Source organism: Hippichthys cyanospilos, chromosome 3, assembly GCF_059441005.1.
Source record: "Hippichthys cyanospilos isolate Australia breed blue-spotted pipefish chromosome 3, RoL_Hcya_1.0, whole genome shotgun sequence".
Taxonomy (NCBI): Eukaryota; Metazoa; Chordata; class Actinopteri; order Syngnathiformes; family Syngnathidae; genus Hippichthys; species Hippichthys cyanospilos.
Genome location: NC_142371.1, coordinates 7,959,213 through 8,247,570, shown reverse-complemented (window position 1 = coordinate 8,247,570; position 288,358 = coordinate 7,959,213). Strand labels below are relative to the sequence as shown.

Genomic DNA, 288,358 nt, shown 5'->3' with positions numbered 1-288,358 from the left:
TTAATATACATGAAAAAGTGTCAAAAACACTTTTGCTATGGTGACTCTATGTTCAATCTATTTGAAGGAAATGCCACATTTATAATAGTGAAAAGTACATTCATATTGTAAAATGATTGTTTACTTTTGACAAGAACAAACGTATGACGTTATGCTTCCTCTAATTGAGTTATGACTTTTTGAATCAAACTGTAATCCCACTGAATTGAATCATAACACTTCAAAAGGCACTGTGCTTGAATTGTATCACATCCCAAGTATCGGAATACATAGCAAGTCATCTTTCATAGGTGAGATGCACAAACGTGGGCAGTCCGTCAGCACGGACTAGACTATGTGCGGTACTTTTCTTTTTGTTTTAAATCCTTTGATCCTTTTGGTCCTTTTCATCTCTTTCCAATCAGTCCTGCCCTGGGCTTGTAGCTGTTTTTTCTTTCATTTGACCCCTGAAGTAAAGCATGATAACTCCTCCCTGAGGACACGACTGCCAATTGCAGTCCAGTCCCAACTGCACACGATGCAATTTAACAGACATGATGACTTATTGCAGTTATATGTTAAGTGGGGTGTGTACGGGGGCAGTTGACGGCGGGGGGAGTTGACAAAGGAGGTGGGACCGACGGAAGGGGGGCGGGACATTGACGACTGTCAGACCAGCAAAAATCTAATCATACCATGGATCCCACAAATGTACTATACATTACAAATAAGAAACGTGAAAATTAGTTAGTGAACAAAGGAGTAAAATGTATACTGTTGTAAGATTTCTGATAATACCAAGAAATATAAGTCTATAGGTTTTATTTAAAGATTTTGAAAATATCTTGCATCCTGTCTTTGTTCCGCTCAACACTTTTTCATTTTTCTCAGCAGTTTTCACACATCATTTTCTCATTTAGCCCTTCACTCATTTCTCACTTTATTATTCACACCTTGTTTTCATGTCACCTACTCACCCCTATAATCAAGACTTGTTTTTTTTTTAAATAAAAATCACCTCATTCTACCTTTCCTTCTCCTTCCATGACTAAACTCCTGCATCACAAGCTTCCAGCTATTATTTTTCTGTTTATCAATCAATTGAGGCTTAAAATGTAATGCAGCCTCCAAATTCAAATGAATAGTCAGCAATTATCTTTTGCAAGCTTGAATGGTACACTTTGAGAAAGCAAAAATCAAATGAGTTAGAAAACATGTTTGAGAAGTAGGATGAGAGGTAGTCTGTAGGTAGTGTGCACCTTCAGGGTACACTGCTGCCATCATAAGACTTAAATGCATGCACATTACCAACCCATTAGGAGAGAGGCACTTGTAGAAAGATGTTTCTAATGGAAAAAATGATCAATAACAGGTAGCTAGAGTTGGGATGGCATAAGGAAGCAGACCTCTAAAAAGTAAAGCTACGCTTCCAAAGCCAACAGACTTCCTTACAGAACCGCTGCCACTCCAATCTTAATGTGATCGAAGTGACAAACTCAGTTTCCCTTTAATACAGTTTTACCAGTTTAAGAAATAACACTCAAAGTGAACCTAGTGATCTGAAGGAAAACATTTTCACCGAAAAACAAAGACCCCCTCCCCCACCCACCCCCAAAAAATACAGAAGTAATGAAATAGTTAAAAAACAAATCACCCAATTGCATATATGTAAGACAGCCTATGTGAAAATAGCCAATATTACTGGATACGTGTGAAATGTAAACCAAATGGCAACAACAAAGGCCTGAAGTGGCTACAACATCTGTCACAGATGAAGGGATGAATGCATACAACATAGGTAATAATTATTGTGCAGTCTTTGGTACATACCACCGATTGGCATCTAACTGACCAAAAGAACAAAGGAAAAAAGAAACTTTTGAGCGTCACAGTGGCTATTCCTCATAAGCCCTCATTGCAATACTTCTGAATTGAACATTTTAGCATCTGGAAAATTGTCTTACTCAATTTGAAATTGTCATCAGATTGTTCTATCATTCATTCTAATAAAGTTGATTACCACCATATACAAGTTGCTTTGTGATTACTTTCCCCCTGTACTTTCTTCTCTGATTGGCTGGGAAAATCCACATGGTCTACGGTTTTATATCAACAACAGGTAATAGGACATTTCACCTTGTGTAATAGTAACATACAGAAAATACTTTATGTGACAAATAAAAGGCTTGTGTCCACTTCTGAGTCTGCTTGAGTGCTGGAGGGAGCTCCAGAAAAAAACAATAGTTAATGAGCAAAATGCCAGTGAAGTGAAGCATGACCAGACATGATGAATGCAAGTGTATGCAAATGATTAGATAATAGTCACATGGTTATCAAGTTCAACGCAGAACATTACCAAATGAACCACACACGATGTGCTTAAATACATCAGGCACAGCTTTATGTGGAGGATGCTGAGCGGATGGGAGGCTTTCAGCGGTGAAATGAAAACCAAAACGGACTTTAAAGTCATTTGGTGAAGTTGGGAAAACAAAGCAACAGCATCAAAGCGCTCAAATTGTTTTGGTTGGTGATTTAGTGACCTGCTGCCATTATATGTACATCACAATCTAGAGCCGGCCTTGCTTTTAACACACCTGTGATAGTGAAATTGTGTCAGGACGGATAACCCATTAGGGAAATGGAACATTTGCTTCACGCGCCTGAATGGAGAGGTAGAAGCTCTAAGAGACTGAGTAAAACAAACCATTTCTTAGAAGTACAGTAGCCGGCTAGAAAGCTAATCTGGCTCCAATGAGTTTTGAAATCGAAACTCTGGCCAAGCATGTCTTTGGAGTAGTGCTAATTCAATACGAAAGCAGGAAAGAGAAAGAATTGATTGAACTCTGTCCTCTCGTGATCAATGCTGAATTTAGCCAGTGGCTTAAATGACTGTGTATGTGAATGTGTGTGTGTGTGTGTGTGTTTGTGTACCTTAGACACATAGTCAGAGTGACTTCGAGAGCATAGCTGAAGCTGTGTCATCCATAACTCCTGTTCTTCTGCATTTGATGCTGAAAGAAAAAAAAAATACAGTCAGACTGCTTTGACAGACTGTAAAAGGTAAATTAAAAAAACATGCTTAAATAGGAATTATAGTTTGCTTTATGCATTTAACAGCTGAACAGCAAAAAAAGGATTTAAGCTCTTGTCGATTTTTTAATAACTGTCAATTTTTTAAAAAAAAGTTAAAATGTTCTTATTTTACTTATCACATGCAATCATGGCTAGCAGGTGTAAATGAAAAGTTGCTTTCAACTATCCGTGATTCAAAGGTGCTGCAATGGAGGCTGCCTTGACAAACCGTATGTTCCAGTTACCTCAAAAATAAAATCATATGGGAACTTATACAATGACCAACTGATATTTGGAATATATCTATTTCCTTACATTGAACATTCCATATTCAGCAAAAAAATTAACACCCTAAAACATTACACTCACTTGGTTAAAAAAAAAAAAAAAATGGGTCAAAAAGGAACCAGCCTTCTACTTAGGCCAAGTTGACCCAATTTTCTGGGTTATTTGGTACAAAACGGCCACATTTTTCGAGTGACGCAAGTTGTGGGTTGATCCCTTTTTTTTAGAATGCAGGCCACCAGTAATTTTGTGACTGCCATTTATGTTCAGTAGACGCTGACTTCATAGTGGCTCAATTTTCTGTACCAGCCTCATAAGAAATGTATAGATGACATTTTGGCCTTAGTGGACATCTGCAAACGAGTAACAATACACCGAAATTGCAGTATAAAGTTTATATAGCATTAGAATGGAACAAATTGAATAGTCTTCCCAAGACTAGTGTACAATACCATTGCTGCAACAATATTTGTGCATACTTATTTTTAGAACCAATTTCTGAAATCAAATTTTACATGTCACACTAACCTCTAAGTTTATAGGAGTCACCAGTCGGGGACTGAATAGCAAACATGTAAGGAAAGTCACTGCAGGAGATGACAAACGCTCCAAGTAGGGAGAGGGAACCTCTTGGGGGCCGCTGGCTTTTGCTGTGTTCATTTCGATAGTAGTCGAGGCGGCTAACCTTGGGGTCAAGAACAAAATATCTGCAATACAGAGAGAAAATAGAAGAACGACTGAAGAAAATCAGGAGAGGATGGCATGCTTTTTGAGGGCCAAATTGAATGATACAGTAAATTGTCCGCATTACCAATCTGGAGACCTTTTGGGGGATTTTTTTGACCATGTCATAATGACCAGACCATGTAGTAGACCATGTAGTATCACCAATGGAATTGTGTAAACATCCTAAGGCACACGCAACACTGTGAAATACCAACTGCAGCCAATACGAATATGTTAGCGTGATAATACTATGTCAGCATTTTCGAACAGGGTGGAAAGAACTTAATTTATGTCATTCTTGACCTCAAAAGCAACTGCAGAATGGATGCTTTTACCCAATAGTCTTTCCCACAGTCACGAAGAAGTGCTTTAAGATTACAAATGAGGGATACTTGTTGGGGATAGAAATGAGGAAAAAAAATATGCAAGTGGATGTGACAGTAAGACTGCGCAGTTTGCTATTTAACCAATATTATTGGTAAATAAATATACCTCTAAAACAAAGCACTGAACGTGTGTTTGTGTGCGCGTGCATGCGTGCGTGTAATTAAGTATACATCACATTGTCAAAGTGTGATCATGGAGCTCATTACACATTTGGATGGTTCTATCGATCCGGCTGGACAGTTCACAATGCAGAGGAAGTGTGTTGGAGTTGGGGATCGAGATGCAGGAGAGGAACAAAAGCAGGGCTTTCCCGGATGACTCATTCAGTGTTTCTGGGACAACCACCCACACACAACTCCTCTCAGAAATGTTTCGAAAACAGGCTGAACGAATGAAAGCATGCTGTAACAATTGAACAGCTACAAATATGACACAAGGCATTCAGGAGGTGGGAGGTAATGAAGAAAGTTGGCTGTGATGAAATTTAGAGCACACACTGAATTGCACGTGTCAGTCATACACAAGGAGATAAGCACTGCACTGATAGAAACACTGAGCTCATTATGACATTTTTTGAAGCTGATTCGGTCAGTGATTATATTCTGTATTAGTGTGCTGTCTCTCATACAAGGCCAATACCTAATAGGAATGGAACAAAAGAAAAACAAGATCTGTGGTACAATCGATACCTCGATGAAATGAAATAAATAAATCAATAAATAAAAGCGTGCTTGTCATTAAGTAATTTTAATAGGTGATAGATTTTATCATTTGTTGCACTGAAGTTGCTCTATGAAGGTGATGGCTTGCTGCCACATATATTTAGTTGTCGCACTGGTTTTGGCATTACAGCAATAAAGACTAAGTTTTACACACGTCCAATTGGCTGGAATGGATTGACAGATTTAGCATGATTATTTTGCATTATCCAAAAGATCAATGATGTCATTGATCGGATTCGCAGGGGGAGAGCAGGGTTTTTTGGACGGATTTTTCCATGATGCATTTCAATGGATATTGTATGACAGTGGTTCAAATATTTTCAAATATTTATTCATAATAACTACTTTTTGAGAACAGGTCTGACACTTTAGGTTGATTATTTTTGGGGGGACAAATATTTATCAATAATTAATTTAATGATTAATTTTTTTGACGAGACCTCTACTGTAATCTCAAAAACAGGACACTTGAAGTTGAATATTTTTCAGTGGAAAAATATTTATTTACGTATTTATTTATTTATTGAGAACAGGTCTGACACTTTACGTTGATTATTTTTTGTGGACAAATATTTATCAATAATTAAGTTAAGGACTTGGTTTTGTGAACAGGTCTCAACTCTTCAAACAGGCCGCATTATGTATTTATTTATTTTTTTTAGAACAGACACCAAAGAGCAGCATCAATTATTATCACTATTTTTTTTTAGTTAGTTTTTTTAAATGGCAATGAGCATAGAAAAGTTTTTTTTTTTTTGGGGGGGGGCACCTACTATGGTAGGTTAGAATGCTTGAAATTTGCTTGAAATTGTCTTTTTTTCATTATGACGTTAAATGTCTTAAGAATCATATTCATATAAGTTATTGCTTTGCTCAGTTTACTGAGAAAATTCTATTTTTGTTCGTCAATGGTTTATCTTAGTACACAATTGCATTCATCATGACAGCGGTGGAGGGTATACCTCGCCTTTTGTACAAAATCAGCTGCGATAGGCTGCAGCCCATCTGTAATTGTGAACAGGATAGGGGGTAGAATAATAATGATTTTGTACTATTTTTATCATCACTGGATAAATTTGCACTTGCAGCCAATATGACTAAAATGGTAGACCTTTGTATTCTATCCTTTTGTCTTTTCCTTCAAGGGTCGCCATAGCGAATCAATTGCCTGCACTAAGCCTGGCACTAACTACCTTCATGTCTTCTTTCACTATGTGAAGGCCTAGGCCTCCAGTCAGGAAATTCGAAAGTGAGCATCCTTCCACCTATACAGTATATACACTAGCTGTCCTCTCTTTCCACCAGCATCCTGGAGGGGAACTGCTCCCATAGTGGTCGTCGTTAATCTGGGCCACGACTAATCCAGAATGGAAGTCATAGGTTGTATTCGCATGTTTAATTTATCAAAAGTTTAACGTCGGTTCTCTTTCCTGACACAGTCCTCTGTATTTATCCAGACTTGGGATTAGAACAAAAATGCACTGGCTTCTGCTGTTTTGCGGCTACATTAAATGGTAGAGCTTTGTAGTCATCCATCTACTGTATTCTTAATACTATTTATCCTCTTCGGGGTCATGAGAAATATTTAGTTATCCTTATTTTGCCATTTTCAGAAGTAAATAATTAATATTTTGTCTATAATTAATTTGAGGAACTAAATTATTTTTTATACGATGAATACCTTTAAAAAGATATTTCGTCTCTTGCTGTTGACTGAAAATGATGTCACATTAAGTCAGGGCACAGGTAACAGCCAGTCACCGCTCAGGTTGTAAATGTCACATGACCCAAAAAAAAAAAAAAAAACAGTTAAGCCGTAATTACTTGAGACTTGAGCACATGTCATAAAACCTTTACCCTAACCCTAACCCAGTCGACAGCAAGTGGCAAAAGGTGTTTTTTAAGGTGTTCCTTTTACCTGAAATGTAGATATCAAATTAATTATAGACAAAGTTATAACTTTTTAGGGCTGAAAAAGTCTGACTACTTCGCATATCTTGTCAATGAGAAAATAATATATATTAATCATGTTTTAATATTTGATACAAAAGAGCTAATCCAGTATTTTTTTAATTGGTTGATATCAAAAATCCCTATATTTTTCTCTTGAAATTTTCATGGAGACATTTGTTATCAAGCAGTATTATAGCTCTTAGCAGTGGTCATGTCACCTCTGGTAACGCTCTCTATATATAAAGCAACAAGATTTCCTGATAATACCTACAGTAACAAAGTAGCTATACAATTAAAACAAATGTCAATGTTATGCAACAAAAGTTGGGGGAAAAAATGACACGGCATTTCACTTACCTATTCTGCCAACCCTGCAGTAGATTCGTATATTTTTTCAGGACCCCTTCCAGATGTTGTTTGTTGCGGATTGTTTTATGCGGCGATGACCCTGCACCACTATGCCCGAATTCGGAAGCAGGTGGTCCAACTCGCTGTTCTTGCTTCTTGTCGGGATATCTAGCGGGGCTCTCTCGGCGCACGGACCGGCTCATGCTGCCGTTTCTGCTGCTGCTCAGTTCTGTCTTTTCACGGTTGGTTTTAAGTGTTTGTAAAGAGACAGGCAAGAAGCGTCAAGTGATCGCCCCTCATCGATTCACTGCAGCTTTAAGCATTTGATGCAGTGATAAATGAGATAACGAGACTATTCTACAAGTGGAGCTTTACTGCTTCCTGACAGTGTTGACACTGAAGAGATGCTGACTTATTTACTGCGGAGCTGGCCTCCTCCTCCTCCTCCTCTCTCAGTGGTGACGTTATTGTGTTGGTTTTTTTACGTTTGGAAATCCCGGGTTGGTCACTCCCCCTACAGTCACAGGGTATCATTTAATCATCACAGCATTATGGTATCACAGAGTGGGTTTTTACTGCAGGGGGTTAGAGCATAAAAGCAAAAAAAAAATCTCTCTTGAGAACTGTATTTTGAGTTCAAACGCAACCTGAAGAGTGATATAATTTCGTATAACAAGTTACCAATTAGTCAATCGTCAATGCCTGCTATTATTACGCAATGAGCGTGGAGCCTGAGCGTGACGTAATCAATATGCGACGTGATGTGTGCCGTATTTTGTCTACGAGACGCACAGTAAAAATAATAGTGGTTACCTTCTTTAAAGGATATATTTATTTCGATTATCATTATTTACGACCGATGCAAAGTATTTTAATGTCTTTTAACTGTATTTAATCGGTTTAAATTAAAACTGCGGCGATGTGCTAAGTGAAAGTCCCTTTAGCTCCACTTTGACCATTTACGCACGTCATTTACATAGTTCACCTCCCACTGAGCGACACGCCCAGTGACGTTATTGTTTGCTTACATTAAATTAAATGACTAAATTAATATTACTGAGTAATTGCGATCTATTAAAAATGCCTCGATTGCGGAAGTTTTTGATAAAGCGTTATCAATGTGTCGGTCACGTGACCATTGCCTTGCTGCTTGTCTTTTTCCAACTGCCGCTGCCGTAGCCGCTGAACAACTGTTGTTCTCCGACCACCAGTCAATCTTGGGTTTATTTCTTTCTAAAATAAACACGTTAACGTTCTAAAACACCCCGGTTGAGTAAGCACAACACGTGTCACCCATGGCGTCTCCGTTCAAAGTTTGCATAGTAGGATCCGGAAACTGGTGAGTTTTAAGATCCGAGAATCGTGCGATAGCGGTGGTAAATCTATTTTAAATCTTTTTGAGTCTGTCTTTAAAGTGTGCGTTTCTCATACTTTGGGTGTGGGCTTCTCATATTATATTTTGTCTGTTACCAATGTAGGGTATAGCAGAAGTGGGCAGTTCACGGTATATACAATTTGTATTGCATTGTCGTCATTACAACACCGGGTAGAGGAAAGCACTAAGGAAGCGTTTATCGAGGTGTACTGTAATACTGTAAGGACACACGCACACCTCTTCTACTAATAAATAAACATTTCTACGACATTATCGCCCTTTAATAGACTTTCCTTTTTCATTTTTTAACCAAAGTATTGATTGTGTGGTGGTGAATTTTGGACTAAAGTGTCTTTTGTTTTGTCTCTAGGGGATCAGCCATTGCTAGGATCATTGGAAATAATGTAAGGTCATTGCAGCATTTTGCGACCACTGTGAAGATGTGGGTGTTTGAAGAAAACGTTAACGGTCGAAAGCTCAGTGACATTATCAACACCGAGCATGAGAATGTCAAGTACCTGCCTGGTTACAAACTGCCTGATAATGTGGTAAGAGACTGCCCTTTCATTCTAAAATCACAGCGTATCACTCAAACAGGTAGAGTATTTCAGTTGTAATGTTTTCCTCAATCTTTAATAATGTAATCTATCCCCAGAGTGTCTCCTCCTTCCCTAACAATCAAAATTCATGGTCAGACAAAAGTACATAGACCTCTTCTCATTTTCTCTGATCATACATCTCAGGTTTTTTAAGTTCCAAATCAGCAAATCGAGTCACAGCATTCCTTTTATTAAGTGTCATTCCTCTGATGACAGGTGGCTGTTCCTCGGCTCTGTGATGCTGCTGAGGGAGCAGACCTTCTGGTGTTTGTGGTGCCCCACCAGTTCATCAGGAAACTATGTGATGAGTTGGTGGGCTGCGTCCCAGCCAAAGCTCGGGGAATCACACTGATTAAAGTAAGAGCAATAATTTCTCTTTAATATTAAACTGCAAAGAGCTTTACCCTCCCACTGATAATGGCTGTTTGATTTAAAAATCAGCTCATCAACCCCCGTCTGTCAGGTTCACCTGTTAGACATTTGTGAGAAACTAAACACAAGGAAGGAGAAAAGGCATTCTTTCACCAGCTCATGCATGAGGATAACAGTGAACGACTGCGCAAATACAATTCTGCTGCATTCTGAAGCAGTCTGTCTGAACCCGCTCTTATTATTTGGTTCAGAAGTCCCTAGGTTACATCAAGCTTATGGCCTTCAAAGAGCAAAAATGCGGCTGAGGGAAAAACTGCGGCCGGAACCCTGTGTGTATTTGTTCATCTATGTGTGTGCATGTGTAGGTGGAAGATTAGTATGGCACAACATTTTATGGAGCAAGACACTCTGCAAGATATTTTTATTCACAAGTGAATTGACATATGTCTGCGGTTTGAGCTTAGCCAAACTTATCACGGCAATCTTCCCACAGCAAAGCATTTCTTCATTGCAAGCACTTTAATTGATTATAGCAAACGTATACTGGAATCACCATATTAACAATTATTCCGACACCGTCCCCCCAGACACATAAACACACATGCGCATCTAGAATGTTGCAAGCTGTGTGAGATCGGTGCATTCCAATGAGTGAGTGTTAATTTCATACACTGCCGCTCTCCTGACGTTCACACAAAATGTGGACAGGCTTATTGGCCATGACACCATTGGCCACCATTTGTTATAAGTAATAAATGATTGTGTGTCCATCTCTTTAGAATAAAAATAATCTGTCTAGACTAAGAAATACTGTGAACTGTACAGTCAAGGTTATCAAAAAACTCTTAGTGTAAGCCAGTCGTAAATATGAACATTATTGCCTTTTGCAAAGTCAAAAACCTGACAGAGCTTTCATAATGGAATTCATTCATGTGAGTGGTTGTACAAAACAAAGCAAAATTAAGAACCTAATGAAAATTCAACATAGATGATGAAGCCTAACTAACACTCGACCTTAATTGGATAAAAGAATAAGGTTAAAAAATGTTAGTCAGCAGAATTTGTTGTATACAATGCACTTATAAATCTTGGGGCTTTACAAAAAAGAAAAACTCATTTGTCGTCTCTGATGTGACAGGCTTCCTACATTTTGATCATAGGCTTGTTTGAGCTATTATCTTAATTTTCACTCCTGTGTAGATGACCGAGTGAGATGAAAGCCAAGGCAACACTTAGTTAAACAAGGTGCGTGTGCTTTGCGTGCCAGAGAGAGAGTTCTTCTCGCTACCCGGGGTTTGAAAACTGATTTAAAAAATGTGGACAGAGTCATTAATTGGGAAGGCAGATTTATAATGTATTTATAGTAGGTCCTGTATGACTGTGCAACGCCAGCACGAGAACACTAGCACGCAGTTGTTTGGCTTTCTTACCGCTATCTACCACCCAAGTTTTTAAGATCCCTCTCAACATGAAAAAAATTGCCTTCAATTATGCCGGGGAGCCTTTGAAATCAAGCTTCATGAGAAATGAGGCATGTCTTCCTTCTATGTTTTTCTATCAGGGGATAGATGAAGGTCCTGAGGGCCTCAAGCTGATCTCAGACATCATTAGAGAAAAGATGGGCATTGATGTCAGTGTTCTCATGGGCGCGAACATCGCCAATGAAGTGGCAGCTGAGAAGTTCTGTGAAACCACCATCGGTAAGCAGAACAAGTGGAAATGGAAAACGATTGCACACGAAAGACTTTCGGTTGTTATTCGCGAGAGATAAGTTATCTGATCAGATCGTGATCATTCAGCATGGGTTAGATGTAGGACAATGCGAATTTGCTGAATGCAATTCACAAATTGAAAGTATCATGAAGGGAAACAAGGTACGATGCAAAGACCTAGAGCTGATCTAAAAAATGGATGGAGCTACAATATGTGTCAAATTATAGTTTGCACAATTTCTTGTAGTGTTTCTAATGTGTTTGTTTTGTAGCCGACTTTTATTTCAGGTAATCCAAATGATAGAAGGCACTTCTTTAAGATGCCTCATGTATGTCCATTGTTAATTTGGCTAACTTGTCATTTCCATACTTTTCTTGGGAATTGATGTCATTGTGTGTTTGTGTGTACTTCACATGCAGGCAGTAAAATTCTGGAGAATGGCCTATTATTCAAAGAGCTCCTGCAAACTCCAAACTTCCGGATCACAGTTGTGGAAGATGCTGATACTGTGGAGTTGTGTGGAGCTTTGAAGGTACACGCAATACAAGTTCTCACTTATTCAATTATATTTAAAAGTAATGACTTAGATCAAGTGCACCCATGACTGTGCCACCTTATTTCCCCGGGGTCTGCAAGGGTCTATTTTTTTTTTCTTTTGCACTGTTCACATTTGCTGACTAATGGCTCTGAGTTTGTTTGGAAGATGAGAAATTTGACAGCAGCCTTAATGCTTCCCACTCTCTGTCCATCCATGATCTATAGCTGGCCCCCATCCAATCTGACACTGGGCAACACATTGCATCACCCCTCTATTTCAAATATAATTCTTTTACGCTTGTCGGATTGCTGGAAAATTAGCTTACGAAGCATCATACATACTTTTCAGCAGCAGCCAGCCCATATCTTATCTGGTATCATTGATCTTACATTTGTGCTCACAAGTTTATGTACGCTCAGGGACAGGTACTGTTTACTGTATATCACCATTCACCGCTAGTCATACAGTTGTGTTCATAGGTGTGGATACCCCAAGGGTATGTAAACTTATGATCGGTACTGTGTATGCTCAAACTGTAAAGGGAACCAAAACCTGAACGGATCTATCTATTGTTGGATTCAAAGATTAATTCCCGGAAAAGGAACTCAAGTCAGAATCAAAATTGAATTGGGGGGAAAAAGGAGATCACAGCCTAACCCCCCTCCCCCATTTTTTCCCCCTCAGTGCATGTCAATAGGCATCAGTGGTTCTCAACATTTTTTCAGTGATGTACCGCCTGTAAAATATATTTTCAGCCAATTACCCCTTAAACAGTGCAAAGCATTTTGAGGTTTAAAAAAAAAATGCCATCAGTGTCTGAGTTATTAAACTTTAGACCCTTTCAAACTTCAATTATATTGGTCCACAAAAAAATAATCAACCCAAGGTCTCCTCTTTTGATAGAAGAAATCTATAATCAAAAGAAAATAACTCTTTTATTAATCAATATTTTTCCTCCCAAAAAATAATCAATATAACGTGCCGGACCTGTTCTAAAAAAATAATTATATTTATTTGTCCACAAAAAAAATCAACATAATGTATCAGACCTGTCCTCAAAAAGAAATAATGATAACTAAATATCTGTCCAAAGAAAAACATTAAACATAAAGCATCCTATTTTGGGATTGCAGGAGACATTTCTTCACAAAAATAAATCATTAACTTGACAGGTAACGAGAGCTGGCACATGCCAAGTTGGGTCAAACCAATCTAGTATGGGGGGGAGGGGGGTCTGACTTTTTACAATACTGTATTGAAATTGAATAACCTACTGAACATAGCATTTGTTTTAAGAACTTATGAATTTATATTTTCCTGACACAATTCAATTATTTTTAAAGCATTTTTGCATGTTTTTTTTTTTTTTTAAATCTCGAGTATCCCTGAAGTTCCTATAAGTATCCCCATTTGAGAACCACTGTTCGACACTGATCTGAAATTTCTATTATCTTCTTGTCCGGCTAGAATATTGTGGCCGTGGGTGCTGGCTTCTGCGATGGGCTGCGTTGTGGTGACAACACAAAGGCGGCTGTGATTCGTCTGGGCCTGATGGAAATGATAGCTTTTGCCAAACTCTTCTCCAAGAATGACATCGTTTCCACAGCAACCTTCCTCGAGAGCTGCGGTGTAGCCGACCTTATCACGACCTGCTACGGTGGCCGAAATCGACGGGTGGCAGAAGCTTTTGCCACTACAGGGAAGGTATGGTATGACAAATTAAATCTGGTAGATTTGTGAAATGAGAAACTGAATGACTTTAATTTGTGTCTCCCCCAACATCTACATCCCTCAAGACAATTGAGGAACTGGAGAAGGAGATGCTGAATGGTCAAAAGCTCCAGGGTCCCGCTACCTCAGCTGAGGTTTACCACATACTCAAGCAGAAGGGCCTAGTGGACAAGTTAGTGCTTTTGGAGCTTTTTTCCTTTACCGACCATCTGTATTGAAGAGTCTGTTCCTTGTAAATTTGATCGTTTAATTACCAACAGTGTTTCTTTTACATTCATTTAGGAGTGGCAGCCTGTCACTCTTAGATCCTAGCCAACACTCAAATTTCTTTTTACAGACCTCAAAACTGTGACCGATTGACCCGCAAATGCGTCCAACTTTACAGTGCACACTGGTGAAATTTCATTTCATTTCGTCGCATGGCACGAGTACATGTTTTAAATACGTACATATATGGATGTGCCAGCATTTATATATTGATTTATGTGAACATAGGCAAAACATAAAATAAAATACATGCCAAGCAAGGCACAGCATCATGTCACACGCCAAAAGCATGCTGCGAAACCAACTTCTAAATTCACATACCAAATAATACATGGCTTGTGCTAGCTGCTATCGAGCACACAAGGTGTGTTTAAACGCAGTTGGAGATTTCAAGCTCAGACACAAAAAAGCCCAGCAATCCCTTCAGTGTTAAAAGACTGTAAATAATTAAATAACGTGGGCTTTTTATCAATCTATAAAAGCTTGCATAGATCAAAAAGAAGGTTGAGGGTAAGATTACTTTTGATGTTTTACTTAAATTCAATAAATGGTCCATGAAGTTACTTTTGTATACAATAACTAATCAAATTATGAGACTCCCATCGTCCATCCTAGTGCTTTGGTAAATTGGTATAACATTGAATCAAAGAATACCACTGTTTTGTTATACATAATTCTTATGTTTATGATAAAAATGAGTCCCACATAAAGATACAGTAAAGTACTGAACAAGAATATTATTCAGAGCTACAGTATGCATTTTTATTTAATTTTATCAGTCATTTGAGCTGTAAAAGCTTTACACATACCATCTGTAATACGCTCACTTATAGCTTTGGTCAGTTTGCATTGGAGGACCTCATCGCACTATACGAGCTGGGCCCTCTGCATTCAACAAAATCATGTTCATCTAATTCTTAGTCTTCTTTTCAAAGTTTTTGTTTATGTATGTATAAAATAGTTGACCTGTTTTCTCAGCCGGTCCCGTTGCAGACAGGTTTCGTCTCAGTAAACTGTTTTGCAAGTATCCTAATTTCAGGCACTGTCCGTAATTACAGTATGCAAACTGAACGATTTTATATCATCAATTATGCTGGACCTACTTGAAAAAGTGTGTGACTAATCCTGTATGGTGCAATCAACTGCAAAATTTAGTGGCGCCAGTGCAAAAGATAGCATAGGGACTTGATCATCATAAAAATATATTTGTACATGCTCATTTGCATCACACTAGTGAGTAAATCTCCCTTGTTTGGGGTTGTGGTCATCCAGCAAGTCAGGCACCCCGTAACGCCTGCCCCCTGATGCTGAAGGCATTCATAGCAGGAAAACTGACCAAAATCCAGGAAGGTTCTTACTCTGTCCTTAAAATAAATACATAGCTGATACAAAACATGAAAAGAGCTAAGATTTCTGCAGGGATTAAAGTTTTTGGGACCGTTTTCTGGATAGGCTTACTACTGTATAGTGATTTTGAAGTGTTTTATTCACTGATGTTCAATGCCATCAACTGCTGCTGTTTTTCATTCCCTTCAGACATCCAGTCTAACTCCTCTGTCCTCTCATCAGGTTTCCTCTTTTCTCAGCGGTCTATCAGATTTGTTTCGAGGGGAAGCCAGTCCACGAGATGATCTCGTGTCTGCAGAGCCACCCAGAGCACATGTGATAACCTGATGGATATGTCAGCAAAATTTCAAATTCTAATGCTTATCATTTCTTTCTTGACCATGATGAAAACCACGGTCCTGTGTTATGCTACAAGGCGAGTGACAAGATTCAGTGCCGTCAACATTAGCACTTTGTTGAGGGTCATTGTAATTTCATGAAATTGTGTATACGCCAGTGTACAGTAATCCCCAAGCGATTTTACGCGCCACAATGAAGGATTCCTTGTTTTTGATTCAAAACTGAAGGCACTAATCGTGGAAAAGAATAGCATGGCGAGCGAAACCTGATTAACAACAACATTTGGTTTAATTTTAGTTTTTGTAAGATGTATTCACTTTTTATAACAAATGTTTTATACACATTTTATTACAGATTTTTTTTTTTTTGCATTTTTACAAGAGATATCAAACAGAACAAAACATAATACAAACCATTTTTCATGTCAGTCTGCTTCAGTAAAGGTTTATTAGTTTTTGGTTTTGCTGCTGCAATATGTGTGAGCATCTATTGCTATATTGTAAAACCACTTTTTGCTTAGATGTTTTTTTTTTTAAGGGAAATCTGTCAAATTTCACAAATTATTCCCATATTATTTCCAGTACAACTGCCAAATACTCAGGTCTGGATGAAAGATGTCAAACATTTTCAGTCTTTGATTCATTGACGAATGAAACTTTGAAATGCTTTTTTTGGTGGGGGGTAAGACAGCTTCCTCACCATAAAGCGTTTACAATAACGTACACTCCAAAGTCAATATAAAGCCTGTTTGACAGAATTGTGAGTCAGTATGCTGACCAGTGCACTCAATGCACATATGGCCGAGACTCCTAAAACACAATCTTTTTTTCCCACTGCCAGACCAGTGCTGCATGGTTGTTTACTGTATCTATTGCTACAGTATTTCCTTGATTAAATAACAACTAAGCCATTTTTTATTGATAAGAAGGTAATACTATATGTATGATTTCTGTATTATTCAATAATGTCTTTATATACCTTTACTGCGACTCAGGAAATCAGTTTTTCAATGCTGCCTATTATGAAATGCATCTTTAAAAAACACACAAAAAAACAATACAGTATGATACCATCATGGTCCTGTGATTGCACGCCATTGAAAATGTTTTGGGAGCTGGCTGCCCACTGCTTTTTTCCTCCAAGCTCTGGCACTAAAACAATCATGTAATGCCTGCTATTTTTTGCCTTTATTACAGAAATAATAGAAATACATTTTTTTATGTGTTTCATTATCTCTCTGAACCTGTAAACGTATGCTGCATAATAAAATGTACTAATGAATCATGTTTGTACTTTTAAATCATACAGACTGATGTCTTTCTGCAATGTGTTTGATTGGAATAAAAATGCCTCCATTTTAATGTGTGGGGGTGACATCCACAACAGACTTCTTCCTTCACTAAAATATGTAAACTCGGGACTAGTTCGGCCTCCCACATAATATTTATGTGGCCCACAAAGCACACAGACAAAACAGAGGCGTTTGATACAGATTCAAAAGCTTTCAGTCATTCTTTGTTTGACATGTATGAAAAGAGCACATGACTGTACTGTAGCGCAACTTATTGCTAACAAGCTAGTCGAGAAAGAATAGGCGTAATACAGTAAGCGTACAGTAAGGGCGCCCATCAGCGACGGCTCCTCCGGTCCTGCGGGCGGCGCTCAAGAGCGAATATTTGGAAAATTTGGCTGGAGGAGGAATCGAAAAGCCTCAAGACATCAACCAGTAGGCAGAAGGACAGCAAACACGAGCACCAGGCAAGGCAAATTCCTTCCAGTACTTACCTCCTCAAGTGTTTCGCTTGCAGGTTTAATACTACTCATCATCGATGGGTGTCCTCTTATAGTAACGAGAAGTAAGAATGAAATGTTGTCACAGATAGCCATGTTATTAAAACCTTAAAGGGGCAGTGATTGACTTGATGCTTTTGACGCTGTAAACAGAATGACAGTCGCACTTAATGACGTCATTTCTTACGTAATGTTTTGACCAGAGCGATATTGGTCAAATATGCGTTTACTGTGAAAATGTGTTGAAGAGAATAACATCCTTGTTTGTTGAAGTTTGTTATCGCCAGCCCCCCACCCATGCCATGATTTGCCACGCAGGTGTCGAGATTGATTTGAAGTGACTAGGCATTTTCGGAACGACTATTTTACTAGTGATGCTTTTTCCAACTATTTGGACTATTTTGACGACGAAGAAGTCAGGAGTGGATTTCTAGAACAGATAAACGTTATGTGGGGTCAATTAAAGTCAAAGTCATTAAATGGTAGCAAGTATGACTCGCAGTCATTGAACTTAAATTTGTATGTGTTAACCACCTCTTTAGTTAAGTCCATTTTTTTTCTTTTACTTTCACTTTGATTTCCTCAAAAACATATATATATATATATATATATATATATATATATATATATATATATATATATATATATATATATATATATTCAGTTGAATTGTACAAGTTATTGGCCACATTAATGGTGAAAAGGGTTTTGAAATCTCATTAAAAACTCATTTTTAACATGGGCGTGTGGACCTTTTATAGCCACACTAACGTTGCTTCTAATGGCAGATCTCCTGACGAGATGGTTGCTGGGATCATGATGATGGGGTGGTTGCTGAGATCATGAGCTAAAGTTCATCTGTCCAACACAGAGCACCCACTATGTCTGTTCATTGCCTCCTGCGCTGCACCATCAGGTAACTGAGTGTGTTGGCCTACAGCTGTTGAACATGGGGGGAAAAAACAAAAAAAAACATACAAAACCTTAAATGGGGGTCAAGTAAAAAAAAAAGTCCTTTTACAAGAATAGTCTCTACGCAGCCCCTCTAATCTTAAAATGACATTCTGAATAATATTGCATTTGTGGAAAAAGAATCAGTAATGGGGCAGAGCAGAATATTTTACTGTTATTGTACCGCACATTTATTTGACTGATGCCCACGTTAATGAGGATAAACAGTATGACTAATGGATAGATGGATGATTGAGCATTGTTGACTTTCATTGGTCTTTACTACATCACAAAGTAAAAGACAATGTTGCTAAGGCAAGCACTTTCCCCAGATGATTTTCATACAGTATCTTATTCTTAAGTACTGTACCACTTGTATAAATTACACAAGAATGGGAAATTTGGATGGTGTTAAAGAGAAAAAAAAACATTTGATGCCCAATAAATGTAACGTGTGTTCAGTGGCTGTATGCTATTTGTTAGGGAAAATCATGGTCTGTCCAGGTTTTGTTTTTGTTGTTTTATTTTTTTCTAGGCTGGAAAGAAAGTATGTTGCCACACATTTATTCCTGCGGCGAGCCTTGTCTGGAGTTGATGCTGTCAATGCTCTAAGACCATTTTACTTTGCTGTGCATCCTGACTTCTTTGGTCAATATCCCAGGGAACGGGTAAGTCACTCATACAGTACAATCATTAACAATTCTTAGTTTCCATGGTGAGTTGCTTGATAGATTTATGTGCCTCTGTATATAAAGTATAATCTTGATGATGAAAGGTAGTGATTCTCCTAGTTTTTCTTGAGATTCACCTCTTTGGAGGGAAAAAAAAAACAAGACCCCACTATGCAATGGAAAACATGTACCAAAAAGAGTTGTTCACTTTCTCACTGAACAAAAATAAAACATTGTCATGTTATTTTACAGTAAACAGTTTGGAAACACCTTCAAATTGAAATGATTTCCAAATATTGACTGACACTGTGTTTGTAAAATGTATTTATGGGTTGGATGTGATTTATAGGAAGTGAATGAAAATTCCTTGAAGAGGTTAAATGGCTATTTAGAAAATCTCCTGAAACCTGGCTCACGTTCAGTTCAGCCAATGAAGCTCACCTTTTACGTGAGAGACACAAAGGACATGCAGCAAGAGCTCCTAACCTCAGGTAAATTTTTCATACAGTAACGTCAACCACAATATCCATGCATTGTGTTGCTATGGAAGCTTTAAACACTCTTACTTGATTTAAGGGTTCCGTTCCGTGAGCTTTGTCTTGCATACCAACGATGTCCTGAGCACAGTGACGAATGTGTTAAAGTCCTGCAGTCTGCCCATGGAACACATGGAGGAACTTAAAGCTGTTGCTAAATCTTCTCCAAGTCCAGCTGAAGCCACCATTCCTTTCTACAGACCCATCAAGTGGGATAAGAGCTACTATACCTTCACCGGCTTCAGGGACCCTGAGGATGAGCTGCAACAAGCCAGAAGAGTCGAGCCTACTCTCAAGTTAGTAAGACCCGTGTAATTTATTCATTTATTGGCTTGTACACACATAGTAGAGTTTGTCTAGTGGAGTCTGTCTGGACCCTTCAAACTAAAACAGTCATCTATTCCCCTCATGTGCAAATCCATACAGTTTATTACCTGATTATGAAACACTGGATCCTTGACAGGAAATTCATTTCATGATGTATTTATGGGAACTTGCATAATGATTGCAGTTCACAGCTCACAGAGATTACAAAGAGAGATTCATTATTTAGGAGTTTAAATATAATGATCTAATTCATCTCATTTTGATTTCACCTAAAAAAAATTCTGTGAAAAACCCTCAATCAATCAATCAATCAATCAATCAATCAATCAATCAATCAATCAAACTTACCTACTGGAAGCCAATAAAGCGCTCTAGTGATAACTGTGACCATTGGATGGCAGTGTTTCCACACTTACAACACAGGTATTACCTACATGCAATTCAAAGTAAGGAATGAAAATCAATCTTTCATATGATACCACCCATATTTACATCGACATAGCACTCAATATTGTGCACACAATATCAGCCTGGAAAGATGAGTGAAAATGCTAAATATACTGGCCCTCTAAAGGGTTCATTTTCCGAAAAAGCTTGTCACTAAAAGAGTTAAAAGGTAAATATGCACTTCTTCATTTTCATGTCTACCTTCTGCTGCTGAACCTGCTCTTCCACCCACATCAGGAGCATATCAGGTTAAAACAAACACAATGCCACCCAATCAATGTCCACTTCAACCGGTCTAGTCAGCGTACAGAAAGCATAAAGTTAGAGATTAAAAATTAGATCAACGCAATTAAAAAAAAACAAAATGCTTTAACTCCGAGCAATAAATTGATCGCAATTCATTTGCGAATCTGACACCCCTAAATTTAACATGAATTTAAACATAAACGTATGCTCTCTTTTTTTTGCAGCATGTGGCTTCAAAACAATGAGTCGGAGGCTACAAAGAAGCACACTGATAGTCTTCCTCGGAGAGAAGAGCTCAAACGGTTAAAGAAGGAACTGTGCCACAAATTTGGGCTGGCTGACATCAGGTACACCCATCATTTACTCCTTCCGTATAACCCCAGGAAACAAACACTAAAGACCTTTGAATTGATACAAAAACTTAAATAAGGAAGTGTGAAATATTCCACTTGACCTTGACTTAACATTATGTATGTAGTTTTCCACATACAAGTACAAGTATTCAGGTTACTGTTAAAAATCTGTATTTTCAACAAAGTGGCATTTTTTTTAAAGATCATTATTCTTATCAGCCTGCGATTGGCTGGCAACCAGTCCAGTGTGTCTCCCGCCTACAGCCCATAGATGCCTGGGATTGGCACCAGCAAACCAGACATGGATATTCTTTTCGCCATTTGTGCAAACCTGGCAACTTACGGCAAACTATAATGTGTAGAGTGCATCATAGCATTGAAATTGCTGTTACATCAAATCTGTAAGGTACTTTTTGACAAGAAATTGTAAACGGCAGCAACCAAAGTGAATTTTCATACATGGATGCGACAACAATAAAAAACTGGATGAGTCACTGCCACGATTACCTTTTCTTATTGAGCTTTTGGGTTACAGGAAGCCGTGTCGTTTTTCTTTCTGAAAAGCACGGAGCAAAAGTATTTGTGGTGTTTTGAGGGTTGGAAAGTTGTAATGGATGCCACATCAATTCAGGTTAAGACAGAATGAATGTGCAGCAGACCACAGCAAGCAGAGCTTGTGGTGCCCAGTAACATGAGGTCCAATGTGCAGGTGGCAACGCAGTTGGGGGGTGGCCCACAGGTGCGCACAGCTTCAGAGTCTCAATCGACTAGGTGTGCAGAATCCAGAGGCCATGCTCAACCTCCAAGGTAAAAAAAAATAAATAAATAAATCCGCTGATTATGGCAGTTCAAACATCAGCCAAAAATAATCAGCCAATTGGCTGATGATTGCCGCTTATTTGTTTGGTTGAAAAAACAAATCAAATACTGAAGCGCAAAATAAACTAAGCATGAATGTGTTAAATATATCAATGACCTCATAACTTCATTAATTGCTCCGTGCAATGCATTCTGTGAAGTTTAAGGAAAGTGGATATGTTGTTTTTAACAATATATTCACTGTTGATCCCTGCTATTCGCTGAGAATAGGTACCAGGCCGGCCCGTGAATAGTGAAAATCTGCAAATATTTTGCATCTGTTGAAATGCATTGAGAGGAAACAAAAGCCTATTTTATTCATTAATCGAAATTCAAATTAATCAGCCGAATAATTGAAAATTGATACAGTATTGATTTTTTTTTTCGCCAAAAATTGTCAGTGGTCTAAAATATTGTCGACGTCAGTTGAGCCAACTACACAATGTTAGTTCCTTCTCCATTTTCTACACGCTGACGTCCCAGGCTGTGACTTGAATATCTTTTGCTGCCCATGTGAATAGTGTGACAGCAACAAAAAGCTGTTGACTGCAACCTTCTACTCAAACTGTCCCAAATGATTCATTTGGGTGCATTGGGCTGGGGTGATATTGTGACCAATTTTGTATGTTTATTTTTTATAGGGCAAGCATTTATTTTTGCAACAATGAAATGAGCCTCAAATGTTTTATATACAATACGTATATGTGCTACACGGTACAGTTAATCAGCCTGCATTCTACTAAACTATGAAATGTAAAACTATCATGGTGCTGTAGAATCTTTTCATATTTAGGAAGTTCAGTTACTTATGGATTTTTTGTATCCTGTTATTTACGAGACAAATCAACTTTTTGCAGTCGTTGTGCTAATGTTCTCTAATTTTGAAATATTGCTTTAGCGCCCTCTGTCTTGTTACCAAGGCACTGCGTTGAAATGAGGGGACGAGCTTCATTGACTCGAAACTTACGCCTTGTCGATATTTTTGCTTCCATTTTGTGGCATCTACAGAAACGCAGTACTTTTATGCGATGTCTTTGAAACGGTGCCATTCAAAAGCTATTTCCGTGTGCCGGCTAATCACGGAAGCATATCTGCTTGTATCCTCCAGGTCACGCCGTTGTGTTTGCAGATCAATCAGGGATGAACGCCTCCGGCCAGGTTACGCTGGGAACTACGGACGTTCACCATCAGTGGACCAAAGTAATGTACTTCCATCTCCTCTGAGGCATGTCGGGATCTCCCCTTTGTGCTCACTTGCTTGACTTGTGTGCCTCCCAGCTGTTTGAGCAACTTCCCGCCTTCGGCGTCCTGCAGCAGCAGACTGAGTGGCTCAAGGAGAGGATCAGTCTTCTCCTGGGTGGGACTCGGGTGGTTCACGCCGAGAGGCTGGGACCGGTGGAGCCCATCACAGAGCTCTACTCCATCCTTAACACCTTCCATAACAACCTGATATCCCAGAGGCTTTGTCTACACCCCAGAAGCCTTGAGGGGCTCAACATGATATTGCAGAAGTACACGGTCTCATTTGCCTGCTCACTTTATTTGGGACTTTCCCCACGAAGATGTGACTTTTTTTTTGTTAACATTCACAGAGGCCACTCTAGTCCGAGTCTTCATGAAATGGGCCACTTCATCATACCTACCAACTGTGACCCGGCTAAGCTGCAGGCTTTCCTCCAGAGCCACGCACCCAATGCCAGACAGCGTACTCAACGTAAAAAAGCGTGAGTCACATACATCCGCTTGACCAAAAAATGCAGTTGTTTCCTCCGCCTGTTTCATATGTCACATAAATAGAGCAGAAATCCCTTTCGTTCATTGGATCTTGTCAATGGCAAACCTTTGTGTGTGTGCAGGCTGCAAGCAGAAGAGGAAGCCTTGATGAAGATGTGTCTCCAGAGTCTTTCTCTTCAAGCCCTTTCCAAGGAGCCCAGCGTGACCTCGAAACAGATGATTCTTTGCTGCAAGAGGTTGTTGGAGCAGCGTTCGCCCCTCATGCTGGGCCTCCATATTTGTGTTTCTCATTTCTACTCAGTCACGCAGGACGGTGACCTTTGTATCCCTTGGGACTGGAAAGGTTGACCCCGAGGAAGTTTGGTCAGTACACTATGTATCTTTTGCGGTTCAGTTTGTACCAGGTAAAAAAATATTTTCTAGCAGTTTATTCATGTCAACTTACAGTACATCTGTTGGTATGCATAACAATTGTTATTGTTAAACGGTCAGTCAGCTCACTATGACTTGAACGAATGATGAATCACTTAGGAACAGATGTTTAATAAATGATTAATCATTTAATAAAGAAGCACTTTATTTTTTTGCTGAAGATGACCACATCCAGGTTGGGAAATATGATGGCTTGACCACTCATCTATTGATGGCTGTGTTCAAGTGGGATCAGTCAAGTTCTTGTAAATTCAATTTGAGTTAGCTCAGTTGTTATATTTTTTACTCATGTTACACATGATTCAATCCTTTTACAATTATTTGCACACATGTGGCAGTGAATTGTTCCTTGTATCCTGCACGTGTTTTTGTGGAATTTTGTATCCAAGCGAATAAAAGTGCCATTTTCAACTTATCTATTGTTTGGGACTAACCTGTGACTCGTTGTCTCACTGATTCATCCGCCAATTCTAACGTCAAATCTGGATTATTCAGTCAGGGCCTTTTGCTTTTGAACTGTAGGGGGTTCCTCCCACCTGCGGTCTCTTCTGAAGGTTTCTGATTTTCCCCAAATTGGGGTTTTTGAGTTTTTCCTTCCCCTTCTGGGAGCTTTGACAGGGGGATTCTGTTGTGTATCTTACACCGAAAAGATGTCTGTATGACTTCTTTTATCAAAAGTCTCAACATGACCTCTTTTCACCTGTGAAGCCCATTCAGACTTCAGTGATTCAGGGCTATACAAATAAAATTGGATTGAACATGGATTTGTCGAAATAAATGTTAGTGCTCTGGTAGTTGCGGCATGTCTTCCTCATGGTCAAGATGTTGAAGGTTTCAATCTTGGCTCTAGCCTAACAAGTAACTTGATTAGAAAACCATGAAAGATCAAATGGTTCTTCAATGTCAAGAGTAGAGATGCCAAAAAACAGATTGATAGTGATCAATTGATTAATGTCCTAGTGTAGTACATTAGTGTATTAGTGTAGTAGTAGTGTTGTAGTGTCATTGGGTCTACAGAAAAGTGCTGTATAAAAGTGATGAACTACATCTAGTCTGCTAAAGAAAATGACTTGAGCCACTTTTCCCTTAAATGTATTTCAATCCTTTGATCTTGCCACAATAGTGCAATGTATATAAATGCAGGGGTTTTCTCCCAAGTTTTTGGAGTGATTAAAATTGAGTGGGAGGAAACAGGAGTAAGTGGAGAAATTCCACAGAGGCACAGGAATAACATGCAAACTCCCCACACAGGAAGGCTGGAGGCGTGAGCAAACCCATGACCTCTGAAGTGTAATGCTGACCTGTCAATCTGTCACTGTGATTCCTTGTACTATAGGCCCACTCTTTCATTCCAGATAAATTATGCTGAGATCATCATCATTACATCAGTATTATGTAATTACGTATATTATTTATGCCATTTTTCTTGGGTGCTCCATTAACTTTTCTAATTCAAAAGCATGTTAAATGTATATTGCATCAATAAAGGTGAGGGAACACCATTTGAGACACCTGTCTTATCAAAAGAGTTTTGATTTTAATCCACCAAACTGAGTGTAAATTGAGGCAATTAATGAACCCAGTCTTGCAACATGGAGACAGACAAAGTAGCACATGATATAGTAGATAAACATTTATTTTGTGATTCAGGCCAACAGGCAAAATGAAATACAAAATAGAACAAAGTCCACGGGTTTCAGTTCCTGATCACTTCCCACATCCGTCAGCGGTCAGATTTGCATTTGATACAGCTCCTGTTGCTGAGGCAAGATGCATAATAAATATCAAGGATCCTCAGAGTGCGTGCGTCTGTGGTCAAATGGGGCCGGGTGAGTTCCGGAGACTCATTTCCGCTGGACTTGTGTGAACGGCGTGGGAAGCTGGATGGGTTGAATGGGTTTCTTGCGGGAATCCGGAGACACCCTCTGGACCGCCGTGGGCAGCAGCTGGTTGCGTTTGATGATCTGCAAGGCCAGCTGAGTATTCCCTGAAGACGGGGACACAGGTGGTGAGTTCGAAGACCTCACTTGTATTTTTAAACAAACGGGTTTGGCCTCAACATACAGACTGTCATAATCTCAACATGGTATGTATTCATGCACATCTATGGACAGCCACTATCAAAGGTATTTCATAATAAAGCAGAGTAAACTAAGATTCCAAAATGACAACCAAACACTAATAACAAAATAAATACATTTATGGTAACTGGCAAATGATAAACATAAAATGTGGTTGGCTTTTGCTTTATTTTGTAAAGCATTTTTGTGTGCACTTTATTACATTCGCAATTTCTTTTTCATTTTAGTTTGAGTTGGTTGCTTTTCATTACTATAATAACAGAGATTAAAACAGCCTATGGTAAAGGTCGCTATTTGAAGCCAGGGGCTACCACTACTGGCACCAGGCAACTTGACCCATGGACCACATGAGTAGTCCACACGCCTGAAGCAATTATGGGAGGTTTTGACCTCTTAGGAAATATGTAGAAGTGATTATTTGAAAATGTGAACACGGACAGAGATTGATCAAAATGGTGTTGCATATTGATAATCATTTCTTTCCCGATTACTGAGAAATCATTGACATGACCTTTGTCTTAAAATACATCATCATTTAGTTTTAATAAGAGTAATACAATTAAAAGTCATTTGAGCACATTTGCGACTTCAGAAGGGTGTAAGGAAACAGTAGCCCCAGCTGTCAGCTTCAAAAGGTTGAACTTGAGGCAAAGCTACACTGTAAATGAATTGTGGCACCTTGGCAGGTGCAAAGCAAAATATTTGCGTGTCCCTTGGAAACACACAAAGATGATAATGAAACAAATTTTTCTTTGAATGCCAGGCTGCTGACAGCGACGACTGTTTTAACATACAGCCAAAAGCAGTCAACCTGTTTGATGAGCAAAGGCGGCCACTGACCATTCTGTAGCTCCAAGTAGACTCCCAACAAGATGGCCTCGGGTGGAATCTCTTTAGTGTTCACCATTGAAGCAGCCTGAGAAACAACAAATGACATCAAGTGGAATACTGAAAGAACAAAGAATAGCCATGCAATGCTGTTCTTGAAAAGAAAAGGGCAAGTAAATATATTTTGAAAAATAGTCTTTTTAAGAAGCATTACACATCTTTCAAATGACGGTACCTGCTGAAGGCACTTGCGGGCTTTGTCATACTCGCTTCGTAAGCAGTATGCGCTGCCCAGGTTGAAGAGCATCATGGCCCGAGCAGAGGTCACACTGCTCGGATAACAAAGTGGGGTCTGCTTTCCTGCTGCAAACACACAAGCAAAACATTTGTTTGTACAATATATGTACAATATAGCAGAAACTTAAGCCACTTTTTATCATTCAAAGTATGAGGATTTGCTAGAATTTCTGCATTTGTTTGGGCAAAGGATGGAATAAAATCACACTTACTAGATTCAACAGGCTCATCTCCTTTATCGGAACCTGCTGAGAAAATCAAGATTCGGCGCTTATCAGAAATATCTTGAGCAATTGGAAAAGCAAAATTAGGCCTCAGTGTATGTTTAGACTTCATCCCAAATTTAACTGAAAACATTATGCCAAAACATGTCAGGTTTAGAATACTGAAAAAATGAGATCAACCAATATCCATCATTATTAAAAAAAAAAAAACCTAATCATTAAACTGAAACAATCCTAAAAATCACACGTGAAAAGCAGCACACCTGGGTCTTGCTCACTGGCCAGCACCCCAATCGACACATCCACGACATTCTCTGGGTTGAGGTGCGCGATGGCATCGGAAATCCTGTCCAACGAAATGAGCGCCTCGGCCGCGTAGAGGTGACCGAGGAACCTGAAGGCAGCAGAGACGCGGGGGGAGGGTCGAATGATTCCAATCACGGGCTCGGTCCGGGTATTGGCCTTTGAATTGAAATACTTTGACGGAACTTACTTGAGAGACCCTGACACCTTGCTTTGATGGAGCAGCTTCTCAGCGTGGTTTAAAGCCATCAGGTTGTCTCCTAGTGCTAGGGCCACATAGGCACTGCACGCCAAAATGGAGCACCTACACATCAAATGTGACGTTGTTACTGCATTTGCTCGCTCGGCAGTTGGAAGGTAAAGTGATGACAGACGGTGGAGTTACCTGAGGTTTTCCACTTCCTGTTTTCTGAGCGGAGACGAAGGCGCCGCAGAGAGTAACCTGTCGGCCTCCTGACCTTTCCCACTGCAAAACGGATGATGTCCGTCAAACCGAAAGAGAGAAGCGACATGCATACAGCGGGACTGATGACACACATCACAGACTTCACTGTCTTCTACTGAAATGATCCCACGTTCTGCAAATCTCCATGGCTATTAAGCAAAAGTACAAATGATGGGATCATTCATCCTCCAAATTCTAAATTATTCATAATTTATAACATGTTTTTGCTTCTTAATCTAAAAAAGTCAGTCTCTTCTAGTTGTAGGGCTCCTACAGGATAGTTGTAGGATAACGCTCATGGCTATAAAACTCATGTAGCCCATGAGATCAAAGTTAACCATCCGTGTTCTCAAATAAAGGTGATAGATGACATTTGGAAATATACCATCACAATATACCGGTATTCTTGATGGTGCTTGCTTTCTTTGTGCCAGTGGGGTGAACTTAAAGAAAAATTCCATTTGTGTTGGGATAAAACAGCAGACACTTACTATACACTTGCTGCACATAGTAAAAAATAAATCTACAACAATATGTGGTGTGTATGCATCTTAGTAACACTTAGCAACTGCCATATTTGTGTTTTATTTATACATTTTGCAGACCTGCAGGCATCACTGTTCTCGCTGCCACTTTCGGTGCTTCCCGACTGACTTGAGCTCTTGGAGCTGTTCTCAGTCTTGGCGTCCTGCTGTTGGTGTTCAGGCAGCAGCAGCAGAGAGTTCCTCAGGCAGATGGCAGCAAACTCCATACTGGCTACTGGGATGGCTGCGGATTGGCCCTCACTGCCAAGCAGACCACACAGATATTTAGACAAATCAGAGAGCTCACCTAAGAACATTTTGTTTAAGTCACATTTGTAATACCTCTTGCTTTACCGTCGTATTCGATGAAAGATGAACTAGTGAGCTAGAGTACTAACCTGTAAATAGTGTTCTGCATGGACTGGGATGCCAGCACAATTTTGCGATGATACCCCTGTCCTACAATTGACTGAACAATGCCTTTTTTACAAGGTAAACCTTTGCTCTCCTGTTCCGCACCCTGCAAGCAAACAGTAGCAACAACCCTTATTATGAAGCAAATACACCTGACCATCATCACAATGCAGAAGGGTCTTAAGGATATATTCCGTGTTATCCGTATTCAATCTGATCCTACACAGAAAATCAAAAACCATACATCAATTCCTTACAAATATTTACATTTTGAAACGGTACCAAAAAAACGGCTGCACAACGTAACAGTTTCGTTGACTACATAGATACTTAAACCTAAAGGGATTAATGGAAATTTGATTGGCATACCCCTTTATTAGCTGAGATGCAACACTCGGCAAGCCGCAGCCACAGTCGAGGGTTCGAATGGTAAACCTGGACAGCCTCCATCAGACACTCGAAGGCCGCAAGGGGCCTGCCAATGTGCAGCAGCTGGATGCCACAGTTATACAGAAGCTCATAGCGTTTATTTGCTAGGAGAGCACACATGGGGATACCCGTGAACTTCTTAGCTAGAAAGTGGAAAAGCAGAAGACAGGTTAATAAAGATCCTCTTATCACTGTTACATGCGCAATCACTGACCAACGTGCTCTAAATGTAAACGACTCAGAGGACTGCGCAACAAATTAATTTTTTAGGAAAATCTTGCGATGATTTTGGCGGATGCGAAAAGCAAATCAAAACATTTTATTCATTAACTGTCAAGCACTGCAATAAAGTCTCCATTGCAAAAAGGGGTAGTTTTCTCCGAGCAAACTGAAAGTTCGCCACATATGCCACTTTCATGCTCCATAAATACACCAATTGAAGCATCGTGTCTCACCTTGCCCATTGCCGCCATCGCCGAGCTTTGCACAGGTGTGGTCATTTTCTTGTAATGCTTTCTTGAAGTAGAAAATGCCTAGGTTATGTTTCCCCATTGCAAAGTGAATGCAGCCAAGATTGTTCCAGAACATACACCGCACACATTCACCTGCGTGGGACGAGGAACAAATCAAAGGGCAGTTACTAGGTAAGAACAAGAAAACCAGATTCGCCCCAGTCATGCAAAAGCAGTTCTGGTGCAGTCCCAGTCACCTGTCTTGATGGGGCCGGGATGCTCTGCTATGTTGGAACTGTTGAGCAACTTCACTGCCTTCCTGTAGTTTCCTCTCAGATATTCAAAGTTGCTCTTAAGAAATAGTGATGGTGCAGACTGACATGGAACAATAAGAAGGTTCATTTACTTTTTGTTAAGGTCAAACACTAAAGAAATGGGTTAAAATCAACATGGAAAAGCACGAAAGGGGTTCCTCGGATTACGGCAACATTTCATTACTGCAGTGCAGAGAAAACCTGAATTTGTAAGCTAAAAAAAACATAACCTAAAACAGCAGTACAGTCATAATTACAAGAAATGTGTATTTTTCAAATATATCACTAATGGATTAAAAAAAAAAAATGCACCGAGGACCGCCAATCACATGTGTTTTCAGTGTTTAGAAAGATCATCATTTTGTGTCATAATCTATCCAAAGGGGGAAAAAGTGGGAAATGTGCAAAAAAATATGAATGCTAAATCCTTTCAGATCTGCAAATCAACAGATAAACAGACCATTGAAAAATGTTTTTTTTTAATCAACTCATGTTTCCAAACACAATGTGAAACACATACCCGTCCAACTTTGCAAAAAAATATCAATAAATGTTCTGAATTCAGAAAGTACACTTTGTGTCGATTCTTTTTCTCACTTTCATTCGCACCGAAATAATGCTTTGGGCAACTGGTGGCCGCGACAACCCTGCCTCCATGGGAGGGGGGGAGAAAAAAAAAAAAATCCCCCTTAAAATCTCTCAAAAACACATACGATATATTGCCTAAGAAAACTCGAGGGAAATGTGGAAAAAAACATGGAAAATACTACAATAAATTTCCTGAAAAGTCAGGTTGCACCAACGATACTCATAATGTGAAACATTTACACATGTAAAAAGAAGCATGTACTTTCGAAGATTTTTTAACACTATTTTGCTTATGTTCACCCCCACCCCGATGATGGTCATGGAACTCAAAAACCTAAGCCTTTTTAGCCACACTGCTTTGTGATTTCCACGAAAAATGAGGAGGCAATGGGGGTCGTTTAAGATTATGATAAAATTGTGTGAATAATATGTGCGGGTGCTGAAACTAAATGAGGGGTTCCACGGTATAGTCATTATACATAAATAAACAAAACAACTCATTCTAAACCAGGGGTCTTCAATTTTGGTCCTCAAAAGTTGGTCTCCTGAATGTTTTGTATCTCCCAGCTACAACACACTTGATTCAAATGATCAGACAGTCAGCGTGTTCTGCAGAAGCGGGATAATCTTGATCATTTGAATCAGGTATCTTGTAATGGAGGAACAGATAAGCAGGCCTTAACAACCACGATTGAAGACTCCCTATTCTTGACCATGAAAATAGAGTGATTTCAACACTATTGCGACATCACAAACAGGTATCCACAGGCTAATGAGAGAAGCCGAAAGAAACTCACATTTCCTGCCGTGTTCATCACCGACTTGATCTCCCTTTTACAGGCTTTGGATGATTTCATCTGTATGTAGGCTCTTACTTTGTACTATAAAGGGAGAGTAGGAGTCATTATGGAGGTGAAAGCAGAGACGCTCATCTGGTCTAGACTTTGAAGCCTACCTGGTGCATTTTTGATTTAGCAGCCTCAATCATGGCTGAGAATTCGGCCTTCTGGTTTCCACTATCTTTGTTGTTCTGGGGGAAAAAAATGCTGCTAAAATCTTGCGGTATATTTTGACAGCACCCAGAGCTCAACTCAGTCAAAGACAAAACAAGAGATTGTCAGTTAAAGTCATAGCCTCTGCCTTCTCACTATTGATGTTTTCCCAGGCTTTTCTGATGGCTGTTGTCAATGGTTGCTTGTACATGAAGTATACGAGTATTAACTGATGGAATTTTTTGTGCATGGCCATTCGTCTGTATTTATTTAGCTTGCCTTGTGAATTGCCGAGTTGATTTCTTTGAATGGCCTTCGCATCTGAGTTCAGTCGTAATTTGAAAAACTATGAAAAGATGACTTTTAATCTGGAAACTGTACCTCTCCTTTGCCGTTCTTGTTGCCTCCTTGTACCGATAGCTTATCCAACACAGCCAACAGGTGGAGGGCCTTCTCTGGCTGGAACGTCAGCAGGTATAGATCCACCAGCAGGAAACACACCGCCTGAGCAAACTTCTCTTCAAGGACAAATAACACAATGATTCCATGCCAAACTGGAAGGCCGCATTAAAAAGCAAGAGTCACTAACATGAAACATGAAAATGCAATGTCATTTCACCAAAACATACCAAACGGTTCCAGAAACTGATAGAGCTTCTCTCCGATGGAAATAGCTTCGGAGTATTGCCGCATATGATAGTGGATAATGGCTTGATTGTAGTACAACAAACTATTTTCAACATCATCCAACCCTTCAACATCATCGGTAGCTGTGTGAACCTGAATAATTGCCAGATAATAATAATTGTAATTTAAAATGAACAACTTAAAGTAAAAGGAGCTGGAGAAATATACGCCACATTCACTTGTCTTACCTGGGTCTTCATTGCCATTAGGCTTTGCTTAAGGTTTCCCGTAGTAGTCTGACCACTTCTGTAAAACTCAACAATAGCTTTATTTAAAGCGATTTTGTAGTCCTCTTTATTCAATTCTTGCAGAGCTTCAAGGTGCCTCAAAGACTCGTCGTATTTTCCAGCCTGTGAATACAGTTTAGGCGTGATTATCTACATTGTTCTGACGGCGTGAGGAATATTATTATGCCAGTTTACATTTACATTGCTTGATAACCAGTGGGGAAATAGGACAGCTGATGGTTTATGGAATACTAAAGACCTCAACTATCAATATCATCAACACGGCTTAGCCCCATCATGATTATATGTGAAGAGTAGCAGATGTGGTTATGCTTATGAATGGTTTATCCCTATTTTTTCCCCAAATATTTATGGAGTTTATTTTATCCAAAGCATTAATAATGTGTGTCTATTATGCACATATGTCCACTGCTTACAGCATGGCCCAATCTTTACTCCCCACAAATAGCTAGGGTTCCCTGTAACAGTACATTAATATGAACACTCACCACAAATGACTGATATGCACTGGCTGCTATTTCCTTCTCCTGGTCTGTCATTCCAGGTGACGATGACTTGTCGTGCTTAGCATCGTTTTGCTCTGATAATAAAGAATGTTTGTGAAAGAACAACATAATAGTTACTCACCCATTAACAGTCATACGAACGTGTACTTTAATCGGTTTTCATTTATTCAAATCCTCCCAAAACAACTTGAAACAGCTTTGAAACTGCAATGCTTACTGTCATTAGTTTTTAAGGGGGGGATGGGGGGGGGAATCAATCAAAAAATGTAAAATGCCCACCTCTATTAGTTTCTTCTGTACTGGGGGGGGGGGGGGGGGGGGGGGGGTACTTCTCATTGATTTGAATGTGGTGCAACATTACTTGCTTGTTTTCATTTAAATAAATGAAGAACATACTTTTGGATATGTGGATATTCGGTTTTACAAACAGGGTTATGCAAAATAATCATAAGCATCATCACCATCATCATGATAATTAAGCAAGAAATGTACGCATGTAGAAACCCGCGTTTGTCAAGTGACTTGGGGCGCGTTCAATGACCAGTCATTGAGTAGGGCATCCCAAACATCCTTAGAAATACTCGTTCATGCACCAATCAGCATTGGCTGATAAGTGAGCAGATTGCAGGGGGTGCTTGGGAAATGTTCATATTATATTCGGGCAGGTAGTGTCACTGCAATTATTCCTAAAAACATTTAGTAGGTCAGTAGGCGAAGCTGAAATCTCACGAGTTGCAGAACTGCTACGTAGCTAAACAGCGTTGTATAATAACAAATCGTATGTTTTAAAAACGTAACATTGGCTGTAACATGCACAGAATGTTGATAACCACAGGACTGACAAATTGCATTGAAGTCCATCTTTTCAAGGGTGATATCCAAGTTGAAATACTGATTCGACTCTTCTGACTTGCTAACTGGCTAACGTTAACCAATGCCCTTACCTGCGTTTTCTGCCATGTTTTGACCTTTCCGACTTCAGATGGAGATGCTCAGTCGAGACGGGAGAGGAAATGAATGGTGGATTAAGTTGATTTGCGAAAACGCGCTAAATGATAATAATAATAATGATAATGTTAAGGGGCCAGTGAATTTAGCGCTCAAGCCACACAAAAAAATCTGTTGAGTTTTATATTCTTCTTTGTGGGTATGCGACAGGGAGTAACTCAGGCGTAAGATTAAGGCAGCGCCCTCTCTGGATTGTCGTTAAATTACAAAAAGAGCCTTGGTAAAAACAAGAAATATTTGCAGGAGTTTATCGCCGTCCACATTTATAAATAATTTAGCAGTGGCTTTAAAGCGAATGTTGAGTCGCAAAAGAATCAAACGTTATTCACTGTGACATTTACGGCACACTACCTTTACTGCTCCACCTCACTTTCAATGCGCATCATCTGTTAGCTCTTCAAGCCCTATCGGACTTCGCAGATCGCCAAATATTTAAAATCTCCATAGTTCACCACTTCAACAACTAATTGCGCAACTAATTTAAATGGGGGAATTTTATTTACATTTATTTAACAACATTTAAATAGCAGCAGGACATAGCCTACCCATATCTCACTCAAAGTCGCATATTCACAAATAGATCAAGCTATAAGATTGACTTGGTTGTTTCATTAGCAAATAAATATTTGCCACCTTAACAGGTGCATGGGCATGCTGTTTCAGGCATGTCCAAACCCAGTCCTTGAGGGCCACTAGTCTGCATGTTTTTGATGGTTTTCGTGGTCCAATGAAGCTGATTCTTATGATCAGGATCATGATAAGGGTTCCATTAAGTTTGCTGATGAGCTGACCATTTGAATCAGCTCTGTTGGGAGGACGTAAACCTTAAAAACATGCAGGATAGCGGCCCTCAAGGTCCAGATTTGGACATGCCTGCACTATGGAGACTCAACAATTTCTGTTCAGGCATTTAATCATTAGAATGCCTTTTATCATTAAAGGTTCAAGCAACAGATCAAGAATTTTCTTAATATTTCCTATGCTCCCCCACCAGTGTACACGCGGCATTTCATCAAACATTGTGTGAGGGGAATTTGAATTAAGCAGCAAGAAGCAGTGCTGTCGACAGAATACGATGTCACAGTTGCTTCAGAGCGATGGCTCGATGGATGCACGGGGGCAATGTGAGAAAAGTAAATAGCAAAATTGCAGGATAAATTGTAACATTTTTTGCTGAAAGTATTGTCAAATGAGATCAAAACAAAACCCTTTCAAGCCTGTTAGAATCAAGTTTATTATTTTATGGCATGATGGTCAGACAGCAGAGGAATCAGTCAAGCATCACAGAATGTTTTGACTTGCTCACTCATAATGTGTTTGGAAGTGAAGACATGAATTGTAACTTTTCAAAGTTGCTGTAACTATATACCCATGAATAAACCATTGTGAGTTAGCTGACACCTGTGGTTGTTGGTGGTTTTCAGGGAGGAGAAAGAGACACCACAAAACATCACGGAACAGTCAGAGATGGATAAGTTCAACACAGTTCTGAAAATTGCCAACAAACAGACTCATCTTGGGTTTGGTTTAGTTTCCTTGCTGACCGCTGGAGGAGAGCAAATCTTCTCCTCTGTGCTTTTCAGGTGTCCCTGCAATGAGTTGAACTTCTTGTACGGTATGGTCTTCCTACTGGTACCTGCATTGGCTCTGCTGCTGCTTGCTTATATCTTAAGTAAAAAGATGTGGAAGATGATGACAGGGTTTTGCCAACGTGGGACCAATTCATCTTTTTGGAAGAGGATGTCTCACTGTCTGAAGATAATCTTTCAGATCAGCACAACAGCCCCGGTAGCACCATCCAGTTGGATTGCCGTGGCTCTGCTAAATGGGAGCTACTTTGAGTGCGCAATGACAGGTGTCAACGTGAGTGATTACAGTGAGCATCTCTGCGGAGGTGCTACTTCTCCGATCGAGTGTCGAAAGGAACTCCACAAGTTCCCTTGTGGAGGCGGCAACAATGTCAATGACAGACAAGCTGCCCTGCTGACCCTCAGGGCTCACTCACAGGTCGGTTTTCACGCACTGTAGTTCAAATCAATGCTCAGCATCAAATGCTAGCAGAATATGTCTAACAGCTCCAAGGCTTGAAATAAAAGGTTTTGCATCACAGTTTGCGACGTAAATTTTGGACTAAACCGAGGAACAAATGCTCATCGGCAAACCCAAACGGTTTTTGAACGACAGTTAATTTGTGCTCTAGGGTGCCAGGTTTTGTTAGAATTGATTTATTCCATACAGAACAAAAGGGTTTGTAGATAGCTTGGTGAAAAATAAGTGTGCATTTTCTCTAAGGCTGCATGTTCAATTGGCCGCACATTTTTTTTCAGTTTTACATACATGAGTTTGTTTATTTGAAGAGCGCCAACATGCCAAGCAAGCACAATAATATAATGAAAGCAGGCTGCCACCAACATGCTACGTGGGCAAACTTCAAAATAAACACACCAAATAATACATGGAAGTCAATGCAAAAGTCTTTGCAGTGTTTGATTTTTCAGTTTTTCCTCAGAGAGTTGATTGTGTTTCGATTAGCTTGACTCATTGTCGCGACTCCTTTATTCCAAAACATTGTCATGGCATTACATCGATACCAACAACAACACATGGCCGTTAAAGAATCATATTCAACTGCTGATCAAGGAAGCGAAGAATCCGCTAGTCAGTTATGTAATCATTGTATGATACAGCAGACACGAATCTCAACTAAATGCTAACATGAGGACGATACATATGGTGCATTCAAATACAGTCGAACATTTCAAACTCAGACAGAAAAAGGAATTTGCTGTACAGTGTTCCCTCACCAATTCTTGCTTCACTTTTTGTTACCTCGGTGCTTTGTTTTGTTTTCAAAAATATGACGACCGTCATGTATTGATAATAATGTAGATGTTGTGTTTACAGCACTTTACAACACTGCTTTACAGTAGTGCCTACCCTCTGTATTGCAAGAAGACTCCCACGCTCAGTCTAATGTGGTGTCTGAACCAGTCTAACAGCGTGTTAATCTTTGCTCTTGTTCGGCTGCAAATTAGGGCACTTTTATTTGAAAGTAAACCAATGTTCATCATTCTACATCGACTGAATGGAAGGGAAACGCTTCAAACGGTGTGTGTATGGCAACTGAGTGAGCCAAAATAAAAATATTTCAAGCCTTGCAGCTCAGTTTCATTTTCAGTTTCATCTCGTTCTATAGTACATATTGTGTCTCAATGATTACAGATCCTTGGGTGGCTGTTGATTGCCTCAGTCATGTTGTCCAACCTTTTGTTGACCTGTTTGGCTCGGTGTACCTCACCCGTCAGCTACCTGCAGCTAAAGTTCTGGAGGGTTTATTCTCAGGAGGAGACCAACCTCATGGACTCTTACACCATGAAACATGCCAAAGAACTAGCAGAAAGAAACCTGGCAAGTTTCTTCAAACAGACGATGCCCGAAAATGTCATCACGCCCTCCAACAAAGATTGGGAGAAAGTCTCCATGCTTTACAAGTTCAGCACTAAAGACCACTACTACAGCACATTACACAAGTATGTGGAGAGTGGGATGATGCAAATGGCCTCACTTAAATCAGCTGAGTCACCTGGAGACAATCCTGCTGTTCTTAATTTTGTGGATGAGGGTGGGCTGGGGTTATAAGGATGGCTGTCAACTGACCAGTGTGTCCTAGATTTACATTTGCCAAATTACTGGGTATGTTTGGAAAACGCTCGTCTGTAATGCAATTTTATTGCATTATTTATACACATCTTTAAGAAGTCATCGCTTTTGAAAGAACTGAAAGACATTTATTTGGAGCCTCAGTGGTTTCAAATAGGAAATGGAAACAACCCATCACTTCCTGTTTGTTTGTAAATGGCAGAATTCAACTCTGCCTTGTGTATCCAATGTGTGGAGGGTGGAATTTTCAGGAGTAAAATAATGGCATCCAAATCAGATGGAGAAAAACATCGACATAGTACATTGTTCAAATGCCTTTAAAAAACAGCCCAATAATACATTTGTGTGAGCTGATATTGAATTTGAAATTCTTTGTGGCATCACTGGCATAAGTCTAATGAGTGTTTGTGCCCATGGAGGGATATACTGTAGCACTTGTAGATAATGCATTTCTTGTGTATTGCTGGTATTTCACATTAGCAGCCTTTTACAAGCCACTTAATCTGAGTAGTCATTTGTGTGGCTAGCTTGGAACAGACAAAGCACTGAGAGGATGTGACTTAGTCTTCATTCTGCTGAGCTGCTGATGATGACTGCCTGCGTTGCAGTAACAATGGTATGTTCTGTATGGAAACATTCAATAGAAAAAGTGGTGACATTCTGCATGATTTCTTGCTTGCGAGTTTTTCTTCCCCTCTCCTCTTGCATGCCTTTCCCAAATATATGATATATGATGAACTTGTAAAGTTGAGTTACGTTAGCATGCAACGTTGCATGCATGATATCATGTGACTGAACCAGACTGTTTTACTCGAAGGCGGAATAACACAAAGAATGAGATGAACTAGATAGAATAGAAAATTGGGCTAGTTGGACTGAATGGTTTCAATGTGTTAACGTTTAGATACGATCAGGACATTACAGTAAGAGAGATGCTACACTTCCAAGTCTGCATTACTACCAAAACAGTCAGAGACTTGGGGTGGGAATTCACAAAACTGGCTTTACAGGATTTTCATGGCCCAGTTGCAGCTGAAGCATACAAGCAAAAACAGACAAAGGAAAGTGGCATTCATTTGTAACATACAGTTACAAGCCTCTCTTTTACTGTTAGCTGTTTTGTGACTTCCCTTAGGATAAAGAGTAGATTTGGTGAATGAAAGAGCAATGAGTGGGTACCCGAGGGACAGAGGGAGGAGTCTGAAGGGAAGCGCATAAACCAAAGGGAGGGGCACTGTTTTTGTCTTCAGCTGTAATAAGGCAAGTCCCAGCAAAGGTCTACTGCTCGACGGTCCAATTTTTCAGTCTGCTGTCGCTTGTTTTCTGCTTTATTACTTGTGGAGCGCATCTAATTCCTACACTGCTACCATGGATAAATTCCAGACGGTCCTTCGTTTCTTCATGAACCAGAAAGCCACAATTGGCTACAGTTTTATGGCTCTCCTGACGATAGGCGGGGAGCGAGTCTTCTCCATGGTCTCCTTTCAATGTCCCTGCAACCATGACCAGAACTTTGCCTACGGGATCACATTTCTGCTTGGACCTGCGGCTGTACTCCTGGTTTTGGGTCTGTTCTTCAGCGCCAGGTTGTGGAGACTCTACACCGGATGCTGCCTCAATCCCATGAAGCTTTGTCCCCGTGGAAGATGCTTGGGATGCTTCAGGGTGTTGATGAGTATTTTTACAGGGGCTTGTGTGGCTCCTATAATGTGGCTCTCTGTGGCACTGCTCAATGGGACATTTTATGAGTGTGCCGTCAGCGGTCTTGATGAAAACCTGGTGGTGGATCTGTTCTGTAAAAACAAGACCATGAAGTGTCGGGAGGAGCTTGCCCGAGTTCCCTGTGGCAGGTCCAAGTTATCTGAGGAGGAGCGCATGGATCTGCTGCTGATGTTCAGGGCCCAGTCTCAGGTAAGGGAATTTTGTGAATTCTTCGCCTAATATTCAGGCATCATCTATAATGTGTAGTATGTGCTTATTACATTTTTCATGGTACTGGAGCTGTTCTACAGAAACAAGCCTCGACCTGTAACTAGTTTGCTCACGTTACGCGTGCCGATATTTTCTCTGCAGCTTTCTAACGAACAATCTGTTCTCTGGAATGGGACGAGAGGCGGGGTACACCTTGGACTGATCACCGTGCAGACATAAACCTCAAACAGTCGCACTGTAATTTACACTTAAAGAATGCACTGTACATGTTTATGACCTGTGTGAGAATTAGTGAATCAACACAGACACAATGATAACACCCAAACACACGATACAGAATCAAACCCAGACCCTTCTTGCTGCGGCGCACCATGGTCAATCACTGGGCAATAGTGATGGTCAACCTTAGCATATATTTGTTTGACAGTTTATTGACATTTACCGAAGTGTGCATCTGGCAAGGTAGAGAAAACATTTTTAACAAACTTGTTCAAACATATCACAAGAATGTTTGAACGTACTGTATTTGTAAATGCTGGCAGCCCTCAAGGACCAGTTTTTACACCCCTGACTTACAGTAAATAGTGGGTTGATGGCTGATGGAACACAGGTGAGCAGCTGGTGCCCCCCTCCCCCTTCCCCCCAACACAAGGGGGAGACAGCGCAGAACAACACAATTCGTCCTAAAGTCCATTTTAACATACTTGAAAATGTGTTTGAAAGTAATTAATGGCATATTTTATAACTTTTTCCATATATAAGGTGCACCGGATTATAAGGCGCACCTTCAATTAATGACATATTTTAAAACTTTTCCAATCACAATATGGTAATACTCAAAGTAATAACAATAATAATTCAAATAATAACTCCAAACTCTCAATAGCATAATAACTCAATGTCAATATGACCAACCTTGTTCAACTGTAAACACACAAAAGAAGCTTACTTTATCAGTTCATTCCCCATCTACGAATTCCAATCTCAATATTGATCCATATATAAGGCGCACCATCAGCTTTTTAAAAAAATGAAGGCTTTTAGGTGCGCCTTATAGTGTGAAAAATACGTTACCTTAATATGCTCAAACATACCTGAAAATAAGATTAAATGTACTTAAATATGTTCAAATAAACTTGTGAAGATGCTGGAATGAGTTTGCGAGTCAAAAAAATGTTGACTCCACATTGGAAAGTCCATACGTCTGTATATATAGTAGTATACTGTTATTTGAATGTCATTGTAATTGGCAAATTTGTTTGAACGTGCTTGCAAGTGCGTTCAAAAATATTTTCAGAGGCTAAAAGCAGAACATTTGCTCCCATAATATCACAGAGTGTTGATGAGCATACCTTGCAGCATAGAGAATTCTATGGTTTTAGCATTTTGCCTAAAATGTGTTCACATTCAACATCCTTGAAAATTTGTTCAAACAAGGTTGCCAGTCAAAATGTTTACTTAACAATGCAATGATGAACAACCAAAAAAGATATTTTTATCTTGCTTTCTCTGACGTCATGATTCTGCTAACTCATCAACAAGGGGGAATGTTATTGTTATTATTTTCATTTGTGCAGATTCTGGGCTGGTGCATCATCATCATCGCTGCCACATTTGGGCTTCTTGGCACGTGCTACACTAACTGCCGGTCCAAAGTTAGCTTCCTGCAGCTCACCTTCTGGAAACGCTACATGGAGAAAGAAAAGGAGCAGTTTGATGCCTATGCTCTGGAGTACGCCTCCAGACTTGCTGAAAGAAATCTACAAAGTTTCTTTGAGAACAAGGATCCAGAGCCGTTCCCTTTCCCCAACCACAAGGCTTGGGAGCAAATCTCTGCACTTTACACTTTCTCAAGGAGTGAACAGTACTACAGTACCCTGCAACGTTATGTGGAGAGAATAGACAGGGACTTTGCACCAGAGAAGAGACCTGTCATGGACTTGGAGCATGGAATTGAAATGAAATAAAGACTCTTTGGGGGTGAAACTGAGAAGACCGTTAGAGAACAATTGAAGGGCTTCACCACTTTGTTTACCTACCTTGTCGCTGATAATGCCATCTACCGCATTATTCTACAAAATCCATTCTTTCATCTGCACATTTATTATAATTAACATTCAAAAACTTAACAAGCTGCAAATAATATTCACTGACTGACCGACAACACTGTGGATTTGGCATTTTCATTACTTAGTCCAAGTTTGGATATTTAAACTGTCAATGTAAAAACTAAGTTTTTGTCATCAACATGCTTGTAGTATTTAAAGTAGTTGAACATATTTTGGTACAAATGTGCAACTGAATGTGAATGCAGATAAATGTTTCTTCTTTAGCTGAATTTTTGTTCTTGGCTTTCCAGAGTTGTAAAATGTAAAAATCGTATTTAAAACCCAGCTTCTGAAACTTGAGAAATGCTGGTATTGTTAGGAACTGTTATCGCGCCATCGTGTTAAAATTGGCATTTGCATTGAAATAAAGTTCGTGTTCATTTTTTACAGAGAGGACAAATGTCAAATATATTTAGAAATATTTCACCGGAACGTTGTTTTACATTTTGACTCCTTTATCCCATATTATTGCCATCACATCAGCTCTTTACCACCAACAGGCCGCCATTAAAGAATCCTGTTCAATCGTGATTGAGGACACTACAAAAACACTCGTCAGTTACACTGCCATTGAACATAGCACAACATGAGAAAAAAGATGGATGATGCATTTGTATTTCAAATACAGAATGGAAAGAAAAGACCATTGAGACATTAACCCTTAATAACTAAAATTGTGATATTATTAATGGTCAGTAATGTCATAGTATTATTGGTTGATTAAAAAAACATAGCTTCAGGTCTCTCTTGCTCCACAAAATTAGAAAATTGCTCCTCATATAAAGTCAATGATTCACAAAACTGCTCAGCAAAATAATTAAAAACATTTCGAGCCTTATACGGATATATCCAGTAGACTGCTTGGATGATTACATTTCCTTGCACTTCAAATGTAGCTTTTCTGTCACGTATGACCCCCCTTCAAAGAAAAGAACAACAACACAATATTAGCACAACCATTGGTGAACAGCACCATGCTTTAATCACCGTATTATTGAATTTTCTTAAGGTCTTCAAACATGAAGCTTTCATGATCATATTGTTATCGCTACTGGTTAAAAATATTCCTTCCAGTAACATAATAAAGAAACAACAAAGAGTAAAACGTTTGTGAAAATAAAGAACAGACCAGTTCATATAATTTCACTTAGGTTAGGTCCGCCGTTTTTTTTCTTTTCTTCTTATTCAAGAATCAGAAACGAGAATCGTTTGGAATCAAATTTAAAAAATCCAAATCTGAGTCTTACTTTAAGTGGGGGCCTTCTAACACCTTACTTAAAGGGAGCGTGTGTAATTCTTCGCATGAGCCTGTGGGAGTTTAAGATGCATTATGGTAAATGCTGCAATAAACACTCCTCCTCCTTCTGTCCATAGCTTTAACAGAGGAGGAGTGCCACCCCCTGTGTAATATAATTTCATGATAACTAGACCTACGATTATGTTTAAAACATACTGTTGGTCATTAAGAACACATTTATTTGCAAGATTTTTAAATTTATAATAATTTGATTTAATCATTTTAATGAAAACGGTCTATATCTTACACAATGGCACTTTAAGGCTTCATAGAAAGCAAAAGACAGGGTAATACTGCTCAACAAACAAACAAGTTGACTTGTGAACTATTTATTTGTTGAAAGAATTTATTGTTACCTATTGAAAGACTTTATTCATGCCAACGTTTTTTTTTTTAATGTCTTTAGTTTACATTACACCGTTTGTTGCACTTTACATGAAGCGTCTAATAAAGTCAGATCATGTATTTTATGCCTTATTTTTTCCTTTTTACTGACAGTAATATTTTAAGAGCTAGGACTTATGCTGCATACTGGGTAAATTTTTGTTAGCCCATCCCTTTTTCACACTGCACACACTTTCATAAGTATGTAAATTCACTATTTAATTGGCAGATTTACTCTAAAAATACTATACAAAACATTTGGAATAACACCTTATAAAAATTACATTCTTCGCCAGTTACTTGGGTGTGGAGTTTATTGAGGTTGAACATTTCATGGGACTCAAAATGTCATGGATTGGGTGGATGAAACAGGGTACTCGGTAGAAGATAATCGAGATTGGTTTTTGATTGTGTTGTTTTGTTTTGTTTTGTTTTGTTTTACAAGAACGCTTACTGACAACTGACATGATAGAAGAAGAAAATGAAGAAGAAGAAGAAGAAGAAGAAGAAGAAGAAGAAGAAGAAGAAGAAGAAGAAGAAGAAGAAGAAGAAGAAGAAGAAGAAGAAGAAGAAGAAGAAGAAGAAGAAGAAGAAGAAGAAGAAGAAGAAGAAGAACGATTGTAGTTTTTTGTTAAAACAAGCCTGCGAGCCGATTTACCACTTCTCCGTCAGAATGTGGGAGGATGTCTGCGTTTTAATTTCTACATATGTTGACCCAGATTTTCCCCTTTGCTTTGAACATTTATTGTTTGGCTTCACTAACTAATAAACCACAAGCAATAAACAATTTAACGTCATGAATCTCATCATACGCTTAACTAAATTGCATTTCCACAAATGCCGATATACCAATCCAAAATCAAACATCTACCTTAGTCAATGAGGTCAACCAATACATTAAACTATAACATTTCTAATATTTTAAAAGGCATTAAGACCTGCAATTTATGTCTTCTTCTGAATATATTTGTTTAATATTATGTTGCACTGATTTTGATTGTTCGGATCCCCCTGCGTTATGTTTTTAGCACTGTATTAAATTGTTTTGCTTCAGTAATTAAAAAAAAAAAAGATCGCGAGCCGAACGCTGACAACTGACATGACAGAAGAAGAAGAAAAAGAAGAAGAAATTTGCAGGCAAAAGTAATAGATAACAGAAAAGTCATTCTGTTACTGTAACGCAAACAACAAACAAAAGAATTGCGGAAGACCATCATTGAACGAAGTATAAATATATATATAGCTATAACTGCATATAGTCGCATTTTACTGGACTTCTGCAATTTCCTTGCAGTTAAAAATAATTCAAACCAGCGTGGTAATGTAATCGATCGTCATCGAACTCCCGGGTGCAGGGAACACGCAGCATATGATGGTAGCTGCCTGGAACAACGTGATGACTTTGCTAACAACTAGATAACCTGCAACAATACGAAAATGACAGACTACGCAGAGGAGCAAAGAAATGAACTAGAAGCAATCGAGTCTATATACCCAGACTCTTTCACAGGTGTGAATTTATTCATATGTTCACGAGTCAAAGCTAACACTGCTAGCTACCACTACACTAGCAATAGGAAAATAAAATTGTTAACAACTTTTCTGGAGGCATCTTGCACAATCTACCCACGTTAAGCTCTTTTATAAAATATTGATGGTGGTAACGGTATATCATACGTACCCCACCACTAGCCCGGCCAGCGGGAAAAGGTTGGGAAAAGGTTTCGTCTAGCTTTCTAATTATTGTGATACAGAAAGTGAACAGAAGGATTTCAAAATGTTAACGAATTCCTTGCGATTGCAGTGCTTTCAGAGGACCCCACAAGCTTCACTATCACTGTAACGTCAGACGCAGAAGAAAATGGCGAAAGTAAGTATGTAGTGCATGTTGAATGTGATAATTGCATTGACCTTTATCAATCTGTCACATGAATTTGGTTGTGATGATGGTGGGTTGAAATTGCTAATACAGTGGAAGCTCCAAAGTTGCTAACATCACAGTAGGTGTTCCAGACTTAACTTTTTGCCATAATAAAGTCTTCATTAATTTTAAGACAATAAACAAAAAGAAAAAAAAAGTTCTTTATTTTTTAAACTGACAGCATGATTTTTTTCTCCTTTGCAGCCGTGGAAGCAACTTTAAAGTTCACATATGTAGAGAAATACCCGGATGAACCACCACTGTGGGAGGTTCACTCCCAAGAGAACCTGGAAAACAGTGATATGGATGACATCCTCACACTATTGCAGCAACAGGTCTGAACATAAGGTCACAGCACAATGTGATTGTTAGAAATGGCACCTCATTTAGCTCATATTCTCCTGTCAATCTTGACTTAGAGACAGTTGAGGATGTTTTGGTCAGTGTCATGGGGAAAGTTAAACATAATTGTTGAATATGATGTACATATTTGAAGGCTGATTTTAAGTAAAAAAAAAAAAAAGCCTTTTCTTTTTGTACAGTTTCTTAATTTGTGTCTATGTACTATTTGAGTGGTTTTAATGAAATTAATTTAGATTAAATCAATTTTTAACAGCTTGACCTGTGTTCTACCATTGGTACTAATTACAATACTGTTTATCTTCCTTTTCTCGCTCTCTGCAGGCAGAAGAAAATCTAGGAATGGTGATGATTTTTACCCTGGTGACAGCTGTGCAGGAAAAACTCAATGAAATTGTGGACCTGATGAAAAACAGACGAGAAGAGGAGAAACTACGGAAAGAGAGGGAAGCGGAGGAGGCAGAAAAGGTAGAAAGAAGCGTAGGCATGCAATATAACAAAGATGACCACTATTTGGAATGATATTTATGTGCATGGAATTCCATAATTTGAGTGTGATGGGATGCTGTGTGATAGATGGCGTTCCAGGGCACAGTGGTAACAATTGAGAACTTTTTGGCATGGAAAGCCAAGTTCGAACTCGATATGGCGGAGATGCGGAGGAAAAAACAGAAAGACGAGGAGCAAACGGGAAAAGTAAAACTCACAGGTAAATTCTTCAACTCCTACTATCACAATAGTCAGATGTCTCTTTTTGGTTTTGGCCCCTGTATAACCATATCCATCTTATGTGATTTTGTAAGCAAACAGTCCTGTATGGGATATTAAAATCTTTGATTTTGTGTTGGTTTAAATGAGCGATTGGCAAATTATATCAAAGTATGTTGATCTAATCAAAGCCAGTTTGATGATGTTCACATTCTTTCTGCAAGCCTTCAAACTTCATGAGGTTTTCTGCCCATCACTTGTAAATCGAGATCAGGGTTGTTGTGATGGAAGCAATCTAAAATGAAAAGTAATTGGGGACAAAGTCTTGATATGTAGTCCAGAGTGAGTGACCGCTGAGTTCACGTGATTGTGACAGTGACGATGATTTTAATTTTGAAGATTTAAATTTTTCATTTCGACCAGACTTCCTAAAATGACTCTGTCTAAACATAACAGGAAGTCAGGACATTAGTGTTTGGTAGATTATTTCTTGGTTGAAACACTGTTTCAATGCTTATTACATTATCCTTTTGAATGTCGCCACATTTGTAAGGAATATAGAATGTGTGAAGATTTTTTTTTTGGAGAAAATTTTCTCTCTTCCAATGCCAGTTTATTTTATTGATACCATTGACACTTGTTTGAGTGTCTGGTACTCCCAGTGAGCACAGGCCCATTGAACATGACCTGATTATAAAAATTTAAATCCATTCCAGGACAGGCTTGAAATATGTTGACATAGAAGTATCTGTTGAACTTTGTTGTGATACTCCAAAACCAAAAGTAGTGAAAATATCATCTCTAATCAGAGTTGGGTACTCTTATCACAGGGATAGAATCACACGAAGTTGAACAATTATAGTCTTCACATTAAAATGTTGCAAACAAAAACGCAAAATGAGAATGGAGTTTAAATACAGTTCTTCTATGAAGGGCTAAAAAAAGTAGGCGTATGAGCTTGTATGGCGAGCTTACTCGTGATCAGCATGGGCTGCACTAATCACCATTGTGCACCCTCGTCTTCTATTTTATTTCAATTAAATATGATACAGCATGTTAAATTGATCCAAACAAATATAGAACTCCGATTTGATTGGAACCATTTTTCAAAACCCCAAAATAAAAGGTGAAGCACATTAGCATTGAGGCCTAGCCTCTGAGCAAGCAGATCTAGCTTTCTAGAACTTATCATGAGAGCCCATTCGATAAAAAGCCGCTCCTCATCTCAATATACGCGAACAATTCATCAATCTTACATTAGACATTGATGTGAAATGTGGACTGAGATTTCATCCCAAAGCTCACCCGGTAGTATCTTTAACCATGTATTGTATTGTACTGTATTGTAAACTATGCACCACCTTGCGACAGAATTGGGTATTACTTCTAAATGTCACAGCCAGATTTAGCAACCTTACATTTTATGTGAGCTACAGATCAATGTATAGTTTTATGGATCGACATCAGAAAAGGAAAACTGATTGTGATTTTTTTTTTCCTTTATCAGCCCAATTACTTAATGCTGGAAGTGCAATATTAAACTGCAGCCAAGTGGATTCATACAGTATTTGAATGAAAAAAAAACAACAATAAAACGCTAACGTTTTTACACAGGCAAACAGCTGTTTGAGACGGACCGGAATCTGGACACGTCAGACATCCAGTTCCTTGAAGAAGGTAATACATTAATTCATAATTTCATATTTTGTGGGAAAGGGGAATGAAAGAAACTGTTTTCATAGTCGTATTGTGAGTGGGCATTGGTTTTCAATTTTATTAGAAGGTTACCGGTAATCATAAACCAAAACACTGTTGCATTTGCTACAAAATTAGTATTACTGTAGTGTTGAATGTCACTCCTGCTGTTTTTCTTCTCTTTCAGCTGGAAACAATGTGGAGGTGGATGAATCGTTGTTCCAGGACATCGACGACTTGGATTTAGAGGATGATGACCCAGACTTTGACCCTGTAGCAATGGGCAGTGATGAGGACTAAAATTGTGGTACCAAAAAAAGGACTGCAGGCAAAAGACAGAAGCATGATTTCTCTTGTCTGCAAAATGATCACTTGACCAGACATGAAGAGAGACACTAACAGCAATTAGAGGGAATCTGTTTATACAGCCATACATCTTTTTATTAATTTCATGTTTAAATTGGCGTAAGAATGCTTGACTTCTTTATTCAGTATGGCTGTATAGTATACTGTATATTGGTAGCGTAATTGATTCATTCTCCTTACATATTTCAAAATCTCAAAAGGAATTCGCACAAAAAAAAAGTTGAAAATTGAATTAAAAAGACGACAAAAAGGATATTGGACAGTGTTTGCTTTAAACTGCAGTATGACTGATATATCAGAATTGAATGCTCATCTATTTCCTCCAAATTCTACATAATAAATTTTTTGTTTTATAAACTGAGAATATTTACATACATGTGATTTCTGCATTTTTGCGTCAACTAACGAATGGCATTTTATTGTCATTACAACTGTACAAGTAAAAGGCAATGTGATTGAATTATGCGGTTTGAAGAAACAAACGGTACAAAAACATTGACTAGCTATCTTATGATATGATGATATAGTTATCTGATGAGAGCCGACAACTTCTCCACAATGACAACCGTTTTGCTTGAGGATTCAACAACGCAAATCTAAGTCTTGGTCACTTGCCCACTGCTTTTAAAGAAAATCTCCAATCCGGATGTGGCTGTCTGGCAAACTTTGCAATACATCAGAAACTCGCCGACCTCAATAAGGAGGATCCCTGTTATCAAAATGTCAATGTAGATATCGTCCACATGCTTTATGGACAAGAGCGACGGACACACCATCTCCACTTGTGGCATGGGTCAATGGCACATCCGGCAAAGAAGACTACCCTCTTGAAAATTAAGTCAATTGAGTTGAAGTTCAAGATTCAAGAGTATTACGGTCATATGCATTGCCGAGAACCCAGCTGACCAGTTCCATGTTAGATATTAAACTATAAATGGAGGCTAAAATAATAGCTATGACAGAAGACAGTACAGGGACAAAGTGAAGCAAAGCAGGGAGATACAGTAACTGTATGGGAAGAAGAGCCCAGTAGAAAGCTTTGCCAGCTAATACCTTGTTGATGCACATTTGGCTGCAATTACAGTCTCAAGTCGTTTATTGTACATTTTTTTAACACTCATCTTTGGGCAATTTCTCTCGTCCATCTTTCTTTGCAAACTCTGAGACGGATCAGTGGTAAGCCTTTGTACAGGAAACCTGCTCTTTCTCCAGACCTGAATCTCATGGAAAACCCGAGGGATCAGCTACCGCCGTATAGAGGTTCGACACTGCACCCCAGAATCTCAAAAGACCTGAGGACTGCCTTCCATAAGAGTGCCACCGCAGCCTTGAGAACAGCATGAGATGTCGTCAAGCTGTAATTGATGCTTAAGGGCACATGAAGAGATATAAACACATTGACATTTTTTATGGTATAACTCCCATTGTTGATACCTTTTGTTTCAATACTTTTCTTTCCTGATATATCACTGTAGAATGAGCTAATGCATTTACCATAAACATCACCTGAAAGTCAAATATATACCTGCATTTCAGGCAGTTGGCTGTGATTTAATGTTGGTCAATTATCTGACATCCAGGGTGTAATGTACGTACTTGATCAAAATGTGTTGTTTAGGTCAAATGGCTGTACTCAAAAAACTGAGTAAAAACCCAGCTTCTAATATTTCTGTACTTTAATTGCTGATGAAACTGTCATCTACCTCCTAATGGAAATACAACTGATCAGTGATGTTAAAGACAGCACCAAACAGTAGAACCACTGTCAATAACTCATCTATAACATTTATTAGCAAATAAGTGCAACATACAGTATATCTTTGAATGATAAAAATTCACATTAAACAAGATGGGAAGATAACTTAAAAAAAAAAAAGACTTTCAATTCATGGGATCCTTTCAGCACACAGTGTCTGGGAGTTCAAGATGCGGATCTGTTCAAGTGAACAAGGACACAGTTTTAAAATAATATGAATTGTCAAATGTTTGTCATTATTTAGAAAAAAAAAATATTGCACTAACATTCAATACAATGCAAAAGTCTCATTTTAATGACTCAGTGATTTAGACTAAACACTACGGAAAATATGCAAAAATCACAAAACCTTGCAGTGGGTTGGCTAATGGGCTGATGAAACGCTTATATTTTGCTTGGAAAGGTCATAAATTCAGATTCATATTCTTTCAGACCCCCCCCCCCACACACACACACACGCACACAATGTAATATAATGTTCATAAAAACGATGCCAAAACCCATAACTTGACTCCACATTTGGATTTTTTTGTCACTCTTGTATATGATTTAGCCACAAGAAGATCTGCACTCCGCTGATTGACGTTAATTGGGAATAATTTCTCAAATACTGTATATCAAATGGTGGCTAGAGACTTTCACACAGTATTGCATGTTCATCTACTTAACATACATATATAAAAACATGTAGGCATCTAACCTGTTTCTCTTCGGCCGACAACACACCCTCAACTCCCACTACCTGATACTGATCATGCTTCAGGCTGCCTGGAAGCTTTCGGACATGGCGGATGGCCATGGATGCAGTGTCTCTACTCATCAACTTCATGGTGTCTGATGACGGTGAACCAGGATCCAGAAGCAAAAGGCACAGGCTTCCATTCTTGCGCTGCTCCAAACCCACAATGGAGCGACTGTGCCCTACAGAATAAGGCCAGGAGAATTGGACATACTGCAAGGTTTTCATGTGCATGCCAAATAGTTGACCATTAAACGGTTCATCTTTCTATCCATGTAGACCTTGCGTATGTAATACAACCATATAGCTCAGCCTTTCGGCCAGCGCAAGTAATGCTAATGCTCAACAGCGTTTATGTCTCAGTGCTTTAACACTTTAAACACTGTAAACAAATGGTGCAGCAATACATGTGGACAATGTAATAGTACTCAGTCACATATTCTCTATCCTAGTCTGTACAACAGAAAAGGCGAGACCAACTTATCAAGAGTATATCCATCTATCTTTTACTGCTCTTAGGTGGCTAAGGCAGACACAGCAGAAGAAGCACCACAATTACCATTCATTCATGTGATTCAGTGTAACATGTATTTGTTTTTCATACTATTGTCCATATTGTCATACTATTGACCATACTATGGTCATCGACATGCTTTCATAAAGTGCAATACTATGGAGTGCTATTTCCCATTGAAATACTCATCACATTTAAGGTATGGTATGCGGTCATGAAATCAATTACACCTCAAGACAACGCTGTATAATGTATAATTATTCACTTTAATTATAATGCCATGTACATATGAAGAAAAAAAAAACCTGGAGAATTTCTGGTTCATCTTTGCCTTTTGACGTACGTTTTCCAACTGCTAATCTACAACGGATCTACACCTGTTCCCCATAAGGCTTCCTTTCTAATAGCGTTGGATCAAACATACCCACTCAGAGTGATTTAATGTAAGCCAGAACCCAAGACCCAGTTGGCCATGTGCAAGTCTTGGGGTGTGGTGTTGCTGTGTCCATACCTTGATGCTGCAAGTACAGCGGGGGCAAGGAGGTCTGGATGATTCTGGGAGGCAATCGGCTACCGCTGCTGGACTGACTGAAGTACTGTTTGACCCACTCAAAAAGTCGGGGATGTGTGCCCCCTGGGCCCGTTGGCTGGTGGAAGTCAACAATGCGGCCGCTGACAGAAAAAAAATGGTGTCAAAACTTCTTAACATTTGAATGAATCTACTGCTTATTCGTTAATGGAGCCCCCAAACATCAGTCCATGGATTGATACTACTGTACTATGTGGGACATTTCGTACCTGCATTAGATGTGTATCTGCACACTATGTGACATTGTCTTTATCGTCTATAGCAGGGGTAGGGAACTCCGGCTCCTCCGGTCCCGCCTATTTTTGACATTTCCCTCACCTTTCACATAATCAGCTCATTAGCAAGCCCCGTAGAAGCCTGATAACGATCCTGATCATTTCAATCAGGTGTGTGGAAATTGAGACACATCAAAACAGGCAGGATGTGGCTCTCGAGGAACCGGATTCCTTACCACTGGTCTATAGAATCAGTTATTCCAGTTCTAATACGTAAAGTATTTTGGGAGGGGTATGGAGTCGTTTTTTTTCACTCGCCTGGAAAAAAGAATTAAGACAGTATTATTAGACATCAGTGTATCTCAGAAAGGATGCTCATGCAGACATCTGGTGTAATAGAGCCAATGATATATTATTTAGATCTAATAAAAACTTAAGTTGATTTGAACCTGTAAGTATTATCCAGTTCAGCAACAACAAGTTTTATGGTTAACACCTGATTCCTAAAGAAGTGAGGAGGACGTAGATCTCTGTGGCACCGATCCAGGCCCGTGTTCCCTGTAGTTGATGGTTAAATTGGGATGCACCATGAGGATCCAGTCCTAATTTCCATGCATCCTCAATCATACGCTGCACCCGTGGGATACTTGGCACTGATTTGTCTGGGGAAAAAAGTAAATGAATACAATGAGTGCATTATTGTACTAAAAAAGATAATAATAACAATCCCACAAGACATGTTCAATTGGTTAGGAGTTACGGTGAGTATTGTTGAAGGAATGTGAATCAGTATCTAAAAATGTCTCTTTTAATAAGGTTGATACTCTAAATGTCAAAGTACAGTCAAAGGACCACAGATTTGGGCCTTGCACAATTTCTGATTGTTAGTTGTACAAGGTTCTGGGTTAGAATCTCAGCTGATATCGGATAAAATGGCTCTAAAAGGTCAACACATCCCTGTCAGGGATCTCTACTAACTTTTGCACTGGCAGCACAGGCGCTACCAGCATTTTTATTTGGTTGCACCGCACAGGATTTGCTTGCACACTTTTTCGACCAGGTACAACATGACCATATTTGCTGACGTGATCGTTTTCTCAATTTGCATATCGTAATCTCACATAAAGATTGACAATGGCTCATGATATTCGCGACATATTTTATGGTAAGAACTGTCTACAACATGTAGCAGTTAGCAAAATATGAATCGCATATTTTGCAAAAGGCTTTGCTTTAATTTGAACATTATTTATTTCAACACAGAGGGTCCAGCTCTTACAACGTGATGAGGTCCACGCATGGAGTGTTTCCCAACCACGTAGTTATAGGCTAGTGTTAATGCTAGAGATTTGTGCTATATCATACAATGACTCTAGCAGAAGAGTTTAAAGTTAAAATCTGTCAAATTTCTGGGAAATATTCAAACCTGCAAAACTTGCCTTGCAAAGTTAGTGGCACCCCTTATAAGTTTTTTACCACATTCTGACTTTTAAATATAAAAAGTCGGAAATATTTGTGAGGAATCAACACTATGCGGGACACAATATGTGAAGGGGACTAATATTCACACACTATTTTATACTTTTTTGACAAACAAAAAGCTGAATACCAAGCTGCTGACCAAGTAGCTTCCCTTATTCAGCTCAATATTCCATGCAATTTTTTACTCGGCTGATTCAGCTCATTAAGGATGAAATTATGGATATCTTGCCTAAACTCCCACTCGAATACAGCGATTACTGAAATTTGTAGGGACAGTGAGATTACCCTCATCTATTGCAATTTATTATTTGTGATTTATTATCTTTGGAAAGATTACACAATTCATTAGTGTATAAAACAGACAACCTGCGTGCTCGACGGCTTCCTGGAAAACTCGTTAAAGAATTTTCGTTAAAGAAGTTTCCAATGTTAGGATCATCTGTCATATATATGAATAATCTATCACTTTACTCTGGCGTGGTACAAGAAGCTTTTAAGACCGCTGTTATTCAACCACTACTGAAGTGATTGAACCTCAATCCTGAGAATCTCTCAAATTATAGGCCAGTATCACATCTCCCGTTTCTTGCGAAAATCATTGACAAAGTTGTAGAACAACAGCTCAGTGGTTATATCTCTGCAAAACTTTGATTTGAAATCAGTCCGGATTCAGGGCCAATCACTCAACCGAGACAGCTCTTGCAAAAGTAAAAAATGATCTTCTCTTAGCCATGGATTTCAACACCTTGTCAATATTATTACTCGATGCTAGTGCAGCTTTTGACACCGTTGATTATCACCTAATAGAACACATCGAAAAGTGTTGGTATTTCAGGTTCAGTACTTCGCTGGTTTAGATCTTACCTCTTTGACAGGACTTCTGACAACGTTTAGCTGTTCTCACCGTGTATTTCTTTTACCGTGTATTACTTCTGGCCCAACAAGCCCCCTCGTTTCCCATGCAACCTCTTTTCTATGATGAATATACATTGTGGATTAATAGGTTTAGGGCACACAAAAAAATTGCTAATCTTGGCACTCATATGCTTTGCATTTCACATTTATAGCGTTTATAGACTGCAATTTTGAGTGAGTTGATGCTGCCTGACAGCTAATAAAGCCAGGGTAATCAAAATACCATTGGATGCCATTTTTCCTGATAAACTATACTGTGTATATTTTTCCCTTCTGAGCTCCGGAGGTACACTTTAAGGGAAGGTAATACGAAGATTTTGTTTATTTAATGTGCAAAATATTAGGCAGGGTATAATGGCACACCTTGTAAAGAGGAATCGAATGTATCTAGTCTGTGAAGGGAAGAGAGCAGCATTTGGAAGTTTCTGTAACCACAGCCCCAGCCTTTGTCTCCCGGCGAGGAGCAATAATGGTCAGTGTCAGCGCTCAGCCACACATGCCCACAGTCCCTGCACTCAGTTTGATAGTACTGAGACAAGGCTCCAATGACACCTAGGCACAGACGGACAAGAATGCATGTCAAACTACAGAGGGAAAATGTTCTGCTTCGGTAATTCACAATGACACTTGAGCAAGACCCGAGTAATGACCATGAGATTTCATCAACCTGAGTATGCACTATCAATTTCCAGCAAACTGTACTTAAAGTGCTTAATCAAATGAATTCAAACATTGCTCATTACTTGTATGCCAAGTGTCCTTGCGATTATACACAACATACATACACTGCTGCTCTACAAACTGGCATCTGCTAACACAGACATGCATATTGAGTATTGCAGTGTTGATAATAGTTAACTATTGGTTTTTACTGGTTTGTATGTTTGATTTGAGGACGGCTCAAAACTTACAGTTGGATTCCCGTAAATTTCTTTCAAACTGGCAGTGTACGTCTTATGTTTTAGCAAAATATTGGACAAGGCAAAAAGACATACTCATACCCTGAGTTCTGGTCCGGCCATCATCAACCCCTGATGCAAGAGACTCCATCATCTCCACCCTCTTAAAATGATACTCTGCAGGGGCCATCATACCCCTGGCCACGTCTCTCTCCATGGTCTTTTCCATTTGTGTACGATAGCTGCCACTGCCGTCCAGGCCAAACTGCTTCTGCACTTGCAAAATACCACATACAGATCCAACTGATATGGAGAAACTTATATTAAAGAATATTAACTAATGACAAAAGCCATAAGCTCATCTTTGTTTTCTGCTGAACCTGATTAGGCGGTATGTGCTTGGTCAACACATTTGAACTTTTTTTCATATTTCAATGTGTATATCGATCAAACCTGCAACTTTTTAAACTGCTCCTTCTCTAGTCGGTTCTCCTCCTCCTTCCTGTTCTTCTCCATTTCCTCCTGGAGTTTCCAAGCCAGGCTCGCATCTGAATCAGAGCTACCTGTAGCAAAGGCAAAAACAAAGTCATAGTGTTATAAGGTTTACTGGTAGATGAAGGTCTATAATTAGATCCTTAAATAGTTGAAATTATGCACACAAATAATCACACCTGCATCACTGTCTAAATGCAGTTCCACATGCTGCTGCAGAGAGGCACTGTCACTGCAAACAGCTGGACACATGGGGCACTCAAGTTTCTCTTTGGCTAGAAAACAGTTTGGAAATCCCATGAAAGCCAACTAACAATCATCTATTAGAAAATGTGTTGTTTTTTTTTTTAATCAGCATTGGTAAAGCTCTTGTCTGAGTAAACAATTTAAGATATATTATGAACACTATGGAAGAATTAAGAGATTTTTGTTTTTTACAATGAGCCCAGATCTTTTTCACCAAAGTTCAGTCAAAAGGGCACTTCACGTCTTTTCAATTCATGTGACAACAGAGCGCAAAATTTAAATAACAAATAAAGCACACCATTTTTGATTGATGACAAAAATTAAATAAAAAACAAAACAAAATTAAAGGACTTTTAGAAGAGATGGTAAAAAATACTTCTAAAATCAGATTCATTAAGTACATTAAGGTGAGATTTTGCTTGCCTTAATTTTTTTTGTAATTTTCTGGTGTATACATACATACATACATTATATACATTACATACAGTATATATATATATATATATATATATATATATATATATATATATATATATATATATATATATATATATACATTACATACAGTATATATATATATATATATATATATATATATATATACACACACACACACACACACATACACACACACACACACACCTTGAGCAGAGTGCTGTTCCTGCAGGTGTAAATCAACATGTTCCTGTAGAATGTTGCTGCTGCTGAAGACTAGTGCACACATGGGGCAAGAGTAGGACCCTGTAAACAAAAACATAATCAACTTACACTTTTAACTCTTTAACAAACTTCAGAGTTGAACTTTTTTTTTTTAAACATTACCATTCTTTGGAGAAGCTAATCGCTTCTGTTTGGGACTTTTTCGTTCAGCTATATAGCCAGCATTTTCCATAACAGGAATTCCCAAATCCCGCTTTACATTGGGGCTTACAGATGCTGATGAGTTGGCTGAGGTCTCCTCAGATGGTAAAACCATTTTACTTTGTGTCAACATGTCACCTGTTCTCTGTTGAATTTTCAATAAGTTATTAGATGATCTGCAGGGCTTTGCTTCTAAATCTTTACCACAGCTGCCTATAGTCTGGGGCTCATCGATCTCTGCAAAACTAGTGCTGGCAGTAGGACAACAGGGAGTGGCGTGAGATGACTTTTGGGTTTCGTGCTGGTAGTCTGGATGTGCAGCATTAATATGGTAGCAAAGTTCATCATAGGACACTCCAGACAAAGAACATAGTGGGCAGTGCATGTCATTTTCCAGATGGCTGAGGAGTAGGTGTGTCTTCATGTCCTCCTCCAACATGACTTCCTGACTGCATATCTCACATGTCAGCATAACCAAAACCTGTTAATCAAAAACAAGTCAGACTAATAATTTTCTACAAAAAATATAAAGCATGTGAATTAGACGCCTACATTTTCCAAGCTAACGCCACTTGACCTATAGCGTCTTTAACTTGTCACTAATCACAGCAAAGATTTTTTTAATTTAAATTTGATTGAACAAATGCCCAAAGCTTAAAAAATACGATATCTAACCGAATGGTTTGTAATGTCTCCATAGAATGTGAGATACTTAAAACACAGCAATTCATATTTTAATGGATGTCGATCCACATGCTATCCAACGTTACAAAGATTTTGAAATTTGGATTTCGAGAGCCAACGCGAGTCATGAGTAAAACGCTACGTGATTATATTTACTAAGTCATACAGCGATTGACGCAAAGCGACAAACTCGCTCACGCATATAGCGTTGCCTTTCACGGTACTGGTTATGTAAGAAGATGCAGTTTTACTTACCTAAAGACACGCTACTTGTATTGGCGTTTTTCGTCTCAATCATGCGATACGACTTTTCCGAGCTAAATTTTCAAACAAAAGCAATGAACATAAACGGACAAAACATGGATATAATATTAAAATGTTTGTTTCACACATGTTGGTTCGTCTGATTTCGTTAAGATTTACATCATACACCCGGTTGATATATAAAGGCGGGAGATTGAAAGAATAGCAGGTTCATATTTTGTTGCTCAAAACCGGAAACCAATCAACAGCTGACGGAAATGACGATTCTTGTTGACGCGAGGTGTTTTCTGGGAAAGTTATCTCTAGGACGCCATTTTCCTCTACTGACAGGGGAGGGAGACTTGTACAAATTTGAGTTTTTCAACACTCGCAACAATTTCTAGACCGTGAAATCTCGAGTGGGTAAGAATTGGTGTTTCTATTGGGTTTTGATTCAGTCGTGATTGCTTTTGGATGTAAACATACTAGCGGGTGAGAATAGATGCTTCTGTAAGGGGCTAACCCCAGTGCTAAATTATCAACCGATTTAGACTAGCTCAGGAAAAAAAAACACAGCAGCGGGTCCATAAATACAAGAAGGAGTTTTGAAAAGCACAGCCAAAACTCATTTCTTTCGGAGTTTTAACTTGTGAAATTAGAGTTCCGTAAATGTATGCATAACTGCAATGTAAGTTGCCGTTTGACAACCCAGTTATAAGGGATAAACCCTGACGGGGATAACGTCTATTAAACGAGAACATCTTAATGTACGGTTACCGGCGATTTTCGCGAGTGTTTTTAAGTTTTTGTCGGAAACGGGATGTCAAGATCGTTTTAAGCTCACTCTCTCCATACCTAGATCGCTGTCACGCTTAACACTCGTGGAATCTTTTGACCATTTTGGGGTCATTTTTTTCAACATAATTCTCGCTGTTTTTTTAGTAAAGGTAAGCTAAGTGGTCGTGCCATGTCGAACTTTGATGAGTCACCATTCGGGTGACATTTCAGCTCCCTGGTCTTTTTCTATGCTTTCCTATCAATGTGTAAAGCATTTGATGTTATGATGAAAAGATTTGACAAAATTCAGCACAAAGGTTAAGTGACTTCAATGTGTTTAATCCATCTGACAAAGAGTGGTTGGTCATTTCAAATCTTCAACCAGCAGCTGCAGTAAAGATAATGGTCAAAATGTCACCTGTACAGATGTTCAGTTTCTGTTTGGAAACTCATCGAACAGCTTGGTTCCAGAGGTACTGCAGTGGTCAAATAGTTCCATTTTAAATAAATGGCCTTTGGACCTGCCACGACCAACCCTCAAAGGGCTGGAGAGTGGCACTGACAACAATGAAAGGTCAGATTGCGAAGAAGCAGAAGTGCAATGAAGTCCAAAAAGAAGCAAATTAGACTAAAAATGATCACGAGCCATGCCTCTTTTGAATGTGGTTAGTGGAAAATGAACAACATTTTATTAAAATAGTGATTTAATTGAAAATGTAAATGTCATCACTAAAATGAATATGAAGAGTTGAAATTGGAAAAATACTACAATTATGCAAATTATTTATGTAGCTATTCAAGACTGATTCATCATTGTCGGCATAATGTTTGACTAGGCCACTTCCTGATCAGACCATGGCGAGTCCGGGGAAAGACAGTTACAGGATGAAGAGCTACAAGAACAAAGCCCTGAATCCCCAAGAGATGCGTCGGAGGCGAGAGGAAGAAGGAATTCAACTGCGCAAACAGAAACGAGAGGAGCAGGTAAACATTTGCGTAAACTCGGTTCATGGAAGTGGATTCACTGACGTCATAGTTGCGAGCGGCTGTTGCTCTGAATTGAGGGTTGAGGCATAGAATGGTATATTGTTGAAATTGTCACATTCAAATGTCAGATATCAGATATATCTGATTAAATAATAAATCTAGTTATTTCATCAGTGTCTATAAGGCCGTACTGTCCCATGGGCCAAATCCGGCCTGCGAGAAGGTTTTCTGTGGCCACTGTGAAGATATTGATTCACCATTAGACTCAGCCCACAGGCAAGCCGCAGGTGTTTAGCACACACCAATACTACAGTTCCCGCAATGCAAGGGTGGCACTCCTGAGCTGGAGGCAGCTTCCTTTCATTAACAGCCCAAGAGAAAATCCTTTCCAATTCATGATGCTCACTACCATCTGTAGGTATTGTTTTGGACAGGTCTTATTTGTAATAAGCAATGCCTGTGTGTATATATTTAAGAAAATAATTGAATTCCATATTTTGCAATACAGTAATAAAAAATAAGAATTTGTGGTAAAAGTGAAGGGCTGTGTATTTTTTGGATGCACAGTTAGTAACTTTTCTTGCACCATTAAACAGTTACATTCTCAAGAGAGGAAGACTGTGTATGCTGGACAGGTGAATCAAATTATAATTCTATAGACTCTCAATCACGTGTCGTTTTTTTTTTTTTTGCCCACAGCTATTCAAGAGGAGAAATGTGTGTACGCCTTCATCGGATGAATCAATGTCAGAATGTCCAATCCAGGATCCAGACATCAGCTCAACAGTACCTGTTGCCAGCGTAAGTCATATTACATGCGTCATCAAATTTGACAAAAATGTGTCTTTTTTTTTTTATTTTTTATTTTTTTTGTAGGTGGTATTTTGTGCATACAATGTGTGAATATTGCTCCTCTGTTTAATCTATTTCTCTGTTGTCGACAGGATGGCTTCATAACACCTGACATGATTCAAATGATCTTCTCTGAAAATGCAGACCATCAGCTGATTGCTACACAAAAATTCAGAAAACTGCTGTCCAAAGGTTTGTGTTTTGTCCAAAAAATGTAATACTAGTAAATAAATATTATTTACACAAACTGTTTGGAATACCTCACACTGGACACGCTACATTAGTAATACTGAAGTAAAAATGGAAGGACAGTGGCAGATTCGGATTTTCGCGATATAAACTGTCCTCTTAGCTGAATTGACAACATTGATCTTTATGCGCGTGGCAGGAGCTTAAGTGCGCAGAGACAGTCTGCAAATTGCAAGATGCCTGGGGAATAAAACATAACACCATTATGTATGACTACTAAGTCAACAAACACATCAAAGAGCTCCCTATGATCATATTACACCATCTCATTTGGATATAAAAGCTTTTGCTTAAATTTGTGGAAGTTTTATTCCTATTCATTATTAATAACCTGAGATTTGCAGATGGTCCCTGCGCAATTCAGCTCCTGCTACGTGAGGTCAATGTTGTCAATTCAGCAAAGTGGACGGTTCAAATATTTTAGAAATGTTATTTTTGTCATTGGAGCTAGTAGTCTGCGTTGTAATTGAAGGATGGAGCCATCATTGGAGTTCAGACAATGTTTTAACTGAGACGTATTGGTCTTGAAAGTCCAAATCTGCCAATGTCCTTCCTTCTTTACTTGCGTATTAGTAACGTAGCTTGCCCTTCGTGAGATGTTCCAAACACTTTTTGTTAGACGGGAAGGAAACACAGAACTTGTACATCTTTGGGAGTGGAACAGCCGACACCTGTTTATTCCAAACTCACTCCAAACTCTCCCTCTCGTCGCCCTGCTCTCGGGTCATTACCCTCACCGCCTTTCAAATAAATATAAATCAGGGGTCACCAACTACGGTCCTCGTGGGCACCCATGCAGTATGTTTTTGGTGGAACCCTTCTCTGATGCGCCTGACTCAAATGATCAGGATAATTATCAAGATTCTGCAGCGCTTCCTAGTGAGCTGATCATTTGAATTAGGTGCATCCGAGGAGGGTTGAGCTACAAAAACGAGCTCTTTGACTTGCTGGTTTCAACCGCTTCAAACTAGATTTTAAAGCTTTACTTTGCATTTTTAGAGCCCAACCCACCCATAGATGAGGTTATTGCCACTCCTGGGGTTGTGAATCAGTTTGTTGAGTTCCTGAAGAGGAGTGAGAATTGCACTTTGCAGGTAAAATCACACAATGCTAGACGCGTATACCGAGTTTCACCATTTGAATCACATGTTGCCGCTTTTGACTTTATCAGGTGAAGCACAATTTTCGGAGTTGTTAAATTCAAATGTGTTTTGTGTATGTGTGTTTGTTTCTAGTTTGAGGCCGCCTGGGCTTTAACCAATATTGCCTCAGGCACCTTCCAGCACACCAAGGTTGTGATTGAAACAGGAGCTGTGCCTATTTTCATCGAGCTGCTGAATTCTGAGTTCGAAGATGTCCAAGAACAGGTGAGAAGTTGTTGACATTTGTACGCTAACGAGCTTAAACAATGCAATATCAAGAGACGTGTTGCTTGTAATGTTCAGATTTAATTATACTCTTGGTAAATCTATTGGCGGCATGAAGCTCCTCTATAAAAATTCCTAAATAAACCGCATCACATTTAAAGCCACACAATTCAAAATGTGAGGAAAAAGTGTCTTTTTGTCTAGAAAAGACACTAACTACTGAGAAACACACGTTCCAAGGGAATCGCCTAAAAAGGAGCTCTTTAGGGTTCTAAATCAGGCTAGGAAATAATGTTCTTGAAGGGTATTCCAGGAAATTGAATCAAAGCACAAGAGGCTATTTTCTCTCTCCATGTTCCATCTTTAAAGTGCCACCCTTTGTTTTTCGTGCGGAATTGAAATCCGTCTTCATTTATGACCCAAAATTTTAAACAACTTGATCTTTTTCCTTTTGAACAAGCAATCTGGAAAATATGACCACTTCAGGTGATTCACAAACACAACAATATTAGGAACTGTGCTGACTGTTTTTGTTGCAGGCTGTGTGGGCGCTGGGCAACATCGCCGGCGATAATGCAGAGTGCAGGAACTACGTTCTCAACTGTGGCATCCTTCCTTCACTCCAGCAGTACGTTTTTCTTATTGACTCATACAATATTCCATATCCACATCTAAACACTCGCACTCTCTGTCGCTCCAGGCTACTTGCCAAATCCAACCGTCTTACCACTACTCGAAATGCAGTTTGGGCTCTCTCTAACTTGTGCCGCGGGAAAAATCCGCCACCAGATTTCTCCAAGGTCAGTTATCAAGAGTGGATTGAGGAATACAGGAATGTGTTGCTTCTTTTTAGTGCATTTGTTAACGTGACTTCATTTCTGTAATTGAACTTTTGTTGTCTTTCCTTTTTCCTTAATTGCTATCAGGTATCTCCGTGCCTTAGTGTGCTGTCCAGGCTTCTTTTTAGCAGTGACCCAGATGTGCTGGCTGATGCTTGCTGGGCCCTGTCTTACTTGTCTGATGGTCCCAATGAAAAGATTCAGACAGTCATTGACTCTGGAGTCTGCCGCAGGCTGGTGGAGCTGCTTATGTAAGAAGCCTTCAATTGTCATTCCAATTATTTTAGGGTCTTTGGTCATCTCCCATAAAGTCCGTTTTGGCTCGAATAATGATGTATGGAGCAATCTGACACTGATTTATTTTGAATTTGGCTTTCACTTTTAGTTTCGACTCGTCCGTCAATGAGACGTTTCACTTCCTGGTTAAAAATGTTGGTATTATAAAATCCTCAAATCTTGTCCCAAAGATATGACTTCATCATTTATACGCATATATTTAACATACACAATTAACTCCCATTTTGAAAGTTTAAAATCTCATGATACGGGCCCTTCAATATGCTGATTGACAGATTACTTGTTTGAAGTCACCTGTGATCATAATTAGAGGACACACACCTTTATTGAAGATATCGCAGTGGTCAAATTATTCTCCACCTTTTCTAGGTGTGCTTTAATTTTTATCTCGGCCTGTTTCATTGTTGTTGTTGTCTTTTTTTAAACATGATTCTACTGATCTAATCAATTCAAAATCAAAAGTCTGATTTTGACAAGATAAGACATTTTCATTCATTGTTCCTGTCAAATTCAAATAATTTCTCTGAGCCTTGGGATTTTCTTTCATTGGGATATTCTTTCATTGGAGATATCAACATTTTTTTCCACATGTGGTTTGTTATGTATGCACAAAGCTTTTAAGTACGTATAAATAAAATAGATTTTTTTTCATGTTCTAAAAGGCAACCTTTCAATACATGAGGATTACTTTATTAGTGTACGGTGACAGGATGACACCTGGTGTGTCTCTAGTGTTATGCACACTGTTAATTAGAACAAACTGTATAATAATTATGCTGTATGTATTTTTATTCATGTGAACAAAAAGATAAAGTAAGTCAGCCTGAAAACAATGATGATTGTTTAATTGCTGTGTTTGTGCGTGTTCTCTCACAAGGCACCACGAATACAAAGTGGTTTCTCCTGCTTTACGGGCTGTGGGCAACATTGTTACAGGAGATGACATTCAGACGCAGGTAGAGCCCAACTAATCTCGTATCTCACGTGAACTTCATATCTTACTTTCATTCTTGAATGTTGTGTTAATGTTCTCGTCTGTCATCACAGGTAATCTTGAACTGCGCAGCACTGCCTTGTTTACTACACTTGTTAAGCAGTCCCAAGGAGTCGATCAAAAAGGAGGCCTGCTGGACAGTGTCCAACATCACAGCTGGAAACAGAGCTCAGATTCAAGTAAATATCGCTTAAAATGGATTAAATTTTTTCTGTCTCAAGCAAGTCGATTTATTTTATTGCTTACAACTTTCCTTGCCAGAGTGTGATTGATGCCAACATTTTCCCCATACTGATTGAGATTCTTCAGAAGGCTGAGTTCCGTACAAGAAAAGAGGCAGCGTGGGCGATAACTAATGCCACCTCGGGCGGTACTCCTGCACAGATAAGGTGTCAAATGTTTTACCATAATCGTTTGCTGTGGATATGGAGGTCATATGTCACCATTAGAAGGAAACAAGTCGGGTTTTTGAGCATTGATCATGGGTGTGCAGTCATATGATTGATCACTTGTTGATTGCAATTTGTTTGTTTTTCAGCAAGCATAGTAGGGCTGCACCTCTTGAAGATTTTGGTAGTCAGATATCCGGCTTAAAATTCCATCAATCGACTATTTGAATAAAATACATGTGGGATGTATTTCTCAAAATTAGGCATATGTCTACAAAAAAAAGATAAATTATTTTCTTATTCTACACTTAAATTTCCCTTTAAAACTCTACTTTTGCTACTTGTGTGTCATTTTCTTTTTTTTTTTAGATTTCAAATGTTAAATTATCACAGTGGGGAATTTGATTGTGGACTTTTGTGTTTGCATTTGGCCACAAAAAGAAAAGAACATTTTGATGTTTCAATACAGTTTTGTTTTGATTTTTTTTCCCCCCTTTTCATAATACATAAGGAACACATCAACACTGTTCATTACAAATTAGCTCAAATATGCACTGCTTGCATTATGTGGCAGTAAGACTGGCGTAATTTGGAGTGGTCATCGCAATCATCATCAGATTTTATTATTTGGCTCATATTTGATTTACCTTTCATCCCAAATAAACAACCATATACGTGTAAGTTTGTGTTGGCAGCACTACTATGTTGCAGACATTTGTGAAAGACGTACAGTATGTGATGTGTCATCCATAATAAATATTGCGAGTGACAATGAGGAGCAATTAAAACATGATGGTAAGGAAGAGAACAGAACTGCTGAATAAATGTACAGCCATGTTAGTATTCCACATTGATGTACCCTAAGTGCTTCTGTTCAATGGCATTATGGAGGGCCACATGGTGTTTTTGACTTTTATTAGTCACTTTGTCCATTTATATAAGTCATTTGTGAGTGACGTTGGAGACGAGAAATTCCAGACAGGTTATTTTGATGGAAGCTGCTGAGATACGCTAGCGAGCAGTTGGCTACAAATACACACCAGTAGTGTCTAAAAATAACTTATCAAAAACTTCATTTCTACAATTCAATTCAAACTTTTGTGTTTCTGTGAAATGAAAAAAAGAAACCTTAAGGAGGTTATTTTGGAAAAATCCTGACATTTTTCCAAACAATATATTCTAGTCAGCATTTTCAAAAATGTCAATTACAATTTAAACTTGTGGGCTTCTGTGAAAAGAAAAAAAGAGACCTTAAGAGGTTACTTTTGGAGAAATCTTGAAAATTGTCCAAACAATGTATTTTTGTCTGCAATGCAAATTAAAATTTTAATCTGTGACATACACCTGAGAAAACATCACACATACGTAAACTATAAAATATATACAGTTTATTTTTACTAGTTGATTTCCTGTTTTGTGCGACTAGGTACCTGGTTTCTCTGAATACTATCAAGCCCATGTGTGACCTTCTCACCGTGATGGACTCCAAGATTGTGCAGGTCTCTCTGAATGGTCTTGAGAACATTCTCCGGCTGGGAGAACAGGAAGCCAAAAAGAATGGAACAGGCATCAATCCATACTGCGCACTTATCGAGGAGGCTTACGGTACGGCACTGCATCTCACTACTACTTGACCAATGTTTCTAATCAATCATAAGGTATTCCCCATACACACACTGCATAGATACTTGATTAGGTTTAGTTTAGGAAAACTGACATTTTGATGTTTTAAACATAATTCTATTATGGAAGCTATCAGGTTTTTTGATTAAACAACAAATATGTATTTTGTAATTGTATCATACTGAGATGGGCGTCTGATGACAAAGAATGATATATTACACACTCAAACGCCTCTAGAATCATCCTCAATAAATGAATAGAGCCTGACCGATATGTATTTCTTAAGCGATTTTTTTCCGAAAAAAATGCTGAATAGTTTTATTGTCCACAAATATCGGCACTGAAGTTTTAGGTATCAGATTATGACTAAAGGTCATTCAATACTTGGCCAGCTGGTTATCAGATGTGAAACCCATCATGTACATCCTTCATTTTCACCCTTAAAGCATGCGCACACAATATGTGCACAAGTGAAGTTCTATGAATGCTTTCAAGTCGCAAGAAATGTAACAAATGTGAACTGTCGAGCTTTTGGAAGGAATTGAAAACGTCATCATGCGCGCCCTTTTATCCTTCTTTCCCATGTGTGCACACTAGGTTTAGACAAGATCGAATTCCTGCAGAGTCACGAAAACCAGGAGATTTATCAGAAGGCCTTTGACCTGATCGAGCATTATTTTGGTGTGGCTGAGGAAGATGCCAGCCTGGCGCCTCAGGTGGACCAGGGTCAGGGCCAGTTCATCTTTCAACAGCAGGATGGACCCATGGAGAGTTTCCAACTCTAACATCTCCTCATTCTCACCACGTCGTCGTTTTCTTGATGTAAAGGATCTCGCCGTCTAATTAACCGGGTCTTGACCGAATCCTTTCTGGCAGGCTCCACAGCTTGCCCCCAGACCACCCATGTTCTCCAGGCCTTCAACCCCTGCTCCCCCCAACATCTCAAAAATGACATTTGAGATGTGTGAATACTGAGGTAAATGTGAGATCATTAGACATATTGATGCTTACGTGACTTGAGGGCTGTAAGGGTGGTCGTACCTGCGCTAAGGAAAAAAGGCGTCCCTTTTGATAGAGTATTTCTTTTGGTTTCTTTTGATATGTTTTCTGATGAAACCTGTCAATGAAACAACGCTTACCACAATTGGAAACCAATCTCATAATTCACATTCATATCCCATGAAATGTGAAATTACTTCCTTAGTCCTCCAATGGGGAGGAAGGTAAAATAAAATCCCTCGATAATCAGGGAGGATTTTATTATGTTCAAAGTTTGTAAAGAGGTGCCTGTCAGACTAAGCAGGTACTGGATGTAAATGAGGTGCGAGTATAAGTCCTCGGAGCCCGCCCCTCCCTTCCTCTTGATGGACAATGAGTGACTTCTTATTTATTTATCTTGAGAGATCTGAGTAGCTCCTAATATTCCAGCTTTCATTTCAGGCTTTTTTTTTTTTTTTTTAATTCAAGTTTTGTTCCTTCCCTTACTATGTATGGCAAGAGTCTTGTCGCCTGTGATATGATGCATCATGAACATCTCATTCAAGGATTGTAGCCTAAACTAGCAACACAATTGATGTGAAATGATGAAGCGGGATTGATTTGGAGGGCTTTGATTATCTTACATATAGAGGGTATGGGAAGAGCTCTTTAAAGTTTTCCCCCTTTGTGTCATTGCATCCATTTGCTAAAATAATAATTTAAAAAAAAGTTAATTTTATTGGTCGTTAACCTTAGCGCCCCATCTTGAAGGAATAGTCAAGTTTTATTTGTATAGCACTGAATCACCCCAGTCTCAATGGGCTTCACAGATGAAAAAGAAGTGCATCCCAAATGCACAACAGCATCCCCTGAACAAAGCTCACGGAAGGGGAAGGAAAAACTCAAAAACCCCATCTGGGGAAAATAAGAAACTTTCAGAAGGGGCCGCAGGTGGAAGCAGCCCCCTTCCGGGCTCAATAGGTTGAAGGAGATGCTGAGTGCTAGAAATAGCATAATAATAAGGCAGGAAGTATCCAGTCCAAAGATGGTTTAACAGTAGATGAGGCCATCAGTTAAGATCCTCCTTATCGTCTGGCCTACCGAACAAAAGCGCCGCAGACTAGAGGAGCTCGTCCCTCTCAAAACCCGCAATGGTTGATCAGCGTTGGGCCGCATGACCGCGTTCAAGTCATCTCCGTACATGTAGCCCCCTCTCCAAGCAAAACATGTGGATTTTTTTTTTTCTTTTGCAATGTGTTAAATCAGGGATGTCAAACTCATTTTTATCATGGGCAGTCAAGGTTTCTGTCAGAGAAAGAATACATTTTTAAATGTTTGTCACAGTTTTGAAAGCCGGTAAAAACTTATAAAGAGAGATTAGATAAGACGTCATAATTTAGTTTTGCTTTCTGTGCTTTTTGGTTTCTGCATTTCATAGTATTTAACACCAGGATGTTTAGCTCATTGGTTAGCAATGCACGTTGTTCTGGTATTTCCACCTCGGTTTCGATTCCCAGAGCAATTAGGTGCAGCTTATTTAAAATAGATGGGTTTTATTAATGGAGTAATTTTTTTCTTAACACATTTTTAAACATGCATTGAGCGAAGCAATTTCAAAATATTTTATGAGCCATCATGTTTTGCCACAAAAGTTAAGTTATGTCTAGAAAAGGCCTTGATAGAGTAAGTAATGGATATAATTAATCACATATATATTTGATACAGATTTTCATTTTAGCTATCTTTCCTTTTTAGTCACACTGACTAGATCGATACTTTGTGACAGTTTTGCAGAAAAAAAAGAATGCTCAACTGGGTTTAGGTCAAGTCTGTGGTGGGTCACACAGTTCTGAGGCCACTCCTGTGTGCTTAGGTTCATTGTCATGTTGAAAGGGGAACCTTTGGCCTAATCTGAGGTCCTGAGCTCTGGAGGAGGCTCTTCTCACATCTTTGCTCAGCTTGGCTGGACAGCCAAGTCTAGGAAGAGTTCTGGGCATCCCAAACGTCTTCCAGTCAGGGATTATCGTGGCCATTGCGTTTAGGAATTTTGAGTGCTGCAGGATTTGTTTTGTAACCCTGACCAGATCCGTGCATCGTCTCTAAGGTCCTTCGGCAGTTCTATGACCTCATGATTCTTCGTTTGCGCTGACATGCAATAAGCTTTGAGGTATATATACAGATGTGTGCCTTTTCTAATCAGTCCAATTGGTTTGATTACATATGGCTGGACTCCATTGAAGCAGCAGAACCATCTCAAGGACATTCAGATGAAATGTTTAGCGTTTGAGTTAAATATGAGCGTAAATGCCAAGGGGCTGAATACCTATGGCCATGTGATTCTATGTATGAATACCTTTTTTTTAAAATTCTACATTTCTATGTTATAATGTCAAGATGGGGTGCAGAGTATACATTGAGCAATAAAATGATCTTTTTTAATTATAGCAAATGGCTGCAATGACACAAAAAGTGAAAACTTTAATGTCAGAATACTTTCTACACCTCTATAAGAGTGTAAAACTACTATTTAAATGGCAGTGGGACGATGCTGTATGAAGGTGTCATGTTTACGATCATGACTGCTTCTTGATACCTCAATAATTAGCATGAGGTTCACCTATGCTGAACTTGTATGTTTTTCTTTTTATGTTTGCTTCATAATGAGATTTGGTGGTTGAAGTTGTGTAACAAGCACAGTGTTAAGTTGTTTTTTTTTTTTTTCCAACCTGATGCTATCCCATTCTATCATACATTAACCATATTTCTTGCTCATAAATGCACAATTGATTACTGCAATGTTGATTGGTGGACAACAAATGATCTATATTTACATGGAAATATTTCTAATGCAGAACAGATTTCATCGAGCACATTCAACACTGTATAGTTTTCTAAAATTTCAGGTTTGTATGATCATATGTCATGTTTTTAGGTTTTATTAGTACATTTCTGGTTTGAGAAATCCTTTGCTGTGTTGTGGCTCTCCGTAGAAATGCTTCTAGACCTCCAGTTGTCTGTGTATACATGAAACATATCATGCAGCCAGACCTTGAATTTGGACAGTTGTGTCACACAATGCCTGGAGGTAAACTGTATTATTTTGCTGGCAATGCCTGTGTCTGAATAAAACACCTGATATTGTCTGGCAAAAACTAATAAACTGACCTGTTGGATACAGAGTCCACCCACATTCTTATAGGACTTAATTTTTTGCTTTGCATTCATTACAAACTTAATGACATATGTGCTTATTTAACCCGTTCGATGACGCTGTACTACAAGCGATCGGTCCCCAGCCTCCAGGCAGTTGTTCGGTGTGGAAGATTTGGGACTGGGCCGCACAGAAACAAAACAAAAGATTCTATTGGTCGTCATTCTGAAAGTTTACATTTCTAAATAGGTAAAGTTGAGCCTCCAATCTTCGTAGCCGTGCTTGATGTGATACAATTCAAGAAAGGTATGTTTTTAAGTGGACAGATCAGGAATATGAAATGAATTAATACCCTGTGTGCACTTCTCATAAAATATCATTACATGTGGTATTTTACAATTCAAGGATAGTACATTTTAAAATGTGAGGATGTGTTTCAGAAACCTCAACACTGATTTTCTGAATCAAATACTGTATGTTCATGCTATAGCCCTTGTTGCTTTTGGGTCACACCAAAAGTAGGATAAGCCTACAAGTGAGCCAGAATTTGTTAAAAAAGACTTCACATTGAGGGAATGTGTCCTTTCTCAAAATTTTCCCCGTCATATTTCAATCTTATTCCTCAGCCTTTTTTTTTAATTGTTGGTAGCTTTTCCCCATCACACCTTTAGTATAGGTTACGTTTTTGAAGTTGTAATTTGACGTTGATAGCATGTATTTTGATGGTTTTAATGTAAAATGTTTTCCTCTATTGCATCTTTAGATTACAACCTGTTGATAATTATTTAGGCCTACTATGCTGCTGCATTTCAATGTTGGTTATTATAGTTGTACTTGGACAGCCATTTTTGGAGAAATGTGTGTGTGTCCGGCGTGTTACTTGTTTTGAAATGATGTACAGGTAGCTGATATTAAAGGGGTTGTATTATGCTAAGGTAATTCAACATTTGGATTACAATGCTGATTACTCACAATAGCCACCCACAGTGTTATTTTCCTTCATTGACCTATCTCTGAGAAATGTCGTTGCTGTGCTTACAGGACCAGCCCCACCTTAAATTAGAAAAGCTTTATCGCTTCATGACATCACTAACCGAGAATCACCCTTATACCGCCCCCGTACCGCTGGTGCAGACCAAACACATCAACTACGTTATGAAATGAGCGTGGCAGCCAAGGAAACCATTCATTTCACTTCCTGCTTAGAAATCCAGCCACCAAAAAAAACTCATATTTCATCAAAAATTAAATCACTCAATGTAAGGCTTCCTTATTCTATATATATATATATATATATATATATATATATATATATATATATATATATATATATATATATATATATATATGTGGAAAACTTAAAATACCATGATACCGCTCCTATAATCAATCAGGGTCGTATTCTACTGGGAAAAATGAAAATGAACATTAGCAGATGGGGTATTTCTCTTTCAAATCAAGCTTGGTCTCCAGTCGACCAATATTGCAGGCAAAAAAAAAAAAAACGCAATCGAAATTACATAACGCTTTCAGTTAGTTCAAAAGGCGTGCATTTGGTTTGCGTTGAGCTGCAGGATTGGGTAGAGGTGTGTACGGGAAATGTATTTGTAGTGTTGAACGTAATTGCTGTGAAACAATCATGAAACTACTGTGTCATTAGTATGATTTACCACTCCTTCATTACTTGCTTTTGATCTCACTCAACCATAGCTAGCACAAAAGATATATGCTAGTTTCTTACTGACGGAGCAGGTCAACTGTCCCCCTCGAACATGGCATTGAGATGGAATAAAACAAGACTATTCCTGCTTTCAATACGCTCTTTCTGAGAGAACAGCTGTAGAGGCCGATGGTAGTTGCTCCTTATTATACACACACCCACGTGACGTCAAATATTTATGAAATGAGAGTAAAATAATTGGTTAAAAAAAAAAAGTGGCGTTCAGATCGACACGGAAGTACTACTTTGATACCTTCGAAATCTTTGTGCTCTAGAATGATCATTTCTCTTATCAAAATACTCACACTTCATTCCTATTCGATTTTTTCACTTTGATTTTCAATTCACTTGAAGTAAATGAGTGTGTAATTTTTCATATGCGCCCGTGGGAGCTTTAGTGGCACTACGGTAATCGGGTCAAGCTGTCTGTAGCTATAACAGACATGGCAACCTCCGGAGGAGTGCCACCCCATGTGATATAAAAGCGCTATATAAATAAAGCACAGGTACATTTACATAATAAATAGCCCTCCTGTTTTTGAAATTTATAATAATTTAATGTATTCATTTTTAATGAAAAGCGGTCTAAATCTTAAATATTATAATTTTAAGGATTTCATGTGGTACCAAATTCAGTTTCAGGTGGAAGCAGAAGCAAGAAGAAGCAATGCTGCAAATAGTAAAAACATAGACATTTTTAATTTGGTGCATTAGTATAAAGTATTAAAAATTCATTAAAAATTGAACCCAATGCAGTTAAATTAATCAAGCATATATGAACACGACCTAATCAAAACAATAAAGAATATTAATCAATTCCAACCACAGAGCAATCTGCCGAAATTAAGTAGCAAAAACATAATAAGATCAATTGTTCTGCTACCTCCCAGGTAGTTTTATATGTTCCTACCTGTGTTAATGAAATCTTTAAATATAAATATAAAAGTTTTACATCGTTTGGAAAGTTGCCCTGGCTGGTGATATCAAAGGTTCTGTCTTCACCATTGTATGCAGTAATATCAATAATAGCGCTTTAGCTTGGCTAGCTTCAGAATTAGCTCCCAACAAAGTACAGTACCTACTTTAGGTAGTATGTGGTATATGCTAACGTAGCCGTTAGCTACTAGTAGTTAGAATTAGCCTTCATGCGACTCACTAATAAGCATCCTCTGTCACGCTTTCTTCACAACAAAATACGATATAAAAATGGAGTTAAACATTACTAGAGCACCAATTGTTTTGAACGTATTTTCTTTAGCAAATGTAATTAAGCAAAGAAAATTAAAATAATCATTCATTTAGTTCATTATTGTTTTATGTGAGTTTCACATATTATTTCATACTGAAGATTGCTTCGTCATTAATTCCATCAAAGATGGCCTTGACCATGTAGTCTACAAGGATTGGAGATACCCATCACCTATTTGCAAAATTTGGTATTACCTCTTGGCACTCGCATTATGCAACAATTCATTCAATGTAGGTTGCAGATCAATTGATGGCTGATGTGATATTGAGGTATGAAAAGGAAAAATGATTGAAATTGATTTGACGTCATTTATTGGCATGCCAAATCACGCATCCTCATAGAATAGTTACAACACTATTAATGCTTTGCAAATTTTGTTTGATTATCATTTTATCCATAATAAAATAATTACATGTTACAAATGTGAATGATAAATGGATATGATTGATATTAAACAAAACCAACCGTTGAAACCACCATGTGTTCAATATATAAGAGTACAGTATGAAAATCCTAGCCGTCTATGGGCAGCAGGTGGGGCCTGAACTGGCTACCAGCCAGTTGCAGGACAAACAGGGACGAACAACCATACAGTAAAGTACAATCAACCACTACCAGGCTACTACTGTACAAGCAGAAATAAAATAATATCTGAGTCCTGGCAAGAGTACGTCACCTCCAACAGAAGACACAAAAGGCTCTCACCTACTTAAAATGGAAATATTAATCCAAAAAAAAAAGTGGGCCTGTTGTGGGGTAATAATGTCCCTAGGTGTACAAATTTTTGCAAAGGGAAGACACACTAGATAGACACAGAGCGGTGTGCTCAAGTCAGAAAAAGACTTGCGTTCTGTTTGTAATGAAATATTTTCTTTTGTCTGTAACAATACAGCAGAAGAATAGCTTCAGCACTATCCATTTGGCATGTACACAATCATGAATTCACTTTACACGACGACTGTATTTACTAGCTTCATGAAGACATACAAGATTTACACATAACAATAAATGTTTCAGGCAATTTCCGGGCCAGTCAAAGTAGTCAACAGGCGCTAATCGCGGCAACATGCAAGAAACCAAAACAAACTGAATATCACTTTAAATTGTTCCCACTCACAAGAGGCATTTAAGGACGGCCGACTCAAGACATCTGCCAAGTAATGAAGAACCACCTCCCCTAAAAAAAAAAAAATCTGACATCTCTATATTGCACTCAGCGCAGTGAGATATAATACCTAAAATGGCACTAAATCATTTTATTTGAATTGTACATAAAATCCTAATAGTTACATCATTGTTCAAGTTTTTCTTACTCTTAATTGAAGTTACAAAGAAGCACGGGAAGCCCCCATCAAGGTTATGCTTCGTCAAAAGCAATTAAATCATCATCAAAGACAGGACACCACAAACCATTCTTGGCACTGAAATATCATTCCAGTTCAGTTGCATTTAAGCAAAAACTTAACATTTCTGTTAAGATTGTCGGGAAATAAGCAACCTTCTTTTTACTTAAATTTTGATGTTGACGGGCTTTCCTATTTATTCATTATACATTTTTTTTCCAGAACCAACACTCCCTGATATTTTTCATACAGTATATGTACTATTAAAAGCACAAAGACTGAAAGGCATTTGATGGAATTTATGGTGGCGTAAGAATAAAAAAAGTCCCCCCCCCCCAACATGCGCTGCGTCTTTGTCACACAACCAGACAGACAAGTTTTCAGTTGGGGCTTTTCTGTCTGCGTAAAACATGATGATGACATGCCTCACCTGAGGCTGTTTATGTTGTCGCTCTCACTCCAGCTGTTCTTTGAATCAATTCATTGTTTTTAATCGGATGTTTTGTGTGGGAAACATCTCACTACCCTTGGAAAAATCAACTCTCTTTATATCTGCGTGCCATCAAGACAAAATGAGTGACAGAAGTAGGTTGAAAGATTAAATAACTTGCACGCACCTGAAAACAAACGCACGCTCAGCCTTGGTATTTGCTGACGTCCAGGCACTACTCTATATACGCATTATTTATAGCGGTGAGCAGAAAAGATAACAACCGGCAGAGTCCCTGTCTCACGTGAATAGAGGGGTTCAATTGCATGTCACACATACCTTGTCCAATTATGTTCCTCTACCACATGAATATGTGGGAAACACACAGGCAACACTGTTGGTGATATTGTGTTTAGGATTGTTAGATTAACAGATTAATTGCAAGGGATTTTTTCAAATTGTGTTGGTCAAATTTTTAAACTAACTTACTCTGGTGAAGCCTCTTTCCTTATCTCCCTTGCGTCTATCTAACAGCGTGTGTGTTTCATGAGGTAGACCGGCAATCTTCTCTTGGTCTACTTAACAGGTGGGAGTTTTGGAAGGAGTAGATTACAACTCCTGCCCTCAATTGGTCAATGGACACGGTGGGAGCCAATCATGTGTCGCTCTACCTCATGAAACACATATAAGGGAGAGATCACCAGATCGTTGTAAATCTCTTACTTAGATTTCTTTTGTAATAATTTGGAATTTCAAGGGAAAACTCTGATTGTTGTCATGTTTGGTCAGCTACAGGCTTAAGAACACATTCATTTGCAAGTTTTTGAAATTTATAATCATTTCATGTATTCCTTTTTACTGAATCATGTTCTATATCTTACACACTGTCCCTTTAAATTGAGCAGCGGAGGCAAAAATCTTATACTGGATAAGATATACTGTTGAGCAGGGCTTCACAAACTTTTTGGAGACAGGTACATTGCCAATGTTTGAGGAAAAAGAATCATTTAGGACAGACTTTTTATTCACCAACAGATTCATTTTGACAAGTATTTTTGTTACTTTTCAGCCATACTAAAATTTACAAGATAAAAATAGCAAATTCCCCGTCTTCTCATAAAAAACTGGGTCACTTTCCCCCAAACAGGTTTCTGCCAATGATTTAGTCAAAAAGAGCAAACAGTCAAAAAACGCATTTTGGTCATCCATTGATGTTTTCAATAAGTCCAAATTCGATGTAGTCCTCTCTGTATTTTCTTTGTTAAGAAAGGTTTTCTTTTTTTTTTTTTTCCTCTCTAGACGAAGTGGACGGTCTTACAAACGCATCCATAACTAAGTAGATAGTAGATGTTCTGCGGGCATGCGGTTCAAGCTCTTTGATGATGACGTGGATTACGTGAGTCTATTTGACGAATTTCAAAATTCTAACATTTTTAAGAAGATATTAAACCAGTTGAACTGATTGCTTTTTTAAAGAGTTATGAATACATTATTTCACGGACCGCCTGGGGTCAGGCCAGGGACCCCCAGCAATACCTGGCTTTTTGAAAGCTGCGTTCGTGTTCAACCAGACAACTATGCATTGTGTGCAAACGAGACCCAGTGATGACAATTGTGCCCTCATGAGCAGTTCAGCGCTAAGTACGCTCATCCACATACCCAAATGTCAATCAATGTCAACATTCGCAGTGTGTACTGCAGTTTCTTAATCCATCTCTATTGTGAGAACTACACGACTGATCCTTCAGAATCCATCTTCAACTTACCGGGCCTTGAAAATGGATCGTTTCGTTTTCGATATCCCCAATCAATCACAAAACGCATGTACGCAAATGACTCGTACCTACGGAGAATTTGGAACGCGATCACCAACCAAAAGGCCAGAACACCTGGAGAAAATCAGTGTGTGGGCGCTATTGTATAATAGTTTTAATGAGGGAAACTCTTTGCCTCTGTGGGGCAATCTTGTACTTGTCTCACCACAGGAGCTCAATTAGCATTAAACGAGAATGTGAACGGGCATGTGTTTTTGGCTGTACTGCATGTGCTTGCATATTTGATTGACTAGCAACCAGTCCAGACTGCAGCCCACATTTTGCCCAAAATCAGTCTTGTGTTCCAGCTCCAGCGGCTCTGATCGGGTTAAGGGACATGGATCAATGGAAGAATAAATATGCATTCGACTCATTTCAATTCTGACAACATAACCAAGTTTTATTGTTCGAATGGTAAATAGAAAATCAGTAGAATATCGTGTTCTTAGAAAAGCTTCCTCTCAAAGTACAAAAACATGTACAGGGTGTTTTGAAGTTACTCTTAGAATAAGAACATACTGTATGGTACTAAAGCATTGTAGCATGTACAGCTGACCTTTAAACATGCATGCATGTTTAGGTTTGCCTGACAACTGTTTTCAGCGTTGAGACACGTGACCAAAAACATTCAGCCATTTTCAGTTCTTTGCACGTTATCTCTCATGAGATAACTAGTGGATAAGCAGTCTTTACTTAGGCAGAGCTTAAAAACTGATGCTTCTTCTGCTTCTGAGGGAACCGTGGCGGTCAATAACGTTTTTTCCTCGGAAAGAAAGATTGAAACCGTCTATGTTACTGTAGGCTTTCTCCACTGCTCGTTTGATGTAGTCCTTTTCGATGGAAACGGAGGGCGAATGCCTGATAGTCTGCTGACTGCTGACATGTTTCTCTGACACTGAACTTCCAGACACGGAACATGAATCTGTACTCTTTACATGATACTGATACAGCTTTTGCCTGAAAGCACTGCAGGTGTTTTGGTCTTTCTTATAAAGCATGATGTAGCACTTTGGGAAGAAATGACAACCGATGATGCCGTAGTTAGAGATGAGAATGACCACCATCTCCACAGCCGGAACATACACTCCGGTCGTCGTGATGTAGACGGGGACAAAAATCAGCCAGGAGATAAGGTAAAGCAGCATGCTGAAGGTAATGAACTTGGCCTCATTGTACCGCTGCGGCAGCTTACGTCCCACGAAGGCGCAGACGAAGCAAACAAAAGCCAAGAGTGCGATGTAGCCCAGCATCACACCGAAGGCCAAATATGATCCTTCGTGGCAGCATTCCAGCAGAGTCTGAGGCTCCAAAACAATGTCCTTGTAAGGGCTTTTGAGGACCAGCCAACAGATACAAATGATGACCTGCAATGCCACGCACGCAACCACAATCAAGTAGGACTGGTAGACCTTCCGGAGCGCTCCCTGCATGTCTATGTTCAACTGGAATGCCAGAAGGATCTTCAGGGATTTGACCAAGATGCAGGACACGCACACGGTGAAGCTGATGCCGAAGAGCACTTGCCGCGCTTTGCACTGCAGCGTGACCGGCTTGCCGACAAACAGCACGGCACTGATGAAACTGACTACCAAGGAGTACAGGATGACTTGGCTCAGGGGTCCTCCGGCAGCTCTCACCACAGGGGTGTCCCGCTTATGGAAAAACAGCGCGGACACCATCAGAACCAGCACGATGCCCAGAGCGGAGAACGCCAGGAGGACTATGGCAAAGTGGTCCTGCCACTTGAAGAAGGTGAGAGTTTTACGCAAGCATATGCCGCTTCCCTGAGGAGACCACTCGGTGTTTTTATCACAGCTCATACATTGGTCCATATCTGAAAGAATGGAAGGGGGACGCACGGATTAATTTCGGGCGGTTTATTTAAGACAAATGAAAAGCATGCTAATAATGTGGAAACGAGAATGACTAACTTTTTCTATTTTTGACTTCCTCAAAGAGCACTGTCACCTATAATTCTCTAACCTTGTGACATTAAGAGATCTGAAGGAGTGTCACGGGAAATTACCAAATTCCACTTAATTGGTCAATATTATTTACACATAACAAATAAGGTACCTTTGCCCCCCCTTTTTTTTTTTTTACACCACAACTAATATTGTCTTTTTCATACTTTTTGCTATTTAAAACTTTTGTTTGTTCTGTTTGATATTTCCATTCACTTTTTGTGCTAATTTTGTTTGACATAGAAAACTTTTTTCACCATTTCTGGCAGTCAAAACATTGATATTTTGTTGGTGACTAAATTATTCTTCCTGTACAAATAATATCCTTAAAAACAGTTTTGCTACTTTCTGTCGCCTAAAACTGATCTGACGGTCACATGTACTCAAGGATTGGGTAAAAACCAATCATGAATCATAACCCAGAACATAGGTTACACATGAGCGGTTGTTACCCGAACTTTGAACACGTGCAATTTTCAGCAATTGTACATGGAAAAATGGTTTAGTTTACATTAGCAATGTAAAACTAGTAAGGAATTATAGAGAAAATCACTTGAATCCTATAGTTCTCATTAAAGTCTCTAAAGAAATAACTAGACCAGGGACGTCCAAAATGGGTCCTTGAGGGCCAGATTCCTGCATGTTTTCCAGGTTTTTGTCCCCAAGTCACCTGATATAAATGATCAGGATCATTATCAGGCTTGTGCTGAGTTTAGTGATGAGCTGATCATTTCAATCAGGGGTGTCGGGGAAAGAAAGCAGGAAAACATGCGGGAGACTTGCCCTCGAGGAGTGAATTTCGACATCCCTCAACTAGACATTATAAGACACCTAATAATATGAGCGTGTTCAAATTGATTCATTAGCATTTTCAATGCAAGCAAGTGCAGTCGCGCTTGAGTTTGTATCAACTAAAAACAAAAATATTAAGGTTTGTTGCACAGTCAACAGTATTATTATCAACATAGCTCCAAAAACACACAAAGAAAACACACACACATACTGGGCTGCGTGAATGTAGTCACACCTGACTGTGCATTACATTAACAACATTAGAACACAAAAACCCTTCAAAAAAAGGGACTGCCAAGTGGCCAAATGTATCCTTTGATACTACATTTGCATATTTCCTTGCAATTAAACCAAGCTCGACTAGCAATGTGCTTGTGTCTTGCACTAATTCATGTTGCCGTGTGTTGGCAGATGGAAGTGGAAAGACGCCCTGTGCGCGGCATGTCTGCTTCCACAGGGTAATTACTTGCCTGTGTCATTGGAGTAGTAATTTTCCGTGCAGTTGATGCACTCATAACAACAAGTGTGTAGACCCTCCGACGTTTTCTTGAACTCCCCAGGCATGCAACTATTGGAGCATTTTGAGATTATGTGCTGGAAACAAGGAGAATTCATATAAGTACTTTTTTTTCCGCTGTAAATATTTTTTGATTTGTTTGCTATTGACAACAGAAGCAAAATTTCACTAAGAGGGACCACCTGTGTGAAATGTTGCTTGTTTTAGCTTGGCTTAAACATCACAATGACTTTGCCAATAGACCAATACACTTTTTGTTTGTTTATACAAACGGTTATGATGGTAGCAGGATGAGGGCCCACCTGTAAGTCTGGAAAATAAGCTGTGGAGTTGCTTTTTGTTAAGGTGAAATTGTTGTTTTGCGGATTGTACTCAGCCACGATGTCATGAACGTCAATTCTCCCTTCAAGTGACCTCCATATGGTGACATCATAACCTTGGTTGATATCTCCTTTGTTGTCAAACGTATATGTCTTCCCTTTACTTTCAAATGAATGCAGCCGCAGAGCTTCCAATACCTGCAGAGAGAGGAGAACTTGAAAACGTCATGGGTTCAAGCATACAGTACAACATGCTTACAGTAAAATGACAATTTGAGGATCTTGCAGGTTGTTTTGATTTTAGTTCAGGTTTGCAGCATATTTTGTTCTTTTTATGTATATTCATTATTTATTTGTATGTTTGCTTATATTTTATTTATATTAATATTATTGTGGGATTATGGCTTTTGCCATGAAAATACATTAAAAACTTGCAACCAGCTCAAGGTGTCCCCCACCCTCTGCTCATGGACAGCTGGGATAGGCTCCAGCAAAACCCTCATGAGAGATTAAGGATGGATGGGTGGATGAATAGATAGAATTTATTATCGTCACTGTCTTTAAATCACAAAATGACATCTTTATTTTTTTTAGGCTATTATTGTAATGGTGTTCATTGTGGGTTATCAGTAAAATAATCAAGTTCCTTCTGAGTCTTCAACTTGACAACCAGGAAATAGAATAAAAACATGCTGACATGTTTGCTTTACGCTCATCCGAATTACAGGTAACCCATTTCATCACTCGTGCGTGTGTAAGCATTTCAAATATTTTAATCTCTTAAAAGGTTTTGCTTTTACTTGGTGGTTTTTTGTTTGTTTTGTTTACATTTCTTGTTTCCACTTTCCTTTGTACTCAGTTTAAGTTACTTCACAGTATCTATTCCTTTGTTTGAGACAGCTTCCTGGCAACTGTTTTACCACAATTGATTTTATTTTATATTTTTCATATTAGCAGTCGGTTTTGAAGTGTGTGTGGAATTAGCTTGTACTGCAGTTTTAGGAAGGTATTTGGACAAATCTGACAATACCTCCCAGGGCTGAAGGGTGCCAAGGGTTGTGCAATTTCTGCTCCTGCAGATAGAGGCGATGGCCTGAGCAGTGGCGGCCACAGCCAATTCAACGCTCAAGACTGTGGCCGGGTTGATATATTCTTTGAGGGTCTTCACAACTTTAGCCGCCAGCTCAGCGCTTCCAGAAACATCGCTGTCGTTCATAATCGCAAACAAGTCTTCCAGGAATGTGTTATTCCACGTGTTGTTGTATCCGGTCGCCTCCAGCCTGTCCAGGTAGTCGTTGAAAGAGGACATATCCCCGGTTTTGAAGTTGAAGCCCACGACGTGCCCTACGTCCTCGAGGCTTAGGTTTTCAAGCGCGGAGTCTGCAGTGGACCAACTGTCACTGGCTAACCACACTCTTCTCATGGACTCTTTGCTTTTTCCTTTACTCAGAACCTCATTCCTCATTTCCTCATAAAGCGTTTTCATGTGAGATGACTTTGAAAAGGACACCACCACCTGTGCCTTAGGATTTTGAGAAACAATTCGGGCAGTCTGTCTGACAGCAGAGTGTAAGACTTCCCCCTTAGCGGTGTGTGGGAGGATAGATTTGAATGCTATACAGATTCCATTTTCAGCTGCTTGAGCTGCAAAGTGCTCAAGCGCCGAGCGGCCGTAATCACCATCCGTGACGATCATTCCCACCCAGTTCCAGCCATGGAGGTTGATTAGTCTGATCATGGCGGCTATCTGATGCTCGTCATTTGGAACTGTCCTCAAGAAGCTGGGGAAGCGGAGCTTGTCACTCAGAATCACAGCTGTCGATGAATAACTGATCTACAGACACAAAGTGCATTGTTTGTTGGCATCAGCTAGTGAACAGCTTGAACATGGAAAAAAAAGATTCTTATGATGCATGCCAAAGATTGCTGCACAAAGTGACTTTTGTATTGGACAATGTATAACTGTTGATGCGTGAAGGTCATGAAGGTGACTGTAGTATGCACTGCTTTTAAATGCATTTTATCATGCATATGTTTTCAAACACGACAATACAACAAAAAATAACATCGTTTTTGTTATGGTTTTCATTTTCATATAGGAAACAGGGCTGTGCAGTACTTGAAATTTTGGAATCGATCAATACGGCCTAAATACTCGTGTCAATCCTTTAGGTTCATAAAATATGGTGGTATTTTAAACCATTTGTCCTGTTAATAACATGTTATACATTTTAAAATTTCTTGTTGAGTTCTTCACTTTGCCATAATATCTTTAAACTATCTCAATTAGCATGAATTACAAAAAAAAAGAAACAAATGAAGGAATGTGAGGAGGCAGCAATCGAGATTGGAATCAAAGCAGGGCTACACTCATGTAAACTTGAAATTGGAATGAAAAATATGTAAACATCAATAGACTGTTTCAAAATAGTATTAAAAATGTTAAACATTAAATATATTATTAAAAAAATAAAAGATTTTAACTATAGAATGGTGGACTGGCCAAATATATAAATACATAAATGTAAAGGATCAATACTAACTCTTTGTCATCAACAACATCCCATATCAACTTTAGTGTCAATTCTATCGCTATTTGATCAAACTGTAGGAATGATACTATTAGAAGGAGAAATTGTGCATTGACCAAAATAGAAGCCATTATGTTTTAGTGACGATTTGGATAGTGCACAAATTGCATGAATGGAAGTGTTCATCTGCAGAATTATGAGATTATTATCAGACAGCAAGATAATGACTCAAAACATACTGCCTAAATAACAACAGCATTCAAAGGGTAGTGCTGTACCTAAAAATCACATCAGCAGAGAAAGCTATCAACACAGGCAAGTGAAACCCCATACAGCGCAGGTGTCAAACTCAAGGCTCAGATTTGGCCCGCCACAGCATTATATGTGGCCTGCGAAATGAAGATTTGACTTTAAATTTCCAATCTTGCAAGTTGTCTTCAACTTTTAAAAATAAACAAAAGCATTTTCTTTCTTTCTTTTGAACAGTTTTTCTCAGCCCCTGATTTCAAAACTAGGTAAGTGTGTGACGAACACACTAAAAGTTTATTTGACTTGACAGTCATACTGGCCCTCTGACAGAAACTATAACAAATGTAGCCCCCGATAAAAAATGACTTATACACATATTGTATGCTTTTTACTTACAAAAAAAAGAGTAATCGCATGAAACAAATGAATGCAGTGAAAGGCCGAAAAAAAACCCACGACCGTTAAAAGACTTAATCATTCAGACAGGTTAAATTTGAACTATTTTCAGTCTCTGTTCCAATACTTTTGCTCACCTGTATAAAATAATTTGGTGTTTGTCTATTAGGTGCCGATATACATACATAGACACCCCCCACCCGCCAAAAAAGAAAAAGATTAAACAGAGTAAAAGCTCAAATCTTACCAGGGGAATCATGTCGATGGCTAGTTGCCTGGCAATGACAATTGACATTTCAGAGAAAGCAGCACCCAAGACGGCAATGACTGGTTGATCGCATGTGGATGAGGCCTGTTCTGTTCCGCACTTTGCCTGTTCTACGAAGTCAGCTGTGGCTCTCAGGCCCACGTTGACGTTAGTGCAGGAGTCTTGGATCCGGTAGCCCAGAGTTATGTTGAGATCCGTCAGTAAAGGAGATTTATTCATGACTTCAATTGCATTGATCATACTTAGCAATAGTGTCGAGGCAGAGAGTGAGAACCTGGGTGAAAAACAACATTTATTATTCAAATCCAACATGCTCTAGCACATTATGCACATCATTTTACTATAAAAAATATGATGGTGCAAAAGGACATTGACAGACTTATGATCTTATATACAGTATGATGATTTACCAGATTGGGAAATAAAACAAATCCATAAAATTCAGCAGCCTAATATTAGTATTTGTACAGTTGATACACATTAATTGTGAGTACAGTATATTAATGTTTTAAATAGCAGTCAAATGATTGCATGAAGTTTGCAGCTCATACAGACGTCGCCAGTTTTTAGATTTTCTCTGCGGAGATGTTTTGCCAGGCCTTCACCTTCTGTGTTTTGGTGGACCAATTGGAGCAGTGCTACCAATTTCGTTGTATACCTGCTTGTACAATGACAATAAAGGTGTTCTATTCCATTCTGTTCCGTCTTCCTGCATTTATTTATGTGAAAAGCATGCTTTATTGGGTTGGGATCAGACTATTAAAAACATTTGCCCTTTTGCCTTCAAAATGTCTTTATTTAGGGTTTTGGTTTACTATTGTTGCCAGCAATATTGACTAACTCAACGAAGTGGTGTGCTTTGGATTATGAACAGTTCTTTCCTTCATCATAGTATTTCACTACCATCGTTTTTAGTCAAGTTATTCCTGATTTCATCAACCCCAAAAATTCCAGATTACAGATCATGGAAGGATCCTGAACAACAAAGGTTTGCACACTGCTGTATATTTACATTAATTAAGGAGCAGTCTGTCCATTAACCTCTCCAGTATTGTTGGCCTCGGTTTGATGCTATAAAGTGTTTGAAAACTATTTTGTGATCCACTCCACATTATCCAGATTCCTAGTCGTGGTAGATTAAAAAAAAAACAAATTCTGACTTTTATAGGCAAATGGATTAAACAGTATACAATGGCCAATTAATTTGCCTGATTTTGACACATGCATTTCTCTTACGAGTGAAAAAGTTGGAGGCGGGAAGGCTTAAATCACAAATTAACACCAAGTGTAGATGGTTGTAGCTGGAGGCCTGTTGAAGCTTATATGGATTATCTGGGATTTTCAGAAGTTGTTGATGGGGGCTTCAGACATCATTCAAGCATTACAAAATACCCCTCATGTGGTAAATGGTCTCTGCTTGCCCACGCTCTGCATCATCAGAAGAGCCAAAAAGGACCAAAGTATCTCATATGTGTCAGTTATTTATAGAACTGTGTCAGTTGACAAAATACCTTCATCTGAACATTCAGGTTTGTGTAATAACTAAATACATGTTTTTTTGTTAAATGTTCTAAAATGTAATATGTGTGTTGTACTTTAATGCTCCATTGATAGTTTTAGTACAACTATCTTATTGTGTCTTATGTGATGGAGGCAGCTCATAAAAATCATGTCAATGTCAAAATACTTTTGCGCTTTATGTCCTAAAAGTTAGCAATGAAAACCTTTTAGTCATTTGAATCTTTTGTTTGATATAAAATTCTCCCTTGCGTAATATTTCATTGAACATACTGCGTCTGATTTCAAAACGTGTACTCACAAGGCCAACACATTCTCAACAACACGTTCATCTGTGCCATCATCAAATACTTAACTCAGAAAATGCATCGTCATTGTAGGTGTAATTTAATTTATGAGTGTAAATGCATTTACAGTATACATTTGCTATATCTTGTTTATATTTACAGACTCACAAAAGGACAACCACATTGTCATAATATTCTCGATAATACGTACTATTATTTTTAAAACAATGCATTTAATGGAAAAGGTACATCTACTATTCTGCTTTTAGAAAGAGAAAAAAATGTGCATTTTTTTTTTACCTTCAGTGAACTATTACATGAATATTCTCCGAATTTTAGTTTTAGGTCTCCAATTATAGTCGCATTAGCAGCTAAGCGAACATTATTAACTTCGTTAAGGCAAAATATTTGAGCAAAATCACAGTTTGTAGTCGTAGTTGTACAGGTCTCCTGACACATACTGTAAGTGATGGAGAAACATTTCTTGCCTATTATTCCTTTTTGTAAATCACAAAAATGACATTTGAACAGGGATGTGTCAACTTTCATAATCCACTTTACATGTACAGATGTCATTTTAAATCCACTATGTAAACAAATTAAACAAAAAGATGAAAAAATATTTCAGAATAAATCTGAATGAAAGTTCACAAATGTAAATATGTTGTGAAAAAAGTTGTCACACTGAACTTGGACTTACTCAGAGCACGTGTAGGGCTGGGGAGCAAAGGAACTGTCATTTTTTTCTACAGCTCTATGTACCGGGAAGATTCCTCCGATGATGAGGTGTCCCCCGGCTGTAGCTCCTGGTTCTCTAGTTTCAAATTCCAAGGCCCCTTTCCCAAAAATCCAACAAAGTGTGAAACATAAATGAGTTACAGCCGAAACCTGTGCCATGCTTGTGTCCTCTCCCTCCCTCCCTTCTCTCGCTGGCTCGCCTGCACTGCTTTACCTCGGGCAAAGGGATGCATTTCTTTTTAAGCATCCTTACTGCGGCCAAGAAAACCACTCCTCTGGCTTTGTCTCTGTCAGATCTCTAGTCGCGTTTCCCCTGTAGGCCCCGCCCACTCTAACCTGGCTGCAGGCGGGGTGACTCATTGTTTCAGCAACATATTTCTTGCTGGGTATAAACATTTTCGTCAGATGATTAGAGGGCATGGTAGCTTACATTCTGTGCGGAAGTAGCACAATAACACTCATTGTAATTAACTTCATAATTGATGCTACATTTGAAACCCAAATACATCGCACTCTATCTATCTATCTATCTATCTATCTATCTATCTATCTATCTATCTATCTATCTATCTATCTATCTATCTATCTATCTATCTATCTATCTATCTATCTATCTGTCTGTCTGTCTGTCTGTCTGTCTATACACACACTTATAAATTCTTTATAAATTCCTTTTCTTTTTATTATTATTTGAAGTAGTAGAAAGTAGTAGAGTGATTTCAGCATAATTTATAACTGTTAATAACTAGAAGAAAAGGCCTTTCAAATGTGTTTCAAAAGAGCTTACGTTCCAAAATGTTTTGTTCAGTCAATGGTCAGGTGTTCCAAACACGTCATGCCATTATCGTTCTCTGATTCATGTTTTTCAATGTCGCTGCTGTACTCGTTTTATTTTATCCACCTTTGTTCATAGATTAAATAAAAATATAAAGGCAATTAAGTGTTTAATTTCCTAGTTTGTTCAATTAGGTCTAGTCATAGAGGATAAAAAACACGTTTATTTTTTATTAGAAGCCAAAGATACAGAAAATAGGGAGTAAAACTAGCCCACAGAAAAAATATATGCCCAGGTAAAGTAAAGAGTCTTGAAAAAAAAACTTCTGGCCTTGAGTCAATGAACATTGCATTGATCTAGTCGGCCTATGGAAGACCATACATATTGAGGCGCTGTCCAGAGACGCTCGCAAAAGACTGCGTTGCCACCCCCCAGTCGCAAGGTGGCAGCAGGTGTTTTGTCCTGGTCCGGTCGCCTCAAAAAAGATGGACGCAGCCGTGTTCATTCTGTCGCTGATCGACTGTTGTGCACTGATTTTCCTCGCGGTCTATTTTGTATCCTTTACTGTGCGTGTTTCCTTACGTGCGTATTAAGAGCCCGTTTGTTGAAGTTTTTACCGAGTTAAAAACATGTGCAAGTTTCGTCTTTATATAAAAACGAACTGCTATGCTAGCACATTAGCCACTCTGTTAGCATTTCTCAGATACGTTGCAAGCTCTGTTTTTATAAAATGACAGTTGGTCTTCCTTGGGGAGTAATCTGTCTAGTTTGGACCGGGTACGATCAAGCCGAAGTATGTCAACATTGATATAAGTGTCAATGCGGTGTGAGTTGATTTACCTATACAAATAAGTGAAGAAGCAAAGCAGGTGGTAGTCGACTTTATTTTTCGCCACCTTAACTATGAGGTCAGATTATCACCTTATCTGATTTGGAATGTGACTACATCAATGCTAGAGCGTGCTGCTCCAAACTCAACAAAGTAAGTCTCGATTGTTTCCTTTGGGACAAACACTAAACCTTCATAAATGCAGTTTAATATGTAGTCAATGTTATGCGTATTAACAGTATACATTTGACAGTGCATCTCAACTTACACAGTGTCTTCTGAACAATCAAAATCTGCTTAACTTGTAATTGACTGCTTGATTGTTTTTAATGTTCATGTATGTTTTTGTTGGCTTTTTTTGTTGTCAATATCCCGATCTTGTCCCCACTGTGTGATTTGTGTTTAGTGGGTAATACCAGAGATGGTGGGCCAGTGCCTGTCCACGGTGCTGATGCTGGTCTCCGCACACTGGTTCATCTTCTTTCTCAACCTCCCTGTAGCAGCTTGGGACATTTATAGGTAACTCAATTTCTACTATTTGTGGATATTGTGGTGCTGTTGGCTTCTTCAGGCCGCAAACTCTATCTGTCACTGGAGCTGTTCGCAGCCGAGTGTGAAGCGGCTGGAATGAACATCCGCATTTCCAAGTCTGAGACCATGCCTCTCAGTCAGAAAAGGGTGGCGTGCCCTCTCCGGGTCAGGGAGGTGGTCCTGCCCCAAGTGGAGCAGTTTAAGCATCTTGAGATCTTCTTCATGAGTCTGCTGCATGGGTACAGCGTCTGCTGAGTCTGTACCCATCTTTCATGTTAAAGAAAGACTTGAGCCAAAAGGCGAAGCGCTCTTATTTACCGGTTGGTCTAAGTTCCTGCCCTCACCTATAGTCACAAGCTGTGGATCGTGACCGTAATAAGGAGATCCCTGGTGGAAACGGCTTAAATGATTTTACAGAAAGGGCTCAGTGTCGTGCCATTGCTGTTGTGCGTTGAGGGGCAGCCATTTGCGTTGTTTCAAGTTTAAGGATGCCTCCCAGACTTCTCCCTGGTGAGGTATTCCGGCATGTCCCACCATGAGGAGGCCCCAGAGATAACCCGGGACACGCTGGAGTGACTATGCCTCTCAGTTAGCCTGGGAACAACTGACGATCCTCTCGGAGGAGCAGGACAAAGTGGCTGGGGAGAGGAAAGTCTGGGCCACTGGATAAAGCTTTAGAAAATGGATGGTTGGATGGATTATTTCTTATAATACTGTAAGACTGCGCACCATTAGGATATACTGAAATGCAGCAATAACCAATGCATCTTTTTGGGACAACTTGTTTATATTGGGAAATATTTGCTTATAATGCATTTACAATATTATAGCTAAATAGGCCTGGGCTGATGACAGAGTCTGATGGTATGATAACCTTGAGCAAAAATATCACATTGTCATGTTTGTACGGCATTAAAATTGCATCTTTTTTTTTCCATTGAACGTAATATGTTTTAAAATAAAGTATTAAATATTTGGTGCCTTAAGAAATGTGTAACATATTTAGTACAAATCCATCCTACCATCCATTATCTGTAACCGCTTATAAGAAAATGCACATTTTCTTTAGAAATGAGGAAAAACAAGAAATTAAGAAAACAGAACAACGTGTTTGCATATTTTCTGACGTGCTTCAAATCAAACACATTTGCCAAGATCTAGAGAGCGCCTGGGTACAATTTCAAATGAGACAGTCCTAAGATCTTCAGCGCAAAGAACCAACAACTGCCAACTTAAGAGTTTTCATAGCCATTTTCTCAGAATCTGTGCCAAAATCAAAGCAGCGAGCTTCCGTTCTAAACTGAACAAACTGGCTTCTTTTCTTGCTTTAAAATAGCTAACATACAACATAAACTTTTATCAGGCATCATGGTTCTGCTTTCCCCGTGAAGGAAAAATGTGAGCGATAGTCGCTCTCACAGATAACAGATTTTATCTTAAGTAAAGATAGACGATATTTTCTTTTTTCAGGTATCGATTCCAGATGCTGTATGTTTCCCCAATTTGTGTTTTTTTTTTTTCCTGCTTATTTTATGTTTGTGCGATTTGCCCTTCAGGGCCACTGAAGGACCACTTCAGATGCAGAAATCATTTTGGATCAAATTTTCTATAGTATTGATTCAATTCATCGATCATTCAATATTATTGGCTTTTGGACAGTTTTTTATCAGACAGTACTGCTTCTTGACACTTCAAATAAATACCTTTATTAACAGAAATAGACCAAAAAAAAAATCGTTCATCTTATTGCAAACAAACAAACACCTTGCAAGAAAGAAGCATGCTAGAAAAAAGAATTGAATCTTGCAAGCAAGAAAAAAAAAGCATGCAAGATAAAAGCAAACAATAAAAAAGGACGCAAGAAATAAGATACAAACAGTAAAAAAAAAGCATGCAAAAAAGAGAAGCAAACATTAAAAAAAGCATGCCAGAAAAAAGAAGCACAAAAGAAAAAGGAAGCACACAGGAAAAAGGAGCACACTCACTCACACACTACAGGAAGTGTTTGTTATGGGTGGGGTAGAAAGGTGTCGACTCACCCCTGATTGGATGACGGGGCCACTTGATTGGACGTAAACAAGTTCATTTTTCAGCAGGGTGTTTTTTTTTTTCTCTCTCGTTTTAAAAATGAACACTTACAGCGCTCAAACGTTATTGCCGTTATCAGAATCGTGGCCCTGTCATATTGCTTCTCAGGAATCAGGAAAAACTCATTTAAGCACTATATTAACCTATATTAACTGCTGGTTAATCTTTTCCATTTGAACACAGCGTCTTTGGTTTGAGTCCCGCCGGCACCAGTTTTTTTTTCCCTTCATTTACAATTTTTTTTGCAGACAATCAGTAGTTGAGAAGCTGCCACACTGCCAGGGGGTGCGCAGATGACCCCAGGCAAAAGGTTTTGTTTTATCATGTGAAGTTTAATTGCAATAAAATAAGGATTTTCATCTTTTTTTGTTTTTGTTTGTCTCAGGCACTTGGTTATTTTTTTCTGTTAAAGACTAAGCTCTAACACGTACAGTTGTTGAAAGTTGATTTATATTGCTTTTTCCTTTTGTTAATGCTGAAAAGGAGACTGGTTTAGGTATACTTATACAATTTTTAATGAAACTGTTCTTATTTATAGCGTGTTGATTGGCGGGCAGCACGAAACGTTTTCTCTTTCCTGGGGCTTAGCAAAATATAATTGAGAAGCACTGCTGTAGGGAAAGTTAGTGTGTTCCTTTTTTGTCTGCTCTTTTTAATTGTGTGTCTTTTTTCTTGTTTGCTTATTTTTTCTTTTGTTTTTTTTCTTGCATGCTTGTATTTTATTGTTTGCCTTTTTTCTTGCGTTCTCTTTTTGTCAGTTTTTTCCTGCATGTTCTTTTTATTTCTTTTTGCTTTTGTACTCTTTTCTTATTGTTTGCTTCTTTTTTCTTGCGTGCTTCTTTTTTCTTATGTAAGGTGTTTTTCTTTTTTTGTGATTACCGCTTTTGTTTGCTGCTTAGTTTTTTTGTTTGTTTTTTTTTTTTTCACTACAGATCCGCTGTAATTTACAGTGTGTCTACAGAGTGTTGGTGCATGTGTGTGTCTTGACAATGCTGTGCTCAAAGTTGGCAGCATGTTGACCGCTCGCCATCGTGATCCATGCAGATACGTGAAGGTCCCGATGGGCAACATGGGCGTGTTCGACCCCACGGAGATCCACAACCGGGGGCAGCTCAAGTCTCACATGAAGGAGGCCATGATTAAATTGGGCTACCATCTGCTTTGCTTCTTCATTTATTTGTACAGGTAAATGAGCACACAACACAGGGACATGTTGAAAATGCTTGGAGAGAGAGTTCTTACATATCATCGGCCTATGTTTTGGCAGCATGATTCTGGCTCTGATCAACGACTGAGGTGGGAGCGCCGCCATGCGTCTTCACACTCCTGGATTTACCGTTTTCCTCCTCCCATGCTGTGCCTGTGCTGAATGCGTAAAATCTTATCAAACTGCTCTCCTCACGAGTTGAGTCAAACATACAAAAAATACTTTGCATCTGATTCGGATATCCGAGGTAAACTACGAGTTGTGTCAAACATACAAAAAATACTTTGCATCTGATTCGGATATCCGAGCGCAACTCAAAAAAAATGTTTTTTAAGAAAGTCAAATACTGCAAAAATAACCTTGTGATGTCATATTGGTGGGAGGGGAAAAACCCTATTATTATGTGAATAAGATCCCTCATTTGTGCTCATATTGATGCAGGTGTATATGCTCATAATATTATGACTTTTTCTGTAATAAAGTCCTAATATTAAAGCTAGGGGTTTTCCTTTGCACTGAACCTGTCATTATTACCCGCGTTAAAACACACAAGTCCATCATTGTGTCTCAGGCATTCCCTCAACAGTTTAGATTTCCCAGCTCGTAGGTAGACACGATGATCATCAAACATCCTGTTTGCTTTCAACAGTGCAGTCATTGTGACAAACAAACAGGTTGTTCTTGTGTTCGCTCTAAATCAAGACATTCCTCCATTCAAAGTTTTACTACATCATCTTGTGTGTTGTCATCAGGATGTTGCTCGCCTTCATTTGAAAAGACTGCAGTATGTTTTAAAATGACTCCAGCGAGAGGCTTGTGTTCAGATAAAAAAAAAGAGCCTGTTCTGTCCTCAGTGTGTTGTTAACTGACATGACTGCTGGTCAGCTTGCTGCCTGTTTCTCACTCAAAGTGTCTGTCGCAGTGTTATTTTTTTTTAATGATTTTGAGTTTAATAAATAATACAGAAAATACAGATGTGTCTTCTTTTGCGTAGTTACTTCAATTGCCACTGTGTGTTTAGCGAATTTGTGTGACAATAAGGTGACCTTTCAGAAGCATACAAAACTAAAATATTTTCAATGTGTTGCAGTGCTGGGGGGACTTTTAAAACACCATATTAGTCCAATATCCTGTTTTCGCTTCTAAAACTTGACAAAGGCTTTTAAAACCCTGACTCTTTATTTAAAATGTGTATACAGAACAATACACAACAGTACAATCACTTTTGTATTAACACGCATCTGGCAGAAACTACCTGCAAGCAAAGGAAGTTCCTACTTTTTGTCATCTTACAACAAGAGAAGCCTGAACCACACAATCAAAAGAAATTAGAGCAGAAGCAGAGACTTGAACACCGCAGATGTGACTGGCTCAAGTGTGTGTTTGTGTTAATTGTTGATGTTGCTTACACAAAAAAAAAAAGATGGTTCCCATACTTGAGGCTAGTGCAATGTCCCCCTCTTCTAGACCTGGATTTTTTTTTTTTTTTCCTTTTTACTGAGCAATTTGCAAAAGCGGTTGAAAAACATCACAAATATGGCTGAAATGCAATTACACTGTTGTGCATTGTACAAACCAAATTGCTGATATGGTTGAGATTTAGTTTTCAGTGCAATCAGATGTAAATATTACAAGACAGTCTTGTGTGTATCTGATGGTAAAAGTGCACCAAAACGTTTTTTTTTTTTTTTTACATGGGAAAAGCGTTAGAAAAAAAAAAGCCAGAACCCCGTGACATTTTTTTGTATCCCATCTTTGAACACTCCACCAAACATGCCATAACACAAATATACAGCACATAGAACATCAGAAACCAGATTGTTTACTTGAGTCTATGAAGGGAAACACTTTGCACAAGTTGATGAGGATTTTTTTTTACAGTGTGTGGGAAGTGAGTTGCTCATTGTGAAAGATTACCTCAGTAGCCATGTGTACAAACTCAGAAGGATCTGTCACATGATGCGGAACATACGTTCACTATCAACACATCCCGTGCAGACCTGAAACACCTTTTGGATTGACCTAAATCCTGCCCTCGTTCATCTGACTGGTGCAATAAGTAACATTCCTGACCACGTTTTGTAAATCTATCTCATAACCAGAAATACTACAAGTACGTACAACTGCTGCTTGAAAGAAATCAAACCTCAATCATCAGCTGTTTTAGGAGATAATTGCCGCTTCATTTTAAACTATTTGTGAATATTGTCTTGGTGTAATTGAAAACCGAAGATTTATGCAAGAGACACGATGGGGAAAACTCAAACTTTCATGACACAGACGGTTTTTGTTTTGACATCCAAATTTATATTTAGTTTAGGGGAAAATAAGTAAAAGCCAAGCGTCTTGATAACAAATGTTCAGCTATTTGTACTAATAGTAAAAAAAAAAATCAAGGAAGGAATAAAACTTACAAGTGAACTAAAATGGACTCAAAACAAGTGAACCGCAATCTACGAGGAGCGACGGCAAAAGGCTACAATCAAACAAGGATTCATGAATAAGAGCAACTAGCGAAGCCAGAATATAGTTGGGACATCTACAACAGAGGCTGGAAGGAATCTACACTGACAGACTGAATGTATTGCCACAAGTCAAATTACTCAATGTCTTACAAGATGGAGGACATACTGATGAGCATCAAACACATCATTTTGTGCAAACCTGTGCAACATGCTCTTTAAATACTCTTCTGTCTATGCACGTTAGCGAGAAAGTGGAAAGAAAACAAAGCCATAAAATCTCTTCTGTATTGAAAAATGACAATAGACTGTAGGGGAATTCATTGGGAATTCAAAGACCCCTCGGGTGGGTATTACATCCATTGTGTTCCTGCAGGTAAAGTCTCAAGATGTTGAGGTGAAGAAAGAAAGCAAAGACACACACAGACACACACACACCCCCTCTACCAGGAGCTGTTTTGTGACTTAAACAATAAATTATGTCTCTGATAATAAATAAGAGGAGGTGGGCCAATCCAGTCAGGAGAAGGTGTGTCAGATGAACAGACTTGCAGGCGCGGCCTCCAGAAGACGACGGGACGTCCCGAGACGCAGCGACCACCGCTCCGGGCACCGCCGTGCTGCTGTCCAGTCAGCGAAACTTTCCTTGCTCTACCCAATCAAGTGTCACCAGAGTCATTTAGTGCTCGTCGAGTTTGCGGCGACAACGGCAGCGGTCGCCGGACATCAGCTGTCCATGCTGCAACAGTCTGACAGAAAAAGATGGGCTCGGCGACTGCGCTCGACATACGGTTGAACACAATTAGGAAATCGGACCATCTTTTTGAGAACGCTTGCTAACTAGTGCTGTTGCGCGACCAAAATCCACACTTCACTTTCTTACCGTTGAGTCCCTCTGCGTCCTGGACGTCCAAGAAAGGGGCGGGCCCCCAGATCCGGATGGTTCCGTCATCTGAGGCACTTGCCAGGAGGCCGGGCAGGACCGGGTTCCAGCTCACGCAGTTGACCGTGCGGGTGTGTCCGGTCAGCTCCGCGATGGGCAATTCACCGCGCCTGTGCCAGATGTAAACTTTGTGGTCTGTGAAGGGACAGCGCTTGTCAGTTGGCACCAGCTGGTAGTTAGGCAACGGTGGAAAGCCATGTTCAAAGGCGGCGTGTTGCCTTCGCTGCCGCTCGCGATGAAGTCTTCGTTATGGCCTCCGAAGCAGGAGTGAATGGTGTAGAAGCCCTGTGTCACCCCTTGGTACTTCCTCACCAACACCCGATCCTGCAGGTCCCACAGGTGCACTCCCTGCCGACAGGCAATACGGCACGACAACATTCACGTTGGACTGAAGAGGGAACCGGCTGCTTGAGTTTCACCGCTTGCGGGGCGTAAAGTGAATAGCTGCTGACCTGGGTAGCCACATTGAGCAGAGCTAATCTTCCATTCTTGGAGACTGTGAAGGACATGATGGGATGATCCTCTTGGACTCTGGAAGAAACCGTCAAACAAAATCATACTTCTTGCTTCAACTTCTGTCAAGTGTCATTTTGCTGATGATACATATTCATTTGATTTTTTTTTTTTCATTGCTAGATAATAACCAGTGGGTGCGCTTTCTGCTGTTCCTCCGCTGATGAGATTTACCTACAGTGCCAGGCATCAAAGCGGAAACACCCTCTAATTTTTGAGATTTTTTTCGTTCAGTGTAAATTTCTTGAATTGTAGATTAGTGCTTAAGTCAGCAAACTTGTGAAGAAATAATGATGATGATTTATTTTTATGAAATAGTAACTCAGACCAACCAAGATTGACTTTTCTTTGCCGGCAAAGGGAGGGCTTGGCTCTCACTCTCATGTTCGCCAAAGCCGTCGGAAGCCCCGCCCGCTTTTTATTCATTCAGCAAAGCACTGCACATTACAAGACAAAACAAAAAGCGCCAGCCGGGCACCGCCAACAGATGGGCCAAGGTTTCAGTTCGCACTTTCTAGCGTCAACAGCTTTATCTAAGGCGCTGGTGTCATACTCAAGGCCCGGGGGCCAGATCCGGCCCGCCACATCATTATATGTTGCCCGTGAAATGCTGATTCCAATTCAAGTTTCTGGTCAAAATACCTCAATTTGTAAGTTGTCTTCAGCTTTTAAAATTATTTGGGGAAAACAAACAAGCATTTTTTGCCCTCAACCTCTCTCTGATTTCAAAACTAGTTAGACATGTGACAAACAACACACCTACATTTGATTTGATCACAGTCATACCGGCCCTCTGACAGAAACTGTAACTGCAATGTAGCCCTCGATAAAAATGAGTTTGACACCCCTGATCTAAGGACTTGCGAGATGAACTAGGACTGCATAGATGGATAGCAATGCATGCTATTCTAGACAAGAAATAAACACATAATGATAACAATATTATTTCCTTCACACTTTGTAAACAAAATTATTTGCATGAGTGCAGGCACACTGTACAAAGTGAGACCATTTTGTTGAAAACACAAAATGAGGTGTGTCTTTCACCCAATACCATTGCCTCCCTACCCTTAAGATCTCTGAACTGAAATAAATACCATGTATTAAATGCGGTGAAGTCTCTCACAATATCCATAACTTCTTGTGAACAGTGAAAGTATGAATGACCAACTTTTTGATGATCGACATTTAAATTTAAACTGATCTTAGCATCTTACGACTTTCCTCTTCTTCCAAATCTCAACCCATACGGTTTGGGCTATGAAGTGAATTTGTCGGCTGAAACAGCGTACATGTGTACATGTGATTTGTTAAAATGCTATCATTAGGAACAGCAACTGTGCAGGCTGTCAGCATCTAAGGTGTGCAGAGTCAGACATTTACGCTTATCACGCCAGCCTATATGGAGCGTTGCAAGCTATCGGCTAATTTTTGCTATACGCAGCTGTAACGGCGCCAAAGTTGCCGGTACACACCGGCAACCAACAGATGCTGTACAACGTATTCAGAAAAGGTTGCACTGTAAACGACCTAGCTTTATGCAGATTAGGTGCTGCTTTGCTACTGACTTACATGTTTCTGTCCGTCAGGTCTTCAAAGTTGTAGCCACGAATGCGCTGGTGGGTGTCAGAAGCAAGGACGGTCCGTCCATCACCTAAACACCACAGGCACTGCACACGAATGCCTTCCCATGAGTCAAGAAGGTTTCCATCCAAGTCCTGCAAGTCCCAGTTAAATGGTACAAAAGGCACAATAAGAAAACATTTCAACAGAATATGAAATTAACGCAACTTGATAAAAAAGAAAAAGATTACACATTCAATTTCATGAGAATGTGAAACAAAAATGTTTTTTGTCTGACTTGACCTCTCTCGTGGATTGTATTTCTTAATTTTGGCAAATTTTGAACTTAGTTTTTTTGTTGAACCTGTATAGAACCTGTATCTGATCTTTTTGATGGCAGTGAGACCGACACAGCCGATATTTTTCAAATGCGACCCAGGCTGCTTGGGTATGTTGTACTAAAACTTCACCCTTAAGGTCCAGGTCATATTCATCTCACACGGATTGTATTTCTTAATTTTGGCAAATTTTGAACTGAGTTTTTTTGTTGAACCTGTATAGAACCTGTATCTGATCTTTTTGATGGCAGTGAGACCGACACAGCCGATATTTTTCAAATGCGACCCAGGCTGCTTGGGTATGTTGTACTAAAACTTCACCCTTAAGGTCCAGGTCATATTCATCTCACACGTAACAAACAAACAACAAACAAGCAACAAATGTCCCAATTTTTAGCTCAAAAAGGTCGAAGCAGCTGCCAAAACAAAACAAAACAAAACAAAACAAAGTGTGTTTTATTTGTGTGTGTGTGTGTGTGTGTATGTGTGCACCCTGCCTCCTCCTTTCCCCCTAAAATGTAACAGATTGAAAATACTATATTGTGGCAGTCATCCATTAGCGTATTTACGTAAACACGAACATTAAGCACATCCACTGTGCGTGACATCATGGTGTCCTCTGCACATGCCGGACAGTTTTGGGTTGTGTAGCATTCAGACACAGGTTTGCAAACAGATCAAATTTGTTTGGAAATGTGAACGACCTCATGAAAAAAAAAAATAGATTTCACAAAAAATTCAGAATTGAGCAATAAGCCCTGCAGTATGAATCTCGCCTTAGTGACAATAGGAAAATGTGGGTCCCGGGATGACAAGGTCCAATGACACTGAAACTCCATCCATCCATTTTTTTACAGCCGCTTATGCTCACTAGGGTCGCAGGCTTGCTGGTACCTATCCCAGCTGTCTATGGGCAGTAGGCCGAGGACACCATAACCTGGCTGTCAGCCAATTGCAGGGCACGGAGGGACCAACAACCATTCACGAACCCAATCAAACCTATGGCCATTTTAGAGTGTCCAGTACACCTGCCGTGCATGTTTTTTGATTGCTTGAAGAGAACCCACGCAGGTTCGGGGAGAACATGCAAACCCCACACGAAGTTGACACAAAGCTGGCCTGACACTGAAAATATCTGTATTAAAAAAAAAAAAGCTTTGCCCAATACAATACTTGCAAACTGTTTATAAAACTAGTCAAACATTTGTGTATATTCTAAACACTTACAGTGCCACCTTATTCACCTATCGTTCAGACTCACTCACATTTGTGCGTCGAACAGCGCTAAATATTGTTTTTTAAAACCATGAGCAGTATCCATTTTTTCTTCCGCATATTTCTTTCAGTATTTTAGTCTAAGGATGGTACCTTCCAGAATGTGTGATAACTAAGTGATCATGCCATTCAAACGCAACTGACTATTTCAGTATGAAAACAAACCGTCGCCGATCAGGGCGGACCGCATACTTTTGATCAGAGCAAAGATGACACCATTAAAACAACTTGGGAAGTTTTTTTTTTTTTTTTTTCTCAATATATGTCAGTCACTAGGAATGATCATGGCAGCTTTATTAGCAAAACTGTCAGCTTGACCGACACCGGCCAACCTCTGTGATGAACTGTTTATTGCTGCTCAGCAGTGCAGTTGTATTGTCTGCGTGAGCCGCAAATGTGTATTTGAGAGTGTGTGGTGAAAGATACTCACACATTGGTAGAACTGGCCTCTCTGCCCACCAGTGATGAAGCGTTTGCCATCTGGATTCCACGCCACGCTGGTGAGACTATCTTCATGGGATTGACTCATCTTTGTCCGTAACTCCCCCGTCTAAACAAGCGGAGCGGGAACACGCTGCACTGAATTCTTTCAGGCTAGGTTGATGTCGTGTGACCCACCTACACTATCTCAAAATGTGAGTGAAGCAGGTGCATTTTTGTAAATACACAGATCGACAAAATTGGGATTTTGAGTTTTTCCTTGCCCTTCTGGTTGCTTGATTCAGGGGAGGCCATTTGTCATGTTATACACATGAATTTGACTTGGCTTGACTAACTCAACTTCTATGCAACTTCTGCAAATGAGACCAACATTTTTATCTGAGTCCATTACCCAAGCACAGCTGCAGGCCACATGCTGAGATTATTTTACCTGTACATTCCACAGCCACAACTCGGAGCAATCGTCGGGACCACATGCTATCAGGTAGGAATCATCGGGGCTCCATGCCAAGTAGGAAACACCATATGCATGTCCCTCCAGAGTCTTCATTAATTTCACCTGCCGGGTTTCCTATTAAAAAAATAAAATTAAATGAAACATAGTTTCCAGTTCACAGGTGTCAACTCATCCCTAATTGATGGCAAACAGTAGCATGAAAGCAATTTAACAATATTTTACCGTGTCAACATGCCATATGATGACTGTGGTGTCTTTCGAACCAGTTGCCAGTTTTGTGCCATCATTGGAGAACTTGCAGAACCAGACTTCATTGCAGTGTTCAGTGAGTATTTGTTGAGTGTAGCAGGGGAACTGTTTCCTGAAACAGAAACACACATACAGGTACTATATTAGAGAAGCCATTTTGAATCAAATTGGTAACAAGTACTTCAAAATATAATGTATTATTACAGCGATAATTATTATTATACCGGTAATTTTACTAAAGAAAATCGACCCAAAATTAGTCGAAGCTTCTTGCCTTCCCAGACTACAAATGTTTTGATGAAGCGTAGAGTGACGACTCGGATTTGAGCCACTCGTGTATATGGCTGACAAAATGATACAATCAGTATGTGTATCCGATTCCTTTGATATATTTTGCCTCTTCAATAACACAATGACAGAAGCTATCAATCATTAAAAAAAATTTAAAAAATCAGAAAGCCGTTCTATAGGGGCAGTGTGTGGGTTACCGGCTGCAGCCGTGGTCCAGCAGCAAGGACACAGAGTCCAGTCCACTGTCCAGCTTAGTGTTGTGGTAGAGGCAGCGCTCCCGCTGTAGTTCCACAGCCTGTTTTAGCAGAGTCTGCAGTCTGCGAGGAGGCAGCATCACCGACGGAGGCAGGTAGGCTGCACACATGCACAAATATCACACTGCTTGTTCAATATTAGTCGCCTTTGCTCAAGCAACGTACATAAACTGACGATATACAAACCTACTTTTGTCATTTAACAATCACACCAATAGTCAGAGTATCGTATACAATACAAATCAGTAAGGGATTCAAGCAGGTCTCATCCATTCAATTGCATCCAAACAACTCAAACTCAATACAGAAATACAAGGAACTTTGCCAGTTAGGGGTGGCAAGGCTCCCACCAGTGGTTTCTTACTACTATCTCTACGGGGAACACAAGACAGGATACTGGGAACTGGGAATCTATGCATAATGTCAGAAAAATGCAAACACACTTCACCAAAATTGAAGTAGGCATCTATAATTATGCTAACTTCAACCTTTCAAATTATCAGAACAATTGCCCCAATATTTTGAAATGTTAAGCGTTTTTCTCATTGAGGCTCAGTACCTATGACGAGGAAGAAGTTTATTATTCAAATAAACAAAAATATTTGGGTGACCAGTGTAATAGAAAGGTAGTATAAAAGTAGTAGTAAAAGCTGGAAAGTAGGTTCAAGGACTTTTAAGGCAGCCTTAAACAACATGTTATAATTAATCAGCGTGAAGATGAAAATGTTGCCTTAATTGGGGGTATGCATACCTTTAGGTTATGTGAAGGCACTTCAGAGGGTATGTGAGATTTGAACAGTTTCTACAAATATCAGGATATCTAATTTAATGCTTTTAATGCTGTGACTTGAACATTACAAATTTATTTTGAATGAAGTAACTAATTAAATGTAATATGAGTCTTTTCGATACATCGTTAAACATCATTGAAAAAAGGTTGAGAACCAGTGATCTAAACAGTTGACTACACCAGAAATAAATGATAAAATGTTGAAAAGCTGCTGCAGGACATTAGTAAAGGCACAATAAGCGTAATCATCAGTCACTGCAGAAAGTACAATACTCCGTGTACAGTTGGTGTGTATGAGTCAGACTGTACTCACTCTGGAGTTTGTCCAGCAGCTTTGTTCGGGATACAGTGCCTTTGCCTTCCCAGTCCGCTTTGGCACGTAGGTCCTCTGCGTGACTGCACATCAGGTACCTGCAAAGCACACGCTCGACTTTTTTTTTTCATCCGACGTTAAAAAGACAGTGAGCTGTATATACTGCTGAAAAAAAATGCAAACAAAATAGGTCTGGCCAAGAATTCTGTATCAATATGTATCGGGATAGACAAGTCAAATCAGTACTAAATGGCTTTGATAAAATAGAGTGGCCAAAAAAAAATCACACAGCAAACCCCAACAACAGCATTGTACAAATTTTGGATCTTTTGAAAAAAGAAAAAAAATGCATGCACTTTTGGACCCAAAATATGGGATAACAAGAATCACTGACCCGCTCAAAATGTGGATGCGCTCTGTGTTGTACTTGAGAGGAGTGAGTTCGGCCCTGAGAACCTGCAGAGCCTCCAATACTTTCCCGTCCTCGAGATACTCCAAATACTTTTGCTGCAGCAAGAGGAACTTCATGCGCTGTGCAGTTAGGAGTTGTGATAACAAAGACAAAAAAGGCAATGTGACTCTCACATGATTTGTTTTGCGCAGTACCCAAGCAATCTATCAATGATCATCAGTGACAATGAAACCCTCCATACTAAATTATAATACAATGCTGCAACAAACTTGATGCTGCACAAGGCAGAGATAAGGAGAAAAGGACTTCGGGAGGTTGAGGGGCATCGTGTTAAAATCACAACTATAAGAGGATGTTTGTATATGTGTGTTAAAAGAAAGAATATGGGCATATAAGGCTTGGACTTGTTTCCAAATGGAAGTCTGTTCATAATATGTATTCTGTGACTCACTGAAGGCCATGAAAGCCCAACTCACAAAATGTACAGTTACTTTGTGTTCATGTAAGACCTTCGAACCAGCTTTCCATGCATTTCCGCCTTTGAACTTGGGCAAATTGCAAGTTGAACTGGTTGCCAGTCAATTGCTAGACTCATACTGTATACAGTCGATGAAAAAAAAAACAACCAAACACTCACAATCTCACGCACGGACACTTTAAACGTTAGAGACTTAGCTTAAGCTAAAATGCATGTTTTTGGAATGTGGGAAGCCCAGAGAAATATAATTAGTGGGGGCATGATGCTCAAACAGACAATTGTCTCTCATCGACCTATTATGGAGTTCAAACAATATACATACTCAATCTGCATTAATATTTAAAAGAAGAAACTTAGTTATTATGTGTACTCACCACTATAGCAGTAGGAGAATGCATCAGTGCCTTCAGCTCATTTAGGTCACTCTCTGCCTACACGATAGCAAGATTAAGCAAATTTATTTATTAATTTCAAATGACAATATCAAGTACTTTTTAGATGTACTCATATGGGGAAAAAAACTAGCACAGTAAACAATTAGGTTCAACCTTGTCCCACTCTCCTTCCATGACATGATTGCGAAACTTTGTTGCGGATGGATGCTCAAGCCTGCACCCAGATTCTTGCATCAGGAGGTCTACCGTCTGACTGTAAACAATAGACGTCACAGAGCAGAAAATCAATTCACATCATTGACCTGAGAGTACACGCACTCTACTACTTGGAAACATGTGACTTTGTGTTTTGAGGAGTGGATTCTACAACATGAGAAAATACTGAGAAGAGTAATGACTTTTTGTGCATTTTTCTGTCAGTGTTGGTGTAGTCACGGTGGTGTCTCGTGAGTTTCTGAGAAATTATTTCGAAACAAATGAGATTATAATCGATTCGGAAAGATGTGGCTCTATCAAAGTAAAACCACTAGATACCTTTTTTCAAAAGTGAGCCACTATCCCAACCCAATACATTGTTTGTAACAAACAACAAAAATATCCCCATATACAGTGTAAAGGATTCTACTGAATAAATTACAATTAATGAAGAACACTAAACTGATACAGCATACCATCATTATGTGCAAGAACTAATTTTGTGCATATTGTCATGGAAATACTCACTCAGAATTTTAATACCATTTAAGCACCATGTTTGTCCTGCATTTCACTGACAAAAATCTTTAGGCCTATTCATAGTGCATGCAACCTCCGTACGACCATGACCATACCAGTTCCATTGTATTCATAAGTATCATTGTCCTTTGCAAATACTGAATAGAGTAATATCAAATCGGTTCTCTTTGGCTATCACACATTTGGACTGGGCAAATGCTTTAAAGTAACTGTTCTGATGATACTGTACGGGAGGGTTGTAAAATCGCATGCCACGATTGTAGTTAATTATGGTTTCTTTCAGGAGGCCATTATCACTATGAATTTAAACAAATGTATGGTAACCCTAATCCTATATTGCAGTAGATATACAGTTCGCAACAAATAGAAAAAAAAATCTAAATCAGAGGCCAGTCAAATTTTGGTAAAAAAAAAAAAGGCAAATAAAAACAAATCAATCCTGGCTGTATTTCAGTATCTTAAAAAGTGGGGACAATTTTTGATGTTAATATTATAGCATCAGACATATTATTGATGCATACAAGTTGCTTTTGCGGGCCAAACAAAATGATGTGGCGGGCCAGATCTGGCTCCGGGGCCTCGAGTTTCAAATCTGGGGTACAGCGTTTGCTCTTTACAAGTCAATGCCAGAGCGCAAACGGTTACAGTTTTTACTGCGTGGCCTTCGCCCCGACTTTTTTTGACGCTAATAATGTAACAAAAAGCCAACACGGTTGCAAAATGCATTTTGAAGACGCACTAGTGGTACTATTCAGAATTGTCGGTGACGGCGCAATCATGCACAATCTGACGTTAGTGAGCGCTTCGGTCGTCATAGAAAACAAAACTGTTCTGTATTTTCTCCGCAAATTAGTTCGAAAAATAGGTTTATGACGGTCATCACGAGTGTGTCCCGTAAGGATGATGGACACAAGATGAAGTCCTCTCCCGTTCACTTACTTCAGACCCAAATCGTGCAAATGTTGCCCGATGAGTCTGATGACGTCTTCCTCCGATTGAGACAAGCGCTTCTTCTTCTTGACGCCACAGTTGATGTCGCTCGAGCTGTTGTTGATGTTGTTAGACACGGGCTGGGCTGACACACCGTTGTTGTTGTTGTTACTGACTGGGTTTCCATTGTTGCTGGCTGACACAAGTCCATTTGAGTGAGCTGCCCCAGGGGCTGACGACTCGCCGTTCTGGGTTCCGTTTCGACAGGACAGTTCAGGGTCTCGCTCCTGCGCTGCCCCGTTAGCCTGCATGTTAGCACAGTTTGTACGCCGAGTATACGCCAAAAAAAAGGAGGACCGACGTGGTGGGACAACGCGGGGTAAAGCAAACACCGGCAAAGGCACCGACAGGCCCACTGACCCAGATGCAGCCCCAAACTGTCTTGTTCCCCCGCGGCCGAGTCTGCTGCTTGATTCGCCGCGGTTGCTGCGACAAAATAAAAATAAAACAAAAACGAACAATGCGACTCGGAGGACGAAGAGACGAAGGCGACAATTATTCCGAGCGCCACATTCTGCGGAATGTCGTAATATTTGGCGCTGTCACACAGCGCTTCGGGTGCGTTGAAGTTACTGGTTATTAAAGCTTGTTATTGTTGCTCCCAGACAGCTGCAGCCCTGTTATGGACTTACGCAGTGACGTCAGCGGAAATTCCTTCATGTCTTTTGGACGCGCGGCGTCACCGCTAGGGGCGCACGAGTGCCCGATGCCCCCACTTATTTGTTATCTGCACCGCCGCCAATGACAGCATCAACCTGAGCGCATGTGCAACTAAAGGACAGTTCAAGGGGAGCCCCAAGCATAGAACAAGCTGTCCATGTGCGACGTAAGGTCACCGATGCCGAATTCAAGTTGAGTTTCAGGTACTCCTGCTACTATGGAATCAAATAAAAAAAATCTTTACAATAACGTTCTGATTAATAATGCGTTTGTGGAATCTAAATTAAGCAGCAAACCCCATCTGAAGGTGGTGGAAATTTTGCCATTTGTTGTGAAGATTGCATCACAGGGTTTAGGTAATTCCTCCTCATCACAGCAAATGTGTTTTTGAGTTGTCATGTGACAGTCGCACGATGACCATAATACAAAAAAAAAAAATCTTTCGAGGGGTGAATTTATGGGGGCGCATAATATTAAACTGCTTGTTCTTGAGAAGTTATGGTATGCACTTCTGTTGCCAGTGATTACATTAATGGACTCTGTGTTGAGTACACTGGGCAGTGACCACTTCACATTGTAGCAAAATGACGTTCAAAATTAAATTAATGACAGTTTAAGCAAACTTGTGATCACTGTGGGTAACAGGACACTCATTTTGAAGGGTAATGTATTGAGCAGCACACACTCATACTTTTTCATTTGAGGTAGTCGACCATAACCAAGCGACTCACAAGCAGGAATTTTCACAAGCTGAGCTTTGATTGTTATCTGTGACCTGAGCATCTGTGCTTTCATAATCAGCCAATGAACAAGCAGGTGGATTTTCCTGTTTAATTCAGATTATGCAAACACAGTATTGAAGAATGCTGTGTTAGACCTGTGGGGCTGCATTGAACATATAACAGTAAAGAAAATTTACAGTTCCCTCCGTTAAGTTTAATGTACGAATTCACTCTTTTTCCTCACTACTAAGAAATCAGCGCAACGCACAACTGTATTACATTTGTACTTACCAGGGTTTGGAGTAATGCATTACAAAGTAATGTAATTACTGTAATTAGATTGTAATGCATTACTTTTCTACTGCAACGCGGTAATGTAATACGTATATTACACACAAAAAATACTATTTTACTCGTTACAAATGAGACTAAAGAAATGCATTACAATGCATTTATAGCTTGAAAGTGGTGTTTTTTTCACCTCCAAATTCACCAAAAACATTGCAAGATTGGAGGAGAAAAGTCCGGGGCAAAATGTTTACTTGCTGATCTACAGCTGAGATGAAACAGCAGGTTGAATATGGACAATACGTACACAAGATGGACACACAACCATTACTTTCAGTTCGTCAGAGATAAAGACAAGAAAAATGTAATCGTTAGGTGCTACCCACTTTGCGAAATAGGAACAGTAATTTGACAAACCATTAAGAGCGGGGCCATAGTAACATGAACTTAGCGAAAAGCAAACACGCGGATGATTGTGCTCTCTCGCTGAGGGGTGACACTTCGACTTCAAGAGGTTAGAAGATTTTTTTTTGGCAATATGCTGACGCTTCCCACAGTGGATTCTCCAGCGTTTGGAAACCGTCAGCAAGATCGCTGTTGCAACTAGCAATATTGACAAGGTAAGCTAATGCTAATTTTCACTGTAAAATTGGTATTAATAATAGTCTATAAATAGTTCTGGTCAATGTGTATCAAGACGAAGCATACAAAACTCATGTTAGCCAGTACCTTAAACACCTTAACAGTGCCAACTGATCTTGAATTTGAATATTAACATTGGAATTGTGAAATTCACTGTTTTTGCCTACAGCATAAACAATGCACCATATGCTGTGAAGCTCAGTTATAAAGAGACTCAAATACCAAAAATATATATATTTTACATTTTGTCTGTACAGGTTTACAATACAATACACATTAAATTATTTGTATCGGTTTTATTGGTTTTAGGCTGAAGCCAACCTTTCCCTGGATGTGTAATGAATGTAATGAGCTATATTTAGAATGGATAATCCATATTTCCAGTTGTGGTGGTAAGAGTAATAAAAAAGTAATGCGATAAGAGTGTAATGCATTACATTTGAAATACAGTAATATTGTAATGTAATTTATTACTTTGAAGTCACAGTAATAAGTAATAAATGATGCATTACAATTTTGAAGTAACTTACCCAACATTGGTACTTCCTAATTATTTTTTTTAAGATTGCTTTCCAATATACTGTAGTATGAAATTTCAGCACAGAAGCTGGAAAACATTGGCATGCTATAAGGTCAAAATGCTACAAGTGATGGAAAAGTGCACTAGTTGACATCTGTGTGCTACTATGACGATGAAAAGAAATCAATAGATAACACATACTTTTTAAGCAATTGACTAATTTATTTTGTGGCTATGAAACAAATAATTGTTATACAGTATTTGATTCAATTTAGGTACAGTACTTGATTTCAGTTTGATGAAGACATAATAATGACGTTGAAAAATGACAACTTCCCATTTAGGAAAAAAAATAAACTTACTTTATTATGGCAACTGAGATGAACAATGAAACATCGACTTATAAGTACAGGTATTTAAAAAGAAAACAACTTCTAAGGATCAAAAAGGCATAACTGTGATACAGTCGATGCCTATCTTTTTTTTTGGGGGGGGGGGGGGGGGGGGTTGACAAACAGCAATGGGCTCATTACCATCAAGTCAAGAATCAAAGAAACTTGGGGCACTGATGACTCGAACCATTTAGGAAAGTCTCTGTAGTCTTTTGGTTCATTTGCAGGAGCCATGGTAGTAACATTTGGAATCAACACATTATTTAAAGTGCTTGTTCCCCGGTTTCTTTAAAAATCCACACAAGGAAACAATACATACTACATGTTTTGGCTTTAAAATCATTAACATTTCATGATAAGTGGCACTTTCATGTGTTAAAAAAATACCTAGTTGTTTCCAGTAAATTAATTTGACCCATAAATACAGTTTTGACTGTTACGTACAACACCATATTTTTTAAAATGGAGCACAATATTACATTACATTATAAAAATATGAATTAAAGGGGAAGGATTGACTTTATCTTGTCTTAAAGAGCATTTTATGGTTTCAAGAAACTATTGCACTTTGATCCCATTCTACAGCAGAGGTTTCCTGAACACATTGACTCAAAACTCAAGTCATATCTACTAATTCTCCTGCTTGTCCCAGCTGTCACTTGATACATCTAAAACGGCAACTTTATGCAGGTGTCCTCACCTTTGCAAACACCTTCAAACAATGTGCATGCTGCTGATCGATCACATAAACGGTCAGGTTATCTTGCAAATTTGACCAGAAGTCGACAAAGTGACGTCAAATGGTTCTGCACTTTTGGGGTTTGAAGTTTAGTACGCTCTTAGAATCTTTAGTGGAGTAAAAGCAGAAACACAACTGGATTGCTAATTTGAATATCATGTGTACTCGCTTGAGCTCTTCCCAAAAAGACTACTTCAGAAAAAGAGCTCACTGTAGTTTGCATGAAAGCCACTTTTATATTTCAAGTGGCTGTCAAACTTTAGGGGTTCCCAATTTAGTGTGAAATTCTTAATCACAAAATCAAACTTTTAAAAATGAGTGGTAATGCCATTTTAATGGGACATCTTAATTCATGATTCATGACACAAACTATTCACATTCTCTTAAGAGGTCACAAAGAAGAACATTAAAACAAAAACATGTTGTGTTTACAATTCATGTTTTTGTGTATAATTTTGACCTGAGAAGTAACTAAAGCTGTCAAAATTATGTTGAGAATCTCAAGTAGATCAATGGCACAAATGGATTTAAATACAAAGTGGAGGTACCTCAAAATTGTACCCTTGTTGGTATCATTTAAATACTTTCCAACACTCGTTTGTTTATTTGCCAGCAGTTGAAGATCTGAAGTACTGTAGTCATTTAACAAGACTGGTCAAAACCACAAGGAAACAAAGTGCATTCAAATGCAAGGAACAATTTGCACCTGTTAAGTTATTTAGATTTAAGCATGTTGCTGGCAAATCCATATTCACAGACAGATCTCCAAATAACAGAAAGAAAAATGGAAACACTTTCCATTGACTTATTTTGTCCCTCCTCTCAATAATGACCATGTCAATTTCTTTACCATTGTGTTAAATGAAATGCATTTATATTATAGTGTGGTTCTTGTTTGTTACATCCCCAGTGTTATTCATATCCTGAAAAAAATAGCATTGATGATCTAAACCACTTGACTGAGTGCATCTTTATGAAGTCAAATTCTGACCAATACCTTGAATTTGGGAAAATGGTGAAGATAACTGGGATGTTCGGCTTTGAAATACAATTTTTGTTGTTGTCGTTGGTAATGAGTTCATTTTCTTAATAATTTTGAAAAAAAATACTTTAACCAAAGCCACTTTAGCAACTCAGATTGTTCATCCCCTACCCTTTATCTCTGTTTCCTTAATATTGACTATATTTGGTTTATTTTCTTTGAAATTTTAGGCACTTTAGGATGCCGTGTCTCAAACAATATTCAACATACATTTGACAAACGTTGTGCTAGTCTTTTCAGTGAGGAAATCAACAATAAATCTTGAATGCATTCTTCTGAACTGGACCTTTTTAAATTGTTGGAGCTGAAGGCCTTAGCTGTTACAAACAAGTTGAGCTTGCACAGCAATGCTGTTCGTAAAGAGGAAAACAAGTACTTGTAATAACAATTCTGTAGTTTGATTTTTTGGGGGGGGGGCTAAAAGTTTGGTCATTTATTTCTGCCATTGCATACATTATATTAATATCAAATGGCTAGAACAATAAAAGCAAACACTGTCATAACAAACTGCAGTTATCCTTTAAAAATGCAGTTGATGGGCAATGATGGCAGACATGGGAGAGTGCAATCCTTCATCTAAAATATGATCACATTCTAAGATAGGCACTTCTATCTACCAATGAGTCAAACAAAAAGCTCTGCTGCGTGGCTTTACTCTTGTCTCTGTCCAAATACATGTACAGTTTACCCATTCTTAATGTCGATGGCCCAGGTCAGCAGTGTAAATGTTATTTAGAGATCCTAAGCAGAAAGAGGAGGAGAGGACAGTACTGGCTGAGCTAACCTATTCCCCGGCCGTGAGCATGAGGAAGCAATACATTGACTGTGGGAATGTAGCAGTGCAGACACACACTATCACACACATCCTAAGAACGCCCACGTTCCCCAGGACAGCTTACGTCAGGTCAATTCTGGGGGATTCTAAGTGTAAATAGCTGTATATTAAAGGAGAATAACACATTAAAGTCACAGTGTGATTTCAGTCTGTGGTTTGTTTGTCAAAAAATATTTCCCATTCACGGCTGTCTGTATATTCCATCAATGCAGAGCCAAATATTTAGATGACTAGGACATAATTACATAATGTGTACATCTTCACACCGAAAAATATCCAGAATTCCAATCGAGCAGTATCCCTCCTATAGCAAACGTTCGATTTGCCCATCACGCTGAATTACAAAGTAATTCTCGAATGGCCTTAACCATTTACTGGGCACAGCGGCTGCTTTTGGCCAATAGTCTAAACATGCAAAACGGTGGAAAGTGTCCGCAACAGCCAATGCTTAAATTCTTAATGTACCCCTAAATTTCTCTAAAATCCTGGAAATTCTTACCTGTTTAGGACTTGGAAATAGAAAAACGTGTGTCTAGTAAAGGCCGTTTTTGCCTGTTTAGACTATCGGCCGAAAGTAGCTGTGCCCGGTAAAGGGTTAATAGACGGATTTAGCTCCTGTAGAGGTGAAGACATCTTCGGTGACGAGATGCTTGTTGACACAGATGTCTGTTTAAGCATGTCCGCAGTATTTAATTGGAACTGTCAACCTTGTCCGCAGCGGAGGCCGCAAAAAAAAAATGTGATTCACAGAGATTTGTAGGCAGTGTCTTGGGTATGCGGGCATTTCATGGTATCAAGGCAAACGACTTCTTTCCACAACCTCTCTGAATTGAGCATACATTTGCTATTCTTCCTTTCATGGTACTTTTGGGTTTAACTGTCCACAACTTGATGTGGTAAAGTGACAGAAGAGCCATTTAGAAAGGAACCTTGTTTGTCCCTTCCTTTCAGAAAATAAGTGAGCAGCTCCCCTTTTCCCTTCACAAAGATCGGCCCCCTCCTCACAAAGCGGAAGCCATACTCTTTGAGAATGTTGTAGCAATCCTCCACCACCTGCGGGAAACACACACAAAACAATACAATAATAAAGTATTATGCTATACATCTTATATTATAAATACAACAGAAATAATTATCCACCTTTAGCTACAGCGCCACATACTAGTTGCACACTTCAGTGTTTCCCCAATTAAGGTATTCAAAACTTTATCCCAAAATTGATTACTTTGTTTTATATCATAGTCATTAAAAAAAAAAAAAAAAAACAACCTTCAATTTCCCTTTCTTTAAGTCAGCAATTTCAACTTCTAGTCGCCTTCCCAATAATGTTATACACCTATATGCCTTTTTTACTGGTTTGTTCTTTCCATTTGTCTTTACAGATATTGTCAATCTACATCAGACTGGATGGGGAAGTTGGATCGCAGCCAATTTTAGATCCCTCAAGAAATTTTCCATCAAGTCTAATCTCTGCCTGGGGCACGCTCTCATTCACCGTCTTTTCTTCTCATGGCTGGGAGATGAGGAGAATTGTTTAGTTGAAAGGTGAACCTATGCCCCACCCCAAGGTCCACAGCACTCTGCAGTACGTTTTCATCAAGACCTATGCACTCGGGGTGGGAATTTCTGACTCAATTTTGATTGCTTTTGGATTCAAAATGATTTGGTTGACAATGATTTCTGCTTCAGTTTATACGTGTGCAAAGAATCATTATGATCTACTCCAGTCTACTTTGCAGGATAGTATGACAAACGGAGAAGTGTGCTATTTGGCATGTCGGATAGTGATGATGAATTTGAGGACTTTTAGATGAGTTCACATTCAACTGTGTTAAAAAATAAAGCATCGGAACTTCAAATCGTTTTATTGTTGCAACATTACTTTCAGCATTTACTTCGACCTGCACGTACATTGCCTCGCACTTTCTGCCCCAACCCCTCCCCTCCAAAACTGCAACAGTATGTTCTTCAATATACGATGAAGAAATGCGTCTAAAAGTACCGTAATTTCACCATTTTAATAACACACACCATGTGTTTTAGCCATAGTATGTGTAACCACTAAAGTCAGGGGTGGAGTTATATACCTGTACGCGTTTTTGTCAAGTTCATCCAAATTTAAGTAAAAAAAAAAAAAAAAAAAAAAAAGGAGGCGGGGTCAACTTGTAACTGTGGAAATACGGTAAAATATCATAGTCGTTTTAGTAGCATCAACGTTTTTCTTGAAATATGCCAGCTTTAATAGAATTAACAGAAAGCCCTTTGCAGTTATTAATGTTTAGTGCATCATATTTTTGAATGCACCACATCAGCGGGTAGCACTAATGCTGGAGATCTGTACCGCTTCATACAACTGCAGAGTGATCGATTCGTAGTTTCTTAGAGTCCAAAATCAGCGATTAAATACGATCTCTTAGTGGTGATGTGGTGATGTTGGTAGAGACCCGATTTGATGGCCATGAAAATGGAGCCGGGAGAGAAGTCAAGCTAGTTGGTACCAACCACCGCTGAAAAGGCCAAGTTCAAAATTAAAAGTGTGCTATGGCTATTGCAATGACACTCATGTATTATTTGGTGAGTATATTTTCAAGTTTTTCTTTTTCTAACTGTTAGAATAATTGCAAATATAGTGAGCATACATTTGCTACAAGACATAAATGCTTGGATTGAAGAAATGCTTTGCTATGTGAATGATTGTGGTTAGGATTATAATTATTATAGTGACTATAATTTTGCTACAGAAATATAACTGCTTGCAAAGAAGAAAAGGTATGCTGTCCTGGTATTGTTTTGTCTCAAGCAAAAGGAAGGCCGCTCAAGCTTGCCAGTTGGAGCGCTACAGCAGCTGTGACTCTTATCGATGTCTCGCTATGCATAATATTTTATCAGAAATTCTTGCTATGTATAATATTTTATCATACGTGCATTAGTTTCTCACCCACATGCTCACACATAAAAGGACAAGTACACAAGGTTCCGGCCACAGACTTGCATTATTTCCTGCCCCTTGAGGGACGGGAGTTAGGGATCTCTATCAAATAAAAGAGAGAGGGGTCGGAGAGGCTGGCAGAGCGCAGTAGAATTGTCCTTGGCCAGTTCCTCTTCGCTCCCCTCATGCATGAGCTGGAAAGATTGCCTTGTCTTTTTTTTTTGTGTACAGTTTCTTACAAATGTCTGACAAATGAACCTGACACTAACATTATTGGTGTGTGACGTGATGCCTCTTCCTTGGCAGTGTGTGTCCGGTAAAGTTAAATGAAAGCGGAATGGATTTGGTGTTATATATATATATATATATATATATATATATATATATATATATATATATATATATATATATATATATATATATATATATATATATATATATATATATATATATATATATATATATATTTTTTTTTTTACCTATTAAAATCAATTTGGGGACATTTTATATTGATTCTGACTTGTGGAAAATGAGAATCTCGATGCTTTTACAAATCATTTTTTTGGCACACTTCTGATGCACTGACCGCTGCGTTGTGTGTACTTCACTCATATTGTTAGAAACCGTGTTACGAGCACGCAGGAACATAAAACTCCGGATGAACCAAAAACATTATCTGTTCCAAAGTCAAACCAACAATAATAATCAAAGCAAATACAAACACAAATAAAAGAAAAGGGAAAACACCCTCCCCCCTTTTTTTTTTTTACACTTTGTGACTATCAAATACAAGATCATATACATTCGACATTTTATTACACCATACCTTTTACAGACCCTGATTTGATTTTTGATATGAGGTTGTGTATAATCTTGATTCTTTATATGACGTTCTATTGCCAAATATTCATATCCATTAGGTTGATGCTCGAGTACTATTATCATGGATTAATGGAAGACATGGATGCATGAATTGACACTCGGTGGAGGGTCCATTATCCCTGATAATTTAACACTTGAAAATTATTATTACACTCACACCATGGTCATTTCTTTACAAAATTAATTATTTTAAGTTTGGAAAACTTGTCTGCAACAACAAAATAAACTTCTGAATATACATTTTTTTAAAGATTTGTCCTGGAAAAGATTAGGCTTTTTAAAAATGTGGATCATTTTATAGCATAGGTGCAAAGCTGTTCTCTATAAAACTAACAGTAACATGAAATAATAAGTTATTTTGACAATATGGTTAAAACTGTTTCCATACCTGGATGTTTCCCATCACCCCTGTGGACTCCATACGACTGGCAACATTCACAGTGTTTCCCCAGATGTCATAGTGAGGTTTGCGTGCACCAATCACACCTGCTAAAACTCCTCCCTTATTCAGACCTGATGGACAACGTTCATAAAGGATAAAGAGGCAAGAGAAATTAGAAACAACAAAATACAGCTGACCCGAATTAGAATCATACCTCATGTTATTTTCTACATAGCACTACACTACACTTGAATCGGAAGGCCAGAGATGTGGAAATAATGTTTAAGAATATATTTTAACCAATATCAATAATTTCTTGTGGAATTTGTAAAATTAATATGTGGTACTTTGAATACCATTCAAGTCTTGAATCATCATTGGGGGCTTATCAAAGGGCTATCTGTCAGATCGTTTAATTCACTAAAAAAAACAAAACAATTAAAAACAAAAAAAAGGAAATTTCACAAATCGATTTGGGAAATAGCAATTTCCATTATGACTTTACAGCGCTGAGGGCACGAGCTTGGTCAGTAAGTTCCATCACCTATGAGCTGTGTGTGTGTTTTTATTTTTTTTTCTCAGGAGCGAGACTGTAAACACGTACCGATTCGTAGCATGAAGTTATTGAACGACTGGTAGTTTATGTTCATCAGTGTAACCTTCATGGCTAGCGCAAAGTCCGCCAGGTCTGCCAGGTGCTGCCAGCGCTCTTTGTCAGACTGCTCTTCTTTCTGCCGACCAACATTCAAATATGTATAAATCCATTTTACAGTGATTTGAGTGGTTACACAGGCAGATAGACAGCCAAGCGACGATACTGACCTTCATGCAGGTGTACCCATTGTTGACATCAGGAGTAACACCTGATGCTGCCATGTAGGTGCTTCCGATGGTCTTGATTTTTGTGATACAGCGAAACTGAGGCTCATCCAGCAACTGTCATGGATACAGGTTAAATGATTATCTACCTCAAACACAGCTTGATGTAGTTAATAATGCACTTCTACATGAACCACTAACAGTATAATTGCAATAATTGAACTGAATACACCCTGAAACCCAAAGCATGAACCGGTATTTTTCCTTTTTGAAGTCTCATTACTGGTAGAGAAAGCATTATTCAAACATTTGTGAAGGAACTGACTTCAGATTATGATGAGTGAACATTAAAGACATCCATTTGGAAAATGCAGAGATTGTGGGTCACCACACACTGCTCTCCACAAGATTGTAAATTTATAAAGGGATAATTTCCAGACTATGGGTACCAAATAATTTTTACTCAGAGTAGTACTCAAAGTCTGTAGATTTCCCGCTGTTGTGTGGTATTGGTGTGTAGTATTGGCACATTTTAAGAATACCAAATATTGTAAAATTTACAGGGCATCCTTAATTTATACCCTGGTATATGTCACTTAGATAAAATATATTATGTGTTGAACATCTACTGACTTCATGACACAAGAAATTGTCAAAAGACTTCAGCAAGTGATTATGCACATTCCTGATCTAATTAAATACATTTGGGGAAATTGGAACTGCCATTCTAAAGGTTAAAAGTTAGTCAACAAATCAAATTAATATTAAATCCTGTTTTTGCGAGAGTATGCATAATTTTGGCCTAAACAGTTTTTCCCTATTAAGCAGATTAACACTAAAACTTTTCATGAATCTACTTACACTGTCAAAGTCTGAAATGATCTCATTCAGGAAGCGTAAGCATTCAATGCCTCCATTATTGATGCTCTCCTCTGTATAGAAGTCGGAGAAGTTTGGGATGGATGCAAACATGACTCCGATCTCATCATACGACTGACTGTACAACTCCTGGCACACAACAAATTAACACCAGAGAGTTTTTATAAAGGTCCACTTCATTATATATGAATTGATGTATGCTGGCAGAATGAAGAACCATTCTGGGGGAATGTGAGACCAGTACTAGGTTGATAAAAAGGCCCTTACCTCATCTCTTTTCTTAGAGCCCAGGAAATGTCGAGCAACATGTTCAGGAAGCATGTTGGTCACCAATGCTTCATTCCATCGTCTCATCTCATATACCTTCTCCTTCTGCTCATGAACCTCAAGCTTCCACAGGAATAAGGTGCGAGCAAGCTTCTCCACCTTCAGGTAACAATAGCAACTCAGCACAAGCTTTGACCACTGTCAACATAGCATTTCTGATGTCTACATGATCGTTTATTATTTTGACTAAAATTGATCAAAAATCTTAATCATGCTGAAAGACTGAAAAAAAAATCTGGATTTTAACTGTGTCATATCACCAAGCATATAAAAACAGGCAGAAAGACAGACTGTGCAGTTATAATAAGTAAATAATGTCAACTTACATGCCGGGAGAAATAATAAAAGCTGACCATCATAGTGAAGATCATAATCGTCATTGACAACTTGGACGGCACTAAATATGACCTATGAAGAAGAACAATATGCAAATATCCAAAGTTACATCATTTATATCATATAAAAATATAGGAAAACAACTTTTTTTTAGAATACCTGTACTCTTGAAAGCGAGCCATGTCATAGCGGTCAAAGATGTCCCCCCAGCTGTATAAATTAACAACACCGGTAGCCACCGTGATAAGCAGCATCAGTGTGAGTTTGACCATGTGACTAACTTGAACCAGCATGGTGGTGGCCAAAAGTGCTAGTACAGCAATATAGCTATAATATTTGGGGTTGTTCAGACAACCTTCAGAGCTGGACCAGGTGGATGAAGAGGAAGGGGATGCCACAGAAGTGCTGACTGACACAGGACCTTGAGGCAGACAGCTCAGCTGGAAGAAGGACAGTAATTATCTCAGAAACTATTCATTTCCACAGAGGTATATCGCTTTTTGGGATGATGTAATAAAAATCTTACCATATCAACGATGTCAGCCATGGTAAGTATGAAAATGGCAGCCATGGCCCAGGTGTTACGAGCCCATCGAGTGTGGTCAATCCATGTTGAGAAACAAACAAGCTTCTTAGGAAAAACCTTAAAGGGTAAAAAACAAAACAAAAAAAAAAGATGTTTTTTGTTTGTTTTTTTTAATAAAAAGGATAAAATGTCTACTGAGGATAAAGCAGTACAGAAAATAGATGGATGAAAACACTAGTGCTACAAAAATTTGCTAATTTGAAAATTTGGGGTGAAAAACTTTTGTAGTGTGAACTGCCTGAGTGATCAGGCGATCAATATTGCTGAACATCAAATGCATTAGAGTTTCAACGGTGAGATGACCTGAAACAGCAGTTCTTGGCATCTATAATGAGCATGCAAGAACATGGAAGTTTTTATTCAAGCAAATAAATGATAATATGTAACAAAAACAGAAATATTTAACAAATTTAGTAGATTTCTGAAATATTAATTATTAAAGACAAAAGGCCAGATCTTTGCTAAGTCAAACTCAAAATGTGGTGGGCTTCAGTGAAAGCTGCCACTTATGTGAACAAACAAGAGACCTTTTATGACCACTAACAACACTCTGCTGGGGTCCATCCAATGTTCCCAGACCTGTCTGTCCCTCTGTCTTTGCGTCAATCTGTCCATCCGTCCATCCATGCATCCATTTTCTACTGCTCAGGTTGGCGGAGGCAGCAGCTTTTGGAAGGAGACCCAGACTTCCCTCTCCCCAGCCACATCATCCAGCTCCTCAAAGGTGTTCCCAAGCCAGCCGAGAGACATAGTCTCTCCAGTGTGTCCTGGGTCGTCCCCAGGGCCTCCTCCCAGTGGGACATGTCTGTACCACTTCACCGGAGAGGCTTCAGAGAGGCTTTCTAACCAGATGCCCGAGCCGCCTCAACCGGCTCCTCTCAACGCAGGCAGGAGAAGCGGCTTGACACTGAGCCCTTCTCGGATGACCGAGCTTCTCACCCTATCGCTAGGGGAGAGCCTGGACACCCTGCAGAAGAAACCCATTTCAGCGGCTTGTATCTAGGATCTTCTTTGTTCGGTCATGACCTGCAGTTCATATTGGTGATGTTAGGAACGGCGCTCGGACGTTAAGTCGAGAACTTTGCCTTTGGGCTCAGCGCATTCTTAACCACAACAGACGAGTACAGAATCTGCATCACAACAGATGCTGCTTTGATCCTCCTGTTGATCTCCCACTCCATCCTGCCCTCACTTGTGAATAAAAACCCGAAACATTTAAAAACCCACAATGCTCCTCCTGAATCCGAGGATAGACTTCCTGACAGACCTTCTTCTCAAGCACCGCTGAATAGACCTTACGAAGGAGGCTGAGGAGTGTAGGAGTAGAATTCAGAAGGTCTTCGAAGTATTCTGCCCACCGGCTCATGACATCCCACGTTGAGATCAGCAATGGCCAACTTTCACTGTAAACAGTATTAATGGTGCACTGCTTATCCCTCCTGAGATGCTGGTTGGTGGACCAGAAAGCAGAGGAATCCTATTCACTTGTTATTGGGTGAACCCCAATGTACAGGTGCCGAGCCGGGGGGCAACAAGTATGGCCAATTCTCATTTGTGCCTCTCACCGTGGGCAACCCCAGATTGCAAGGGAGTCCAACTCCTCCCGAGAGGACTGGTACCATAACCCAAGCTGTGTGTGGGGGCAAGTCTGATTATATCTGGTATGAACTTATCTGCCTGACACACTAGCTCAGGCTCCTTCCCTGCCAGAGGTGACGTTTCCTGTCCCCAGAGCCAGCTTCTATAGCCAGGGATCAAACTGCCAATGTCCCCGCTCCTGGCCTCCTCGCCAACGAGCCCCAAACCTAGGCTTGACACCCGAGGGATGCCGCACTGACCCGCATCCGGGCAAGGGAAACATCTGTCCAATTTATTAAAACATCATGGAGGCTTGGGTCCTTCACCAGGGACCTGTTTGCCATGGGCACAGTAAGGTGAAAGTGATGGCACATGGAGGGGGAGACCTTCATGTAAAAAAAGTGTGTAAAAAAAAAATAAAATAAATAATACCATCTGTCTTCATACTAGTATACCAAAAAACAACAGACACATGTGGCAAAAACCAATTGCAGAGGAATCGATCCCAGCTTAGAGCCCAATTTTCCAACAATCAATAGGTACAGCCGCTATCCCTAACCTGTAATAATGATAATGACAAAAGATCATGCTTTATCTTTTGTCATCAAATGTCAAACATAATGCTAGTTTATTTGCTTAGGTATGTTGAACCCTCAATCATTACTTCAAGACTGCATTTGACTGATTACCCCTTTAAGATTTTGGCCAATTCAAAAAAATTCAAAAACATTTGAAAGACTGACAATATATTTGTGAATGCTTTCTTGGCTGCAGGAGAGAACACAGCACCCTGAAATGGTAGGGTATTTTGTGTGCATACTCATATATTTTAGAAATGAATATAGTAGATACGATTATTTCTAAATACTGATGATATTTAATGAAAAAAAGACAATCAGATAGGAGTAGAAAAGCTTAAGTTTCATCCTACTTCTTTTCAAACAAGTAAATGATCATTTTTGCCTTATATTTTAAGTCATTTTGTTTCCACAAACTACAATTTTATACTTTTTTTGTAAACATATTGTACTTGTTAATTTTATTCATGTTTTAAATAAATTCAGGGGGATGGGGTGTAAACTCACCCTTGGGAAGATGGCGGCTAAGGAACAGATCGTCAGTATTAGGAGTAGGACTTCCCCCACTGCAAAGGTGATGTAGTTTGCAATCAACCTGTTACCCCCAAAAAAATCTTGTCAGCATGTTGTTTCCATTCAGTGTTTTTGCATAATTAATCAAATATCTTGTAGTATCTGAAACCACTGCCTCAAGGACTAACCTGGGATCAATAAGGGCCTCCATGGCAGCAGTGAAGAGCAGCACAACGCAGGAGCAGCAGAACGCAGCTCCACTCTGCTTCTCCTTCTCCACTGAGTAGCGAGTCTCCAAGTCGGGGTCAACAAACCTCAAGGAGAGGCGGTTTGTGTGCTTCCCCTTCAAACTGAGAAGACATGAGTACCTAAATACTCACATCAAATATTTTATAGTTCATTTTAATACTATTATTGTGATTATTATGATTTTTTTTATAGGGGGAAGAACATGGCTATTTAGTTTTTCATGTGAGAAAATGACTTTTTGACGATTGAAGTATAGCATCCCCTGCCATGGAGCAATGAAAACAGGGTTAGGGTTCCCCCTGACGTAACAGTCAGTCAGATGGAAACACACTTAATTTCACAATTCACCCTGCACTACAAATCAAATACATACTGACCAAAGTCAGCTCAAACAGGCTTTAACATATATATATATATATATATATATATATATATATATATATATATATATATATATATATATATATATATATATATATATATATATATATATATATATATATATATATATATATATTAAAGCCTGTTTACCCTAATGCTCATTATTGTTTTTCTTTGCAAGACTTAAAAGATCTAAAACACATTAATATCAAAGAAAAGAGATCATTTTCAAATGTATGACATCTTTACATTAGTTACTGTATTAATTTAGCAGAGTACGGTATATGGTAAATGGACTTTCACTTATATAGCGCTTTTCTGGGTACTCAACGCGCTTTACACTAACTAGTCATTTACCTATTGATGACACAGCATCAGGAGCAACTAGGGGTTCAGGGTCTACTCAAGGACACTTCGACATGGTTTTGATGGTATGGGGATCGAACCCACGGCCTCTTGGCTGGGAGACGAGCACTCTACCACCGAGTGATGCAGCCCCCAACGGTACGGTAATTACCTTGCCCTGCTGTCATTTTACATCTTACTGTTTAATGCTTAAAATATTTTTTTTTTCTCTGTACCTCAAGTAAAACCTTTAATTATTTTTTTACACTTTCTGTCCAGCAGCAAGCAAACAGAGATCACCTTTCAAATGTGTGAAAAAAAAAATAGACTCACGCTTGGACAGTCTCCCGCTCTAGCAGGGCCTCATTTAGCAGTTTGTTAAGCTCCTGTTCGTTCTCTTGGGCGTCGATGACCCTTTCAGCCAGATCACGCAGCCGGAGCCTTCGGCGAGGATTTGGGAAAGATGGGTTTACCACCTGCGGTTCCACAAATTGGCATCATTGCCAATTACACGTTATTCTTCACATCACTCAAGGAGAAAGATAAACAAATGGTCACGTAAATGTGAATATGATCTCATGAAAATTATTATGCTGGGGTTTTGTTGGTATGCATCCTTGTGTTGCGCTTGTGCAAAGGCTTATTCCTCCCTTTGAGCACTGCCTCTGGCAGTCATCCGGTGCTAATAGAACCGTTGTTACATATGTAACTGTCGTTTTGATGTCAATCAGCGTGTCACTTTTTGACTTTGATGAGCTCCAAATGAGGTGTGGCATTGTCTGTGCCAAGCCCTCTTCAGACAACTCTACAATTGGATTCCGGTCTGGGCTCCAGCTAGACCATTAAGGACGCAGTTTTCAGGAAGTGCACTCTTATGCCATATGTTCTCTTCATGAAGAAGATTATATTCACTCAATTCCATGTTGTTCCAATGATTTGGAAAGATAGTCATATTAAATGTTTGATGAATTTATAAATGATTTTTATAAAAGAAACATTGTTTTATCACATTTTTTGTCCGTTTGTGCCTTTTTTATATTAAGCCTGTTCTTCATGAGTTGTGCCAATTAAGAACGTACAGGACTCCCAGCTAAAGATGAGTGTTGTTGATTTTTTAAAACAAATGTCACCTGTAGTCTGATCTGAGAGATTAAGACTGTTTACCCTAGTGTCCAGTTCTTCCGGTTCCTCTGGTGTAGTGCAGGCTGTGTTCACGCTACCATTACATTCCGTGGTGTTGATTAGCAGAGGGGAGTTTCCATTGGACGAAGTTACAGATAATTTCTAATGGAAAAAGAGAGAAAAAAACAAACACTTTAAAATTCAGGCAACCAGGAAGCCGGGGTGCCTAGAGAGAACGCACACGGGCTCAGGGAGAACATGCAAACTCCACACAGGAAGGCCGGAGCCAGTCGAATTCATGTCCCTTTAACTGTGTAGCGGACATGCCATTCACTGCACCACCGAGCCGCCCGTGAGAGATAGTAGTCTAATCTAAATGTTTTTTTTCCAAACAGCATAAAGAAACAAATATATTGCACAGCATAATTGGAGCAGGGAGGCCCTTTCTAAAAGGGCTGTTCATGAATAAGACTCAAAACTGTGTATAGTATGTGTAGATTTCACTCACTACACTGTTGATGCCGTTTTTTCCCACAGATCCTTTGGAAACAACGACTAGGTATGTCTCGAGTCCTCTCTCCCTCAGGTAGTCACAGCGGTCACCTCCGTTCCCTGGCTCAACTTCAAACTCCCCGTGAAGACACTCCATGGTGGTCTGTGAGATGTGGACACGACTATTCCACAAAAAAAAAAAAAAAAAGGAATTAGGGTGTGGTGATACATGGTGAGAAAAGGGTCAGAGGTCAAACACTTGAATGAGGCTTCTTAAAAGGCCTGCCTTTACAGTCGACAGTTGTACTTATGAATCACTTTGAAAAGTAGAGCATCACTAACTAGGTGGATAATTATTTTTAAAATATGCACAAACTTCTGAATCATACTGTAAGAAGCCACCAGTCAGGTTTTAAGTTATATTTGCTGTCCTGAACTATGACACATCTTACCACACTTGTAGAGAAGTTGGACACACCTAAATGCGTATTACATTTACCAGAATAGAATTTCAAGCATGAAAACTTGACAGAGAAGTATTCCTAGCAAGCATATAATTACCTCCCACTTTAGGGGAATGAAATGTAATTTCATGAGAAATGAATTTACAAGATAAAAAATATATAATAATAAAAACAGAGAAACAAACCATTTAAACCTGTTTGACTGACAAAAAATAACTTTGAAAGCATCCAATATCTAGTGAATGTGTCATGGTTTGTTGGGTTGTGGGTTTATTTTGAGGGGTTCTGTTTCTGTTTACGTTTATAGTTCCGGTTTCTGCCCCTGTCGCGTCTGCCTGCGTTAGTTTTGATTTAGTCCACCTGTCTGTTACCTGCGCCTCGTGTCCTCCAATCTGCTCCCTTTGCCTGTTGTCCCTGCCCAGCTGCCATGTGTTAGTTTGATTAGTTTGTGAATGTATTTAAGCCTAGTGTCTGTTACAGCCCGTGTCGGATCATTGTCTCTGTCACGTCATGTCATATTGTCTCTATCGTATTGTTGTCTCGTAGTCCCGTCTTGCCCCGAGTCCCTCAGCTCCGTGTTTTCCTGCCAGCCTGTCCATAGTGTTTTGCTTTCTGTTTTGCCAGCCTGCCTGCGCCCTTAGTTCGAGTTTTTTGCCGTCCTGTTTTTCTCGCTTTTGTTCCCGTTCGTTTATAAATAAATGGATTTAATCAACCCCCTGTCCCGACGCTCCCCTGCTTTTGGGTCCTCCTCCTCTGCAACCATGCCGGCCTCCTCAACCGCCGTACTCCCCCGTGACAGAATGATCCGACCAACGCAGGACCCAGCGGGAAGCCCGCGGCGGCGGACACGACGCCGCCGCCCCGTCCGCATCCGCTCTCAGCCCGCCGGCCAGCCCCGTTCCCCCAGTGTAAGACCTCTTGTTTTTTCTTCCGTGTTTTTCCCCTCGGAGTCCGCGCCTGTTCCCGCTTCTGATCTGTCCCCCGCGTCCGTCACTTCCGCGTTTCCCTCGTGTTCCTCCGACCTCCCTTACGATACGATTCTGTCCCCGCACGTTTTTTGTAGTTCCGATTTCGCTGATTTGCGTAGTTCACCTTCCGTCCGTCCACCTGATCACTCTTCCTCTCCTGCTCGCGCTCCTCACTACACGTTAGAGTCTAATTTTTCCGACATCGAGGATTGCCCTCCCTTCGTCACGTTTCGTTCCAGTACCGGTCCTGATTTTGTTTACCCGCGTCCCTCTTCCGTCAACACTTTTTATCATATTCCGTATTCGAGCCCGTGCACCTCTGATTATGATTTTGATTCAGATTTTGACTATCAGTCCGGCCAGTCCTTTTACAGTTCGTCCGAAGACTCCGATTCAGAGCCCCTATTTGACCGTGACCTTTTCGTGGGCTCCCGGTTGGCATTTCGTGGCCGCCGGTGGAGGGGCCCGCGAAAAGGCCACCGCCCCAGTGACCACCAGAACCCATCTGTTCAGCCTTCCGATCCGTTCCCTCCTGTCTCTGTGTCCCCCTCTTGCCGCGCCCTGCCTACTTCCTCCTGTCCTGTACCACCCTCTTCTTGCACCCTGTCCCAAGCTCCTGTCGCGTCTGTACCACCGGTCTCTGTTCCCCAAACTTCCTGCCGGCGGGCTGAAGCGGCACCCGCCCCTGTCCCAGCGCCAAGGCGGCTACCCGCCCCTGTCCCAGCGCCAAGGCGGCTACCCGCCCCTGTCCCAGCGCCAAGGCGGCTACCCGTACCTGTCCCAGCGCCAAGGCGGCTACCCGTACCTGTCCCTGCGCCAAGGCGACTACCTGTCCCTGCGCCAAGGCGGCTACCTGTCCCTGCGCCAAGGCGGCTACCTGTCCCTGCGCCAAGGCGGCTACCCGCCCCTGTCCCTGCGCCAAGGCGGCTACCCGCCCCTGTCCCTGCGCCAAGGCGGCAGACCGCCCCTGTCCCAGCGCCAAGGCGGCAGACCGCCCCTGTCCCAGCGAGCCGGCGCCCGGCCTCTGCGAACCCTGCGAGCCGGTCCCCGGTCTCTGCGAACCCTGCGAGCCGGTCCCCGGCCTCTGCGAACCCTGCGAGCCGGTCCCCGGCCTCTGCGAACCCTGCGAGCCGGCGCCCGGCCTCTGTGACCCCTGCGAGCCGGCGCCCGGCCTCTGTGACCCCTGCGAGCCGGCGCCCGGCCTCTGTGACCCCTGCGAGCCGGCGCCCGGCCTCTGTGACCCCTGCGAGCCGGCGCCCGGCCTCTGTGACCCCTGCGAGCCGGCGCCCGGCCTCTGTGACCCCTGCGAGCCGGTCCCCGGCCTCTGTGACCCCTGCGAGCCGGCGCCCGGCCTCTGTGACCCCTGCGAGCCGGCGCCCGGCCTCTGTGACCCCTGCGAGCCGGCGCCCGGCCTCTGTGACCCCTGCGAGCCGGCCCCCGGCCTCTGTGCACCCTGCGAGCCGGACCCCGGCCTCTGTGCACCCTGCGAGCCGGACCCCGGCCTCTGTGCACCCTGCGAGCCGGACCCCGGCCTCTGTGCACCCTGCGAGCCGGACCCCGGCCTCTGTGCACCCTGCGAGCCGGACCCCGGCCTCTGTGCACCCTGCGAGCCGGACCCCGGCCTCTGTGCACCCTGCGAGCCGGACCCCAGGCTCTGTGAACCCTGCCCGTCTGCCTCCCAAGCCAGTCGCCCGTCTGCCTCCCAAGCCAGTCGCCCGTCTGCCTCCCAAGCCAGTCGCCCGTCTGCCTCCCAAGCCAGTCGCCCGTCTGCCTCCCAAGCCAGTCGCCCGTCTGCCTCCCAAGCCAGTCGCCCGTCTGCCTCCCAAGCCAGTCGCCCGTCTGCCTCCCAAGCCAGTCGCCCGTCTGCCTCCCAAGCCAGTCGCCCGTCTGCCTCCAAAGCCAGTCGCCCGTCTGCCTCAGTCATCCCAAGTCAGTCTCCTGGCATCCCCGCCGTTTCTGATTGGCCCCCAGTGGCTGTCTCTGTCCAGCCTGCCGTTCCCAGTGCTGCCAGCCACGGTGCCGCAGCCTCAGCCTGTTGAGCCACCAGCCACGGCGCCTCAGCCTCCTGAGCCGCCAGCCTCTGCGCCGCTGCCTCAGCCTCCTGAGCCACCAGCCACGGCGCCGCAGCCTCAGCCTGTTGAGCCACCAGCCACGGCGCCTCAGCCTCCTGAGCCGCCAGCCTCTGCGCCACTGCCACAGCCTCCTGAGCCGCCAGCCTCGGCGCGGCAGCCGCAGTCGCCTGAGCTGTCAGCCATGCCACCATTGCCGCAGACGACAGAGATGCCAGACGGTTCCCTGTGGTCGCCCCTGTCCCAGGTCAGTCTTGTGCTCTCACTCGTGTCTGTGGTCTGCACCCAGTGGCTGTTCCCTGATGGCACCCCGACGACGCCTCCGCACCTGCCTGACGGCGTCCAGCCGACGCCTCCGCACCTGCCTGACGGCGTCCAGCCGACGCCTCCGCACCTGCCTGACGGCGTCCAGCCGACGCCTCCGCACCGACCTGACGGCGTCCAGCCGACGCCTCCGCACCGGCCTGACGGCGTCCAGCCGACGCCTCCGCACCGGCCTGACGGCGTCCAGCCGACGCCTCCGCACCGGCCTGACGGCGTCCAGCCGACGCCTCCGCACCGGCCTGACGGCGTCCAGCCGACGCCTCCGCACCGGCCTGACGGCGTCCAGCCGACGCCTCCGCTCTGGCCTGACTGCGTCCAGCCGACGCCTCCGCTCTGGCCTGACTGCGTCGAGCCGACGCCTCCGCTCTCGCCTGACGGCGTCCAGCCGACGTCTCCGCTCTCGCCTGACGCCGCCCTGCTGACGTCTCCGCTCTCGCCTGACGCCCCGCCTGCCGATCTTCAGGGGCAACCGGGATACAAGCCTACCTGGGGTGGCTTGCTGTTCGCCATCGGGCGCCCAGGTCGCCCGCCTGACTCGGCCCGCCGGGCACATCTGCTCTGGCGTCCTGGCCGCCCGCCTGATTCGCCTCGCCGGGCGCCTCTTGTCTGGCGTCCGGGCCGCCCACCTGATTCGCCCCGCAGGGCACCTTTCGTCTGGCGACCGGGTCGCCCGCCTGACTCGCTCTGGCGACCGGGTCGTCCTCTGGACTTTCCCCCTCGGGTGCATCCCGTTTGGCACCAGGGGTGCCTTTGGACTGTTTTTGTTTTTCTCCTGTGCCCTCCTCCGGTCCCCCTTCCGCCCACCCTGCCTCGGTTTTGGTTGCTTGTCGGTTTGTTTTGGGACGTCTGGGATCCGTCCCTTGAGAGGGGGGTTCTGTCATGGTTTGTTGGGTTGTGGGTTTATTTTGAGGGGTTCTGTTTCTGTTTACGTTTATAGTTCCGGTTTCTGCCCCTGTCGCGTCTGCCTGCGTTAGTTTTGATTTAGTCCACCTGTCTGTTACCTGCGCCTCGTGTCCTCCAATCTGCTCCCTTTGCCTGTTGTCCCTGCCCAGCTGCCATGTGTTAGTTTGATTAGTTTGTGAATGTATTTAAGCCTAGTGTCTGTTACAGCCCGTGTCGGATCATTGTCTCTGTCACGTCATGTCATATTGTCTCTATCGTATTGTTGTCTCGTAGTCCCGTCTTGCCCCGAGTCCCTCAGCTCCGTGTTTTCCTGCCAGCCTGTCCATAGTGTTTTGCTTTCTGTTTTGCCAGCCTGCCTGCGCCCTTAGTTCGAGTTTTTTGCCGTCCTGTTTTTCTCGCTTTTGTTCCCGTTCGTTTATAAATAAATGGATTTAATCAACCCCCTGTCCCGACGCTCCCCTGCTTTTGGGTCCTCCTCCTCTGCAACCATGCCGGCCTCCTCAACCGCCGTACTCCCCCGTGACAGAATGTTTTTTGATGTGGTGTTTGCACGTACAGTACATAGCTAGAGTAAAAGCGGAACTTGCTAATACACTTTTCAGCGTGTTCTTACCCTGGTATCCCTCCAGCCTCCATCTTGTTGGCAACGGTGACATCAGTGGACCACACGTCGTATTGCCAACGTTTCTGACCAAGTACTCCCCCTAAGACTGTACCACTGTGCACTCCAACTCGCATGTCAACATCTGTTTGGGTTTTCTCACGCACATACCTAGTGTTTGCAGAGACATGAAATTCAATGGTTCAAGGTTAAAAATTGTCATCACAACACAGAATGATAAATCAACATTAAAGAGCCTTTGCCATAGAAATCCAACTTTTGGAGCTTTTAACCATATTACAGTGTTAGTTTATTAGCCTTCATTGGTGCATTTCCAAAAAATTCTTGCTCATTCTGCGCTCTCAGAAATAAAAATGGCTTGCGAGAGGAATGATGATGATAACAGACCTTCGTAGTGCATCTACACCACACCTGTACTGCCCGCACAACAGTAGGTTTTACTGGAGAAAATGTCCAAATGGCAAAAGTTTGTTTGGGAGCACACCTCCAGACAATCAATGTTGTGGTATATAATTCACTCTGAACTGCTGTTATGAGTAGTGGTTTCTCAAGGGGACAGACTTGATAGAGGAACAGGAGTTATTGTGTTTGCTCTATTGACAAGTCTTTTGCTTTGTTGGCAACTCCAGTTCATTTCAATGTCAGTAAAAGTGCTGTTTTTCGCTTCCTCAATCACTTTGCCTGTGACTCCCATTACTAATTGCTACAACGTTAGCTTATTTGTTGTTGTTGTTTCATCGTGGCAGTCAGCTTTAAAACGACGTCATGAAGGGGGCATGGCAGCCACATGGTGAGAGGTAGGATTTCAGTGAACAGGGCGTTTCACTTCCTGATTAGAAATACAACACACACACACACACACACACACACACGCTCACACATACACGCATGAGGAGTGACTCTAATGCACTTTCTTTCACGGCTAGAAAAAAATCTATATTAGTCTGTTGGACTGATCAATTTGAGCATGTGACAGGCCACCATGAATCACATGCGAAAGCAGTGATTGACCTCTGGGAATTTGAACTAAAGCTCTTCTGTATACTCACGAGATGGCCTCAACCATGGCGAGGCCCATCATGATGGAACAGGCAGCATGGTCCTCCCTGTAGTCTGGCAGCCCACAAATACAGTAGTAACAGTCTCCTAGGATCTTGATCCTCAGCTGGTGATATTTCTGACAAGGTGGTTGGGGTTTTAGTCATAGAACAATACAATTTATCTTGCATGATCTTAGCTGAACAATGACTTCAAATTCAAATTCTAAAAACTGGTAATCATTGTTAGGTACCAAAGATTCACATCCTGCGCACATAGACTAACAACCAACTAGACTCACAATCACACTTAAGGGCAATTTACAGTGGCCAATATACATTAAGCATGTTTTTGGAAAGTGGGAGATAACTGGAGTGCACGGAGAAAACCACGGGCACGGAGAGAACATACAAACTCCACACAGGAAGGCCGGAGCCGCAATCGAATCTCTTATCACTGAACTAAGGGGCGGACATGCTGAACACTTCAACATGCCGCCCAATAACCAAAAATTTATGCTAATTTCTTTTTAAGAGGGGAATGCAACTGCTCAGTGTAATAAACCTCACAAGTTGCAGAACCTTTCACTTCTAAGCTTAGCTTTGTTAGAATTTTGACCGATTTTTTTCGCAACAAATCTATTAAACAATATAACCGTTATGTCAAAAACAATGCACATTTATGTGTCAAACTAAAATGATTATTACTGAGACTCACTGCAGCTAGTTTGTCGAACCGAGCAAAAAGTTCATTGAGCAGTTTGACCAGCTCCTGAGCGCTGCATGATGAGGACAACTGGGTGAAGCCCACAATGTCTGCAAACAAAATACTGCACAACGAGAGATTGAGACATTACAGTGCACCATGTTGTATAGTCAACCTACAGTTTGAAAGCAGGCTGGGTCAAATTCAGCAATTCAAAAACGCAAATGATTAAAATGACTTTATAGTATCTAAGCACATCGAATGAAAAGCAGAATCTTAAATTTTAAAGCTTTAAATCTACTACATTACCTGACATTTTCATGTCTATACATGTACATGGTGTTAAACTGTTGCATTTCTTTCTGGCTGGGCTCCTTCTTCATGTCCTGCAGCATCTCATCAGCGATGTGTTTGGGAAGGATAGATAGCAGCAGGCGTTCCTACAGAAAAACAAACTAGCTTTTAACGCTCCTTTAGAGCCAAAAACAGCAAATATACCATCAATAATGATTGGAATAAATGGAGCCGGTAGCCTTTCAAAATATTTTGAAAAATGATGGATAAATTAATTAACATCTGTAATTACTGTAATTATTTTAACCTTTTTTAACCGTCACTTAAGATTTCTGAGAAAATCTACTTTCACATGCTCGTCTATATTCACGTCTTTCTTCTGCTCCCGAACTTGCCCTCCCTCCCGCAACAGTATTCTATCAGGTTATGCCAAACACGATGACAACCAATTAGTGTTCAATTGAAGGTGTGATTGAGCTTTGTTCCCCGACCCCCAGAGACTCAGTACTATGACGCATAAAAACAAATTCAGTCATCATACAGAAATCATAAAGTTATGCTTTCACTATGACTATAAATAATAATCACAAACGATAAACATTGGTGAGTAATTTAAGCGAATCCAAGCTGAAAGCCCAATTTTGCTGTGGTCCATAAGATTCAACCTAATTACATAGTGAATGGTGACACCAGTTCTGTAAATCTCCTTGCACACCTCATGACTTATCTTTCAGGTGTTAATGCAAAAATCAAAATAACTACAATGCACACGCACAATTGAAGAACGGGAGTGGAGAGAGAGTCATTAAGGGTTATGTGGGGGCGCTTTGAATACAAATCAAAATTTCACAGTGTGGCAGCTATGAAACAATTAACTGATCAGATGCCTTTGCGATGACATACTGTATATATCATCTGAGGAGGCTAATTGTCATGGTAACAGACAGCACAACATACTCGACTTGATTGGTCGGCGGTCCTCATCTGCCAGCAGTCTCAGAATCCCATTGTGAGGATGACATACTGTAATTAGGTCTGATATGTGTTGTTAGAACTACATCCATCTTATATGGATGGCCCCAAAAAATCTTATGCCATATTATTCTGACAGATAATGTTGAGGATGTTCGGCAGCAAGCGCATTTTTAGTGAAACACTAGAATAATCAACCTCAGTAATCCTGAGTTTGTTAGATCTTTTTTTCTCCTTTTTCTGTTTGCAATCAGTCAGAGCAAAATCCCACAAACAATGCTAAACTTTCAGCCTTGCCAATCAAGTCAAGAGATGACAGCTGAAGTGTCAACATCTTGTTAACAATGCTTTATTTCCTACAAGTGACAACATCTTGAAAAAAAAGTTAGAAATACCTTTTGAACAGGGGTGGGAATCTTTGACTCTTTGATTTGATTACATTCAGAATCAATGTCTTGATTCATATTGATTTTCGATTCAAAACGATTTGATTCAAAAATGATTTCTGCTTCAATCTGCAAGGAATCATCATACTACTTCAGTCTGCTTTGCAAAACAGAATAACAAAGTGAGAGTCTTTTTTTTTTTTTTTTTTACATTTATTACGTTTTTATTTGCAAAGAGTATGCATTTTTCCACAAAAAAGCATGTGGACAATGGCTAATTTTAAAGCTAGCTATAAATTGTATAACTTTTATAGTATAAAATAAAATGAAATGAAAAAAGGTAGAACAAGATAAGTCATTTCACTCAAAATTGCAGCACCAAAATATTATGTGAAAAATTGTTGCCCAAATGAAAAATACTAATATTTCTCAGTACATCGATGACAAACAAGATATGAAAATACACTTTTTCAAGTGAGCAGCTTGGGTGTATGGGAAAAACATGAATCATGAGTTGTTCATCTCTTTTTTTCATTTATCAGTCACAAGTGCATTATAGACAGTATTTTCATTCATTTACATGTATCTGAGTAATATGTGATTGTGAATTAATTTGGAGTTTGCATACAGTTTTTTCCAATTTTAGCTTGTTTTGTTTGATTTGATTTTATTTTGTGGTCATGCTGAAGTTCTGTTCATCATGACCATTTGTTTTCTGTTCTGTATGAATATTTGCTCTTGGTTAGCGCATTTAATTCATGTCAGTGCACGAGATAAAAGTGCATTAGGATAGTCGAGTTTGAGGAGGGAAGCAGAAGAAGATATGATTGACTGATGCTATTCCTGTCATTGTTGATCTATTTAGTTGGAAGGAAATATGTATTTATCACGGCTTCAATGTCATTGGGACTCGCGATAGGGAAAGGCCACTTTCAATGCTTAGACAATCACGCGGATCTGTGATGGTCAAACTCCGTTCGTTAGTAGTAGAGTTGCATTTATATTAGCGGCTGTGTGGCTTTTGTGCGTCACACGAGTTTGCAAAACGTGACAAGATTGCTTTCGCTGAGGATGATGCGGTTGAATTAATTTTTTCCATTGTTTGTTTTTGTGCATCCTGCTGCACGGACTTTATTTTTTTTCTCTTGACTCCAGTACGGGCTCCGTGGTGACGTCACGGCACAGCACGCCTACGACGTGGTAAGGGAGCCGACAGGAAGCGGATCAATATTTTTACATGTTTAATATCGATTTGGGCCCATTTTAAATCAATTTAAATCATAGTAAATGAGAATCATGATTGTGATGTTAATTGATTTTTTGGTAGGCTCCTACTTTTGAATGTTCAATATTTACAGTAAATGTAGTTGTATTTAAACACAGACATACTGTATTGTTTGATCTCTGACCTGTTGTTGGCTTTGCTCCTCCAGGTTGAGTTTGACTTCGAGGGATTGTCGTGCCTCAAGAAAAGCTTTTCTGTGCTTCCGATCTGCCATGTAATATGACATGACCCCCACGGTAATAGCACACACATAGATCACAATGTTGGCCAAGAGCTGAGAAAAAAAACAAGTAAGTACAGGTAATGAATTATTTCTGACTTTGAAGCACATACCCAAGGTCATATGATGCTATCGTAAGTAAATCCCTGCTTTTGCAACGTATAACTGTGCATTATGGCAAAAGTCACTGTAATTGACTTTGTGATTGCCACTAGTCATATACAAAACGATTCAGCTCGTGATGTTCTGTATCTTAGCAAGAATTAAACACACTAGGTGCTTTTTGGAAACATACTTGCCTAAGGGTTGGAAAAATCTTTAAACACAGCGACCAAACTGCAAAATTAGCAACACTGATTATTTTTGGGAATAGACAACACTCTGCCTGAAGCCACGTTGTCATGCAAGCAAAACACGTTGGGGGCAGCTCTTTTAATGACGGAAATAGATGGGGGGAGGGGAATCAATTAAAAAAAAACACCTTGTCAAATTAATTTTATAATAAAATCGATTAGTCGCCCTCTGCATTGCTATCCATCAGTACAATAAATGTTCATAATGACATTTAAAATACACATTTACTCTTGTGAGAAACTAGACATCGGAAGGTAAAGCAGTTACTCCTAAAAGTTTGTCAAATATACCCGAACACAGCACTGGTGGCTTTGATGATCTGATTTTAAAATAAGAGGATACGAGAGATTGATGCCATGTATTAGTGAAATCATTAGGCCTTCAGCAGTGCCAGTGAAAGAGCAATAAACAATCCAGGGATGTCAATGCTCAGCGAGGACATGACTTTGATGGACATAACAGAACTGCTGTATCAGGGTCATGAGCAGCATTTTCGAAAAATACAAACAAAAATAATAGTAGAGTAAAATTGGATTCCAGTCTTCATTCAAACTTTCCTATGTCTCCAGATACGTCTTGAGAATTTAATGGAGTAAAAACACTGAAACACAAATGCATGTTAACAAAAAAATGTTCTTTGTTAAACTCTTCCTGTCTGTATATTACAAAAGATGACAGGTGAGATATTTTGACATTTAAGATCAGTTATCAAAGAAAGCAACAGATTTAAATATAAAATGGCTCCATACATAAATATTTTTTGGCAGTAACTTAGCTCATGTTGTTTATCTGTCTCTATAAAGACAAAGTCATCATTGAATTGTTTTTGGTAAGTTACTTTTTGTACTAAATCTAAACAAATACTTAAGGAAAAATATTGTAAAACAGACAAAAATATCTGCCTGTCATACAAACTTATTTTTAAGATTTAAATTTGAAGTACCCCCTAGGGGTCATTTGATTCAGTATGCAATACCGCATTTTCCACACTATAAGGCACCCAGGATTATAAGGTGCACCTTCAATGAATAGCTTACTTTTTTTTCATCTGTAAGGTACACCGCATTATAAGGCAAGTAGAATAGAAGCTACAGCAGTGGATGGTGTTGCAGTGGAGCTGCACTAAATGGGATGTCAAGAAAGCAATCATAAAAGTCAGTCAAAGACATTATGATTAAGACAATCAGAAATTATCAATAATGGTGATTTGTGGAAAGTACTATCTGAAGAACGGAAAAAATACCTCCTTTACATTAAAAGATGTTTAGATCAATGCCAATGTAATTAAACTAATAAAATTATGATTCAATTAAACATTAAACCTACCTTTTTATTACTACCAAAAACTTTACAGTAAAATGTTCTGTTGAATAAAAAAGTTTTTTTTTTTCTATAAAATCGTGCTTTCTTTTACAAAATCTCACAGTTTTTGCACCTTGTCCCCATATAAACTGCTTGAAAATTGGAGCATTTATAGCATATAAAATTTTCAAACAGGGTGCTATAAAATTTTAATTGTAAGAAATATATTTATTGTTTAAATGCTGAAATAAAAACTGAAAAATTTACATGGCGATTAAATTCTTCTATTTTTTGGCCCCCCAAAATGAAATTCCATGGTTTATGCACTGTATAAAGCAGTGTTTTTCAACCAGTGTGCTGCGAGATACTGTCAGGTGTGCCCCCCCCCCCCCCCCACCCCCCTCGGTCCGGTGTATAAATATACGGCATTGACTGTGCCGCGGACTAAATTTAAGGTATTAACTGTGCCACGGTGAGCAAAAGGTTGGGAAACACTGGTATAAAGCATACTGGACTATAAGGTTAAGGTTTTTAGGTGCGCCTTATAGTGTGGAAAATGTGTTATTATATTTTGTTTTTTTCATGAACCCTCCGATCAATCTGTTATTAATACTATTTCTTCAGACAAATACAGGAATCTGCCTCAAAAATATCAATCGAGACCTAATTGCAACATTGTGACTATGTACATGTGAAAAATATACCTCATTAATGCATCAACGAGCACGCGTAGAGATGCAAATACATATTCAAACATTAACCAGCATCATTATTTTGTTGCTTATTTGACTGCCATGCAGCATTTCAAAAGGGCGCCTACGTTGAGCCACAATAGCAACGGACAAGGGCTAAAATTACATCTTCAGCATTTGTTTGACTTGTCATTATTTGCGTGATCAGTTCAGACTGGTTTTCATTTTCTTATGCTCACAGTTTGTGCAGTAAAACAAACATGGTTACGGAGCTGTGATGAGAAGTCGCCATTGTTCTATGACTTCTTTTAAAATTCAGGAAAATGTGATTTTACTTTTTATTGTTGTTGTACGAACAAAATTTTTTGTTTTCGTTGTATTTGTTTGGTATACATTATCTGTTGTTCTATCTCATAAATACTAACAAATAGCTAAATGGACTTAGATTTTTATTCCTGATTTACTTTGTCACCTTGCCAGAGATGGTTAGCCTTCATTGCTTATAATAAACAAAAAATGAAGACTGTGTTTTTAACATCATAAGAATTGCGACCTTGAACGAAACATGACAAGATTAAAAAAAAGTCGCTATCTTTTCTGACACTCGTCAGCATTGGCTCCTCAGTGGAATAGGCGCTTAAGTATTTAAGTTAAAAATACTTATGTATTTAAGTTGAGATACTATATCTAAATTGAAAATATAAATATCGCTGGCATTTAGTGGAATCCTCACATCTCCAAAATCATTACTTTTCAGGAGACCCCAAAAACGGAAAGTTTGTTCAGTCATTAGCATTGCATCATAAAATTGAGCAAATAATTTTTAACATATACAATTACCGTAGTCAACAAACACGTGGACTAACCACTGGTAAACATTTCTGAAAAAATATGAAATTCCGCAAAACATAATTTACTAGGATTGGCCCGCAACACCGATGTCGCATTTTAGTTTATTTTTTCAAAAAATATACAGTAATACATCTAAATGAAGTATAACATAGAAAATAATCTGTGATGACAATTTTTTTCATCTGGATGGTCCTATGATGACAATATCCAGTCAGCAGTATCCAGTCTGACACATCAGACTGAATTGTGAACATAAATAGTACATTTCAATAATATTTTATTTAAAAGCAATATTAGCAATGTCTTACTAGATAATACACTGTATATAGAAATGATAAACGGCAATGTCAAAAACTCGGTTCCTTTCGCACATGATATATTCTGCTGCCTACACTCTCTCGCCAACAATCTTTCATCTGTGCTATATGAGTTTTTTGGGCAAGTGTCGGCGTTTGCGATGCTAATTTTGACAACTTGAGGTCTCGGAATCGTGGATATCTTTAAACTTGAAACCTGAGTAGAAGAGCAAATGAAGGAAGTGAGGAGCACATTGAGAAAATAATGAAGTTATACCAGCCTACTCTAATTTGAAGGTATTTTTCAACCCAATTTTCAAGAGGCAATATAATAATAAAAAGCATTCTCAAACAATGCTATTATTCCCAAACAAAAGGCTCAATTTTGCAAGAATGCTTCATCCGATTTTCAAAATTTCTTCTGCGATGCACTCAGGTTAAAGTGGACTTTCTAAACACACGTTGGATATTGACAGATTTGAATTCCCCCCCCTCAAAAATTAGTCATATTTGACCTTTGCTAATATGAAAATGGTCTTTCTTGAATTGTCAACAAGTAAATAACAATCTACAGAACTAATTTTCCCTTGTATTGTCGCCAAACTTAAAAGATATAAGTAAAAACTCAGCAAGTACGTAGTTTTAGCGCAAAAAAATATGCATGTTTTGTTGTGCTAACATTGCCATAAATGTCAATAAGATAAAACTTAAAGGTTTTAAAAGACAGTTTTAGCCTGAAAACATACATTTTTTTACAGTACAAGTTGGGCATGTAGTAACACATATACTGTAGATGTTTGGACTATATACTGATACCACTTGGGTCATATTTCTAAAGTATGTATACGTCTACACTTCAGTAAGATCCTTACTAATTTATTTCAATTCCATCATGGTGGCACATAACGTCAAAACTGTTGCACCACCCAACTGTCTGTACAGAATATACAGTAGACATAAAAGTTGTACAGAATATATAGTAGACATAAAAGTAGCTTTTCAGCCTGGCAGCTTGCTTTCTTTTGAAATTTACAGATGATAGTTTTTTTGTTTATTTGCTTATTTTCAAACAATTAAAAAAAGGGCACTATTTGAAATCTCACCTGTCTGCCAAGTGCTGCTCCCTGGATGTCCTCCTGTTGCTGCTGGGCGATGGTGACGCCCAGAACCAGGGTGTGAACCCCACAAGTGATGGTCGTGATAAGCACGATGGGAGTCAACCTCAAAGGCAGAGTCAAGAAAAAGGAGAAGCTGAAGAAAGCCTGCCAACCCACTGTGTCACTGGCCTGGTGAAAGCGGGCATAATTCAAACCCAGGTAGCAGAATACTTGGGCCGCTATGAGCACCCACAGGGCATAGGGTACCACCCGCCTTGAAATGCGATCTGGCAGCAGCCCGAAGCGGCACAGCAGGTAGAGGACGATGTCTGCCAGTAGCCCGACGGACGCCACGAGGATGGATGCCAGTTTGTCACTGGTGTAGACCACTGCACACATGACAATGATGTAGCTGTCGAAGAGAGCCGCAAACACCACCAGCACCAGCAAGGTTTCATGTCTCTGACGCCTGAAGTAGGTCTGGTAAAGGTTCTCCAAGGATTCTGGCGCAAAGGTGAGGCGCATGAAGCGGGGCAGGCAGAGGCAGCATCCTGAGCTCCTCACAGTGACTTCGTGCGTCCGCCCGACAGCCTGACCGGGGTCAGAGGGCAGAGTCACTGAACAGTCCGCAGAATACTCGGCGGAGTACTCAGGCTCTGAGAAGGCTCGGTTCCGAGGCATAATGGACCTTAAGCTTGACGGCTCTTGTCTGACCTGATGATGGTTTTCACAGAGGCTGATCAAATTCTGCGATTCTTCATCAGCTCGCCCTTACATTACCTTTGAATCCACACGTGTACTGCATTAAACCCCTTCAGTACCTTGATTGTCTTATAGAACTCACACTAGGGACATCGGCTTACATCACTGCATTTGTGCTCACTCTATCAAACACTGAAGTTTGCCTCAGTCCTGTGTCACATCCACAAACTGGGCACGCCTCTTCAGCAACATGATCCAGAGATTGTCCTTTTTCCCTCACCTCACTCAGCATCAGCAACGTGACTGGTTCATAGTCTCATTTCCATAGATGCTCTGCACAGTAATACACAGTCTGAGTGGTTGAATTGAAGTTGACATCCCCTGGGCAGATCTTTCCATGAGCTCCCGTCACCATCATTCCACTGGCATGGGCAGTATTTTGGATGTTGTCCTTCCATATTCACATCTTACATGTCCTGAAAAAATGAAAAGACAAGATGCAAATACTCACAATAAAAATTCAAGCTCATCACATCAGGATTGTTGGACCATTAAAAAAAGGGATGGGGAAGTTTAACGACACATTTTAAGTTTTGCTAATGTGAAAATTGGATTTTGAGCATTTTCAACAAAGGAATAAGAGTGAAGAGAGCTATTTGTCCTTTGTATTGTTAAATAAATTAAGGATGTAAATAAAAACAACTCAGCAATTTTTTTGTGATTTGTTGTGTTAGCTAACATTGTTGCCCTAAATGTAAGCAATTTCTCCAAGATAAGTGACTGTCTTTGCCAGCCCAAAAATATGAGTTGTGTATTTTATTTGATCCAAGTTTGGTCTTGATGGTGTCTCTGTGATGACAAGTCATATTTGTTAATAAGCTTCTGTTCCTGGGTGAACACAACTGACAGTGAACATTTTTGGTTCGTCATTTATGGGCTCTATATAGAGGCCAAAACAGAATAGTAAAGCTTTAGTCGTTTTTGTCATCAATCAAGGTCCAGGCCCTGTGCTGTGGGCCTACCTGGCTTGACTACATGTTGCGCGGAGCCATACGGACAGGTCGTTAAAACACTTCCACTTTTTAGCGTTGTTCAAACATTGAGCATCACCACAATAATCTGCGTCCAACTGACTTTAGTCTAACAAGGGATGATGCTTATTTTTTTCCGTCTACAAATCCTGTTTCCACTGATGTTCTAGCTTTTATGAGTTTAAGAAACTATTTACATTAGATGACAATATTCCGTTGTGCTTTGACGTCCGGTCTCACTCGTTCATTAAGATCATTATAATTCGCTTGCTACACTGGAAGGTGATATTTTGTGGCCATTCTTCCAGATGTCGTGAAATTCTCCACTGATGCGGTTACCTACCTTACGTAGAGCCAGATATCCTATGCTATCCTTAAATAAAGACGTGGGTGTCATCGGCAGGAATCACAGCCGTCATTTTTATCCCTACTCTGCAGAGAATATAGAAGGAGAATGGATAAAGTATCCTCGGCATACATTTATTTGTTGTGTGTGTGTGTGTGTGTGTTTTTTTCCTCCGCTTGGGTGTTTTCTGCAGAAGATTCAGCTTCGTCACGAACTGTAAACACCACGAACTATATTTCCGGTCCTTCAAGTTTAAATACAATTTATTTTCTCTAAAACTGGGTACATTAACGACACATTAATGAAAGTATTTGAGTTCTGTAATTACGATACATGTATGCACATTGCCGAGAAAATTGATATTCGTCAGCTGTTTTTGACTTACTGAAGGAATAGCGTCAGTGTCCTTTGACTCTGGTGTAGAAGAGGTCATGCACTTTGTAAGTATGTGTGTTCTTTATTTTTGTCTACTTATGTTCAGAAGTGAGTTTCGAGTTTCAAATCTAACATAGAACAAGAAAAATATACATATTATGACCATAATCGTAGTAAAAGCCATTAAACAAATTCATTCAAATTGAAAAACAATCCTAAAAGATCACGCTGATCTCTTACTTTGAAGAAAAAGCCATTTCGCTTCCGCAATGCCTCTGGTATTTTCAAACTTTACACATCCATGACCATCTCCACATTTCTTTTTCAGGATCTCCGCCCCCTTAAACAAATTACTGAACAAGTACTGTACTTCAATGTACCGTTTTTTAATAACTTAAATTTGGTAGATAAGGAAGGGAATGGACACATTTTGACATGTAATAACGGTATTATAACACACCGATGTTTTGTTGTTGTTTTTTTTTTCATGGGCGTGTGTATGGGATGAAGGATGAAGGATGATCGAGAGAACAGAAATTCAGATTACAATAGACCCCGATTTTCGCGGATGTCAAATTGGGAATATGAGAATGTCCGCTTTACTATAGTAATGGAATGCGGACTTCTTGACGGTATATAATAATACTAAATACGAATATAATATACAATAAAACACGCCTGGGCTGTTTGTATTATATTGAATGAGGAAGCGCATTTTAAGAAGAAAGAAAAGTCTACCAAGACCAGTAAAGGTTCTACCTCCTTGTGATGAAGTCAGAGACTTCAGTATTAGTGAAGTCTGTGGATGTAGTATGCAGTTTATTAATGAGTAATACATGTTTCGTGGCAAAACCATCTTGTACAGAAAAAAGAGGTGAATGACTCACTGATAATGTTGCAATAAAAATAATGATGTGCACCTTGTCTGCAACGTTTGTTTCAGAATCATTACTCAGTTATAAAATTGCCTTTCCATATCACTATTGTCCTATCACTATTGAAATTCTAATTGCAGTCAGATTATGTTTATCAAAAAATAATGACGATGACTAGCAATTCATGCATTAAGTAAATTCAAGGTTTTAGTGGAAAAGAGCCAGTGTCAAAAAGTTTAAAAGAAAATAAACAAACAAAACATGAAAATAAACATGATAACAAAACAATACTAAACGTGAGAAGCTCTGTAATAAACAACATGCAATGTTTAATTGTGGTTTAAGCAAAAAGAAACCTGTTGTAAAGAAGACTGTGTCAAAATGTTACATTAAAACTTATGTAACGCCGTAAGAATGGCATTTTATTTTCTTCCAACATCTGCACCGACAAAACGTTTTATTCCCTCCAACAAGAGGTTTTTTTTTGCCTCTTCTTTGTGCCAGGATTTTTGTCATGAATTTGACACAAATGACTTTACAGCAAATGGAAAAAGCATACTTGGGGCAAATCGTTACTTGATTCTAAAAATGTCAAACGCACGTTCATTTTTCTATTACAGCATTACGAGCAACACTGCTACCAGGCTTGTCCCTATTGATTTTTCCACTGACGCCCTGCGCTTACCATCGTCAGCGCACAAATTGTTGGCCGGCTATTTCCCGATAAGTATAATCTGACAACAGTGTTATTTCAGGGTAGTTCATGCCATTAAGTGATTGTAAGTTTTGACTTTATAGTGACTGGTGTGTTATAGTGTTGGTTGCTGAGCCAAACAGCACAAGTTGTGCCGTCTACAGAAAATGTCTTGCAATTGAATGCATCAAAAACGAGTAATGTATCTATATTTCGTGTGAAAGATTGTGCTTTCTATCCCCACTTATAGGATAGACAATGACTTCCATCCTATTGCAAATATAGGCTGAACGTGAATTTTCTTTCATATTTATGAAACACATTTTTATCATTTTTTCGCATGCAGTGCAAATGATGTTATTTTTATAGAAATTAAACCTATTTGTACGTTTAAAAGAACGTTTAAGTGGTAACGTCACGTCTGAGTTTACAACGGATGCTGACGTGTTCGGGAAGTAGCAGATTTGTCCCAACGTGACGACAGTTCGCGTTGCATCATGGATATACGCGTCGGCCATTTCACACATCACAAGACTTTGACCGAAAGTGCTCATAATGAAATAATTAGTCGTTTCACTTGTAGACGGATGAAATGACTTCATGAGGAATACGGAAGCATCGCGCAGGTAGGCGTCCTCAAATTTAGCAACCGCATTAAATGATACCATAGAAGAAAGTTGTGCTAGCTAGCCTTTAGCTGGTCAACAAGAATGCACACTTGCTAACACATATTTCACTCAGCCTTCTTACAATAATGCTTCCTTTCAAGATGGGTGGTTTGCATTAATAATGACTTAAGTTATTTTGTTCATTTAGACAAAACTGCCATTTAGTAGAATGCCACTCAGATTGAATGGCTTTCTGTGACTGTTAAACGTTAGTGAATATTTGTTATGTCGTTATGTGTTTCATTTCACAAGTACCGTTTATTTAGATTCAAGTCTTTCTTACGCGTTCGCTGTGTTCTAGAGCAGTAACAGATTTTAATTAATACTGAGGCTGCACTTTTCAGAGTGGGTTCCATATGGTCTCAACACTGCCTGCGTGATTACTATTTTTTCAAAATCAATGAGAAAAAAAACCTCATGCAAACAATTGTTTATAATAGAGAAAATAAAGTAAATAAAAAGCTAAGATGGGTAAAGTGACTTATAGGTGAAACTTTATAGCGCATAATCAGAATTGTACCATGTTTTGCTGACAAGATTTAAAGGCACCTCCTTGATAACTTCCAATAATTGCTACCAATTTAGCACTTTTTTGGGGGTTGGTGTTAATGCCCACCCTTTGAGCAATAACCATCATTTGTCATACCCCTAAGGTTTTGTTCTTAATAATCAAACAGACCAAAGCATGAAATAAACAAGACCCATTTACATACACAATCAAATAACCTTATAGATTACAACTAGCACAACCAGTTTTGTGCAAATATTAAAAAAAAAATACTCACAGTTCCCCATTATTGCATGTTTTAATAAGCTATTTTGCATTCATGTAGTATGAATAAATGTTACTGTAGTATACGTAATAGTTACAGAACTTGATTGTTGCAAACAACTGTCGGAGTCAAGATCTTAATACAGTATAGAGTGCATCAATGTTGCACCACTTCATTCATTTTCATTAAATAAAACATTCCTTTATTTTAAAGTTGTGTTTTAGGCTTTGCAAAGCATCCCCTCCAGCAGTTGGTGGCACTGAGGATCTGCTTGCAGATGCCTACAAGAGGGGCAAAAGAGGTGAAATCAAACAAACCAATGCTCATATGTTTTTCCTCCAGGTGAGCTTCAATGCAATGGTTATATGAAGAACTGTGAGTGAATTGTAGGCCAGCAATGGGCAAAAGGAAAGTGCCAGATCTATATAGAGCCCCCTTTCCCCTTTACTCCATAAAAGTCGATCCTAAAGCAGGACTAGTGGTCGTAGCAGGAGGCGGCGGGGCTTCCAAAACTGGCATCAAGAATGGCTTGGTAAGCATGCAAATATGATTTAACTTTGTCATGCATGAATGTCTACAAACTGTAGTGTGCTCAAGTAACTCCTGACTGTATTACAGCACTTCCTGGAGTTGCGGTTGGTTGGAGAAAACCAGTACAGTGCCAGCCTGCTTCACTCACACGACACTGACACGCGTGCCACCATGAATCTGGCATTAGGCAATGGGGTGATTGCTGCTGGTCAAGACGGAACATGCTCTTTGATGAAATTTGATGACTGCACACAGAAAAGTGAAGGGAAGCCTGCTGTTAATGATGGTATGCAGAAGTGCTAATTTGACTTGAAATATCTTTTTTTTCCCCACGTTCCTCAACAATGATTTTTATTTTTTTTTTAGCAAACAACCAAATATCTTAACCGCAATAAACAATTAAAGATGCTGTACAAGATAGGGTATTAAGATAAAGAGAAACAAGGCACAAATTAATCTGAGACAGTTTATTTCTTTAATTGCATGTTTGAACTTACTACATTGACATGTGCAGTAGTCATGTCTTCCCACTGAAAACATAACTGCCGCTCAAGTGTGACATAAACATGCTACACACGTATATAATCTACTGTAGGGCTGCACAATTCATCAAATTTTAATCATGATCACGATATTGGCTGCTACGATTAATTAGGATGATCCTTGGCAATATTAACATTTGAAAAGCCGGATACCTATGTATGAAAAATCAAGCACTTTGTTGTCTAACCACCAGGGGGCATTGTTTTGCACATGTTTACATGACAAAAGTGCTTTCTCGCCCACCACCCACCACTAAACATATACATTGTACATAACCTAGAACAACAATAAAACTTTTCAAGTTCCAATCAGTAACATCGCACATGCTAAATTGTAAAGAGGAACATTGAACCTGCCTATACGACTTAACATTTTGACAAAAACAGTAGCCCACATTAAGAGCAGCCGCACCTCATTGAATAAATGCCAAATAACATTGAGTTATACTCATTTCGTCTCATTTTTTTCCTGCACTCAAAACTCAACATAGCTTACATGTTACAACCTAGGCCAAGATGCTTCCATTTTCCAATTATTTGACATGACGTTGTACCATTCAAATCAGACTTGTGAAGCCTCTCACAACAATCCTCAGCAGACACAGACACTGTCCACTCCCAAATGTGCAGTACGGTGAAGTTTATGGTAAAAAAAAAAAAAAAGAACAAAAAAAACCACGTTTTATACAAAACTCAGCAAAAATTACATGCGTCTACAGCGCAGGCTTTAGTTTGAGCGATGCCATCTTCTCTTACCTCCTTCCTTTCCCTAGCATCCAGACATTTAAACAACTGCTTTTGTAAGTTGGATATCGTGTTTTATCCCATCGCAATTCAATTGCAAATGCAAGTAATCATCCACCCCTAATTTCAATCATTATCCTACAGGTTGAATGAATCTTTTTATCTGTGAAAAATGCGCACATCCTGCAATATCTGTCTTCTGTGTAGAAAACCATGTGCAAAAAGGTAATGCCAGGCAACGAGGTGGAAAAAGAAACAAAGGTGAAAAGGATGATGCTGCTCTCTCTGGGTCTGTTATGAAGGATGAGACGACACACATCTCGGTGACAGGACTGGCTGAACTGCAGTCAGATCTGAACCCTGTGGATCCACTCCAGAAGGTGGTCAGATTTAGTCATGACCTGGGCCTGCTTCTGGCAGGAGGCACAGATGGACACATCAGAGTCTGGGAGGTCAGCAGTACAATGAGATCATTTATTCAGTATAACTTTTAGGAGAATTTTATGCATCCCATACATTGCCATATATTTAGCAGTTAATTCATTTTCCTTCCAGTTTCCATCCCTTAAGAAAAAGCTTGACTTCAAAGCGCATGAAGGAGAGATAGAAGATCTGGATCTGAGTCCAGGAAGCAAGGTTGAGCACTAGCACTTTATCATACTGTACGAATGTTTAAAAAAAAAGTAACAAAACTGCCATTTACTTCTTTGTTACAATGTATTCATTTTTTTCCCCATGCAGCATCTTGTAACAGTTGGCAGAGACTTTGCTTGCAGTGTATGGTGCAACAACCAACGGGTAATGGCTCTTAAATGGCATGAAACCATGCCTCTGATAGCTGAGAAGACGTACCGCTATGTTGCTTGCAGGTAAAAAAAAAAAAAAATCCACAACCATCAACATTTTTTTTATTCATTATCTCGGTCTATTAGTGTACTTGTCCACAGCATAATCGTATGTTTTGTATTTCAGGTTTGGCAAAGTGGAAGACCAAAAAGACGCGCTGCGGCTTTACACAGTTCAGATCCCTCATAAACGAGACCGAAAACCTCCACCGTGTTACCTCACCAAGTGGGACGGCAAGAGCTTCCTGCCCATGTTGACAGGTCCCTGTGGGGCAGAGGTCATTTCAAGCCTAGCTGTCAGGTAAGGTTCACTTCTGTTAGGAGTTTGATTAGGTAGTGTCTTCTGGATGGTCAGGTTCATTCGATGTGGTACTCTTCAGAAGTATGTCATTTATATCTAGTGCACAGCAAAACACGTCTCTCACACCTGATGTGTATCTATGGTGAAAATGACAAACATCTTTTGAAATAGGGGAACTTGCGAGTTTTTAAGTTGTCCAATACTTACTGGCCTTTCTGTATTTTGAATTATCTCTTCAAACTGACTGAAAATGAGAGGCTTGGATGGATTTTGTCAGTTTTGTTGCTTTCTGTGCTATTTACATAGATCTTGTTCAATACATGATTGATTAAGCATATGTATGTGTTTGTAAGTATCATTTGTTTGCATCCAACAGTGACTCTGGAACGTTTCTTGGACTGGGAACTATAACAGGATCTGTAGCTATTTACATTGCTTACTCCCTTCAGGTAGTCACATTAAAAGACTAAGAAATGCCCTGATCTTTGATGCTAACTTTTTGTCTCTCTTTCCTGTGTTGCCATTTGTGTACGTGCGTGTGTGTGTGTGTGTGTGTGTGTGTATGTAGAGGTTGTATTATGTGAAGGAGTCCCATGCCATTGTTGTGACAGACCTGGCCTTCCTTCCTGACACATTCAAAGACCAAAATATCAAAGGAAACAATGAAACTGTCATGTTTAGCGTAGCTGTAGACAGCCGCTGTCAACTACATGCTGTCCACTACCCAAGTATGTATTGCACTATCATCAACGGGCTAGTCATCAGATAATAAGAGAGGCCGGTATTTCCACATGAACTTACGTGTCTTGTTTTTGTCTTCAGGAACGTTTCCCCTCTGGTTGGTGCTGTTCTTCTGTGGCCTCGTGGTGGTGGGCATTGTTCTGCTCCTCCAGTATTTCTTCCCAGGCTTCTTTTGAGAGTTTGAGCTGGCCGAAGTCCATCCAAGCAATCCAAAACCACCACTGCGGCACCATTGAGCTTGAACTGCTTTCATGGTGCCTTATGAGCCTACTCAGGGATGCTCATCTCAAACATGTTAGCAGAAGAAAAACACCTCAAATTGGATTTTAACTGCTTTGATTTACATCATTCATCACAATCACGTTGAAGGCTGCACAATATAATTTTATAATTATTATATAGGTACAGTATTTCATAATAAGAAATAGCATGCGTGTCAATTTTGTTTACCCAAAAGACCGCCTTTTACTCTCTTAACACTAGAGGGCAGCAAGAGACCAGGGCATTGTACAGGCCTGTGAAGAGCTGATGGCTAACAAAAAGTAATTGGTTGTGGCCTTTTCCATATTGGATTGGTGAAATGAAAGAAAAAAAAAATTACAGCATTATGTTTTACTCCCCACCAGTATTCATAATTGCACAGTGTCGAACCTGGCCACACATTTGCTCTGTTACGTTGCTGTAAATAGAACAATATATTTTAAAACAAGATGTTTGATGTCATAATTATGAAAACTACAATGTTGAAATGAATTTCAAACATTCCGCCCGCAGATGTAAAAATGTGAATAAAATTTTAATTGAGTCAAACTTTACTTGAAAGCTGTATGTGACAAAAGCAGAGGTCTTCCTCGGGGTATATTGTCCTTTTTATCAGCAGCATACATTAAAAAAGAGATTGCACGAGAAACCAACGGGATCAATAATGATACAAGAAGATTAGTTATATTGACTTTATTGTAACTCGGAGCAATCTGCCCAGCTTTATTAAGAAATTTCAGCAATTTGTTACTGTCACTGGTAATGGGAGCAATAAGGGCATTTGAATTTGTTTTAAAACACTGAGCAAAAGCTACAAAAAAGTAAGCCAACATGTATTATTGCAAATACGTGTACTTAAGTAGAGACCGAAACGTACACTTAAAAAAAAAAAAAAAAACGTGTGAGAGCTTTAGATGTGCTTGTTTCACTTTTCACCACAAAAAATAAGGCTGTCACGTTAACAAACTTCATTTAACAGTGTTCAATTATGCCCAGGCAGGACTATTGATTTTAATGTATTCTTTCGGCGCCCCCTTGAGTCCACGATGCCCTTTGACATTGCCTATCGCCAAATTTTGCTCACTGGGACTGACACCATTGAGATTCTTTTGTCTGGACAATGGAAGATACTAGCAAACGTTTGACAGCTTTCAGATGCAACAGCTCAACAGCTAAGAAAATAACATAGAATCCCGAACGGCGAGATGATGCACAGACAAAGATCTTTACACTGAGGAACATTAAAATTGCATGAGTATTGCATAGTGGCAAAAGCAGTTGTACATCAAATTTGTGGACCAAGACAACATTGGCCAGCCTGCTAAGGGAAAAAGCTTTGGAGGATTCTTTATGCCCACGGAATGCCAAATTGTAACAAGTAAAGAGACTGTCACAGTTTGGCGTCAACCACAGGCGTTTCTATTCAACCAGCAGGTGCACAACCTCATTTAACTGCAGGTTGAGAAGAAAAATCTGTGTCCAACGCCAAACTGTGTCAGAGGTTTTACGATCTGGATTTTTTCATCTTTGGTTTAGTCTTTTTGAATACCTGGCAATTTTGTAAAGGTTGGTAAAAATTGGTATATGTCCAAAAGACATACCCAAAGATGTGGGACTGCATGTCTCAGGATTGTCATCTCCAACCCAGGGCTTGTAGCTCCCACTGTCCTTGTGACCATGTTGAAGAAGTGCACTAGAGCAGAAAAGCCCAAATTGTTCCTGATGCTGCCATCAGTACGGGAATTATAGACTGTGTTGAAGTGCTCGGAAAAATTCGCGCCGTAGAAAAGCACAGTACAAGAAAAAAGCCCATTTACAATGAAGCAACAACATGCACGGAATTTCATTTGTCAGTTTGATGACACCATAGACCAAAGCCACATTTCCCTCTGATGATGTCATAAAGACAAAATGCACCATCTTTAGACGATCCCTTGTCACATTGCAGATCTATTCATAATGTTCTGCAGTTATTTAATTTTGTGCAGGTTTTGGTGCTGTTTGGATCTCAGACAGTTTAAAGATGGGGGACGGTGATGGAACAATCGAATGCAGTTTCAGATGTTGGATTAAGCGAGGACATTTAGATTGAACCACAATGGAGGGAGTTGTGGGCAAACAAGGTGCAAGGCATGGAGGCAAGGCCAAATCAAGTGAGAAGAACAGGTTTCTCAGTAAAGAGCTACCGTGTCTTGAAATACATGGTGCAAAGATGGAAAAGGAGAAAGATGACTTGAGGGCACAGCTTCAAGTTCTTGAAGAAATCAAGAACGTTCTCGATGAGCAATACAGGTTCCTCAATGAAGCACTGCTGGAATGTCAAAAACTGAAAATGGATACAGAGAATGAACAGGTGAAGTCACAAGTCAAGGATTTTCAAGATAACGAGGACAGTCATGAACAGGATCGTGAATTTTTCCACCAATCACTGATGCGTCTGCAAAATCAAAGTGTGAGGATTGGGAAGCAAACAGAAAACCTCTGCGCGGTAGCAAAAGTCCTGAAGAAAAATGTCATCATCATAAACGAAAGTACAGAGAATCTAATTTTTGATTTATATCTTATTGAATCTCAGAGTGACAAAAACCAAACGGAGATTCATCGTCTCAGAGCGGAGTTGCAGACCGTTCGTTCCATGCTTCAAGATCAAGACGATCTAATAAGGCGACTCGATGAAGCTGAAACTCTGATGAAGAACGGATTTGTGGAGAATAAAAATTTGAGCAACAAGCTGCATGACCTTGATGAAAATAACACCTTTTTACAGAAGCAAAACGAGGTTATTCGAGACGAGCTGGAAAAAAACAAATCCGTGCAAAGTCAACAGAGTCAACAGATCGCACGCCTGAGGACAGCTTTAAAAGACGAAGAACTCTCCAGCGAGCAAGTTCAGATTCTCCTCTACAGTAAAGATGATATTATAGAAAAGCAAAAAAGAGAGATAGCTCATCAACGAGAGGTCACAGAGGAGCTTAATACCCTCAACATCAGTTTGACACAAATAATACGTGATCTTCATTGCCAGCTGGAGCAAATGGAAGAGTTGTTTGTCACAAAAAGATGTAACGAGTGTCTGCTGAAGAGAGCACACATATCGGAGTCTATCGAAAGCGACGTGTTTGAACTGGAACCGAACACCGAGGACAAAGACTTTCAAGAACACGTTAAAGAACCTCAACTTGACAATCTAATTGAGCAGAACAAAGTTTTCCATCTTAGTATGGTGCCGTTTGAATCCCCCAGTTTGAAGATGGAGACGGAGAATGAAGATTTGAAGGCGCATGTTAAAGTTCTCGAAGGAACAAATAACAGTCTAACGGATAAGATTAAGACCCTGAGGGATGAAGTAGCGCTGCTTACATGCCGGTGTGAGAAGATGGAAATAAAGGAGGAGGAATTGAGGACGCAAGTTAAAGTTCTCGAACGTAAGTGCACTCTCGATGATAAGAATACATTCCCAGATGTGCTGGCCGACGTTGAAACGTACAGCGTAAGGACATACAAACAAAACGAGACGTTGGTTGCGCGAGAAAACATTCTCAGGAAAAAAGATAACTTTACAAAGAAGAGATGGCTTGATGACTCACCTAATGCTGAATCTCAGAGGGACACGAATCAATGCGAGATGTATTGTATGAGAACAGAGCTTCAGATGCCTGAGTCCCAATCGAAAGATCAAAATGACATAATGAGGATAGGTGAAAAGAAGGGCTGGGAAGAAGATGAAAAGCTGCGTGGTCTTGAAGAAAACAACTTTTTACAGGATGATGCTACTGGAGAAGAGCTTGAAGGAAATATATCTGTTCGAAATCAACAGAGTCAAAAGTTCGCATGCATGAAAATCTCTTTAAAAGATTCCCAGTTACACAGCGGTGAAGTTCCATTTATCCTTTATTGTAAAGGCGACATTTTAACAAAGCAAGACATGGCAATAACGGATCAACAGAAAGTCCCTGAGGACGTGGACGACACTCACAGTTTATGCCTCTTGGAGAAAGCGCACGAAGGGGAAACCGTTGACGAAAGACTTTTGGAAGCAAAGGCGAAGACTGACAGGAAAGACTTGAGGGCACAAATTAATAATGACGATGGAGATAACGAACAATACAAAAACACTTTGATTGAGCCGAATAAACTCGTCAGTCAAAATACGTCGCGGCAGAATTATCTGAGGTGGAAAAATGAGACACACAATGAGGACCAAAAAACAGATCACGAAAACCCCAGTGTTAAGTGTCGTTACGCGAGGATAAAGGAAGAAACGAGAGCACACGTGAAACGGAATAAAAAGGAGAGCAGATATGCAACGACACAGGCCTTCAATGACAATTTGCCCAGCACAAAACCTCAAGAGCAAAATCATCTTTCGACAGAAGGGCAAACACTCGAATGTGCATCGCGAGAACATCGTGACCCAACATGTTGTATGCATCTTAGCCAGTCTTGCATGGACAAACCGAGGCCAGAGAATGAAAGGTTAAGAAATAAATTAAACGGGCTTTATGAACAGAACAAAATTGTTACCGAGGATCTGCAAAAATACGCAATGCTTCGAGAGCAAATGTTGTCCAACCTGAAGATAGTAATTACAGACGCTATGTATCAGCACTATTGTGAAGATGAGCAAAAGAGGGAACAAGTTTATCAATACGAGATCACAGAAATGAAACATCTAATGATCAGGTTAAGGCAAACTAATATTGACCTTGAAGGCCAACTTGTGCAACCAATCAGGAAAAAATCATTTTCTTCAATTTGGGAAACAGCAGAGGATCCTGGCAACTTGTTTCTCAGAGAGCCACGGACCGTTGAGGATCTTATTGATGATGGCCTTCCAGAGACAGAAATGGAGGATTCACCTGATGCGGTCCTTCTGGAGCCAAGAACGACAAAGGATTCTATTGATGAGGTGCTTCGGGATACAGAAGCTGAAGAGGATTGCGTTGACACGGTCCTTGCCCTTGGCCCAGGAGAGACAGAAACCGAGGAGGATTCTGTCTATGAGGCTCTACTCAGAATTGATACTGTGGAGGATTCTGTTCACAAAGGCCTTCAGGAGACGCAACCCAAGCAGGATTCTTTGGATTTAGTCATTCTAGAGCCAAGTACCGAGGAGGATCCTGTTGACGCCAGCCTTTCAGACACAAGAACTGAGGGGGAGCCTGTTGATGAGGGCCACCCAGACACAGAAACCATGGAGGGTTCCATTAATAGCGTCCTAGAGACAACAACTGAGTGTCTTGTTGATGAAGACCTTCTAGAGATAGAAACGGTAGAGGACTCTGTCAATGCGGCTCTTCTACAGCTACGAACTAAGGGGCATCCTGTTGAAGAGGGCCTTCTGGTAGCGACAGCTGCAAAGAATCTTCTTGATAAGGGTCATTTAAGGACAGCAAGTGAGAGGTCTACTGTTTATACGGGCTTTGCAGAAACGGAGGCGGATACATTTAATATGGGCCTAATAGAGTCTGAAGAGGGCCTTAAAGAGCCACCTTCTGCGGAGGCTCATTTTGAAGATGATTTTAGCAAGCCAATAACCGAGGTGGCGGCTCTTGATAAGGGCCTTATAAAGAGAGCAACTGATACCAATCCTGTTGATGTGGTCCATATAGTGCCGATAATTGAAGAGGGTCTTCTCAATGAGGGCCTTCTAGAACCAACAACAGAGAACACACACGTTTATGAGGTGCTTCTAAAATTCCTGCAAGCTCAGACCAGAAGTGTTAGTTCTTGCTGTGCTAAAAAGGTTATGAACGGTGCTAGGAAATGCTTTTTTGCAGCGGCCCTTTTATTGGGTGTACTTATTTGTGGGGCTTTAATGTTGTTGAAAATATCTGCCCTCAGTGAACTCTGTGATTGTTTTGACCCCTTTCAGGATTATTTTACAAATTAGTCTTTTAAATGCTGATTGTAAATAATTTGAAATTGCATTGTCAATTTATACTCTCAAGGAAATTCCTGCATAAATATTTCATACTTGTACAAACTGTCAAAGAAACTAGGATGGACATTCAGTACTTTGTCAGTGTCTTAAGATCCTTAAATAGTGTATAAGATCAACAAAAGATTCACAATATATGGGTGAATCAAAACATCTTTTGTATATACTGTATATTCTGAAAATATTAACACAACCCCTTTTGTCATGGGATCACTTTTTTGTTTTTAAAAAAACAGCAAATCAAATATGGATTATGGTTTTGTCCTCATAACCAAATAGGCTGATGCAAAGGGTTGTAAGAGAGCAGCAACGTGGGCGGCAAACATCACGTCATCTTCCCAGAATACATTACAAATGTTGAATTATGGCGACCACTGTGTCTAAAATAAACAAGATTTTTTTTTAAACTTAAAAGAATGCATTATACTGTATATTTCAAACGATGTGTTTTGATAGTAGAGGTCAGTGGTCGAGTTGTGAGACCTGGTTACGATGGGCAGGATTCCCTTTCAAGACTGCTTGAGAAGCCACATTTTAGCCATTATATTTGAGATATATTTGCCTCAGAACAAGCCAGTCGTTTGGTCAGCGCGATTTTTCAAGCTATTTTTACGGGCATTGAAGATAACTCCCTACGCATTGTTGCTCAAAATAAATGACGTTGTGAGAGAGCGTTGAAGAAAAAGACATTGCTAGAATAGCTTACCAACTTCTGTGGCTACACATCTGTTGATCAACACTTGGAAATGTTTGAAAGGTGTTGTAACGTGACTAAATATAGTGACTACATGTCCTCAGACTTGCATGCAATTGTACCACAGACACAGGGTTTATATTTGTTTTGTAGTGTGACACACTGTAGTACTACCACATGAGTCTATCATCAGTGTAAATTATCTGGGCAGACAGTAAGTCTTTCATGGTTTGTGGCAAACACCAGAAGCAACCACCGATGCTGTCACACAGCTCTCTTGAAATGTTAACAAGTGAAGATAGGATGACAGGCCCTCGACATGCTTTCCAGTGGCACGAGCAGTATGAAATGATCCTATTATGGGTCAAAGCATCTTGAGAGCAAGACCTCAGTCACCATTCTGTGGTTGGAGAGAGTCCAGTCACTCACCGTACCATGGAGTCAGACAAACAGACTTTCAAGGGTCAAGCCACACAGTCTGTCATTTTAGTTGTTCCGTTACCACTATGGGCAAAAACAAAACAAAAATCTAATATGAAGTGGCTTGCTTTTCCATGCTTGCCTTGAGAAAAATGCTTGAACTGGCCCACCATAAAGGCAGGGTGTGTCCATTGCCACCACAATGGAAGAATGGCTCACTGACCTGCCCTTTACATTCTGCCTTGTAAAAGAAATGAAAATCTCGATTTTCATCCAATCATCCATCTATTCAAGTCTATCCATATTCAATAGTGCTTATCCTCAATAGAGTCGCTGATGTGCCTTTCCCAGCCGTCTTCAAGCAATAGGTGGGCGGGAATAGGGCCTGTAGCACAGGTTTCAGGCTGCGGTCCTCAAGGGCTAGAGTCCTTTGTGTTTTCCAGGTTCCTCTACCCAGAACACTTGATCTAAATGGTTAGCCCATCAGCAAGCTCTGCAGGAGCTTGAAAATGATCCTTATCATTTGAACCAGGTGTGTTTGGGAGGGGAGCATTGAAAATGTGCAGGATACAGGACCTCGAGGACCGGACTTTGACATCTCATGACCTATAGGTATCATGCATGTGTCAGAGAAATCTATGAAAAGACTAAGACAAGCCCAGCTGCTGAGCAGCAAAATAGTAACTCAGACCAACCAAGATTGACTTTTCTTTTCTTTGCCGGCAAAGGGAGGGCTCGGCTCTCACTCTTATGTTCGCCAAAGCCGTCGGAAGCCCAGCCATCCCCGCCCGCTTTTTATTCATTCAGGAAAGCATTGCACATTACAAGACATAACAAAAAGCCAGCCGGGCACCGCCAACAGCTGGGCCAAGGTTCCAGTTCACACTTTCCTGAGTCAGCAGTTTTATCTAAGGACTGGAGCGAGATGAACTTGGACTGCAAAGATGGATAGCAATGCATGCTATTCTAGACAAAAAATAATCACATAGTGATTGATAACAACCTAATATACGATTCCCTTCACAGCATGGCAGCAGAATTCTTCCACTGAACCGCTGAACGGCTGAAATACCTAAAGTGTCAAGGTGATCAAAACAGATTTGGGTCAAGTCAGTAAATCATTATATTGTGGGCATAAAATGAGGCTGCAAACCCACACGGACTTTGGATTTTATTCCTATTTATCTAACTGAAAGAATATTGTTAAGATGAAATACGTTCCATGCATTAAGTGCTTTTGTAACCTTAAGCTGTCTCACAGCTTTACCTTAAGGAATGTCAACCAATATCCCCAGTGTATCCTGAACAGTTCTAATAGGGACAAAGTAAAAGTAATGTTTAGTAAAGACCCCTTTTTATTGGCTGCTGTGCAGGGAGGGACAAGAGTAAAAATGATGGCGGGTGCAAATGAGGAGGAGCTCCATCTTGGTACTCTCAAAGCACAGAGGAGCCACTGTCTCATGGCAAGAGAAAGTTAGAATAATATATATTTTGGATGTGGGCCCACTCTTGGGGTCTACTCACAGTAGTTGTTTGAACTTCAAAGAAGTTGCAGCGTTGCAAAACATCACTGAAAGGCCTAAATTGAATCAGTGTGATAGTTGAGATATAGATTGTAAACAATAAGACATCAAATTCAATCTTCCCCTGCGATTAGGTTCTATGTTCAGGCAGCAGCCTTTTGTGAATTGGAAAAGAGGAGGAGCGTAAAATAGTGCTTGCGGTACCTAATGATTTAATCGTGTTAATAGGTCAAAATTTCAATGTGATCCCTCTTCAAAATAAGCAAGGTTAGGGAGCGGCATATTGTGATTGGAGGGCTTACTGTTTATCCTGCGTTGGGTCTCTGTTCACCGCTTCATCAAGGTTTTTTCTGGCAACAGTGATCCAAAGCCTCTCAAATAAAGGTTCACATGATTCAAGACATCGAGAAAGCTTCTTTCACTGAGTACTTTAGCAGCCAAGCCCCCAAAACAGCATAGAAAAACATGGCAGCCCTGCAGGTCCCGTAGTCAGCGGGCCTGCCTTCAGTGAATACTTACAGCTGCTTTCCCAATCACAAGGGAAGCTATCAGTGGCCGCTAGTGGTCACACAGCAGCACATAGACACGTAAATACGCATGCACACAAATATCCAAACAATAGTGACTATTGGTGTGTGTCCTAGGTTTATCACATGATAAAATGAATGGAAGCAAATGTAATATTGACGTGCTCGTTGAATTGCCTGTATTGTCCACGATTGCGAGGGCCGTCTTGTGTCATTAAACAAATCTTAATTTAGCTTACTTTGAAAAGTAGCGTTTTCATGTTCAAATGTAAACTTCTTAGCATATCAGGTCAGTCATAGGGCACATGAGATATCGCCATTCACACAATCCGATCCCACGCTGCTCTCATCAAAGTCAGGAAATAATTACTAAACTATCCGTGACCTAAACAGAAACAGTATCAAGACATCTTATTTTAGCTGACATTCAATTGGTACGTTGTACTGCTGCTTGTAAAACCTTCCATTGTATTAGGGACAGGACTTTGAATTGGCTATTTCAAACATTGTATTTGTTATGGTTTAACTGTCTCGCAGTGGAACAAGAACAACGTGCATGTTTAGAATTCGTGTACTGCATAATCCACTTTCTTCATTAAACTGATGCATTTCCTCAATATTTTCCGGCACAATTTTCCGGTAAATTTCCTAATTCAGTTTCATCAATGATGCTGAGTCAACTTGAACCAGATGCAGCAAGACAAGCCCAGATCATGAAATTGCCACTGCTATGTTATTCAGATGGTATAAAGTCTTGTTTCGGGAATGTTTTTTTCAAAAGCCAAACAAAGCTGTATGACATTCAACAGCATACATTGAAAAGTTTGTTTAGTCTGACTATAACATGAAATAGTTTGGTGAAAACGTTGTAATGTTCAGGATGTTTGGAGATGTTTGTGCTTTTGAGTGTTGCCAACAGGTACCTTGAAAAAGTAAAGTAAGTTCCTTTCTGATAACTTGTTTTAAAAGGAAATTACCAACACGGACCACTGTGATTAAAACAGCTTTGCCCCTTAGTTTGAAGTGTGTGTTTAATAGTGACATTAAAGAATAGTTTGTCCGTCCATCCGTTCGTCCGTCCGTCCGTCTATCCATTATCCTGACAGCTTATCCTCAACAGGCTTGCTGCAGCGTTCCAAGCCAACCGCAGGGCACACAACGACAAACAACCGGTGCTATGTGTTGCACAGTATACAGTATGGTAATGTCATGTTCTGTTGGGTTTTTTGGTTGTGGGTTTATTTTGGGGGGTTTCTACTTTTTCCTATTTATGTGGTTCCTGTTCCTCTTGCGTCAGCCCTCGTTAGTATGATTTTGCCCACCTGTCTGTGTTTACCTGACCCCCCCCCCCCCCCCAATCAGCTTCCCCTGTCTACAGTTCCCTTCCAGCTGTTGCGCATTTGTCTAATTAGTGTTCATGTATTTAAGCCCCAGTTTTGTTCCTGCGAGTTGTCGTCAAATCTAACGTCATCGCCCTGCTTGCTATGCCGTTGCCCCGTGAGCACTAGTTTTTGTAGTTTCGGTTTTTGTTCATACTTTGTACCTGTTTTTGTTGTTTTTTTGCCTCTAAGTCCAATTCAACTATGTTTTTTTCGAGCACCTCGATCACCCTGCCTTCCAGCGTCTGGGCCCACCTTCCCCCATCTCATATCACCATGCTACGCACTTGTGACAGGTAGAGCAGTTTACCTTAAAGGTTAAAGGGACAATGTGTAAGATTTAGACAGTTTTTCATTAAAAATGAATACATGAAATGATTATAAATTTCAAAAACTTGCAAATACAGTAAAAGTGTTCTTAAGAACCAACAGTATGTTTTAAATATAATCGTAGGTCTAATGATCATTAAATTACATTGGGGGTGGCACTCCTCTGGAGGCTGCCATGTTTGTTACAACTATTGTACAGACAATGATAAATGCAGCACCTCCCGCTGTTCGTAATGAAAAACTGTCAACTGTCCCTTTGAACACATTTCATTTTGGGATACTGGAATCCTTCTTATGGGAAATAAAGAAGCAAATGTCTCAATTGCAAGGTCAAATGTTCACAGACATAAACATTTTTAACTTTAACACCACGAGGTGTAAGAAACTAAAACGTTCATGTCTTCCGTTTTTAATAACCCCAAGTGTAATATAGGTAACATTTAATGTCATGTAAAACATTACAGCATTGAAATACTCTTACTTGGATGACAATAAAGCTGCTTGCCCACCAGCTGCTTCTTTCTAGTCGCTACCACTAGCTTGGACCTACAACGTTTTATGTGACTTTTGTGCCATATTTGTAACAAAACTTTGTTCAGGTGCAACCAGGTTGTATACAGCCTATTGAGTGTTCAAATGATGACGATTCTCTATATAAATGTGTATCTGGCGTCCTTCAACATCTGCAAAAAGCTCCTGCAGATGTTCTACCAGACTGTTGTGGCGAGCGCCCTCCTCTACGCAGTAGTGTGCTGGGGAGGCAGCACCAAGAAGAAGGACGCCTCGCGTCTGGATAAACTGGTGAGGAAGGCGGGCTCGGTTGTGGGCACAGAGCTGGACAGTCTGACAACTGTGGCTGAGCGACGAGCGCTAAACAAACTGCTATCAATCATGGACAATCCAACACATCCACTACACAGCATCATCCACAGACAGAGGAGCTGCTTCAGTGACAGATTGCTGTCACTGTCCTGCTCCACGGACAGGCTGAGGAGATCATTCCTCCCCCATGCCATGAGGCTCTTCAACTCCACCCGGGGCAGTAAAAGCTCACATTAAACTCTAAACCTTATACTCTGCACTGCACTATTCACTTTATACAAGCACCTTAATTATACTTGCACTAGACTCCAACGATTCACACTATTCTGTTTACACTGTTAACAAGCACCTTAAGTATACTTCTGTACTGGACTTATGTGTATCCTTGTGTATTTTATTCCTCATATTTTATATCTCGACTTGAGGATACTGCTGGAAATGTGAATTTCCCTACGGGGATGAATAAAGTATCTATCTATCTATCTATCTATCTATCTATCTATCTATCTATCTATCTATCTATCTATCTATCTATCTATCTATCTATCTATCTATCTATCTATCTATCTATCTATCTATCTATCTATCTATCTATCTATCTATCTATCTATCTATCTATCTATCTATCTATTTTCATTCCAATCTGTTTCACTGGAGAACAATATAAATCTAAAAAGCAAACAATGCTAAACACACTTAGCATGTTTATTCAATGTAGCTTAAATCCAATAAACAGAGAACATTTTAAAGCCTTGTTAACATTGCGCTGATGTTCATAAATGCGTGTCCTCTGGCAAGAGGAAAAGGGTAAATTGAATTACTTTGGTTGTGATGAGCTAAGCTAAACCAGTGCTTTAATGATTTGTGTATGGCACGATTGCCCAAAAGACAGAAAAGGGGGCTGATGAGGTATAGTATTTGGAAAGGGACGTAGAGCTGAAGGAGCGCCAGAATTGAGGCTCTTGATGGTGCTGCCGCAAGGTCAATCAGCTCAAATGTTTTCAAATAGTCTTACCAATGCTCTGCATTTTATGCGTTTGGAAATTACAGGGGGCGTGGGGGGGCACGCTAAAAAACGAGAAATTTTCTTTGAGCATAAGGGTGGTTCTTAGTAGTCTTCATTCTCACTTTTGCAGGCTCCCTGCATCTGGCATTTTTCTTATGAGGGATTTCTCACAAGTACACTGAGGGTACACTGCACTAAATGTCAGAGATACATTGGTTTACAACAAGCTGGGACACTATTGATCTTCATACACATGCAACAGCGTGTACAGTATAGTATGTTCAATGTGTACTGTCGGGACTAGACTGTAATGAATAATTATGTCCACTAGGGAGCATTATTATCAGAATCAGAATGACAATAAAATTAAAGGCGCTACTCCCTGGTGTCTACTTAGAAAAGTAAAAAAAAAAAAAAACTAACAAAAGGATACACTCTATGTAATACAGTACGTTTGACCATGTCATTTGTCACATATAAAAATCAAGGTATTGTTGAGCTTAATTTACTAGACAATGTGTTTGGGGGTGGATTTAAAAACTTCTATCTTGTATTTCCTGGCTACGAGCCAGTTGGCGTGAGCTAATTACTTTGCGGTGGCAATTGCTTACTTGAATGGAAATGAATCCGAGAATGTTTTGCTCAACGATGTGCAAGGGATTTATTCATTCAAATCATATTTAAAATGCAAAACAACACAAAAACCCTTAATACTTTATTCTAAACATTGTTTCACTTATGGTCTATGCAGTAAATGAGCTGTGCAATATTGTGTGCAGTATGCATTTCAGTTCATGACACCATGACTCTGAAACGCAGTGCAAACAATGACTTTCCAGCCATGCAGGCCACTTTCAATGAGGAGAAAGTTGTGCTCAGTTCAATACAATACAGACACTGTCTCTCATTAGTATTTGCTGTATAGTGATGTTCAAGTACTCAATTAGTTATTCCTGGGTGCATGTAAGTATGTTTGCTGCCTATTTAGGCTGTGTTTCTAATTCTATGCTCTCATGGAAATGGAGATTTAAACAATTTTTGGAACTTTGGAAGATTCAATTGGGGGAGTTGACAAACTTACAAAAAATGAAAGTTGACAAAGGTTGTGACCAATACAACGATTAATTAAAATGACAAAACCGATTAACATGACGGACATAATCTACTGTTTTGTGGGTCTTCTTAGTTCATCGTTTTTAAAAGGTTTTCAACATTCAGCTGTCCGTTGACAAAACATCAGTACCCACAAAGTGCTCACCTTTAAAAAATTATTTTTAAAGTTTGTACCTTTGACACAATATTACAGAGCAGAGCATGTCAGGATGTGCATACTAAGCATGGTATCACATTAAGACCAGTACAAAGAATAAAAACCTCATTCTGTGATCATCCCATCAATTTATGATCTAAACTGAGGGGGGTGCGGTCAGATGAGCAATCTGGAATCTGTCAGCACCTTAACTCCCTTAACTCGGGAATTCCTTCTTTATCCCGGCCACGTTGGAACGCGTCCACATGGAAAGTACTGAGCAGTGGAAACTGGCAACCAAAAAAACTCTGCAGTCCACAAGATGTCCAGATTTGCATTCCTTCCTTGTGACACAAAAAGCAAGGGAGAACACCATAATTTGACCGAGAGGGGATGCACTTTTGGCTAAGAGCGGCAGTATGAGTGATGCAAAAAGAAGCTGACAAACTTGGGAAGTGCTGAGAGAACTAATTTGAGAAACGATAAGTGGAAAAAAAGAGGAAGATTATCGATGGAAAACAAAGGACGGCCGTTTGAACAAAGCTTGTTGGATTCTACTGCTTTTAAGAAAGAAAAGACCTGTGAAGAAATCCCTTCTTCTGCTTTATTTATTTTTTAAATCCCAATTCCTTCTTTTGGCACCCTTGGGTCCCTTCGTCTTGAGGGCAGGACAGAAGGCATATAGAAAATTGACGCAATTGAAGAGGCATTGCGAGGGATGATGAGGAGGTAGGCAAGTTCACCGCAAGGGGTTGTGAGGGGTTTTCTTCTGGCTTCTCAACAGTAGCATTCTTTCACACTTGCTGGAAGTAATCAGTGACTGGGGCTAGAGTGAAAATCTGAGCTCCTCATGTTTGTTTTGGCTACCCCTCCTCTATATTCCAACTTATATTCACCTTCACATGCAAAGCCCCATTTGGTCACATAGCCTCCCCCTGAGAAAAAAAAAAAAAAAAGGCCTATCTTCTCCTTCTGCCCTTATGCACCTCCCTCGTCCATTCGTCCACTCCAGGTCGCCTCAACAAAGTTGCCTGAATAAAGTGTAAGTGATCCTTGTGATTTCATCAAATGAAAACATTTTTAACCTCATTCTACATACTGAAATAAAGACAATCCTGAGAGTAGCATTATGGCTGTATCAGTAGCTTTACACTGTTACTAAATGAAGAAGGGCAATAATAAACACAGTCCAAAAAAAAAGAAAAAATATCACAAAACGTTCACACAGTGAGATGACAGGAGTCAGGATGAGCTGGGAGGAAGTTTTTGGAGAATCCAGGCTTTCAGTAGCTCCATCTCAGGCAGGGAGAGTTGATGGTAGATACCTGGTAGGGAGTGGAAAACGGTTTTCATCCCCGCCTTCCGTAGCAAAACTGATGTGTCCTCTCCCCACTGATGAAGCACCAGCTCATCACTTGTCCCATGGCACTGGAGCAACTCTGGGAGGGATTGTCCTGCTCTGGCACGCTCCTCCACTGTCTTCATTACACAAAAAACCACAAGTGAGGGCCAATCTGGTGTGATTGTTCAAAAGTATGGTGGTTTGACTACACTGGAGTAAGCTGTGATTTACATGGGCTCCCGCTCAGCCTTTTTTAATTCCCTCTTTTAGTTTATATTCCATGAGAATCAGCAAAAAAAAAAAAAAAAAATCTGACCCTATGACACTAACACCAAAGACGCTCAGGAATAACATCCAGATGGCGACCAACCTAAGGAAGTATAGATTTACTGGCGCCACCAATACTAGGCCCAACGCATCCTCGAACCAGAGTGTTTCCAGGTGTCCTTTTGGACACTCACCTCCCTCCCCCACAAGGCCCCTGTAAAATGCATCTTTCAGAACTGAAGCCTGAAACTGGCATTGCACCAAATGTGGCTAAGGGTGGTTTACCTGTTTTCTGGTTTTGGTAATGTGACATTTGCAAGGTGAGATATCATTTTCGTTTGACAGAAATGGCAAAATGGCCATCCCCTAAGATGGATAATTGGAGGATTTTGCTGCTGAATATTCCACAAACACAATATTGATCATAATTCAGTGTTTTGTCTCGTGGAGTTGCATAGAATGTTGTTGTAAAAAAAAAAAAAAAAAAAGACTTCTCTTTTAAACGGGCATATACTGGCCTTCAGACTATTTTTTTTATTAGGAGCAAAGTAACTCCTAACTTGAAATTTTTGGACTGCTGGAAGATAATTTATGGTTGCACATTTTCTCTATAGGTGTGATAAGTACTAGCAGTGACTACATTTTCTATTATTGGTTATTATCTGTCATTTTGTAACTTTCAAAACAACAATGGGAGGTATGGTAACCCTAACCATTAAGATTAAAATGGATATGAAACAAATGCTGAGCACAATTGATATGCTTATTTCAGACAAATCGGTTGCTGGGGAAATTCTTACAAAATATAGAGGTGGACTTGAGCTAACGTATTTCAGGGCCAGTTTTTCTGGTGTATGAGGGCACCCAGTACACCCTCTCCTCCAACTGCATGATAGTGGCCAGACGTTTTTTTTTTTTAAATGTAAGGACTCCCTCCTGCTAACATACAACCTTTGGATGAGGGAGGTTATGGGTTTTGGTTATGGGTTTTAGCAACAGTTAATCTGGCAACTGGATATTCATTGTAATTTGTCACTTCATGTTGTGCAAAAACCTTTTTTGTATCACGGGTAGGTGGTGTGAGGTTCCAATTTGTTTAAGTACATTGTTTGTTTAATACGTCATAAAAACAGAGAAAATAGAATACTTTGATCCCAAATGTGAATAACGGGTAATGGGTTGATGTATATTGATGTGTTGTACCTGAAAAGCAACCGAATCTTTATTCAGGAAACTGGAGAGGGCAAAAACCCCAGCTACATCAGTGTGGTACCGACACGCCAAGTGGAGGGCCATAGCGCCTCCCATCGAGAAGCCACCTTCGATTGGGAGAGACAAGGAGAAAAATTATAGTTACAAGAACAGTAGAGGTTCTGTGATTATTTCCCACATAGCAGAACTTGGAATGGACCCATACTATTTTTTTAGACCAACCATGAAAACAAGTACATTGGGCCCCCGGTTTACGAACTCCCTCTTATACAAACATTTCATCTTACGAACGTGGACCACAGCGATTTTTTGTCCCCCCTCTTACGCACAGACCTTTCGTCTTACGAACATTCCAACATGCCGGTCAATGTGTCCGCACTATTTATTTTGCTTTGCCGCATCAACAAAATTAACTATTCTCAATGTCACGGTAATGTAAATATGCTATTGCTCTTACAATGTCACAGTCACTGTCTCAGTCACGGTGTCAGTCAGGGAGATGCCGATATGCTATTGGTCGATTAAGCTCATTAAGCTGCGGATATGCTATTGGCCGGCGTCACGTCAATCACAGAAATGCCGATATGCTATTGGCCCGACGCCTTCATCTATCTTGATGGCACGAGCTGGTCGGTGTATTGTGAAGACTTTGCAAACTTTATCTGTTAGACATGGCTTCTAAAATTGCAAGTGGATGTAAAGGAAGAAGTTAGAGGATGATGTCAATAGAAACCAAACAGGAGATAATAAAAAAAATACGAAGGAGGCTCACGCATAGTTAACCTTGCTAGTGAGTATGGCCGTAACCGCTCGGCAATCTTATAAGGGCAAGACTTTCCTTGCCAGGGGACGGACCTCGGTCAACAACAAAATGGAGAGGCTTCTTCTATTATGGATTAAAGAGAAGGAAATCGCCGGTGATATGTTCTAGTTTGAGAAAAGTTTAAGAAAATAAATAAATAAATTCTGCGGGTTGGTCTCCGCTCCCCTCCACCTTCACCCAGCTCAAGTCACGTCGCCCCAAAGGTAAATGTCATTTTTCCTTTGTATATTTATGTTATTTAATTTAACTGTACAGTAGATTATGTTACTAATTTTTAATATGTGTATAAAGTCGTGATGTTTTTACCTAAGGTTTTTGCACACGTTGCACGCATTCACTAATTAACATAGGTTTGGATTGCCCGTCATACGAGCAATTCGAATTACGAGCATAGCCGCTGAACGGATTAAGTTTGTAACACGGGGGCCCACTGTAATTACAAGTACCTGGCATTGCAATAAAATCTTAATATTTTATTCTGATAAAATAATGTTTGAAATACAGACTTTTATAAAACACAGCAATAACTGCACTAAACTATAATACTTAAAAAGCATTTAAAAAGTGCATCTCTTATATACCTATTTCAATTTAAGCTGTAATAGAACAGGTATATTGTTTCCAATTCTCTCCTCAGTAAAAGAGTAACTTGCCAGCTCAAAAATGGTTTACATAGAAAGTTCTAGTGCATGTCTATCAGTCAGTGAAGTGCACTTTGGGTACACAGGGCTGCATTTCTATAGAACAGCCAAGTGAATCCACTGAGTATTTATAGTTAATGACAAAATGTTATGCTTTAGTAAGAGGTATTTCAGCACTTTCCCATGAGCATATGTTTTTTCACTTGCAGTACTTAAGAATCAAGTTGGGGAGCTTTTCTGGCCCTCAGCACTAGTCTTTCACACAGTTCTCTGAAACCCCCACCCGCCCCTGCAGCATTACCTTCATGCTTTCACCACTTGAAGGTTAACCCTTTCCCCACTGCTCTCAGGAGTTTCTTCTTTCATGGGCCACCAGCAATCAGTGAAATTAAAACACTTGATGGCCTCCCATATGTTTCCTGTGGGAACTCTGACCTTACTCCAGTCATAATATTTATAGAGCTTCCTCCGACTCATTGTATTTCAGTGATTTAGATGGGCTTGATAAGAGGAATAGTCGAAGCAAAAAGCTCTTTACGGCAGTAAGGTAACGTTTGTAAATATCTTTACAAACATTTTATTCACTGTTGGCAGAATATCAAAGGCCTTGGTAACTTGATGAGTCGCATTCTTCATTTTATAACATAACGGACAGAGGCAGGGGGTAAGGTTTGCGACTTAGTGCGAGTTTGTGTATGTGAAGAGGAGGGGACTTAGAAGAAAATAGATACTGTGAGAAAGGGAGTGAGTGAACAGCACTGAGTGGTAGGGTTGGGAGTTGACAGATTGCATCACCACCTTCTTGCCAAAGTAAAAAAAAATAAATAAATAAATAAATGACATCGACAAGGGTGTTTTTAGTCAGTTACTGATGTGATTTAAAGGTTATAAATCACTCTCAATTCAAATCATGTTGCAGCAATACGTTTGTGAATTGATAGAATCAGGATTGAAAAAGTAATACTTATTAGTTCAGTCATATTTGTCAACCGGCAAAGGACAAGAAACTCTTGTCCGTGCAGAGTGTTTTTTCTTTCTAAAGCCGGCTGTAGATCACGTTCTTTTTCCTGTCTGGTGCTTTCTGAACTGTGGAAGTTGACCACGGCGCACGGTGGCGGAGTAGATCTTTCAAGGCAGCCACAACACGGCGCATATGCAGGATATGGAACCGCTCTCATTCATTTACATGGCAACGCAGCGCGGCGGAGCGGAGACGTAGTATGTGGAATTTGCAGTTAAGAAAAATACAAACATTGTAATCCCACTTCCTCCCTATGTCATGGTGTCAGAAAATGATATAAAACAGTATTTAGTGACAACGTCCAGTCACATTTTCCACTACTTGCTACCTATTTTATGAGTGAAGTTGGTCTAGTTGATCACCCCTACCAGTTTTTTTTTTAAATATATATTTCAAATGATCAAAAATGTAACTCATCATAGGTGCACTCTTAAAATGATACTAACGAAACCAATGTTAAGTATATTTGAGCCTATATATTTCAGCCTAATTTATTGATTTTGTCTTCAATTTTTACCATTATAATAATCATGTAATTATGATTTAGCGTCTGTAGTTCAGTTTTGATGATTATGCCGGAAAGACACAAACAAAAAAGTCCAATATTTCTATATAATTGGCAATATTCAAGGATTCTGTTCCCTCACTTTTCTCTTGACATTACCTCATAATTTTTCAATGTCCTGCAATTCAGGCAGTTTTGCAAGGCAATCAAGTATTCCCCCAGGTTTCGGAAATTGCAGTTGAAGTTGTACAACAGAAAAGTTTCACTTTTGAAACAAATTGCTGAAACAGACTGTTCATCTGCATTCCCGTTTCTTAGCACCCACCTGTGAAGCAAAACTTAAAAATTAGTAATTCGTTTCCACAAATATGTGAGGAAGGGTGTTATATTGACCAAGGAACAGCAACGTTCTAAATTTTAGAACCGTGTGCAAACTTTACTCCATGAGCAACAGTTGAAATGCGCCATGACTTTATTTCCTTCATCTTGGGAGGAACCAAGACAAATATTCAAATATTTTGTGTTCCGAGGTAGTACCAGACACGTTTCATACTTTGCCCATACTCTCAATTTAGCTGCTCACTTGAAAAAGTTTTTCATTTGTCATAAACGTAGTGCAAAATAATAATCGTTTTCATTGGAGAAACTGTTTTTCACATATTTTGGTACTGTAATTTCCTTTGAAATTACAATCTTTCTTGTTCTACTTTTTTAATGCTATAGATGCACTTAATTTTTGTTTTATTTTATACTATAAAAGCTATGTAATTTATAAATAGCTTCAAAGCGTTGCAGTTTTCCACATACTGTTTTGGGAAAAGGCACGTTCCTTACAAATCAAAACTGAATACATGTAAAAAAAAATACACACACACACACACACACAAACTGAAATGACTCTTTATCTTTCTATTGTCTTGCAAAGTAGACTGAAATAGTATGATGATTCTTTGCACATCTATAGACTGAAGAAATTAATTTAGAAATTATTTTAAATTGAATTCAATCATATCATTTTGAATTAGGAATCGATTCTGACTTGGAGTTTACAGATTACCATAGTTGAACTGCAATTAAATATTTTTATGTACTGCACTTGATGTGGAGGTTTGGTCATATATTTTTGCGCAAATCATCATCATTCCCATGAACCAGCTAAGTATGTACTTTGTAGTTAAAAACCAACTGCCTGTGATTATACACTTGTTCAGCAGGTAGTTTTGTGAGCACTTGAAGCTTGAGAGTAATGAAGGCTTTCTCCAACCACTGGACTGGAATGATTTTGCAATAAATATTGCTAAATGGGCTCTTATCTGAGAGGAACATATTTATGTTAAATTGCTAATATATTAATTTTCTCTTCCTTTTGGTTGGTTGGTAATCCTGGACGGATCCAGCAGTCAACATGACTAGCGAATCTGTGTGTATTCGAGTGTAACATTTCCGGAGTGATTACAGTAAATTAAGATATAGAATTAGTGCTAAATCCGACTACTAGAGAAATGATCAAAATAGAAAGTCTTTTACTTTGCAACGTACATCTTAACCAGGGTTAACATCAGCAAAAGGTATGAATCTTGCACTTTACAAATGAATATCACTGCAGTGCCAAGCAACACAATAAGAAAAACACAACATACGGATGATGTACTAAAATTGACACTAATCAGATAAAACCAGATTCATACCAATGATAATGCGGTGTTTGGGGATCCCAGCACTCACTTCTTCCTGAATGATGGAACCTAAGGATTTGCACATGTCGTCAATGGATTGGAGGTGCTCTGGGCTGTCGTAGGAGATTTTGTAACGGTCAAACCAAACAGTGGACATAGCTCCATGCATGGGTGTGTATGGTCTGGTTGGAAGAAAGAAAACGGGACAAAAGTCACTTCAAATGACCGTGATATAGTAATGTTGACAGTAATTATTGATGCTGATAAATAATGCTAATTACATTTCCATGAAAAAGTACGTGCCCCCTTACAAAATTCTTAAAATGTTTACTTTTTTAAAGTTTTCACACAAGAATGTTTAAGACCCTTTAACAAATATAGCAAAAGGACAAAGGTTTCTTAAAAAAAATTCTAAAAAACTATACTGTCATATGACTATGTCATAACATTCTCATAAACAACCAAGTAAGTAGCACAGGATTTTCACATCAGCACCCGCCAATGTTCCTGGTTTTGCTCCAGCCACATGATCAAAACATCAACAGTACACCCACTCACTCCCTGCGAATTCTCTCGACAATGACCTATTCAGTTCACACATGGACTCAATCGGATCTTACACAGACTTTGTGCTAGGAAGCTGGCACAACTGTTTAATATCCACTTTGAACCTGCCTGACTGATTCAGACTTTTGCACTCTTTCAAAGGGCTCCAAGATGACTATTACAAAGAACACCGTGGCACGCTTAAAATAGATTTGGTCAGTTAAAAAACGAACAAACAAAGAAAAGCAAAAAAAAAAATAAAATACAATGCAAAATACAATACAAAAAAAAAAAAAATACCTTGCTAGGGCTGTGGGGTAAATAACCCTGATGTGGGCAAAGGTCAGACCAGGCATCATCACATCTCGAACCCAGGCTCTTAACCCTTGCCCAGTGTCACCTAGGCAACGAAATGATTAAGAAAAGTAACATACTATGAGAAAAATCATGAGGATTATACTGTATGTTGATATTGTATCTTCTATTACGCCGTGATCTCTCCAACGCGGTAGCGTATTATAATTTTATACAACGTGAGCAACGTAGCATGCGCGGAACAAATGCATTGCAATATAGTGCGTGAAAATTTTGCACAGCAGTTTTAAAAGCCACTTTATTCCCGGCCCATAAACGATCATCCCTGTGCCCGGAATGTATGTGTGTGTAAGAGTGTGTGTGTCCTGCAAACTGTAAAACTTCTTGGACAGAGTTCCGGAAAGAAACGCACCTGAACCGTGCAGAAAGATCACCGAGGCAGAGTGCTTCCCGGTGGGAGACACAACACACTTCCGAAGCGTCTGCACAGCAGCCATGACAGCAGTAAGGTAATCTCGCGAGAGTGAGCGCGATGTACAATGGAATTGCGCAAAATACAAACGCCACTTTTTGTTAACACGTTTTATAAACACGTTCATCGTCATAATCATCATCATCATAACAACAACAACAACCATAATAATAATAATAAATAATATTAATAATAATAATGCTCTTATGGTAAATCACTTTTATATAGCGCTTTTCTGGATATTCAAAGACGCCTTATGATGGATACATTGACTCATGCGCTCAAACCTTCGAATATAATGACTAGACAGGTTTTGCACATTTCTCAACAGTACACTTTTTATGTAATAGAAACAGTTTTATTCAGATATATTTCTCCGTTGCTTTGGCACATTTCTCAGACAAGAATCTAATTTCTCAAAACTACTTCTTTCTTCACACCATTGTGTCATTTGTGTTCATGAAAAAAAAACCGGCTTCTGACTTGAACAAGTTGCAAATGCATCCATCCATTGTGCAACTTTCTTCATCATATTTTGATTTTGTACATTCAGGTTTCATAAAATGAAAATGAACCCTTTTGGACATTATTGCAGCAAGCAATGTACAATATACGAAATATTGCAAAATCTTATTGAAATGAAATAAGATGGTCTGATGTGATTTAGGCATGCAAAGTCATGAGTCCCACACCGCTGCTGTTATCTTGATAAATACAACATGTTTTCCAGCACTGTGTCATACTGTGTGGTGACCTAATGGAATGTCTGGATCTGCATATCAGTTTAAACGCATTTGAGCATCTTATCTTGTATAAACCTTGACCTAGTTAGCTTGAATTCTGGTCATTTTCCTAAACCACACACTCACTGGACCACACAAACTCTGTCCCTGCCCTGAACTCCCACTAATAACACATTGAGAAGGGGAAATGTGTTACTTTAAAGGACCCAAAGCAAATCTATTTACTGCTTGAAAACCAATTTGATGTCACATTGCTTCTCTCTAGAAAGCCCATTAAATCTCTCTAGAAAGCCCATCTACTAAGATCCATCCATCCATCCATCCATTGCCACTTATCCTCACAAGGGTCTTGTGCGTCCTGAAGCCTATCCCAGCTGACTTCAGGCAGTAAGAAATGTGTACCCTGAATCACAAAGAAAAACACCTGCAATTACTTACAATTACAAAATAGAGACTTAAAGGTGCAGTGTGGGAAATTTAGTGGCATCTCACAATGAACATAGGTAATGCAGCCATTTTTTAATCATTTGCACTACGGCAGGGGTGTCACACTCATTTTTATTGTGGGCCACATTGTGGTCATAGTTTCTGTCATATATGACAGTGAAGTCAAATAAATTTTAAGGGTGTTCGTCACACACTGAGCTATCTTTTAAACCAGAGGCCATAAAAAGGATCAAAAGTAAATTAGGAAATTAGGAAAAAAAAAAAAAAATTGTAAAAGTTGAAGATAACTCTTAAGTCTGGTATTTAGCCAGAAACTTGAAGTCATCAGCATTTGGCGAGCCACATAAAATGATGTGGCGGGCCGGATCTGGCCCCCAGGCCTTGAGTTTCACACCCGTACACTATGGTGTGACTTTGTAAGCCTACACCAAGAGCAAAAGAGAGTGACAGAGTGAAGAGACAGAAAGAGTGAGAGAAAGCGGGAAAGAGAGAATTCAATTTGCCATTGACTTTCTTGCACAATAGCAAGGAATCTAAAAAACCTGAATTAATATATGTCAACACCTCTTAGCTACGCCGGCCTTCTGTGGACACAAACAAGGAAGCCAAAGCCAAAGGTGGACAAAGCGCAGACGAATGACGACTGACAAGCACTGCACAGACTTCATCGCAAAAATCCAACACTTTTTGTATACTTTTAAAAAATGTGAACACACATTTATAATTTTACTTCTTCTATTATTTACGATTGCCATACAAAACTTCTTTTTCTTCTCCTGTTTTTAATTTGCGATTGGCATACAAACCAAAAACCCGCTCGGCTGCGCATTATTTGAAATACGTTAGCAAAGAAACATAACGGCCTCCATCTGAATGGTGCTCCTCATGTAATATAATTAGCGATTACATGACCTATGTTTATATTAATAAAAAATCATTGATGCGACAGAACACATTAATTTGTATGTCACTGAAAGTTATAGTGGGTTTTTAAAATGAAAAACCCACACAATTTCACACACTGTAGCTTTAACTGAAAATAAATTAAACAAATAATTATCAGACTTAACACAAGTAAGAATGTATATCTAAAAATTAAGTATTAAGTATAGATGAGAGCCATTTTTCACAAAAATATTCTTAGTATTTCTTTTAAAGACAGCTCTTTTTCTGTCACATACTTCATACTTCATACTTTTTTTTTTTTATTGTCCAACTGATATTGGCTATCGAGGCACATGAATTTAATCCTAACTGAATGATCGGCAGTAGCATAATCTGTACCACTCCTGTATACACCAACAGAAAACTCTCAAAACCTTGTTTGAACTGCAGTAATTCAGCTCCAGCATTTGCTAACTTAATTCAGAGTTTACTTGACTACAAATTGGCTCAAAACTAATAGGATTCTTTATAATTCTGTGGGGGTCACAAATTGTCCAGAGAGAGAGGTCACTGATAAAGTGACTTTCTTAATTCTGCTTGAAGTCTATGGGAAAAGCCAAAGTTTGGCAGGGATGTAGCCAATATCTTGGGAGGCAGCTGGAGCCTTTCATATGTGACTTTCTGTATGAGGTAATATGTACAAGGATCACCAGTCAAACCATGAGTGATAAATAGTGGCAGACAATTAGGTCCCAGACCAGTATGGAACAAATTACAAAATATCCAAATTTGTGGGATAGAGCCTTTTTTTTAAATTATTGTATTTGTACACATTTCCGATACAGACCTGGATAAAGACCACTCGGACCACCTGTCCGTGGCTCGTAGCAGAAGTGGCAAAGTTTCACCTTCCACATCCAGTCTTTATACACTTTTGAGGGATGTGGTCTCACGAAGCAATGCGGGTGTGTGTGCGCGTGCGTGCGTGTATGTGCATGCGTGTGTGTGGGCATGCGTGCATTGGGATGGTGTGCTCAATCCTCCTTGGTCAACAGCCAATCCTTGTTGAAGGTGGAAGAAATCAGAGGGCCATCAATTCTGACTGCCAACTTCTTCTGTTAGCAGCGGCCGGCCTTTTGTTCACAGTTGGATGATAATTTTCTGTTTCTTCTGTAGGAGACAACCGGTCTCAACGTCCCCGGGACCAATAATATTCCTGCTTTTACATTGGCCTCACGTCGTGTCTTTTTTTATTAGAATAGCACAGTTTCATGAACACACTGTTTTACTGACGCATTGCATTTATAAAAACACATATTTCCATTAGAGGGGAAAAGTATTAGTCAGCTCATTAGTTGATCCTTCAAACAAATTATACTCTGCTTGGGTTGAGTTGATAGGGCTTGGTTGAGGTCCATATTTGATTGTAATCACCGTACAGTGTGGTACCACGGTACCTGTCCGACCCCATATCACAATATAAGCAGTTTTGACTTCAGTAACCTACCTCAGTCCAAAGTAGTCCGCAGCCTCGGCAGCTTTTTCCAGCTTTATGGCTTCACATCAAAGCCCCCTCCTACAGCCTTGCCAGAGAGCGCCACATAACTCAACCAACATAAAAGTACTCTCGAGTGTGCATTTTTTATGGAGAGGAAAAAGTAAATATGCAGAACCTTTAATGTAGTAGATAACTGGGTGCTTGGACAGTGGGTGTTGCAGAGACAATAATTGCTCCTCTCTAGCAATTTGAACTGGCTCAGTCAGCTTTAGACCAACTTTGTTTTAGAATAATGTACCCTTTTCTCTGTTACTTTACCTTCATCTCGAACAGTACCACTTTTTTTTGCCCCAAATCAACTATGATTTTAACCACTAGTACAGGAGCAGAAGTTTTGCATTTAGAGGAATGTTCATTGGAGGCCAAAGAATTTTCTGGCACTATCTTTTTATTCGCAGGCCTTACTTTGATGTGGATGGATGTATTTTCTTTCAAGAAAATTAAAAGCATACTACTGTAGGTGATAGCACAAAGGTCATCAGGAACAGTTTCATAGTTGGCCCATGAAACTCTTTGACCCATCCCAAATGGCTAATTTATAATTAAATTAACCTGGTTATGGTCATCTTTAAGACTTGATTGATCGGCTTTCAAGATGTTTTTTTTCTCTGCAGTTTGTACATTTCCCGCGCAAAATGTTTTTACTCCTCTTGTGTGGTTCCCGATTTTGGGGGGGGCTTAGCAGTTTAGCTGATAGCACATCCACGTACTGTATGCACACTCCATAAGACCAGTCTATCGCTTTTATATTGAGCCAGGTGAAATGGAAGTTCCATTATACTTAAGAAAAGGGATACGTTGTCTTTTCTGTGCTGTGAAACGTACCTGGTTAGAAGTATTTTGGAAACTAAAAGAAACTGGCTTTGTTTCTCTGCTATGCTCGGGTTTATCTGGGAAGTGTGGTCAGGGCTTTCTTTTTAATTATGTGTTTTTAATAATGACTTCAGAACAGAGCGGCTAACCCTGAACACCCTCAAAACACATTAAAAAAACACACATACACACACACAGCCACAATAGAATGGAGTGATCATTTATAAAAATCTGTGATGGTAAAATGATTTTCAAGAAATGGACAGAAGTCACAAAGCTATGGGATGCCAAGGTGCACCTCTTTGTGAAATTTAGACCACTGGGTGTCAGTAAAAACATAATTATATGGCTACTTCTCTGCTGTTTGAGTTAAACCAGTAATATCAGATGTGGTTTTAGAATTTAGAAACAAATTGCTTTCCTCCTCCGCATATAACAAGTTGTACGCCTAACAGAGGGGTTTGAACAGACTAGTTGATGAGTCAACTTGATGACTCTGCGTCATGTATCACAATTTTTGAAGCCGCCTAATTGCAAATTACAGGTTTTCAGCATTTTGATCAGCTACATCATTGTGGCCTTTCGACATCAATTTTACAACAAAAGGATGAATCCGATTACAACAATGTGAAGCAGAAAAATGTATCAAAACGATAACAAGTTTTTATGTCTGGTCAGATAAGAGTAAGAAAACTCTAAAAAATTATTACCTACGTACCAGACTATGGGACAGGGTTAAAGGACCTGTATAATGGTATTTTAAACTTTCCACAGTTAAATATATGCATATAAATGATTAACTCGTACCCTTGGCACATACTGGTAGGTATTTAATTTCTGATGAAGTTTTTATGGTAGCGCTAGCGCCATTTCTAACCACGAAGTAAAATGCCTTGTTGACTGAAACCACGCATCTCAACGTGTGGTTGCCACACCCCCTTCATTACATCAAGCTGAGCTCACAAATGGTTGTTGGGCCATGTGCTCCCAAGCACACATTTTTGTCACTTTGTAATAATTAAATGACTCAGTGCAAAATCTCTTCTCTCCAAATCCAGGATGAAAACGAAAGTATGTGGACATGGCTGCTCGGATAATGTGGGTTTGTGTTTAATCCACACAGGCGGTATGGGCCAGAGTACAGGCAGCACGAGGGCCTTCCTCTTCACTGTGACATTACATGCAGAGATTGAAGAAATGAAGTCCCTTATTATCTGCTTAAGCAGGGACATTGCTGAGAGCACAAGGAACAATAATCTTCAGCAATGGGTCAAGAAAGTAAAATAACACTTTTGGGGGTGTTAATGGTGAGTAATTAACATTGTAACATGGTTAAGAACTGCAAAAAGTTTAATTTGCATGATTAGTACCTTTTAAGAATGGGGACATGGATTTAATGTGCTTCCCCATCTTCGTACTCAAATTATGATCAATAATGTCCAGGCAACAACTATGTCTCAATAATTGAAATGCTTGTTTGAGTGTCAGAGTTTGGGATTACGCGAGGGCAATGTATAAACATGCATACCAGCCGAGGACTGAATTTTTTTTTTTGTAATAATCGGCATAGGTGAGCTGTCCGACGGACAATCTGAATGACATTGACGGATTGCTGTTTTGGTGAAGAATGGCAGCAAACCTAAAAAAGACCAACTGAGTGTTGACAGAAAGTTTGTTTTTGTCTGTCATGGTATATTTTTTGTGTAGCAATACACAAAATTTCTTAATTTTACAAGCTATGCCCAGATGAGTACCACAATTTACAAGCAAAATTGATCTGAATGTCATTATTTTACACACAATCTAGAAAAAAATAAGTAAGTAAAAATAGTGTGACACACACACACACACACACACACACACACACAAAATTTAAATGGGGCACACTTATTGGCTGTGGCAACAGACACACATAGGAAAAGGATACATGTTCATATTGTTTAATTTAATGCATGGCACAATGTATTCTGGTAACCCAAGACATGCCAATCAAGCAGATATGACTTAGTCTACAGCCCTACCTTTAAAATCTCAAACTCGACTCATTCTATGTTAGTGCATGTCACCCCCACTTTAAGAAAAAAACTGTTGTTGTTTTTTTTTTTTTTTTACATTGAAAATCTCTTTGATGAACAATTTAGGTTAAAGTATCACTGATTTGTCACACACAGCAATGAGCAGCAGCTTTTACACAATATGTGGATTGCAAAACAACTGATTTCTTTGTGTTTATTTATTTAGCGTTTTATCTATCATTTTACAATAATATTAATATTGATAATATTATTATATTAATATTATTGCAGATCTTATCATTTCTTAAAAAGTAAAAAGAATACACTTAACTTCCATACATCATGGAACATAAACACAATATTGAGAACATATTTCTATCATGAACAAATTATTATTTTAAAATAGGAGGTCACTTTTCAGTTACCCTGTGTCACTGCCACTAATACTTCTACTACTAATAAACATAATAACAACAATTATTATTTATTGTGAAATATGTTAAATGCTCAAGTGTATATACAGGACTTTGTTACAGCTATAGTAGTGTTCAAGTGCTCTATAAATGAATTTGAGCTTAGAGTTGAGTAGAATTTTTCATCTTTTCACCAGTGGTTAGTGGTGGGCATTATTAGACCAAGCAGATACAGTAAATCCCCTTGTCAGGTTCCAATAGAACTGGATTAGGACTGAGACATTCAAGGGAAGACATGCAGCATATATTTCAAAAAGAACCAGTACTTGTAGAAGTGTTATGGAAAATAGAAAATAACCAGACAGAAAAAGAGTAGACAGTAGATATGATGAAGGATTAGGACTTTATATATAAAGTGAAAGGGGTTGTTGTGTGTGAGTTGACTATCTTATTAAAGGAACATACAGAAGAACGTTAGCATTGGCATAGGTGGACCTGGTGATTAATGTACACCCTAAGGCTGACAGCTACACACCCCACTCTCACACCGCTCCCAGGAGAGAATCAGATTTGGCAAAGAAAGAAAAACAAGGTAATGAATAATCTGGTGTGAACATGGCAGTCAGATGAATCTCAAATCCCTCTTTACCATTTTCCATCTGAAAATGTTTTGAAGACATTCCAGCTCTGTGGAAAATGTGTGTGGTAAGTGAATAAACAGACACTGATTCGATTCCAGAGTCATATAAGCTTGAACATGATCCTTGGAGGGGCTTGGGAGAGGGTTCTGTGGGCCAGAGGCCTATTAGAGGGCTCATGAGTAGACTACATTTTTTGGTACACTCAATAAACAGTATGTTAGGTCAGACATTTAAGGCTCGTATGATCTAGTCAATGACAGCATGAGTGATGCAAGGCTAAAGTTGAACACACCGAAGGTCAAACAATTCCGACATTAACCTTCATTATATGTTTCGAAAAACTTTCGGAACTGGTGTCATGAAAGATAAATAATATTTCAAATGCATACTAAAAACTACACGTTTTTCCCTGTGATGTAGGTCGGATGATCAACCAGCAGGCTTACAAAGAGATATTGCAGTGTTTATTTCATTTGGCGCAAGAGAAGAAATGAAAGTTGTGGCAAGACAATGTGGCCAATATAGAGCAACCTATTTCCACACCTGACCTGCCTCCCAAGCTCAAGGAGGTCATTAGAAGGATTTGCTTTGAAGGTGTGAACAACGCAAAATTCTTGTGACGATAGTGTTGCATTAGACCCCAGAAAAAGCCTTGTAGAAGTTAAAGAAAGCATGTCAGAGAAAGCTAGCAAATGTTATTGACTCCAGGGTGATTGATTTGAAGAAAATCAGTCCTGGAACATATCTGACACATCTTTTTTTTTTTTTTTCATTTTTTAATTGATCCTTGAGTGTAATTGGGTGTCACGGGAGTAATAACAGGAATAGTCACAGGAGTCACAGAGCACTAATATTCATGTTCATGTAAATTAAACCAATGAGCCTCCTAAGAGAATGTTCGGTTTCAGCGATACTGATTGTGATAGCAGAGGTTGTAATGGAGTGATAATTTTGTGAGAATATCAGAAGTGAGCCCTCTTGACAGTTGCTCCAGAATGTAGCTACAACAGAGTGAACACCACTACCGAATGGTTTACAACTTTAAAATAAAATAACTATTGAGCCTTCTAGTCAGGCACCCTGTTTACAACTTTTTCCACTTTCCAACAACACCTGTTAAAACTGAAATCAGATGTTCGAGGAGCAGTGATGAGATTTCCAGGTTTGAGGCAGCTGGTGAATGTGTAATTGACTGTGGTTTCTGCCCACTGTGCGATAAATTTAAATGACTTGGATGGCACTTCCTGATAGGTGTTTTTACTGTTCAGTTTCACACAAGAACCATGACCAAAAGACTACGTTGCCAAAAGGTATGTGCCAAAACTTGATTTAAGACCAAATTGTTGTAAAATAACTGATAAATGGGATGGGAATAAATTGTAGTCCTAGACAATCTTAGGTGATTTGTGTGTGTGTATGTGGGTGAGAGAGAGAGAGAGAGAGAAAGAGAGAGAGAGAGAGCGAGAGCGAGAGAGAGAGAGAGAGATAGGGGCATGAATGGGCACTGTCATAGCACAACCTTACAACCGACAAGCAGCGACGATAAAATTGCAAATTCAAATAGCGTGTTAGTTGTGCCTTTGTCTTAAGCTGGTCACTATACAAAAATAGAGAAAAAGAATTGGGGCACTGGAGGTACTTCTCCTGCAACCCAAATAATTAAGAGCAAGAAAATGCATGAATGAACAATATACAGTACATTGACTTCCCAAAAATAGGCACCTTAGAGGTGAAACATTTGCAGCACAGCATGCATGCATGGAGGTAAGGAGGGCGAGACTGACCTAGAGGTTATCAAGGCCGAGAGACAGAGAGGAGAAGGACATGCAGGTGGTCAGGCTGATCAAAGATACTTACTGATGCCGTGTAGTGTGATGGGAAGATTGAAAGAGTACTTTGAAGAGTTGATAAATGAGGAAAATGAGTGAGAACACAGAGCGGATATTGGTAAGGATGATGTGAGGGGGCATCGAATAGGATGAAGTGGAAAGGCTCGCTGTCCTGATTATATACCTGTGGAGGTATGGTAGTGTCTTGGAGAGGTAGCAGGAGAGTTCTAACTGGGTTGTTTAACAGGATAGGATCTTAGACAGTGAGATGATGCCTGATGGATGGAGGAGAAGTCTACGTGTGCCTATTTTTAGGAAACAAAGTTGGAATAAAGCTGATGAGCCATACAATGAAGCAATGGGGAAGCATTTGTCAGCAGCACTATGATTTGATGCCAAAAATCTCCTTGGCCTGGAGACAATGGCAGTGAGGAGAAAACAGGAGGCAGAGCTGGAAGTAGCAGACATGAAGATTCTGAGGTTCTCTTTGGGAGTGACCAGGATGGATAGGGTCAGAAATGAATACAATAAATGGATTGGCCATGTTAAGAGGCTTTGAGTATAAAGTCAGAGAGCCTAGACTGAGATGGTTCGGACATAGTGGTTTGGCGATAGTGAATATATACTGTAGTTAGAAGGATGCTGAGTTTCGAATTGCCAGGCAGGAGGTCTGAGAAGAGGAGCTTTATAGACAAAGGTACACATATCTGGTATGCAGGTACACATGCGCGACAGAAATCACTGATGCATAACGTGGCATGCTTCACTGCATGCATTTTCATCCGAGATGTGACATGGCTGGATGCACTCTTTAAACGTCGTGCAAAATTTACTGCTCCTTTCCCCAGCTAATTTTCTGTCATCCTTTATTTGACAAATATGAAAAGAGCTTGTGAATGTAGTGCAAGTTATTGCTAATGCAAACACTGGATTGAAGGGAGGTGTTCCGGGTGATGACGTGAGCAGTGGACTAAACGATTGCTGGCTGTTCCGCTCCCAAAAGAAGTACAAGTGCTGTGTTTCCTTTCCGTCTAACGAAAAGTGTTTGGAACAGCTCACGCCTGACACGCTTCTGAATTTGTAGCACGTGCGTAAAATTTAAAACAAACAAACAAAAAAAAACCCCATGACAACCAGAATGTTAGCAATTTATTAAATCTTCTAATTCCAAAGCAATATCATCTTGACAGTGATCTTTGTTTTATACACCCAGACCTAATAGAGCGGTAAGCACAGGTTGCAAAAATGCAAGGAAAAAAAAAGGCTTCAAATGAACAGTTTCCAGCAATTTATCTTTCCATGGTTTAACAGATGCTCGTTGAGAGACTTTATGCTCAACTTTGGCTTTCATCATGAAAAGAGGGGAAAGTCAAGTGCGCATTTGTGGTCACGCCTCACTGGTGTAACCTCGCTAAGAAACTTTCAGATATATACCATAATCGTTTTTAAATGAATGCAAAAATAAGAATACCAAATTCATTCGCAAATTTTTTATCTTTTAAGATGTTTTTGACTCATGTTGACCGGTCCAGTATTTACAACTAAAGTATTTTCCTAATGAATATTTTTTAATTAGATTTCATTTGTGAGGCACTCTTGCTTGCGGAACAGATTGCGAGGTACGGCATGGAGGAAGACTTTTCTTAATGAAAGATAAGGTGTACACCAAATACTATGTCCTGGTACTCATGTGAGGAACTGTAACCCATGACAAAATTATGTGCACCCCTGTTTATAGATGTGGTAAAAGAGGACATGAAGGTAGTTGGTTTGAGAGAAGAGGATGCAGGAGACAGGCTTAGATGGAGGCAATTGATATGATGTGGTGAACCTTGAAGGGGCAAGCCAAAAGAAGAAGAGGCAAAATGCTTGAGCAGGTTTAATTTCTTTTCGTTTTTCAGACAGAAATGTGACAATTTCAAACTACTCGTTCACATAGCTGTTGTGGTCAATGGTGGATTGAAATATTTAGATGTTGGGGACTTCGGTGTGAAAAAGATTGCTTACAACACAAAGGCTACTTGGTGGTGACTCGTGGTTGTCAAATTCCATAATCCGTTTACACACTGGTGGAAATACACCTCTGATATTACTTCTTGTAATTTTGGACGTGATGTTTAGACCAGGCTGCACACTCCTGGGTTTGATCCCATTACCACTTCCCTCCTCGAGCACAGTTGGCAAGTAGGCCGAAAGCCCAGGCTTTCAGCCACTGGAAACTCACACAGCTAGACTACACAGGACAACTAAACACATTTTTTTTCTACTAATAAATGGCCTATCACCTGTACAACTCAAACTGCAATACTACCTGCCCAGGAGGTATATCTGTCAGTAATATTTGTCTTAAATATGTAAAGTATAAATATGTTTCACATTTAAAGAAAATTCAGGTACCCGCACAAACATGTTAAAAACAAGGGAATACTGTATTTATAAGACATTGTTGTTTGATAAGTGTGTAAACCTTCTGCCCACTGAGGATATGGCTGTCCAGAAATAACCAGTCACATTCAAACTCAGGTTAAATAGGAGGAAAGTACCCATGACTAATCCGAAATAAAGTTCAGATGTTATATTAGGCTTTTACGAACCCTTCTTTGTAGTCATTTTTTACAGTGCAAACATGTCAGCTGGGTCAGTCTATAAAATAGTAACTGGCCCAGGGATGTCAAATAAAATGTAAATGTCACATTAAATAACTATATAAATGTACAAATTATTATATTCAACACTGTGATCCAGATATGTTACATGTCATGATGTTGTATAGGATCCAGTAGCACAATTTGGGCAGGTAGGAGTTGATTCCAGTTCTTTATTAATAAATATTTTATTTATTAATAAAATAAGGTAGTATTGGTGTGCAAACATACATACATAATGCTATAATATAATAATACACAAATGTTGCATGAAAATGAGCAACAATCCAACAAACATTTCACAGAAGTAATCTAGGATTATACTGAAAGCTAAAGTTGATTTCTGTAAAGGAGTGAGTCACTATGATGTATTGTTAGATTTGCAAGATTTTAGTGCAACTGGTGAGGGTTCAGTTCTCATTCAAGTCAGTGGTGTGAAAGTGAATGCGAATAGTTGCCCCTCTCATTGGTGCAATGCTCAGTAAAAGCCCAGGTCAGAACTCAATGCCTTCAAGTGAAATATACAGACAGTTTAATCGGATCTCAAATGTTCTCAGAAGGTGGCATGACTTTATTACCATAAATTCTGATTCAATTATCACTCACTAGGAGAACTAGAACAGCTGGAGACAATGACAATGAAGACATGAGCAAGAAACACAAGGAACACAAGGAATAAAAATGAGAACAAGAGAGTACATCATGAAAAAAAAAACACAAAAGATATAAGCAATAGTGAGCAAAAATAAATGGCTGGTATGAAAGGAGATAAACAATAAAAGACGAACAACAACAAACATACAGTAGTATGTTTTGATTCAAGATTTGAAGGTGGTAAATAAATCAGTCTGACATAAATTAGGTGATAATGAGGACCAAGGAGTACATCACAGAGTGAAAATCCCTTTTCTTTTTGAATAGATAGATAGATAGATAGATAGATAGATAGATAGATAGATAGAAAATCCTCAATTGATGCTGTATCATCAAATCCTTAATCACACTTTAAAAACACTTCACGCTACATTTGACAAACTGCGCAAACAGGAACACTGACGTCAATGTCGCCTTGTTGCCTGCTGTAGAAGATAAATCACAAATGTTCTTGGACCACAAGGACGCACCAGCAATAACAAACGTGTTATTTTCCAATCATACTAATTAATGGTTATCATATTGATTTAATGTTTTTTTGCGCTAGCCAACAATGTTCAGCTTCTCAAAATATTTCAATGCAATTCATTTAACCTCTTTATATTCTTTGACACAGGAGAAGTCCAGAAACAACACTAAGTATTTAGGATGCTTATTTGTCCAATCACTCTCAGAGTTAATATAATTTGTTTTTTCATTACATCATTCATTCAATCGTGCAAATCATTTTAAAGCCTATTGTATAATCTGTTGCCTTGCATTTGGCTGGCAAGCAGTTCAGGGTGTCCCCGCCTCCTGCATGAAGCCAGCTGGGATGGGCACCAGCAAGCCTTCTGAGGATAAGCGACTATAGAAAATGGATGGATGGAATAATCTGTAATATAAAACCCAGGCTACTTGAGTTGCACTCTCATTACTGATTGAACAAGCCTTGTCTTTATGCCATTTCTTTGGTAATCAAAAACCTAATTTAGAGTAACCAGCAGGAAGGGCATTTCAGCAATTGTATTCTTCAAGCATAAAATATGACCACTGCAATAATCTTCACCACAACACTTCAGTATATGCATAGATACAGGAGTTTCTATGGACATCGAAGTGATGTAATCTGTTTTAAGGCTAGGGTTCTAACCACAAAGTATAAGTACAGTATGTGAAGTGAATGAGCACAAACTAGTCTAACTTGAGTCTCATTCCCCTCCTGCTCCATTGATTTTTTTTTTCCCAGTATGTACATATATAGAGGCCAAATGTTCTGTCTTACCGTACATACGAGCTTGTGTTAAAATGGTGTTGTAGGAACTGAACTCAATTGAAAACCGAAGATACATTTTACATGGCTAATGTCGTTAAATTTTCTGTGAAATTTACTCTTCCTCACGACTCCATTTTATGGCCATCACATCATGCCTCTATTTTCTATTCTCACTGCCATTAACTCTTTCAGTGCCACGCGTTATCAGAAAAGGCAATCTCTAGAGTGTGTAGTATATTTAGCATTTTCATTCATCTTGCAAGGCCGACAGAATATTGTGTGCTATGTCTAAGTAAACATAGGTGGTGTCATATGAAAGATGACTTTCATTCCTTACTTTAAATCGCATGTAGGTAATAGCTATGTTGTATTTGTGGAAATAATGCCATTCATCGGTCACAATTATCACTAGAGTGCTCAATTTGGCGAAATATTAGATAAGCACTCGTCAGGGGTGTCAGCTACCCTTCATAAAAGAAGGTAATGTATTTGACGATAATTTTATGATTATTTTTATTAATATTTTAAAAGACAAGAATTCTCATCCATGGTCAATTACGCTGTCATTGTGCAACTGCAGCTAGCAATAGCACTGGAGACTTATGCTGTAGTCTTCAGTGTTAGCACGCGCTGCCACCTGTATGCTGCAATCAAATGCAGGCAGACATTTCAAACTGAGAAAGAAACAGTTTATGCATCAAATGTTTGTAATGGCAAATTCTAGACCATATACACACCAATTCCAGTCCTCAAGGACACTTGTCCAGCATATTTTTGATGCAACCCTCCTTCGATGTACCTGATTCAATTCAATCAGCTCATCAAAAAGCTGAGCAGAAACTTGATAATTATGCTGATCATTTCAATCAGGGGTATTGAAGGAGGATTACAAAGAAAACACGCTGGAAAGGTGTCGTTGAGGATAGGAGTTATCTGATCTGGACAACGTGGGTTATTTACTTATTTATGTATACCCTCTATATCTATTAGAGGTGACACATATCAAGAAAAAACGTTCATCAGCAACTTCTGTTTAAAATACCTAACCAAATAAGATGGCTTCCATTCTGGTAGCTGGTATATTAATAAATCAAAATAAATGATAGAGTAGCAGTTGTGCTCCACACACACTGTTTTTCCTTACGATTCAAATCTTAATATATGACGCTTAAAAAAATGACACTTTAATGTCTCTATTCGTCATTCTGTCTTGCAAAGCAGACTGGAATAGATCATGACAGTTCTTTGCCCATCTATAACTTGAAGCAGAAGCCATTGTCTATCAAATCATTTTGAATCAAAAATTGTTTGGAATCAAATCGTTTCTGAATAAAATTATTTAAAATCATCACTCCTGGGTCTCTTAGCCCCAAAACAAAGCATATAGAAAACATTTTAAAAATATTTTTGGGGCCATAGCCTCATATTACAGGTTTAGACTGCGGGTACCTGCAGTCAACAACCAAGTTGGAAACAGAAAGAGCTTTAAATGCATTGTCTTCGTGCTGACGATTGGAACGAACCTCCATCTCACCATAAACAACCGAGGAGCTCACGTTGTGGTTTTCTTGATTTACTATGACTGAAAATGGATGGTTATAATCACCTCAAGATGGGAAAGTGCTTTACAGCTCCAGACTAGGGAATAAACTCTATTATTGGTGGGAAACAAGGCTGATTTTGACAGGAAATGGAAATTTCAGAAGACCTATGGAATGGCCGCGGTCATCAAATTGCTGAACAAAATTAAAGAGGACTTCTCACCCATAGTTGCCGATCAAATACTATGGGAAAATGACTAAACTAGGTGAAAAGTATGGTGATCTTTGGGCAGAGTTTCCATGTTCGCTTGGATTTCATGGTTTTCAACATGTTATGTTCATCACAGTCAAAATGAGAGTAAGAATAAGGGAAATAGATACAAGTCACATTTTCCACTCTCTCATTACATCGACCTCAGCTTTGGTGAACTAGGGGCTTGTAATGTAAAACAAGATTAGAGCGAAACAGCTGGGACTCGAATAATATCGGGTAAGATTTGGGGGAGTGAAAGGACACCATTAGCTCTCTTTTCTGTCAAAGTAAATTATTAAGTCAATGGAAAATTGTTGCTTTAGCATTGCAATTCGACCATGATTTTCTGTAAATTGTGCCAATAATATCACACAAAACTTGTGATCAACTGACTCATATCTGCTCAAAAATGTTAGTACTATATATCAGCTTCTTTTTTACACATTTCGTCATTATTCATGTTCTTGTTTGCATTTGGTTAAAAAAAATATACATAATATATAGACTGTAATCATGAAAGTAATCATTTGACAGCCGACTCCTAGCTAACATACAGCTAATTTTGCCGGTTCACTGATTTTGGGGCTGTTCCCTCAGCCTGATCGCACATTTTCACATTTCATGATGAGCAGCGATCATCTCTTGGCTTAAGGTTGCATCATTTCTGACTGGCATGGCACAGAAATAAAAGCTGACATTTTTTTGGTGCCACAAAGAAGCACACACACACACACATGCATACATTTGAAGAGCAGTGACTGTAATTCGAGTGGGCTCTTGACAATTTAGGTCAATGCATGCTTATTGAGGTTACAATATCATTCACTGTACACTCTCATTAACATTTTAGCATTTTAATATTGACACCAATATATCATATTTACAACTGTAAATACATTTTTAGTCAAGGGATATTTAGAACTTGAAGGACAATCTATAACCCTTGAGTAACGACAGCTTTTTTTTTAAGCGTGGGACGTGCAGTAGAGCAGATTCTGCGTTACAGTTTATAGTTCTATTTTCCTACCAAGCCTATGTGTCACAAGGAGTAGCGTGTGGAAGTGCCGTGGGTGGGCCATGGGACAGTTCTTTAACCCCAGGCTACATCTACTATAAACTACATGTGCATAACTTCAGGGATGAGAACATGGATATTAAGTAACCACTTTTCTATGGCGGGTCACTGACCCTGTGCAACCTTAGATCTGTTTGTGTAAAATCTCACTAAAGATAATAACGGACAGTAATTAGGAGGACATCTGGGCTGGAGCAGAACTGGAGGTCCTCATTGGTGCCCCGAGGTGTGTGGAGAGCTTGGAATAATGTTAAGGAGGATTATACTCTGCACTGGGGGCTCATAACATTTGACAAAGATATGGTAATGACATCATGGGATGCTGGCCCACACATCTATTGCAAACCACAGCATGCTTTTAAAAACTAATGCTGAACTGAGCAGGCAGAACAATGTGCATTTCCCCATCATAGCATAGCATAGAAACAACGAGCAATCATTTGAATGCAGAGTGAGCAAGTAAGGCTAGGTTCACACTGTAGCCTGAAGTGACACAATTCCTGTATCTGATCATTTGATGACAGTGATTGCACAGATCAGATTTTTAAAATTTCGATCCGGGCCATTTCGTATGTGGTACCAAAAGCGATATGTATCCGATCTTTTGACACGCAACTTCAGTCTGGAAAGCAAGATTGCATTCATCCGACTTGTACGTAACCAACAAGCGACTAATGTCACAATACTGCCCTTAAATGGGCACAAGCACATTTGAAGAACCAAAATGAAGGCAAAGACAACTCAATGACGACAACTCAATGATGGAAGAGCGAGGTCTGTTTTGTCCCTCTGGCAGAGCATCCATGACGATCTAACTCCATTCATTAGTAGAGGAGTGAAACATTGCCATATGTCTTTCGTGAATCATACGAGTTTGCAAAATACATGAAGACTGTTCCTCCTAATGTTCGTCCTAATGTCCACTGCTGTCACTGCTTGTTTCAGGCACTGGTGATATTTTATCCTGGTGTCTCTTTATCGAGCGGGATGGCATCGTGTACCTTGGCTCCGCTGTATGCAACATTTTCCTCCACGTAAATTTAGGCTTTCAATTAGGATGGAGCCGTTCAATTTCCTCCATTTTTCATTTTAGCGTGTCCTGCCGTGCAGGTTTGACATTTCAGAACAGGCTGCATGATGACTTTATGGCACAGCGCGCCTCCGACTTAGACAGAAGCCGACAAGAAGCGAATGATTTCTTTGAATCTTTAATATCGATATCGGGACATTCGATTCTGAGTAAATGAGAATGCCGATTCTTATGTGAATCAAATTTTTGGGCACACACCTAGAAAGTATATATAAAAAAAAACAAGAATACACAGAATATCTGAATGTTGTTCTTGTCAGCTAGATGTTGTTCTTGTCGGCTAGTTTAAGCCAAGGCCCGTTTGTGCCGCTATCACAGAAAAATGTCTGTCAGAGAGGAGGGTGGGGATTAACAAGTACACAGTTGTGGGGGGTTGAACAAGTACAGTCACAGACACATTTTTATACTAGGATTACCACACTTGGAGAGCTAATGAGACCATCCTCTACATTCTTAGTAATACTGCATATGGCAAACGTCTAAATGTAGTCGTCATCCCTACTCCTCATGTCAGTAGATCAGCTTCTACAACCACCCGCCTTGTTTCAGTAATCTGTGAGATTCACAATCTTTTTTAGAGTCTCTGTGTTTGTTCAATTCCCAGTCGAGTGATGGTGAATGATGGTGAATATTGTCCCAATCTTTGATTTTTATTTAAGTGTCATTGAAGACACACACGTATGCATGCATTTTGCATGTCTTTTTTGTTAGTTGCGTCATTTGCCTCTGGCGGGAACTTGCTCGCCACTTTTGGTTGTAACTAACAGTCAGACAACACCTAAGACAGTTTGGCTGATGTAGGTGACCTAAAATCCTATTTGAATTGGAATTGAAGATGAACTTTTACATTTAGCAGTAAATCTATCCACCACTCTGACCACAATACTTCAACTTTCCACCAGAATGTTTCGAACACACACAACTAACTCCTCTCGTCATACCTTATTGACGTTCTGTGGTAGGAAACTGTCTCCATTTTATCCAGGTCACGGGGCCGATAGTTTTATTGAAAAATGGAATGTAGCAAATGAAATCATTTTGATATGGCTTTTTAATAAAAATGTAACCTTCTCCCGTAAATGTGTTTCTACGTTTGAGCAATCCAAAGTCACTTTTGTTGATTTGTACTGAAGATTGGACACTTTAAATCCAGTCTTCTTTGTGATCAACTTTTAAGAAACATTTGCTAATTAGAGTTTCAGACATAATCCACAAGGTGGAAAGAAACACATTGACCTCTTGGTTGCCAAAGTCATTTCTCCAAAGAATAGGGGACAGAACTACCAAATACACTTTAGGGACGCTTAACAATTTACAAAAACAGTGAGCAAAATGTTGTGATACCTTACAAAGAATTTTCATCTAACACATTCTATATCACCTTCTCCGGAACAGGACAATGTTAAATATTTTGTCGGCACACGTACGAGTTAAACTGGATTTAGACAAGGTCACAGAATGTAATTGCTTACTCATGTAAATACAATTTTCTTGGGTGCACACCGCTTTTAATCTATACAGCCGCAGTCCCCAACCACTGGTACCAGTCTGTGGGCCATTTGCTACCGGACCACACAGAGCCTCTAAACCAAAATATATTCTATTTCTATTATCTTTGGAGAGCTTCTTCAGGGAGGGGAAAAAGGCCAAATGGTGAAACAGGAGAAGAGTCTACAAATTCCAAGAAAAGCTGCATTTACAGTACAGATGGTACTGTGGAATATTTAACATGTCAGTGCAATAATTTAATCATTAATCGTTAATTAATCATTAATAATAATTAATAATACTAAAGTACTATACAGACAATGAGTCTGTTTATCATATTCTTGCATTATTAGTTTAGTTAAAAGAATGACTTTTTTGCCATTCATTTTATTTTTCGAACTTCATATTACCTGTAAGTGTACTGGGATGAGATGAGACAATGTCTTGAAGGGCTTAGGTGGATTCTGATGACGTCTGCTATTGTAAGATTGGCAAGTCTAATGGTCCAACTTTAGGCTTTGCCCACCTGATTTTTTATTTTTTTTTAAAGACAGGAAGGTCGTAGAGACCCAGGATAACAAACGATGATTTGGGTGGATAAAAGAAACATGCGGCCATTGAGAAACGAGTGCAACTACAGTCTTTACTATTGCAAACTGTATTTGTTTGTTATTTGTACGTGAGAGGGTTTGCACCCCCAATAAAAACAAAATAAACTACAATAAAACCTTTATGTGAAGGTCAATAAAGTTTGGGTGCTACTATCTTATGGTTTATCTACATGTGCAAATGTTTAAATCATTGTCACATAAGGGGGGGGATTAGATTTTATTTTCCTTGAAGAATTGTTGATTTTAATCATGCACCAAGATCATATGGCAATGCAGGGATTAGTAAAAATCTTTTTGAGGTCGAAAGTCGTCGATAGTGGTGCCATACAGTTCCAAAGACAGAAGTAAAGAAATCAATGCTGCAAAAAAGCAGACTGCCTGGTGCCTGACTGAATGGGGTGATTAAAAGATCTGAGCAAATGCATGACTTCGTCTCAAGACTCAAGGCAGTGTTGAATGGGCATGGTTACGTGAGAGCAGCGAGAGTAAAATGAAGAATGCTTAACTACCCCCATGGGCTGAACCACCTTTTTGAATGGAGCGTTGTCTGTGTAATCCTTGATTTGCAGCCTGGAAATACAACTGTTCTTGTCCATCAGTGTGTGCTGTGGCTGAAGCCTACGCCATAACAGGGGTGAGCACATGAATGCAGGTATGCATAACGTTTATATGGTGCATTTTAAAGGTAAATACACTGAAAAGAAATATACATGTTTTTTTCTCATCTTTCATGAAGATGTAAAACTTTTTTTTCATGTACACAATAAGTGTATTTAACTTAACTACTGAACACACCTCTGTAAATGAGCTGAGATAATCCATCCGCCGCACAGTATGGCATATCAAGATGTGATTAAATAGCATGGTTGTTGCACAAACGTTCCGAAGACTGGCCACAATATAAGGGTACTTTAAAATATATAGTTTTACTGGTGGGGGAGGATGGGGGAAAGGCTCGGGCTGTCTCTGCTGTAAATCACTGCTGTATATGTCGATCCAAAGCATTCCCAAAATGCTGGATGGGTGTCATGTATGCTGAGCATGCTTGCCATGCCACAACCTAGGATGCTTTCATCTTCTAGGAATTCTAAACGGATCTTTGTCACATAGAGCCAAACATCATGAGGATGAATGGCACGACAGTCACAATATCTCCTTGCATTTAAAAGACAAACTATTTCCATCTGAGGCTTGTATATTGGCGTGAAAAAACAATTCATTCGCATGATGCCACATTGTCTACCATCTACCCTGGAAAGAGAAAACCGGGATTCATTTATAATGTAAACATGCCTCCAACGGGCCAAACACCATTGAGAATTTCCCAGCAAGACCTCAGACGACAAACAGCAGTCAGGTTGAGACCTCGATGAGGACTACCTTTGGTTTGTACAGGAGTCTTAGGTTTTGCAAACTGATTGTTGCAGCAGCTGTCGTGGCGGTTAGTTTCAGATGCTTTTGGTAGTGAAAATGCTGGATGCGGAGGTTCCAAGCTGGTGTGGTTCAATGTGGTTTGCGGTTGTAGGGAGATATATATGGGGCCTAATTCCTTCAAACACCTTTAGAGATGGCTCATGGCGGAGAAAAGAAAAAATAAATTAACAGGCAACATTTCTGGTGGACATTCATGCAAGAACATGTCTGTTATATTAACAAAGGTGCCCACACCCACAACTCTTTTAAAGCTAAATCAAGCATTTAATTAACTACCTGTATAGAAGGCCTGCTTTGGGATATTTGAGAGAACATTCACATTTATCAGCATATATTTTAGTACAGGAGATGGAATTCTATACACACACATATATATATATATATATATATATATATATATATATATATATATATATATATATATATATATATATATATATATATATATATATAAAACAGGCGTAAAAACATGAAACATGGCCAAAGCAGAAGTGTATTCAAAGTTTTATTTAGTATATACAATAACACACGTTCAGATTTTTTCACTTGAGAAAACTTCATGGGCTAAACTGCAATCATAGTTAATTTTTCCAAATTAAGCTAACGATTTCTCTCCAAAGACATGGTCACAGAACGATTTGTTTTTTTACCTGTATAAGTTGTCTGGGGTCAAAACAAGAAAACAATATATATTATTGTCTTACTCTGAAAACCCTCATAAAGACACTTGGATTAACAAGAATTTCCTGTCTCAAGTTGAAAAGTTCCCCCTCACTGAACCACAATGGTTTCCTGAGCGGCAAGCTTTCCGCTGTTCTGCCTGTTTATCAGTAAAAGCGGGATAAAGAAAGAGCGGAAGGGCTAGAGGAAAGCAGGGTATAGGAGATAGAGATGGGATGATTAAAATGAACAATGCTGAACTCATGGAGGACGTTGACACTTGTATTAGTGCCTTTGCAGATATGCATTTTCAGGAGCAATGTCACCCTCAGTACAGTCACAGATTGATGACTTTTGAACTTTGTGCCGAAAACAGTCCATATATAATCATTTTCCTCCTTGTCCATATATATGCATTTTCCTCTTTGCCTACCCCTGGTCTATGGGTTAAACAGCTGAACACCTAAAAGTAGAGGTACGTCATAAAATAAAAGTTGAATCATTTTACTCATCGGCTGAGTACACTGCTCATCTAAAAACATAAAAACATACATTAGTAAATATTGTTATTATGACATTTAATTTTCATTATTTAATGTGTGTTTTATTCAAGGTGATTAAGCTGAGTGATTGGGGCAAAGGACAGGACCAGTGAAGAGTCCACAATGGTTGGTATTTAAAAAAACAACAACAAAAAAATCCCCCAAATGACCACTTTTTAGTATGATTGTACTAAACTAAATACTGTGTTGTGACAACTGACTCATACTGGGACGCATTTGATTTGTTTCTTACCAAGATGCTGCTTTAAAAAAGAAGTTTCCATATTGTACTTTCTCCCAGAACAAATGGGAATATAAACATGGAAAATATGAATACGACATAACATGTCTGAATGCTTAGCTACAGATTTATTTGCTATCATTTACTCTTCTGTAAACCATGCCACTATATTTGTCTCACTTGTATGGCTAAGCAACCGATTGCAACTTCCAGCATTGGCATGTAACTTTGATTTGTGAGGTATCAAGCCATCACGTTTGTCAAAACCTAACTGCAGTTTCAATCAGAGATTGGCAGAAGGAAAATGTGTTGTGTGCTGTTCATACTGAGGTTAGAATGATGGAGGCCAACAAAAATGATTAACTGAACTGCAAACGTTGTTTTGAATTTTTCTGCTTACTTTTGTGCAAAATATGGACATGAAAATGTAGCAGTAGTAGGTACGGTGATGTATTAAAATGATTGCAACCAAATGAATTTCTCTTCTGCAGTAAATAAAAGATGGTGCAGCGGCATACAGATTTCTCTATAAATAATGAGACACAAAAGTGGATTTTTTTAAACATAAATAATTTATTTACCACTAGAGTAATATATAGTGGGTCACAATTGCATCATTAAAAAAAACCACATGAAAAACAACGTCACTACCATGACTAAAAAAAGGCACGTAGAAGTCTTTTTTTTTGCAAGTCAGGTACTAATTGCCTCATTGAGCTGGTCATCGACACTCCCCGTCTGATGAAGGTGGGGTTAGGGGTTTAACAAACTATAAAAGACATATTTTTTTTCCAAAATACTGAAGACAAAAAAATGAAAGCATCAGTGCAATTGGTTGTAAAAGCTAACAACAGACAGGTGTGAGTGAAACAAATGCTTTCTATTGGAAGAAGCACAGCAAGCCTTTGTAATAACATTATTGTAAGATAATAATAATAATAATAATAATAATAATAATAATAATAATAATAATAATAATAATAATAATAATAATAATAATAATAATTCATATATGATGCATTTTCACAAAATCAGTCTCTGATATACCCTAAATCTACACTTAACTCCAATGTTGCCAAGTTGAACTCCCTAGTTTTGAGAACATTGCATTTAGTATTTTAGCACAATCAAATTTAAAATGCCCATAGCGACCAGTACCTTTGGAAAAAAATATTAACCCAACCCTTTTAGGAAGTGTTGAATGGCCACTGGTAACAAAATTCAAATTGCTGTGAGGGACATAATTTAAGATTTGAATACAAATAATCTGGGAGGTTTGACATCTCAATAGATGAAATTCGGCAGAAATGATTCTTTGGCCTCAATTCCAAGACAATGTTCCATTAAGCTTGCAATTAAGTTCTTGTGGCATCCTCTGACAAAGTTTGCTTGTTTTAATGTTGCTACGTGTGTGTGCGTATGTGTGTAGGATTTTTAATGTCACATTTTTGCAATGGAAAATTTGGTTTAAGATTCTTGAGTATATTAAAATAAAGGTTTACAATTTGGTAGGCCTTACTGATGATCAGAAGGTTTTATCATGGATATTATATCTAAAATGCATTTGGCTACATAAAGAAAATAATATTTTTATGCCAATTTTTTCAAACTTGACGTGATTCATAAGTATGAAATCAACACTTCAATATTTATGAAGTAAATATGCACAAATATGCCCCTCCAAATATGCACAACTTGTAACTTGCTTAATGCCCTCCATGTTACCCCACTTCAAAGTGACATACAGGGATATAGAATTTGGCTTTGGAGTGACCATCAGAATCCTGTTTTCATCTTCAAATTTCAGAATTCAGAACTGTTATTTACACTTTATCTCTCCTAATGAGGATTGAGTTGGAAACTTGTGGTTTTAGCTCTACCATGCCGCAGACTGATTCGTCAGTGATGTAGGTCTACGTGATGTGCCATCAGCGTCACTAGAACGACACCATCAAGGAGCGATCAAAACATTACGTTATTTACATTACATCATTAGAGTAAATTATTACTCAAAAGGCATTTCAACGCAACATGCTTAAATGTATGAATGAAAGTATTAAATTAAAAGTATAAAAGAAAAGAGATACTGATGATGACTTGTATTTGACTTATTCGCCTATGTTCCGATGACGTGATGATCTATAAGAAAGAGCAAGTGCAGCTTAGCCGCATAAATGTACAGTCGTGTAAGTACAGTATTTCACATAGTTGTATGTGCATCTGGCTTCTGTTGGTTGTTGTGGTCAAGGGTCACTTCATAGTGTTTTCAACTTTTATTAGTTACTATGTCTATTTATATAAATGATTTATGAAATGGCGTTTGAGACGGGGTACTCCAGGATTCAGCTTCACGGGAACAATCTAGCTAGCTAGTCGGACAAAAACACCTGAGCAAAAATGCTTATTATTAAACACTTATCTTCATAAACTCTGATTAGAATTGATTAGCTATTGGGAAATGAAAGAGGTTGTTTTTGTAGGAATCCCCAAATGCGCAACTCTGTCGAAAATGTGTGTTTTTGTCAATAGCTCAAATCTTATCTTCGTGACATACGCCTGGTTTTGTGAAAACACATCACATCCATATTTTTTCATTCTGGGAATGCAGATTAACTTTATTCATATTTGCTTCTTTAAAAGAGATAAGATATTCCCAAGAACATTTTAATTTTGAGTTTTAATTCAGAAGATTGGAAGAAAGGGACTTACCAATACTGACCCATTTCGGTTGTTGGTTGCAAAATAATACTGTATGTTGCTTAGCAGACAGCCACATTTAGATCATTTTAGATGATTTGCTGGTTTGCAAAGGCGTGAGCCAAATTATGTTAAATGTCCATGTTAATTCCTGGCAGGAATTTGGAAAAAAACACTTTCAAATTTCCTCAAGAATAATGATAATGGATGCAAACGAAGTGGACATTTTTCATTGCTCATTCAAACGCAGTACATACAATACATACAGTATGCAATGCTAAACAAATTCATCAGACCACTTGATCTAGAATTGTTCTCTGCCTTAATGCAGACACTTTGAATTTGTGAGGTATCATCGTTTGTCGAACAAAAATGAGGACTTTCGAATGGACTTCACTTTTTTATATGCATATTTAAGCTGCGTTTGTAACATTATATAAGATTCAACCAATATGTTTTTCTGTTTAGAAGAACAAGTAAAATACAAAAACAATATTTTCAAACTATTTGTGAATAGAGACCATTAAATAAGTGCTTTAATTTGAAACAAAACAGAACAAAACAAAACAAAAAACAACTTCACTAGAATAAATATTTATCCAATGACAACTGAATATTCAAAGTAGAAAATTCGCAAGTCACTCCAGTTGTACAATGAAGTTCTCCACCAATTTGCAAATTTCCAATTTATGTACGTATACAATTTATTTCTGTAATTTTTTTGTATGTACCTATTAATTCCTATTGAAAGCATTTGTATTTGATCCTGGAATTTGCCATTTTTTTCTTTTGTTTTGACCGTTTTTTGATGGGCTTGTCCTCCAATTTGCCATATTTCAAAGTGACATCCAAGAAGACATGAATAAGCAATGCTCTTTTTTCCCCCCAGAAAATAGAAGTGAGAAAACAAACAAACAAACAAAAATTCTTGGAACCATGGAACCAAGAATATGTCAGTAATTGTCAGGTAAAATAATCTCTGCTCACATGATCTCAAACTGTGAATGGTAGGACTTTCAGTAGCTTTGTACAACTGGTAGACGGTTGTCACACTGCCAACATTAGACGTTGACCATGCATCACAATGAATGTTTTAATGCCCATGTTATCAACATGCTCCCTCCCATCAGTGGCCTGAAATATCTGTTGTATGAAACAGTCTTTTTCTCAGTCATGAGGAAGCTGCAGTAAACCTGATGTCATTAGCCTTTTTTGGGAGATGCACTGGGTCCGCACGGGCCAACATGGCCCTGTCAGAATAGAGACGTCTATTTACTGCAGGAACGGGGCTTCAGGGCTTGCAAACCGATGTTGACTATCGTGTTTTTATGATAAACATACTGTATTATAAAGTATAAAGTCAACCGTGTTGGAAAAAAAGGTTTGGAAATCAAGCTGTGATTCTGGAACATGAGTAAAAGTTGCATATCCGTACACCAAATAAGCCGACAGCAGTTATTTCCAAAAGATTAACAATTTACGACAAAAACATTCTTTAATAGAGCACCTGAACAATACAAAAGTTGGAAGAGGTTGCATTTCCACAATGCAAGGTTAGCTGTCCACTTCGCGAATATATTCAAAGTTTAGAACATCTTAAATAACAAAACAATGAATTCATTAAAAATGCAAACGATACAAAACAAAGACAAATCCAAATGAGGATGTAATGTGACTGAATGTGGGAAAGCGAAAAAGACAGATGGGGATTCAGGGCGTATCTGTGTCATTTTCAGAACTCGATTCACATATAGACACTTATCACATAAACTTCCAGTGTTTGCCATAATCTGTCTCGTGTGACAAGTGCGTGAGGTGATGTTCATGTGAGGTGATGATCATGTTGACTGGGCCTTCTATAGAAGGCAAATGGACAAAAAAGGCATGTCCACTTGCACATTGTAATGATGGCAATCAATATTGTGTTATGACATTATATTAAGACAATATTATTTTTGATTAGCAACAATAATACATTTTTTTTCTACCAGAGTTTTCCTGATTCATTTATTCAACCACCTGTAGGCAGTATTGCTGCTGTAAAAACATTAATGTCATCAACATATGCCAAAGTTATAGGATGGTTATTCACAAACAATGAGAGTGCCTTGGCATACAAATGTTCCTTGACAGCTGGAAGTATCATTCAATTCCACTTTTTCTGACCAAAAATGTTGAATGTATTCATGTACATAGTCTTTATGAATATATATGTGTTCATTGATGTCAGTGACATATAAGGACAGGTGGAACAAGTATTTGATTTCAGTCGGATTTTTCTTCAAATTTGATTTTTGGTGCTGACTGTCCACACAGTTGTCCACACAGTTTTTAGCAGATGTCCAAATTTGATCTGGCCCTGTTCAGACTGGGCCACTGTTGACCCATTTGACAGGTTTATGTCTTCAATCACATGCAGTGTTTGAAGTTGTATAATTGTGACAGTGGCAACAAAAACTAAAGCGTGATGTAAAAATTTGCTCTGACAACTGCGCACTACTCTGAGAGCGGATGTCCTATTTTACGCACTGGCGCACTGTGGGCCTAGACAGAGCGTTTAGTGTGGGACCGATGGTGTGCTGATGCAGTTACTCTTGTAATAAAATCAATTACTTAACCCATCATCTGAGTTTACATTCGGCCGTTCTGATTTTGGTATGTCAAATAAATTATCAAATGTTTCCACGTCCTGCCGCAATGTACTCACATACTAGTCATTGCGTTTTTTGTTTGGATTTGAAGGAGCTGTCCTATGTACGTATTAGAGTTTGTACTGTGAGTGGTCAGTGAATACTTTTTAATAGTGTGTGTGCAGAGGTTTAATTGTTTTTATTTTTAGGATGCCAGCGGGGAATGATGACGATGATAAGATTGAGTGACAGACCGATGTTTGGCTAAGGGAGTGACGGACTGATAGTTAAAATTTGTGGCTTGAAAAAATGGCTGATGGAAGTGGGGCCGAGGTTAAGACGACTGATGGACCAGCAAAAAAAAATGTCAAATGCTCACCGCTGCGTATTACCATGGCTTCAACCCTTCAAGCCGATGCCTCTCGTAAAGTGAGGTCATGGACAGTCAAAGCCGATCTCTGTGTTTCGAGTCGTTCAGGCTAAGACATATCCAGTGAAGATCCTTTAAAAAACTACTACTTCCTACTACTTCCGAATGTGTGCTCAATCCAACCTACAAAAAATGGATTTCATGTGCTGTTTCGGTCTGCGTGGGCTAAAATTTGGATTTTGGCTGGCAGTCTAAACAAGGCCTTGAGTAATCTCACTAAAACGGGATCTCCATTGCCTATGTCTTGTATGAATATGTCATTCATATCAAGGTTGTCAATACCAAAAAAAAATACTAGGGATTTCTTTATTCCCTAAGCTTTTGTTCAGCTGGATGGGAACAATACACCAACCTAACTCTCTTAGCACCAAAATAACTACACTGTTACCCTTCCAAAGTAGAAAGTGGCTTGATTGGATATGACAGGTTGAATAGTGACATCTGATAGCTGACAGGGGCTTGGAAAGCCTAGCAGGGCACCACAAACTGAAGGCACACTTCAACGTTGGCTAATGTACATCATCAAAATATTCACTCAGGAGCCAGATTTGCTGTCTGTTAAACAGCACAGGGGAAAAAAAGGCACATTGTGTCACAGTCTTGTAGTCTGTGTAGTGTATTTGTAAAGAGCATTGCAATGCCATATTGGAATGAGGTTTATTTGTTCAGTACCTCTAATGTTGAACACATGACACTGGACTGTGTGAGTGAAAATAGAAGAGATAGCACGGCTGCAATTTGTGTGCGTGTGTGTGTGCGTTATTGTGCGAAAGAAGGTGGGGGTGGCTTGTGGTGGCTTAGTTTCTAGCTGCACTTGCAAGACTTGACCTTCATATTGGAGAGCTGTTCTATTTTTGGCGTCTTGCCGATATAGTAGAGGATGGTGAGGGGTTCCAGGTCCTGCGACACACAGCAGGGGGAAGCTGATGCATCAGGGTTAATGGTGTTATAAAGGCCTAATACCTGGAAACACAACAATAACATTCAAATGGTTATAGTGCGTAGTTTTAAATCTACTGCTGCCCACATTCTTCTCACACTTGAATTCTCTCAACTATTATGCCTTGTAAACCTTATGTACCTTGGCATGCTGTGTGTCAGCACTCCATAGATAAGGACAGGCTCCAGCACAAAAGTTGGCCTCATAGCCCTTCGGCTCATGAATCCACCTCCAGCCAAGGTCTTTCTTGAAGTCGATGTATAAGGTCCTTAAACAGCAGTTGTCTTGAACATTTCTACATTTAATAAAGAAGAAGCTGAGAGGTGACAATCTTACAGAGTTCTGCTCTTATGTGACTACAATTAAAGTGATATAAAGGGAATATTTTAGGACGGGGACCAGTTTTCCTCAAAAAAAAAACCCCGAAATGTATTTTACTCTAATTCTCCATATTGAACAGACTTTAATATTTGTCAATAAGTAAAAAAACCGTTGCAGAGGTGACGCGCTATCAATTCTGAGTAAACATTTGCACTGGAAAAGACATTTAAACATATTAATATACAGTCGAACATATTTCCAAATACATTCAAATGAGTTTGCAAGTATGTACATATTTACACATACGTTTGGAATGTACAATTTCCGCTTGGCGTTTCATTGTTTTGAGTTGCGCATACCCTGTGGTATTTATGGAAAAAAATGCATAACAGAAATCATTCGCTGCAGACATGCTTTGTAATTAAAAAAAAAAAAAAAAAAAACATTGCGGGGGATACTATGTTTATAGCACTTAGCCACCAAGTAGTTTACACCACATTGTCAGCTCCATGCCCCAGTAAAACGTGAAACCTTAAAGGTAAATAAATAAATACAATTAAATCTAAAAAAAAAAAAAAAAAGTTACCAAGGGATTTAGTGATAACATGTCACATACGTTTGTCAAACTACTCCAAGGATTAAGACTTTTTTATCTCTCTTTCAAGCCCCACTGAAATCAGCCAGTTTTAAAGAGGCGGTCCTTTGTCATTAGACACAATTCAACACTCCTGTTTGTTGGTTTCCATGAAGACTAGTGACCCTGCTAAAGGGTATCTACTTGTAGAGTAGGTGCAAAACAAATAAAAAATAAAAACCCATAAGTCCGAATCCAAAAGTGCAGAAAAGTCCCCATAATGACAGCTAAAGATACATTTTATTTTCCATTTAGACAGTAACACATCATCTTCAGTGATTTTACTGATTAGTGTGTGGGCTCTCCACAAACACGTAAATACCCAACACATCACTAATACCATTACAAGCAACTAAAAAGTTAACTTAACCCTTCAATGTGCCTCTTAAAGATCTGTTGGGAATTTAAACTGGTCAAGGAATATTTAAAAGTGGCAGAGCAGTGACAACCCGATTTAGCAAACAACATGGACTATGCATGCAAAAGCTCAAAAGACACTCCTGCAGGGAAACACAACATTTAAATAGTAAATGATATAATATTCAAAATAGCGATACACCAAAATAAAAATGTTTGGCCGAAACCAAAGATAACCATGAAAAAAATTCACATCCAATCAACTTTGGAAACAGACTGTAACGTCCCATAGAGCATCTGGCACATGTCTGTAAATGATTTTTGTTTTAAATGATCTATCAATCACTAGAATGGAAGACAGTATCCTTTAAGTTTTCATCATTCATATTAATAAATACTTTTGAAGGTTTCAACCAGCCTGAGAGTGCACCAAATTTTACATGATATTGAAAAGGTGTGTTTTACGGCTCCTATATATGTCAGGTTTTAGATTGAATATGATGATGATGATGATGATGATGATGATGATGATGATGATGATGATTAGTATTTTAATCAAAGTGTTGATGTTGGTAGAGACGTAATGTGATGGCAAGGAAACAGATTCGCAAAGACGTTGCTAACATGAAGCCAACAAAAAAAAAAACGTCATGTCTGTTGCATTGTCATCCATGTATTATTATTTAGTGTGTTTATTTTGAAGTTGGCCTTCACAACATGTTGTTAGTGTGTGACTTGATTCATCTCGTGTTTCTTGGGAGATCTTTTTATGGCTCGCCCGCAGTCCCGAAGAAATAGAAGCTCGGCAATTCTATTTTTTTTTTTAAACCAGTTGCCTATTAAGTAGCACTCCTCTCCTTCTTCTGTGTGCTTGTAGGAGATTGCATCATTTTGCAACCTTCATTTTCGGACGTATTGTTTCGGTTTTTACTCTATTTTGGGCCCAAAAGAAAAATGCAGTATTTTGCCATTTTTGACTGAAAATTTGGTGCATCCCTAAGTCAGACAATACATATTTTACTTGTCTAAGCAGGCAGTTTGTCAAAATGGCAATTTCATATAATAGTTTTTCTGTGTGTAAGGCCGACTGTTACCTGGAGCAATAAGCGGCATCCAGGGCTCTCTTTGTCCGATGCGATTTGTGGTGAAACGGAGACTCCAATCGGTACGAGGGCAACAGCATGATTAGAAGGTGTGGAGCCCGAGTATTGTGTCGCAGCCTCTTAAATGCTTTGAGATCACCTCCGCTGATGAAGCTGTCATCAATACCTAGAAGACAAATACGAACCAAATTGTCCTCAATGGGCTGCAACAGATTAGAACGTACCCATCATTAATCGTAACATAACATTGTTTATGCCGCTTTCAGGTCAAATAACCTGCAAACCGTGCCTCCAGCTCCTCAGTCTTGTTGGGAATTATGTAGTTATTCGATGGAACAAAAGTGCAGCATGGACAATGTAGGCTGAGCTTGAATCCGCTGTTTCTATCTGAGGAGAAATACATATCACATTCAGCAATACAGTGTTCTACATCCAATAATGAATGTGTGTTGATTGCACTCACCTCTGTGGTTCATCCATTCACTCACAGCCTCTGTCACATCAAAGGTCAGCCACTCGCCCTCTGTTTGCGTTCGTACCACTCGGCTGTCAATGTATCGTTGAGTTGGGGATGTCAGGTCTTTATGTGCTAAAATCTGAGCACAGTCAAAACATGATAGGACATTAGATTTGCACCAAAAGCTACAATCAAAATCTTAACAATACCTGCACAAAAGCATTCATGTATAGATGTGGGCTACTTTGGCAATAGGCATAATTTTACAAAATTGGTTTGAAAAAATGTAAATAAATTATGTATTAAATTAAACTCAGGAAAAATATGTACATGCTTTGAAAAAGAACTGTTTCGTTGTGTGGCATAGTGTACACATAAATACACAACCAACTGAAAAAAAAAATCTTTTTGTCCACATTCCATATGTGTATAAAAATTAGAAACACGCTAGCGAAATTGTATTGCATGATTGTGAAAGGATTAATTGAGCTCTCTCTCTCTCTCTTATTTGATCGATTGCCCATGAGCAAGAGCGGAGCCAGATGGCAGATAGGCCTCTATTATTACTCTGCTGTCCTGTCCTTCAGAGCTGTATGTTTGGGTTGGCTCTTTTCAAACTAATGTGTTAAACACAACTCCTGTAGCATTGACAGAGATTCCTTTTTTACCTGGGGCTAATAAGTTTATATGAATACATTTTTATTGCTTAAAAAAAAAGTTTGCTTTCTCTTGGTTTGTCTGATCAAACTCTGATTGAGAATCACAAAATACCAGATGGCATTATTGTATTAAAAAAGAAATAATGGTTAATGTCACTAAAAATAAGAAACATTTTTTAACCCTTTTTATATTCATTATTGCAAGATGGACATATTGAATATTTATGATATAGAACTTAATATACTTCTTTCAAATATGGTGACAGTAAATGGCATTTTGTGACATTTCTTGACATGCATTATATACATAAAATGAGAAATAATTGTAATGAATAAATAATCCATGCAATTAAATAATTTTCTTTGCATTCGTTGTTTTGTCTGCTCTATCAAGCTTTCAAGAGGGGGCTAGCTAGATGGTGAGGGTTGACTTGACCGCCTCCATGGGATGGTTCCTGCCGAATGGCTTTGCCTGCTGTCAAGACATCACTGCACTATATAGCACAACATGTTTTCTGTAATTTATATTGTTTCTGTGTTTGGTACATGCAGCATCCACTTCAACCTGTGGGCCTGGAAGGGGGCTCCTCCCACCTGTGGTCCCTTCTGGAGGTTTCTGATTTTCCCCAAACTGGGGTTTCTGAGTTTTTCCTTCCCCTTCTGGGAGCTTTGACAGGGGATGCTGTTGTGTACCTTATACTGAAAAGATGTCTCTGTACGACTACTTTTCTCGAAAGAGGTCTCCACATGACCTCTTTTCATCTGTGAAGCCCTTTGAGACTTCGGTGATTTAGGGCTATATAAATAAAATTTGATTGATTGATTGATTTTCTACCTTGGAAACAACTTCAACATACTTTATTCATCACAGCAAAGTCTTTAAAAGCATTTCAGGGCATCGTATATTTTTAAACATGTCTAGAATAAGTGTTGTGTTTTGATATGTATATGTTGACACGAGTGAGTGTCCATATCTATGTCTGCGTGGGTGTTTGTGAAAGTGTGTGTGTGTGTGTGTGTGTGTGTGTGAGTGTGATAAATGTGAGTAAGGTGGATGTTATCAGGTCTCCCTCTTTGTACCGGCCGGTCCCTTCCTCCCTTGCACATTTACAGGCGCTATGTTTTCGTGAGAATCTCCCTGTGTTTAGCCTTGCTGTCATCCCCTTGTCTGGATATAAACAGAGCATGGAAAGCGGCTGGTGCAGACAATCTGACCGACAGCCAGCTCTGAGTGACTGCAGAATCAAATCCCCGATCTAATTTTCTTTTCTTTGCTGAAAATGAATGAATTGTACAGTGTTGGATTGCTTACATACAAAGAGCTAATCTACTCTCATGCAGGCAAGTTTTGAGTGGTGGAGCAGATCTTCTGCTCCTTATATACCGTTTCATACAGATTTAACCACAATACTTCCATGCCTGGGTGGCTCGTTGAAGAAGTGGTTAGCACATCCGCCTCACATTTCAGGAACCCGAGTTCAGAACCAGCTGGCTCCGGCCTTCCTGTGTGGCGTTTGCACTCCGACTTTCTTAGGTGTGAGTGGGTGATTGAATGCTTGTTCGTCTCTGTATGTCCTGCAATTGGCTGGCAACCAGTTCAGGGTGTCCTGCGCCTACTGCCCGAAGTCAGCGGGGACAGGAACCAGCAATCCTTTGACCCTTGTCAACCAGAAACTCGCTCCGCTACATATAAGATGCAAACTGTCATCCAATAAGCAATTTGAATTCCGGTTACAGTTTATTTCCTTCGGCTTTCCAAAGAATCATGGCGGCCTCCTGTCTGAGCAGCACCTTAATGTAATATACGTAATTAGAAATTACTTCATTACATAAAATAATATTTTTAGAAATTGCTGTGATAGAACACATTTATTTGCATTTTATTTAAATTTACTGTGGGTTTTTCAAATGAGTAACTTTTTGTTCATCAGCTCTATTACCTGGTATAGCTCAATGCGCTGCTCAGGTACTCTTGCACTAGGATTTTGAAGACGAAAGATTCTCAGCTCAGCTTTCACCAGATTGGAGGCATTCTTCTCCATGGAGGAAACATCAAACATTAGCCGCCTGAAGTACGGGTTGAAGAGAGTGGGAGAAATAACATCTGAAACGCAGAAAATGGACAGATTCAGCAGTGTTTGGAAGACACAACGGATTCATCTCGTAAACCGGATATATATGCGTTACGGACGTGTCTTTTGATTTCATGAGACATGTGTTTTACCCTTTTGGAGTGAATATAGAATTTCAAACTGAGGTTATCCTATTTATACCAAAAATGACATCGCTGCTGATGAGGGCTCTTTGAGACGTCATAATTTAACAGTGTATAATTCAACCTTTAAAATTTTTTACAGTTCAAAAACGCAAGTATATATAATCTCAGTCAATAAAAATGTTTAAACATTGGTTAACGATAACTATTAAAATAGCATTAAGACTGCTGTATTAACCACTGAAGAAACATGAACATAATTTTACTATCCATTCTTTTTATGCAGACAGCATGTGGTATGACTTGTTGCATTCAATGCATTTGCTAAACACCGATAAACAATGTTTTGATAAAACAGGATTCTTGCAGGACATGCTTCATGCTTTTTATGTCAAACTTGCTTGAGATAACGTTAACATTTCTGTAGTCCTCAACTTTGAAGTTTCCTTCAAGTTGAGTCTAGCTAAAAGTGTCAGTATAAGTGGCAAAGCTCCAACACCAGAAGACTTTCACAGAATGACAGCAGCCAAGCACAGTAGCAGCCCAACAACCCCCCGTGAATGATACTTGCATGTACTGAGGCTAGACAGATGTTTTCACACGAGCGGGGTGACACATGTTGTACTCACAACCATACCATATGTATGCACAGCTGTGAACTGAAAATCATTTCAGGTCATAATGCATCATCCACATCCTATAGCAGACTGAAAAAAATACTAAGATGTGTAAAGGTATTATCTGGAGGAAAAAGAAAGTAAATATATATAATATATACAACACATTGTGTGTTTTTATATGATAATATTACTTTATTTTCTAACATATTGCTGCAATATCTCTTTGTAATGGTGATGACTTCATCTTTAATCTTCAATTCGGTAGTTTTTTAAGTAATGAAAAAACAGAGAATCAGAGGGTGTTGCCAACATGTTGGCTGGTACTCTATGCATATTGTTCATCAAACCCCGGATCCAAAATAATACTTATGTCATTTGCAAATGTGGTAACATAAAGTGATGTCGCACATAAATGTGGTAAAGCATGAATCACTCCAGCGCAGTGTTTGTGTGGACCACTGAGGAGCAGGAAATGTGATTCATGGATGATTGAACTGGCCCAGTGTGATTGTACCCTCGCTCTCCTTTTAGTCTGTTTACAATACACAAAATAAATTGGCCGAATTGCATAGTTGGGGACTGCTGCAAAACCCGTATTATATTATGTATTAAATCATTTTAATTTGTCATACATTTGTCTTGGATCCCAACAATCCAATGAGACTCATTACTATTCTGGTAGAACTGAAGTTTCCATTTGGAACACTACAGGGCAGAAATACAGCAAAAGAAGGATTTACTGTGTCAGATTTACTAATTCAGCTTTGGAGTGTTTGTCCAGCCAAGTCTTGGGTTTCTTACAGCCACCTGTGAAATATCTCTGCTGCCAGAGTGTCCATCTCTCGATCTTTACAGTTTCAACAGCAATGCACAAATCCGGCACTCACTCAACGGTAACATTTTTTTTTTAAACTGTGGTTCAATATTTCCACTAACCAGGAATAGTTAGCCAGCTACACATGCAAGCACGTGATGTCAGTTTCAGTCACACTGCTAACCCACTTTCCAGATTCTTCCAAATACCCAATCTTTAAAAAAACAACAACTTTTTTTTATGATACTGTTTGTCTTAGGGCAACATTTTGCTGTTTTAGTAGTGGCACCAGCGATTTCTTGTTTGTCTCTCAGGCTTCTTTTTGGTTCACCATCAAATGGATGGTGCCATGAGGGTCCTCTTGGATGGCTTGTTCCAGAGAAGAGTCCGAAACTAAAATTTTGGTCTTTATTCTATCTGATTTCTTTTCTCAAAGCGGTCTACCTGGAGAACCAAATCCATAACCATATCTCCCAGATTCACGATAAAACCAAGTTTTTTGAACGTCTCTCCGCTGTGAACAATGGGACTCGAGTCGTAAATGAAAACAGAATGTTATCTATAGCGGAACAAAGTTTTAATTGAAACAGATGGTCGAAGCAGTCTATCAGTTTTGGATTATTGTGACATTCTCTAGAGGTACAGTATGTCTCAGTCTCTCCACATTAAAAAAAATCTCACTTTTCTTAGATTCATTTCTGGTGGCAACCAGTCCACACATCACTGCAATTTATGTCAGAAAGATTATCTATATGAGATAATATGAGATGCGCCATTTTCATTAACAATTTAGAATTGCACCACGCCAACATTTATCAGCACTTCACTGAACCAGTCTCATCTCCACTCAACATGAAGTGCCTGTTTACTGCTCAAAGCTCCAAGAGCTATTTTAGTTGAAACCACAAAAAGAAAGATTTTCTGCTTTGTAATCTAGTAACATTTGACAACAGCTACTCAAACTTAGCACAATAAGTTAAATATACTATTTTACTTTTGAAATTTGAGGTATTATTATGTCGCTGATGAAAATGTAACATTGGATTTACTCTGTGGTTTCTGTTTCTTTACTGAAAAGTTCAAAATGTGAAATTATTGATACATTTCTGTTTTTCTGTCCATCTTAAACTAATGCTGTTCCTGTCTGCACATTTTTTTTTTTTACCACAATGAACAAGAACTGTTTGACACGAGAGCATCATTTTACACAAGGGCAAAACATAGAAAAGTAGGGCCTTTACCTGCAATCACCCTGAACAGAACCCTTACTTGAGCCTGAGCACAACCTTTACTGCCTACTTTTTGAAATGTGTAAAGTATTCCTTTTCACACGTCCCAAATCATTAATCCTCTGGTGCTGATCAGTTGACATCCTTCTTCACCATTATAGAGTGAGCAGCAGTAGCCAAGACTAATGATGCTCTTGTTCATTTCCTTCCAATCTGTCAACAGAGAAAGTTTAAGTTCCAGCTCCAAGGGGACCTGAATGAAAACCGTTTACACAAACTGCTTCAGACCCTTGTGAATGAGAGTGCTGTGCTTTGATAAAACACTGGCCGCATTGAGCGGAGGTTCACTACAGGGTTTCACTCACACTGATCTACAAAGTGGTAGCGGTCACATTTTTGCAGTCAGTACAAACTCACTCATAATACACATCTCACTAAGTGCTCTGCAAATTTTGCTGCACAAGCATAGTTGCATAGTTGAATCTAGAGTAAATGAAGTTGGGTCAATGTTTTTTTTTGCCTCTCAAATACAAAAAAAATACAAAAAAAAAAAATTTAAAGCATAAAATCAGAAATTTCAGTTTGCAAGTGCAGACCCTCTGCCACAATATGGTGATGGAAGGGTTTGCTTGTCTATATGATCCTAGGAATTTGTCAGGGACTTTACGCCCCTGGTATGTTCCAGCCAAGTCAAACAAGTCGTAAATGAGGAATCAAAAAAACCACGGCTCAAGACCCCATAGGACAATTAATATCGATAGACTAGAGTAGACTAGATCGGCTCGGTGACGCAGTGGTTAGAACGATCGATCGTTTTGAACTCGCAGTTCAGGGACCTGAGTTCTAGAGCAGGCCCACGTGTTACGAGATTAATCCGTTCCGCGGTTGGGCTCGTAAGGTGAATTCACCGTATGGAGGGCAGCCCAAATCTATGTTAAATAGCTAATGCGTTTAGAACCCCAGGTAAAAACATCAAAATTGTACATACATATTAAAAATTGGTACCAAAATAGTATAGTAAGTGCTATGTATATATAATATACGTGTATACAATCAGACAACATCATAAATTAAAAAAAAAAAATAGAAAGGATTTATTTGCCTATGAGTGGCGCTTGTTATGCCCATATTCCCTAATAAGGTTAGCCTAGGCTAGGCTAGCTTTGTATTTCTTGATTATCTCCAGCTTCGTTTCCATATAAATCCTCTTCTTACTTCTCTCTTTTACATCACTAGCAATCTTGGGACCCATGGCTAACCCATTCAAGTTTGAATTAAGCAGTAAAATGCACTATAAATATGGTTTTGTAACCACTCACGATAGAACAAAGCTTTACCAATGAGTGAGGCCGACCAATAGCGGACCAGCATCTCCGTGAGGAGAGAGCGAACAATAGCAGACCAGCATTGTAGTGACGCGTTGCATGGAGGCATTGACGGCAACAGAATATAAATGCGATTACCTAAAAACGCCTGCAGATGGAGACAACACAAACACAGCCTACCCTCTAGGGTCATGACACATGCTTTTTGTCGCAAAGCAGGAAAAATAACTTAAAGAGGGGATGAAAAAAACTCAGTATTCCACATCACAACATGAAAAAAACGTAAACCAGGGGCACTGTAACCCGGGGATCCACTGTATCTCCGGCCTTCTTGTGAGGAGTTTGCACGTTCTCCTGGAGCCTGCGTGTGTTTTGTCCTGCAAGGTGTTTCCCCCATGTGGTCATGTTTTACATTGCAGGGCCTCAGGTGTCACGGCCAGTGGGGTGGAGTCTTGGGATGCACACCTGCAAGCTAGCTGCAATCCACCTGCTTGTAAAACGCAGCTGGATCTAGAGAACTTTGACAGATTATTATCGGCCATGGCTACATTGCATTCTGAGTTGCTTCTAAATTGCATTCGCCATTCTATACCTTCTTGTTGTTCTATCTTCGTGTGAGTATCAGACCTTTTTGTTGTTACCTTTCCTCTGATCCGACAAGGTTCCCCGCTGACTCCTTACTCCAATTGGCAGTACTTCTTCGGCACCTTTGTTACCCCCACGTTGTGGTGCTTTCAGTTGATATTTTGTATAGTTCTTATTCTGCCGTGTTTTTTCTCTTGGTTGTTACTTTGTTTTCTCTCCTGTTGTGCTTCATTTCTTATTAAATTTATTGCTGACATTCACTCCTTGTTCAATCTCTGCTTGAGTTTAGTTATCTTTGTTTATCGTCACCCATTACTGCTTGAGTTCTCTCTGGGCACTCTGGCTTCCTCTCACACTCCGAAAACATGCATGGCATACTATATCGTCCTTAGGTGTGATTGGGTGTGTGAATGGTTGTTCGTCTCTGTGTGCGGTGCGATTGACTGGCAAACATTTCAGGGTGTCCCCCGCCTACTGCCTGAAGTCAGCTGGGATAGGCACCAGCAAGCTTGTGATCCTTATGTAGATAAGGGGCTCTAGAAAACTGATGGATAGACTAGTCTAGAATAGACTAAACTAGCCATAGAAAAGTTCTCCCTCAACTTTCATGGGTCACTCTGAACCCTCTCTGGAGACAGGGATAGAGATGGCGAGTGCCTGGTGGCTAGGCGTGCCATTAAAATGACAGGGGATCACCACCCATGGGTTTTGGTATCGCATTTGATTTCTGACTGCAGAAGTTGGCTCTAGGGATGGGGAATTTTCTAAGCATGCGCCTGTACCTTTCATTTCACCCCAGTGTAAGAGCAGGTAGACTGCCTCTCAATTAGCATGTAAGACATTCTTACATCATCCAACTCTTGATGTTAAATGCAGAATATGAAAATATATATTTTAATTTTATGTTATTGCAATGACCTAGACGGCAACATTATTTTATTCACGTAACCATGCATATACGTTGTGCTATGCTATTTGTGGTTATGTCAGAAATGAATATGCAGTTCTATTGTTTTAAATTTCTTCATGAATTGTGTGTATTACAAAATTAAAGGGTAAAGTCAGTTGGGATGAAGCAGATGTGTTCAAACAAGTGACATTCACAGGCACACGTCTGTAAATGCACTTTACCAATGATATACAAACCTGCCATGAAAATTATCGAAGGCAAATGGTAACCTTTAATGCTATGTGTGAATTTCCATATCATACTGATGAGTGTGAGCAAGAATTTAGGCAGGTGACATCACATGACAAATGGCATTGCTACGCCTCTATTAGTTCTTCCCTTTGGGCTGATGTCACTTAAGAACTGTCACACTGCTGATGCGGGGCCCCCTGACTCCTGTAATCCGTCACTTCATTACTCATCACACCCATTACCTCACATACCAATAGTAAAGTACTAAAGCATCTGTTATTGGGCCAAATGTTAAAGGAGCACAAAAGTTCATCTATTTGTATGACAACATTACCAATCAACTGTTTTTCGGTGCGGTGTGACACAGTACTATCCAGAAAGTTATGATAATATGAAGAGATTAACATCAGGGATTGAAACAAGAGTTTTACCTTCAGAAGGAAAATAATACACACGGTAGCTAGTAACTTGGTAAGGCGCCATTCATGTTTTTGCAGACGGTAAATAGTGATGACGAAGTCCATCTTGGGCATTCATCTCATTAACTGTTGCTATGTCAGGTGACTTTTGTATGACAAGGTTGCAGATTGCAATGATAATTGATTTAGTTTCAACAGGCATCATAAAGTATGATAACGACAACAAAACCTCTGCATTGCAGTAATCACAATAAAAGAAAAGTTTGGGTTTCAGGCTGGTAAAAGCAAAGGGCAAAAGTAGCAACACAAGGTCATAGCAAAAACTGGAGGAAAAAAATATTAAAGGAAGTATAACAAACCAAAAGGCATGGACTATCAAATATAAGAAAAAAATCATTGTGCTATTGTCGGGCCAAAAACATCTTAAGTCACATTCGGATGAATTTAATTTTTTTTTTTCAAAAATCTATATGGTTCAGTCCAGATGGTATTTTTTTCTTTAATTTCATTTTCATTTTTCACAAATTATTGTGATCTTTTTTCTATTACTAGTCTTGCTTGTTAATTGTTTACGTCCACTTGTTCTCGTCTTTTGGATTTTATTTAGTATTTTTGATTCCCTCCAATAATTTGTTAGCCTTTACGATTTAAAAGCGAAGTTACTTTTTTACATTACTCTCAGAGACACGGTGGAATACTGGTTAACATGTCTGCTTGACAGTTCACTGGTGCTGGGTTCAATTTCATCTCACCACAGCCTTCCTGTGTGGAGTTTGCGTGTTCTTCCTGTGCTGGCGTGGCTCTTTTTCGGGCACTCAGATCTAATCCCACATTCCAAAAACATGCATGGGAGGTATTTTAGATATCGGACTCTCCAAATTGCCCCAGGTGCGATTGTAAGTGAGCATGGTTGTTTGTCCCTGTGCGCCCTGTGATTGGCTGTAAACCAGTCCAGAGTGTTATTGCCCGAAGACGGCTGGGATAGGCACCAGTAAACTGGTGACCCTAGTGAAGATAAGTCGCTAAAGAAAATGGATGGATTACTCCCGGTCCTGGCCTTGCTTGTCCTATGGAACCTCCACACTCCACCATACAAAAACAGTGCTTGTGACACACGAGCAGCAGCTTTAGCTTTACACTCTTAAAGTATCTGCCAATACAAATATACAACTCTGTGATTAAAAGTAGTGGCCGAATATAGAGGAAACTGTGCTAATTACAAATAGGTTTTAGCTAGAGTTATATTGACCAGCCACATACTATTTTACTGTTATTTTTGGACAGAAATTGCATGAATTGGTGTGATTACGGCACTTAAAAATGTCCACAAAGATTAAGTAAAGAAATAGCCTTTATAAGAGCCAGGGAAACGTCACTAACCGGGAACTTCAAATAAAGGAGAGGAGAAATCACTGCCAAGAAACCAAAAGCAAATGCAGTATAATCCAGAATAAATACACCAATGTAAAGGATGTTCAGCAAAATTACATTTATACATTGTTGATTATTTTAAATACATCATTTTTCATTGAAAATGTCAACTAAATTATAATATTTTGGTTACCTTAATTAGTTTGAGGAACCTGACCACTCTTTTCGAATGACACGGAAATTATATATTTTTAATAAGGTTCTTGCCATATCAAATCTACTGTTACAAAATGTGCTCAAGCATGGTAGCACAGCTTATGCTAACACATACCCCACACTTGTTCAAGTGTAATATTGTGCAGCTGACCAGCCTTTGCTTTTTGCACACCTTCACAGTTTCTGTGGAATAGCTGTTATGTATAAGCTTTGCTGGACATTTTAAACACTGTCAGGGAGTGGGATTTAGGGTTATTATTACCGTAGCTAGAGGACACCTGCAGTGGGCAAACATCTGATCTAAAGTTGAAGAACAATTTGAGGTATAACTGTTTCATTTGGAATCTTGATATGAGGATTTAGGCAGCAACTCCAACTCCCCCTTCAGCGCTTTGAACTGTCACCAGGCCATGGGAGCATTTTTGTAGCGTTTCCAGTTTTATTTTCCAAACCTCAGCTCCCCTCAATGACCTGAGCAGGTGACAGCCGTACAATTCAGCCCAAACCATGATCTTAACAAAAACAGAGTGAAAGTGTGGGAATACATAAATGAAAACATTTGCAGTGAAATAATTGCGCTGTGATCCCGAGCTGTTAGGAATTCAGCTGTGACTACTTTTGCAGATGTTTCAGATGGACTGGCTTGAAGAAATCCACATGTGCACCCTGACTCTTAGTGCGGATCGTGGCTTCTGGCCTCGACACCCCGATCGTTATCATCTTTCTCTTCTTACACGTGGTACTTTTATTGGGTGTATTTTTTAATCATTTCATCATTGTAGTTATGGTGAAGAACTTTGAAGTAGAATGTATAGTATTGAAATACACATAACATTATGTAACTGTATTTTTTATTTGAGGATTATCTGTTGTTTTTTTTTCCCCCTTGGTCTGGCCAACGTGCTTGGATTTTGTGATTTACTACCGGATGCAACTGTCTACAACCTCAGAATTTCAGAATGGAAACAGGCGCATACTTGTCTGCAAAATTGAAGTTCTGGGAATGACTTGAGTAAAACTATTTGACCTACTTTTGAATATTTCTCACTGCAGTAGGACACGCACGGAGGTGAGATAGATAATGGCGGAGAGTAATTATGGCAGGTTTATTCAGCGGTAAATGTTGATGTGTGGTTGAGTTTAATAAGACAGCACACAATAGCTAGATAATAAATGCACTATCCTCCCAAAGTACTGGGATCGGGAGGTCATTTACTTCATCTTTGCTCAACACTGAGGATTAAATATATGATAAAATAAAAATTACATTTGGGTTTGATACCAAAGGTCAATCATGAGACACTATATATATATATATATATATATATATATGTATATATATATATATATATATATATATATATATATATATATATATATATATATATATATATATATATATATATATATATATATATATATAACCAGAAAGCTTTGAGAAAAGATATGCAAACTAGATGAACATGATCAAGATTTCTTGTTGGGATTGGGGGGTCATTTACTACTGCTACTTGTTACTGATGTTTTATAGATATATTTTGAAAAATATCCAGGTATAAAAATCCAAGCTATTTGAAAAACCCACCAGCTGCCACTGGCCAACTTATCACCTCCTTTGGCCTACCAGCTTTTGGAACAGGGGTCACCAACCTATTTGAAATCGAGCGCTACATTTTTGGTACTGAGTGAGTAAAATGAAGGGCTACCACCTTATGTGAAGACCCTGATCATGTTATTGATTTCTCACAATAATTAAGAAACAGGTGTAGTAAATATGTGAATCAAATGTAATATGTAATCCAGTATATATGTCATATGTGCATAATTGTTAGTAAAATTCCTAGAAAATCACAATGTTCTATCAATCGTAAACTATTTGCAGAAAAGGTCTGCGGGCTACTCATGTGATCCTCGGGGGCTACCCAGTGCCCGGGGGCACCATGTTGGTGACCACTGTTTTGGAAGCTGCTACAGAGTGGCTTGCCGTTAGCCGATATCTGCACAATGGTGAGATTCCTTACTGTGGGAGCTTTACGATAGCCAAGAAAAGCAGACTAGCTCTGCTTTCTCCCAAATCTACATCATCTATCCTGCCCTGCTGCTTCATAATCCCAGGTCAGCATATTGAAGCAGTGACCGATTTAATCACAGTACTTATAGGCCCATATCAAAACAACCTGCTTTCGCCAAGGTCTTGAAAGGTTTTTTAATTGTACGATATCATCATTCGCAAATACCATAGAACATTTGCATGATTGGGGCCTAGCTGCATTTGTTGCTCTTTTTTTTTTTGTAAAAATAATTAAATTTATATTTGTCACAGGGATGGTCTGGAGAGAAAAAGATGAGAAACTTTGTTTTCTTTTTTGTTAACCAAATGGCATCAAAGACGCAACAAAGCAATTCTTGTGCTTTTGTGTATGATTTTATGAAAAAACCTATGCAACGACTGAAAACATAGTTCTAAATTGCTGAAACACTCTAGGGCCCGACTTTTGAGACAGGTGCCCCAGCACTTGGAGTAAAAAAATTGACTGTGCGAATATCATTGCCCCCCTAACCCTCCGGGGATACCTGTTGTATAAAATATACAATTCACGTTAATGTGGTATCTGCTAAGAACAAGCTAAATTTGTAATCTGAGTAGTATTACTGATCCGATAAGAAACCGAAGTTCATTTTAGAGGATAAAAAGTCCTAAAGCCTGACATCAGAGATCAAAGCTCTCAAAGAACTCAGCGGACACCATAAAAGTGATTCTGACAAGCAACAGGGCAAGGAATGAAAGGAGAGTGGAAATGACAAGAGCAGACTGCTTGAAACACATAGAAGCCAAGAGGAAATGAAGGCGGATCGGCAAAAAGATGGGATAGCAGTGGTAGGGGGATGTTGGAAAGGTGGGGGTTGAGGTGCTCAGTACAAGAGAATACAAGAAACGTTTCAGAATTAGATGACAAGGGGTCGGGGGAGTAACTCCCATTTGGCTGGAGTTTTTCAGATAGCTTTACAGTCACTCACCTGCCAATAGCAAATTGAAAACAAGTCCCCACTTAATCCTAGGTTCTTTGTGTATGTGTCACTCAGCAACACAGAACCTTAACACGCAAGACACGAGCAAATCTTTAATGAAGCCCCAAATCAGCTTGCCTCTAAATCAAGAAATACTCAAATTGATGTATTGATTTAACCTGAAGTGTAGATACTAATTTAGAACTCCACAGTAGCTGACTTGATTATTTGCACCGCACGAACCACCGTCAACTGAAAGTTACAGTATTTTCTGCATGAGGTTTCTTTTTTTTTAATATTTTCTAAGGTTTGTCATTTTACTGGTTTATAGCCAACTAATTTAACTTCACTCTTGACATGGTTGTGTGTGAACAAGAAGCTTCCGGGTCCTCATACAGGATCATCTCAACCCTACACTTGCAAATCCACATGCTCAGGTGAGTTCAATGACCACTCACACAGTAGGACATCTCAAGTACACACTATAAAACTTATTTAAAGAACCAGACTGCAATGACTCCGTCAGCACTATGCAGCAGGCACGTGGAAATATTTTGTAATTTATTTGACAGACCAAGCAAAAAAAAAAAAAAAAAAAGGCTGGCTAATGGTGACTTGTTTAGTGTTTTTGAGCTGTCAACCAACATACACAAGCATTAAGGATTATCGAAAGTACCGTATTTTCCGCACTATAAGGCATTAAGGATTATTGAAAGTACCGTATTTTCCGCACTATAAGGCGCACCTAAAAGACTTTAAAAAAAAAAAAAAAGCTGATGGTGCGCCTTATAATCAGGTGCATCTTATATATGGATCAATATTGCGATTGGGATTCGTAGATGGGGAATGAACTGATAAAGTAAGCTTTACCTGTTTCTTTTGTTTGTTTACAGTTGAACAAAGTTGCTCATATTGACATTGAGTTATTATGCTATTGAGAGTTTAGAGTTATTATTTGAGTTATTATTGTTATTACTTTGAGTATTACTATATTGTGATTGAAAAAGTTTTAAAACATGTCATTAATTGAGGGTGCGCCTTATAATCCGGTGCACCTTATATGTGGAAAAAGATTTAAAATGTCATTAATCGAGGGTGCGCCTTTTAATTCAGTGCACCTTATAGTGTGGAAAATACTGTAATAATACAATCGTTGGTCATCAGATTTACAAGAGATTACATTTGTCAAAAATATTTCCTGATGGGAATTTATTTTATACTTGCTTTTCGGTTTTTATTTTGAAAAGCTGGTCACGAGACAACTGTAAAATCTAGGTGTTAAAACACTTCAATTGACTAAACACCACATTACCTGCACAGGAATCAGTAGCATGGGTTTCACCAGAATGCTAATCACACCTGACCTACAACCCTGTTGAATGGGGTAAGATTTTTTTTTTCTGTCTGTTGCAAGTGGAATGATTGGCCAATGTCCTTCATGAGTGAATTTCATTTTTGTTCTGCTATCCTTTCTACACATTTAACAGCTGAATGTTTCATTTGGGTCAGGGGAGCCATTTCAAGTCAGCCTTTACCACAAAAGCTTCCGTGACTGGAAGCAAGCCATGGAATCTTATTAGGGCTTCTCTACCACATGAGAGGAACACCTGGCATGCTGAAGTATGAGCAAGGAAAGAAAACAAAAGGGTTGGTTATAGAATAGTTTAAAAAATACAAATCATATTTAATGTAGCTTTCTTCTCAAAGTGACGTCGAGATCTACCTACAGGGAACGTACATTTTTTTCGATGGACTTCAGATTCCATGTATATGATTCCTTTATTTTTCTTGATTATACTCTCCTTGTCGTCATAAAACCAAAACAAGCCATTTGTCAAATAACTGCAGCATCAAAATGTAAGAATAATCGTATGCCAAACCTATTTTAACGGTCCACAAAATATGATTCATGCAGGTGAATCATACCTAACCATACATCCCTTCCCTGAAATATTACTTTGTGCATACATATGGATGCAATGATGTTTCTTTAAATAGTTCCTTTGAGATTTTGTTAGGTTCTTGGAGAAATTAAGAAAAGACACTCACTCACTCACTCACTCACTCACTCACTCACTCACTCACTCACTCACTCACTCACTCACTCGTTCTAAATTCAGCAGGGATTTTTCAAAGAGACTGTTGCGTAATCTGAAGTTGAGTGGAGTGCTGGCACGGTCAGAAATTCTGCCCAAGATTTTCTGTCTGTGCATGCGTGCCGCAGCACAGCTGAGCATGTGCACCATGCACCCTCCTCCACCTGCACCTTCACTCCTTTTAACACTTTCATATCACAAAACATTTTACACTGCTACTGCTGTAAATAATGAGGTAGTTCTGAAAGTGAATTTGTTCATTTAACTCATTCTATCGCTCCTTTGCAACGCTCTACTATGCAAAGACACTTAAAGCCACATTGGAGGAGTAGTTCAAATGGCAGTAGTGTCCGGGAACACAAAGCTAGCTCTACTACAACCCTTTGCTGAAGTCTCTCACTCAGGCATACCCACAAGATCTTAAAATGGGCAACTTTTCTTGCAGCCAGCTTCGCCTTCAACTGGCAACGTTCTACAGAGTGAATGAGAAATACAGACAGTAAATCAAATTTCACAATTCAAGTATGCATTTTGCTTGCGGAAATTCAAAATAATTACTTAAGATGTAATCTGTAATCGATATAACAATGATTTGTCATGTCTCAAAACATCCATCATCATTGGTTCCAGTACAACAAACGCCAAACACTCATTCAAAAACTGTGGCTTTTTAACAAACTAAAACAATCTGATTCATGTTAATGCTTGTATAAATCTGCTTAATGAAACCCCAAGCTTGTTGGATAACAATTGCCATGGAATTACAACAGCATATAGAATAAACAAATATGAAAAAAAAACCCACATCATTAACTGGTTCTATATCCTACTCACTGCAAGCAGAGGCAGAGGCATGGCCAAATATTTTTCAGTATCTTATCTCACTGACAAAATGTGCGTGGTGACTAAAGGCGATCCTATACGTGCACACGACAACATTTTAAAAAAGTAGGTAAGTCACTAAAATTTGAGTCAGTATTAATTTATTATATAAGTATGAACATATTGTTTGCTCCATTTGTTCAGTGCCTATCAATTATATTTTGCCAAGCCAGCCCTACGAAAGAGAAAACTTTTTGCCCCCCCAACACGCTGACTGTAAATGAGATTATTATCTTTTAAAAAGTTTATAATTACACCTAAACCTGTTTCCTCTTTAACATTAACACAAGAAAAAAACAATATAAAGAAACTTTCAACAATTGATAAATATTTTTATTGTGTTTTTACAGGTTACAGCTTAGTCTAAAACAAAAAAAATAGCTAAGTGCATCAATGCGCGTGAGACTAAAAAAAAAAAAAAAAAAAGATAAAAATTATTATTTTATTGCAATTACACTTCACATGACAAAAACAAAGCATTTTTGAGTCCGCCCCACTATTTGAGAAGCACTGCTTTAATTTATTACCTGATTTAGATTTCTAGTAGGAGTTTCAACGAATAATCCATAATAGTTCTGCAGATCCCAAATGATCCATGAGTTTATCATTTATAATCACAAATACAACATGAAAGACCTTCTGTAAGCCATTTTACATAAAGAGTGCTCTCATAGAGAAAGCAACAACAAACAGTTGCAGAATGGTCAGCCTCCCTGAATGCAAAATATGTTTTATCTTTTCAAACAAGTATCTTAGAAGTTTTTTTTCCCCCCTTCATTTTCATCATGACCACACACCACTCATAGCACCATTAGGTGAAAGAAAACACATATTGGCTATCCCTCCAGCAATGAAACCTAGCTGAGACTGTTTGTGTTGTTTCATGTGTTTGGTTGTTTTTAAAAGCCTCCCTTTACAAACCAACAGCTGCCACATGACCGGGTTTATTTTGAGTGCAGTAAAGATAAAGCAGGGTTTTCACTCCAACTAACTAAACATGGTCAATCATGTACACACACCACATACTTTACACATCATAGTTTTGCCATTCAATGTTGTCATTGTGTATAGACTGCACAGATCATTCATTGGAAAAACGTTGCCTAATGTCAACGTCATGTGTGTATCAACATTTCAGGGGTGCTGCAAAATTTGAAAGTGTTCTGATATACAATGAAACAAAGGGTTTTTTGGTGTTTTTTTTTTTTTTAGCATACTATGCACACACGAATTCAATGATCCACCGATAAGCCATTGCACTTCCAAGGCAATTTATACTACTACGGTAGAAATTCTGCATGTCAGGGGATGGAATGGAAATAATATCACTATCTACAATCCATCTTTTTTTCCAAACCACTTTTTGAGGCAATCACGATTGATTGGGTTAGAGCAGTCATTCATAAAGCATTTCAAACTCATATTTCACTCTTGGCAATTTATAGCCAATTAATTGGACACAGTACACATACCCCTGTGAAATGACACCAAGATAAATCATTTTAAAAATAAACAACTGAGATAATGCGGTTAAACAAGCACACACACAGACCTTTAACTGGGAATAGGGCTCTGAGCAGGATTAATCAGTTACATTCAAAAGCATGAGCGTCGGCACACCATTTAAAATCCCTCCGATTAACCGCAATTGAAGTTCAGATGTTCTGGTAAGCTTTTCCTGATATTTTTGTAGTCAAGTCTATCTGTAAAAGCCATGATAAACAGAATACAGCCTCATCTCTAGTTATTTCAACGTGTGTACACCTGAGCTAGTGCATTTCCAGTTGATTATTTCTGCTTGCAATCGCTAAATCACTTTTTTTTTTTTTTTTTAAATACAGTGTATATTTCAGATAACACTAATGGTCTTGGTCTTTTTGACGTAAAACTGGGATATAGTGAAAAGCTGACCACACAAAAATGCTAAGGATAAGAATCTTGCCTTTCATTTAAATAATGTTCTAAGCGATGCAAGATAAATGTGATTACTTGAGGCGATACATAGTATCTGTTACTTGGTATGCCTCTATCGAGTTCCCACAGAGCATGTTTTAAAGGACAGGAAGTGTTTGTGCTTCGTGCTCAAGTCATACAGCTTCTCTGTAAACAAACGGTCCAGCCCAGGCTCTGGTTATAAATGCCTTGACTAACAACATGCTTTTGGAGCTAGATCAAATGGATCGGAATATTGGTGCACTGGTGTACACGCAAATTCCAGCATCATTTAAACCAGGGGTGTCTAAACATTTTGAAACGTGCTGAGGCGAAAATGTGTGGGGGCTGACCAGCGTCTAGTTAGTTTAATTTTTCACAACATTCCTTTCCAACCTAGTCACAGTTTAGCTCTAACCACAGCTGCTGGTATTCACCAGGTAACTCACCAAGCTCTTTTAACTGCAGGTTGAGTCGAAGAACTTGTGCCTAAAGCCAAGCCGTGGCAGATTTTTATTTTTTGGTCATTAATTTCCCTTATCTGTTCATCTGGTAGTAGGGACGTAATGATAACAGCATTATTGCCACATTAAAATTGCCACAATCATGTCACGGTATTAAAAGGAGCATACCCGCATCAAAACACTACTTTCTATCCAATTCCACCAATCACAGCATTGTCAGCTATCCTTTGTGCCGTTGAGCCAATACAAATGCATGACAATGAAAGCACTGACCTCGCCTATTTCTCTCACTGCTAAGTAGCAAAACAGAATATTGTGCATTTTTGGCAATATCATGAGCTTCATTATAGTAACGTTTTACACAGTAAAGTGAACTTTTCCTACCGCCAAACTACCCACAATATCATGATGATTACCGTATTGTGCAGTTCATGTTGTGATATCGCATTGGGATCATTGTTGGGCAAGTTATTTCAAAACTGTAGTAAATTATTTATTACTTATTACTGTTGTTTCAAAGTAATGAGTTACATGATAATATTACTGGATTTGAAATATAATGTATTACACTACTATTGCATTACTTTTATATTACTCTCATCACCATAACTACAAATCATTTTATCTGCAACACTCGTATCATAAACTTTTAAAGACAAGATACAAAAGCTTTTTTTTTTTTCTGGCATTTTAATCCCTTTATAACTTAGCTTCATAGCATAGTGATGCATTGTTACTTTTGTAGGCAAAAACATTGCATTTTACAATTTAAATGTTTATATTCAAATTCAAGTTCAGTCAGCTAGGTTAGGGACCTTTTTCAAAAATATATGGTTTCGGTGGGGCTAACGTTAACAGCTAGCCTACGTCGTTTCTGTATGCTTCTTCTTATTACATATTGACCAGAACAATTTATAGATTATTATTAATTCCATTTGTATGGTGACAATTAGCATTAGCTTACTTTGTCATTATGTAGTTGTGACATGAATCTAGCTGATAATGTTTCCAAATGGTGGTGAATCCACAGTGGAAAGCGGCAGCCTCTTGATGTCCAAGTGTCATCCCTCAGCGAGAGAGCTCGATCCTCCGCGTGTTTTGTTTTCTCTAACTTCTCGTTACTATGGTACCGCTCTCATTGGTTGGTCAAATTACTGGTCCTATTTCGCAAAACGGATAGCTCTTTAGGTGTCAAACACAAAGTGAACCTATCCATTACTGTATACAGTGCTTTTGTAAAGCATTACTCCCAACACTGATTGTGACGTTTGGATATAAATTTGATCTGATAGTCTCTTGATATTGACTTCCTTGAAAACAGCCATTGTTTATTTGTAAACAAGGCAGGCAGCTATATTCATATTTCAGTGAAAAAAAACACTCCAATTTCCTCTTTGCCTGGAATCAACAACCCTCTCACCTTTATTTTTCTTCACCACAGTCGCTGTTTTAGAAAGGGGCTGGAAAGGACCACATAAGTTTTATGCAGCGAGGGGTTCGCTTTGACACCTAAAAGGAATTTGAGTGGCGTGTTCAGAGCGGCACTATGTTCAGGATGCATTTCCGAAGTGTGGTCACAAGTCTGCCGTCATCTTCTAGTGGAATATAAAATAACTTCTTTGTACGTGTGTATTTTCTACTGTGGTTAACAGTGTTGACGGCCCACACATTATTAATTTTATATCAGAGGCTGCAAGCCATTGGAGATTTGAACTCAGGTCGCATTTGGCCCCCGGGCCTTACTTTGGACAAAACTGAATTTAATAGTAAAAAATAGCTAAAATAAATGCCAGTGGTGTTTTCATAGCATAATTCAAACTGTTAAAATTTTTGAGGATTGTGCAAAACTGCACTCTTACTTTCCCAATAAGAAGAAAAAAGATTGATGCTGCATTTTCCTAAAAAGACGAGGTCCGTGCCAGTGAAATTGGGAGGCTGTATTTTGTGCAACTATGGCTACGTACGTTTCTTTCCATGCAGATGTCATGAGGTCTTCAGATAGATTTTCTGGGCTTGTATGATAGTTTTGTTTACAGGAGATATTTTTAAATTGGATGGATAAGCAGTTCTGAGAACGGATGGACAATTTTTAAATTGTCCTACAAAAGTGGGTGGTGGCTCAATAACAAGGTGGAAACGTGGTTCCCAGCATGACACCCGTTAAGAACTATCCATTGAAAAGGCAAATTGTTTGAAGACTTGAAACTGCTCTGTTTTAGACATTCCCCAGAGATTGTATTTTTTTACTTGAGGTAGAACATTTGAGCATCTAAGGATGTCTTCATGGCATCAGCTCCTGGTAAGTTCAGAGATTCTGCATGATTGAATTAAAAGGGGCTCCAACCCAAGATTAGCATGTGCTTAACATTTTCCATTTGAGGGCTCTGCTGGGGGGGATATGTCAAGCTCTTCAAAAATCTTGACTAGAAAACACAACCCTGTAGAAAATAACCCTTAAAGCACACAATGATGATGAATGATATTTAAAAACTTGTCAGTTTTATGCAATTGTTCATGCAACGGACATAACCGCAACAATGTTTATAAATTGTTTAACCATAACCATGATGCACATTAAAACTGTTTAAACCGTTTCCACTGTAGTGTATTAAGAGCTAATGGTGAGCTAATTACTGCATTTGAATCCAGCTCACTAAATAATAACAGACAGTAACATGTGGTTGACATTTGCTTAGTAAATAAGCATACGGCTTTGGCTCACTATGGTCGCTGTGTCTTACAAACAGGGTTTCATTTGACTGTTTGAAATGTTGGCCTAGGTTTTTTTGGTGAACATTTTGAAAAAAAAAAAAAAAGATTTATAGTTGTGGGCAAACTATGTCAGAGACTGAAGCACCGATGAAGTGTGTAGTGTTTTTTAAGCGCATTTCCACGGCACTTCCAAAACACACAAAGGAATAAATCAGACAACTCGTATCATTACTAATTGTGGAAACTTTGGTTTTGAAAGGAGACAGTCAGTTCAGCAATGAGGAGAAGTCTGCTGGCCTAAAGGACCCATCAAGTTCTATCACAGTGTCCCACCGAACTACACTCTTCCTTTCTGTAGCGCTGTCCAACATTTGCTAGCTTTTTTGGGGGGGGAAACGTTAAAGCCCGGTTTCCTTGATAAATCATTGACTTTCCAAGGCTGTATCTAGGAAAATAATAAGGGTTTCTAATGTGTAGGTGCTATAATATATACATATATATATATATATATATATATATATATATATATATATAAAGTTATATACATAAAGTTCGTTTGAAATGCTATGTTGTAGAAGTGCACGATTGCTTTGGTCATCTTGATGACAGAAGACACTTGTTGGGATGTGATAAAATAACAGATGTTTTATAAATCATATAACATAGTCATTATAAAAAGTCATTTTCATATATGTCACATTATCACATGTTTGGCAGTCCTCAAATTGTTAGGGGAGCACGATGCGATGGGGGGGGTGGGTGCAAGCTTTGCTTTAGCTGAGTGAAGTGTAATTGCACATCCACAGCACTAGGCGTTGTATTGGGGCTCCCATTGTCAAAGTCTGTGCAGAATTTGCAAACTTTTTAAAGTGCCGTCAACATACTTTTTTATATGAGTCACATTTAAGAAAAGTCAGCACCATATTTTAGATCTTTAGGTTAAAATGTTTAAGGCAGGGGTTCTCAAATTTTTGGGGGTCCGGGACCCCTGTTTGGAAAGCAAATTTTCCAAGGAACCCCACTGTAAACGTTTGCAGAAACAAAACAAACAAAATCATTTATGCCATAACATAAGTGCCCTTTTTATTCACCAACATATTCAATTTGACAAGATTATTTGTTTTTTTTCAGCCATATTGAAGTTTACAAAATAAACATTGCAAATTGCACGCGTCCTCATAAACAAAACAACTGGGTACATTTTCCCCAAACGAATTGCTGTCCAACATTTAGTGACTAAATAATCAAGCTTTTTGATGATGAGGTGGATTACATGGGTTTATTTGACCAATTTTAAAATTATCAAATTTCTAAAAATATATTGAGCTGGTTGCTTTATTGAAGAGTCATGATTGCGTTCACAATTTATGTAAAATGAAATAAAATGAAATTAACAAAAATGTATATATATTTTTTAATTAATAATCAAAATTATTTCCACGGACCCCACTTTGAGAACCACTGATTTAAAGTATTGATGCTTCTGTGTTGATGTTCCCGATCAATTTACATTTATTATTATTTTGTGATTTTCTGTTGTTTGTTTTTTTTTCTAGTTTAAATAGGGATTTTCATTTTTTTTCTTATTTCAATCAGTTTGGTGCACTTCAAGTTTTTTTTTTTTCTGCTCCAGACTGACTTTTAACATGTACAACCTCTTTGAGAAGTAAAGTTAACATTTTATTGAAACTTTGATTTATATATATGTGTGTGTGTGAGTGTGTATATATATATATATATATATATATATATATATATATATATATATATATATATATATATATATATATATATATATATATATATATATATATATATATATATATATATATATATATATATGTGTGTGTGTGTGTTTTTCAGGAACCAGGAAAAAAATAGAATCCGCAGTCAGAAGTTGCATATGAAAGGTCAAGACAAACAAGCACAAACAGATCTGATCTTCCTCCTCCTCAGATCATGCTTTGTTGATTTCTGCCAACCCGGACTGGTCACCTACGATCATGGCACTCTATGACTCCCTAACCCCGACAACACAGGCTCACCTTTCGTTTGCCCGCCAGAAACCATCAAAGCCTCCATGTGACAACAATGATTAGTCGGTGAAGTCAGGAAGCATTGCAGGGATGCACAGTGTGGACAAACTACAACATGTGCTGTAGTACACTTTGATGATTTCACAAACTGTATCAATGGTTCTATCAAGCTAGCATTATGAGGGTTGTCTTCCCCAAAAACAAAACCTGCATCACCAGTCAAATACAGTATATTTGATGGACCAAAGTGATTACACCCCATCATTGTTCTTGATATATGCAAGTGTTTCTCCAATAGTGGGGCGGGCCCCTCTGAGGGGGTGCGATGTTATGCCAAGGGGAAAGACTGTGTTTTTGTCATTTGTAGTGTAATTGAAATGAAATAAACATAGCTGTCTTTTTTTTTTTTTTTAGTTTCAGGCATGATTGATGCACTTCTTTTTCTGTTTTAGTCCAAGCTGTGCGCGTATAAACACTGTAAAAATTAATTAACAGTAGTTGAAAGTTGATTTATATTGCTTTTTTGTTTGTTAACGTGTGTTTTGCTTCGTGATGTGATGGCAATAAAAAGAGAGTCGCGAGGAGGAGTAAAGCTAGCTGGTATCAACCACTGCCGCGTACTATGGCCATTGCATTGATGTCCACATATTAAATGTATTATTTAGTATGCTTATTTTCAAGCTGGCCTTTGCAACACACCGTTGTGATGTGACATTATTGTATTTCCTTGCGTACGGCATAGTTAAACTGAATCAGACAATAAGTGCATTTTTGTACTTATTCAATTTAGAAAATAGACTGAGGCATTTTATAGCAATTCTGAATAGGAATAAATGATTCTTTTGAGAAGTTTTTTTTTTTTTTTTTTTGGCACACCTCCGGTCCTAAAAGCTTGTGCCTACCAGCTGTCTGGCTGTCTTTTTGGGAGTTGCCAACAAAAACTGTTTCATAACAGACTTCGGTGTTCATGAAATCAGATAGTTCCCAAGGGACATTTAGAACACCGGGGGACACACAGGCCTTAACAAACAGTCTTTCTGCCCGCACTTATGTTCACACTTACAGAGAGACACAGTGTCAAGCAGCCAAGACTGTAACAACAGCGTTTACTGCTGGGCGGTAAGCTGTAATAAATGATTATATGTTGTGTTTAGTTTGAAAAACGGTGTGGCACGAACCACTTTAATCATAAATTAATTAAAGGAAACATTTTTGTGTGATATTTTCGTTCACTTGTTTAATTAAGGACTGATTTAAAAAAAAAAAAAAATCCTGGTCATGTGTCACATTTGCCTGACCACAAATAGCAAGAGTTTGAGGGACAACATTGTTTTTGTATATAACCATGGTACAAAATCATTTAACTCTTACAATAAGTAACAAGTTTAAGACAGTACAGAGAGCCCCCCCAACTGATTGTATTTCTTCTAGAAAAATGAAACAGTGACATCACTGTGACATCGTAGTGTTTACTTTATCACAGTTAACAAAGCAGCTGGAGAACCACAAAGACCTTATGTAACCTGAACAATTTCTACTGACAAGTTAACATTTGAGTGTAAAAATGGTTGGAATTCCCCTTTTGGTTGTGATTTCAGTATTACAGACCTTGTGCAATATTGGTTTGCTAAGAAGACACTGGGCTCTTGTGAACGCACAGGGAAAGAATCAGAAATTGTATAAGCATAGACTGATAAGCATGTGTGGGGATGACGTTCCATCAAATGAGTTGCATACAGTCTGTTGGGTTTCAATACTAGACAGCACCTCCAACTACGCCGAGCGCAGCCAGCACAGTCTTTTTGTTCAACAGTTCTGAAAAGCTGTTAGTGAGCCAAACGCTATGACCTCTGAGGACTGGCAACCAACCAAATAAGGCTGATGTCCCTGAAGGAGTAGCTGCATGATCTTTCTTCGGTAAGCATCTGTCTCTGAATGTGAAAATCTGGCCAGTGTCACCAGTTCACATGAATGGCAATCCATTTTAGCTCCTTCCCTCCCTTTAGTATTATTTATACCTGTTAATGCTTTCCTGACTTGCCTTGGATCCAGACCCAATTGCCTCATATTTGAGGTATTTACACAGCAGAAAGAGCTGAGAATGACATTAAAAGCAAAAGGGCATTCGGAATGTCATGCTAGTTTATTTTGGTTTCAGTTCTTGTGCTCACATTTCCATTGTATTTAGTGGTGTTGTATCTTTATGTCAAATCAATACAAGAAAAAAATTGTGTTAACCCTTTGGAATACCAGATTTTTGCAAGAGTTTCAAATAGTTACTCAAGTGTTGTCATCATACATGCATTTATAATGATTTATCCAAATAAGAAAGCGGCGTTACAAACAAACCATGCACATTGACAAACTTTGCTTTGGTTTTATTATCAACTGCGCTGACCTCAGTCTTGTTTTGAAAATTGTATGACCATTACAATATGAATTGCCTGAACAATTATTTATGGCCTCATGACTTTGGTCAGGATGGTTCTGGAACAGACTATTTATACTTCCAGTGTGAAAAGGTGTATCAAAATCAATGCAAATCATACACATACCAGTACATATAACCACCATGGGCTGCATTTGCTCTCAGGTGTTAGTGCTCAAAGTATGCTGTGAGGCAAAATAATAATAATATTGGAATGGTTTTGTGTGAGAACTACAAAATTGGCAAACGGCTTTTTATTTGCTTCTTGTAGTAGGCAGACAAATTACTCAATTGAAGATTGAAGTAGTCATCAACAGCTCATGCCGCGCATGGGGAGGAGGGTTGGTTTTGGTCACTGAAGCATAGCCAAGTACTTTTTGTGTAGCGCTTTCGTGAAAACTTACACTGTCCTGACAGCAACACTGCCATTATACCATCGCTGAATGTTGAGAGATATTTGTTTGAAGTGACTGTGGACAGCGCCAAAAGCCATATTTCGATTGCTCATGACTGCACAACATACTGTCGTGTAATATCTTGCCTTAAAAATCACATGAGCACACATTTTGAAGCCTTTCAACTCCAACATTCATTATGCAGGCAAAGGAGGACTTGTCACCATCCCGCTAACTGAATGCCAAAATGAAAGCAAACAGCTTCCGGAGAAGATGTGTGTGTGTTTGTTGGGCTGTCGCAAAACCCCTTTCCACCATCAAGGATATTTGATGAGGTTGAGGTCAGGACTGTATGCAGGCCAAGTTCTTCCACTCCACAATCATCCACCTACGCCTTTATGCTTCCTCAAATTGTTTCTTCATTTCGAGGGAATTTTGGGGTGTAACCAAAACCTGACATATTAGTTTCTCTCATTAATGTCTCGATATTTTTGCATATGAAACGCACTTACTTTCAGATGGATAGATGGGCTGCATTTCTATCTTGTGTACCTCCTTGGCGTAATACTCCTCCTCACTCCGCTGCCGCTCGCACGTTGCCGCACGTTCATTGGCCTTCTCTTGCAGTAGATCCCGTGTACTGTTATAAATGGCTACGATGTCCCTGGACACGTCCTCGGGCTCGGGGAAGTCCTCTGGAGGACCGGTGAGCTTGAGTTTGCTCAAGATCTGTCCGCGGACAGCCTCGATGCGCTTCTTCTTGAATTGCTCCATGTCCAATACGCTGCACGTGGACAAACTGAGCGCAACATTAACTAAATCCAAAGTGAGGAGAAGGCTGACAAAGCACAGGTTCATCTTTTTCTCGAGCGGTGAAACTATACTAATAAAAAGGAAGATTCACTATGGTGACTTAAAAGACACAAGAATCCACATTTTAGGGACAAAAATCTAAAGCTCGTGACCGCATTTGCGCGCAGGAGTCAACACCTTAATGAATATTTTAAACGCGTTTCATAAATAAGCGGATATAGCGTGCGTAAAAGTGCAGCCAGTTGGCTGTATTTCTGTTTGTCGCCATAAAACCGGTCAAAAGTTTGTGACTGAAAACAAGGATGAAAAGCATCAGTTGTATCTGGTCGAGTGTGTTGGTTGTTGGTGTGAAGCACACCTTCACCACATCAGAGGGCTCGCTCCATCGCAGCTTCCAAAAGTGGAATTTTGTAGCCACAGCGAGCCTGCAGAGACGCCAAGGCAGCTCTTGTGTCAAAATGTGTCAAAATGAACGATCAAACCCCGAATGTATAATTCCAGTTTGTTCAAGTGAAGCGTCCTAATGTACCGGTCTGGTCCCACGCAAAAAAATCCACACAAACAGTGAAGTTGCACCTTCCGATCCGCTAAGAAACAACTGATGATCTTCCTCCTGTTTGCACGTCCTCCTCACCCCATCTACAGCACGTTTTGGATCGCTTGCCAGGCAGCGGACCTCTGTGGCCACTTGGATGATATTTATAAGCGAGCGATTATACCACGTGTGTGCGCCCCCCCAACTCCCACCCGCGCTTCAGTCAGCGTTGCGATCGTCAGTTGGAAAGCTGAGATTTATTTGTATTTATATTTTCGATGCACTACCTGCGACGTTAGAAATTATTACTGATCTGAAGCGTCGTCACACAAGTTTAAGCAAACTCTTGCTCAAGACTAGAAACACATCATTAAAGCGACCAATCTTCCTTGCAGTAACCTATAAGGTGTTTTGTTTAGCTTCGATGCGGTATTTGGTATTTGGGGGGAATTATCTTTTGGCATTTTATGTAAAGCCGCCTTACGGCTCATATATTTAGGTGGTCAACGAGTGCCTGTTTCGGAGGTGCTACTGCATTGGAGTAAAGTTTCAAATATTAATCCACCAGAGCAAGTTCACAAAATTATAAATGAGAGTGAACTTTTGAGACAAGGTGCAGTTTTGAATAAATATTATTAAAGGAAAAGGCAGGTCAAATAATTTCTCTGCGGTTCTATGCACCATCACAACAAAGCATTCTAAATACTATTGCGCCAAGGGAATATGAATTAAATCGAAAAGGAATGCTCCGCAACCACAGTAGGATCACAACAGTGTGTTTAGACTACCGGGAATGCATAGAACATATACAAAAGAAAAAAAAAATCCCTTCCATTTTAAGTCACATGTCGTTGGTGACTGAGGCGTCATAAATTCTTGTGTCCTTGGACGATTTGCGTCAAAGTGCCAGGATAAAAGGTAGCATACCACAATGGCGGGCCATGACAGACGCATATCCTGCATAGTGCAGACACCCTGACTCGCTGCTTTCCACCTTCCTCTGCTGATAACACAGTGCAAATATTTCCCCAGGTTGTGACGACAACATAAACCAGACACAGGAAGCTCAAGAGTAAAACAAGTCAGCAAAATTGATGGTGCCACATCAATATACTCTTATTTAAAATACATCAAATTTCAGAGTTGTCTTAGATATCATTAAACTTTCCCTTCATAGATTCTTCTTTGTTGTAGTGTGTGGTTTGGCATTTGACAAAGATTCTTCAAAGAAAGGTCAGCAAACGCTTAAAATGTGATAAGCCAGAAGAAACGCTGTCATGTGTCCTCACTGGAAACTGTGGACATTTGAGTTTAGCAAATATAGCATACTCAGAAATTGCACTTTTAGTGAGCAAAACTGCTTTTTAATTTTGGTAGCACTGTACAAAAGTGATATTTACACAGGTTACACAACATTAAAATCTGTACAGAAACCTAGTCACAAACATTCTTTGAAAGTTGTTGCTGAACAAAAGCAGCTCTGTGGTTGATTGGTACGCCATCGGCTAAAAAAAATACCGTATATTGTATTGGATTTGTGGAAGTGTTTTGTTTTTTTTTTCTTTGTTTTGCCCTATTTGACCTGGCGCTCTCATATCAACCAAGGACAGCATTTCTGGAACTCCTCAATCCTTTCTGAGCAGGCCCCAATCCGATGAAGAATTTCCCATTATTTTTCATTCACAGAACCAAGTAGAGATAAGTAGCTCCCTGAAGTAAACACTGCCCCCTGCTGACGTCGCTGTCACCTTGCTGTGTGTTATGGTCTGAACCAAACCGCAATCGACCTTAAGTCTCTTGTTAAGTATGGTGTTAATTGTCATATTTTCCACCTTCACCACTTCCAGTATGTACTTTGTCCTCTTCATCTTTATCCCAGTCTTTCATGGTCGCTCCCATCATAAAATCGTCCCTGAGGACACGCCATGCTGGTTTCTCCTCCACCTCAGTACACTATAGAGATGAAAGGAAACACTGTCATATTTGGATTATGACCATACCTTTTGTTCATAGGGAAAATATAAGATACTTACATTTTTGTCCCTCTGAAAAGTCGCATAAGAAACAAACAAACAAAAAACCCACTTACATCCTTTTCTATCTTGACTGAGACTGTGGCGCCACCTTCTGTTTTCCTTAGTACATCGATGAAGTCTCTTTTGGAAACTGAGGAAAGTATTTTTGCCTTCTTTCTCTCTGAGCTACCAGCCTCCTTCACCTTGCTGTCAATGTCCTTCTGGTGCTTTCTCACCGCATTGAATAGCTGCACGACTCCTCTGGAAAAATAAACAACATGAGAAGACTTTACACTTACTTTCAGTGTTACAACACACAAAATATCCAGTTTAAATCACCTCGTGGCCGTTCTCTGCAGAGCCTTTTCAACCTCCCGGTCCTTCACAAGATCAGGTTTCACCCTGCACATCATCTCCCATGCTCGTTTCTTGTCAGTCTGATGGACACGAAAAGCAAGCACATTAAGGTTAGCAGTGCCGGTTGAAAACTTCCGCCATCAAGACAAAGACCAAGATCGGCAAAAATTGACCCTTCAAAATTCTATTTAGTATTTGCAGCTGTGCAATATGTTAGAACTGCTGATTGAACCAAATGTATACATGTTTTATTTTAGTTGATACCAGATTCCATCCTGAATATTAATGGCACAAAAACATACAAAGAAAGGACAACAAGATAAAGGGTTTTTCAACTGCTATTTCGGTTTTTATCATCTGTAGTCAAAAACACATCTTAACTTATTATTCTTTTTATGTATCAATTTTTTAATGCTTATCAGTGGTTGGGCTGTGGGGGCAGCTGCTTTAGCAGCGAAGTCCAAACTTGGCCCAGCTACTCCTGGAGGTGCCTAAGGCAATTCCAGGCTCAACCTCATTACATATCTGGTATCTTGTGCCTTCCTGCCTCAACCCACAGCTCTTGATCACAGATGAGGGTTGGAGCATAGATCGACCGGTAAATCCTTCTTCAATATGACAGACTGGTACAGAGTCCAATTCGCATCGCACGGCGCACTGGTCCAAAGTTCATCTCTCACTCCATCCTTCCCTCAGTCGTGAACAAGACTCTGGGATACTTGAACTCCTCCACTTGGGAAGAAAGGGCAATCCACTCTTTTCTGACTGAGGACCGGGGTGTCAGATTTTGAGGTGCTGATCTTCATCGCCACTGCTTCACAGTCGGCTACGTACCGCACCAACGATTGTTGGAGATTATGGCTTGATGAAGCCAACAGCACCACATCATCCACAAAATGCAACGATGAAACACCCAGCCCACCAAACCAGAACCTCTCAACGCATCATCTGCGCTGGGAAATTCTGTCCATGAAGGTAATGAATAGAATCCAAACAAGGGGCAGCCTTGGTGGTGTCCAACTCTCACTAGAAACGAATCCAACTTACTGACGGCATTGCGACCTAAATTCTGACATCGGTGGTATGGATCAAACAGCCTGTATCATGGGGTTGTGGAGCCAATATTCATGAAACAGCCCACACAGAACTCACCAAGGGACACAGTTGAACGCTTTCTCCAAATCCACAAAAGCCTTACACAAATTAATATAGGTTAAGTATAACCTATAATTAAGCAAAACTGCATCTCATACTATCATACTTGTATTTTAATAGAAATGTTCTTTTTGATAACGTCAGTCTTGATGAGAATATTTTCCTATGTCTTCACATATGTGACGTATTTGTTTATTTTTAAAAGTGTTAACTGTTTGAATATTAAAAGACTTAGAAAAATAATCAGTCAGGTGCTCAGAGTTTACGTTCAACAATGGGCAGCTAGTTTTAGCCGACAATTAATTCTACCTAGCTGGAATGATCACAATAACTACTTTTACAAGCATTTTGATAATTACCTGTTGTTTCTTCTCTAACTGCTCCTTCCTTTCTTTTGCCTTCACCTTGTCCAGCGCTTTGTTTTTCACTAAGATTGTGTTTTTGCTTTTGAGCGTTTGCTTCCCCAAAATCTTGGCCATCGCATCTGCCCAGCCAGCATTGGCATTGCCTTCCTCCTCTTCCTGACCTCCATCTTCATTCTCAGCATCGTCTCCGTCATTTTCTCCATCAACAATTCCGTCAGATTCTCCATCAGACGACATATGGTCATCGCACTCTCCATCTGAGTTGTTCAGCTCATTTGTGTCTTCCAAAGAAGACTCAGCATCTTCTGTCACGTAAGAAACAGCTTTAATCTCATCTGGAAAAAAAAAAAAACAAAACATCTAATTAAACAATCAGGTTCATACTATAAAAATGTTTCAAATGACTGACGCGATTTCTATAAGGTAATCGAGAAAATAAAACATAACGGGATCGGACTAAAACAAAAAAAAAGTACTACTTAGATTGCCGTTAAGGACTGAAATAGAAAATTACAAATACTGAAAAGTCATGTTAAGACTATACATAGTAAATACATTGTCATAATTAAACGGTGAATAGGTCAAGGGATGTTCCAACTCCATTTTACACACAAAATCACACGTCTAATTCCCCCTCCCAAAAAAAATTGACAACAAAAATACAAGTGTTAATGCTGTATCACAATAAACTAAAACACTGAAAAATTAATTGAAAAACACCACGCCGAAGATTCAAATAATTACCATTATCTTCCATGGTATGCACACGTTTACCCAGTGCAGCAGCCATGTTGGAGTAACAAAAAAAATGGTTCCGTAAACCACCATGAGTGCAAGTAACGATGATGATGGTTCCTTTCTTAATGTTCCGAGGTAGAATCGTCCTGCATTCATATCTCCCCCCCAGTTTTTCTTTTTTTGTGTGTACTGAATAATTTATTAAGTAAGACTATACTCAACAATAAAAGGTGGCTCGTATAAAACATAATTATTCCATCGTACAAATAGTTGAGTGTTATTTGTCGACTAGGGTTGCTAGGAGACCCAACTTCCTGTTTCTCGAGAAGTGACGTTAAATGTACACACACACGCACGCACACGCACGCACACGCACAAATTGTTAAATTCTCTGTTAGTGGGGCTGTTATCCTCTAATAATATTATGAAATATAGTGACTAGTATAGTTTTTCATCGGTCCCCCACCCAGTGACAGTCACTGTGTGAGACTCTCCTATGGTGACCCCCCCCCCCCCCCCCCCCCCACACACACACACACACACACACACACACATACACAACCCAAAATAAGGAAAAAAAAAATCATGTTCGAGATGCTCATAGACATCATGCAAGACAGTGGCACTGTACTTACAATTAACCTCACGTCAAAAAATTCAAGTTGTACTTCTGCCCCCACCCATATAATACAGTCATACTTGAGATGTTAAGCATGAAGCTGTATACATACAGTACCTGTATCCTCGTTTCCCATCTTATTATTTCCTTTTCTTTCAAGATTAGGTATCCTTGTGAGCACTATTTTCATTTTCCTTGTTGGTAGCTTTCCGCACCACATACACTCATGTTCCCATGTTCACCTTTATTTTATTGGCTGTAGCACTTGTGGATATTCCTGAGAGGACTCCATGAACTGTCTTTTTTGTAATCATGGCTATCTCTTGCATGCATCTCCCAGTTTTTCTGCAGACTTGCAATGCTATGCTCATTTTTATTCTTCGTCATCTTATCACCCACATTTTCACATTCCTCTGCCGTCAATCTTTATCTTATTTTACTTGACCTCATCTGTCATCTTTCCCTCCATCTATCACAAGCTCGTTTCCAGTTATGATACTTTCTTCTGGTATCTCCTGTAAGTGACTGAAGAAGAAGCATCTTGTCCTGAATTGTAGATTCATACTTAAAGGGACAATGTGTAATATTTAGAGAGATTAATTTTAAATCCCCACTACACAATTCAATAAAATGAAAATACATGTCTTTTCAACATTTGTTTATATACCTATCATCATAGTCCAGTAATATCTTAATAATATTACATGATAAGCGCCGCTAAAATGGTGACTGCCATTTATATATGTCTTATATATATATATATATATATATATATATATATATATATATATATATATATATATATATATATATATATATATATATATATATATATATATATATATATATATATATATATAGTTATGAATCTATGTGAGTGTGTGCACGCTTACACACAGACATGCGTACACACAACACATTACCTAAGAGTTCAAACACCTTAGGAATATAGCATGAAATAAATCACTCATCGGTGGTTGAAATGCAAAACCTCCTATTTGCAGGATTTTCAGATTGGGCAAATTTTCATTTCTGCAAATTGCTCTTTGCCACAAAACACCACATTTCTTTTAATTTTGAGATCTGGTGTTTCGGCCATCGTTATGAGTGTCTATTATTTGTCATAGATCCTCTTTCATAAAGTTGAATGATGTTGAAAAAGAATCAAAATGTGTCAAAAACTCACATGCTCGGATGATGCAGAACATGCACAACGAAAGGAACTAAACCGGTATTGCATAGCGATTCTGGCGATTATAGCATGTGGGTCCCTGCTGGGCGTGTTCTTAAGATGCATTATTAACAGAAGACAAACTGTCTAGAGGCTAGTCAGGGACTAATCTAGAAAAAGGTGGACAGGTTTAGAGGATTCCCTCTTTTGTCTTCTGCTCAACAATATGATGACGAAGAAAAAAATCAGTAAGTACATCATCTGACTAAATTTGTCAGCTATGAATTTTAAAATCAAGTTTTGATGACCTGTGATGTTTTTCTTTTTGGGTTTAGCAAATGAGCTGTTTGTCTCTTTCTGCTTGAAGTTTGTTCCTTTCTTTAAAGCCCAAATTCAGTTGTAACAGAATAGTTTTGAAAACGTGACATGTCCACAACTATTAACACAGTGTGGCGGAGGATGTGACAAAGAGCAACATGGGCTATTTGCTGGTTAAACCTGATCAACCAGTCTTGCTGGACTGCACGGTATGACTGCTGGCGAAAGAAGTCCCAGATTCTTCCAACAATGTTGGCACGATTAAAGAAAATAATCATTAAACTGTTCTGAGAAAACATGTGAACGATTGTATAAACAAACCCGCTTGATCAGATATTTGTTATTTTTTATGGGACACTATTCACAGAACGATAGCAGAGCTCTGCTCACTCACCCTAAATCTAATGGTAATTTTTCATATTTTAGGGTAGTTTGTTGGTTTAAAAAAAAAACTTTTGTTTACATCCTTTTAGGGGAAGCGGCTATCGGTTTTGCACTGGGAGCAGTAGGCGGCTCCATAATGGGAGCCACAGAAGAGCCCATCGACAGGACTCTGGCTGCAATGACCACAACGACTCAACTGAAACCACTCATCGAAGATATCAGGACAGTGGGTGCTCTTGGACTTGGGACTCTTATGGGAGCTTCTGCACTGACCATCGCCATGACTTCGGTTGTAGCCGGTGTCATCCTGGCGGCGGTGGTAGCGTCAGTGTTCGTCACCACAAGGAACTGTGGGAAAACTCAGACAAACTACGCAAACCTATGGGCAAACGCAGGACTTGCTGGTGCCCTTGGAACCACACTCAGTGGCGCCACACTAGGTTTTCTGATTGAAATAATTGTGAATCATTTTGGCATGATTGGCCTTCTGTGTGCACTGACCATATTCAGCATCATCAAGCCACCTCTGCGCTTTCTATTTAACATCGTCTGGGAACAAGGTGAGGCCTATTGCGCTCATGGGTCTGTGGTGTGGGAGGAAGAAAGGAAAGAGTTAGATATTTCCGATTTAGAGCAGAGAGAAAGGGTGGCTGTGCAAATAGAAGAGAGGATAATGACAATAAATAATGGGAGGGACACCACTGATGCCAAGGACATGACGACATGGGCCACCGAGCGGAAGCTGCGAGAAGGACTCGAGAGGAAGAAGACGGAGGCCGAAGAAGCGGAGGTCAAACAACGAAGCCTCCAAGACTGGATCAAAACTGTGATGATTAAATATGTGGACTTTCTGGCTTTTTCGGGAATTCCAATGACTGTGGTTGCTGTTGTAACATCGGCATTTGGCCTATCTGGGTACGGGGGTCACCATTTTGTGTTCATTGCACTTGTAGCTTTAGTAGCAATCATTGGCTATTTGATCCTGAAGTCATCCGATTTTAAGTTCTGGATGTTGATAGGATGCATGGGAATGCTAGCAACATTCGTGATTGCCATGCTCACCGTACAAGCCGGACAGGAGATCGCAAAGAGTTCCGTGAATCAGAAGGGACAATCGCAGAACGGAAATGTTAAAAGATTGGCTGAAAGCATGAGCCGTTCCTCCCAAGAAGCTTTGAAGACAGCAATCATTGCGGCAAAACTTTGCCAGCTGAGTTTGGGAGCCACAGTTGGGGGGCCCCTGGTAAGACACGCAGCTGGAGGGGCTAAAGTCATTGTCGGGGCTGCAATTATTTCTCTACTTTTACTAGCTGGGGTGGAGATTTTATCCCCAGTCCTGGGCAAGGGAGGGACAGCTGGGGCACTCCTGGGGGTGGTGGGAACTTCTGGGGTGTCTTTGGGGGCAGTGGCAGCCATGGCTGCACAGTGTTCTTCATGGCCACGTACCTCTGGAGCTGTAGCAGGTGTCATTATTGGCACGTTAGCCGTTGGTGATTTACATATTGCTATGATGGGAGTACAACTTTTTATTGCCTACATCTTCGCTATGACTAATGCTTTCTAAAGCATAACATGTTCAATAAATGGTCACCTGTGCTACGACGTGCAGTATGGTGATACAACTTTTCATGCATGCAAGTTTCCAATGTTATAATCCATTTTTAGTAAATTGTCCTACAAATAATGCTTTAAGCTTTAAATACACTTGAACAAGTTACCCACTTAACATTCACTATGTCGTTTGGGGACAGATATTAAGTACTCAGTAGAGAAGCTGAACAGTACTACAGGATTTTCAAAGAAAACCTTACATCCAAACATACATTTACAATTACATTGTTGTTGATGAAACTCATTGGTAAAGTTAGAAGCTGCAATAGCTAGAAAAGATTCAATCATATTGGTTGCAATTTTAATTTAGCGCGACAGCACTTTTATACCTTTGAGGAATATCTTTCATGAATTTATCACGTTGTTTTGCGTGTTTAAAGCAACACCAACATTGAGATTAAGATTCTGTCTTGCAAAAATGTGAATGAACCCCCCCCCCAAAAAAAACAAAACAAAAACAAAACAACAACAGTGTGTCAAAAAAGAGTAAATGCAAGTTTTGTTTGGGTTGTTTTTCGAAGAAACATGTTTCTTCCTGGGTTTTATTTTTGCTCTCAGTGGCATACATTTAGTACACTATTAATACATACAGAATCTGAATCAGAGCAATGTAAAATGGGTTGTACTCACTGGTTATATATTTCAGCATACTTGCACAATTTAATGCAGCACAGCGGACGAAAGTGCTCAGTATTTATTTAGTTGAAGAGCACTCAAACCAGACCATAAAGTGCGTCATACATTGACCCACGTCTTCATAATTTAGAACTGCACAGTTTTTGATCATTCTTTGCACTTACAGTATTTTCAGCAATTATTTTCAAACATGTATAAAGTATCTAGAAGCACCTTCCATGTGTCAGATACAGAAAAGATTCACGTAAACTGCAGATGTTTAACTCCTCTCATTAGTTTTATTTTTTGTGGTTGTGAATTGAGGGAAAAAAATGTCAAAATGTTTATTGCGCTAACAGCATATTTTGTTAATAAATAACAAGAAAGATTATGCCATATACCAACCAGGGATTTATTCTTTTAGTCTTCCCAAATCATATTACATATGTAAACTATGGTGGCCCTGAAATGCAAATCACACAAAAAAGAAAAAAACAAAAACAAAATACACCTCACAAGACTGAACACAAGAACAGAGGAGCACCCAAGACAAAAAAGCATGCAAGAAAAAAACCCGCACAAAAGTGTGTGAACTCACTGCTGATTGGACGACAGGGGGCAACTTGATTGGATGTCCACAGCATAGGGCAGAACACAACAATCCTGTGTCACATTTTTTTTTCTCGTTTTAAAAATGAGCGCTACAGCAATTCAAACATTGTTGCCGTTATCAAAGAATTGTGGCCCTGTCACATTGCTTCACAAGAGCCAGTCAAAACAGGCGTATGCAAATTCCAAATTCAAAAGATTTATTGTCATATGTATAGTTGTACCCATGCATCCATCCATTTTCTATAGCCACTTATCCCCACAGGGGTCGCAGGCTTGCTGGCGCCTATCTCAGCTGGCTTTGGGCAGTAAGCGGGGGACACCCAGAAGTGGTTGCCAGCCAATCGCAGGGCTCACAGAGACGAAAGACCAATCACGCGCCCAATCTAGTATTTCCAATTTACCTGCCATACATGTTTTTGGGGAGTGGGAGAGTGCCCCGAGAGAACCCACGCGGGCTCGGGGAGAACATGCAAACTTCTCACAGGAAGGCCGGAGCCAGGTGGATTTGAACCGGGACCTTTGAACTGTGAGGCGAGCCGCCTGTATAGTTGTACCATACAATGAAATTCTTATTCTGTTAACTTCCCGAGCAGCAGACTACATTCCATAATTGAGCAATAAATATATAGCGATAAACAACAAACAGAGACAATAGTGCTAATAATGTAGTGCAGAATATCATGTAGTGCAAAAAAAAAAGTGCCATTATTGTACAAAGCAGCATCAATGTCTTCAAGTAGCAATGTGTTTTAACCATCCGTGTTCGGATCTGTGCTCAGATTTGATATCTCAACGTACTGTAATGGTTTCAAGTCCCGCTGTTGTCATCTATTTATTTTTTTGTTTTTTCTTCCGACGTTTACAATTTCTCGCAGACAATCAGTAGTTGAGAAGCAACTGCTTTGTTTCACGTATTTAACAGAGCAGTTAGGTGCAAGGTGTTTTTTTTTTTTCTTTCGTGTGCTTTTTTTCCCCCCCTGCATGCTTACGTGCTTCTCTCTTGTAAGGTGTTTTTTGATATTTATTTGCAATTACGTTTTTTCGTTTTCTTAGTTAATGTTTTTGGGATTTGCTCACCAGACTGCTTAGACTTGTCTTTGTACCGTTGTTCACCACTGAAGGGCAGTGTATACTGGAAAGTGCTACAGCACACAGTATTGGCTTTGCTTATCTCAGGCAGTCACTTGATGAGTGCTGGCCTCCGCGTTCAATTCTGAATGGATGCAAGGTCACAGAGATAAATCCATTTGAATTGTGATGTGTAAGCTTGTTTTGTTTAGCCTTCTAAAGCTATTTCATTTACTAATTTGTAGAACTGATTAAATCTAACTCTGTAACAGCAATTTCAATCCACACATTCTTTTTTCATTTCCATGACTTTTCAGCAGGTAAAATATAAACGATCATTCACATAAACATTTTTATGAATATTTTCCCCTGCATTGGATAACATTGTGAAATGTAACACCTTAAGTTTACATAATAGTGCCACTTAAGGAATACAGTGCCTTGCATAAGGGCACCGAGGCAAAAATTCCCTCTGTTTGTCTGTTAAAAGTTGGCTAATATATGATTGCATGCTCAAGCGCATTCATAATTTGAAAATGTAAACAGCAATTCATGGAAATTGGAATATTATTGTTGATTTGGCTGTTGTGTTCATTATTCTTTCCTTCCAGTTGATCAACCACTCTATTATGTTTCTCTTTCTGTCTACAGCCAATATGTTTGAGATTCTTAGCTTTTTTCTTTTGCATTTTTGGGGTGATTCTCATATATTTTGATTGCTCCAGTGGTCTAGTTATGGATGATGCAATTGCTCGTCTCTCAGGCTTAATCTCTGGTCTTCCTATTTCCTGTTCTGCAATGTTTGAGGGGAGATGGTCCAAATCCACCCCCGTCTTTCCCACGCAGCCCCCATTTGGTCTGCCTGAGGTCAGTGTGGGTCAGCACCCTTCTGCCATCTGCCATCATTCACAGAAGAATCCACAAAGGAAAACACAAAAAATGCTGAGTTATACACGTGTCTTTTAAATGTCTGTGATCAGCATGCCAAAACGTTTACAACAGTGACTGAGCGTTACAACCCCATCCCTTTGAAGAGCGCAACGCAATGGTGGACATCAATCGTGCATTTCTGGAGTAACAACCAGCATGTACCATATTAGAATAGAATAGAATAGAATAGAATAGAATAGAATAGAATAGAATAGAATAGAATACCTTTATTACCTTTGTTAAGATGATGAATAAGAAATAATGCAATAAAAAATTATAAATATAATGGTATAAACAATATAGAATGAAACTCATGGTTTACCACGAAACTTTTTTATATTTATGATCTACATTGCTAGGTAGTATTTGTCAAAGGTAACACCTTTAAGAAGCTTTATGAACATATAGGGAAGCCAATATCATTGACATATCAACCATAGTTTAACGATCCAAAATGTTATGAACTTTTGGGTAATTATGGTATTCAAACTAATATACATACCATGGCATCAATCCATCACCACAACAACCCTATATCAAGGGCAACCATGCATGTGCATTTTTTAGCCCAACAATCCGTCAAATCCTTGGACTGAGAACTACATGCTCGGTTTCTATTTTTCTTTTTCTTGGATTTCTATTGTATATCATTTCATTTCCCTTTGCAGCAGTGCCTACCCCATTTACTGCAATAACACTCGCGATTCTAACATGGTGGAGTCTGAAGCAGGCTAACAGCCTGTTAATACTCTGTCTTTTTCAGCTGTGAATGAAAGCACTTTTTGTTTAAAACTAAACCACTGCTTGTTATTACAACAACTGAGTCATGGCATTATATAAGGGTGTTTTGGCAACAACTCTACATGACTTTTACAGGTTTTGCACTTGGAGTTGTGAGTGAGAGAGCAGTGCGGAGATGTACATGTAAGGGTTGTGGCGGGCTTGGATGCATGAGGGAATAACAACTCACGCTGAGCCTGGCCCTTTAAGAAAACTTGCATTGTGGGGTATGGGTGGGGGGCGGTGTGGGAGGTGTAGTTCTTAAGGCTGCGGGGAGGCTTAGCAGCCATTCACAATTTATTGTGGAGGAGTTTTAGTTCCTATAGACTGCGAAAAAACACCCTGCATGTATGTGTATGTACATACATACATACACACACACACACACACACACACACACACACACACAACCGAGAAGAAAAATAACAAACCCAGATAAAACTGAATACAAAAAGACGAACAAAATCCAGAAATAGACTCACTACAAAAATACTTGAATAAGGGACTCAGGGAAAGACAGGAGTTATGCTCACGGAGACTATGAGGATTGTTACAATGACAAACTTTGCACTGCAGAGATGAGGGCAGCTGCAAGCGGAACCTGACAAGAACTGAATGTAAACTGGAAACTAAATACAAGCCAGACTGACGAGACAACAATGACCTGGACAAGGCGCAAGTGGTACTAGAAGCTGAGTGGCTCAAAGGACAGCAGATTGACAAGGACAGTTGGACACAATCAAACTAGCAAGACACTGAAACAAGGGACACGGAAAACATGAACAACATGGAACAAAACAAAAAACAATGTGAACCCATGACATGACACAAACACAACAAAACCAAACCCAACAAGACTACAACACATAACAATTCCAATGTTTGTCATCATTCAAATGTTTAGTGTCAAAGCTTCAGGAAAGTCTGATATGAGTCACAAACCTTCAGTGTTGCACCATGTTCATTTCAGGCAGAACTTAGGTTACTCCAAGTACAAGTAGAAATTATTTAATTTTCTTTTGGTTTGGTCAAATGTGAGGTAATTTCCAGCAAACCATGTTGTGACAGAACAATCTATTAATATTAGTAACCTGTATTAATTTCTAAACATGAATGATTTTTCTCTCTAAACCATACAGAACAAATTCAGTTCTTTCTCACTCCCTTTGTTTTAACTCCCAAATGCGGGTATAATGGGGCATGATGACGACACATACCTACAGGTTGTAAAAAGTACAACCCGGTCTGATGATGTGGGTTCAATGTGCAAAAAGGAAATCATCATTGATGACGCTGGTACGCGGTTTGAGAGCCTAGTGTTACTGACATCCAAGTTCATGTTCCCAGGAATAAGTCAGTAGCATTTCACTGAATGTTACTGCTTAGGATTTTCTTTTACCCAGAAACTTGAATATCTCCAGTACACATGAGGTTGCTGGACCTAGTATGTTTGAGAACTTCTCTCAAATGTCAAATAACATTGCTACAGTCTTAAGCTGCTCAAGATTCTGCCTTATGCCCATTTGTCAGGATAAACTTTAAATGGCTGTGGTGTCCTCTCTAATTTAAAAAAACAAATGTGACAGCTGAACACATTGACCTATTAGCTGTTGAGTAGTCAGTTTAATAAAGCTGCTAAAAGGATAGAACATGAATGTGACTTGGCTACATCACATTTTCGTCAGTTGAAGAAAAAAGTTCAACAAAACAGTTTCTTTCTTTTGTACTTTGAAGTGCCCAATAAATGTTATTGCTCATACAAATATTGATGACCAACCCTTGATATCTGATCCAAAACGTCCCTGCAGGAGATTAGCTAAGCTTTTAGTTGTTAAAATATAAGACATTTGATTTAGTGCCACTAATATGGCATTCATCTCCTCCCTGTCTTGCCCCCTGACCCACGCAAGCCCGCTTTCTCATCTGACGGCACAAGAATGGCGAAGCTTTCGGTCCCGATTCAGCATGAGAGAGTGCTTCATCAAGGATGAAAGGCAAGCTTTCCAAGAACCTCCTGCTGTGGAAATGACATGATGTAATGCCTGGTTGTTGCCCTCCATCCAACCTTAAACTTGCCGCTGCAAGGGCTATGAAAGTGGAGCTGCTGGAAATCTTACGATGATGACTACAGACAAACTGCACGTTCTTATTTTATAGCATAGAAAAAACATTCTCACAAGGACCTTTGATCATCTTACTTACTTTCATTTTCTGCCTCGAAATATTGTTGGTATAGTTACGTCATACCCTATTCAAATGTTGGACCTCAACCTAGAAACCCACTGACATCAACTAATACTCAGGACTTGACAGTCAGCACGTACAACCAAACCAATTAACAGTTTCAAACAGCCCATTATATAAGTAATTAGGTTGCACAGCCATTGCATGCGTAACTGAACATGCAGCAATCCCAGATTAGAGCCAGTAATATCCTTTCTTCCAAGTGCAAAATCTGAGTCTCGTCTGGGTTAAGAGACTTTTTTTTTTTTTTTTTTTTTAAGAAGAAGACAATATCCAATGTTGTGGGGTAGCGACTTAATGTGAGGGAGTAGCAGCATGAATTTGGCAATGCATTATTTTAAATTGAAAGCCAGTAATCTCAACATTATGTATAATTATCTTTATTATACAATCACATACAATGCTCAGCCCTTGTCCTTGGAGTGCTACAACTGCAGCCTTGGGGTGAGTCGACGTGTACACCAGGGGCATGAAACTGTATGTGTAGTGACACACTAATTTCCATCAGGCGCCTGTCCAAGCTGGTTAATGTGTCACCAAGCAAATGGTGAGCAGTCCTCTGTTATTCTCTCTCAGCTTGCTCCTCTGTTATTCAACCTGCTTCAGTTTGGATCTGTACTCACACTAGGGTCATCTGCATGTGGTCTTCCTGGGAGTGACACATCCATCCACCATCCATCCATGGTATAAATCAGTCACTTTATGGAGACAGACGGACACGTCAAGTCCGACAACCCTGGCTGCGTCAAAGTAGGGCACCTCCAGGTCAGTGTAAAGGCATCAAAATCATCCAGCACCTTTGTGTTTTAATGCTGGAAGTTTTCTGAGCAATGCAGCAGGATAGAAAACGAGGAGATAGAGCTGGAAAAAAAAAAAAAGAATAATACCACATATGCAACAATAGCATATTACACACTCTTGTCTTTGAAGAAAAGGTACACCTGCAAGGAAGGGAAATAAACATGTATCAAAGATTCAAAGATTACTACACGGGCAAGATTTAGGAGGGGTAGTAAGGAGAACAAGGGTACAGGGGCAGACCACCTGCACGGATTCAACAATTCACAATCCACCAACAAGTACACAAGAAAGCAACTGCACTTTGCCTTGCACATAGTCAAATACATTACTGAGATTTGGAACAATTAGGTTTTTAGTTTCCTTTGGTCTACTGAGTTTTGGAACAATTAGGTTTTTAGTTTCCTTTGGTCAGACTAACTAAGAGCATTCTTTTACTTGTTTTACTACAGATCAAAAACTTCTGAGGTGTCACATGATTTTGACTGATATCTGTCGTGTGGTAGTTTGAAGGTGGCTAATAATTCAACACGGCTTGTGATGGAAAAACACTTCTCTTATGTAACTTATGTTAGAACGCAGCAGGAGGGAGAAGGTGTTCCCTTGGTCCTTTTAAGACACACTCTTCTGTTTCTCTTGCCAGCTGGCTTCATTCTCCTGGCGATTCATGTTTCAAATAATCCAGAACAGTTGAGTGGTCACTTCTTTCATGAAGATAATTAAAATATAAACCTTTTCAATATACATGGCTCTCTGTGGCCAGATTCCCTTCTGGTGCTTTGGTTTTGTATACATGCAGCAGGAGGAGTCATTTGACTATCAGTTTTAGAAAACACACATTGTTTGACTATTGATAGTTTTTGTTGACGTTATAGTATGTGTTTCAAATTTCCCATGTTGTGAGCATTCTGTGAACGCAGCACCAGTCTAACGTGAACGGCTCACAATACAGGGGGTCCTCGACTTACGAAGTGCATCCGTTCTTAAAACACGCTGTAACCCGGATTTCAGTGTAAGTCGGAACCACACAAATAATAACTAAAAAATAATACATAAATTATGTAATAAATAAAATAAATAGATTGCTCTATACATACTGTACTGTAAAGTATTGTACTATCGTTCTGCCTCTTTCTGACCTCGTTTCGTCGGATAAACTTTGTTCTTGCACCGCATTTTATTTTGTAGATAACTCTTGTTTGTAAGGGCCATACAAACAAAAACAGTGGCCATTTTTGACCCGGCGCACGCACACACTTATTCAGTTACAAGCTGTGCGGAAGTGCCCACGGCCGGCAAAAATGGCAGCAGGAAGGCAGGGTCGATTTTAGCTGTCACTTTTATTACATCAACAAAACCCAAAAACGGAACACTCGTAGCACTAGAACGGTCTCTCTTGCGCGCAACAACTTGCTCCTTGCCGCTTCACCATTTTTAGAGCGCTTAATAATATCTAATTTCACATCCATGGTGATGATCAATTGTTTACTGCGTGCGTTCATAACCTCAAAACATCATAAGAAAAGACAGTCATAACCTCAGGACCCCTGTAGTTTCTCTTTTTCTTCGCCCGCGACACAGCTTGAGTCCATTACATAAATCAGCAAAGTTGCTCACAATCCGTGTTCTAGCCCGTTTGTGATTGTGTGTATGTGCCTAAAGGTGAGTTTATTCCCTTATGATGTTTGATTTGGGTGCTTGCAGTGTGTTATAGTATGCTTGCTAATTATGCCCTCACCGTTTCGTCCATATGATGAAGCATTTATTTGTGTTTGATTAGCGCTGAATACCACGAGTTGAGAAGTTTAGAGTGTTATGCTGTTTGCTGTGTGGTGGATTATGTTGTGTATGTGTGTATTTATGTATGTTTATATTTGTTATTCTTTGTATTATTGCAGACTTAGTTAAACGTGCTGAATGGGGCAACCATCCGTGTTCTCTAACTTGAGCACATGCAAAGACAGTCAATCCATAATAAATTGTGACAAAATCCCTGGTGAGGATTCTAATCCCTATAGGATTCCATTCCATTCCTGTTTCCTCATTGTGTCAAAAAATAATTGTGCTGTTTTCAGGAATATAAGGAATATAAACCTGCCTGAACATGTTCAGATCAAAACCGACAAAACAGACACAATAACGGACTGATTTCAGTGTGCCAATCATGTGTACCCTTTGGCCATCATGCCTATTAAATCTGTAGCAAAGAAAATGCAATACAGTGATGACTGCCAAACAAGCGTTGTTACCTTAAGACCCATTGCAACTTGAGCCAATGTACTTTTTGAGCTTGTCTAGTGTTCAGTGCTTGGTTTCTGTTGTGAGGCTCTCTCTTACCAATTTTAATTACCAAGTAGATGTACTAGTGACTTACACTGTGATAACTGAACGAAACTAAATAGAAATTGTATAGTGGAAATAATTGCGTTGGAGAACATTACTTTTATGATAAAGGATGAAACATTAATGCATAAACACTCTGTTGGTTCGCTTTGCAACTAAACATGGAGATGTCGCATGCACAACGACACACAAAGACAGACGTTTATGTAGTTTTACTTCTAAACTAAAATCTGAGCACAAAACAACTTCACAGGACCTTGCAAACGATGCTGGAGTTTGGTGCTGATGGGAAGAACTAAACCTGTGTTAGAAATTTTGAGAATTGTTCTTTGAGAAGCATGGTAGGTAAAAAAAACCCCGTCAGGATGAGTTCGTTTTGGGAGTTTTATTCCACAGTTGCAGTTTAGATGAAAACAAACAAAAAAAAAAAGAAACAAAGAAGTCTTTGAAACAATGTATTTCTTTATTTTTTATAAATTTATATTATGATACAGCTGGGTTAGGCTCCAGCATGCTCGCGACCCTAGTGAGGATAATTGGCTACGAAAATGAACGGATGGATGAAGTAAAGCACGCCTGAAGAGGGCCTCAAAGAGTTCACATCAGGACATGAAGAAGGGGGTGTGACTCAAAATATCCAAAGCATTTCATTCCAGTACAGACTGCAGCATGACCATGCAACAGGCCCGTAGCCAAACCTCAGTGAACGAAAAGTATCTGTATGACTTCACATGTAAAGAACACATGTTTTAAGTGCATACCTTGGACTTGTTGGTCTTCAACTTTAGGTAAACTTTGGTCATGGTCAACCTTTTTGGTTTAGAGTGGCGGTCGTGGGATGCATATGTTGAATAAGACAGTAGCAGTATGCATTTCTACAAATGACAAAGGCAAAGTAGTTATTTCCCCCCCAGGATAGTCCCAACTGATCCTGATAAATGAGTCATTTCAAGATCAGAGAGACGATAACACCAAAGGAGACTTAAGATGATCTCGTTAAATAGTATGTATATGTGTTAAAAGGCAAGCAATAGCTCATGTACTGAGAATTTGCCTCAGCTTGCTTATTTATAGTGCATAGTATGCATGTATTATATAGTCAGGAGTGCACATAACCTTTTCATGGGTTACTCACATAAGTACTAGGACATTGTATTCGGTACGCAGACTCTCTTACATTAAAACAGTCTTCCTCAAAGCCCTTCTCAGTGTCGCTCACATTAGCAGCATCGTGGAAAAGAATCTTCAGAAGTCCATCAGTTATGGTATGAGTGGTTCGTTCAGGACCCAATTTGATTAGTCTAAGGAAGTCAGGGATAGATTATTCGGCAACTGTAAAGTGACAACGTAAACGATCGCCTTCACACCTTCAGAAGAATGATCCGCAACCCGGCTAGCCAGTCTAAGCCGTGTCAGCAAGCAAACAAATATCCTCAGAATCAGAAGGTATGGGACGAGCACGTTTAGCTTCATAAAAGGTGAGAAAAAAACTATTAGACAGAGCCTGTGTTGGAGTTTGTCTCACCATCTAGCAAGACAACAATTAATTATTGACTCTCAACTAACTTTCTCCAATCCAATCAGAATTCAGCTAACTTGTGTCGCTAGGCTGTATGAAATCAGCCCAAGGCCCTCAGAATCAACAGTGCAGGCGTATGTGCACGGGTAAATAAATGGACACATATAGTTAATACATAGTTGTTATAGCCAATCAGATCACGAGTTGGTGACAGTAAGTCCAGCTAGAAGGCCTGTGATTGGATAGGAGGCAGCCCTATGCAGAGCTACCAAGCTCCATGGTGTACATACCTTGGTTGAACTGCATTAATGGTGTAGAAAACACTAGAGCCAGAGCTGAGAGTTGAGTTGAAATGTATTTTGGGGGACAGCCGTTTTGGTGAGTGCAAGCATTTTTTTTTCCATTTTTAAATATGTTTTTTGTAGATTTATTTCACTCATATTCAATTCATGGATGTCATCTGTTGTGGTAAGTTTTAATTGCTGATGTGGAGTTATTGATATTTAAATGCACTGGAAAATAGCCTGTGTAGTAAACGATTAAGGTGATGCAATGTCCAATAATGTGTACGTGTGATTTCTCCAGCCGTTCTGTCAGACTAAGTAGGACATCAGTGAAGGGCTGAGTGTGAAATGCACGCACCGCCACTGATAGTGATAGTTTTTGCAGAGAGGCCACCACTACCACCACCACCACTGCAACCTTTCAGACTATGATTTACTGTAATTGTTATGCAATGTTTGCTTTTGATTTCATTAAAATAATTCATTTTTGGGGCTTTCTGTAATGAATAATCGTGACCAGGTGGTTAGCAAGTATGCTTCACAATTCAGAGGTCATGGGATTGATTCTGTTCATGTTTTCACATGAAAATGTCCCTTGGATTCCTGCTTAATTTAAAAATATAAGTGTGTACGTGATTGTGCAGTGTGCATTATTGAGATGCCATTGCTAATTAATTATTTTGTGTAGCACAAAAAAATATATATATATATATATATATATATATATATATATATATATATATATATATATATATACACACACTCTATAAAACACTATTAGAACACTTGTTTTTCATCTTCAGACTCCTCTACTTTATTTTAAAGTGGGTTGAAATTAAACTACTGATGATATGAAGGCTATTTTATATGCAAACATATAGATTTTATATGTTATTAGTATTGGCCATACAAAGCAGGAAGTTATCAGTTGAAAATGCCCTAAACAAATTTCATACTAGCAGCAAATCTGAATGATACTATACAGATATTTTGCTGATCCACAAAGATGCTGATCTTTTATGATTTTAAGTAGCCATAATGATTGGAAACAGACAATACTGCCCATAATTTGAGAAACAATCAGTAGTTATTTTGAGCTGATTCAGTGAGCAACTAAAGTAAATTATAGACCATTTTCTGCCCATTTAATTTCTCCTAAGCATAGCCCAGATGCTCTAAGGCTGTTAGTTGGATTTTATGAGAGCATTTGAGGTAGTCTCTGCTGAACATTGTCAAACCTAAAACTTGTGACAGCAAAGTAAAGTGACATAGGTGGCATTTATCCATACTAAACATTTATTTGGAAGGCATGCGATATTCCTGAGGGTGCCTTGTAATATGAAATGCTGCTCATGTCTTCTTACTGACAAGCCTTTCATTACTGTGCCACTGGGCATACACAATTTCCTGAAACTAGTGCTTTCCTTGTTCAAGTGCCACCCACGCAAAATGGAGCTCTACCGATTTAGATCCAAGTACACGGTTGCCTTATTTAGTCAAATCAGTTTGAGTTCTCTGAGTTGCTATAGATGGAAATAGTTCTGTTTTCATAAGAGGTTTAGAGTTTGTTTTCCAATCACCAGTGATTGGCTGCAGCGACAGTGCAGTCAAGAAACTAGGGAAGCTCGTGACTGCTAGGGCCACCGCACATCGACAGTATGCCCACAACTGCTCTGTGCCTCTCACCAGGTGCAACTCCAGAATAGTAGTGTCCAACCCCTCTCAAGAGGAGTAGTACTAGAGCAAGAGGTGAGTTGGACTATGTCTCTCTGCCTCACACAACAGCTCAGGCTCCACGCCAAAGAGGTGACAGTCCCAAGAGGGAGCCTCTGTTGCTGGGGATTAGCTGCCAAAGCTTTGCACACTCGACCCTCTTTGCTCCTCCCACAGGTGGTGAGCCTATGGAAAGGGGTACACACTTTGCCTTTTTGGGCTGTGCCCGCCCGGGTCTCATACCTTCAAGCCCCCCCCCCCCCCCCCCTTGTGTCCAGGTAAAGGGCATTGAGGACCAATTAACTGACTCCTCTCAAAGGGTCTTTTGAGCCATGCTTTTTTTGATCCCCCACCTATGACCTGTTTGCCATGGGCATGAAGCCCCAGACAATTATCTGGAATCACTGGGACACAAAACCCTCCATAACAGCAGGGTGATGACTCTTGGAAGGGTAGAACGAAAGCATTCATTTTTAAATTAAACTTATACAGCACCAATCGGAATGTTAGGCACCTCAGGTAAAAAGTTGTATTTATGTACATAAAGAAGCCAAGACCAGATGGAAAAAGTGACACAGGAAACATTTCAAGGGAAGAAGGAATTATAAGGATTTAATTACATTTTGGGCACTACCTTGATGGCCTCTATGAACTCACGGATGTTAACGAGAGGCTGGCCTCTACAAATAAATAATGATTGTAAACACACTTCAAAATCCATATTACATCACAAAGTGTCAGATCACTTTGTCATGTTCTTCACAATTTTCTGACCTCAACACCATTGAAAATACACATTATAGAGAGAGGCCTTAAAATAGCAATGCATAAATCATCCCAGAAATCTAAAAGAACTGCAAGACTTTTTTTTTTTTTTTTTTTAGGAAGAATGGACCAAGAATAAAGTGAAAGACTCATGGCGGACAACAAACATGTTGTGATACGAAAGGCACAATACAAGATATTAACTCTTCAGCGTGCCCAAACGTTTGCAGATGCCATAATTTTGTTTTCTGTTCATTTGAAAGTATAAAGTATTGTCTAACGATTTGCTGAGCTCAATCTGTCTGCCTGCACGCCTCCATCAATTCCATCAAATTTGCGCCACACCACCTGCGCCTTGAAATAGACCTGCTTATAGGTGATCTCAAAATGAGTCTACTTTCGGTCACAAAATTTCAAGATACACCATGGGCATGGAGTACAGTTGCGCTGGAATGCCAATTGACGCAATCCCAAACACTGGACCTGTGCCGTCATGCAATTTAGGAAGCACTGCTTTATAGGTAATGGGCAGTCCATTCTTTGTTCCCAAAATGTCAGATGCCCTGGAGGGGGAGCCTCTCAGTGCGCTGGCACCCTCAGAAATCCATAAAGCAGGCTACCAAATTCCCAAATGCCGAAAACTAGACTTCCGCCTGCATGGACTTGAAGATGCGCCGGTATTTAGTCAAAACGCACATGTGCCCATTTACCAAATCAGAGCCCCAAGTGTTCATTCATAGTTTTAATGACTTCAGTGGGAATCTTCAATGTAAATACTAAAGAAAATTCACGAATGAGAAGTGTGTCCAGACTTTTGGCCTGTACTACAATTCAAATATCTAAATCTAGAACTTGGTTCAGTGAGAATCTTTGAAAAGTTTTTGTCAGGCACAAAGGCCTCTTCAACCATTCATAAATGGTGAGCTGATTTTTCTGATAATGCTTCTTTTTGTTCTTCCAACTTGCATTTGTTAATTTATGCCTTTGGTGGTCCTTTTTGTTTCACGGAATTTCATCTTAGCACAGCTTAGTGTTCCATCTGTTATAATATCACTCTGTACTTTGGCAGTACTTTCCTGTGGAACAAACAACATTAGTCCCTTCAACTTCTGCATGGGATGACATTAATCAAGCTGCTGTCGCTGTTACCATGTACAGCCTATCTTTTTCTGAACCACTTAAAAGAAGTTAATGACGCATGTTTGATTTGAGAGGCAGCGAATCTCTGAACTTACCTCTTGCGATGGACAATAGACTAGATAGGTACTGTATGTCTGCGACTGAAAACCTTTGTTAATGCACAATGTTACTAAAGAATTGAACTAAGGTCTCTGTGTTGTATTCATACCCATATTATGTGACAATTAAGGATTTTTTTCCCCCCAGTGTTTTACTAAGGTATAGCAGGTATTGGCTTATTGGCTGTTTATCCCCGCTAATTCAAGAATTTTGAGACTTCTCAGGTCTTCGCTGCATTTATAATGAGTGTCAATTTTCCACAGATTTTGCTGTTGATAGTCCAGCAGGGTCCCTATCGTTTATGATTCCAGTCCGATAACTTTTATTCCACGCCAATTAGGAGCAGCATGGCTTTCGCTCAAGAGAAAGTGGTCATTTCCCAGTGGAGAGGCTCTGGGTTTGATCCCCCGACCATCGTGACCATATCGAAGTGTCCCTGAGCATGATGCTGATCCCATAGTTGCTCCTGATGCTGCATCATCAGTAGGTAAATGGCTAGTTTGTGTAAAGTGCTTTGAGTACCAAAGGTAGAAAAAACGCTGTGTCAGTGAAAGTCCATTTAAGAATTGCAGTCGTTCTTTTTCTGTATATGCACACTTCTGTCTCATGTAACGTCAGCTCTGGCTCCAGCCAACCCGTCATGAAAAATATCTTGGATGGGTCAGCTAGGAGCCTGTGAGATCTCAGTACTGAGAAAATGACCCTGGCCCTCAGTCCATAAATATCCTTCGCCAGTCAGCTGCTCTTGGCATTAGGCATTCGAGTTTGGAGTGGAGAATAAACTAACTTAATACAGGCATTTATGTGCTGTCACACACACCTCTAAAGTCACAATGTTGGGTTATGAAGGAGGGCCCGAGTTAAGAGTCCAGGTAATAAACATTTGTGCGCGAGTAAAGTAAAGCGTCAAGTAAGATCATCTTGAATAATATCAGAGAGCATGACTCAGACAGCCAGAGATGGTTTTAAAGAAACATTACCAATCTTCTTGTTACTTCTGGCAACAGCCAAATTATTATTGAAGGCCATTCCATCAGTATATCCATCCCATTATGCTTCTTTGATATTTTTTGACATGAGAAACTTTTGCATTGTTTCTACCTCAACCCATCCATAACTGTCCTTTCCATCATTCTGATAAAAAGTTATCACTTTGATTTTTCTAAATTTATTAGATTATCACCTTGCAGTAATTTGTGTTTATGTTGCTTTAAATGGTCATCATAAAACATCAAACTCCACAATAACTAACAGTTTTCTGAATGAATGCTACTTTAAACCCAGCAGAAGATGCTCATGCTGAATCAGACCTACTTTAAGGACAGTGTTCAAATGTCACAGCCTTGACTGAACTTTAGTTTCTATTGGTTTTTCCATTGGTCTTTAATCTTTCAGTTGTTACAGTAGCATCATAGGATAATTCTAGTCGTTTCTCTTTAACATAACCTTCCATTATACTAATCTGTTAAATGGCATTCTCAAAAGAAAGTAGCACACTGTAAAAGTGCTTCAGGAAGTTTACGCCTTCCTCGAAGTACCCCGCAACATATGTTATGCATTGCCTTTTAGGGTGGTACTAAAATATTCCTTGACAAACTCTCTGAGCATTCAGGCTCATCGGCTAACCTCATTGTATTTTTTTATTGCCACATAATAAATCAGTCAGTCTATACTCTGTTAGTATAGCAACTTTTGTATTAAAAAATAACAACAATCTTCTTCACAGAATAGGTCGTAAAAGACAGCAAATCAATCCCAGCCGGCTGTCTGTTTAGCCCCATTCTCTTCAACCTTGCATAAATGGAGTAGGAGTTATGAAATGGCTGATGAGACATGAATGAGAACCAAGCAGAGTGAGGGTTGTAGACTGCCGCCAGCTCCAAGAGCAGAACGAGTCACATGAGGATGCCCCTCCCTTTGCAGATGGAGAAGAAAGAAGCACAGGTTAACGACTGGGACCAAAACTCTTCCATCCCCTGGAGAGTGGACTACACCCACCGAAGGGATAGCCAGAGTCAGTGCCGATCACAGTTCCTTGAGCTCCATGATGTGACTCCTTTGGATTTTCATCAACATCAGCCGCAGCAGCACCACGTTGTGTATTTCGAGCAGTGGCGGTCCGTGCGTTTCACACTTACGCCATCAGTGCTGTCCGACTGCAATAAATCCCCCCCCAGAAGCACATGTAGGCAGTTGTTGCATCACCTTAATTGTGTACAACACATGGTATGTTCCAGAGCATTTGAATATCAATAAACCCGCTGATCATATGAATTGGGTGTGTAGGAAGGCTATGGCTCTGCCCCTATCCCCACCTTAAACAATTTTCAATTCTGTTTCTTCGTGTCGCCCATTCTATTTTTTTTTTTGTTCCACCTCATCTTGTCATCTCTTCTCCCTCAGCCACAGATGACTTGCCCAGTGTCCCTCATTGTCTTCTCTGTTGGGTTGTTTTTAGTTCCTTGCTTTCTTTCCGTCTTTGTTGGATAATTGTTGCTTTTGCAAGACACATACTATTTGTACAATCATTGATACTTGGATTTGAAAGTTCTTTATTTCCTTTATTTATTTAGTCACCACCCCAAGTTTTGTGTTTGGAGTAATAAACTATTTTTCTCAGTACACCCTTCTCTCCTGGCAGGTTTTGCTAGCTTGCCTCAATCGGGTCCTCAACCCCGCCACACCTTGACAACACATCCCCTATTCACTTTGTACTGTATTAGTCAAGTACTGCACACGTGCTGAAGAGGAAAACCGATGAGTCAACAATCATGGATCATGAGCCTAATGTTTTAGGGAGGTGATTGACCGTTTACCAGTGAACCACCCACCTCAATGTTCCTGGTGGACGCATGCTACAAAACCTGGACGAGCTACCGAGTATACTGTATGCTGGGATGCACCACGCTGATACCCTGGCAGCGGGTGAGCATCTGTGAAGCAGTGTCCACCGCTGGCAGCACTACACTGCCTTTGTCGACCCTTAGCGGGAAATTTGATTTCCCTCCAAGCCTGTCTGTTTTAATCGATCAATATGATTGGCTATGGGCTTTAGTGTATCGTTGCTTGAAATGAGAAAGTAAAATAACAGCAACACAGCAAATGGCTGCCGCTAAGAAGAAATGCTTGCACATGCTTAAGAAAAGGCACCCATTTTGGTTTAAGGTGGCCATTTTGGAGATTCATGGTTCTTTAAATACCTTTAAGCATGTGCACATTTATAACGCCATGGGATACTTACTGACCTTGTACAAACACATGGCCCATAGCTCAATGGCAAAGAAATGTTTTTATCATTTAGGCTAAAGTAAAGTCAAAGTGGATTCAAATACGTTTAAACATATTTGCAAAAACACAATAACCTGTTCTTGTTTAAAAGTGATTACCTTTGACCATACTTGCGAAAAGCTTTACTCCACATTGGCAATGCCATGCTTCCATACATTTTGCAGTGCACCGACTGTAACCCACATTATAAATCCACAGTGGGGTGGGAGATACACAGATAGAGCTGTCTGATGTAATATAGACAGTAACTGTCACAATCCACACTACTACTTGAAGCGACCTTCAATTTGGCAGCTTTATACAATCACACATTACATTCTCGAAATATGTCTTGTTTTCAAGCACCGGTGGAAATGGTGACTCACTAACTTGTATACGCTTTGCTCAATATTGGCTACTTTTGTTCACCTTTTTGCATTTCCTTTTTGTACTTTCACAACTGAAATGCCTACAGTTAAACTTAAAAAACAGGTTTGTCTGATAGAGGCGTAGTGTAGAATACTTTCTTCCTGGAGGTTTATTTAGAACGAATGACTCAGTTACTGTTGTAGGATATAACCATATTTAGTGCTGCCTCCATTATTGCCTGAAATGTCTGCTACATTTACACTTCACTCACTTTCCAAGATTTTCATCAATCGCTCTCTCACCCACACATGAATACAGGATCTCAAGTACCTGCAGAATTTAGGAACACAATATTAACTGACTGAGCATTACATAACCCATATCTACTACAGCAAACCTCACCTACATTTGTTTAAAAAAAAAAAAAAAAGCAAGTAAAATTAGTCATAAGTATTTGCCCGCTTGTGCTTTGTTGCATGTGCAAATTGATAGATGGTATAAATTGGAATAATTAAGAAATGCATGACAGTGAACGATAGATAAATAAATAACCAAAGAGCATAAAAAACATAAGACCATAAACATTATTTAGCATACATTACAAATAATGAATTGAAATACAGTCAAATGAACTTTCTCAGTCAGATTAAAAGTTTGTCAAGTTAACTTTTTCAAGCAGTAAGAATAAAAGGTGAGCCAAAGATTGTTTGAGTCAACAACCCCTGTCAAAGCTGTGATTGGAGGGGTTGGGTCAGGGATTGTGTTGGAAAATTTCTTGCAGGTGCTAATAATATTAGCAACATTAGCCACTAGGATTCTTTGGCACCTTCCTCTGTCTGAAATCTTTGCCATTGCGGTTATTCAGTTTCTTTGTTCTGCGTCACTCAATCAGTCATTAAAAAGTTTCCGATAACGTTGTTTTTCACAAAAAAAACAACAACAATAAAATAGCAATTAAATACAGCAGTCACTTGGTCCAGCAACAGGGAAAAGACTCATGTAAGACATGCGTGGGAAAGAGATATTTTTGAAATGATTGATGTTGAACTGAAGTTACAGCTTAAGTATTTATTAGGATGAAGTCTAGAACAAACTCAATGTCCTATCTACTCACCAAGATCTCATGACTCAAACAGCAACAAATATTATCATCAGTGACGCATGGGGAGTGCTCATGTTAGAGTGTAGTTGCATAGGTCAAATATTAAACTTCAACCAATTTTGATTAATCTTTGCTTTCAACATCCATGTGAACATTGTAAATTTGTAGTTTTTTTTCATTATCTTGACTGTATTCAACAGTCAAGACTTAGAAGACATTCCTTGAAATCCCAATTTATTACGCATAATCATTAACCAGAGTAATGTGCTCTATGTAGCAGGCCTTGAATTCCCACAGAGGTGTGATACACATTTACACTGTATATAGATGGGTCAACTTATACGTTTTCAGAGAACTTTGATTGTGTTGCATATTTAATTGTTCACATTCTGTTTGTTGATGAAAGCAATAGTGTCCAGACCAGATTGTTCTTAAAGACAACACAATTAGCCATGTTCTAAAAGTAGCTCATCATTAATAGGGCTTGATGGTTGCCTTGGAGCATTGTAAGGATCTGTAGAAGTGTACACCATTAAAGTCTTCACCAGAAATGAAAATCATTCATGAATAATCGTCTTCGTTATAGTCATCATAATCACAATTAGAGGTAAATGGGGCAGATTTGGGGTTTTTTTGGACTTATGGATTCTATCCATCCATCCATCCATCCATCCATCCATCCATCCATCCATCCATCCATCCATCCATTTTCTATTGCCACTTAATCTAACAAGGGTCACTGGCTTGCTGTTGCCTACTCTCTATAGTAGAAGGGGGGGACACCCTGAACTGGCAACCAATTGCAAGGCACACAGGGATGAACAACCCTTGACACACCCAATCATCCACAAGAACAATTTGGAGTGTCCAATACAGCCTGCCATGCATTCTCTCGGAATGTGGAAGGGCGCGGAGAGAACCCATGTGGGCACGGGGAGAGCATGCACCTCGGAATAAGCTGGAATTCAACTCAGGTTTCTTATCTGTGAGGCAGACACGCTAACCATTCTTCAATCATGCCACCCATTTATTAATCAGTTGTGAAGAATTATCTTTCAGTTTCAAAATGGTTCAAATTAAGGTTAGACAATATTGAGTAAATATGTGATAAGCAATATGGACGTTGAATATTACAATAGCAATATTCTATTTTGTGTGAAAAATAGGAAGGTAAAATTTATTCGAAAGTAGAAATACTGTATGTATTCTAATGTAGTGTAGTACCTTAAGCATTTTTTTTTTAACAATGTGCTGCATTTTCACAAAATCAGGCTTATGGCTAAGAAAAAATGAAAATTGAGATATTCACACAGCATATTACTATTCTACATGTAATTCGTTTTAAAATGTTGTATAGGACATTAAGGTCCCTCAAAATTGACAAAGTTGCAGTAACTTGAATGTTGCCATGTTGAATTCCTCAGTTTAGTGAAAAGAAATTTTAGTTTTAGCACATATATATTTCAAATGTGCACAACAACCAGTGCCTTAACCCTTTCACTACTGAATCTCCTTTTTTTTTTGGGGGGGGGGGGGGGGGGGAGTATTTTAAAAGTAAAATACTGATGTTTTACTTTAACTAAAAACATTAAACAGCTCTGAAACAGCTCTTTTTTAGTGAACTGCTTGTGAATGAATGGTTGCTTTTACAGTCATCACTGTGACAAGAAAAAAGAAAAAAGTTTTAGTGTTTGTCACTGAGCCTGCTCGTTTTTCCTTTTTTTTTTCATTTTATTCATTAAAGTAATACATAAGAAACGTAACAACTCTTAGTACTGTACAACAGGGGCCACCATCAATTTTGATACTGAGAACACCTGTTAGGTGTGAACAAATATATAAATGTGAACGGGCTAGCAGTTAATGGACATTTGGGGAAATAGTTCAAATAACCTTGATTTATATATTATGAATGAACCAAATTCACTTTTGTGAAGACACCGAACAAATCTTTCACAATAATTATCAACATTGTTTTAACAAGGACAGAAACTGATTCATAGCAACATTGGAAGCCTTTTTTTATGCAATCTCGATAAGTTTCCGCAAATGTTTACATTTTCAATTGATAACTTCTGCAACAGTCTAAGAAAAGTGCATCTCACATCAGCAATGACCTGTTTTTATTTTTAGACCTATTTTTAGAGCACCACGGGCTACTCATGTGGTTCTCTCAGGCTACCTGGTGCCTGCGGGCACCATGATGTTGATCCCCACTTGTTTACTATTGTATATATTATGCTATAAAATCACTCTGCATTGCATACATGGTGTGGGGAAGATTGATTTGGAGGCAGGTACACAGAGACACTATTTAACTAGTTGGCTAAAAACACATCTCAACGTTGTGCATCTACTAATAAAAATATTAGATACCGTGCATCTATTGGATGTTAGATAAAAGGGAAACATTTCACATGAAAATTACCACATGCAAATGCTCATGTCATTATCACAATGACAGTAATGTTGTGGTGTACAGTATTGTGCAGCCCTACTTCCAACCCACAAGTAAAGCAGGGTTGTGTCAATTTTAGTATAGTGATTTGAAATCAAAAGATTTCTCAAATTAAGTTCTCAGAATATTACTGGTGAGCCATCATGGCCCCAAGAAGTTCTCCTCATTATTCTCATCACCCACTCCATATGAACTAAATTACCAAGACAGGATCTAGAGTAGCGTTCTTTTCTTTTACTCAAATAAAAACGAAATGACGTTAGATTACCTGCTGGCACAGGCTGGCTTTGTCATCATGCTACCAAAAGCAATTGCACCAGAAATATGTCAGGTAAGATGAGACAGGGTTGGCCCACAAAGGATGGATGATTTAAAAAAGAGAGTAAATACGGTATGTGATATATACTACAATTATTGGTCCTTTAGATGTAGCTATTCAGACACCCGGAAACAGCTTTAAATTGCTATCTATTTATATTTCGTCAAAACTATGATGGACCAGCAATGGCCTCCTTTATCTGTTCGAGATCTCTTGTAAGGCACTTAACACATAATTGTCTCTTCAGCACTCACAAGTATGGATGTATGTTATATCGTATGTAGTCCAGTAATTTATGTTTATTTGGTAAGTACGGAATGACTTGCAGAACTCTATCTTCAGTTTGCCTTGCTGTTTCATTCACTTACACTCTAGTCACTAGCTGACTGGTATTTTCTTTGAATGCATTCTCCTCAAAGAAATAGAACTTTCGTGGCTCTTATTATTCCTAGCAATGAAACGGTCTCTGCGTCACCTTGTTACTTATTCAAGGCCTTCTCATCACCTGCTCTTGGCTTACGTAAAACTCTGGTATGGATCATGAGTTTTCCCTGACTTTTGCCCTCTTGCGTAACACTGTAGCTGCTAAACTGCATCTGGGTGCTTGTTTTACCTTGCTGCACTAACTTGTTTATTTAGCTGGGACTATATTGTAAATGTGTGTCTGCTTGTTTGTGTGGATTTGGCATATTTTAAGGGTGACAAAATGTTAACTATGATTCCAGTTATTTTGGTTTTTTTGTTTGTTTCCTGCTTCTGGTTGATTAACTGTTGCTGAAATAGGAAAGTTCTCATGCTCCATACCTAACACCAGTCCAACAACTTCTCGAGAAAACTTAAAAAGGAAGTAGCTCGTGGTTTGCAATGTCTATGGCTTGATTTCAGATTGTTAAAACAAATGATGCCTCAAACTTATTTATGAACATACTGCAGTATTTACTGTGGGCAAATGTATCACACTTTTTTTTAAATAATTAAAGGATCCATTGAATGACACAAACATTGGCAATTATTTTAAAGTTCCGGACTTAAACTTGATTTCAGCAGTAGAAATTTCCCCGCAAAATGAGCAAATAATGATTTTAGGCCTATAGTCTTTTCTTTGAATAATTAATGGATCCTGAGAACGACAAAAACATTGGCAATTATTTTATAATTCCGAAGATAAAATTAATTTCAGCTGTAGAATTTTCCTCGCAAAAAGAGCCAATAATGATTTTAGGCTTATTGTCTTGATAGCATTCACCTGTTTTAAAAGGCACGAATCTGATGACGTCAGTTTAAGATTGACGTAAGCGGAATGCTATTTATTTGCTCGGTGTCATTTTCTCATTAAACTCAAAAGAATTAAACTAGACAAAATAAATTGGGATGGACCGAGATGAGGTGAGTAATTTGAAGCAATCATTCCAGTGATTCTGACATTGAAGAAAACGTGTTTTGGTTGGCATTTGGAAGAAAATTCCTGTTTCAATATATATTTTATGTCTTCCTTTTCTATAGATCATATCTTGCCCTGTTTCTCAGGAGTTGGCATGGTTCAGTGGAATTTTACTTACAGGTGTCCAAGTGCAGTCCTCAAGAGACACTATCCAGCCTTTTTTCCATGTAACTCTCCTCCAATACACCTTATTTACTGTACATGATCAGGATTGTGATCAGGCCTTTGACCAGCTTGCTGACGAGCTGATAATTTGAATCTGGTGTATTGTTAGAGAATAACATTGAACAGGCAGGAGAGGTGGGGCTCTTGAGCGTCAAACTTGAGCACCCCTGAATTACAGTATTCTCTGGAAAAGTTCAAATTTGCATTATTTGAGTTTATTTATGTATAAGACAAAAATCTAGATAAATACAATTCGGTGTCAACTTTGCAGAAATGAGGAAAGTACTTGATCAATGGGCTGTGCGGTGGCGCTGTTACATAGGAAGCCTCAGACGGAAGCAGACAGGTAGCGAATTTGGTTTTAAGATTTTTTTAAATTATTATAATTCATAACACAATTTTTTATACAATTTAAATCAATACTGAATTGTAGTAAATGAGAATCACGATTCCAATGTGAATCGATTTTTTTTTTTTTTTTTTGCACACACCGAAGAACTGCGGTTGCCTTTTGAATGGAGCTGAACTCGTGACCTCTTCCTTTGCTCAACTAGCTTGAGATATTTGAAGTAAATTAGAAGGGTTACAATAAATGGTTTATAAAGTCAAGCCATTCCTCCCTTGTGGTTGCTCGACATTTATCAAGTTTGATGGATTAGTCACTTCCTCTCCCAAAAATGATAATTCTTCTCTTTCATAATAATAAAATTGCATTGAAAGTACAAAACAGGTTTCTTTTGAGGAACGCAATGACCAGTGTTTGAGCCCTATTTGTCTTTCTATATCTTTGTGTGTTGGGGGGGTTGTAAATATAACAGCCAATGAAGTACTGTTAATTATATTTCTTTGATCACAAAGGACAGAAAAAAGCGGATGCAGGGATGCCTTTGGAAAAAAAAAAGGAATTTCATCGAGGAGCAAAGCAACCTTCGTTTCTACTTGTATAACGAACATTTTTGTTCATTTTCCTATCACTAAGGAAAGGTTATCGGTATCAACACAAGTATAATGTCTCTTCTTTGAGAAGCAAAGACAAATGGTTGTGAGCTGTTGTATTTGCTATTGGGTGGAGTCACAGACCATTTAGCTTTTCCTTTCCAACCACAACTACAGCGTTTCAGCCATGCCATGACTGGACATGCCAGGCAGTTATGTGGCAAGGCTAATCACTAGCTTACAGGAAACAACATTAAGGCTCTAATTTGGTAGACGGGCGCAAGTGTGCTTGGTCTAAATACCAGCGCATCTTCAATTTCGTGCAGGCACAAGTCTATTTTTTTGTGTGTTTTGGAATTTGGTAGACCGCATTGCACATTTTTGGATGTGATCCTGCACAGAAAGATCGCTCACCCGGCATATCTGAAGTTTTGGTAACACAGACTGCCCAATGCTTAAAAAGCGGCACATCTAAAAAATTTTAAAGCGCAGGACCAGCCTGTCGTGTTTGGGATTTTGGCAGACCCAGCTTCGGTTTAAGATTGGTTTATGCTTGACGTGTCCGTGAGCTCCACGCGTCAAAATGACGTCATTTCGGCAACCATGTCCCTCCACGGAGTCCGCGCGGGCCAGATTTTCCGCAACATGTGCCTTCCAAAATTTCTTTACATGGCAAACGAACTATTGCTTATGGAAGTTTGATGGAACAAACACCTTTACGATTCGGCAAAAAAGGACTGCTGCGACCTGAATACCATAAAGAATAACTGGCAAGCATGCACATTGGGGAGAGATGAGGAGTATGTCAAAAAAAGCTTGGAAGAATTTCGATCGTTTGAATCTTCTCGGATGCTCTACTGCTGTTTTAGAGTAGTGGTGCTTGTATGCTGTAGACTCCATTTACTGCCACCTATAGTATGGGAGAATATTGGCTGCGGGGGACAGCCGCACCGAGTATAAAGTGCTGCAAAATCCTTGCTGGCGAGATTCCACGCGTCTCCTTTCTATGCGGAGTGTTCGTGTCAAGTATAAACCAAGCCTTAATAAGTGTTTTGGTGCAATTATACTCCATGCCCATGACGCATCTTGCAATTTTGTGACCAAAAGTAGAAAATTTTACAATGTCTGCTTGACAAGGTCTACTTGCTTTTGGGGTGAAATTGGTTATTCGTCCATCCTATGCCATTTCTGGAATTTCTGTGCGAGTTAGGTGTAATTTATTTAAAGGGATAGAGAGATGCTGCCGCTGTGATTGCACGATGGGAGGAGTCTGCTTTGATGCCCACATCGCACGCATCGCCTCCAATTGTCAAAGATCGGTCTAGCCCCACTCCGACCACGTCTGCGCCCTGCCGATCACCAGGCCTTCGCTTAATCACAAAAATAGGGGCCATTCAGTTACACACAGTGGTTGGGGAGGAGCTGCCTATATATGTTTTGATAGATGAATGCATCATGAGCAACTCAAAGACGCCCAATATGACCATCTCACTCAAACCCCATTGGTTGAACAATAAGCATCGACAGAGAATCTGACTCAAATCTCACATGTCTTAAATCCTGTTTGGCTGATTCAGCTCTTGCGTCATCAGTTTTTTTTCTTTGAATTATATTTAATTGAAATTCACCAAGATAAAGAAAGGAATGCGTGGACAGTCTTGTAACACAGGTTATCTTTCAATTGAATTAAATGCTGCGTCTTTGCCAAAGATAGGTGAAATTGAGTGTTGCTGTACTGTATATTAGTTTGATGTCTTACCTAACTATTCTAAGTAAACAACCAAAGAAGGAAACATTTGCAAACACCAAACTCAGGCAAGTTGGGATGTTGTCTAAAATCTAAATTAAAAACATTTTCATCTCACACTCTCACGCTCCGGATGGCTGCAGACACTTTGTTAGTAACCTCCACTTATCACAATGAAGCCAGTTTATATGCAGTTAACGCCAATTTTTTTGTTCAGTGAAAAAAAATCTGCCAGATTTTCTATCAAATTACATTTCACACAAATGTTTTTTTCAATGAACAACCAACATCCCTTGCAAAAAAATTTGATGATTTAACGTTCAAGAATTCTTGTATTTGTTGAGCTTTTTGTTGTCAGTTCACTTGGTGCAACAGTTCTCCAAAGTGTGACCACTCCTGTTTAACTGCAGACTAACTGGCAGACCTAATGTGAAACAGGTGTAAATTTGAGGAATGGATATTTAAAGAGTGAGTTCAAAATATTTTCCACTCTGCTTGATTTAAACCCATAATTGGTACTGATTACCACATTTTTCTTGATTTCCTTAGTGTTTCTTAAAGCCACTGAGTTTCCATTTGAAATTACTCATTGATATGCTTGTTTTTTTTCTTCCACATTTTCAGACATCCAAATGAACATTCTCTAAGACTGTTAATTCCATATTTTTGTTAGTGGTTGCATAATCTATCAATTATGGTGATAAGGTAATTAATTGAGAGCATTTAATTTTGCCTCTAATTGCATTGCATTATTGTTATCAAGCCAGAATTAAAAAAAGAAAAAAATCCTGTCGTTATGTAATCAAATGTCAACCAACTATGGGCACGGGAATGTCGAGCTCCACCCTTACAAATGCTTTTGTATTAGCGGTGTCAGCCCGGGAATGTTGAAACTATACCAATCGTGGCCAGCTGTCTGAATTTTATTGGGCTCATACACTATATGATCACAGAATCCATTTGTAACATTACATGGTCTCCATGTTTGGTTCTCCAGAGCCCCTTTCCAGTATGATTTCGATAAAGCCATCTTCCACAACACCTGATTCAAATGATCAGTATTGTTTTCACACTTCTGCAAATCTTGCTAATGAGCTGACAAATTGAATAATGTGTGTTGGAGGAGGACAAAATAAAAAACAGCCTGATTAGCAGTGCTCACGGACCGGAATTGAAGACCCCTGTAGACCTTCTACTTCTGTGAGATCGATACAATAAGGCTCCCGTCTGGCAAGCCCGGCAATGTGTCCATCTTGCTGGTATCTTCTGGCATTAAGAAAATCTTACATGAAAATATACAGTTTTCTGATGGTAAAAAATGTATATCAGACATTAAAGAAAAAAAAACAAACAAAACAAAACCCATCAGCAGTTCAGGTGAAACTGAACATCAATGCTCTGTTTTTATACATTTGGACTAACCATTTACACCAGTGCTAATACTGTACCTGTTATGTTGTTAAGTATTGTAAGCATCATTATTATTATCATTATTGTAATTAATATGGTTATTATTATTATTTTCTCACCTTAAAGCTAAATCTACATGACTGAAAAATCATTATTATTCCACACATAATCAAGGTTTTTTGAAATTATATGCACACATACAGCATGCCCAACCCACAGTTTTACTGTATGTGCAGGCACAATTAGAGTACAGAACCGTGCTGATTGTCTGTGACCATTAATTGCTCGGTTTGGCTGTTAGCAAACAAATGAGATGAAACAGCAAAGCAACAGCAAAGATGAAGACACCCCAGTAAAATCAAGCTAAGCAAAACTTTACTTTGTACTTGATTTTGTTCCTGAATGTATTCTGACTTTGTTTGGCAATGTTCTGTATTCAATGTTTTCAATTCAATGTATACAATGTATTTTGCGAAACCCTGAAGGTGGATGATGCTATGATAAGCTTTGAGTTCTCATGGGTGTTATGTAGCCATTAACTTAAAAAAAAGAAAGAAAGGAAGAAAGAAAACGCGTGTGTGTGTGTGTGTTTGGGTAGTGGATTATGAACATGTTTCCTCTACTATAGTGGTTTGCTGTATACACCTGTGTCAGACTGGACTAAGTGATGCTGAAAAGGAGTTTGTCTATCCGCTATTGACAAGAAGACATGTGTTTGTGTATGTGGGGGCATGTGTGTGCACATATTATGGAAGCACTTCATGAATACACTGTGTAAAAGATCACAAGTGTATTTTCCACTCCATCCCGTCAGTGTGGTTCAACCTGCTTGCGATTTCCTGGAGTAATTATTCAAGCGGAAAAGCGGTCGCTGGGAAACTCCTGCTGTTGTTGCGGTTTGGAGGTTCGTATTGTTTCACAATCACAATCGCTTCAGGATTGTTGGAATGATGACAAAAAACAAAACCTTTTTTCACCTTGTTGCTTTAAAAAGATTTTGTAAAATGTCTATTTTCTGGTCACTCCTAATTGTATTGTATATATTCAAACATGATCCAAATGTCAAGCTACGATCGCATCATCACATGAACCACTGAAGAAATAATATGATGTGGGAAGTTTGGGGATGGTATAAAAAGCTCACAATAGTGTATAAAAACTCAAATTATTAAAAAAAAAAAAAAAGAAACTCGATATTAAAACAAGTATGTTCTCTTTGTGCTAAATTCACATTTATATGAAAACGCTTTAAATATTTGTATATATAGGGAGACACATTCATAGTTTAATCAATAGTGATGTGACGTTCATGAACAAATTGAGTCTTTTGAAGAGCTCTTCACTAGAAACGATGGGAACTGAGACTTTATAAAGAGCAACGAAAGCATGAAATGAATAAATATGTATCTCTCATCCCTGTGTCTATTTTATGAGCAAAACATTGACGTATGTACATGTACAAATCTTTTGAACAACTCTTTTTAGTGAACAGCCTCTAAATAATTGGTGACCCCTTAGAGCCTAAAGTCCTGCCTCTAGGAGCCACAATCATCAGGTTTTTTTTATTTTTAATTTTAATGTAAAATCACGTACTTTAAACTCCAAGATTTGGAATTTGGAAATACTCTCTAGTTTTTCATTTGCTTTGTCATTTGTTTTTTATAATTCATAAACTTCCTGATTTGCAGGTTGGTACCTAACTCTTTTACTACTGATTTTTTTTTTTTGAAAAAATAAAACTTACGGCATATATTACTTTTACAATTATCAATTTTATAAAAAAAATATACAATTATATACAAAATCTGCAAATCAGGAAGTTTATGAATTTTAAAAAACAAATGTTTTTATAATTCATAAACTTCCTGATTTGCAGATTGGTACCTAACTCTTTTACTACTGATTCTTTTTTTTTTTTTTTTTTTGAAAAAATAAAACTTACGGCATATATTACTTTTACAATTATAAATCAAGGATGCTAGGAATATGAGTTAAAATATTTCCACTTCCATAGATTAGGTTACAGGTCCTGGGATTTTTTTTGTCCCACTGGTATTTAATAATAATAATAATAATAATAATAATAATAATATTAACAATATACAGTGTTTCCGCAGTACTAGATTGTTAATTTGCGTGAAACTGTACAACGCAACCTACCTTGTTGACAGTCGGCCCAGCACTAGCTTGTTGTGTATAAAAAAAGCTGCTAAATACCATTAGAATCTGTAGATAAGTATGTAATTGATCGATGGGATGCCATTTCATGTAATTGCTATGATTCCTATACCCAATGCGATTTTTTTTTTTTTTTTTAAGCCTTGGGCGATTTGTCCCAATGGGAGTGAAAGGGTTAAGTCATAGTATGAAGATTTAGAGATTGAACAATTTTGTTTCACCAAAGGGGGCACCTTTTGCACATATAACTGTAGATCATTATTATTAGTTATTTTCTCAGTCAGCTATAAATTTTGGATGATGCATTATGAATTTCACTTCACAAACGTGAATTTTCAAGTTAAAATTTGTTGACATCTGCGATTTGAAGGTGTTTCCAAACATTTGTCCTATACTTTTTTGATTCCACCCCAGTCGAGGAACACATATGATTTTGGTGAATGAGCTGTATAAAGTTCACTTTCACTTCTTTTCCATGAGGGTAAAGTTGCCCGCTTTTAGAATGAAAATCCTTTGTAATTGCAGATCAAATCATTTGTGGCATTCTTCTGGGTATTTTGTTGCAAAAGTACTAAACACCATTACTAAGCTGCGGCGCTTAAATACTTTCAACACTTGTGTTTGATATAAATTCTAGTAAGTCGTTAAAATGGCCCCTAAATGGCACAAACATAAGCAGACACTTTTTCTTCTGGCTGGGAATATACAGGATTTACATGCATGAAAAAAAGTCCTCATATCAAAATCCTCACATCAATTGTTGAATTACATAATCATAAATAAATGTTGTTGTTGAAACACCTTTTGGTAAGCTAAGCCTTGAAAGGCCTGTTACTGATGTTAAAAGAGAAATTTTAACAATGGACACTTTCAAACTGATCTGTTCAAATGATACAAAACGGACCGAGTGCAGGTGAAAAAATGATCTAAAACACACTATAAAAGCAACTACAGGAAAGATAAGACGGACTTAGATGATGTCCTTGTGAGCTCGACTGCAGTAATTGATTGACAGGTATTTGTCTTATGGGTACTGTAAATTCGAATGCACTATGGATGCCATATTTTACGAAAAAATAAATTGAACCCTACCCGTGCAATTACATATCACGTATGCATCCAGTTGACTTTACAACAGCTAGGTCTCATCGGACACTGTTTTCAAACGTCTTGAGGCAGCAACGACAAGGAAGCCATGTCTTTTAAAAATAAATATGTTTAATAGTTACACTAGAAACAACAAAACGAGTATTAATATTGTAAAAGAATTTACAGCACAAATAAATATATTAATGTGAAAATATACTAAAAAAAATTTGTGGCTGTACAAACTCAACACAATTTTTTTTTCATTAAATACAAAAAGAATGTTCTCATCAACTGAGGACTTGAGAGGCATTGGCTCTGACCCAGCTGATAGTCTTAGTGAACTCAGTCTCAGGACTTTAGTTTGAGGGTGGCAATATCAGGATTTACTGCTGGCTCACATGGCTGATAAAGAACAGTGTTGCAACTGGCAGAAAAGGTTAGTTGTGTAATTTATATAGTTTAGCAGCTTTTGCGTCAACGCTTTGAACGCAGCGTACGCTTTCGATCTCATCTGATGCCTGAACTTTTGTTTGTCAAATACAGCACAGTAACTTGAACTTAGAAAGTGAATTGATCTCATATGGTAACAGTTATAATGCAAAGTTTACATCTACTTGTGACTGCCTTCCCGCTTAAAGAAAATACTTGAGTGTCACTTGTGCTTGTCAGAGAGGCCAACCACCCTTAGACTAGAGCCCTCCAGACAGAAATCTTCACATGATTAGGTCCGAGCTGAGCAGCAGCAGCAGCAACTAGACTCCTTCAGTCCTGCATATGACGTGTCTGCGGGCAAGCAAGTGCAAAAGCACATGTCCATTGCCCAAGCCCCGAGTCCAAAATGAAAAGCACCTGTGCTGGTGCATCATACGCACATACTTGTGACTGGGGTTTCCATCGGTCAAATGCCCATTACGACCCCCTCAACCCACCCCCCTCCCCCGGAAACTTCACGCCCCCCCCCCCCCCCCCCCCCCCCATTCGGCTGGTGAGTAACATAGCTTTAGTTTAAAATCGGGAATGTCAAAGCTTTGTTTTCAGTCCTCCCCGCCTCACAAGCATCCAGAGTCACACATGTTCAACCTCAAGATAAATTGAAAGGAGAAGAAAAACTAAAATTACTGTAACAATTCATATAAATATTAAAATACAGAATACTGAACACATTCTATAAATTAAATGAAGTCTATTTGAAAAAGGGATATCCAGTAAGTATATGCAGACATTTGAGAATAACTCGCTCCGCTGCGGAGTCGTGACTATTTCTTTGGAACACAGACAAAGCCGTTAAACAAAAAAACAGCAATGTTAGGGGATTCTAGACTGACCTATTACCAGCTCATCTAGTCACTACCCTTTGTCATATATACCTACATTAATATCCCTTTAGCATGGTCTCAACAGAATTTGTGAATTTAACACAAAATCTAAATAAAAATACAAATAATAATCTGTGCATGTCAATAAAAATATCTTTTCCGACCCGAAAAAGTTGTGTGATGGAGGCAGAACCGGACAGGTTCAATACCGTTAAAACCCTGGCAAAACTTTGACTTTCAAACTAGCGTAGCTTGTCATAGTCCACATTCTCACTCGGCAAACCTTTTTTTGGGTATTTGCCGCCCTCACTCCACTTCTTTTTGGGTAGGAGGTCACATTATTCGTCACCACAGCACGTAACCTGTGTCAGCAGTTGTGTCATATTATGTTGTGGTATTCTCACATTGTCGCTGCTTCCTACAGTACAGACAAAATGTCTAATTGTGTCACGGAGGAGAACAAGTTCTGGAACCTGCCATAGAGTTCAAGTGCCGCAGGTGTCCCCGTCGTAATTATTCGAATCCAGTTCCCCCCGTCGGGGGCCTTTCAGGCAAGTTCGGCTTTTGTTGCATCAACGGATGATAGTGTGGTCACCGAGTTTTCCAGAAAGCCAGACGTGTTTCAGGTTCATATCCACAGCAGACCAGCATCCAGTGAAGTCTTACATAAAATAAAATATCTTTTCCCCAATTTTACCCAGGAGCTCTGTCACATTTCCCATTCACACGCCGACAGCGCATTCGTTTTAAATAGTAGCAGCAATACATACTGTCGATGTACTGTACTTTGAGTATATGCACAAATATATAATAATAGCGTTAGGTGGAAAAGAGACGGTGGCAAGATCAGAATGCAGAACGTCCTGTCTTGCATTGTCCATGAGTGTCCTTGCGGGGAATGCATCCTCAGATTTCAAAGTGCTGTGCCAAAAACAATTCCTTCATAACAGTGTAGTCTGCACCTCCTGGTCTCATCTCCTCAGTTTGTCACATCTGCCGGACAACAGACAGAAATCTGGTTAACGGTGGAGTCCAAGAGAACAGTGCATAAGCTTGCGTGGTGCATGCAAATGAACAGATTTTGAGACAAGGGCAAAGACAGAAAAAAAAAAAAAAAAAAGATGGGAGCATGAGGGGGGGTAGTAGTGTAGCTTGTGTGCGTTTCTGCCTCTTCATTTAAACCTTCATATAAAATGATCACGTTGATTTCAATTGGACAAAGATGGGTTTGCAGCTGAGGCTAGAATTGGATCAAAAGGCCGGCAACACCATGTCCTGAAGAGGACGCGGCCTATTAGAATCATGTCGCAGACGTATGTGGCTGTCTAAAACCAGATCAGTGTGGGGGGCCCAGTGTGGGGGGCCCAGAGGTCATATAAGTGAACGGGTCAGAGGAGGTCATTTAGCCTTGTTAACTTCAGGCTGCCGGTCTTTTTAGGTGAGAGGGTGCACAAGGATGAGTCTACCTAAACTCATCTACATTATATTGATTCATGGATGAAACATGAGTAGATGTAAAATAACGCAAGCACGGTGGCTGTTGTACACAAAAAGCGCGTGTTTGTGGTGAATTATATTTAGCAGTGATTAGGTTTTGCTGTCATTAACTATGCTGTAAAAAACACAACTTGTGCTTTTTGGGGCTAAAACACAAATTTAAGTTGGCGCAACTTTAACATTAACATTGTTGAGTCTTATGGCAACAAGGCTACTGACCAAAATTAAGCAAGCAAGTTTTTTTTAACGCATCTTTAACATGGAGGAGAACGTGGTCTGTAAGCTCTAATTTATTTGTTGAAAATATGTACAGTAAAGCCACTTTTCATATTTGTAAAACTTAAAAGTATTGTTAAATTTTTTTGAGCTTCCCAAATTAGAATTTTCTCAGTTTGTTTCCTTGAAATTTTGAGCTCACCCCTTTATCTTTTTAAGTGTATAAACTGAAAAAATGAATGCAGTTTGGGTTTTTTGGTTGTTTATATGACAAAGAAGTTGTTAAGCCAAAATGCAATTTCTTGAAAATAGCTCTCAAAGTCTCAGATATTTAAAACACCTTCATTATCTGTCCTAAAAATTGATTGATTGAGTGTGCATGACAATGTGACATTCAGATTAGTATTTTCTGTCTAGAAATAATGCTCTTGGTATTACTTCAGTACGAGATCATTTACTAGTGGCCGTGCACATGGCAAATATTGTTTTCATTCTCATCAATATATAACCCTTCAAACATAAAAGCTTGCAAAAGCTGGAACACTCCTGTAAAAATCCTTTTTTTAAATTTTATCTCATGCATGCATAATTATGATTAGAAATTCAAATATCCATGAATACAGATGCTAAATCTGAAGAATTATTCTAAAACAAAAACCTATTTATGTATTTATTCTTTTCAAAAATTGTGATGAATAATATCTTGTACGTGTGAAACCAAGCAGTCTCGAGCACCCAATTGGATCTAACATTGACCTTTGAATTAGGATGACATCACAATTAATGACCACAACAAATATTACTTCCGATGATTACTGAAGTCATGATAGCATTTGAGAAGACAATGTGACCTCTGCACTACAAGCTTTGGTAAGAAAGAAACTGCAACATTCAACAAATACAACACATCAAAAAGCAGGGGAGAGGCATGCTTAAGCATCGCAGTGGGTGAAGAGATAAGTAGCCAGGTTATATATATATTTTTTTTCAAAGCACGTTGTTTATCGTACGCATGGTAAACAAACCTGCAAGTTCTTTCGTTTAATTCAAGCTGCCTGGACTTGCAGTCTAATTGTGTGAATTTGCAGGAGCATTTACAGGTGAGAGGGTCCTGCACAAACAAGCGTTTTCTTCTCTCTGAACAAGGCGCACAGTGGCTGCAAGGGAAGCAAAAAGGAGAGACAAAAGAGAAAGAGAGAGTTCTAAGCTACAGAGCGAATTTTGCAGAAAGGACAGACAGACACTCATGCAAAATCCCTAATTCTTTCTTTTCTCACATCCCCACCCCAGCCCTTCACTGTCTCATTAATCAAGATTGTTGAGTGAGGAAAATGTATGCACACACAAGATTTGTGGCTCAGATTTGACATCTCAGCAGTTTGACTAATCCAGCAACTCTGGGATCCTTGTGCCCTTTGGCCCCTGTATAACAAGACCTTTGTATATTCTCCTCCAGGAGTGGCACTAGTTCATGGTCATGACTTGCATTTGAGTAAAATCACTACGGCTGCAGCCGTTGAATATTTTGACGTTCGGATAGAAATGGACAATTGTACCGCCTTAATGAGTATTTAGACAAAAACAACAACAATAGATGTAGTTTTTGCTCGGTTAAAGAACACTTATAAATACTTAGGCTTGAGCATAACTACCATGCTAGTCTTAGAACGAGTCACATAACATACAGAACATCCAATGAAAACAAAAGGATCATCCATCATAACTGACGTGCATTAGACTGCTAATTAGGCTGAACTAGACATTGAAGTCGTCTCTGTATCTGTTAAAGTGCTCGCCAAAGATGCAAGGCCACAATTGAGACAAAACAAGGAACTAACTTGATATATTGGGTTTGTTTGGTGGATGTAGTACCACTGTAAAGAGGAATGCTTTGTCTCACATCCAGGCATCGTGATCAATTCTCTATCACCTTCACAAACGTCTGTCTGAAAACAGATGCTTAATAACCCATAGCATTCGGCTTATCTGCAAAACCTCAAGGCTACAAAACCCCACCACATGTCTTACTTATATTCATGTAACGCTTGACTGTTGCCAACTATCATTGGAGACGAAAGGAGACATGACAGAAGATAAGATGCACCCAGAGAGTTGCAAACAATTATCAGGGCAGGACAAAACAGACCAGGTGACATAAGATATTAATTTTCTTTCAGCGTGGAAGTGAAATCAAAGGCAAATATGAATTTGAAAGCGATCCCCGGCAGGTCTGTGCAGCACAAAATCAATACATTCAAGAGGACACTCATCAATCAGTACTGCATCTGCGTTCTCATCTCGTTTCTTCATTAGCAGGGTGGGATATCGATCTGAACAATGGGGGTGAAACAGGACATTCACTTTGTCCCTTAGACCAAGAGTGAATGAGAGCATCCTCTTTACAGTGCGGCCACGTCAGAAAAGCTGACCGCGCTCAGAGGCAGGCTACCCTAAAGCACGGCAGGGCAAAGCTTCGGCCATTTCAGCCTCACAACAAAAGGATTTGATTTTAGTCATCAGATCTCATCGCTCCTTGGCTTCCAAGTGCTGTCAACTTTCATGATGGTGTCGTACAAATCAGCGGTCGCACGCTGCCCTTATCTACTTTAAAACCTGACCTACTTACATTTATGCCGCTGTATTAATAAGTGTGTCTGCATGGAGTTGTGAGTTTGACTGTGAGACGTGGAGTTTTATATTTAGCTTGACCTATTGCGTATTCACCATTTCTATGAACTGTACAAACCATGCAGATGAGATATCTTGCTTTTCTGCTTTGTCATCTTCAGTAAGGAAGTGAGATATGAATGACACTGCACAGGTGTTAAACCCAGGGCCTGGGGGTCAGATCAGGCCCACGTCATCATTTTATGTGGCCCGCAAAAGGAAATCAGGCATATCAACTTCCATGATGGCTGTTAGAATCTGTACTGATATTTCAAACTGTCATATGCAATAACTAATGACAATGTGATATTGCCCTTCTTTTTGTTACCGAACCCCTTATTACAGGCATTTGAAGAGTGGTTTTACAAATTATTATTCCTGATTTTTTTCATTTCAAAATAAGTTACCCGTCAGTTTGTTGTACTGTATTCTGTAAATAAAATAATATGGGGAGGCGATGATGGCAGTGACCTAAAGACGCGGTGCTTTGTGTCATCCGATTTAACAGACAGGGTCTTCACTCATCACTCTTTTCATCCTCTATTTGCACCACTAAAAATAAAAATAGGTTAAGTGCCTGACACCTGTTGCTACAATTAGCCCGGGGAGGTAGTCGAAGGGGTAGATTTGTGCAACTGGACTCATCACGCAGACAGCAGCGGGTGGTCTCCAGTCTGCACCCTGTGCCTCTGTCACTTGCCGCTGCTAGAGCAAGCCCATGGAACTAACGTTGCCATAAAAAGCGCCAAATGACAGTCTGGTGATAAGTGTTGGTCTATAATATAGACCAAGATTAAATGTGTAATTGCAAATGAGGCAAATGAGGAAAAATGAAAAATGAACGATCTTAAGAAATCCATGCAAAACGTTCGAGCTTTGATCTGCCTAAAATAACAGTGCCACAGAAAAAAAACTAGTTCAGAACAACCGATCAAGGAGATTTAGTCAAGTGCCCATCCCTAACTTTTAACACGAAACAATTCAAGTGCATACTTGGCCTGGGTTGTATCTGCTGGAATTCCTAAATTGTAGCACTAAGACTGGACACGTCACTTTTTGGTCAACCAAAATATGTCCCAAATGTGTCCGCTGACAAAACTAGACAAACAAACTACTGCAATGCTTCCAAATGTTTATTGGGTCATTTGCCATTTAAAAAATACCTCACAAACACACCACTCAACAAAAATATGAATACTAAAGTAATGCTGATCTTGTTTCAATTCACTCATAAATCTAGTGACAGCAGTGTAAAATCTGTTTAATTGAACACAAAATGTTTGAATGGCAACAGGTGGATACACAAAAATACCCCACCTGCTGCCAATAAGATTGCTAATGAGAATTATTTCATTTTACTCGCTGTCTCTAGCATGGATGATCAAAGATGCATACGTAACTAGTAAATAAATACTTTTGGTAAATTTTAAACCTCCAGAAAAATTAAGAGACATTTCCATCACAGCACACTGGTGGTCTGATGGCATTCTGGTCTTGAACCTAGTAAGTGGGCATTTAATGTCTATTACAATTAAACATTTGGTTTAAATGGGAATAGTTCCCATTATTTTGCTGTATTATGGCAACACTAGACAAGCGCCATTAATTTGTATTTTGCCAACTATATGACACATGGGGAAAAATTTGTAAGAAAGTCTATGAAAAAAATCCCACCCAAACTCAAATAAACACTTTCAGAATAGAGAAAAACAAAGCAAGAAGAACCAATATATTGTACTTACTATTCTTTCTTTGCTTGAACTTCAGGCTTTAGTCTGAAAAATATGAACAATTGTGATTGAGATCTTTGCTCTCATGGTGTATGGCAATAAAATGAATATGTAGGCTCTCTCACCTGCAGTCACACTTTTGATGCTCTGTGAAGCTCAACTGAATTTTATGTTGCGTGACCATTGATCTGACACGCATTACCTAGAAGGAACACAGGACATTGAAAAAAAAATGCTCTGGTTCATTATATCATCTGGACCAGACTCACAAGTTTGCTGCTTATTTGGGACAATTTTGTAAACTCAAAGCCCTCGCCACTCCCTAATCGAAAGACTTGAAGACGTGAACATTTGTGCAATTGTGTTTTCCTCTGCTTCTTCAAGCAACACACATGCCAAAGTGCAAGCGTGTTTAGTGACCAGAAGAGGTTTCGACCACATGGACATGGTTGTAAACATCACGGTGAAATAAATAGCATGTTTGAAATGCCATAGATGTCTTGCTGCTTCACTTTCTCTTCCCTGAAAAGATGTAGTTTTGAAAAAATATGCAGATGGCTGTACAATTTTTTTTTCATATAAAATTAGCTAAAACTATCCATCAAAGCTGTTGTATCTAAAATTAATTCTACATTCACATGGTGCTCAACGTGTGGTGCGTGGGCCCTTCAGGGTTCCATTAGGATTCAAAGTTTATAGGAAAACTGAGTTATTGTAGAGCATTTTATTATCTATTTCCAGGGCTAAATGACTAGCCTTGACATGTGTCTTTCCTCCTCACTGATGAGTAGCACTGGGTTTAACTGTTATTCGAATATCATCGTATTGCATTTGACCGCATGTGGATAACAAACAGTCAGACCTGGAATGACACAGGTGCAGGGGGATGGAAAAAAATAAAAAATAAAAACAAGCCCTGAAATTTGGGGTTTGAACAGCCTGCATGCTTGCTATATGCCATAGCTCTGCCACTGATGTTGTTTGTTTCAATTTTTTGTCTATAATTAGGGGTGGACAAATTTTGGGACTTCAGGGCCACAGAGGCTTCTAAAATTTGACAAAAGGGCAGTCGGAGCTAGAAAACCAGTACTTTAATTTCAGTAGAAAATCAAAGAGGCACACCGGTGTTATTCATGTCCTGTGTATAAAATTATTGTTGTTTAAACAACTGATTTCCATCTGTGTCATCCACCAAACAGACAGTTTAGGGGTGTCCCCCCTCAACTCACTTGCAGCGTAACGTTGCGGGTTTCAGACGGCACACACTCCATCGCTTCATCATTGCAGCAGCCTCCGCACCGAGTGAGGACTACACAGGAAGGTATGTATGTATGTTCTGTGTCCTCCGGATACTCCTGGGAGATGTCCACAAGCATTTCTCTGGGCTGGCATCGACTCTTCATGATGACATCTGTGAGTTGGATAACTGAAAAAAGGAGAAATCGATTTTCAATACCATGGCTGATGACATTTTACATCTGTTAATTAACTTTATATATTAATCTATAGTTTATGTTTTATTTTGTGTTACAGTTGAGGTTGTCATTTAAATGATGATGATCTATGAATAAAGTCGAGCTGATGGCGTCAGTCTGAGCACTTAAGGTCACAATGTGAAGACAGTACCATACATGAAGCCGATACGCGAAGAAGGGAGAGTGTGTCAGATATAAACAAAGGATGCCACATTTCCCCTTTGTTAACTTCAAAATAAATTTAGTAGGAAGTACTACAGGACTACATAATTTACAGCCATCTATTATAATTGTTGTCATCTGTGTCCTTAAAAGTATCTCCACACGGCTAATTTGGAGTGCATGGGTCAAGCTAGTCATGTGGTATCGTTGTGTAGTATCAGAGCATTCTATAAGTACAGCGTACTGAACTGTATTGGCACTGACTGGACTGGGTATCGGTGCAACCCTAGTTGAGTTAAATGTTAAGTCAATATTAGGAAGATTGACTCAGTCTAGCTCTCTGTTTTTCCACTCCCTGTGCAGCTGAGAATAATCCACCCAGCAGTGCATCAGACGAAGCCCTCAATGACCCTCTGCAAACTGGTGGCCCCTGGTTAAGCAGAGTAGACTCACCTCCAGCACTGTGGCGCCAGGGGTCATCTCTGACATTTGACCCTATAAGCCTAGTGTGACTTAATGAATGGCAATAAGCTAATCATTTTTTATTTTATGTTCATGACACTTACATGATCCCATAAGATCCTAACTGAAGAATGCACTAAAACTGGCTGACTATGCCATTGGATCTAACACAACCTTTGAATTACTTCAAAAGGCCGATCGCAATGACCCGGTAATGATGACTCCAATCAGCTCAATGCATGTTCCCCAGCACCAAAGCCATACTGCTAAAAACCAGCGGTTGTTCTCGTCAATCTGACAGGTGGTCTGATAGTGTTTGAAGAGGACCAGGAAGTCAGCCACCTGCGTGCTCTTGAACTTCACAAACTGACACTATCACACGACCCTGTGCTCGGAGATGATGTCTGCTGCAGCCAATCGCGGTCTACACCCCTCACCACTGAAAGGGTCCAACCTTGGCCTAAGCACAACAGTGTCACTGTCAAACAAACAAGCATACGACACTGAACCAAGGCTGACTGCAGATGTATTGACTGGGCGGCTGCTGCAACACACTCGCTCGAACGAAGCCATACAAACTTCCTCCTAATCGCAATTATTTTAAAAATACCGGCAGTGTAACCAGCATCTCTTTTATTGGGACTCCAAAGTCCCAAGTCAGCCCTTTAGTCAAGCTGGGGACATTTACTGTCTTCTCAGACAAAAAAAGAGGAACTACTGTATCCACAATTAAAAGACAGCATTACACACACACACACACACACACTCACATATGTATAATATATAGGAAACATATATTCAATATACTGTGTGTGGCGGATACACATTTACGTGCAGCCGCTAGGTGGCCCTATATTCATCTTCTAGCCTTATCGCAGATGAAAGAACTGACTCGTTTTTAAGAAGAAACGGAACACTCACCTTCATTCTTACTCTTATCCGCCCCCTTGTTAATACTGGCAGTCTGCAAGAGATGCACAAGAGTACCTGCGTGTCATTTTCGTTAAATCAGTACATAGTTTCATAATCGGCATCGATTCCGTATTAATAAATGCAGCGCATAATAACAGTCGCATTCAAATGTCACGTTGTCAAACAATAAAAGTTTTTTTTTTTCTTGTAGACATTATTCTCTATTATGTTTGTGTTTGCTTGCAGAGTTCCTGCATGCCTTTCATGATGGTGACAAAAAGTGACGTGACGATATGCTGCATCATGCGTTTACCTCATGTGGCTGCTGCAATTGGCCGAAGGTATTGCGTGAGAAATTCTGTGTGAGAAACGTGGTGCGAAGAAGGTGGGCATCCTGCGGGGAAGCCGTCTACGAGGAACCGAACCTTTAGTTGTCACCGTGAGGGGAAAAATAGATCGGGACTGAATGAACTATTGGGCCGAATAGCTAAGAGAACCGATCACATCATGTAGGTCCACTGCCATTTGTTATAAGGCAGATGATTTGCATTTCTTCGTTGATCGGGTTCTTTTTTTTTTTTAATTAGATGCGAATTACGCTAATGTGTCGTGATGCGGTTGTATGAATGTTTCGTTTCCAGCATAGGCCGCCTTTGACACCTGACTTGAGGGGTGGGGTGGCTAAGGGGGTGGGGGTCTTGTTGCCCTCCCTCTTTGTATGGTCTCCCTAGCCTGCGTGAGCTGGTCGGCAGTGCTCCGGTTTCCAACCAGAACTAAATAAACATATGCAAGGTGAATTTCCAGTCGATTCCTTGAACAAGATGGCGATCTGCTGCACTTGGGATTACTTTAATAATTTCTGCTGTACAATCGCACACGCGTTAATACAATGAACCTTTTTTACTCCCTCGAGTGTGTAAAACGTAAAGTGACATGCTGTAGCAAGCCTTGCATAATGAAGTAGCCTACGCATTTCGCCGGTGACGGGGCACACAAGCCATCCTGGTGACGTTATATGTAAGCTAAATGTCAGTTTCCATTGAGCAACCGAAGTTACAAATGTAATCACGTTTTTCATTGGCGAACTGGAAACACCCACACATAACAATTTCAAATAAATATGTTTAACTTCCTTGAGACTTCTCGCAACATATGTCAGTTAGGTTGAGACGTTGCCAGTAGGTAATAAAGTGATTATTAGTCAATTAAGGTTAGAGGAACTGATTTGTGTGAAACTCACCTTTACAGTGGATAGGTGAAGAACCGCTGCCAAGAGAATTTGTACCAAACTAAAAACAAAGTTCATGATTGTAACTCCACAACAGTCTAAAAAAAATCCCACTTCTCTGTTAAATGATAATACAGTTTTTTTTTTAAATTAGTAAACAGTCCAAAGACGAACAATGAATATTTGGAAAAACCGCGTAACTCTTTGCTATAGTGAAAGCGAATCCATATCTTCCGGGCGCATGTGGCACACTGCCGTCTCCTTGCTGCAACACTCCGCAGGAAATGTTACCATCCAACAGGCATTGCTCATCCACAGACAAAGACGCTGTGATGGGGTCTGAAATCCAAACTGAAACAGATCGATCCTCCACAACAAGGGAAGCGGCTCAAGCTCAGCAACTTTACGCGCCGGTTGTCATACGCTCCCGCAGCAGCATGAAGGAGCGTGGCAGAAGGGCTGCTGCCAGAGTGGCTATAAAGTGATCCAATTCTCTCCTTTCTTCTCGCCTTTTGTCGTTTTTGATTTCGGCACGGGCCCGGTCTTCTCCTGTTGTCTGGGCTTGTTTCTATAGTGAACGTAGACTGCGGCTTGTCACCGGTTCAGCTCAGCTGTACCAGCCTGTCTTGCGCCCTCTCTGCTCTTGGTGCTAGGAGCCGGGTTTCGGTCCTTATTATTAAAGGTGAAGGAGCATCAAGAGAACAGAAGGCTCGCTCAGAAGGAGGAGGGGCAACGGAGAACAGCCAATAGTAGCGAGGCGGCTTGATCCAAAGCCTGGCCTCATTGTCATTGATGAAACCAATCATTATTCCATAAGGTTTGCCCAAGTGGAGACAGTGTATGCCAAAATGACCAATATCCGAGCCAAACGTGTTGGGAAAAAAAAAAAATCAATTAAAAAAATATGTTGAGGCCTAACTTAGCTAGACAGAGCATTATAATACTACTGCACTATACATTTGATATGAATGAGAAGGAGCATTGAGATTTTTGGGCATTACCATTGGATAAAATGGTAACAAAATTTTGGGCCATTTTGCTGGTGACTTTGGACTAAAGGTATACCTTCAAAAATGTTCAATGAACTGTCAAAATGTTCATTTTTGCAAGAAAATTCTTTTTTTTTCTTTTACAATAACCAAATCATTCAGATTTAAGATCATTTCATGTTTTTAATTCATCTGTCCTCATGCAAGCATGTGAGAGAAACATCATTTTATGGTAAAGCCCCTATCCCACTGAAGGGGCGAATGTTGCCGAATGACGGCGAGTGTAGCGGCTTTTTTTTTATCTCAACTGTTGTTTTCCTCTTTATCCGACAGCAACATGAGTTAAACCTTTCAAATTAAAATAATAAAACTTTAAAATCCTAATTTTTATAGCATTGTCTTTCGCCTTCTTCAGAGTTGTTTGATCTTGTCTCATCTTGTCGCCGATGCCGGGCAGCTGCCAGATGTTCGCCCGTACTGCTCTTATCACTTCCTTGTAACAAAAGCAGTACCGGCGAACATCTGGCAACATGCTCATCTCACGACCTCCTGCAACTATCTGATGACCACCAATTGAACGCAGGCAGCTTAGAACGAACAGTGATGAGAGCAAAATAACTGTTACTCTTGCTAACACAATCTCACCGACCTTATCAATGTCTTTTAGCTTCAATTTGGTATTGAGATAGAGGACAAGAGATTTTGCATCAAGTTGGCCAAGTAAACAGCAATGTTTATTTTATTAGTTACAGCGTTTTACTGTAAAAAATGCCAAAGTGGTGAAAACGTATGTTTAGGACCACACAAACGGACAGTCAATATCAGTGGTAAATAATTCAACCACGGGTAGAACTGCTTAATAGGTAGGAGGAACAGCTCTTGGCAAGCGCAGCCTCTTGACACCGTTTTGCATTTTAATGTTACTAAAACGCCTGTTTTGGCCTCGTTATTCACTCTGCTGAGGTAGTTTCTAAAGCACCGCGACCCTTGTAATTATAAGCGGTCAAGATGATGGCTATTTCGTGGCCTACCGGCATTGAACTACCTCATGAAGGGGGTGAGGCAGCCACAGAGATGTGGCTTCAGTAAACAAGAAATTTCACTTTCTGGCCAGAATTGGTACCATAGAACTCATATTTAATAAGATAAATCACCAACAATTTATATGCTTATAGCCCGCTGCAGACATTTTAAAATATCATATATGTCATATTTAAAGACTAAAGTTCTTTTACAGAACCTATAGAACTCTCAACACACATTGCTGAACTTTTCTGCAATTTAGTTAATTTAACTAAGTTTGATTTACATTTTTGAAATAGAGCTCCTAATATTTGTCTGCCTTGTTTCCATTTAAAATAGTGTGACTGTTTTGTCACAGAGATGGTTCAGTGCACAACTAAAACTACTCCACATCGTTTCCATGGTTCCTGGCCCACTTGTCTTACAGTTTCATACGTGTGCATCAGCTGTCCTTGAAAGTTGAATGAACTTTCAAGATCAGTATAACAAAAACTTCTCCTAAGCAGATCCAAACCCTGTTTTTCTTCCCCAAGAGAAATCATCAGTTGATGTGGATGCTTTTGCGTCATGACTGTATGTAAGAATGGGCATAACCTTTGGGAAAGGTCTGCTCTCACCCTGCACAATCACCCCCCAATACAACTGTGTGAATTATTTTTGCATTGGGAAATTGAATGATAGCTTTGATGGAAGACAAAAAAGAGTTTTCAAAAATGTAGCTACAAATATGTATTGTATATACAGATATCTTTGATAGGTTGTTGGACGATCCAAGGTTTATCTCACCTATAGTCCAAACTCAGCTGGGATAGGCTTCAGCTCATTCACAACCCTCACTAGGAAAAGCAGTAAAGAAATGGGATTCCATGAACCCAATCTATGATACTCTTGTACTTACTGTATAAATAACAGGCAAATGGACCCACGACACGCTGGAGGGACTATGTCCCTCGGCTGGCCTGGGAGCGCCTGGGGGTCCTTCCGGAGGAGCTAGATGAAGTCTCCTGGGAGAGGGAAGTCTGGGCTTCCTTGCTCAAGCTGCTGCCCCCGCGACCTGATCCCGGAACAGAGTGGTAGAAGATGGATGGATGGATGGATGGATGGACACAGGTAGAGTAATTTTCTTATTACATTGAACAGAAATTCAAAGAGCTTTAAAGAAAAAAAATCCAAACTTGCCATTTGGAAGGCAAGTCCAAAACTCAAACACATGAATGGCTCAAACACAACTAAACAAACCTAATAATTGTGCTAAGAATTTTAACTAGAGTTTACGGAATTAAGGTTTTTGAAGAGGATCACAATCACTGATCTACATGTTCATCTGATCAATATGTCTACTTAAAATAAATCCCTTATTTGGTGGATGAACTCCTTCTCCACATAATTCTTTATATAATATTTATAAAATACAGCATTTTTGCCAAGGTTTATCAATATTTCCTGTGCCCAGGAAAGACATTTGCAGATTAAAACATAAATGACCTCTAGTAGTTATTGATAATCAGGTCTTGCATAAAGTCAAAGTTTAATCAGGTAAAACAAAACCATCTTCTGGCAGAACTAAAAGATTCAACAACATACTGAAATGAAATGACTATACTGTACTGTAATTTAATTAGTTTCCAGTCCCAAGTAAATACCGCAAAGGAACCAATGCTAGAGTAAATATTTCTCATCGAGAAAATGAGCAGTCACACTACTGCGAATAAGGCATAATATTGCTCCTCAAAACATTCATAAAGCATATAATTTGTGTAAATGATGAATGACCTCATTGATCACTCGGCAACTTATGACATTTCAGCTGATCGCAATCTTCCATTTTTGTCCGATCACAATCAAGTTGATCAGATCATGATCAGATGATGTTAATTTTGATGATAAGTATAAAATACTGTACATATTCTTCCTTATTACCTCAAATCAGAGATCTTAGATCACTATTGCCCTCAAAGGCTGAGGTCAGTCTTTGATGAGTAAAGCATGAAGCAGACAAATATTCCACACGTATCCTATGTCACAAGGACCAGTCACTATTAACTAATTTTCCAGACAACATGAGTAATAAAATTGTGAATTACACAATTATGTCATCGCTTCTGACCCCATCTGTCCTTCTTAGGGTTGCCATAAGACAAGAGAAAAATGATGAGGATAGAGAGCCCAATAGGAGAGGGGGCCGGGAAAAGTGTATTTTAAATTTATGAGAAATCAAGCAAGTGGAAACTTAAGTTATTGTCCACTGAAAACTATACAACGCAATGTGTGCTTTGATGAATAGTGACATAGATGCAGCAATTACTGATAGTACTTTGGAGCTGTCATTTCACTTAACAAAATAGTGCTCACTTTCAAATGTACATTCTGTTCTTATTTTCCATCATTTAATCATTAATCATGATGTATCGTTGTTGATGCCTTTTTTTCAGGTCCCTTGCCTGCCAGAGGTAACGATGAAAGGTTTAGGAGTCTATTCTCGCTGAAGTGATGGCTGGCTAGCTCCGTAGCAAGCGTGGACTGCAGTTTGTAGATAACTGGCCCTCCTTTTGTGACGGACCTGACATGTAGAGTTTGAGCAGCCCTCACCCAAGGCTCCTTCTGGAAACATCACTTACTATTTGAGCCTTCCATGACAAGTCACTTTAGAGTAGGGTATGAAACACAGGTAGGTATACATGAACTGCTATGCCTGTAAGGACAGGCCTAACTAGTGCTATGCTGAACTGTAACAGAACACTCATTTTTCTATTTACTTTTTTAAATGTTGCATGTACAATTTACATACTGATTCACTATCCACTATTGTGTTGCAGACGGCTACACTCAGTCCATTTTAATGAAAATTGATCACTTGAATATTAGATCACGCCCTTACCATTTCAGAGACCATAATGTTAAAATGACTGATCTTGTGAGACCTGATTAAAACCAAATGTATTTTTAACACTAAAAGGCATCGCCTCCAAACTTTGAAAGTGCATATGTTATGAGTCTGCTGTAGGCTTTGTGCTCATTTCTTAATCCACTCACACTTAGTTCTGGCTCTACCTACAGTTTTAAACAAACAAACAAACAAACAAACAAACAAAAAGCAGTTCTTGTTTTATGACTCAAAACTGCTTGTCAATTGAATCTTCAAAATGGATGTGCAAGAGATTAATAATAATAATAATGATGATGATGATGATAACAATAATAACAATAACGATAACAATCATGATAATATTAATAATAACAACGATAATAATGTGTTCAATGAACTGATTTCCACAGTGATTTAGAAGTTTGAATGCACACTGTTTATAATTGAAATTGAGTCATTTTAGGCTTCAGCGTGAACCAAGCCTTCATAACACATTCAACATTTAAGGAAGAAATACAAAAAATACACATTAAAACTTGTAGCTTCTGTCTACTAATAACTAAACTAGAGTTTTGAGCCATATTCTTGAGACAAAGCAGGTTTTGGACCTATCACTGTTCTCCACCCTCAAAATTTATTACTGCTACAGCTGACATAAAAAGGCAAACTTTGTCATAAATTCTACGATTTCATTTT

General features: G+C 39.3%; 19 protein-coding genes and 2 long non-coding RNA genes across 28 annotated transcripts in view; 11 read left to right on the top strand and 10 right to left on the bottom strand.

The window, feature by feature from the left end:
- The window catches only part of LOC148425658 (oxysterol-binding protein-related protein 10-like), a 29,789-nt gene extending 21,902 nt beyond the window's left edge, over positions 1-7,887 (bottom strand). The window contains exons 1-3 of the mRNA XM_088410459.1: positions 7,485-7,887; positions 3,868-4,046; positions 2,914-2,993 (exon numbers count right to left, since the gene is read on the bottom strand). Coding sequence (XP_088266585.1) covers positions 2,914-2,993; positions 3,868-4,046; positions 7,485-7,678 — 453 coding nt within the window. The 5' untranslated portion in view covers positions 7,679-7,887. The remainder of the gene's footprint in view (positions 1-2,913; positions 2,994-3,867; positions 4,047-7,484) is intronic.
- A 351-nt stretch (positions 7,888-8,238) lies between these two features.
- Positions 8,239-17,139, top strand: gpd1l (glycerol-3-phosphate dehydrogenase 1 like). The gene is made up of 8 exons (XM_088410502.1): positions 8,239-8,814; positions 9,221-9,398; positions 9,666-9,806; positions 11,383-11,521; positions 11,954-12,066; positions 13,540-13,776; positions 13,869-13,975; positions 15,640-17,139. Exons 1-8 carry the CDS (start codon positions 8,771-8,773, stop codon positions 15,734-15,736), a joined length of 1,056 nt encoding a protein of 351 aa, XP_088266628.1. The 5' UTR covers positions 8,239-8,770; the 3' UTR covers positions 15,737-17,139.
- A 305-nt stretch (positions 17,140-17,444) lies between these two features.
- On the top strand, positions 17,445-24,517 carry tcaim (T cell activation inhibitor, mitochondrial). Its single transcript, XM_088410501.1, has 11 exons — positions 17,445-17,514; positions 18,336-18,463; positions 19,034-19,166; positions 19,519-19,660; positions 19,746-20,001; positions 20,950-21,072; positions 21,788-21,885; positions 23,045-23,136; positions 23,215-23,447; positions 23,529-23,660; positions 23,793-24,517. Exons 2-11 carry the CDS (start codon positions 18,429-18,431, stop codon positions 24,016-24,018), a joined length of 1,470 nt encoding a protein of 489 aa, XP_088266627.1. The 5' UTR covers positions 17,445-17,514; positions 18,336-18,428; the 3' UTR covers positions 24,019-24,517.
- Positions 24,518-25,717: 1,200 nt separating this feature from the next.
- Positions 25,718-34,559, bottom strand: cnot10 (CCR4-NOT transcription complex, subunit 10). 2 transcript variants are annotated; one of them, XM_088411966.1, is made up of 19 exons: positions 34,379-34,559; positions 33,417-33,508; positions 32,869-33,030; positions 32,623-32,773; positions 32,375-32,511; positions 31,957-32,031; positions 31,799-31,882; positions 30,357-30,474; positions 30,103-30,252; positions 29,588-29,790; positions 29,203-29,324; positions 28,886-29,065; positions 28,221-28,301; positions 28,026-28,139; positions 27,796-27,926; positions 27,521-27,556; positions 27,247-27,374; positions 27,024-27,099; positions 25,718-26,089 (listed from the first exon to the last, which is right to left on the bottom strand). In XM_088411966.1, the coding sequence occupies exons 1-19, from the start codon at positions 34,392-34,394 to the stop codon at positions 25,947-25,949; spliced, it is 2,199 nt and encodes a 732-aa protein (XP_088268092.1). In that variant the 5' UTR covers positions 34,395-34,559; the 3' UTR covers positions 25,718-25,946. The 2 variants fall into 2 exon arrangements, with proteins under 2 accessions (XP_088268092.1, XP_088268093.1); XM_088411967.1 differs by having other exon boundaries at positions 27,521-27,553.
- A 1,350-nt stretch (positions 34,560-35,909) lies between these two features.
- Positions 35,910-38,081, top strand: calhm6 (calcium homeostasis modulator family member 6). Its single transcript, XM_088411858.1, has 2 exons — positions 35,910-36,449; positions 37,665-38,081. The coding sequence occupies exons 1-2, from the start codon at positions 35,910-35,912 to the stop codon at positions 38,079-38,081; spliced, it is 957 nt and encodes a 318-aa protein (XP_088267984.1).
- Positions 38,082-39,174: 1,093 nt separating this feature from the next.
- On the top strand, positions 39,175-43,904 carry LOC148425653 (calcium homeostasis modulator protein 5-like). The gene is made up of 2 exons (XM_088411859.1): positions 39,175-40,013; positions 41,612-43,904. Exons 1-2 carry the CDS (start codon positions 39,471-39,473, stop codon positions 41,999-42,001), a joined length of 933 nt encoding a protein of 310 aa, XP_088267985.1. The 5' UTR covers positions 39,175-39,470; the 3' UTR covers positions 42,002-43,904.
- Positions 43,905-44,999: 1,095 nt separating this feature from the next.
- On the top strand, positions 45,000-49,126 carry rwdd1 (RWD domain containing 1). The gene is made up of 7 exons (XM_088409687.1): positions 45,000-45,333; positions 45,628-45,693; positions 45,949-46,079; positions 46,429-46,572; positions 46,681-46,813; positions 48,427-48,489; positions 48,695-49,126. The coding sequence occupies exons 1-7, from the start codon at positions 45,261-45,263 to the stop codon at positions 48,805-48,807; spliced, it is 723 nt and encodes a 240-aa protein (XP_088265813.1). The 5' UTR covers positions 45,000-45,260; the 3' UTR covers positions 48,808-49,126.
- Positions 49,127-50,644: 1,518 nt separating this feature from the next.
- zup1 (zinc finger containing ubiquitin peptidase 1) lies at positions 50,645-58,770 on the bottom strand. 2 transcript variants are annotated; one of them, XM_088409683.1, is made up of 11 exons: positions 58,521-58,770; positions 57,543-58,062; positions 57,363-57,461; positions 56,654-56,749; positions 56,436-56,545; positions 56,085-56,253; positions 55,447-55,635; positions 53,183-53,348; positions 52,394-52,554; positions 51,330-51,550; positions 50,645-50,807 (listed from the first exon to the last, which is right to left on the bottom strand). In XM_088409683.1, exons 2-11 carry the CDS (start codon positions 58,051-58,053, stop codon positions 50,760-50,762), a joined length of 1,770 nt encoding a protein of 589 aa, XP_088265809.1. In that variant the 5' UTR covers positions 58,054-58,062; positions 58,521-58,770; the 3' UTR covers positions 50,645-50,759. The 2 variants fall into 2 exon arrangements, with proteins under 2 accessions (XP_088265809.1, XP_088265811.1); XM_088409685.1 differs by lacking the exon at positions 58,521-58,770 and adding an exon at positions 58,134-58,367.
- A 40-nt stretch (positions 58,771-58,810) lies between these two features.
- kpna5 (karyopherin alpha 5 (importin alpha 6)) lies at positions 58,811-71,050 on the top strand. The gene is made up of 14 exons (XM_088409686.1): positions 58,811-58,931; positions 60,122-60,269; positions 60,972-61,073; positions 61,217-61,316; positions 62,373-62,467; positions 62,609-62,740; positions 63,280-63,368; positions 63,441-63,540; positions 63,667-63,830; positions 64,754-64,832; positions 64,924-65,049; positions 65,132-65,259; positions 66,686-66,864; positions 67,480-71,050. The coding sequence occupies exons 2-14, from the start codon at positions 60,141-60,143 to the stop codon at positions 67,665-67,667; spliced, it is 1,611 nt and encodes a 536-aa protein (XP_088265812.1). The 5' UTR covers positions 58,811-58,931; positions 60,122-60,140; the 3' UTR covers positions 67,668-71,050.
- A 6,896-nt stretch (positions 71,051-77,946) lies between these two features.
- Positions 77,947-87,350, bottom strand: gprc6a (G protein-coupled receptor, class C, group 6, member A). The gene is made up of 6 exons (XM_088409354.1): positions 87,110-87,350; positions 84,584-84,878; positions 82,191-82,994; positions 81,143-81,358; positions 80,794-80,917; positions 77,947-79,401 (listed from the first exon to the last, which is right to left on the bottom strand). Exons 1-6 carry the CDS (start codon positions 87,304-87,306, stop codon positions 78,272-78,274), a joined length of 2,766 nt encoding a protein of 921 aa, XP_088265480.1. The 5' UTR covers positions 87,307-87,350; the 3' UTR covers positions 77,947-78,271.
- A 1,006-nt stretch (positions 87,351-88,356) lies between these two features.
- cnih4 (cornichon family member 4) lies at positions 88,357-93,548 on the top strand. The gene is made up of 5 exons (XM_088409339.1): positions 88,357-88,476; positions 88,836-88,904; positions 89,158-89,270; positions 92,415-92,555; positions 92,638-93,548. The coding sequence occupies exons 1-5, from the start codon at positions 88,408-88,410 to the stop codon at positions 92,663-92,665; spliced, it is 420 nt and encodes a 139-aa protein (XP_088265465.1). The 5' UTR covers positions 88,357-88,407; the 3' UTR covers positions 92,666-93,548.
- A 189-nt stretch (positions 93,549-93,737) lies between these two features.
- wdr26a (WD repeat domain 26a) lies at positions 93,738-106,125 on the bottom strand. Its single transcript, XM_088409338.1, has 14 exons — positions 105,426-106,125; positions 103,905-104,004; positions 103,731-103,787; positions 102,861-102,997; positions 102,467-102,564; positions 101,307-101,463; positions 100,792-100,930; positions 100,543-100,683; positions 100,102-100,221; positions 98,068-98,213; positions 96,435-96,513; positions 96,201-96,330; positions 95,923-96,117; positions 93,738-95,788 (listed from the first exon to the last, which is right to left on the bottom strand). Exons 1-14 carry the CDS (start codon positions 105,725-105,727, stop codon positions 95,766-95,768), a joined length of 1,824 nt encoding a protein of 607 aa, XP_088265464.1. The 5' UTR covers positions 105,728-106,125; the 3' UTR covers positions 93,738-95,765.
- Positions 105,926-113,175, top strand: LOC148425646 (uncharacterized). The gene is made up of 2 exons (XR_015864951.1): positions 105,926-106,339; positions 112,699-113,175. It is a non-coding gene; the product is annotated as an uncharacterized LOC148425646 (long non-coding RNA).
- Positions 108,648-140,769, bottom strand: adcy3a (adenylate cyclase 3a). Of its 2 annotated transcripts, XM_088409337.1 has the most exons (22): positions 140,634-140,769; positions 139,272-139,735; positions 138,564-139,148; positions 133,869-134,018; positions 131,117-131,247; positions 130,820-130,931; positions 130,114-130,241; positions 129,056-129,214; positions 123,731-123,896; positions 123,265-123,384; positions 122,434-122,576; positions 121,314-121,475; positions 121,120-121,207; positions 118,397-118,513; positions 118,030-118,310; positions 117,861-117,942; positions 117,475-117,633; positions 117,190-117,336; positions 116,332-116,445; positions 116,114-116,240; positions 115,516-115,640; positions 108,648-112,369 (listed from the first exon to the last, which is right to left on the bottom strand). In XM_088409337.1, exons 3-22 carry the CDS (start codon positions 139,080-139,082, stop codon positions 112,190-112,192), a joined length of 3,210 nt encoding a protein of 1,069 aa, XP_088265463.1. In that variant the 5' UTR covers positions 139,083-139,148; positions 139,272-139,735; positions 140,634-140,769; the 3' UTR covers positions 108,648-112,189. The 2 variants fall into 2 exon arrangements, with proteins under 2 accessions (XP_088265463.1, XP_088265462.1); XM_088409336.1 differs by having other exon boundaries at positions 138,564-139,735.
- Positions 140,770-143,039: 2,270 nt separating this feature from the next.
- preb (prolactin regulatory element binding) lies at positions 143,040-148,535 on the top strand. 2 transcript variants are annotated; one of them, XM_088411621.1, is made up of 10 exons: positions 143,040-143,206; positions 144,364-144,553; positions 144,640-144,838; positions 146,046-146,290; positions 146,394-146,474; positions 146,580-146,707; positions 146,811-146,984; positions 147,361-147,433; positions 147,553-147,712; positions 147,807-148,535. In XM_088411621.1, exons 2-10 carry the CDS (start codon positions 144,419-144,421, stop codon positions 147,899-147,901), a joined length of 1,290 nt encoding a protein of 429 aa, XP_088267747.1. In that variant the 5' UTR covers positions 143,040-143,206; positions 144,364-144,418; the 3' UTR covers positions 147,902-148,535. The 2 variants fall into 2 exon arrangements, with proteins under 2 accessions (XP_088267747.1, XP_088267748.1); XM_088411622.1 differs by having other exon boundaries at positions 143,055-143,206; positions 144,235-144,553.
- Positions 148,536-160,313: 11,778 nt separating this feature from the next.
- Positions 160,314-170,722, bottom strand: lyplal1 (lysophospholipase like 1). Its single transcript, XM_088411627.1, has 5 exons — positions 170,638-170,722; positions 170,211-170,310; positions 169,377-169,546; positions 164,690-164,805; positions 160,314-163,356 (listed from the first exon to the last, which is right to left on the bottom strand). Exons 1-5 carry the CDS (start codon positions 170,720-170,722, stop codon positions 163,120-163,122), a joined length of 708 nt encoding a protein of 235 aa, XP_088267753.1. The 3' UTR covers positions 160,314-163,119.
- Positions 170,723-194,092: 23,370 nt separating this feature from the next.
- tgfb2 (transforming growth factor, beta 2) lies at positions 194,093-231,972 on the bottom strand. 3 transcript variants are annotated; one of them, XM_088411626.1, is made up of 8 exons: positions 231,923-231,972; positions 230,160-230,342; positions 205,699-205,862; positions 203,106-203,238; positions 202,919-203,029; positions 202,634-202,808; positions 200,369-200,522; positions 194,093-200,250 (listed from the first exon to the last, which is right to left on the bottom strand). In XM_088411626.1, exons 1-8 carry the CDS (start codon positions 231,936-231,938, stop codon positions 200,092-200,094), a joined length of 1,095 nt encoding a protein of 364 aa, XP_088267752.1. In that variant the 5' UTR covers positions 231,939-231,972; the 3' UTR covers positions 194,093-200,091. The 3 variants fall into 3 exon arrangements, with proteins under 3 accessions (XP_088267752.1, XP_088267751.1, XP_088267750.1); XM_088411625.1 differs by having other exon boundaries at positions 230,160-230,446; positions 231,923-231,965; XM_088411624.1 differs by lacking the exon at positions 231,923-231,972 and having other exon boundaries at positions 230,160-231,163.
- Positions 217,097-227,215, top strand: LOC148425642 (uncharacterized). The gene is made up of 4 exons (XR_015865225.1): positions 217,097-217,139; positions 218,023-218,086; positions 218,212-218,349; positions 226,652-227,215. It is a non-coding gene; the product is annotated as an uncharacterized LOC148425642 (long non-coding RNA).
- Positions 231,973-232,086: 114 nt separating the features above from the next.
- On the bottom strand, positions 232,087-235,690 carry rrp15 (ribosomal RNA processing 15 homolog). Of its 2 annotated transcripts, none has more exons than XM_088410783.1 (5): positions 235,632-235,690; positions 234,882-235,222; positions 233,350-233,447; positions 233,085-233,271; positions 232,087-232,948 (listed from the first exon to the last, which is right to left on the bottom strand). In XM_088410783.1, exons 1-5 carry the CDS (start codon positions 235,675-235,677, stop codon positions 232,808-232,810), a joined length of 813 nt encoding a protein of 270 aa, XP_088266909.1. In that variant the 5' UTR covers positions 235,678-235,690; the 3' UTR covers positions 232,087-232,807. The 2 variants fall into 2 exon arrangements, with proteins under 2 accessions (XP_088266909.1, XP_088266910.1); XM_088410784.1 differs by having other exon boundaries at positions 234,882-235,192; positions 235,632-235,669.
- Positions 235,691-237,518: 1,828 nt separating this feature from the next.
- LOC148425639 (uncharacterized) lies at positions 237,519-239,716 on the top strand. Its single transcript, XM_088411620.1, has 2 exons — positions 237,519-237,663; positions 238,207-239,716. The coding sequence occupies exons 1-2, from the start codon at positions 237,642-237,644 to the stop codon at positions 239,679-239,681; spliced, it is 1,497 nt and encodes a 498-aa protein (XP_088267746.1). The 5' UTR covers positions 237,519-237,641; the 3' UTR covers positions 239,682-239,716.
- A 32,388-nt stretch (positions 239,717-272,104) lies between these two features.
- vegfaa (vascular endothelial growth factor Aa) lies at positions 272,105-283,438 on the bottom strand. The gene is made up of 7 exons (XM_088410430.1): positions 282,797-283,438; positions 281,566-281,608; positions 279,775-279,971; positions 278,671-278,747; positions 278,558-278,590; positions 275,174-275,305; positions 272,105-273,428 (listed from the first exon to the last, which is right to left on the bottom strand). The coding sequence occupies exons 1-7, from the start codon at positions 282,860-282,862 to the stop codon at positions 273,407-273,409; spliced, it is 570 nt and encodes a 189-aa protein (XP_088266556.1). The 5' UTR covers positions 282,863-283,438; the 3' UTR covers positions 272,105-273,406.
- Between the last annotated feature and the right edge of the window lie 4,920 nt (positions 283,439-288,358).

Bases quoted from the DNA above. Each gene is read 5' to 3' on its own strand.
- gpd1l (XM_088410502.1), top strand. From the start codon at position 8,771: ATGGCGTCTCCGTTCAAAGTTTGCATAGTAGGATCCGGAAACTG. The intron at 8,815-9,220 runs GTGAGTTTTAAG...TTTTGTCTCTAG, and splicing joins ATAGTAGGATCCGGAAACTG to GGGATCAGCCATTGCTAGGA. The intron at 11,522-11,953 runs GTAAGCAGAACA...CTTCACATGCAG, and splicing joins GTTCTGTGAAACCACCATCG to GCAGTAAAATTCTGGAGAAT.
- tcaim (XM_088410501.1), top strand. From the start codon at position 18,429: ATGTCTGTTCATTGCCTCCTGCGCTGCACCATCAG. The intron at 19,167-19,518 runs GTAAGTCACTCA...TGTGATTTATAG, and splicing joins GTCAATATCCCAGGGAACGG to GAAGTGAATGAAAATTCCTT. The intron at 23,137-23,214 runs GTAATGTACTTC...TGTGCCTCCCAG, and splicing joins TTCACCATCAGTGGACCAAA to CTGTTTGAGCAACTTCCCGC.
- cnot10 (XM_088411966.1), bottom strand. The intron at 33,031-33,416 runs GTGAGTGTTCAT...CTGTATTCACAG, and splicing joins GTGCATATCAGTCATTTGTG to GCTGGAAAATACGACGAGTC. The intron at 32,512-32,622 runs GTATGTTTTGGT...TTGTCCTTGAAG, and splicing joins TCAGTTTCTGGAACCGTTTG to AGAAGTTTGCTCAGGCGGTG.
- calhm6 (XM_088411858.1), top strand. From the start codon at position 35,910: ATGGATAAGTTCAACACAGTTCTGAAAATTGCCAACAAACAGACTCAT. The intron at 36,450-37,664 runs GTCGGTTTTCAC...CAATGATTACAG, and splicing joins CCCTCAGGGCTCACTCACAG to ATCCTTGGGTGGCTGTTGAT.
- LOC148425653 (XM_088411859.1), top strand. From the start codon at position 39,471: ATGGATAAATTCCAGACGGTCCTTCGTTTCTTCATGAACCAGAAAGCC. The intron at 40,014-41,611 runs GTAAGGGAATTT...TCATTTGTGCAG, and splicing joins TGTTCAGGGCCCAGTCTCAG to ATTCTGGGCTGGTGCATCAT.
- rwdd1 (XM_088409687.1), top strand. From the start codon at position 45,261: ATGACAGACTACGCAGAGGAGCAAAGAAATGAACTAGAAGCAATCGAG. The intron at 46,814-48,426 runs GTAAATTCTTCA...GTTTTTACACAG, and splicing joins GGGAAAAGTAAAACTCACAG to GCAAACAGCTGTTTGAGACG. The intron at 48,490-48,694 runs GTAATACATTAA...CTTCTCTTTCAG, and splicing joins CATCCAGTTCCTTGAAGAAG to CTGGAAACAATGTGGAGGTG.
- zup1 (XM_088409683.1), bottom strand. From the start codon at position 58,053: ATGCTGACATGTGAGATATGCAGTCAGGAAGTCATGTTGGAGGAGGAC. The intron at 57,462-57,542 runs GTAATGTTTAAA...TTTTGTTTACAG, and splicing joins ATTAGCTTCTCCAAAGAATG to GGTCCTACTCTTGCCCCATG. The intron at 55,636-56,084 runs GTATGAGTATGT...GTCTGTGCCTAG, and splicing joins TGGCCGGACCAGAACTCAGG to GTGTCATTGGAGCCTTGTCT.
- kpna5 (XM_088409686.1), top strand. From the start codon at position 60,141: ATGGCGAGTCCGGGGAAAGACAGTTACAGGATGAAGAGCTACAAGAAC. The intron at 62,741-63,279 runs GTGAGAAGTTGT...TTTTTGTTGCAG, and splicing joins TCGAAGATGTCCAAGAACAG to GCTGTGTGGGCGCTGGGCAA. The intron at 64,833-64,923 runs GTAGAGCCCAAC...CTGTCATCACAG, and splicing joins GAGATGACATTCAGACGCAG to GTAATCTTGAACTGCGCAGC.
- gprc6a (XM_088409354.1), bottom strand. From the start codon at position 87,306: ATGGCACAGGTTTCGGCTGTAACTCATTTATGTTTCACACTTTGTTGG. The intron at 81,359-82,190 runs GTATTGTCAGAT...CTCTCTCTGCAG, and splicing joins GCACCCTTCAGCCCTGGGAG to GTATTGGAAGCTCTGCGGCT. The intron at 79,402-80,793 runs GCAAGTAATTAC...CCATTCTTTCAG, and splicing joins TTACTACTCCAATGACACAG to ATATGGACCAATGTATGAGC.
- cnih4 (XM_088409339.1), top strand. From the start codon at position 88,408: ATGGACGCAGCCGTGTTCATTCTGTCGCTGATCGACTGTTGTGCACTG. The intron at 88,477-88,835 runs GTATCCTTTACT...CTATGAGGTCAG, and splicing joins TTTTCCTCGCGGTCTATTTT to ATTATCACCTTATCTGATTT. The intron at 92,556-92,637 runs GTAAATGAGCAC...ATGTTTTGGCAG, and splicing joins TTCTTCATTTATTTGTACAG to CATGATTCTGGCTCTGATCA.
- wdr26a (XM_088409338.1), bottom strand. From the start codon at position 105,727: ATGCAGGCTAACGGGGCAGCGCAGGAGCGAGACCCTGAACTGTCCTGT. The intron at 100,222-100,542 runs GTAAAATAATCT...CCGCTTGTTTAG, and splicing joins TGTGGCTGTGGAATGTACAG to ACGGGGGAGTTACGGACAAA. The intron at 98,214-100,101 runs GTGAGTATCTTT...TGGGACTTGCAG, and splicing joins GAGGCCAGTTCTACCAATGT to GACTTGGATGGAAACCTTCT.
- adcy3a (XM_088409336.1), bottom strand. From the start codon at position 139,238: ATGCCTCGGAACCGAGCCTTCTCAGAGCCTGAGTACTCCGCCGAGTAT. The intron at 129,215-130,113 runs GTGAGTATACAG...TGCAAACACTAG, and splicing joins GCCATGGTTGAGGCCATCTC to GTATGTGCGTGAGAAAACCC. The intron at 116,241-116,331 runs GTCAGTATCGTC...GTTGGTCGGCAG, and splicing joins ATGGGTACACCTGCATGAAG to AAAGAAGAGCAGTCTGACAA.
- preb (XM_088411621.1), top strand. From the start codon at position 144,419: ATGGGCAAAAGGAAAGTGCCAGATCTATATAGAGCCCCCTTTCCCCTT. The intron at 146,475-146,579 runs GTTGAGCACTAG...TTCCCCATGCAG, and splicing joins ATCTGAGTCCAGGAAGCAAG to CATCTTGTAACAGTTGGCAG. The intron at 146,985-147,360 runs GTAAGGTTCACT...TGCATCCAACAG, and splicing joins ATTTCAAGCCTAGCTGTCAG to TGACTCTGGAACGTTTCTTG.
- lyplal1 (XM_088411627.1), bottom strand. From the start codon at position 170,722: ATGGCTGCTGTGCAGACGCTTCGGAAGTGTGTTGTGTCTCCCACCGGG. The intron at 170,311-170,637 runs GTGCGTTTCTTT...TTCGTTGCCTAG, and splicing joins GATCTTTCTGCACGGTTCAG to GTGACACTGGGCAAGGGTTA. The intron at 163,357-164,689 runs GTACAACACATC...TGTGTAATGAAG, and splicing joins AAGATTCGGTTGCTTTTCAG to ACAGTGGAGGAGCGTGCCAG.
- tgfb2 (XM_088411624.1), bottom strand. From the start codon at position 230,505: ATGAACCTGTGCTTTGTCAGCCTTCTCCTCACTTTGGATTTAGTTAAT. The intron at 200,523-202,633 runs GTAACAGTCGGC...TATTAAATGTAG, and splicing joins GATGCCGCTTATTGCTCCAG to AAATGTTCAAGACAACTGCT. The intron at 200,251-200,368 runs GTACATAAGGTT...TTGTGTTTCCAG, and splicing joins CTGACACACAGCATGCCAAG to GTATTAGGCCTTTATAACAC.
- rrp15 (XM_088410783.1), bottom strand. From the start codon at position 235,677: ATGGCTGCTGCACTGGGTAAACGTGTGCATACCATGGAAGATAATG. The intron at 235,223-235,631 runs GTAATTATTTGA...TTTTTTTTCCAG, and splicing joins GCATACCATGGAAGATAATG to ATGAGATTAAAGCTGTTTCT. The intron at 233,272-233,349 runs GTGATTTAAACT...TTATTTTTCCAG, and splicing joins CTGCAGAGAACGGCCACGAG to AGGAGTCGTGCAGCTATTCA.
- LOC148425639 (XM_088411620.1), top strand. From the start codon at position 237,642: ATGATGACGAAGAAAAAAATCA. The intron at 237,664-238,206 runs GTAAGTACATCA...ACATCCTTTTAG, and splicing joins GATGACGAAGAAAAAAATCA to GGGAAGCGGCTATCGGTTTT.
- vegfaa (XM_088410430.1), bottom strand. From the start codon at position 282,862: ATGAACTTTGTTTTTAGTTTGGTACAAATTCTCTTGGCAGCGGTTCTT. The intron at 279,972-281,565 runs GTGAGTGTTCCG...TCCTTTTTTCAG, and splicing joins GGATAAGAGTAAGAATGAAG to TTATCCAACTCACAGATGTC. The intron at 273,429-275,173 runs GTTTGTTTACCA...GTTGTCCGGCAG, and splicing joins TTAAACGAAAGAACTTGCAG to ATGTGACAAACTGAGGAGAT.